Source organism: Stenella coeruleoalba (genome assembly GCF_951394435.1).
Source record: "Stenella coeruleoalba genome assembly, chromosome: 18".
Taxonomy (NCBI): domain Eukaryota; kingdom Metazoa; phylum Chordata; class Mammalia; order Artiodactyla; family Delphinidae; genus Stenella; species Stenella coeruleoalba.
Genome location: NC_137164.1, coordinates 16009646 through 16248417, shown reverse-complemented (window position 1 = coordinate 16248417; position 238772 = coordinate 16009646). Strand labels below are relative to the sequence as shown.

The following is a 238772-nucleotide window of genomic DNA, read 5'->3' as shown; positions in this document are numbered from 1 at the left end:
TCAGGCTTCCCTGGTGGCGCAGTGGTTGAGAGTCTGCCTGCCGATGCAGGGGACACGGTCCGAGAAGATCCCACATGCCGCGGAGCGGCTGGGCCCGTGAGCCATGGCCGCTGAGCCTGAGCGTCTGGAGCCTGTGCTCCGCAACGGGAGAGGCCGCAGCAGTGAGAGGCCCGCGTACCGCAAAAAAAAAAAAAAAAAAAAAAAAAAGAAATCGCCTCAACGTCATTTTCAATAGATATTGGCCAAACCTACCTCAGCTGTTGACCTTAGGGTAGAACGATGGTGGAGGTCTCTGTAGCTCTAGGAAAATGAATGCAAAGAGAAATAAGGCATGAATTTAACCTTCCTTGGAGAGTCCTTTTAAAAGAGCAGGCTACCCAAAGTAGCACCTGCATCAGAGGGAGACCAGCACAATATGCATTCACTTGATAATGGACATAATTTCTTGGCTGTAGATCAAATTTATGATGAGGTTGAGTTGTATTTTTATGTGCTGAATGCATGCTTGAGAGTACATCAGGTCCTCTGGAAACCTGCCCGTTATTGCATATGGGACTGAGCATCATTTTACCAGTTGGAACCACTCGAGCTTTATGGCTGTTACTTTGCTTTTATGAAATACTGTTCCTCCCACCTACCCTTCATTTACCACGATGCCCTTAGTCAGCAAAGAAACCACCCTGCTTCAAGGTACCTACTAAAAACTACATTCCATGTTAATAATGATAAAATAAAGAGCTGACATTTATGAGAATTCAGTGCGCCAGGCCTTGTGCTAAGTATTTTATATACATGACCTCATTTCATCTTAAATGTGTGAGGTTCTAGTTTTCACCATTATACACATGAGGAAACAAAGAGATGATAAGAAATCCGATGTCGAAAACAAACTATGGTTACCAAGGGGGAAGGAAGGGGGAGGGATAACTTGGTAGATAAGGATTGACATATGCACACTACTATATATAAAACAGATAACGAATAAGGACCTACTGTATAGCACAGGGAACTCTACTCAATACTCTGTAATGACCTATATGGGAAAAGAATCTAAACGACAGTGGATATATGTATATGTATATGTATAACTGGTTCCCTTTGCTGTACACCTGAAACTAACACAACATTGTAAATCAACTCTACTCCAATAAAAATTAATTTAAAAAAAGACATGATCATGATCACACAACTAGCAGATAGTAGACACTCATCACATATTCGTTCTTTCTTTTAAATACATATATTGAGTATTGTTAGGTTGTATCAGAACATGTAAGTCGTATATAACAGGAACTCTCCCCTAAAGAGTTTAGAACACAACGGGTAAAGTAAAACCACACACAAATATCTAGAAGGAAGAGTGTGGTGTGTGACAAGTGTTATGAGCACTGTTTTCTTGTAGAGAAGTGAGGAATCACTCCAGTGAAAGCAAATGACAAATGATCCGGGTTTTGAAGAGGAGTAAAATTTAAAGAATAAAATGTGAGAACGTCCTTCCAAGCAGAAACATTTCTTAAGAAGAGCTCCCCCAAAACAGGAATAATTAAACCAGCAACATCTAGTATAACGTATTTTATTATTATTTTATCATTTATGGCTTTGTTAAGAAAATATTAATGTATTGTATTTACTTATTTGCATACGTAATTGTAAGCACAATTCACAAGACTGTTCTTCTCAGACCCACACCGTAATGAATCTGATGGTCAAAATCTGGTAGGTGTAGCACAGAGCTGTTTGGGACTAAATTCAAGTTTCAGAAGTTATAAGCACATTCTATTAAAATTCTATGGCTATGGCTTAATTATGGTCATTATCAAGACCAACGAGAGCAAAAACTGTCTCTCTTAAATAGGGAAGGTCCTGCTTCGATCATACGGCAGCAGGAGTTCACCTGGTTAATAGTCTGACTGCCTTTGGAAGGTGGTCAGCAGTATCCATATACAACATATGAAAGATCTGTTTCTATGAAAGTCAAATATGCAAAATGGCAAGTCCATCTATGATCAGTCAGCACACCTAGGGCCACAGAGACCCACCTGCAGTGTCTTTGTTGCACTTGTAGTTTGACAGGGGACCAGCTTCTTCCCTCTGCAACCAGGGGGACCTGGGCAAGGGGATGAGCCTCTGCCTTCCCTCTACCTCCAATCAAGAGCTGAATTCTTCCCACCACTTTGATGTTTGGAGCAAAAGGAAAGAAGAAAGGAAAATATCTAGAGGGTAAGAAAAGGAGGTACAGTGGTTAGACTTTGCCTTCCAATGCAGGGGGTGCGCGTTCGATCCCTGGTCGGGGAACTAAGATCCCACGTGCCTCACGGCCAAAAGAAACCAAAACATAAAACAGAAGCAAGAACTTTCCTGGTGGCGCGGAGGTTAAGAATCCACCTGCCAATGCAGCGGACACGGGTTTGACCGCTGGTCCGGGAAGATCCCACATGCCGCAGAGCAACAAAGCCTGCAAGCCTCAACTACTGAGCCTGCACGCCACAACTACTGAAGCCCACGTGCCCTAGAGCCCGTGCGCCACAACTACTGAGCCCACGCACTGCAACTACTGAAGCCCGCGCACCTAGAGCCCGTGCACCGCAATGAAGAGTAGCTCCCGCATGCCGCAGCAATGAAGACCCAGCACAGCCAAAGAAAACAAAACACAGAAGCAATATTGTAACAAATTCAATAAAAACTTTAAAAAAAAATGGTCCACATCAAAAAAAATCTTTAAAAAGAAAAGGAGCAAGAAAGAAGGAAGAAATCAAAAGCTCCCTAAGAGCTCCTGGCTGCTGTGGTCCCAGAGACGGGAAGGAAGCCTTGGTGGGTATCCAGTGCTCCTGGGACACCCTGACTCAATCCTGTGACTTCAGTACCGTTAAAGCACTTGGCACCTCTTTGATTTAAGAGGAAAATTTACAGGCTTCCCTGGTGGCGCAGTGGTAGAGAGTCTGCCTGCCGATGCAGGGGACACGGGTTCATGCCCCGGTCCGGGAAGATCCCACATGCCACGGAGTGGCTGGGCCTGTGAGCCATGGCCGCTGAGCCTGCGTGTCCGGAGCCTGTGCTCCGCAACGGGAGAGGCCGCAACAGTGAGAGGCCCGTGTACCACAAAAAAAAAAAAAAGAGGAAAATTTACATTTCCTCATTTCCACATGAAGGACAGTGGTTTTAAAATTCTTATCAAAAATAAGGACAACCAGGCACAGAAAGGAATAATAAGGTATGAACATCAGACAGTTGACAAAAGTCAGATCTGTGACATTTTCAACGAGGTCAAAGAATGTCATGAAATTTCCAAAACAAAATTAATATTAATTTTCTCTCTTTGTGAAATTATAATGTTACCTCTGGAAGGAGGGAGTGGGGTAGAGGCTGGGAGGATGTATTTGAGCCCAGTGGTCATCGGAACAAATGAAGCAACGAGGATGAGGTGCCGGGAGCGTGCAGGCAAATGGGTCCCCTGGCTCCACGTGTGGATTTCACCCTGGGATGAGGGCCATTGGCACAGTCTAAGCTTGTCACAGAGGTCCCTCAAGTCGTCAGAGTTTGTGCAGCGTTTCCCTACCTGAGTACAATCAAGTTGGGAATGTGAGTGTTTGATTTTTATATAACAAATATAGGGTCTTCAAAGCAGGCACCCTGCCTGTCTGGATTTTTGTCTGTTCGTTTAATTACACTGTCTGAGATTCCTTCCTGCATCACATCACCTCTAGACAGCACCGCAGTTGAGACCATTCTGCTGAATTGCAAATGTCTTCCACGGCTCCGGGCAGCTCACTCCCCCACCACAGATCTCCAGCAGAGCCCCGTAAATCAGCATGTTCTAAACAGCTGAACCAGAAATAACCAAAGAGGATATTTAGACCAAATGGAGTGGGAGGCCAGGATGAAAGATTTAAACATAAGGAAAAACGTATGATGAAAGAATGAAGAGAGATGAATTAAGCAGAGCCCGTTTTTACATTACATGGAAAAAAGTGATACCTTTGCAAAAAGTCTTGCGAAAATCATGCCTGATACTAATTTTTTTTTAATTCTTCCACCCCTGTCCCATCAAATTAGTGTCTTCAGGGTCACTGTAGCATTAGCCTAATTAGAGCCAGTGACAGAGCCAATGTCCAGTGACAACCTACAGAATTGGAGAAAATATTTGCAAATCATATATCTGATAAGGGCTTAATACCCAAAATACATAAAGAACTCATACAGCTCAACAAATAATTCAATTAAAAATGGCCAAAGAACCTGACACTTTTTCAAAGAGGATATACAAATGGCCAACAGGTACATGAAAAGGTGCTCAACATCACTAATCATTATGGAGACACAAATCAAAACAAGGAGATATTACAGCACGACTGTTAGAATGGCTATTAGCAAGAAGACAAGAGACAACAAATGCTGGTGAGGATATAGAGAAGAGGGAACTCTAGTGCACTGCCTGTAGGACTGTAAATCGGTACAGCCACTATGGAAAGCAGCGTGGAGATTCCTTAAAAAATTAGAACTACGATATGATCCAGCAACTCTACCTCCAGGCATATATGCAAAGGAAATGAAATCACTATGTCACAGAGATACCTGCACCCCCATTTTCATGGTAGCATTATTTACAATAGCCAAGACATGGAAATAACCTAAGTGTCCATAGACAGAGGAGTGGATAGAGAAGACGTGGTGTGTATAACAGAATACTATCCAGCATTTGCAACAACGGGAATGGAAATTCAGGGCATTGTGCTACGTGAAATAAGTCAGATAGAGAAAGACAAATACTGTATGATTTCACTCATAAAATCTAAAAAACAAACAAAAAAATTTTTTTACCTCACAAAAATAGAGATCAGATTTGTGGTTACCAGAGTGGGAAGCGAAGGATGGGGGAACTGGATGAAGGTGATCCAAAGGTACAAACTTCCAGCTATGAGATGAATCAGTGCTGGGAACGTAATGTACAACATGATGACTCTAGTGAACTCTGCTATATAGTATATTTGAAAGTTGCCAAGAGTAAATCCTGAGAGTTCTTATCACAAGGGGAAGAAAACTGATTATTTTTTGTACCTGAATGAGAGATGGATGGTAACTAAAGCTATCATGGTAATCATTTCACAATATATTGTATGTCAAGCCATTACGCTGTACACCTTAAACTTATAGAGAGCTGTATATCAATTATATCTCAATAAAACTGGGGGGGAAAGTACCTCCAAAAAGTAAATAAAAAATAAAATAGTCACTCCCTTGCAGCCTGGGGTAGTCGTGTGACCCATTTTTGGCCAGTGAGGTATAAGCAGAAGTCTACTCACGTGGGATTTCTAGGGAAGCTATTATTTTGTTGATGAAAAAGGACAGACTCAACTGGCCCATCACTTTTTTATTTTAACAGATTTTTTTGGAGAGAGAAATTCTAGGTTCACAGCAAAGTTGAACAGAAAGCAACAGAGTTCCCATAAGCTCCCCACCCTCTCACACATGAACACCTTCCCTACTATTAACACCCCTGCCCTAGAGGGGTACGTTTGCTACACTTGAGGAACATACACTGACACATCGTTATCACCCAAAGTCTATAGTTTACATTAGAATTCATTCTTGGTGTTATACATTCTATGGATTTTGACAAATATATAATGAGATGTATCTACCATTATAGTATCATACAGAGTAGTTTCACTTCCCTAAAAATCCTCTGTGCTCTGCCTGTTCATCCCTCCTTTCCCTCTATCCCCTGGCAATCACTGACCTTTTTACCGTCTTCATAGTTTTGTCTTTTCCAGAACCTCACAGAGTTGGAATCATACAGTAGGTAGCCTTTTCAGATTGGCTTCTTTCACTTAGTCATATGCATGTAAGGTTCCTCCACGTCTTTTCACGGCTTGATAGTTCTTTTCTTTTTAGAGCTGAATAATATTCCATTAACTGGATGTACCACAGTTTATCCATTCACTTACGGAAGGACATCTTGGTTGCTTCCGACTGGCCATTACGAACAAAGCTGCCATAAAACTCTCTGTGCAGGTTTTTGTGTGGACAAAAGTTTTCAGGTCTTTTGGGTAAAAAGCAAGGATCGCGAAGCCTAGATTGTGGCCCATCACATCTGCACTTTGCCTAGTGCCCTTCTTCCTGCCTGCAACTCAGGGGCAATGATGGAAGGAAGGGCAGCCATCCTGCCAATCCGAGCAGAGGTGTTCCAGGATAAGGAAGGAGCCGGAAGCTAGGGGGGACCTGGGTGCACAGTAGCTTCGTTAAGTAGCTACACCAGCCCTGAATAACCCACACAACTCTTCTGTTACATGAGGACAAACGGATCCTATTTTTGTTAAACTACTGTTCAGCCCAACACAGTCCTGACTGGCACAGAAGCCTTCGTGTTCCTGAAATCACTTGGAATGGGAAGCTTACGGACGACAGACTTGGTTCATAAAATACTGTCATCCTGAAAACAACTGTGCAGCTTCTTTTTTTTTTCTTGATTTAAATTCCATCTAAATCTCGCATCTCTTGCCTTTGTTTAAAATAGGCTTTTCCCCCTCAGAGTGAACCTCAATGAACAGAGAAGTGCATCGCCAGTGTTGGAGGTGGGGAGAGGAGAGGGGAGTGGGACCCTCTTCCTTCTTCATTAAATACCCAGTTGGGAGCGTGAAAACACCATCTGCAATTCAGTACCTGCTGGGCAGAGGATGTGGTTCTGAGGAGAGAATCCATTTGCTTTTATGCGACAGGATTTTTTTCTTTCCCTGTGAAAGTCCTATTATAAAAACAATTTGTCTCATTAAAGGATTCTGTTCTGCAGAAGAATGAATTCTCTGCACAGCTGCTCTTCCTTAGAAAAGGCCTAAGTACTGGAGGGAGGGTGATCCTGACACTTCTGCAGAATCTGCTTCTGGAGCCAGAAACAGCCCGGCCAAGGCAGAAGTCCACCCCCGGCTGGAGGCAAGACAAGGTCTCCGACCCCATCAGCGCTGCTCTGTGGTCCAGAGGCCACAGTGGCAAAATCCAAGGGAAGGAAAAGGCCTGAGGCCAGCTGGCTCATGTCAGGGAACGATTCTCTAAAACCCCAACCCTTTATCGTGTTCAGCAACTCTGAATTAAAATGGGCCCTTTTCAATATCTTTATTGTGTGGAGGTGGGTAATTTGATCGGGGAAGTCCCATTATAAAATATAGACGTATCGCTTCTCGGCCTTTTGGCTAAGATCAAGTGTAGTATCTGTTCTTATCAGTTTAAAATCTGATATGTTCTCTACCCGAGAACAACGTATTAAACGGATTTTTGGAGCAAGGAGTTGGGAGTGAGAGCTTGCTTCGTCCACTCCACGCATCGACCTGGTATTGCAGTATTTCCAGGACTGGTGCACCCCTCCAGGGGAAGGAACTGAACTTTACAAAGTAACAGAATGGTGATTACTAATCTACACACCTTATCAAGATAGTGACTGCTGTGTTCACCTCTGCGGTACGGCTGTGGCCATACCGCAGCCCTATGTCTATGTGCTTCCATTCAGCCCCAGATGCAGCCCCCGAAGCAAGCATTAGGAAGAAGTCGTTAGGAATTGTGTTCATATAAACCGTGTCTTTGGGAAGATCCAGCACAATGATTTAAGCACAGTAGGCATTCCATGAGTGTTTGTAAAATGAATGACCTAAACTTACATTAAAGCATATTGGTTATAAAAACTAATAATAAATAAATAAATAAAATATAGACGTGAGCCAGATTATTTTTCTAATACACCATTACGCTTTGCCAGACTCTACTCTTCTGCTGGGTACTAGGCTCCTTTAAAGGACATTTTAATCCCATTTACCACCTTTTCAATCACTGAATTATTAACATAGTCTCATCTCGGTTCCCCAAGCCTTAGCCTTGTCCATTTGTAAATCTCAGTCCCATATTTGACTCAGGTCCTTCCCCAGCACCCCACGCTCAGCTCCTGGCTGCAGTGACTAGGACTCAGTGGTGTGCTGGGAGAGATGAGACACCCTAACGCCCTTCTCAACTTGGAAGGGAGGGGAAGCATGGATTTGTAGCTTCTGCTGACTCTTGTGCTGTAAATAGTCCCACCAGGTGGATTTCAAGTTGCCAAGGTGGCGTCAGTGAACGTGGCGCTGTCACAAGCTGATGGCCCCCGTGCAGCACTGCGTGGACAGAGGGATGAGCCTGGCCCACTTGTCCATCTCCTTTTCCTGGGCCTGCTCTTCTGGTCTTGAGGCAGGAGATAGATAGGCTCCAGGCTGAGCAGCTGGACTTTGTCCCCTGTGGACAGATACTCCAAAATAGCGGGAGCCAGAGAAGCTGAGCCCTGCCCAGAAAAGAGACAGAGACCATACATCTCTCACTCTCGAGGGGACCTTCCTGACTACACATACGCAGAGAGGCTCCTGGGAGGTCAAAAGAGGAGTGATGCCAACCTACCCATAGGCCGCTTCGCTGAAATCCATCTTGGCTAAGAGATGCACGCACACACATGGGAGGACCCGGAGATAGCCAAATACGGACTCAGAGCCAGGCAAAGCAAGATGATTGGGCAAAGGAAACGCAGAAGAAATGCCCCATATAAGTGATTCAAACCACCACGAGAGCGAGACTGTCTCTCTGCGCTCGCGCGTGTGCGCCTATTCACACCTACTCTTTCTCCTCCTAGTAAACACTTTACTTGTTTCACTAATTTCCGTCTCTTTGTGGAAATTTATTTCTACAAAGTTGATGGGCCAGGGCCTTGTCACTGGCCACTGGCTCCTGGTGGTCTAGTGGCTAGGATTCAATGCTCTCATTGCTGCTACCTGACTTCAATCTCTGCCCGGGGAACCGAAATCCTGCTTCAAGCCACTGCAGGCCGAGGCCGCCAGAGATCAGTATCAGAGCAGGGAGAAAGGTAGGAAAGACAAAGGACCTTTCAAACCGGTAGCAGCACTGAGGGCACTACCCCCCTTTTATTGGTCATTATCACCAATCTAACTTGTGGTCCCCAAGCCCTGCTGGCAGAGAACAAACACATCCCTAGGCACCTCCCTCAACCACTCACAGTGACCCTGTGGCCTGGCTGCCCCTAACTGGTGACTTCATACCATCAGGCATGTCCCTTTGGCCCACTCTGCAGCCTGGCAAGCCTGCAGACTCCAGTGCTGTCTGGCCTCCTGGACCCAAGCACCTGGGCAGATTACGCCTTCTATGTGTTCTAAAATGGGGACCTCAAGGGAGTAACAGGGGCTCCCTCCAGGGCTCCTCCCTCTGTTCACACAGACCAGACCTGATCAGCAAACACTGTGGAAGAGCAGACATCCAGCCAGGATACAGGAGGACACCCTTTCCCATGCACCTGCCCCAACGACCCGCTCCTTCTCCAGCCTGGCTCAACACTCCCCAGAAGAGGTCACCTCTCACTCTCTCCCGTCAACCTTCTTTTATATTGGGAGGATGGATATTCGCAGCAAGTCCAGGGGGAGCTGCCTTGTCTGTTAGTGGGCCGCTTTCAGGACTTGGAACATGAAGTCCTTAGAGCCCTCATGGGCTGTCACCAGAATTTGGGAAAAACAAAGCATGCAATTATTATTAATGTCCCTTGGAACGTTCTTTACAGCACACCAAAGGCTTTCGTGTACATTATCTCATTTGATCCTCACAACCAGTGGTCTTTAAACTGGGGTACATGTATCACTGGGGGTCTCCGAAGCCTCTCCAAGAGGAACACTGTGCCTGGATGGTTTCGAGGGAATCAATTGTTAGCGCTCAGCTTTCCTCTCCTACAGCTGATCTGCTGAACACGCCCTTTGGCGGAGCTTTTATGAGGGTCCCCTTTCCCATGCCTCCTTCTCCTCCTTTACAAGAGAAACCAATGCCTCTCACTCACCCCAAACCTTATATTTAATTTTTATTATAGATCACCATGTGCCTTTCAGCATATAACTCAGAGGGAGTCCAAAAGAACCGATCAATCTTGCAGTTATAAAATGCCTTCTGTTTCCGTCAACTTATTTTTGTGAGCGAGATTACCAAACACCTCAACCCACACACATGAAAATGAGAATGCAGCTGAAGCTAAACCCTACCCCATTTAGCAATAATATTCTTCCGCAACATGTTTTAATAACATTAAGAAATATATTTTCAGTAAAATCTGATTTATTTCATTATTTACCAAACTGTGTACTGTATGTTGTTTTGGTCAGTTGTGTTCTAACCAATAAATCATAACAATAACAATTCAAAAGAAATGTTTGTAATGGGCCTATGGTCACAGGAGATAAATTTTGTATATTTCAACTTACAGTCATATTTTTTGCTTCAGGGAAGTACGTGAGGCTCATGGAGCACATGCTCAACTGCCTGCCTTACAGCCATGTCTGCTCCCCTGTGTATCATAAGTAGAGTTTCCCTTCCACAATAGACTCTCACTTTCCCAGCCAACTTGCAGCTAAGGCATAGGCATATGACTAAGTCTGGCCAAAGAGAAATGAGGGAAGTTTGCCACGGGGTTCTGGAAAAGATTTTTCTCCCTGATAAAAAGAGTGCCATTTCCCTTCCTGCTTTGGATGGGTAAGAGGATGTGAAGCCTGGAGCCACTGCAGCCATCATATAACTATGAGGGAAAGTCAAGAGAACTGAAGCAAAGGCAAGCAGAGACCTGACATTATTCACCTTCTAAACCAATGCTGGAAACACCTTCCTCCAGATTCCCCATTATAAGAAAAGACCAAAGCCTTGATGTTTATGTTATTTTTAGTCAGGAATTCTATTGTTTTCAGCCCAAACAAATTCTGATATTGTCTCTACTTTATGCTAAGGGCTTGGGATTTTAGGTACCTTGGGAGCCAGCAGAAGATTTTAAGATTTTTAGCGGCAGAGTGGCCTGTCTTTGAGAGCCATTTGGAGAATTGGAGGAGAGAATGAAGGCAGGGGACCAGTTACAATCACTAGTCATGATAACGCCTACCTTCACATACAGAGCTTTCACTGAAATTTCTTGTATTCTCTAACATGAGTGCTCAATTTTAACATTTTTATTAGTTAAACAACAGAGCAAGCTACTCTGCCAAACACTGCAGTCCACAAGTGAGTGGTCTGGGGGAAGTGAAGAGGGGACATGGGGCAACTCCGTAGCCCACAGCATGTGGTTTGCAAGGTTGCTCCATTCTTTGACTTTTCCCAGTTGGTGGGAAGAGAAAAGGGAGAAGCCAGAGCAAACATCATTTAGTAGAAACCCAGAAGTTGCACACGTCACTCCCACTCACATCCTATTGGCCCAAATTCAGTCACATGGCCATACACAGCTGCAAAGGGGGCTGGGAACTGTAGTTTAGAGCTGGAGGCCATGTGCCTGGCTAAAACTCACAGAGCTCCATTACTAAAAGGAGGAAGGGAAAATGGCTATCAGAAGGCATTTGGTTTCAAAAGTATCCACGGTATAATTTAAGGTGTTTGGGATTGGGCATCAGATTTCCTTAAAATTAGTCAATTATTTTAGGAGTAGAACAGGTGATATAAGACTCTGAGAGGTACATATTTGAAATAATTCTCATTTCATTGAATAAATATTATCATAGATTCAATGGCATACAGATTGAATTGGCCTCTGAACGTAGAGCAGGTGTCAGGAAGGAAAAAGAAAAAAAACAGTCTGGTGCAGGGTCGGCACCCGCAATAACCAGCAGAGGGGGACAAGGAATGTGAGCAGATCCACATACGATGATGCTCTCAATTTCTATCAAACCACGGTGATATAAAAAAGAAATGCCAGGAAAAGATATTCGCAAAATATAACTGAATTCAAAAATGGTGCCCGTGGGACTTCCCTGGTGGTCCAGCGGTTAAGACTTCATGCTCCCGATGCAGGGGGGCCCGGGTTCAATCCCTAGTCAGGGAACTAGATCCTGCATGCTGCACCTAAGACCCAGTGCAGCCAAATAAATTAATTTTTTTAAAAAATGGTGCCTGTAGGTGTAAGAGACCCTATGGTGGGCACATTCCTCCACCAGGCATCTGACTCACCGAGCATTCACTGATATCTGAAATGGACGGTCATTTGCCTGTGGCTTTAAAAATGGAAAAGAAGAAGAATATTGGAGCAGGAAATCCAGGCACAGCAATGACAGCTTGCTAAAGAGCTACTGCTTTACTTTCTATTCTCCCAGCTGCAAGAAATCATCAGCACATCAAGGAAAAACATCGAAAGAGCTGATGAGTTGTCTTGTAAGAGCAAAAAAAACCCACCATCTTTCCTGGCACAAATCAGCGCTCCACAGTGAAGCTTCAAGTCTGCTCGTGTCCAAGTTTTAAGTAAAGGATCTAATTTAACAGAAGAAGCAATCCCAGTGCTATTAAACCCAATTTAATATTTATTTATACCCAAAGGAGCAGGGACACTAAGTAGTTTCCTCTCCTTGAGAGGATATATTTGTAAGAGTGTTTTGTAAATTATGAATCATCATGCAAATGCTATAGAGATGTATGCATACATCCCACATATATATGAATGTGTATGAATACTCCCCAGGAGCACCGAGAAGTTTCCTCCGCTTGAAGGGTCTCTGAGATATTATATATAATGATGCTTTATAAATGCTGAAGCACATCACGCATGTAAGAAGCTGGTAGTATTTTATTTGATTTTTTTTTAAATCAAGGCAGGCAGTACATCCTACATGGGGCCTCCGCACCCAGACCTACCCATCAGAGACATCAGGCAAGAAAGTGACAGACAGACGTAGCAACAAAGCCAACGCCCACACAGCAAGGACTCTGAGAACCTTATGGAAGCCACAGTCTTTTGCCATTTTGATAAATAAGACTCTTAAATCCAACCTAAGCAGCTATGATTTGTTCCTTTTTCGTGCTCTGACAGGCTGAAGGAAAGGATAATAAGGCTTTCTTTGCTTCTCTGTTTAATGAGGTATTACATTTACCCCCAAATTTAAGTGAACAATTAATAAAACATCTAGCATCTTGCAGACTCCTGGAGATCAAAGGCAAATTGAAAAATCCAAGATAATCATGTTTAGCAACATACTGTCTATTATCTTCCTTTCCATGTACAGACCAGGGGCTCCCTCCCCCACCACCAAAGCTGTGACTGAAATAAAAGAGAAGGAAGAAAGTCTAGAAGATATGTAATAAAGCACTTAAAGCAGACTGTCACCAGAAGTGACAGAGATAGAGATGAAAAAAGGAGTGTAGGTTCAAAGCATCACCATAAACAGTCTTTTACACAAAAACAATTACAATAAAAATCTCCAAGTAACAAAAAAAGAGATTAACCCCAGCCAGCAGTCCATTCCTCTGAAGCGACATTAAAGACGATCAAATTCAAGTGCAACCAAGACTATGCATCATCCCTTGGAGCTGCCCTGACAGCACCTGCCCCGAACTCTATCGCACTTCACTGCCGCACACTCTATCTTCAAGGACTCCACAAAGGCAGCTTGCCTTGGGAGGCTCACTGAAGCCAGCTGGCCCTTCACGTTGCCTGACTACACACAGCCAAATCGCCACGCAGAGTCTGGCCTCCTCGGCCTTCCATTTGGGATCCTCAAGAAGACCCTGCCTTCAACATCTAAATGTTTGACTTTCATCCGATCTAAACTCTCACACTATACCCTGGGCCTCCTAAACCCTTCCCGGAGCTGATTTGGCCTTCGAGTCGTACTTGGAGCTTGGACCAGCAGTTCAAAGCCGCAACCATTCAGTTCAGCCGGAACACCACCTCGGCTCATGAGCAACTGTGCAATTATTTGACACGTTATTGCATTCTGCCTTTATCTTATACAAACTACTGGAAAGTAAGAATTTAACTGTTGATACTAGTGTCATAGGAATGACCTTCACCAGCACCAATGTTGGGGGCTTTTCCTTCAGCCTCACGGCCTCCACCCACCCTGGTTATTAAGGATCCATTTTTCTGTTTAGGGGCCCTGACAAGTGTCCTAGGCCATTAGAAAAGGGGTGGCCACACAGGAGCCGCATCTCAGGGCCAGAGCAGGCATTCTGTCCACCGCCTCTGCCCAAACATTGATGGAAAGAATTATGACTCTTCCCCCAGCACAAGGGGCATGCAGGGCTCCCTCAAAGTCAGTAGCCTATGTGGAGAGGGATAGGAACACATGCAAATTCCCTGTACTTTCTGCTCAATTTTGCTGTGAACCTAAGATGCTCTAAAGAAACCGAGTTTATTAATTTCTTAAAAAGTCAGTGGAGGGCTTCCCTGGTGGCGCAGTGGTTGAGAGTCCACCTGCCGATGCAGGGGACACGGGTTCGTGCCCCGGTCCGGGAAGATCCCACATGCCGCGGAGCAGCTGGGCCCGTGAGCCATGGCCGCTGAGCCTGCGCGTCCGGAGCCTGTGCTCCGCAACGGGAGAGGCCGCAACAGTGAGAGGCCCGCGTACCGCAAAAAAAAAAAAAATTCAGTGGAAGGTCTATAGGCATTGGCTTGCCTGCCCACATGGCTTCCTGGTGTCCACAGTGCACCAGGGCTGGGTCACACCCCCTCCCCCGATGCTGGCCACTTCCTCTCCTCCTCTCCTCCTCTCCTGTTCCATAGGTTTGCTCCCTTCCACTCAGACCCCACAGATCCTCAAATCTATGCCTCTGTGGTAGGCAGAAAAATGGCTCCCAAAGATGTCCTCATTGCTGGACTCTGAATACATTAGGTTACATGCATGGGGGAACTAAGGAGGAGTTGCAGGAGGAGTTAAGGTTGCAAATCAACTGACCTTAATACTGGGGTGAGCCCAATATTATCACAAAAGTCCTTACAAGTGGAAGAAGAAGGCAGAAGAGAAAGAGATGTGACAACAAAAGCAGCATCAGAGATACACTATGTTGCTGTCTTTGAAGATGGAAGAATTGGCCATAAGTAAACAGATAAGGGGCTTCCCTGGTGGCGCAGTGGTTGAGAGTCCACCTGCCGATGCAAGGGATGTGGGTTTGTGCCCCGGTTCGGGAGGATCCCACATGTGGCGGAGCGGCTGGGCCTGTGAGCCATGGCCGCTGAGCCTGTGCGTCCAGAGCCTGTGCTCCACAACGGGAGAGGCCACAACAGTGAGAGGCCCACGTAGCGCAAAAAAAAAAAAAAAAAAAAAAAGATAAGGACCGTATCTAGAAGCTGGAAAGGCAAGAAAACAGATTCTCCCCTACAGCCTTCAGAAAGGAACGCAGCTCTGCCAACATCTTAATTTTAGCCTGTAATTTCAGACTTCTGAATCACAGAACTATAATAAATTTGCATTGTTTCAAGCCACTAAATTTGTGACAGCAGCAATAGGAAACTAGCACATCATTTTTCAGCCACTTCTTCCCCCCTTTGCTCTCCAATGATAATAATCCTTCTACCTGAACAATGTACATCCTTCTCACGAACTGGATGGGGGATGCAGGCGGGGCACAGTGATTAATACTTCAAGGGATTCTCTTGGCTCTCTAGAGATATGAAGTACAAGCATCATAAGTATTACACGCTTGGAAGATTTGGCATGCCACAACTGGTGAATAAAGATTCACTTCAGGGCTTCCCTGGTGGCACAGTGGTTAAGAATCTGCCTGCCAATGCAGGGGACATGGGTTCAAGCCCTGGTCTGGGAAGATGCCACATGCCGCGGAGCAACTAAGCCCGTGCACCACAACTACTGAGCCTGCGCTCTAGAGCCCGCGAGCCACAACTACTGAAGCCCGCGTGCCTAGAGCCTGTGCTCCATAACAAGAGAAGCCACTGCAGTGAGAAGCCCGCTCGTGGCAACTAGAGAAAGCCTGCACGCAGCAATGAAGACCCAACGCAGCCAAAAATAAATAAATTAAATAAATTAATTTTAAAAAAAAGATTCACTTCAAACCAGGTGTCTCAGTCAAATGCTTATACAATCAAATACACAGCCAGGCTATGTATTTTCTTTTTTTTTTTTTTTTTGGTGGTACGCGGACTTCTCACTGTTGTGGCCTCTCCCGTTGTGGAGCACAGGCTCCGGACGCGCAGGCTCAGCAGCCATGGCTCACGGGCCCAGCCGCTACGCGGCATGTGGGATCTTCCCGGACCGGGGCACGAACCCGCGTCCCCTGCATCGGCAGGCGGACTCTCAACCACTGCGCCACCAGGGAAGCCCGTGGCTATGTATTTTCTTAATGCTTATTATTGATATAAACTCTTAATCAATTAAATAGATGTATACTTAACTCTCTCTCTCTCTCAGCCCAAAAGCCAGCTTAATGAAGATATACTAGAAGCATTCCCATGAACGTCAGAAACAAGATGACAAGGTCATCCACTATCACCTCAATTATTTATTTTACCTTGTTCTGGGGTACTAGCCAATGCAATCAACCAGTAGGAAAAAAAACTGGATGTATAAAAATTGGAATGGGAAAGACAAAATTATACTTATTTGCAGAGTATAAGATTGTTCACATGAAAAAACTAAGAGAACCGAAACTATTATAAACAAACAAAAAAGAATTCAAGGGTTCTGGTCCAACGTGGCAACACAGGAAGCTCCTGAACTCACCTCCTCTGACAGACACACCAAATCTATAGCTACACACTGAACAATTCTCTCTGAAAGAAATCCAGAAACTAGCTGAGTGACTCCTACACACTGGGCAACGGAGGAAAAACCCACATCAAAAAGAGTAGGAAAAGCTGAGACACACTCTCACCATAAACCCTACCCTGGCAGAGAAACATATAACTGGGAGGAAATTCATAACCCCAGATTCTCCCTGAGGAGTCTGAACCCAACATCTAGTGCCCCAACTTCCACCTGAGCGACAGGCCCCCAAACATCTCACTCTGAAAGCCACTGACGAACGCATCCATGACAACCACGAGATGACGCAAACAGAGACGCAGTTCTTAAAAGGTTCCTGAGGATTCGCAATGGCTGTGCCCCCAGGGATCAGTCCAGAGGCAGTAGACACACACGCCCATCTTTAAATCTGTCCCTGAAAGAGGCCTATCTGCATACTTTAAAAGCTGCTACCTGAAGGTCAGGCTTCTAATTCAGCACACATCTAGGAATAGACTGCAGTTCTCCCTGCAGACCAGGGAAGCCAGGAGGTGCCACCTTCACACTCTCCCTCTGCCCTGCTCCAGGTCATTGGTGTCTCCTTGAAAGGACCTGTGCACATGTCTGGGGCCCTGGCTTTTGGAGAGGCTGCCCCAAGGACACAAATCTTTATAACCTTGGTCTGGTGGCCAGAGGGGCTCGAGCTCCAGGTTCCACAGAACTGTAGCAAAACAAAGAAACACTTCTTAACCAGGTATCCCTCTCAGGACACAGCAGAGAGAAATGCCCAGCCTCACTCTTTCCCTGAGAGACGTTCACCTGCATACTTTAAACGTTGCTGCTTGGGGGTACAGTATGCAATGAGCCTGCATCAAGATGCTTACTGAAATCCTCCCCTCTGGGACACTGACAGGTCTTGGCACACACTCAACTACTGGGCGTCATTAAGAACAAAGAGGGTGGCTTGGACAAACACAAAGATTTGAGAAACAACAAAGAGCTAGGGCCAGTCTAAATGATAAGTTTCATTTTCTCCACAAGACCGCTCCATCAAGACTGGGAAAGGTGGCTGCCTGATCGAAAGCACAGAAACCAATACAGAGAGTCAAGGAAAATAAAGAAACAGAGGCGTATGTACCAAACAAAAAGCAAAATAAAATGTCAGGAAAAAACCTTAATGAAATGGAGGTAAGTGATTTATCTGATAAAGAGTTCAAAATAATGGTCATAAAGATACTCACCAAGGTCAGGAGAACAATGAATGAACAAAGTAAGAATTTCAAAAAAGAGATAGAAAATACGAAAGTACCAAACAGAGATCACAGAGCTAAAGAATATAATGATTGAACTGAAAAGTTCAACAATAGAGGGGTTCCACATCAGAGTAGATCAAGTAAAAGAAAGGGTCAGCAAACTTGAAGAGAGGGCAATGAAATCTATTTAATCAGAGGAGCAAACAGAAAAAAGAATGAAAAAGAGTATAAATTGCTTAAGAGACTTATGGGACACCATCAAATGGACCAGTATTTGCATTATAGGGTTTCCAGAAGGAGAAGAGAGAGAAAAGGGGGCAGAAAGCTTATTCAGAGAAATAATGGCTCAAAACATGCACAACATGGAGAAAGAAACAGACATCCAGATTCAGGAAACCTGGAGAGTTTTAAATAAGATGAATCCAGACATATATACACTACCAAACGTAAAATAGATAGCTAGTGGGAAGCAGCCGCATAGCACAGGGAGGTCAGCTCAGTGCTTTGTGACCACCTAGAGGGGTGGGATAGGGAGGGTGGGAGGGAGGGAGACGCAAGAGGGAAGAGATATGGGAACATATGTATATGTATAACTGATCCACTTTGTTATAAAGCAGAAACTAACACACAACTGTAAAGCAATTATACTCCAATAAAGATGTTCAAAAAAAAAAGTAGCAAGAGAAAAACAATTATGGACAAGGGAATTCTAATAAGATTATCAGTAGATTTCTTCAGCAGAAACTTTATAGGCCAGGAGGGAGTGGCAATATACTCAAAGTTCTGAAAGAAAAAACTGTGAACCAAGAATACTCTACCCAGCAAATCTGTCCTTCAGAATTGAAGGCGAAATTGAGTTTTCTAGAAAAGCAAAAGCTGAAGGAATTCATCACCACTAGACCAGACTTACAAGAAATGTTAAAGGGACTTCTTCAGGCTGAAACGAAGGATACTAATTAGTAACAGGAAAACATATAAAGGTATATAATCTCACTGGTAAAGGTAAAAATATAAATTCAGAATAATGTAATGTTGTAATGGTGGTGAGCAAATCACTTTTAAATCTAGTATGAAGGTTAAAAGACAAAAGTAGTAAAAATAACTATAACTTCAATAATTTGTTAAAGGATACCCAAAGTATAAAGATGTAAACTGTGATGTCAAAAACATAAAACATGAGGCTGGGGGCAAGAGTAAAAATATAGAGCTTTAGTATGCATTTGAACTTAAGTTGTTATCAGCTTAAAATAGATTGTCATAAATAAGACATTTTATATAAGCCTCATAATAACCAGAAAGCAAGAACCTATAATAGTTACACAAAAGAGAAAAAGAAAGGAATCTAAGCATACCACTACAGAAAACCATCAAATCACAAAGGAAGGGACAAAGAAGAAAGGAACAAAGAAATTACAAACCAGAAAACCATTAACAAAATGGCAATAGTAAGCCAATTCCTACCAATAATTACTTTAAATGTAAATGAACTAAATTCTCCAATCAAAAGATATAGTGGCTAACGGATTAAAAACATTTTTAAAAAGCCCAAGCTCCAACTACAAGCCACCAACCAGAGATTCACCTCAGCTTTAAGGACACACAGACTGAAAGTGAAGGGATGGAAAAGAATATTCCATGCAAATGGAAATCAAAAGAAAGCTGAGGATATTATACATATATCAGACAAAATAGACTTTAAGAAAAAGACTGTAATAAGAGACAGAAAAGGTAATTCTGTAATGATAAAGGGGTCAATCCAACAAGAGGATATAAAATTTGTAAATATTTATGCACCCAACATAGGAGCACCTAAATTTATAAAGCAACATTAACAGACCTAAGGGAAGAAATAGACAGTTATGCATAATAGAAGGGGACTTCAATACCCCACTTCCAAAAATAGATAGATCACCCAGGCAGATTGAGTTGTATGAGTTCTTTATATATTTTGGATATTAACCCCTTAACAGATATATAATTTTCAAATATTTTCTCCCATTCAGTAGACTGCATTTTCATTTTGTTGATGATTTCCTTAGCTGTGTAGAAGCTTTTTAGTTTGATGTAGCCCCACTTGTTTATTTTTGCTTTCGTTGCTTGTTGCTCTGGTGTTGTATCCAAAAAAATCATCGCCAAGACCAATGTCAAGGAGCTTACCCTAGAGTTTTATGGTTTCAGGTCTGACGTTCAAGTATCTAATCCATTTTGAGTTGACTTTTGTGTATGGTGTAAGATAGGGGTCCAGTCATACAACTTAATAGCAGTAATCAATAAGGAAGCATTAGACTTAAACTGCACACATTTGACCAGATGGATTTAACACACACTTACAAAACATTGCAACCAAAAGCAGCAGAATATACATTCTTCTCAAGCACACATGAAACAATCTCCAGAACAGATCACATGTTTCAGGATACAAAAATCAATATACAGTTGCATTCCTACACAAATAATAACAAACTATCAGAAAGAAGAATTAAGAAAACAGTTCTATTTACAATTGCATCAAAAAGAATACTTAAAAATAAATTTCACCAAGGAGATGAAAAATCTGTACACTGAAAAACTAAGTCATTGCTGAAAGAAATTGAGGAAGACACAAATGAATGGAAAGATATTCTGAACTCATGGATTGGAAGAATTTGTTAAAATGTCCATATTACCCAAAGCAATCTACATATTCAATGCAATCTCTAACAAAATTCCAATGTTTTTTTTCCACATAAATAGAAAAAACAATTCTAAAATTTGTGTGGAACTACAAAAGACTCCCACATAGCCAAGAAATCTTGAGAAAAGAGGACAAAGCCCAAAGCTTCTCACTTCCTGACTTGAAACTATATTACAAAGCTATAGTGATCAATGGTATTGGCATAAAAATAACACATAGATCAAAGGAACAGAGAGTCCAGAAATAAACCCACACATATATGGGCAATTAATTTTCAACAAAGGAGACAAGAATATACAATGGAGAAAGGATAGTCTCTTCAATAAATGGTGCTGGGAAAACTGGACACCCATGTGCAAAACAATGAAAATGGACCCCTATCTTACACCATACACAAAAGTCAACTCAAAATGGATTAGAGACTTGAATGTCAGACCTGAAACCATAAAACTCTAGGGTAAGCTCCTTGACATTGGTCTTGGCAATGATTTTTTTGGATACAACAGCAGAGCAACAAAAGCAAAAATAAACAAGTGGGACTACATCAAACTAAAAAGCTTCTACACAGCTAAGGAAACCATCAACAAAATGAAAATGCAGTCTACTCTGACTGAGAGAATATGTTTCCACAAAAGAAAAAAAAAAGTATAACCTTGAATTAATTAACATTATTGAAGAACAATTAAAGTGTTTTGAAAAGATTTTTTAAAATGCAGTCTACTGAATGAGAGAAAATATTTGCAAATTATATATCTCTGATAAGGGGTTAATACCCAAAATATATAAAGAACACATATAACCCAACAGCAAAAAAAATCTGATTTTAAAACAAGCAGAGAAACTTAATAGACATTTTTCCAAAGAAGACATACAAATGGCCAACAAGTACATGAAAAAGTGCTCAACACCACTAATCACCCTGAAAATGCAAATCAAAACCATAATGAGATATCACCTCATACCTGTTAGAATGGCTGCTATCAAAAAAGACAAGAAATAACAAGTGTTGGTTAGGATACAAATAAAAGGCAACCCTTGTACACTATTAGTAAGAATGTAAATTATCAGCCACTATGGAAAACAGTACAGTGGTTCCTCAAAAAATTAAAAATAGAACTACCACATGATCCAGCAATTCCACTTCTGAGTATTTATCCAAAGGAAAAAAAATTACTATCTCAAAATGATATCTGCACCCCCATGTTCACTGCAGCATTTATAACAACCAAGACATGGAAAGAACCTGACCATCAACAGATGAATGGATAAAGAAAATATGGTATATATAAATACATACAATGGAATATTATTCAGCCATAAAATGAATAAATATTGCCATTTGCAACAACGTGGATGCAACTTGAGGGCGTTATGCTAAGTGAAATAAGTCAGAGGAATACAAATGCCATCTGATCTCACTTATCTGTGGAATCTAAAAGAAAAAAACCCCAAACGCAGAAAAAGAGAACAGATTGGTGGTTGGCAGAGGCAGGAATAGGGGCTAGGGGAAATGGGTGAAAGGGGTTAAAAGGTACAGACTTCCAGTTATAAGGTAAATAAGTTCTGCAGAGGTAATGTATAGCATGGTGACTGAAGTTAACAATATTATATATCTGTAAACTGCCAAGAGACTATATCTTAAAATCTCATCACAAGGAAAAAAAATTGTAACTGTGATATTGTGAATTATAAGAAGTATGTGTTTGGTCATTCAAATGACCAAAGTATATTTCTCATATACGTTTGGTCTTTGCCCTTGGTTTTTGGCTCACAGCTCCTAAAACCGTTAAAATTTCCTGAGATTAGAGCAATGGGGGCATCTTTTATTATAATATTTAGTCTCTTTTCCTCAGTTCCTAAAATCACTTCAGAGCCAGCCACAAAGGTGAAATGGGTGTCATGTTATTCATAACAATCCCCTTTCCACCACAATGGTGTTTATGTTAATGAGGTGACTTTTGCAAAGCACTTAAGGATGGGACTGGTGGCCTGGGAAACCCAACTTTAAACAGACAGATGGAACTTTCGGTCTCACCCCCTGATTTCCAGAGATAGGAGAGGGGCTGAAGGTTGAATCAACCACCAATGACCAGTGATTTTACCAATCATGCCTATGTAATAAGGCCTCCAGAAAAACCCAAAAGGAGGGGGTTTGAAGAGCTTCCAGTTTGGGGAACCACACTGCTTCCATGTGCCACCATGCCAGCACCAAACTCCACCAAGACAGAACCTCTTTTGTTCAGGACTTCGCTCTATGTATCTCTTCATCTGGCTGTTGATTCGTGTCCTTTAACACCCTTTGTAATAAGTCAGTAATCTAGTGAGTAAACAGGTTTCCTGAGTTTCTGTGAGCTGCTCTAGCAAACTAATTGAACCCAAGGAGGGGGTTGTGGGAACCTCCTATCTGTAGCTGGTCGATCAGAAGCACGGGTAACAACCTGGCCTTGTGACTGGCATCTGAAGTGGAGGGTGGCCTTGTGGGACGGAGCCCTTAACCTGTGGAATCTGGTTCTATCTCCAGGTAGATAGTGTCAGAACTGTGTTAAACTGTAGGATATCCAGCTGGTGTCAGAGAACTGCTTGCTTGCTGGTGGTGTGGAAACACCCCCCCCAACACACACACACACACACACACACACATTGGAAATTAGGTGCAAAACCTTTCAGTAACTATGTGAGGTGACAGATGTTAACTAAACTTACTGTGGTGATCATTTCACAATATATACATATCAAAACATTATGCTGGGGGCTTCCCTGGTGGCGCAGTGGTTGAGAGTCCACCTGCCGATGCAGGGGACGTGGGTTTGTGCCCCGGTCCAGGAGAATCCCACATGCCACGGAGCGGCTGGGCCCATGAGCCATGGCCGCTGGGGCTGTGCATCCGGAGCCTGTGCTCCACAACGGGAGAGGCCACAACAGTGAGAGGCCCGCGTACCGCAAAAAAAAAAAGGAAAAACATTATGTTGTACATCTTAAACTATACAGTGTTCTACATCTACTGTATCTCAATAAAACTGGAAAAAAAGAATTAAGTAAGGTAGCTGGCTACAATATTAACATACAGAAATCAATAGCCTTCACATATACAAACCACCAATAATTAGAAGAAAAAAATGGAAGAAAAGATCCTGTTTCTCATAGCAATAATTTAAAAATCCCTAAGAATAAACTTAAGGGGAAAATTATAAGATATGTATAAAGAAAACTTTAAATCACTGCTTAGGGACAGAAAAGACTTCGGCAAATGGAAATGCCTACCATATTCTTGGATAGAAAGTCTCTATAACATAAATATATTATCAGTTCTTCCTATGTTAGTGCATAAATTTAATGTGATTTCATTTAAATAGCAATAAGATTTTTTAATGGACCAGTTGATTCTAAGTTTATATGGAAAAACAAACAAATAAGAGTAACCAGGAAAATAATGAGGCGGAACCATCCCTATCAGATATTTAAACATAAACCTAGTAATGAAAATAAAAACAAAAATAATGAGACCTACTTAAACTTAAAAGCTTCTGCACAGCAAAGGAAGCCATAAACAAAATGAAAAGACAACCCACAGAATGGGAGAAAATATTTGCAAACGGTACAACTGAGAAGGGATTAATCTCCAAAATATAAAAACAACTCATGCAGCTCTATATCAAAAAAACATAATCAAAAATGGGCAGGAGAGCTAAATAGACATTTCTCCAAAGAAGACATACAGATGGCTAAAAAGCATGTGAAATGATGCTCAACATCACTAATTACTAGAGGAATGCAAATCAAAACTACAATGAGGTATCACCTCACGCCCGTCAGAATGGCCATCAACAGAAAGTCTGCAAACAATAAATGCTGGAGAGAGTGTGGAGAAAAGGGAACCCTCATACACTGTTGGTGGGAATGTAAATTGGTACAGCCACTATGAAGAACAGTACGGAGGTTCCTTAAAAAACTAAAAATAGAATTACCATATGATCCCACAATCCCAATTCTGGGCATATATCTGGAGAAAACCATAATTCAAAAAGATACATGCACCCCAATGTTCACTGCAGCACTATTTACAATAGCCAAGACATGGAAGCAACCTAAGTGTCCATCGACACATGAATGGATAAAGAAGATGTTGTACATATATACAGTGGAATACTACTCAGCCATAAAAAAGAATGAAATAATGCCATTTGCAGCAACATGGATGGACCTAGAGATGATCATACTAAGTAAGTTAGACAGAGAAAGACAAATATCATATGACATCACTTATATGTGGAATCTGAAAAAAATGATACAAATGAACTTATTTACAAAACAGACACAGACTTCAGAGACTTCTAAAACAAACTTATGGTTACCAAAGGGGAAAGGTGGTGGGGAGGGATAAATTAGGAGTTTGGGATTGACATACACACACACATACACACACTACTATATATAAAATAGATAATCAACAAGGACCTCTTGTATAGCACAGGGAACTCTACTCAATATTCAGTAATAATCTATATGAAAAAAGAATCTGAAAAAGAATGGATATATGTGTATGTATAACTGAATCATTTAGCTGTACCCCTGAAACTAACACAACATTGTAAATCAACTATACACCAGTATAAGATAAAAATTAAATTAAAAATAAAAATAGGTAATTTCCTGGTGGTCCAGTGGTTAGGTCTCTGAGCTTCCACTGCAGGGGCATGGGTTTGATCCCTGGTCAAGGAACTAAGATCCCACATGCCACGTGGCACGGCCAAAAAAAACTTTAAAAATTAAAATTAAAAAAAAAAACCATAAACGTACTCAACAGTGTGGACCTAGTACATAAATAACAGTACAGGTCAAAGACAGAACTGAAATGAACCCAGATACACAGAGGAAATTATTATATAATAATAAGATTTTCAAATCAATGTGGAAAAGATAATGGTAAATTAACTGGGTGGTCATATGGAAAAAAAATTGGGACCATATGTTATACCTTACACCAGAAAAAAATTCCAGGTGGTTAAAATATTTAAATGTAAAAAATAAAATTATAAAGCAGAAGAAATCATAGGAGAATTCTTTTACAGTCTCAGAGCAAGGAAGGCCCAAGTATGGTACCGAAAAGGAAAAGCAGACAAATTTTGTTACATAAAACTTGAGATTTTTTGAGACAAGTATCATCATAAGCAATGTTAAATCCAAATGTCAAACTGTGGGGAGGGCCAGGAACCATCTGTAGTTTATATCTCAAAGAGCTGATTTTACTCATATACAAAGAACTCCTATACATCAATAAGAAAAATTAACAGAGCAAAAGAATATGATGAGACATAAGAAAATGTGCCAAATGCAGGTGGGATTAACGTTGCTAATCAACTGACCTTAGCATTGGGGTGAACCCAGCTCATCACAAGGATTCTTTTTTTTTTTTCGGTACGCGAGCCTCTCACTGTTGTGGCCTCTCCCATTGCGGAGCACAGGCTCCAGACGCGCAGGCTCAGCGACCATGGCTCACAGGCCTAGCCGCTCCGCGGCATGTGGGACCTTCCCGGACCGGGGCGCGAACCCATGTTCCCTGCATCGGCAGGTGGACTCTCAACCACTGTGCCACCAGGGAAGCCCAAGGATTCTTAAAATTATAAGGAGGAGGCAGAGTGGTTCAGAGAAAAAGACATAACCATAGAAACAGGGTCAGAAATGTGCATTCATAATAAAAGAGATGCATTCATAAAAAAAGAAATCCACATTAAAAACCACACTTAGATCCCATTCTTAATCTATTACATTGGAAAATACCAAAAAGTTTTAGGACAACTTTAATGGCAAGGATGTGGGGAAAGAGGCATTGTCATATACAGCAGGTGAGAGGGTACTAGTACAAACTCTATAGGATGACAGTTTGGCAATATCTAATAAAAATCACATGTATTTAATGCTATCAAATAGCAATTCCAATCAAATAATTTACCCTGTAGACATACTAGTACATATGAGAAATAATGCATGCATTAAAGCATTGTTTATAGTAATAGGAAAAATCACAAATGAACCAAATGTCCATTAATAGGGTACTAGTTAAATGAATTCTGACAATGGAATATTACACAGCTGTAAAAAAGAAATAAGGAAGGTCTTTACTGATAGGGAACAATTTCTGAGATATATAATTAAATGAGAAAATCAAGGAGCAGAATAGTGCCTACAGTATGCTTGATTTTTTAAAAAGGGGAAAAGGACATACATATATGGTACAAAGTTTTAAATGCAAATATGAATATGATTATATATATATATATATATATATATATACACACACGCATGCATGCACACACACACGTAACTGTTGGCATGAACAGAACTGAAACACAAGAGACCAGTACTATTGGCTGCCTCAGGAGAGCAGACCTGGGAGTTAAGGCCAGAAGAATGAGAGAATATTTTCAATGTATACTGTTTTGTGCCTCTCAAATTTTACAACCTTATAATTATAATACCTTTTCTAAAAATAAAATATAAATGCAAGATTGTGCCTAAAAAGAGAATGTATAACTTGGGATTTTATTATTTTTGAGCCCTCTGAAATTGGAATGCCTCCTTTACCCATAGGTCTCCAACTGTACTTGGTAGACACCAACCAAGTGGGAGTTAAGCTGAGGCTATGCTGCATTTGGGTCTAGTGGGATATACTTATGTGTTGTTTTGCAGTTTCTTGACTGTACATAGTTAAGTCATGGCTGGTGTCACAGGCTAAGAATGGCTTCCAGAAAGGTCCCCATCAGCCCACGGGTCATACTGGCATATGAACACGTCCTTTGTGGCACCTGACACTACAAGAACTTGGGTGGTCAGAGAGAAATAAGGCTTGAAATGTCCTACGCCCAAAGCTTGTCTCGGGAAAATCCTTCCAAACCCCAGACATGTAAAAATGTGAGCAGAGCATTCAGTTCTCACAGGGGCCTTGTCCAGTATATGCTCAATAATACAAGTATAAACATGCCACGCATTATTATTTTTATTTCCATGGGAATTACATGGAACAGAATTTATTAGTATGCCTGGGTCCATAAAACACAAACCTATAGTAATTTAACACAAATATTTTATACTTCAGTATATGAAGTCACATGTTTTGTGTATCCCAACTATCAATTTAAAATATTTTGATCTTATATATCAGTTATATTGCAATAAAACTGGGGGGAAAATTTGTGATCAATTATGCTAGTAAAGTCTGAATTATCCTTCTACTCTCTCTACAGAAAGATAATCTGATTTTGGTATAGTATTACGAAAATCACTGTTATAAGAAGAGGTGGACAAAAAACGTAGGGGGAAAGTATTATAGATGTGGGATGGGTACTTAGTTCATTAAAATATTAGACTTTTTCTGGATCTTGTGATTTGTGTGATATTGGTCAGGTATTTCCAATTTGTAATTTGTTGTGATTTCTTTCTTCATTCTAAGTATTTGTTTTCTTACCTGTTTCGAATATTTTCTATCTTTTTTTTTTAAAGGAGTCCCCACAAATTATGTAAGCTTCAGGCCCCAGACTCACACCTGGTATTCAGGATCAATTTAAAATTTAAATTTTCCAGTCTCTTGTGAGAAGATTAGAACTGGCAGCACAGGGCGTGACTCCCATTTTTATTCTAAGGACTATAAATCCCAGATCAGCGAAGTAACTTGAACCAGTGGAAACAAAGCCCCCGGTCTCTAAAACTCCCATTAACTCTCTTCTAAACCTCTGTCTCCTCGGGGCACAGAAAACAAAAAGAGGTGTTCCCCAAATCTGCTTCCACCTCAGCCTGCTTGTCCTCAAGTGCTGTCACGCTCCCTACCTACTCAAGGCGTCAGGACACTTCTCATTTTATATCTCAAAGCAGAGATTTAACCCTAAGACTTACTTCTCCCGGTAATAGAACCTCCACACAGCTACACATCACAGGCTCATCCGTAGGACCCGACATGAACCCAGCTTATGAGAGACGGCCCCAAATTCCCGGGCTGCTGCGCCACTTTGAATTGCGTTACACGGGAGGCTTTTCCCACCTCCTGGCTATTTCACAAAACCCAAGATTTCTTAGCAGAACTTTTTACCAGTTTGTTCTGTTCAGCTATTGAAGCTTTAGTTATAACTCTAACCTGAAATCTATGCGAAACCCTCAATAGAGGTTTTTGTTTGTTGGGGAAAATCCCCCTATACCTAGCAATTGTGAGAATGCACCATTCAATTCTTTCTTGCCGAGAGGAGCTGCTGTCAGGATGATGCCTGGGCCCCGTGGGAGTGCCAGGCCGCTCCTCCCACAGCAGGATCCTCTAGTGGGCAGTCTTTGCTTGGGCTCCCTATTGGCTGGCCGAGAGCTTCTCAAAGCTGGACCAAATTCTCCAGCTCCTTCTACCAACACTTCCTCCCCTCCAAGGTGTCAGACCAGCATCTCCGATCAACGGCTCTCCCCTCTCCCATTCTCCCTCTCTTTATTCTTCAAGGTTTCTCCCCCCAGTGACTCTCCTGCACATCGAAGTTCATCTTCGCATCTGCTTCTCAAGGACTCTGATGGATACACCACCCTAGAACATTTGAATCGTGGTAGTAAGAGGAGGAGAAAGTGCTGTTTTTCTTTTTGCAAAGAAAGAAGGAAAAGAAGATTTACAGGGCACCTACCAAGTGCCAGGTATTTTCAAATACGTTGTCTCATTTAACTCATAAAGGTAAGCACTATTATTCCCAGATTTTTAAAAATCTAAGGGGAATTCTGGTTAGTAAAGTGGCTACTGATACCCTCAGAATTTTTACAGAGCTGCCAGCTCTGCTTAGCTTTCTAGAGAAATTCTAGATTTGGAGCCAAGATGCAGTTTTCACGAGCCTCGGTAAGGGATGCATTTTGTTGTAGGTTGAATGGAATGAGGACTGTTACCTGCAGTAATCTCATATCCTTCCTTCACCGCAGCCCCTCTCAGACAAGAAATCTGCCACTGGGCCTTTCCCTCACTGATATGCTCATCCCTCTTGTTCTAAGCATTCTCTGGCGAAGTCCAAACTGAGGGGCTTCCCTGGTGGCGCAGTGGTTGAGAGTCCACCTGCTGATGCAGGGGACACGGGTTTGTCCCCCGGTCCGGGAGGATCCCACATGCCGCGGAGCTGCTGGGCCCGTGAGCCATGGCCGCTGAGCCTGTGCGTCCGGAGCCTGTGCTCCGCAACGGGAGACGCCACAACAGTGAGAGGCCCGCGTACCACAAAAAAAAAAAAAAAAAAAAAAAAGGTCAAAAAGTAGCTTAAAAGGTTGGACAGCTATATTAATTATGATAGCACCAACTGCTGGAACATTGACCCCTCAATTTTGACACCCAATGGAACCTTGTATCTTGCTTGCCCCACGGCAGTGGTGGCAAGGAGGATGGTGAGGGGGCCTTGGCAACAGGCAGTCAACCACTAACCAGATCCACAGTGGCTCTTCCATGGTCAGTGCACGGCATTTCCAAGGTTGACTTGGGTGTCAACATCCAGGTAATATGGAGAAGCAGGTAGAGAAACACCTGCTTCTGTATCACTTTTGCTAACATTAGAGCCATGGATGAGAACCACTCACGTGGCCACACCTGGATGCAAAGGAGTCTGGGAAGTGTGTCCCTGGCTGGACAAAAATGTGACACTATGAAAGAGAAATGTGAGTGTTTGGGGGAGAGCTAGCTATCTCTGCCCAGCAGGCACTGCTACCTAGGATGACTACCATCTCATTTTGCCCTGGGCACTCGCAGCTTTAGCACTGAAAGCTCCACATCCCCGGAAACCCCTCAGTCCCAGGCAAACTGGGACAGCTGTCACCCCATTAATTGAAAGTGAATTAATAGTTAAAATAATAACTTAGAAAATGGACAAAATTGCTTTTACATGCATTCAGGAGATGTCAGAACAAAACCTGAGCAGGTAATTAGAAAGATTTGTTTTGAACCATTTTTTCCAGATGGAGAATTTGCTAACAGCCAAAGGCAAAATTTTAAGAATTCATGAACACACTGATTAGCAAGTAAAAGAGTCACAAACACCTGAAAGTAAATTGGAAATAAAATATAAAAGCAATAAAATCCCAAACCATTAAAACCATTCAATATGCTAGAATATGAGCAGAAATGCTTACTAACATACAAAATACTGCTGAACTGCCTCTCTGGCAAAATAAAGTTATCAATATGTGAAAAAATTGGGGTGATATTCATTCTTGCCAGTTCACCCTGTTGGTCAATGTGTTATTCCATCAATTTGTCTTTAACCACGTCGCGATTCTCTGCAGAGAAGCCCTCTCAAACCAACCCAAACACAGGCAATCCCTGCCTTATCTTGTCCCCAGTCCTTTTTGTCTTTGCATCTTTCTGCAGCTTTGCTTTGCTAGATTTTGTTCTCCTGGTAAAACAAGTACCATTTATCTCAAGTACAGAGGCCAAATGTTCCCTTTTGGGGTGCTCTCCTCTCCTGCTTTCTACAACCTCTTGGTGCAAAGGGCAACTCAAATCAATGGAAGAAATAAAGCCTGAGAAGACCAGGTCCTTATTCTCTCCAGAAGGAAGTGATGCTTCTTTATTACCCTCCCATACACACACACATATCAGAATTATTACACTCCCTCCCTCATGCTCACATCATATTACATTCAGCTGCGTCTGTGAGCACCTTTCATGGGCTGCTGGGAATGTGTGACCTTTGCCACTCTGATTTCCTTGAGGGATTCCTTAGGAATTTCACATTGTATATTACTCGTCTTAGGAGCTCAAAAAACACAAAGCCTTGAAGTTTGATTCAAAAACATTAGATGAGGAAGAGATCCACAAACTTAGTCTCACGAGAAAGTGAAATTCTCTAGGGAGACTGGAATACTATAGCATTTGCATTTAAACAATTTTGAACAGCAATTTCTGTGAGAAATTCGAGCTCTAGAGGGCTATGCAGACATATCAATAAATTCTGGCTTTCCACTGTAGCTTTTGAGAACCACAAACTTTTCATTCTTATCCCGTGCCTTTGAGTTTTCAGTGCACTGACTCCGGCTAAATTTCCTGGGCGGTGGAGTTAGTTTGATTAGGTCATTGCTAATCCAGCCTGGGCTTTTCCTGGGGGCTGTCATTGCTGCAACATAAGGTGAACTTGGTGGATAAAAAGTGCCAAGGCTGGGAATTAGCAGTGATGCAAAATCACGTCTCTGGCATAATGAGGGGCTGTGAACGGAGAAGAAGGTAACCACAGAGACCGAATGGCCAAACTATAGCCACTGTATATACTGCTATAGATATTACATAATATGCATTTGATATACGTATATACAATATATATACACACATGATGTGTGTGTACACACACACACACACACACTCTGACCACTATAGCCACTACTATAGCGGCTCCCTGACCTCCTGCCCATCTGTCCAGTACCCCTATTCCCACCTCACTGGCCTCTTTCAGCACCCTGAGTGCCATGCTGTCACCCATTGCACGGCCTTCGTGCCTGCCCTTCCCACATCTACATCTCTCTTCTACAAACACCCCTCACCTACTCACTCGTACTAATCTTAAGGTCCCAGCTCAGAGGTCACTTCCTTAGAGGAGGCTGTCCTCTCAAATGAGGTCAAATCCCCCATCATAAGCTATTTTTTTCCTGCACAGCAGTGTTCACCGTTTATTATATAATTAGGCTAGTGTTGAAATAATATCTGTCCTCCCCAATGGACTATTAGTTCCAGGAGGACAGGGATCTTGTCTAACTTGCTCACCTCTGCATGCCAGAGCCTAGAATAGTACCTAGCTGTAGTAGAGGTTTGATTACTATCGGTGGCATGGATGGATTTGGGTCTGATAAGGAACCCAGCCAAGACGCAGTATAGGTGGAGGGGAGAGGACGCCCGCGGTGGAGACTCCCTCCAGGTGCCATGGATGTGCCCTAAAGCGGTGGTTCTCAAATTTAAGCCTGCAGTAGAATCACCTGGAGGGCTTGTTAAACTGCAGATTACTAAGCGCCATCCCCAGAGTCTTTGCTTCAGTAGGTCTCGGCTGGGACGGGAAATTTTAAAATAACAGGTTTCCAGGTTATGCTGAGGCTCCTGGTCCTGGGACTTCCTTTTAAGAACCACTGTTCTAAGACATCAGGCAGTTTCCAAATAGCCTGCTAGAAGCAACCCAGCCACTCCCAGGCTTTTCTATAAGGAAGAGTAACCAACACACCAGATCTTGGCAATCTCACTCTTATTTACATCAGTGATTCTCAGCCATCAGTGGGCTGCAGAATCACCTGTAAAAATGCCCAAAGCTCAAACCTTGGAGATTAAGTTTCCGTTGATTTGCTTGGGAACTCAACATCTACAGTTAAAAATCCTCCTCAGGTGATTATAAAGTACAACCAGGATTGAGAATCAATGACTGAGATCATGGTTGGTAATTCAACCAAAAATTTTAATTGTTGCAAAATGTCTAACCTGTAATCACCGAGGTTTTTCCAAGAACCATGTTGTGCTCCTTTATTGGACTAAAGACTAGTACCACACAGCATCATTACAGGTAAAACAGAAACCTGTCTCTTACTCCAAATAACCATGTTAAAGGAAACTGTGCTTGGCATCAGAACCGGAGACCAGAGGGTAGGAGATCATTCATTCCTTCAGTTCTTCACTGGGGGATGACTACACCAGGTATGGTATTAAGTGCTGGGGACATAATGATGGCTGGGACACAATGAGGTTGGCGACTGTGAACATCAGAAGGACACAGAGATGAGGGGAAACAAGACCCCATTTGGTCCAGAGACGCAGTCAGAAATGAAAGGACCTACCTGGTGTCCTCCAGGGCCCCCGGGGTATCCACTTGGTCCCAGCAGAGCCGAGACGCTGAACGCAGGAGCAGAGGCGTCTGAGACCTGTAATACAAACCCGGCAAAGGAAAACAGCTTGACTGGGCGCACCTGAGCAGACTGCGTTTGGCGGTCTGAAATGCTGCGTGTCAGGGTTGGAGGGGAAGTGTTGATATATTACCATCGGGGAACAGGTTGTGCCCCTGCTCTGCTGCAACCCCTCAACTGGGGGGTTTTGGCCATCAGAGAAAACGCACACACACGCACAAACATCACGCTAGCAAAATTAGAACGAAAATCTCACTAATGTCTGAGCAAGTCCCATACCTTTGAAATGCTGGGCCCTCCAGAAGCAGCTGGGTGGGGACTGAGGCCAAACTGGAGCCTCCTACTCCCGTGTCAAATGATGCCTTTGGGCAGCTCTAGGTTCTGGCCACTCAGAGAGAGGTCGGAGAGCGAGCGCATCCCCTGAGAGCTGGGTGGAACCCGGCCGAGCGGGAGTCTGCAGGCCAACCAGCACCCCAGGGACTGCGGGCTGTGGAAAGTTGCGGGCCGGAGCTCTGCCCGCTTCTCCAGCCAGGCCTCATCTGAGAAGCACCAGAGGAGCTATTTTCACCACTAGGGGCGCCCAGGCCTCACGCAGACCAATTAACCAGGAACCGGAAGGTGGGGTCAGACAGAGGTCTTTTTCCTGAGCCCACAGGTGCATGAGGAGTGATTGCTCTGCAGAAAAAGCCTCCTGATGGGACCCCGTTCGCAGGCTGAGCCACTGCCGGGGAGGGGCTGCGAGAGGGTTGGTGCTTCTTCCTGCCCTGTGAGGTCGGCAGTCAGCCTTCGTCCTGCAGAAAAACGTGCATCCTGGGCTCTTAAAATCAGCTGACTCATTCTTAACTCCCGTGGTGTAGAGAGAGGACGGTGTTCAACGCCCCATCCCTGCTCAGGACACACAGAGTACCCCCCCTACTTTCTCTCTGCTGAATGCTGTCCCTTCCCTTATTTATTCAGCAAACATTTGTGCAAAAGAAGAGGTCTAGATTTACTGAGCACTTACCCGGTTCAGACAGGGTCTGCGGCTGAGGAGAGAGCAGGGGACAGCAGGGGTGCTTACAGAAAACAGTCTAGAGCCCAGAAACAGACACCAATGTGTAAACAAATAAATGGACAATGTGTCGGATAAGGGCTGCCATAACCCAGGATGATGTTATCATGAGTCGTTTGGAGGGAAGGGTTTCTGTGGATTGCCTGGTCAGAAAAGGCCTCTTTTCTGAGAACATGACATTTAAGCAGAAACCTGAATTATAAGAAGAAACTGGCCACGCTGGAGCAGAGAGTCCCAGGCAGAGGGTACAGCAACAATGCAAAGGCACTGAGGTGGGAAGAGCTCGTATCTAAGGAGCACAGAGGGCAAGGTCAGGCAGTAGGAGGGGCCTGCACATCCACACTTAACGGGAGGCCACAGGAGGAGAGAGGCGATATGACTGGCAGTGGGTTTTTTTAACATCTTTATTGGAGTATAATTGCTTTGCAATGGTGCGTTAGTTGCTGCTGTATAACAAAGTGAATCAGCTATACATATACATATACCCCCATATCCCCTCCCTCTTGCGTCTCCCTCCCACCCTCCCTATCCCACCCCTCTAGGTGGTCACAAAGCACGGAGCTGATCTCCCTGTGCGATGCGGCTGCTTCCCACTAGCTATCTATTTTACGTTTGGTAGTGTATCTATGTCCATGCCACTCTCTCACTTCGTCCCAGCTTACCTTTCCCCCTCCCCGTGTCCTCAAGTCCATTCTCCATGTCTGCGTCTTTATTCCTATCCATGACTGGCAGTTTTTAAAGATCGCTCCGGCTGCTGTGCGGAAAACAGAACGTCATACAAGGAGCGAGGGAGGAAGCTAAGTGAGCAGCACGATTCTCCAGATTGGAGGCCACGTCCAGCGTCAAGGACGTGTGGGATCAAAGCACAGGCTGCAGTGTGCACCCCCTGAAACCCTCACTGGACAGTTCTATGGAGGACTTTGGGGCTTTGCTCCTGGCTCTGTACCATAGCCTGTTTCTTTGGCCCTCTCAGAGATGCTGTGAGCCACCAATATCCTTTATAGAAATTCCAATTCTGCTCAGAGCAGCCAGAGTTGGATTCTGTTCCTTGCCACTAAGAATTTGAACATGGTTAAGCACATCTTGAAATCAATAACAAATAATTCAGAAGTTCTTGTGTGTTAAATGCAAGTGATACACTGACATAACTCAGTGTAGGATTAGAGAGCAGAAAAGTATGGTAACATGATTTAATAATAAAAAGACCAATGACTCCAGTTTGCTGGACCTGCCTAGTCTGTATCTGCTGACCCCATGTACTTATTAACAGCTCTCTCATTCTCCAAAGCTTCCTGATTTGGAGGATAAGAATCATCCTCCTTATTAAGTCCTGGAGCATAACTTTGATTCTGGGTCCCCAAGTCAAAGCTTCCCGACAGGCCTCTGTTTTATGGCCCACCCAGCCACGACAGGAAACGGCTCCTTTTACAGTACCAAATGTCACGGCAACTGCGGGGCTGCGGGGCAGCCATCAGTGATGAGCCTTTTTTGGTAACCATACCAGTGCTCTCACTGTTATGGGGGCTGAATTGTCTCCCCACCCCCAAATTCATGTGCTAAAGCCCTAACCCCCAGAACCTCAGGATGTCACTGTATCAAAAGATAGGGTCTTTAAAGAGGTCATGAAGTTAGGGTGGACACTTAATCTAACTTGACTGGTGTCCTTATAAGAAGAGGAGATTAGGACACAGACACATACAGAGGAAAGAGCATTTGAAGACACAGGGAGAAGACAGCCATCGACAAGCCAAGGACAGAGGCCTCAGGAGAAACCAACCCTGCTAACACCTTGATCTCAGACTTCTAGCCTCAAGAATTGCAAAAAAATAAATATCTGTTGTTTAAGCCACCCAGTCTACGGTACCTGCTACGGCAGCTCTAGCAACTAATACACTCACGCAACACAACGTAGACCGGCATTCTCTCAAAACCTCCACCTTAAACAGAACTTTCCAGTGCCCTGACCTACAATTAGCACCACTCAGCTGAGGGACCCTCAGCTGCTGCAACGTGGGCCAGCTAATCTGCCCAGGCAGATGATCCAAGCCAGTTAACCTTCAGCACCTGGCAGCCCACTTCTGTGTGATCACCAAATACGGAGAGCTAGGGGTTAACTGGGGCTCCTCTAATCCATGCTGACTGCCTGTCTCTGTGTATACAGGGTACAGAAGGTTAAAAAGTATTAAGAACCTTAACCATGAACTTGACTCATGCCCACTGCTCCTGGCAAAGCAGGTTTCCAGGGTTACAGACTTGATGCCCGATCCTGTCCTCATACATAATACTTGCTTTCATCCCTGTGTCCTGGAACCAACTCATAGATCTGAAGGTTCTCAAAGAGAAAGGCTTGTCATGAGACTGGTCAGCTGTCTGCTAGCAAGGCCTTTTGTGGGATCAATCAACAATATTTTATCAGGTATTCCTGGCACTGTGACGGTTTCAAAGAACTATCACCCTTGGTTCCTGCCCTCAAAACAGTGACTGTATAGCCGGGGTTGATGTGGTTTAAGAACTTCAAAGTTAATAAAAATAAGAGAGCTGAGTAACTAAGCAAAGACCAGGACCAGCTCCTGGTTCTTTGTCTCATTAGCTGTGTGACCGAAGTCAATTCTTCCACCTCTGAGTCTCAGGGGCCTCCTTTGCCAGTTGAGGGTAAGAATACCTTCCTCACAGGGTTCTTGTGAGAAGGGAACTAAACAGTATATGGAAAACAGTGTCCAATGAGAGAGAGGCTGGCACCTTGGAGGTGCTCCTTTTTAAAGAGAAGAAATTGACAAGTGTAGGCCACGCTCGCAATAGCTGTGAGTGAGGGGAGACTCAGGAAGCACACAGGACCTCGTTCTCACATTTGTCCAGTATTTACTGAGCACCTACTATGTGCCAGAAACCCAGGTCTATGTTGGGAATACAAGACCAGGTCCCAAGATGCTCCCGGTCAGCCGGAAGCAGACAAGCTATAACCAGACAGGTGTGGGGCAGGAAGCGGGAGGGGCTCTCACCTGAGGAGGGTGTGGCTGAGTTTCTGTAAGGCTGACTCAGCAGGCCCTTCACTGAAGAGATCTATCAGGAAGGGTGTCATTTTCACACGCGCGCGCGCGCGCACACACACACACACACAGAGTTTATTGAAGTTCTCACTTTACTTTGCAGTTCTATATTTTGCCTATAATGGCACCAAGAGACCCACATAGATTTATATCCATTTTCAGGTTTCTGTAATGTGATGGGTTTTTGCTTTCTATTTTGTCTTCTACAGAAAATGAAAACATAGATGAATATCTATGATGATTCAAACTATAAAATGCTTACAGACATGTGGTCTGTTTTCCCCTGAAGTCCTGCTGTTTATCATATGCCAAGGTCCTGAGGCAGCCAGTTTGGTCACACAGTCTGTGAGGCCTCAGCCGCTGACCTGTGGGGTGAGGAAGGCGGGTCTGAACAAGTCTGGGCTGCAGTCTGAGCTGCCCCCTGCCAGCACTAACCAAGGGGGATGGACAGCTGGGTTCCATCTGCTACTGTCATTCTTCTGGGGGGGTCCAGTTTGAGCAGGGGTGATACCTAAAGTCAGGTGGGGGTAACATCATAGTTCTCTGTGGTCTACCTGAATTCAGGGAGGGCCCCAAGCAGATGCAAGGTAAGGGGTCTTCACTCAGACCAAACAAAGACCCAGGGAGGAGGGGGCTGGTCCAGGACTTAATCCGTACGCAGTGCTTTCTGCGTGACATCTCCCACGGGCCTCACAACAACCCTAATGAGTAGTTCTTCATGAACCTCATTTTACAGACGAGGAATCAGAAGCTTGGAAAGCTTAGGAAGCAGCCCAAGATCCCATGGCCAGTAAGCAGAGACCAGAAACCCAGCCCAGGTCTGACTCCCAGGTTCCCATCTTTAACCTCTATACCCCACTGCCTATAGGTAAAGCGCCTGGGCTTTCAGTAAACACGGGCTCATGCCCACACCACCATCAGGCCCCCAGGAGCAGGATGAGGTCCAGGCCTCGCCCACTTGGGGAGACAGGCTCTGCCTGTGTTTACTGGCCTGGTCAGCTTTGGCTTGGGAGCCGGGTAGGGCTGTTCCTCCAGCTGAGGAGGGCTGGGGGAAGTGGGGTGAAGAGCTGACAGTGGAAACAGATAAGAAGTGAAAAATTCAGGGCTTCCATTTCTTCTATTCCAAATATATAAGATAAACATTTGGATGGCAAACTGAGTTTTCTCCCTGATGTTTCGACACACAGATTACAGATCTTCACGTTTTCCTCACGTTCGGGAATTTTCTAAGATGAGATTCTGATGCTTCGTGGTCACTCCGGTCATTCTGAATGCATCTGGTAAGCCCAGAGTAGAAACGGCTGCTGTTTCAACAGCACATCATCCATACAGTTTTCATGAAGAGTTTTACCTGGAAGAAGCAAGCCAATGGATGCCCCTTGCGGTAACAGTCACTAGAAATGTTTATTTCATAAGGAAGAATGTTGTTATATTCGGATCTACGAAACAAGTTGAAATGGAGTTTCAGCCAGGGGACAGCAGCTGACACCAACATGGTGCATGTCAAGATACTCCATATCCAGAAGACAGACCTATTCCCTACTCTGGGGACCAGAGGGAGAGCCCCAGGCATTTGGGGGGGGGTCTATCCAACCTCCAGCATGTGGGAAAGGAGGGCTCAACCCCCGTTGGGGTTTCAGGAACAGGGAAAGAATGTGGGAGTAGGGAGGACCGGCCAAAGGGTCACTGGAGTCAGCAGCCAGAGAAGGGAGCACGGAAAGACTCAAAGCATAACCTCCTAAGGAGGGGTGAAGTCCTAATTCCAGGGGCAAAACAGAAGATCTGAAGCAGAGAAAAGGCAGGACTGAGTTAGCCAGAAACGATGGCCAGAGTAGACGTGATTACACAGGGATAGGCCTTTATAGCCTGTCCTCATAGCCCTCGGATGAGGCCCTCGGCTGGGGGAGGGGGTCTGTGAGAGATGCTCCCTGGTTCAGACACATCCAAAGGTGATTCCCGAGCAGCTCCCTGGCACTGCCAGCAGGCATGGGCACCTCTAAACATAGGGTGATGCTCCCTTGTAGTAGATTCCTGGGGCTGCTGTAACAAAGTACCACATATTGGTGGCTTAAAACAACAGAAGTTTATTATCTACAATTCTGGAAGCCAGAAGTCCAAGATCAAGTCCATCCAAACAGCCTCATCTTTACTTGACAGCTTCTGCAAAGACCCTATCTCCAGATAAGGCCACATTCTGAGGAATTAGGGTGTTAGGACTTCAACATATCTTTTTGGGGGGGACACAATTCAGTGCATATCACCCCATTTTTACCAGGCCTTCAAGCAGTCAGTGCTCCTCAAACCCATCTGCCCATTAGGTATTAAAAATACCAACATCTGGGCTCTACCCTGAGACTCTGATTCACTGGAGCTGGATGGGGCCCAGGCACCTGTACTTTCTACAAGTTCCCCCAGGCGATGCAAAAGCATGGCCCAGTCTGAGCACTTCTGTCCTGGGAGTAAAACAAGGTAAGGAACCAGAGACACAGGGCTGTCCTCTGCCTGGGTGAGTCCTGTGCCCACCGCTGTCATCCTGCGCTGTGGCTGAGCGGCCCCGAGGAGGGCGCTTGGATGGAAAACATCAACTCCTCGGAAGAGCATTAAATGACAGCTCCCAGTGTCTTAGGATGAGGGAGTCTGGGGTTCTCATGCTTTTCAACCACTAAATAAAAAACGTGTCTGGGAGGGGCAAGGGTAAGCTGGGATGAAGTGAGAGAGTGGCATGGACATATATACACTACCAAATGTAAGATAGATAGATAGCTAGTGGGAAGCAGCCGCATAGCAGAGGGAGATCAGCTCGGTGCTTTGTGACCACCTAGAGGGGTGGGATAGGGAGGGTGGGAGGCAGATGCAAGAGAGAAGAGATATGGGGATATATGTATATGTATAGCTGGTTCACTTTGTTGTACAGCAGAAACTAACACACCATTGTAAGGCAGTTATACTCCAATAAAGATGTTAAAATAAAAAACAAACAAACAAAGTGTAACTAATCTTCCTCTTCATGAAGATGTATTTGCCTAGGCCTACCCTAAGGAGAGTCCTGGTGGTTTCCAGAGCATGTGATTGCCCGGCAGGCCAAAGGCCCAAAGGTTTTAAGTGAAGCTGAATATTGTAAAGAAAACTGAGACTGACTCACCTTGCTGCAAGGTAAGACGGGAGATCACAGCCACACCTCCAGCCCAGGAAAGAGAAAAGTAATGAAAATCTAGATGCCTGTGACAAACCCCTTAAGGACCTACAGGCCTGATTGTATGCTACTCAAAATAATTTGTGTTCTATTTTTAAACACTGTTGAAATCAAAACTAAATTAATATGGGCTCAAATTTGAAGGGGAGGGAAAAAGGCACCAACCTCCATAATGAACAGACAAGCTAATTAACGTATCTTAACAGAGGATGGAAACTGATTGGAAATCATGTGGATTTCACTCATATGAGAGAGAAAGCAATTTAAATGTTCTCCGGCAAATTAATTAAATCTAAAACGCACCCAGAATGCGTGTTGTTCCAGCGTCCTGCTGAGTTCCGTGGGAGAGGCTTACCTTGCCTTCTGACCAATAAAAATTTCTCAAATGCGTTCTGAAAATGTGTTTTAGAAGCAGGGCAGGAAAGACAAGCATGCAGTTGGATGTATGTTATTGGGCCTGTGTTACGGTCACCCTGGTGAGGATCAAGCCCACCTCTGGCCTCTTCTTTCTTCCTATGTCCTCTACCCACCCACCGGCTGGACAGGCTCATCTAAACTCGGAGTAACCGGGACCCACTGATGCTAAAGCCAGGATGCCCAGCTGCTGGGCTGCTTGAAGCCCTTGACTAACGCCAGTTAGGAGCAGCCTACAATCTAGTATTAAAATTATGCCGCTATTCAGCTGGGAATTTTTCCTAAAGTCATAGTCATAGGTCCAGGAAGTTGTGGCCTCTGCAAATACCTGATCACGACTTACCCAGGGAGGTGTTTAAGTAGCCTCCTCCTTACCACATCGCGGGCAGGAGTCAGGCGACGGAGCCTTGATCCCCACCAGCTGTGTGAACACAGTCAACACGAGACACAGCTCCAGTTCATGCTCTCACTGTGCCTTTTATTTTCCATACTATAATAGTAAGTATATCGCTTTTAATGCTATTTGTGTGCTATCCTCCCTCTGGACTGTAAATCCCTATGCAGACAGGACCGTGCGTATTTCACTGCCCACTCCCGCACCCAGCACAGTGCCTGGCATGTGGGAGGTGCTCAGTAAATGTCTGCTTAATGAAAGAAATAAAAAAGGAGGAGAACAAAGAAAGGTGCACTGGTGGGGATGGGAGCGGGAGAGAGAGACAGACAGAGAGAAGGCAGGCAGGCAGGCAGGAAATGTTTCTAACCTCAGTTTCCTCATCTGAAAAATGGGCCAATTATTCCTATCTCCTAGGATCATTATGACTAAATGACTATTTGCTCCTTCATTTGTCTTCTGGAGGCCTTTGTACAAAGTGCTATGATAGAATTTTACATGGATATTCATTTGCACGTCTCCCCTTAAACTGTGTGCTTCTCTAGGGCAGGGGCTGTGTGTTTCTTTCACTGTGTAACCCCAGCCCACCAGCGTCTGGCACATAGCATTTAACACCTGCCTGTGTGCATTCTGCCTCTCCCAGGAGGGGACCCTGGCAGAGGCAGTCGGCCCAGACGTCCACCCTCAGCATCGCCCAGTTCTCCAGCCAGTTCTGTGCAGTCCCAGCTGCCTCACCTATGAGATGGAATGCATACTCTGCCCAGGCCTGCAGAGAGGAATCAGAACGATGCTGCTCTTGAGGTGGGAAAAAAGTGCCTGGATTCCTGGGCCCACTGGCTCATTTGCATAAATTTGCATCCCAGGCTGGGTCTGTCCTCCCTCTGGACAAAGCTCCCCTATTTGGTGGGCTGGCCTTTCTCTCCCCCAGGCATTTCAGAACAGAGGGTTCTGGCCACCACCTGTGCTGCTCAGCTCACTCAGCCTGAGCCCCCAGAGCTGTGGCCATGGCCTTCCCAATGGGTGGAGGACTTCCCAGTACTTGCACTGGGTCATTTTTCTCCAGTAGACTTACCTTCCTGTTGATAGCAGGTTTCGCCCTTGTTCAAACCAGTTTTCAATCCCCAGCTTTTACGATGACTAACAGAAAAGTCCACTGGGCCCTGAGTCCTCACAGGCATGGAGAAGGATTCAGAGGTTTTAGAAATTAAGATTCACCACTTGTACCATATCCTGCTGTGATGTTAAGTGCAGGTCTCAATTCCCATTTTACAGATTGAGGAAACTAAGGATTTGCAATGTAAGTAATTTGTCCAAGATTGGGATTCAGGTTTGCTGACTCCAGCACCTATATTTGACACCCCCTCTCCAAATTTCCCAAAATATCCATGCAGAGAATTCCCTGGATGTCCAGTGGTCAGGACTCTGTGCCTCCACGGCAGGGGGCACGGGTTCGGTCCCTGGTTGGGAACTAAGATCCCGCATACCACGCAGTGCGGCCAAACAAAAACAAAGACAAAAAAGCCCCAAATATCCATGCAGTTGACTGTCTCCTCCAGCAGCCAGCCCTGGAAGGCATCCTGTGGGACTGCCTGGACTTTTTTGCTTATGGGCTGGGATGAAATGGGAGAAAGAACGACCAAGGCCTGGGGTCCTGCACCTGCCCTGGGGGTTCACTCAGCTCTCAAAGAAACTGACTTCTAAAATCCACCGCCTTGTGGCCTGAAGTACCTGAACCCACACAAGCCAACAAATGGCACTGCCTGGGCGGACACTGCAGGCAGCAAATGTACATTTTTTTATCATTTGTGTGCTCGCTTGCGTCTAATTGGCTGCCCAGAGAATAGCAATCTACCAGTGGTGTTAGAGACATGCCCTTTCTTTTTGCCTGGGGACAAACCCCTCTAGGCTGGGACCCCTCTGAGAGAGGGAGAAATCTCAGCAGATGGGTGGCAAAACAGACGCTCAATGGGCTCCATTATTCTTGGAAGATGGCGGGGCTTCAAGGGCCTGGAGCTAGTCCACCCAGGTTTACATCTGAGCCCGATACTTCCTAGAAGTGTTTTAGGGCAAATCACCTCTCTACGCCTCCATCTCTGATCTATACAGTAGGAACCATAGCCAGCACCTGCCTTCTAGGTGACATGAGGATTAATGAAATACAGATAAGAATCTTAGCTCAGTGCCTAGAACACAGTAAGGGTTTAAAACGGGAACCACGGTTTTCTTTTTTTATACCGCCATTCTCCTGGGCTTGGACGTGGCCAATTCTTTCCTGACCCTTTCCCTGTTTTGACTGCCAGGATGACGGGCCTGGCCTCGGAGCAGATGGCATGATGGCTGCCGGCCCCGTCACCCCACCCCAACTGTCCCAAGAGTCAGTGGCCGGAGCGCGGACCTGGGCGCTCCCCTGGTACACGCGTACCTTTCCTGAACCTTCTTCCTCACCTCACTGGCATTGGCATCCCAGAGGATAGAAAGAAAAGTGAAATAAACAACAAGTTATTCCACTCATCGGAGTGCAATCACAGGTATTTGGGGTTTTCTTTACATTTTTATTCTATTAAAATATTTCGGCCATGACCATGAGGAACATTTGCCTAACTGGCAGGATGATTATGAAGATTAAATGAGATAATGTTCATAAAAGGCTTAGCGTGCCACTTAGCCAGTAAAAGTTGGCTCTCATTAAAAAGAAAAAGAAGTCTAACCAAAAACAAGAATATTTTTTCTAGAACTTCATAATTTACAAACACTTTCATATGGCTTATTTTATTTAGATACTCACAACTTCAGATGGGTTTATGGTTGCCGCCTTACAGATTAGGAAACTGAGGTGTAAAGATATTAAAGACTGGACCCAGGCGACTTAGTGTATAGCAACGTGGCAGAGCCAGGAGGCAGCTGCAGGACCATGGCCATGACCCTGCTCATGGACTCACCACGAGGGGCTGCGGAACGCAACTCCCGCAAGCGGGACCTCGCTCCTGTCCTCCACTGTGGCCCAGGGGCAGCTCTCTGCGTCTGTCTGACAAAGAAGTCCAGCATCGCCTGGCCCTTACTCCTGACTCCAGGCTCCCTGTTAACTCCTGAGTCTAGAAACCAGGCATCCGTCCCTGGTCCCCACAAGCCCCTCCCCCTCGGTGGAATCAGGAGAAGCCACAGGCCTGATGGGTACACGAGGGGAGGCCTGTTTCCCCCAAGGTGACAGGCAGGATGCAGAGCCCCAGGGCTGGCGTGGGATGAGAGGCTGCCTCTGGCAGACAAGTGGCGGTTTACAGTTTCCCCACCAGGCCACGTGGTCCAGCACCCCGGGGCCCAGGATGAGAATCCAGGAGACTCCACTTTACTATGGATCCACCTGGGAAACCAAGGGCAAAGCTAGTAAAGCATCTCTTTTTTCTTTTTTGTAGAATGGCTCAAATACCGCTCTTTCCTTATCTCGTCGGGAAGAAGTTTTGAGTAAAAAGTAAGATCTGTGTAGTATTTTGAATTCTTTGTTTTTTGGGCAGTGGGTGAGTTTACAAAGTATCTGTTAAAAGAGTCATTCTTCCTTCCATTCATTCATTTACTCATCCAACAAATATGTATTAAGCACCTTTCACATGCCAGACTCTGTTCTCAGAATTGGGGATACAGCTGTGAACAAGAAAGAATGTCTCCCATGCCCATGGAACACAGTGTCCAGAAAATCCAAACCGCAAGTACCCAAGACATTATCTCGCTGTTATTCTCCTAAGTATTTTTGGTAGCATTTTTTTCAATGAAACGCTCCCAAATGAAAGCGGCACCACCCTGCTTCCAGGATGAGAAGCCAGGTGTACTGGGAAAGGCAAACGAATCTAAATCCAGATTGGGGTAAACAATAGGTGGTAAGGGTAATCCACTGTCCAGTCTGAGGTACATGAAATAACTTTTTGTAAATGATGCCTCATCCTACATTTTAAGAGGCACGAATGAACACCTGTTTGCTGTGCTTAAAACTGATAAGTGGGACTTCCCTGGTGGCCCCAAGGCAAGGGGCCCAGGTTCGATCCCTGGTCAGGGAACTAGATCCCACATGCATGCTGCAACTAAGAGTTCGCATGCCACAACTAAGGAGCCCGCCTGCTGCAACTAAGGAGCATGTGAGCCGCAACTAAGACCCAGTGCAATCAAATAAATAAATAATTTTTTTTTTCAAAAAAGATAAGCTTTTCCACCAAAACCATTCCTTCGCTTGTAAACACGTTTTTCTCAAAATCACTTAGAATTGTCAACATGCTTATCCCATTACCAATAAGCATATGGCCATCTCCTCTAAAGGAGATAAACATCTGCTGTATCCCAAAGTCATAAACATGTTTTGGATGGTACAGAAAAAGCAAGTAATATATTGGTAAGTTGTGGCAACATGCAAAGAACTTATAGAGACAATGATGGAATGGTTTATGTACAACCAACATGGCAGATGCAACTGTAAACCAATGGACTGTGAGGGGAGCCCAGGGTACTCAGGCTCCCCAGTTGGCATCTCGTCCCAGCTGCCAGACCACATGAGCGCTGACAACTCCTGCATCTACCCAGTGTAGCATGAGCAGGGTACAATCTGCCATGTGCTGACCACAAGGGACTCCTGCCTTTGAGGAAGGTGGAGAACAAGCTCTCTGCCAGTGGAAACCACTGGATACACCAGCTGAGACTGGGTGGCAGCCAAAGCAGTGAGGGAAAGCCACTCCCAGACAGGTAGGCATGCCTTCCACCCTGTCCCCTTGCTGGCCCCCAGGGACCCCTGAGTTCATTGAAGGAAATAAAGGCATGAACCTCATTTAGGGTAAGTGGTGCTTGTGCCTGATGGTTCCTACTCCTTGATGTCTTGCATCTGGGTCTTTGTTTTGCCTCGAGGTGTAATTCCTCAGAATAAACCACCATCACATCATTATATGCATTGCCAAGCCCAATAAAGAGGTCGTAGGGAGCCCACCATGCGTGAAATTCCCCATTTCTTCATGAACGATCAGGTATGGGTGCTACTGCAGTGAGGATGCTCCTGGGGGTGATACAGTGGGCCTTTAAGGTGCAGCATTGCTCCTAAGTTGCGTGATTTTGTGATAGCCCTGACTTGTCTGCAGAGAGCTCAACCCCTCAGCTAAAGAGCCAGCAGGAATGATAAGCCTTCATCATCCAAAAGACCAGCCCACTAGGCTCCCTCGGGGGCCTCCCCGGGCTCTGCCTTGTGTCTGCAGCCCAGAACCCACACCCCCTTTCCCAGTTGGCTTGCTGGGTTCTTACTGAGAGCTGAATGTGTGCTTGTCACTGCTATTCCTACAGACATTAGGTCTCTGGCTTAGGCATTCATAAGCATTCCAGAACCGTGCCAGCATCTGAGGTCTCTTTGAGTGGCCCCCCTTCCCCAGCATTCACAGACTCCACTGCCAAGCAGATCACATCACTATTAACCACTATCATTAGTGTTTTGAAAAGAGAAATAATGTTTTTAAATCTCACTCCCACACACCCCGACCTCTCTCACCTCCTGATCTCCCGTAGGGGTGCGTTAACTGAATGTGTGTGCTGGGAACTCTGCCTCAGCTTTTAAAATAACCTCCTCACATCGTCACTTGGGGCCTCACCGTAACATCTCAGCAGCAGGTCAGAAGGTGGAGGTACAGCCTCCCAGGACCCACACTCGGGGCTGCTCTGAGAGCTGGGCCCCCAGGGGCAGGACGTGAACCCCACCAACCCCCGTGCCAAGGGCCACTTGCAATGTTAGATTCGCAAAATGCCTTAAAACTCTTTTAATTGTTGCTCCCTCCGCCCCTTACCTCTTCTCCCTCCTCCTTCCACCCCCCCCTCAAAAAGGTGATCGTTTGCTTTAATGTGCCATTTGAACACAGAATGAGGATTGACTGTGTTGCTGTGTCCCTGTGGCTTCCCCTCACAGGCTCCTCCCTGGAGTCCTCACGGTCTCCCCAGGGACCACACGGCCCTCCCCTGCCCCCAACCCAACCCCTCCCTTGGGCAGAATTTGTCTAAAGCCACAACTTAAAACTTAAAAACACTTACCGGATTCCCCAGCCTTGCCGTCCCGCTCCCATTCATAAACCCCTGCACAGCTCCTCAGTGGCTCATGCTTTTTCCCAGATTGTGGCTTCCATGTGACCAACGGCAGACGTTTCTGACATGGCGGGCTCAGGCCACAAGGACGGCGTGTCAGACATGAAGAGGACACAGCAGTGCACCCGCACGGGATCACAGCCACGGCAGTAGCCGGCCCAGCCCAGAAAGAGCTCCCTTTCCCAGCCTCAGGTTTCAAGGCCTCCTAAGTGGGCTTGCGATCTGTCAGAGTCTCTTCCCTGTGTATTCACTGTATTTACACAACTTGCCCACATGCCTGTCCGGCCATGTCGTCCAGCAGCCAGCAGGGTCCTGACTTGTTGGGTTCATAGGAGGCCGTGGGAGTTTTCAGAGCTGAGCCAAGCCAGAGGGTCCTTTTGAGGTAGTTCAGGGATGACAAATACATTTCTTTGCATAGTCTGTGCTGGACTGAATGTTTATCCCTCCACCAAATTCATATTTTGAAGCCCAAATCCCCACTGTGATAGTAATAAGAGGTAGGGCCTTTGGGAAGTAATAAGGTCACAAGGGGGGAGCCCTCAGGAATGGGATTGGTACCCTTATAAGAAGAGACATTAGAAAGGTGATCTCTCTCTCTCTCTCTGTTTGCCATGTGAGGATACAAGGAGAAGGCGCCTGACTGTCTACAAACCAGGAAGCAGGCCCTCACCAGACAGCATATCCACTGGTGCTTTGATCTTGGACTTCCCAGCCTCCAGAACTGTGAGAATAAATTTCTGTTGTTTAAGCCACGCAGTCTGTGGTATTCTGTCATAGCAGCTGGAGCTGACCAGGGCATGAACTAACTATGATAAATTAGAAGCAGCACCCTCAAATCCTACTCAGAGAAGCCTTGTAGGTCAAGGCCAAGCTCCCAGGAAAGCCTGTTGTAATAAATCAGTGATGCCCACAGCTCTGTGGTGAAGGAGCAGAAGCACATGTCCTGGGCTTGCAGCCCTTGGGTTGATTTTTCCCACTGACTACAGCTGCCAATTCCTAAACATGATGCTGGCTTAGTGGGGACCGGCCTCCCCTGTCTAGTTATCCCAGGCTGAAGGCTAGAGAGAAAAACGTGGCACAGTCCCAACTCTTCTTGTTTTATTATTATTTTTTAAATCCAACTAATAAAAATGGCCAAAATGCTAACGAATCACACAGAAATATATGAGAAAATCACACTGAAAAGCAAGCTCTACAGAACCAGGATATCCAAACACAGTTTGGTGCCTTTTTCCTATTTTCAACCTTCATCACTCTCTGCTTAATTTTCCCTGTTCTTAGGATTATTTGGAGCCAGCTTTGAGGCAGAGCTGCTCTCTGCACTGGTTCTGGTACCACACTGGACTGCAGAGCAGCTGGGATGAGCACCAAAGCTCATCAGCGTGAACAAAACCCCAACATGCCCCGAGCACATGGCCCCAGCTTTTGTAAGGTCCCCAAACCACTTCCACCTCTTTGCCCAATCATCCGCTCTCCTTTGTCCGGTTCACATCACGTGGCCTGTCACCCCATATCTACATTTTAAACTTCTCATAACCACAAATATCACCCTTCCTAATCAGAACAAAACTATGAGGGGAAAAAAAATCACCATCATGGGAAAAGAGTTTGAAAAAGAATCAACACATGCGTACGTATAACTGAATTATTTTGCTGTGCACCTGAAACTCACACAACATTGTTAATCAACTATACCCCAATATAAAATTTTTTAAAAACACCATTACCCCTCTGACATCTGCCCAACACAGCCTCTAACTCAGGGACACCCACTGTCCATTAGAACGACATAACCATGCGTTGATCACATGACCTAAATACTTCCTTCCCTGTGACTCTTGCAAGCACTTACCATTTTGCATTCTCTAAATTTTTCATAGAAGAAAAGAATTAAGAATTGAAAGACAAGCCACAGACCGGGAGGAAATATTTGAAAAACATATCTGGTAAAGGATTTGTACCCAAAATAAACAAAAAGCGCTTACAATTCAGCAGTAAGAAAACAGGCACGCTGACACACCAAATGCTAACAAAGATGAAGAGTGACAGGAACTCTCATTCATTGTTTGTGGGAATGCAAAATGGTACAGCCACTTTGGAACACAGTTTGGTGGCTGTTTCTTACAAAACTAAACATACTCTTACCATACTATCCAGCATTCATGCTCCTAAGTATTTACTCAGATGAGTTGCAAACTTACGTCCACACAAAAACCTGCATGTGAGTGTTTACAGCAACTTTATACATAATTGCCAAAAACTGGGATTGGTCAAGATGTCCTTAAATAGGTGAATGGATAAATAAACGGTGGTACATCCATACAATGGAATATTATTCAGAGATAAAAAGAAATGAGCTATCAGGCTTCCCTGGTGGCGCAGTGGTTAGGAATCCACCTGCCAATGCAGGGGACACAGGTTCGAGCCCTGGTCCGGGAAGATCCCATGTGCCGCGGAGCAACTAAGCCCATGCGCCACAACTACTGAAGCTCGCGTGCCTAGAGCCGGCAAAAAGAGAAGCCACCAAAATGAGAAGCCCCTGCTCGCCGCAACTAGAGAAAGCCCGCGCGCAGCAACGAAGACCCAATGCAGCCAAAAATAAAATTAATTAATTAATTTTTAAAAAAAGAAATGAGGGCTTCCCTGGTGGCGCAGTTGTTGAGAATCTGCCTGCCAATGCAGGGGACACGGGTTCGAGCCCTGGTCTGGGAGGATCCCACATGCTGCAGAGCGACTGGGCCCGTGGGCCACAATTACTGAGCCTGCACATCTGGAGCCTGTGCTCCACAGAGAACAAGAGAGGCAGTGATAGTGAGAGGCCTGTGCACCGCGATGAAGAGTGGCCCCCACTTGCCACAACTAGAGAAAGCCCTCGCACAAAAACGAAGACCCAGCACAGCCATAAATAAATAAATAGATTTTTAAAAAATAATAAAAAAATAAAGAAAGAAAGAAATGAGCTATCAAGCCACAAAAAAGACATGGGGGAATCTTAAATGCATATTGCTAAGTAAAAGAAGCCCGTCTAAAAGGCTACATACTATAGATTCCAACTATATGACATTCTGGAAAAAGCAAAACTAGGGAGAGGATAAAAAGATCAGTGGTTGCCAGAGGTTGCAGGTGGGAGATCGGGAAGGATGAATAGGTGAAGCGCAGAGGATCTTAGGGCAGTGAAACTATTCTGTATGTTACTGCAATGGTGGGCACAAAACATACATTTGACAAAAGCCATTAAACTGTACCACACAAAAAGTCAACCTTAATATAAATTATGGACTCTAATTAATAATGATAACATCAGTTATAACAAATCATACCAGGGCAATATATTAATCACTGGGGAACCTGGTGGGGGATTGTCTGATGAAGGGCTTTACAGGCATTCTGTGCTTTCTGTTCAATTTTTCTGGAAACCTAAACCTGCCTTTAAAAAGTCTATTAATTTTTTTAAATGGCAATAAAGTATAAAACATGGGAATTTAATCAAGAATGCATACAAGATCTCTATTTTTAAAACTTTAACGTTTTATTAAAGTAGTCTATTACAGAAGATGATTTTAATAGGGAACCCTCTTGCACTGTTTGTGGGAATGTAAATTGGTACAACCACTATGGAGAACAGTATGGAGATTCCTTAAAAAACTAAAAACAGAGCTACCATATGATCCAGCAATCCCACTCCTGGGCATGTATCTGGAGAAAAAACATAATTCAAAAAGATACATGCACCCCAATGTTTGTTGCAGCACTATGTACGATAGCCAAGACATGGAAGCAACCTAAATGTCCATCAACAGAGGAAGGGATAAAGAAGCTGTGGTACATATATATACAATGGAATACTACTCAGCCATAAAAAAGAATGAAATAATGCCATTTGCAGCAACATGGATGGACCTAGAGATTATCATACTAAGTGAAATAGGTCAGACAGAGAAAGACAGGTATCACATATGTGGAATCTAAAAAAATAATACCAATGAACTTATTTGCAAAACAGAAACAGACTCACAGACATAGAAAACAAACTTATGGTTATTGAAGGGGAAAGTAGGGGCAAGGGATAAATTAAGAGATTGGGATTAACAAATACACACTACTGTATATAAAATAGATAATCAACAAGGACCTACTGTATAGCACAGGGAATTCTATTCAATATTCTCTAATAACCTATATGAGAAAAAAATCTGAGAAAGAATGGATATATGTATATGTATAACTAAATCACTTTTCTATACACCTGAAACTAACAAAACATTGTAAATCAACTAAACTCCAATATACAATAAAATTAATTTAAATGGAAAAAAGATGATTTTAATAAATGGAAAGACATTTTATAGTCTTGGATGGGGTGATTTAATATTATTAAGACATTAATTCATTCCAGAATAATCTGTAGATTCAGTGCCATCATAATCAAATTTTAGTTGGATTTTTTGAAGTATTTAATAAACTTACTTTAATATTGATTTGGAGTACTAAAAGTCTATAGAAAGCTGAATCAACATTGAAAAGGAATGGTAAGGAAGAGGAACTTGCCCTATTACATAATAAGATACATTTCAAAGCCGTAGTAATGAAAACAGTTTGATAGAGATAAATGGACCAATGGAATGGACTAGAGAGCTCAGAGACTTAATAGATGAGAGAAGGGGCCTACAAATCAATAGGAAAGGATGATTTGAATACATCAAAATTAAGGATTTCTTTATAACAAAAGACATCATGAAGATAGTTAATAGATAATGGACAGAAAAGCAGAAGATATTTGTAATATCCAAAATTAACAAGGGATTTATACTAGATATGGACTGCAAACATAAAAAAAAAACCCAACTACAATATAGAAAAATGGTAAAGGATATGAATAGGTCATTTCAGGAAAGGAAACACAAAAATAAGCATACGACGGCATGCTTAAAATCATTGGTGATCACCTAAATGCAAATTAACTCAATGAGATACAATTTTGCACCTATTACACTGGAAAAATAAGAGAGCTGGGAAGTACCAAGTATTGGCAGGAATGTGGGATGTTGATGGAGTGTAGATGGGTTTGAAAGTGATTTGCCTTATAGTTTATGCCTATAAAAAATCAGATTGTGAAAAATTAAAAACTATAATTAAAAAAGTGCTGCACCTCATAGCTGCCTGTCTACAGGAGATTCACCATAGCATCCCTGGTGAATGTGGGCAGAGTGGACACACATTATGAGCCAGGAGAGTCTGGGCTCTCCACCAAATGTCTTGGAATCCCACAGCCATGAGGGATTTTAAGAGCCCCGTGGCTCCTGAAAGACACCACCAGAACTGTGGCAAAGAACATGAGCCTTGGCATCAAGGCGGCCCTACGTTCAAACCCAGCTTGGCCTCTAACTAACTGTGGGAACTTGGGCAAGTACCTTGAGCTCTCTGAACCTGTTTCATCCTCTCCAAAATGGCGATAATAATACATTCCGCATAGGACTGTTGTGAGGATTCATTGTAATTATGAATTGAAAGGATGTAACAGAGTACTTGGAACACAGTAAGCGCTCAATAATGTTCACTAGTTTTGTTGTTATAATTATGATAAATATCTTCAGGAATGGAGGCTCCCTGAGCAGTGTAACCAATATCCCAGCAAGGCAGAAACAAGCATGATAACCGCTGCTTAAATGGTCAGAGAACAAAGAGACTTACCCAGGTTCACAGCTGAGCACACACACGAAAAATTGCTGCCCATCTTTCATTTCATTCACACTTTGAAATGTTTAACCTACACAGGAAATATTTTTTGTATGTTAATTTCCCTAGTATTTTTTTCTTGAGAATGTAAAAGCAATTTAGAATGATACATTCTTAGTGTCAGGTAGGAAGGAATGCTAGCAGAAGTCACACAGCTAGACTTTTTTGAATTTGGGAAACCTTTTCATAAGCATCTCCCCAACTCCACCACTGGCAAAGAGTGAATCAGCTTCTGCTCAAATAATTGCAACCACGGGGAACTCACAGCGTTGGGAGACAGCACTTGCAAGTTACCATGGTCCTCCTCATGGTTGGTTCTTTTTCTTAAAACCGTCAGTATCAACATCAAAAGTCTGAACTCACGGAAAAGACTGTAGGTCCCCTGAGAGCTGAGCCCAGGTTGCTGGTTCACTGCTACATCCAGCAGACCTGGCACAGTGCCTTGGAACCTAGTAGGCAAGTAAGAGCTATTGGATGGATGGATGGATGGATGGGTGGGATGCCAGCTCTGGATGCTGTAGAATGAGTTATACATATTTATTCCCCCATCATACTACAACTTAGAGTTCAAAGCATGCAAGAATGCACTATATCTACATTAAAGATTTGGGGAAATTTCATGTGAAACAGTTCTAGAGGTGTAACTATCCTAAGACATATAAACGATTCCGGGCTTGAGTGTCAACAGTTTACTTTAAAGTGAATTACCCACTGATTACAAGGGTGTGAGTAGTCGTCATATAAAAAACAGCCTCATTCTTTTTCAAATATTAACTCTAACAGGTGCCTGAGAGAAAATTACTAAATCTTCCAAACCTTCTTCTTTCCTTTAATCATTAACAACATATAACCTACCATGTATTTTGTACTTAATACAATGCCTAAGACCTTAATTGAAATGTATGCAATTCTGAATAGGTCACAAGGACAGACTTTGGATAGAATCTGCTTATTCTTTCCCAAAATGTGCATTTGTGTATTGACAACATGGTCTCTTTCTCAAACTGAGTCATCAGATTTATTAACTGTTGTATCTGAAAAGAATAAGATTGTTAATAGTACTTATAATATTTATTATATTACATATAAATAAGTGCATTCACTTTTATTAATAATAAATAAGGCAAGTCACCCTGTTCCAAACTGATTGTGCTATATCTTGCATTGGTTTTTTTTTTTTCTTTTTTGCAGAATGCCATTTGCTAAAAGTTTCAAGTCATGCCCAATGACTGATTTATTGTTTTCTTCACAGGAGGAGGGGAGAAGCATTAGGTACCTGGTACCCAGCAAAAGCCCTAATGGCAGAGTTATCAGTGAAATTCCTCATAGTGACAAAGGGCTAGATGAGGGGTTCCTTGCTGGTACAACCAGGTCACAAGCCTAAGAAGGCTTGACGGGTATGGCTGGCTCCCTCCCCAGGGCCTGCTCTGTTTCCGATCTGGGCTTGGCTGGCCAGGCTGTGCTCCTTCCCCTGGCTCTCTGCAGGACCTCAGGCTCCAGGAATTTGGACCGAGTGGTAGAGACATCGCCGACAGAGACGGCAATTGCCAGCTTCCTCCCTATGCTGTCTTGTGATTCAAAGCAGATTCTGCTCCACTGTTTTAAAAGGGGAGCACGTTAACGCTGGAGACCCACGAGAACAGAAACAAGCAAGGAAACTCTGACAGTCCCATACAAGAGTCCGTGAGTAAACAGCTCATCTGCGGTGAACCACGGCTGGGATGTGGTCATGGGGAGCCCAGGGGCATGAAGGTCTGGTTGCTCTGTCCCTGCGGGAGGTGATAGGAGCTTCAGGAGTCCTGGGAACTGGTCATTTCACAATGACCTTGGGCTGGGACCCTCCACCTCCAAACACACACACAGAAAGACCCCCACGTCCATACACGTCCCTCCCCTTGAGATGCCAAGTCATCCAGGCACTGCCTTTGTGCTTGCCTACAGGATGGAAGAGTTGAGAAAAAGAGGATACTCTTCCACGTGGGGCCTTTATCTGAAATAAACACCTTTGAGTCCAGTGGCTTTACATGCAAATTTCTCATCCTCAAGTGACTTTGGACTGGGCCTCTCTCACACCAATCCTGTCTGACACCAAAGTCAGACAACTTAGCAGCAATTGCTGCAGGCTGTCTGTGTAGCACAGTCACTGAAAACACTTTTTGCTTTACCTTCTTTTTTTTGCATTAATTTCCAACTAATGCACTCTCTTCCTCGAAGGGGTATATTTCTGTAGTAGGAGTTATATTTGTATCCTTCTACTCTCTGTGGAAGTGTTCTTTTTTATGAGAATAATTCACATCACAAGAATTCTGATATCCTAGGTACAATTAGCTCATGGCTCGATATTTTAATGTGCATTTATATTCCCAATATTTCATGTACCACCCATAGGAGACCAGGACTGGAGTCATGGGCCTCTTTCTATCCTCATGTTTTCTTAAATGAGCCACTGAGCTCTCTAAACCTCATCATCTCTATATTTACAATATAATAACAGCTACCTTGTAAGATTGTTGTAATGATTAACTGAGAAAATATACTAAATCCTTTTTAACATAGTATATTCTTTGTTGTTACTATTATTATTAATGATAGACATGGCCCACCTATAAGCTAGCTAAGTACCAAGAAAACTGAGTAGGATGTACTTCTTACATTTATTTTCCAACATAATGGTTTGCTTCTGGTCTGACCAGAGCTTCACCCAAGGTCACACATGTAGTAAGTGACAGAGCAGGCCTAAAATCCAGGCTTTCCAACTCACAGTTTGGTTTCTCAGTATTTCCAATGCAGACACAACAGGATACAGTGAAGCATCCGGTGCGAGTGGACAGGGGTGGGTAACAAGCCAGCTAAGTGATCATCACCCCCAGCCTGTCCCAGCGCCCGATGCCTGCTTCTCTGCAGGATGGACCGGCTCTTGCCTCACTTGCATCTCTTCCCTCCACTGCAGGAACCATGAGGTCTGTCCTGCTCGCTCTCTTCCTCCTTCATGCCTGCCCCCCTGGAGGAGCCAGCGACCTCCCTGAGGACCTGACGTTGCTGAGGACGGAGCTCGCGCTTCGCCTCTACCGGATCGTGGCCACGGACGGCAACCGAACCAACCTGGTCCTCTCCCCCGCCGGCGCGTTCATCCCTCTGGAGCTCCTGCAGTTCGGAGCCCAGGGGAACACCCGGAGGCAGCTGGTCCAGGCCCTGGGGTACACCGTCCACGGTAAGCGGGCCGCTGCTCCCCCTACTCTGCCGCCCACGCCCACTGCCCTGCTCACACTTACCCTCCTCCCATTCAGGCTGCCCCCAGGGGGCAGGCAGAGAAGGTTGCCCACGGGCAAGTGCGCAGCAGAAGGCACTCAAACTCTGCATCGTTACTCCAGATGATGTTTAAGCTTCCCTCTACTCTAGGTTTGGTGGCAATTTCTCAGTTGCATTTCACAAGCCCTTTCATAGTGCTTACTAGGTGTCAGGATGTGCTTGAAGCACTTTACAAATATAATTTAATTCATTGTCCCAACAACCCTATTGAGGTAGGTAATTATCTCATCAAACCTATTTTAGAGATGAGCCTAGTTAGGCACAGAGAGTACAAGCAACTTGCCCAAGGTCACACAGCTAGGAAGCAGCAGAGTTGGGACTCAAACCCAGGCTGTCTGGCTTCAGAGCTCGCGCTATTGACCAAACTGCTTTCATAAATCTGTGACTTCAAGGCAGGGCCATACCTACTAACATAATTCTATGATTATGGGCTTCAGAACAGCTCTGTCAGTGGCGGCAAGAGCCTCATGAATGCCAGGTCAGCCACGCCTGGCCCGCACTCAGGGCCTGGCAAAGCCTGGCCTTGGTCCCAACCTCCCAACTCCATACAAACAGAGACACTCGTGCACACAGCTTTTTCCTGTCTTAGAATAAGATGCCAGTAAAAAAGGATGGGAGCTACAATTGTATAAATTAATACTTTTTAGAAAGCGCAGGAACTAATACCAAGACAGTCATGGCAAGAGCTTCCTTTGAGTTGGAATCTTGAGTTGGCAAGTAGAGGTGAGCCCTTCAAACATCGGGCCACAAGGCACCAGCTGTGCGTCCTGTCCCCCTCCATCCGCACCCTGTCCTTTGCCAAAACAATTCTTGTGGGCCTGCTGGCCAACAGACAAATGTGTTTTCTCTCTGGGGTAAGTGAAGACAAACATAAATTATCAAGCTGAATTTTCTTCAGCAAGTATATCACGGAAATGCGCGTATCCATGGAGTCACTCTTGGATAGCCACATTAGATTCAGAGCAACACAATCCATCAGGTGCTTTTGAGCTCCTGCCGCGTGGGCTGGTATTATGCCAGGAATTTAGCAGCCAGGTATGTAAGGAAACCGCTGAACACAAAAGCTCAGTCTCATAGGAACGATGCGCATAGAAACACATTCTAACACAAGGCGGTGAGTGTACTCATTTGAAATAAGTCAGTACAGGGGAGGGAATGATGTATTCCACGGGCAGATCAGGAAGGCTCCCCAGAAAACATGACACCTGAGTTAGGTTATGAAGAATAAATAGGAATCTGAAAGAGGGGCGGGCATTTCAGCCTTGAAACAGATTCTCCCAGAAGTCAGGGTTATGGGGAAAGTGAGAAATGCAAGTGCAGTTACCCTGCAGAGAAAGAGAACTGATGACAGTCAATTCTTTGTTTACAGGGACAACCATGGTACCTGGTTAACCAAATATGATGATTAACAGGGTTTCCATAGAGCCCATTCAAGAATTACCAAACTTCCAGAATTGCTTAATGGTCAGACTCTGTGGAACATAATCCCACCTTTTTTTTTCTTACTCATAAATGGCTTCATTATCTTATGGAGCCATGGTTAATTATTCCAAACAGGAATGTGCTGCTTACAGAGCTCTAGTTAATAGAATACCCTGGATTTTTTTTGCCACAAAATTGCTCAGAGAATCAGCTGCGTGCTGACTGAAAAACAACCCGCCACTGCCCACCACCCCTGCCCTGGCCCAGCCTTTCTCTTACAAGTGGGTGCAGACCGGGAACATGAACCCACAGTCCAGAGGCTTGAGGCATTGCTCCCGTCTGATCAATAGAGATCCATCCAAGCTCACAGTGGGACCCATGGGCCCTGTCTTCTCACTGACATCCAGCCAACAGGTGACCACCAGCAGCTTTGCCAGGATCCCCACCTGCTGGTGCTAAAGCACAGCACGAGTTTCAGAACAGGCACCAGTGATATCCCCCCAAAATACCTTTGTTTTCGCCGCATGAAACACACGATTTCCCAATGGTCCAAGTTCGAGGAATTCCCATTGCTTTTCCAGGTAAATTAATAAAGAACGCTTTACAGCTTTCTATTCATCACAAGAATGATGCTGGCAACAGAGGCCTCAGAGATGGAGGTAGCCTGGCCCCTGGGAAAGAATCTTGTTTGATGATGCACATGGACTCACTTTTACAGTTGTTATGTCATTTGGTCCTTAGAGAAATCACATGCGATCACTAGGCCTCCTAAAGTCCCCATTTTACAAATGAGACAAGTGGTTAATGATTTGGTAAGACTCAGCTCACCCAACAGGCAAGTGGATTCCAGTTCCAGATTTTCTGACTCCAGTCCTATGTTCTTTCCTCAACCCTTTAGCCCCACTGTCAACCACTGAGCAGTTGCAGAAACATATCTAAGCACCTTACCTTCTTGATTTTTCACCAGACTCATCTTCATCACTCTCTCAGCTCAACCAAACCCTTTGCACATCATCCGAAACTTAACCCTCTTTAATCAGCATTACAAACTGCCAACTGAGAATTTTATATACATTAATCTTACAATCCAGAACCCCTCCCCCTGCCCCTGGATTCAGCGTCACATTCAAGACGTTCAGTTCAGCTAATGTATTGAGAAGGAAGGCTCTTTCCAAGCTGGTGTCTCAAATGAGTTAAAAGGCTGGTCTGCAGCGGGACTCAGGAAAATACCATTTCTTCTAGCACTTTCCTGCCACTCTGCGCCATCCCAGGGACCCTCCCTTCAGACCCTCCACCCTCCCCACTGCATTCCTGATCTACTGCAGCCCCCTGGTTTCCCTCCTTCTCACTCACCATTCTGTTAGAGCCACCCAGCCCCTCCAGCAGGAAGGACAGCTTTGTAGGAGGGGAGGCAGAGGAGACAGGAATTGAGACAGCAGTTTCAAGGGCTGGGGCGGAGGGGGGAGCCGTTTGTCACCACTCACGTCAGTCCCTTTTGCCCCATTACAGACAAGACCTAGGAAACGCAGCAAAACAGGAGGCTTCGTGAGGCTCTCCCGAGCAGAGGAGCAGACTGTTCCCAGCCCACCTGTCCTTCACCAGAGGGTGGGAGTTGGGGGGTGACGCCGGGTTACACTGAGCAAGTTTATTAATTTGCCTGAGCCCCGGCTCCCTCATCTATACATGGGATCATAATTGCACTTAATTCACAGGGTTGTAGAAAGGGTTAACCATGATCATGCATGTAGAGCATTTAACAGAGTGTGAACACTGTCAACCTTCAGTATCTTTTATTCTGACGCTGTCTGTTCATTCCGGCAGCATCTAGAAAAGCACTTCCAATGTGCTAATGGTAGGGACAAAGCAGGCTCAGGTGGAGACAAGATTTCTCAAGCCTCTTGACTCTGCTAATTGGAAGTGCCTGGCTAGAAGGACAGCTGGTCCTCTGGGCCAGAGAGGGTGAGAGGACAGAGAACTCTGTGACCATCCCCTGAGGTCACGTGACACTGAGAACCACAGAAATGTCTCCGTTCTCCCCTGCAGACAGTCTACATTCTACAGGGACATGATCGCATAAGTACTTATGACCTTCCTCAGTAGAGGAGAACCTGATGGGAATTTTTTTTCATTCATGGCTTTTCTCATTAAAAGAAAAAGCAAGCACTTGAGGAGCAGCACAGTTGTCGACTCCAAGAAGCAGCTGTGGTAGTGAAAGTTCTGTGGAGCAGAATCTGCCCACGACCCCATTCTGCAGCCTGGTGGCTGGGGACCCTGGGCGGCGTATATTCTGTGTCCCCAGAAGGACTCTGGCCGGCACGTCAGGGGTAGGGGGTCTGCTGCTGCCTCTTGGCCTGGCCTCTGTGACGTGAAGGATGGGACACAGTGTGGACGGACCCCCAAGCCAAGACAGAGAGTCACTCTACCCGGCGCCCTGGGAGAGCCAGTAGGGGCAGGGTGGGGCAGGAATAGGGCGCAAAGCCTGGGTGTCACGGGGGAGACTTGTGGGCAGCCACTGGGCCATGCCTAAGACGAAGGGGAGGCCAGGAGGACAAGGGAAGGGCCGTGTTCCAGAGGCAGCCTGCCTGGGAAGGGGTCCTGACTGCTGGAAAAGCCCAGCCTGCACGTCTCAGGAAGGTACTCAACTGTGTCCTGACTCAGCAGCAGGTGAGAGGCCTAGCTCCAGCTCCAGATGCCCAGGGCTGGGGGGAAGAGACCCGCAGTTGTGAACAATAGCATGAAAAAGAAATCTACTATTGACTATGGAGAGAAGGAGGCAATCTCCTGTGTAAGTAGTGAATAACCAGAAGCCCAGCTGCCCTCAGGAAGGTGGAAACCATCGACTCTCTCAAATGCCTATTATTTCCTCAACATTCTTGCAGGTTCTCGCTGACATGAATAATAACGGGCTGTCTGCTGGGGCTCAGGGGGATGAGGGAATGTAGCATTGGGCTACATTTCTGACTCAAGGTGTTTAGGAAGCATAGTCTCTGAGAGGTTGGTAGTGTTTTTCTATCTGACTTAATCCCAGGCTGATTTCTTTCAAATCTAGCATGGTTTCTTCCCCCTCAACTATTTTTTTTTTTTTTTTTTTTTTTTTTTTGCGGTACGCTGGCCTCTCACTGTTGTGGCCTCTCCCGCTGCGGAGCACAGGCTCCGGACGCGCAGGCTCAGCGGCCATGCATGGCTCACCAGCCAGCCGCTCCGCGGCATGTGGGATCCTCCCAGACCGGGGCACGAACCCATGTCCCCTGCATCGGCAGGCGGACTCTCAACCACTGAGCCACCAGAGAAGCCCTCTTCCCCCTCAACTTTTAATCTGTGGATCCAGGCTAATTCCTGAGCAACTTAGCTATGACTTTACCAATTTGACTGTCTATGGTGGATGAACTGTGGGAAATAAGAGTGGAGCCTCTGGGGTCCCATTCCCATGCAACGTGCAAGCAGAGCTGGGGCTAACTCCTCTCTTACACTCACCATTTTGATTGATCCCAACATCTTTTTTGCAGACCCAAGGGTCAGAGAGTGGCTTCGAGCTGTTTATGCTGCGCTACCCAGCGCCGGCCCTGGCGCCAAGCTGGAGCTGACCTGCACCCTCTACGTGCACACGGGGATGCCACTCGCCCCCTGCTTCGTGGAGCAGGTCTCCCGGTGGGCCAACAGCAGCCTGGAGGCAGCCAACCTCAGGGAGCCCAATGGTACCACCATCCTGGCCAACGGATGGGCCCCCAGGCAGACCACAGGTAAAGGAAAACCGTCCACCTTGATGAGGCTAAAGGCGGAGGGCTGAAGAGACAGGTCTCCCCCGTTACTCATCAGAAGCCAGGCGACAGGTACTCAGGCCACCCTCAATTGCAGCAGAAGCTTCTCCTGTTGGAAGATCCTACCCTTGAGTGAAGCAAGGCTCACTTTTGGTCCCATTCTGCCCCTCCCCCACCCCCAGAGACACAGGCACAAACGCAGGCACACCCAGAAGGGCGCTCTTCAGAGCCTCCCACCCCCAGCCGAGCCCTGCAGGCTTTGTTCCATGCAATGCCCCCCAGGTGTGTTCCCACTGAGCTCTGTTCTCATCGACAGCTAACTCCCTTCATAGCACGATGCAGTAGGAGCCCCAAAAGTGGTATCTTGGGAATTTAGCTTAAGGAAATACTTGTATGTAATAAGACGTTTAGCCCAGTATTATCAAAGAAAAAGACTGATAAATAACCTACCTGTCCAGCAATTAGGGATGATTCAATAGCACCTACATATCATGCAGCTGGAATTACCATCAAAGGTGATGAACATCATCAACATCTACTGAGTGCTCGGTTTATTTAGCTAGCACCCTTCCAAGTGCTCCGTGCCTATTAGCTCAGTTCCCCCTCACAGTAATCCTAAGATCTAAGTGCTATTATTGTCCCCATTTTACAAACGGAGAAACTGAGGCACAGAGAATTGTGCCTCCTGCCCTGCACCCGCAGAGCCAGGATTCTAACCCAGGCAGTCTGGCTCCAGCATCCTTGATGATTACAAAGGTTACACAGAAATAGGGAGAGCGTTGAAGACCCAGCGTTTAAAAGACAGAACAGGGAATACGTCCTTTACGAATTGAGAACAATATGTTTGCCGGCAGCAGTGCAGATTAAAATGCAGACGTTAGGATCTTTATTGATGAGGAGGTTTCCTCTCTTTCAGTTTTCTCCAACGTTTCACAATGTCTTTCAATTTACTTAAAAACGTTTAACTCCCTGTTGCAGCTGTTGTGCTTCCGGGAGACACAAGGCCACGGTTTGCTGCTATCAACCCCGCGGGCAGGGGTCGGTGCGGCGCCGGGGAATGGATGGTCCTCCAAGAAAGACGGGTAGTTGGTGCCCCGAGACCGGGGCCAGGCTGCTTGGGTTCAAATCCAAGGTCTCTGTCTTGGGTAACTGGGCGGATGGTGACTTTGTAGCTCACAAGTATGAGACCTTGGAAAGACTATCTGAGTCGTGGTGCCCCATCTTTAAAACTGGGCATAACAATAGAGCTGGCAGGGGGAGTTGGGGAGCGTTTGCTAAGCACCGAAAACAGAGCCTAGCGCAAAGTGTGTGTTTAGTAAACGAATAACGAGCTGGAGCAACGTGGCCGCTTGACGAGTGGCCAGCCCGCTCCGGAATTTCAAGCCCATGCCCTGGACGTTGTTGTGTAAACAAAGGCTCTGCCAGGCATGAGGCCCAGCAGCATTTGGGGCCATGGGGGTGGGGGGTAGAGGCGACACTGTGCAGCGTCTCCCATCACAGCGCCCAGTCCCTCCCAGGGGGCTGTCTGAGCTGCGCAGGCCTCGCGCTTCCTGGGAAACGGTCCCAGCCGGAACACAGCTGGAACAAGCCAGGGCATCCCAAGCTGTTCGGAAAAAAATTAAAGCATGGTCTCCAACCACAGCTCGTTACAAACACTACAGTTCCACAACTAAGTACTGAAAAGCAAGCTACGAACCCAATTTCGGGGATGCGTCAGCACCCGGGAGGGTGTGCACGCAGGCGTCAGCATCCGGGAGGGTGTGCACGCAGGCGTCAGCATCGCAGCGGTGCTCCGCTCTCTGCTTGCAGGTGAGCGTCCCGGGGGCTCCACCTGGGAGCAAGGCGGCGGCGGCGTGGAGTCCGCACAGCTGGTGCTGGTGAGCACCGTGTCCTTCCAGAGTGCCTGGCGGCACCGATTCTCCTTCTTGGACACTCAGCTCCTGCCTTTCACCTGTGCCCAGGACGTCGTCCTCCAGGTCCCCATGATGTACCAAACGGCCGAGGTCAACTACGGTGAGCCGCGAGAGCCCGGGAGGGAGCCGTGAGGGCAGGAGGGGAGGCCAGGGCTTCGCTCTGAAAGGATAGGACTGAGCATCACTGCGATACCCTCAGCTGTGTGGGGCCCACGGAGGAAGGACAGACCAGGGAGCCGGAGACTGTCAGGATAGTGAGGGGACACACGGGGAAGAGAAACCAGATTTCATGCCTGGCCTTTCCTTCCGCGCTGAGTAAAGGGGGGACTTAGTTGTGAAACCAAGAATGTCTGGGCAAATCCCTTCCCCTGGCAGTCACTCCCGTAAAATGAACACCGGCCTCAGTGTTCGGTGCTGAGAAAGGATGGAAGGTTGAGAGTCCAGTCTAGAAGGTTCTGGAGAGCATGTCCACCCGAAAGTGCCACTGGCCTGAAATACCAGGGTTCTCTGCCTGCCTACCCTGCCCACTGTCACTCATCCCCCTCGCAGTGGAGGTACGCCAGGCTGCCCCCCATCCCAGCAGACTAGAGAGTGCTGTGGATGCTCCGGTGGGGCCCCAACGAGGCCAGGGAGGGAGGGACCCCGCTGCCCATCCCCCACTGCCCTGCTCCCTACACACCTCCTCTCCCCTGCACCCCGCCAAACCCTGGTCTGCAGGCTCAGCTCCCTCCGGCTTGTGGGACTAATTATGTTGTTATTCACTAATTAAGCCAGTGAGACTTGAATCAGTGTTTTAGGAACTTTGGTGTTTAGAAAACTTGCTGTCCCCTGACATTAAGGCCCAGGCCTCCCCGTCCTCCCAGGGAAGGGATCAGGCCTGGAGCTCCACCCAAGACCGGGGCTGCCACAGACTGCCAGGTCCCCCCAGCCCAGCTGGATGCTGCATGTTACTTGCCCATCTTGCCCTGTCACTGAGTCTGGCCACTGTCTCTGCATTCACCAGCAACCCTTGCCGAGTCTTCTGATCTCTGGCCATCTGGGTCTGCTGCCACCATCCCATCACACGCTTCTGAAATCAGGCTCTGCCCAACGGCCTGGACTTGTCCTCAGCCAGCCATTGCCATTGCCCACAAGCTCCCAGCTGTCCATCCTGAGACCTACAGGGTACAAATTACATCAAGTCAGATCCAGCCTGGACTCCTGTTTCGTTAGGCCTGGGCAGTGCTTTCGAAATTGAGAAATTTCCCGTGACATCTGGGTTTAGCGCTTTTGTCGAAAGATAGGAAAATCTGGCACAAAGAGCCTGGGTCCTGACATGGCAACAACAAGCCAGGATTGGACTGGCTGCCCCTTTAAGACAGGCTCTCCCGTGTGCCATCCTCCCCACCCTGCCCAGCCGCTGCCGGCCCTGGGGCTCAAGCCCCATGAGAATATCTTAGAGATGTTCTAGGTCTTAGGAGTAGAAAAGATGGCCACAGCTACCCACAGTCTTCGGCCTCAAACTGCTCCCTGAGGCAGAGGTGGACACTGTGTTTGTTAATAAAATGCATTGTTTCCACTTCTGTGAGCTGGCCCTTCCCAGGGTCTGGCACTGTTAGGTTCCCTGGGCTCCTGGGACAGAACTAACCCCCCATCCGCTGAATCCCCAGGCCAGTTCCAGGACCCCGCGGGCCATCAGGTAGGGGTGCTCGAGCTGCCATACCTGGGAAATGTGGCCAGTCTCCTCCTGTTGCTGCCGAGAGACAGAGACACGCCACTGAGCCACATTGAGCCTCACCTCACAGCCAGCATCCTCCACATCTGGACCTCCAGCCTGAAGAGAGCCAGGATGGACGTGCTCCTGCCCAGGTGAGCAGCTGCGTTGTCGTGACGGGGGGCTCTGCAGCCTGCTTCAGTCAGCCGGACCTGGAACCCAGGCGGCCTGACTCGAGGGTCTGTACAGTCACCTTGGAGGCATGTGCCCTAAATCTTATCACATCCTAAGAGTATACAAACATCATTTTCAAAACCAAAGAGGCAAGATCGCTTATGCAGTTGAGCAAATACAGATATAATTCTGATCTGAAGGCAAATTAAAGCATACGAATTCAAGACTTTAAGTCCTTGTGCTGAAAGGTTTATTCTTTCTAAATAAAGGTGAGCCTTTCTTTAAGAAAACCCAATGGGTACCAATACAAAACCCCAAGAGGTCAAAAAGTTAAATGATGGTGCTGGATTTTGCTTCTGCCAAACAAAACCTATTTGCAAACCTCATTACTTTACAAAGGATTCCTCAACGAACATCTTTAAGTGATAAGCTTCTCCGGTACATTTGAAATCAGAGTAAATGCGTAATTAATTTGTACACCAGCATCAAGCAAGAAAAGTATCCGAGGGCTCATTTGAAGCATGTGGATTCTTCGTGTGCCTTCCCACTGGCCGCCTTGGGCTCCTCCACTGACCAGGCTGTCAGCAGCGCTGAGCCAGAGGCCTTGGCAGTGGTCCCTCGAGGAGTTAAAAATAAGTCCAGGCACTGGAACAAAAACACACAGAGACCCAGTGAGTGAAGGGCCAAGGTCTAAAGTGGGATCCGGCATAGCGAGGGCAGAAGGTGAACTGAACTCTAAGACAAAGCCTATCTCTCCAAGCGAAATATTTAGACCCCAAATCAAAGTCCAAAGACTGGCTATTTCAACAGATCTCTCTGGCATGGAGCAGAAGCAGCCCTGATCTTTCTGTTATGTTTGAGAGAAGCTCAGCAAAGGAGGAAGAGCGTTCAAGGCTAAAAGTGGAGAGAAAATGCAGCCAGGTGCAGGAATTTGCTACAGTCTTTTTGAGCGTATGAGGCAGATGGCTGGCCTTGTCCTGGAGCAGCTGGTATAAGGAAGAGGCCCCAGGGAGGTGCCTAGCTCCACTGCGAACTCTTCACTGGTGCTGAATCTGCCTTTAGAACTTGCAAACCCTTGAGGAATGATCCTAAAAAACTTTGGAGGACAGAGAAGGGACAGGAAGGCAGAGGTCATAGTAACCCAAGTATTGCTTCACACTTGACCTCATCCAGATTAAAAAAAATAATAATAATCTCCCTAAGACTGCCTGCTGTCTGAGAAGGATAGAAGATTTTAGGGAAATAAAACTCCCCTTCCCTTTTAGGGCTATTTCACAAGCAAAACTAACCAAGTTTTAAAAAACTAGCTTTAAGCCCTTTAGGGAATAAAGAAAGAAGTAAAAGCTATTTTAGGTCTAGAGTTGGGTACGAAACTTTGGACCATGGTAGACGCAAGTCAGCTTTTGGGCAAGAATTTTCCTCTAGTTCCACAAATCATTGATTCATCACTTAGTATGACCTGCTCTAAAGTCAGCCTGCATATTTTACTTAGCAAGAGCAAAAACTAGGGCACTCTGTGGGTAGCCAGGCAAAAATTGTATGGCAATGACGTGAGCCTTCCGGTTAAACACCACCAAGCAGTGCTTCAGTAGACTCTGGATGAATGATGATATCTACCTTCCAAAGTAAACTTTTATTTATAAAGAAATAAAATGGAATATATAAGGACTGTCAGTCTTCATTAGGAACATCATCATACCAAAAGAATTATCAAGAAAACCCACCAGAAAGACTAATTATGTCAAATATATATTTGTTTAATGAGTAAAACACTTGGTTTTTAGGTCAACAAAGTGGGAAGCCAAACAATGAGCATTTTTTTCTTATGTTAGACATGATGTGTGCATTTTCTTAAACCCACCAGATATCATATATCCCAAATGAGCTTGCCCTTCCTTCAAGGAGCTGCTGCTCATCGTCATGGGCATTTTGTGCTTTTCTGAGGGTGTTTTCTTTCTTCCTTTTTAAATTGAGAGATCATTCACATACCATAAAACCCATTCTTTTAAACGGATTTACAATTAAAGTGTACAATGCAGAGGTTGTTAGTATATTTGCAAAGTTGCGCAACCATCACCACTATCTAATTCCAGAACATCGTCATCACCTCAAAAAGAGACTCCACACCCTTTAGCAGTCACTCGCATCCCCCTCGCCCCAGCCCTAGGCAATCTACTTTCTCTCTCTGTGGATTTGTCTTTTCTGGACATTTCATGTAAATGAAATTTTGCAATACATGGCCTTTCGTGTCTGGCTTTTTTCACTTGGCATAATGTCTTCAAGGTTCATTCTTGTAGCCTGTGTCAGTACTTCATTCTTTTTTTTTTTTTTTATAAATTTATTTATTTATTTATTTTGGGCTGCGTTGGGTCTTCTTTTCTGTGCGAGGGCTTTCTCTAGTTGCGGCGAGGGGGGTCCACTCTTCATTGTGGTGCGCGGGCCTCTCACTGTCGCGGCCTCTCTTGTTGCGGAGCACAGGCTCCAGACGCGCAGGCTCAGTAGCTGTGGTGCACGGGCTTAGTTGTTCCGCGGCATGTGGGATCTTCCCAGACCAGGGCTCGAACCCGTGTCCCCTGCATTGGCAGGCAGATTCACCACTGCGCCACCAGGGAAGCCCTTAAGAAATTTCTTTTTTTTTTTTTTTTTTTTTTGTGGTACGAGGGCCTCTCACCGTTGTGGCCTCTCCTGTTGCGGAGCACAGGCTCCAGACGCGCAGGCTCAGCGGCCATGGCTCACAGGCCCAGCCGCTCCGCGGCATGTGGGATCTTCCCGAACCGGGGCACGAACCCGTGTCCCCTGCATCGGCAGGCGGACTCCCAACCACTGCGCCACCAGGGAAGCCGCAGTACTTCATTCTATTTTATGGCCAAGTAATATTTCATTGTGTGGATATACTACATTTTATTTATTCATTCATCCACGTATAGACATTTAGGTGCCAAGACACTTTTTGGCTTGTTTCTGTTTTTTGGCTGCCACAAACATTTGTGCACGTTTTTGTGGCCATAGATTTTCAATTATTTTGGGTATATACCCTAGGAATGGAATTACCGGGTCATGTGTTAGCTCTACACTTTACAGTTTGAGGAACTACTAGACAGTTTTCTAAGTAGCTGCACCATTTTACACTCCCACTAGCAATGTATGAGGGTTCCAGGTTCTCCATATTCTTGTCAACACTTGCTATTGTCCTTTTTTTCCCTAAGACCCTCTTCATGTTTAATGGGTACAGAGTTTCAGTTTGCGATGATGAGAAAGTTCTGGAGTGGATACTGGTGATGATTGGACAACAATGTGATTGTGCTTAACACCACTGAATGATACACTTAACATTGTTAAAATGGTAAATTTTATATAATGTACATTTTACCATAATTTTTTTAAAGGCCCCTCTTTATGGAGGCAAGGGAGATAGGGAAAGGGCAAAGACTGCCTTCCCAAATTGTGGATTAAAAAGTAGGGATGTTATAAAGCTTGCACTCAGGAACTGTGTCGTTATTCTTAGTTACATTAGTCAGGATGCGTTCACCTCCTCTGCCCTTCAGCAATGCCCTCCTCTGTGCTTTGGCCTCCTCCTCAGGCTGGGGGCAAGTCACTGCAGCCTGGGTGACCTCACAACTGTGTGTGACAACAGCTGTAGGGGGAATCCCCTGTCTTTTTGATTAGAGCCATTATGGCATGTGAAGTGGTCTCTCAGTCTGACTTTCATTTATATTTCCCTAAAGACTACTAATGTCAACAATGTTTTCATGTGCTTGTTGGCCATTTATATATCTTTTTTGGAGAAACATCTGTTTGAATTCTTCGTTCATTTTTAAATCGGTTATGTGTCTTTTTATTGTTGAGTTACAATAGTTCTTTCTATATTCTAGATACTAGCTCCTTATTGGATACATGATTTGTAAATATTTTCTCCCATTTTGTGGGTTGTTGTCTTTTCACTTTCATAATGGTGTCCTTTGAAGCACAAATGTTTTTATTTTGATAAAGTTTAATCTATTTTTGTTGTTGTTTCTTGTGGGTTTTTTTGGTGTCATACCTAAGAAACCATTGCTTAACCAAGGTCACATAGATCTGTGTCTATGTTTTCTCTAAGAGTTTTCTAGTTTTCACTCTTATATTTAGGTCTTTGATCCATTTTGAATTAATTTTGGGTATGGGATGAAGTAGAGGTCCAACATCATCCTTTGCATGTGGCTTTCCAGTTGTTTCAGAGCCATTTATCGAAAAGCGTATTCTTTCTTCCCATTGAATTTTCTTGGCACCCTTGTCAAAATCAATTGGCCATAAGTGTATAGGTTTATTTCTAGACTTTCAATTTTATTCCATAGGCACAAATATCTATACTTTTGCCAGTACCACACACACTCTTGACTGATTACTATAGCTTTTTAATATGTTTAGAAATCAGCAAGTGTGAGTCCTTCAACTTTGTTTTTCTTTTTTAAGATTGTTTTGGCTATTCTGGGTCCCATGCATTTCCATATGAATTTTAGGATCAGCTTATCAGTTTCTGCCAAATAAACAGATAGAATTTGGTAAGGATTTTGTTGAATCTATAGATTAATTTGGGGAATAATTTCTTTATAAAAACATTAGGAGTTTTAACCCATGAACACAAGATGTGTTTCATTTTATTTAGATTTTCTTTAGTTTTTTCCAACAATGTTTTGTAGTTTTCAGTGTACAAGTCTTGCACTTCTTTCATTAAATTTATTTCTAAGTATTTTATTTCTTTTTGATGCTATTTTAAATGGGATTTCATTTTCAGATTGTTCATTGCTAGTATAAAGAAACACAGCCTGATTTTTGTATCTTGATCTTGTATCCTGCCACTTAGATGAACTCACCTATTAGTTCTAATAGTTTTTTCTCTGTGTGTGTGTGTGTGTGTGTGTGTGTGTGTGTATTCCTTAGGATTTTCTATATACAAGACCAAGTCACCTGTGAATAGATAGACCTTTACTTCTTTCTTCTGATTCTGGATGCATTTGCTTGCTTTTTCTTGCATAAGCGCCGTGCACATCCTTCAGTACAATGTTAAATAGAAGTGGTGAACATCCTTATCTTGTTCCTGATCTAGGGGGAAAGCATTCAGTCTTTCACCGTTAAGGATGATGCTAGCTGTGGGAGTTTTATAAATGCCCATTTTGAGGCTGAAGAAGTTCCCTTCTATCCCAAGTTTGTTGAGTGGTTTTTGATTTTATGAAAGAATTCTAGATTTTGTCAAATGCTTTTTCTGCATCTCTTGAAATGATCACGTGGCCCTTGTCCATTATTTCATTAATATGGTGTTTTACCTTGATTGATTTTCATATGTTGAACCCACCTTGCATTTCTGGGATAAATCCCACTTGCTCGTGGGGGATTTATATGTTGCTGGATTCAATTTGCTAGTATTCTGTTGAGGATTTTTACGTCTATATTCATAAAGGACACTGGTCTGTCATTTTCTTGTGATATCCTTGTCTGGTTTTGGTAAAGGGTATTTTTTTTTAACTCAGGATATTTTTGTAGCATTTCTTCTGGACTGGCCTTCATAGCCATACAAAAAACAAATCACTGTCGTCTTTCATAGTCATACCTCGCTTTTACTGTTGTCTTTAGTTACTAAAAGTGATATTACCCAGTTTTATCACCTACCATAACCACCATACTTGGCTTCAAATGTGCCTTAGCTCTTTCTCAATATCACTGCAAAACAATAAAACCACAGTGGTAACAATGAATTGCATGAGCTGCACTGGGCATTGTTCTGAAGACTTTACAAGGACTGTTTTATTTAATCTTCACAAAGCTAAGAACTAAGCACTAGTTTTAGGCTCGTTTCACAAGCAAGGAAACTGAGGCAAAGAGAGGCAAAGTAACTTGCCCTGGGTCCCTCAGGTAGTAAGAGGCTGAGCCAGCTATCAGACCCCGGCACTGGATTCCCAAGTTCATGTTCTTAACCACTGTGTTTCAACATTGAGAGTTCTCAAAAGAATGCAGTTTAAGGAAGAAAGTTTCAGAAAAGGTGATCCAAAACTTTTTTGAGAAATATCATCATACTTAGAGAAAGCTTGTGCCTTTTTTTGAAACTATTGAACAGATTCAAAGCTCACATATACGAGAAAATCTGATTCCTTTGTTTAAAATATTGGTTACATTGTCTTGTATGGCAGTGAAGAACTTTGATATTGTGCAGTATTTTTATTCTCCTACAAGTTCCGCATGGTTTATAGAAACGACCATCTAAATTCCATTTTGAACTTTTTTATTCTCAAAGAAAAATAATGTCAGCCGTAGTTTTAAAGGCTCCTTCAGCGTTAAAGTTTTAAATGCCTTGCCCTTGAAGAAACATGAGGAAGTTGGCATGCTGATTCTTCCCGCTCTCGGGACTTGCTAGGAAAACCAAAGACCCACGCTGCACACAGCAAACATGAAAATATGTTGTATCAAAGATAAACACATTAAGTGAGACACTCTATCAATTGGCAGTTAGTCAACAACTTCTTTTCTGCACCTACTGTGTGTGAGAAGCCACCCGGGATGCGAGGTAGTGAAGTGTAGACGCCAAGAGCACAGGTTCTGTGCTCAGCCGCATCTGAGTTGAGCTCCACCACGTACTCAGGACGTCCTCTTGGGCAAGCTTCTTAAACTCTTTAAGCCTCAGTTTTCTCATCTGTAAAATGAGGATAATAATAACACAGTTACGTGAAGATAAAATGAGAGTATGCACATAAAGTACTTGCTGTAGTGCCTAGCACACAGTAAGCACTCATTAAACATTAATTATTATGAGGAACTAGGCTCTCTTCTCAAAGAGTTTACAGTATCATAAATAACAGTAACAGGAAGCAGAATGTTCTATACATCAGAAGAGTAGAACAAACAAAGTGTTTAAAGGGGCCTTAAGAACTGACCGTTACAAAACAGCTGGGGAAGAGGAGGGGTAACAACTGATCTGAGCTTAGAGGAAAGGTCTCAGGGGAGACCTGGAAAAAACAGCAGAAGCAAAGGTCCAGAGTTGGGAGAGAGTGCTGTGTGGTCAGATTAGTCAGGGGGTCGGGGGTCTGGGAAGGAGCAATGACAGATGAAGCTGGAAATGAGCCTGACTTTCAAGTGAGGGGGTTTGGTTGTCATGTGATGTGTATGAAAGTCCACTGAGTGAGAATTTTAAGTGAAAGTGGATGGTTTGTTTTTGTTTTTTAGGTTTAGGATCCAAAATCATTTCAACTTGAAAAACATTTTATATTCCTGGGGAGTTACCGATCTCTTCGACCCACTCAAAGCTAACTTGAAAGGAATTTCAGGTAACACCAGTTCTTCTTCCAAGCTTATTAGCATTGTGTTTGGGGCAGTTTCTAATCAGTAATCATGCACTGATTAAGGGATTCTCATCTACAGAGCCTTCAGAGGTAAACAGCCAGAGGTAACATCATTTAAAAGAATTTAAAAAGTGCTTTGCTTTACATAAGAATTTGTTGCTTCAGATAACAGATTTGGGTTGGACTTTGTTGAGGAGGGGGTGTTTCTTGAGACCACCTCTAAGCACGGTTTTCAGATGCCATCTTCAGAGTAAAGTCAGTGACCGCAGGACACAATACAACTCCCCTCCTCTGCCTGGCATGACTAGGAGATGCCAGAGACATTGGTGCAACAGAGCCCTTCGTTCTGACCTCCTGCTGTCCTGATGGCCTCACGGTCACTCTGTTTCTACCTCCCCTCCCTCCCTTCCTGTACCTCTCTGTCCTCTTCTAATGAGCTAACCTCGGAACTTACCCTCATCCATCCAACTTCCTTTCTTCAAATTACTCATCCATCTACAACCTTGCCTTAAAATGTCCTCCCTCCCAGAGTCTATATTCAATTTCTTGGCTTGTAGTAGACAAGCTACTCCTAATCAATAGGATCTGTATTCACGTATGGTCTGACAGACTTACATCTAACGTTAAAAGAGAGTGGAATGCCAGAACCTTATCTTCCAGAATCCTCTCAGGAGACCACTGGCTGAACTATTGCCAACTCCAAAGGCTCAGGTTCATTTCTGCTCTGGATGGTACATTATCTATACGAAGATGACACCGGGGCAGGCACAGCCGTTGGCCTTGATGTTTTCCTTGCCTGATGAGCTTGTGAAATCTCTGTTTTGAATGCTAGAAGCTCATAGCACAGATAAGTTTTCTAAAGGCTTGCTCAGGTTTCTTTAAGCAATCACAGAAAAACATGGGAGTTTGGTCCACAAGAGAAGGCTCAGCTTGGGCATTAGATGTGACCAGTTAGACTACATGGCACATCAAATAAAACGCAGGAGGAAGGATCTATTCTAGATTGTTTATAATCCACCAGCTCTGAACTCATTGCTGAAACAAAGAGACAAGCAAGGTGATAGTCCAGTTTGTGTACAGTGCCCCAACAATGCTTGCCACACAGTGGATATCCAGTAAATCCTGTTGACTTTGTTGAATGACTCTACCAGAAATTTTGCCTGGTGACACAGACATAATCTAGCACTGCCAGGAAAAGAGGAAGATTAGAGCAAAAGGATGAGAAGCAAGGAAGGAGCAAGGGATGAAGAACTTGAGTGCACTGTCTTTAATAACCTGCAGAATCCAATCACAGTATCTTTTTGTGGCTCTGGAGCTCAGCTATGGCATTCCTGTTTTGATCATCCTAGTTCAAAACTTTGGGGCTGTTCTGACCTTTTCTTCCACACCACTACATTCAAGTAATCACTGTGACTCACTGCTCCTTCCTGGTTCCCAAACCTCTCTGACTTTATGTCTTAGAAGTGCATCCTAAAATGCAGTCAGTTCTGTGTCCTCAAACAGGACAGAGCGCAACCCACATCGTGCAGTTCCCCTATTGGTAAAGACTTCTGAGGCCCATAGCTCCTTTGATAAGATCTAACAAGCAGCTTAGCTTTAAAAAGAACCTTTTAAAATACCTAACCTCTTGTTTTATAATGCAATTAAAGCCTACTTATATTTGCTCCAATCAGCAGAAATATAGGCTCATGGATCTGGCTTGTTAAATAACTATCAAGCAGTTACCATGCACCAAGTGGGAAGCTTGCATGCATGTTTCCTACAGATAAAACACATCCACCTTACAATCTTCTCCCATAAAGTTTTGTTCCTCTAATGCAGGGGTCACCAAATGATGGCCCACCACCTCTTTTTATAAATAAAGTTTTATTGAAACACAGCCACTCCCATTCATTTACAAATCATCCGTGGTTGCTTTCCTGCTATAATGGCAGAATTGAGATGTTGCAACAGATGCCACATGGTCTGCAATGGCTAAAATATTTAATATCTGGCCTTTTACAGATAGAGTTTGCCAACTAAAATATCGCTTTCCAATGCTGTTCTTTAAACACACTCAAAAGATGAGTCACTTCTGTGCCCAAGTAAGCTGTTGACTTAATTCTGGAGACATGGCCACTGAATCTCACTAACAAATCGTCGTATCATGCCTGAATGGGGTATCCACCACCCACCTCACATCTTACTTGCGGAAATGAAATTCCTTATCATATAGCAAAGCAGCATTAGAGAGCTTGTCAGAGAGTAAATGATCAGAAAATGCTGGCCTCCCATCTTACAATTAACAAAGGGTTGCAAACAGTTTTGTGCTATTGATGGAAACTAAACAACCACAGGGAACATTTGGCTTTTTCTTTCCATTTGGTTCCAAAGCCCAGTATCATTTTACTCAAGTTCCCCTGCTCCGTTTAAAAGTCACTCATCTCTCCTTTCATGGCATCAGATCCTTTTTTGGCTGCGTGATGAACTTGCTTGATATCATTTCAAGGCCCAACTGAGGCCAGGGTATAATTTTCCTCCCCAGACAACCTTGACACTACATGTTATGAAGCTTTTAAGAATAATTCCAGTTTCACTTACACTAAAGACATCAGCTAGAGATACCCTTTTTGAGCAATCCCGCTTCCTATAGGATCATCAGGCTTTGATACCAACCCATGCTTCCTAATCCAAGAAATACTCCTTGTGCACCAACTTGAAACTTTGAAGAAACTGTCTTATTCTTGACTTTTGTAAGTGAATAGTTTTCAATCTCTGCTCATGAAGAAGTACAAGTTCCCTTTTACTGTGATGTGAATGAGGAAACCACCCACAGTTGTTTGGTTGTGTACTGAAGTTAACTTATGCCATACCAGATGACTGGGCAGAGCTGCAGTAGGTCATCAAGATGGCAACATAGGTCATTCCCGACTTCAGTCCCTTTCTCAAGAAGACCAACTAGCAACTATCCATAGACAAGTCACCATTGTGGAAATACCCCCACCAGGAGGTGAGGCTGAAGCACCCCTCTGAAACACAGAGACTGAGAAGGACCACATTAGAAAGCTAGGAGGAGTGGCTACACTCCGACCACATCACCCCTCCTCCAGGCTGACATAGCACTAGATCTATGGTTTCTCCAGTGGGAAAAGAGAGCCCAAGGTAGACATTCAATGTTGCAGGACACATCCTGGTAGGCCCTCTCAGGTCTCTGATCTCAGAGGATCAGATAAGAGACGGAGAAGAGGGGCAAAGCTTACAGCAATCAGCACTCAAACCTTATTAGACCATATTGCAGTGGCACCTGAGCAAAGACCCCAGCCAGCAGCAGTGCCCATCTGCAGAGCCAAGCCAGTGGCCCCATCTGGCCAGAGGGCTCAGTTGGCAGTTCTGTGATCTGGGTCTCCAGTCAAAGGGCCATACTCCCAACCTACCCAGGCAGGAAAGCAAATTCACAGCCCAACCCAACTGCCAAGCATAGCCTCAAGTCCTGCTCATCCAGGAAGCCTGGCCAAAGAACCCAGATAGCCAGGAAGCCTATCCTACAGCCCTGCTTGGGCAAAGAGCCAAGCCAGATGGCCTGCCCAACTGTTGAGCATAGCCCCTGACACCATACAACCAGGAAGACTGATTGGTGACTCTGGACGGCCTTGGAGCCCAACCCATGGTACCACCAAGCCAGATCCTGGCCTGTCACTGCACCTGGCACAGAGCCCAGCCAACAGCACCACCCAGTTGGAAAATACAGCCTGAGACCCCACCTGACCAGGAATGATTGCAGAGCCCATCCTATAACTGCCCAATCATGGTATCCAATCAGTGTACCATCCTGCCAGGGAACACAGCCTGAAACCTCACCCAACCAGAGGTGATTACAGAGCTAGTGGCCCAACCCAACCATAAAACATAGCCAGAAGCCCCACCTGAACAGGGAGCCCCTGCAGTGGCCCCACTTGAACGCACAGTCCAGCCAGCAGACCCACCCAACCAAGTAACCCAGCCAGCAGCAACCCCTGCAACCTCAGAGCATCTGCAGCAGCCTTGCTCAAACAGAGACCCTGATAGAGAGCCTTACTCGCCCACGACTGCTACCAGCTGACTGGTGAAGGTCTTTCCCTGCCAAAGCAAACCTGTGAAGTCTGGAAGAGGAGACTGCTTACTTAAATACATAGATATTAATGCAAGGAATGAAGGATCATGAAGAATCAGAAAAACATGATACCACCAAAAGAAACAAATAAAGCTCCAATAACTACCCTAAAAAAATGGCGATCTGTTAACTGTCTAACAAAGAACTCTGAGTAATCCTCTTAAAGAAGCTCAGTAAACTACAAGAATGCACAGACAAACAAAATTAGGAAAACAGTGCACAAACAAGTAACAAGTTCAACCAAGAAATAGAAACCATCAAAAAAAACAAAACAAAACAGAAATCCTAAAGCGTAAGAATATAACGACTGCACTGAAGATTAAGAGAGCTTCAACAGCAGACTTAACCAAGCAGAGGAAAAAAAATTGGTGAACTAGAAGATAAATCATTTGAAATTATCTAGTCAGAGGAGCAAAAAGAAAAAAAGAGTGAAGAAAGTCTATGGGAGCTGGGGACATCCATCAAAAGAAACAATATATACATTGTGGGAATCCCAGGAGGAGAAGAGAAAGAGAAAGGGATAGAAAGTCTATTTAAAGCAATATTGGCTGAAAACTTCCCAAACTTGGAACAATAAATGGGCATCCAGATTCATGAGGGCCCAATGACCCCAAATAGGTTGAGGATGAAAAGGGCTACACTAAAACACATTATAATTAAATTGCCAAAAGACAAAGAATTTTGAAAGCAGCGAGAGAGAAGAAACAAGTTACATACAAGGGAACCCCCATAAGACAATCGGTTTCTCAACAGAAACTTTGCAGGCCAGGAGAGAGTGGGATGACACATTCAAAATATTGAAAGAAAAAACTGTTAACCAAGAATACTATACTGACAAAGCTGTCCTTCACATATGGAGAGACAAAGACTTTCCCAAGCAAACAAAAGCTGAGGGAATTCATCACCAATAGACCTGTCTTACAAGATATGCTAAAGGACATTCTTCCAGCTAAAATAAAAGAATGCCAATTAACATTGTAAAAATGTATGAATGTGTAAAAATCACTGGTAATAGTAAATATATCATCAAAATCAGATTCTCTAATATTGTAATGGTGGTATATAATTAGATAGAACTAATCAATAAATTCAGTAAAGTTGTAACATACAAAGTCAACATACAAATGAGTTGTTTTTTATACACTAACAATGAACTATCTGAAAAAGAGATAAAATAATCCCATTTACAATTGCATCAAAAACAGTAAAGTACGTAGGAATAAATTTAACCAAGGGGATGAAAAATCTCTACACTGAAAACTACAACACATTGATGAAAGAAATTGAAGAAGATACAAATAAATGAAAAGACATCCTGTGTTCATGGATTGGAAGAATTAATGTTGTTAAAATGTCTATACTACCCAGACCAATCCTCAGATTCAATGCAATCCCTATCAAAATTCCAGTGTTTTTCATAGAAACCGAAAAAAAAACAATCCTAAAATTTGTATGGAACCACAAAAGACCCAGAATAGCCAAAGTAATCCTGAGAAAGAACAAAGATGAAGGTGTCACATGTCCTGATTTCAAACTATATTACAAAGCTATAATAATTGAAACAGTACGGTACTGGCATTAAAAACAGACAAACAAGTGGACCAGAATTGAGACCCCAGAAATAAACCCATGCGTATGGAGTCAACTAATATTTGACAGGGAAGCCAAGAATACTCAGTGGGGAAAAGATAGTCTCTTCAGTAAATGGTGTTAGGAAAACAGGATATTCACATGCAAAAGAATGAAACTGGACCCCTATCTTACACCACTCACAAAAATTAACTCAAAATGGATGTCTGAAACCATAAAACTCCTAGAAGAAAACATAGTAGAAAACTCCTTGAAATTGGTCTTGGCAAATATTTTTTGGATATGACACCAAAAGCACAAACACCAAAAGCAAAATTAAACAAGTGAAACTACATCAAACTAAAAGCTTCTTCACAGCAAAAGAAATAACTCACAAAATGAAAAGGCAACATATTGAATGGGAGAAAATACTTGCAAACTACACATCGGTTAAGGGGTTAATATCCAAAATGTCTAAGGAACTCATACAACTCAATAGCAAATCATCATCATCATCCAATTTAAAAATGGGTAGAGGATCTGAACATTTTTCCAAAAAGACACACAAATGGCCAACAGGTACATGAAAATGTGCTCAACATCGCTAATCATCAGGGAAATGCACATCAAAACAATGAGGTATCACCTCACATCTGTGAGAACGGCTGTTATCAGAAAGATAAGAAATAGCAAGTGTTGGGAATTCCCTGGTGGTCCAGTGGTTAGGACTCCACGTTTTCACTGCTGAGGGCGCAGGTTTGATCCCTGACTAGGGAACTTAAGATCCCACAAGCTGTGTGGCACAGCCAAAAAAAGAAAAAAAATAGCAAGTGTTGGTAAGGACGTGGAGAAAAAGGGTCCCTTGTGCACTGTTGGTAGGAATGTAAATTGGTGCAGCCACTACGGAAAGTAGTCAAATAGAATTATCATATGATCCAGCAATTTCACGTCTGGGTATATATCCAAAAGAAATTAAATCACTGTGTCACAGAGATATCTGCACCCTCATGTTCATAGTAGCATTATTTATAACAGGCAAGACATGGAAAAAAGCTAAGTGTCTATCACCAGGTGAATGGATAAAGGAGTTGCAGTACATACATATGCAACAGAATATTATTCGGCCATTAAAAAGAATATCCTGCCATTTGCAACATTATAGAAAAACCCTGAGTGCATTATGGTAAGTGAATGAAGTCAGAGAGAGAAAGACAAATACCGTATGATCTCACATATATGTGTAATCTAAAAAACCTAAACTCATAGCATCAGAGTGTACAATTGTGTTTGCCAGGGTGGGGAGAACGGATGAAGGTGGTCAAAGGGTACAGATATAAGATATATTACTTGTGATATATACATACATAAAATATCACACTGTACACCTTAAATGTACACAATGTTACATACGTCAATTACATCTCAACAAAGCTGGGGGGGAGGGTGGGGAGAAAGAAAGACGTGAGGAGTGGGCTGGAGGAGAAGGATGGAGAAAGGAACTAAGCACCTACTTTCAGAGGCCATTTCAGATTCTTTCCAGCACTCACTCTGTATATGCTGGGCTGGGTGCTATGTGACACACACTTGCCATCTACAACTAAGTGACAAGAGGATGAGAAAGATAAACTAGAAGCAAATTCGCAAATTCTGGCAATAACTTTTTCAAAGCCATTAGTGTTACCAATAGTAAGTGATAATAACTGGGAAGACAAAAGACACAGCAAATGATAATGTTTGTCCTGCTTTGTGAGAAGCTGAGGATGAAATGTAGGATTACTACTTTATATTTTGCAAATCTTACATTTACACAATGTCATATTATCAAAACTCTTAAGCCTTTTGAAAGTATGGCCAATCACATAAAAAGAATGACAGGCTCCACTCACAAAGGGGAAGGGACACTGTTTTAAGTCATTTGGATGAGATTTGCCAAAGACTCGTTCTGTGCTGTGCCCCAGTGATTCCAAGGACAGCAACCAACATTTCCTTACAAGTGAAATCAGATTAAAGAACATTAAGTCAGTTGTTTTTATGGGAAAATGAAACAAATGTACAGTGTGAGGAGTGTCGAGTATTCATTCGTCCAACATTTACTAAACACATACGTGTACCAAGCATTATTATGCTAGTTGAGCAAAGTAAATATTTAAAACAAATGATACAGCTTCTGCTTTCTGGGAACTAACAATCTAATGAGGAAAGTTGAGATGGAAATACTTATATAAGATGTTATGGAAGAAGGGTAGAGTATGCCAGGGAGGGCAGGAAGAATTTTACCTGTTTGCTTTGGATATTGAAATGTAATATAGGAGCAGAAGAGTTTATTGGGCGGGGGGAAGGCGGCTAGTTTCCCAAAGTATGTTCTGTAGAATGCTAACCTGCTAAATTTGGAGACAGGAGACAGTGTGGGTATTTCCATGGTTAAACACTACATATTACAGCCCTCCTGTGGAGATTCACTATGAACATTAGCAAATTAGCAGCTCTAAGAAGTCCACTATTAAAAACAAAAGCACAAACCTATCCAACTTGCAGTTCCCATTGTAATTACTCATGGAACCCTTTTTAATAGAATAGCACCTATAAACAACCTTGGGAACAAATTTTGGGGAAACAGGTTGTACGGCCGTCAATGGCACTAGACAGCTGCCAACAGTGCAGGAGAGGATGAGCCCAAAGCCAGGAGAATCCCTTTGGGCTGATTTCATTAGTTGCTGCATAACATTTCCAGAGCTACTTAACAAAAGTAAGCAAATAGGGATCTGTAATACAAGATCAAGCAAGAAAAACACAAACCCACAGATGACTCCTGAATCCTTATTTTGATCACAAACATTGGTCTTCTGAAATGTTAACTCTTACCAGAGATAAAATGTATGAGAGATGAGGATGCTGGGACATGACAGGCTATGGGTCTTAGCCTATGTCTGTGCAAACATGTAAATGTCAATTATTGGACCACTCCTGTAATATGATGGAGAAAAAAGCTACTTAAATGAAACCTCAGTGGCAGTTTCAAGAAATTCAAAGAGCCAAGCCCATCTAACCAAAAACTCATTCATACCAACCAGTCGACCCCATTTCTCACATTGTGCCAGGGTGCCTGGACTCTAACACAAACGCATTTACTATATTCTAGCTGATAAAGAACCTTTGCTCATTTCATTAACATTTATTTTAAATGTCCTGATGGCATACTAGATAGTAATGATGTCACAGATTAGTAAAAGCTTCTCATGACCATCAAAAAAGCTTCTCATGACCATCAACCATTCCACAATTCTGATCTGGGCACTGCATTTCAGTTTGCTCAATGAGTTAGTGAGACAGGCTAGTTAGTATAGAGAAATTTGCTTCTTTTCTAAAAGATTCCACAGAAAAAGACCAACTGCTACAATCAATCAGATTCTGCACTGGTTTTAGGACAAGCGATGGAAGGTGAATGTTTCCGTTGATTTTTCTCCTCCTCTGCCCCTTGTCTGGCCCCCTTCACTGATGCTGCAAAATATCTGTTCCTTACACTGAACACAGCCAACTCACAATTTCCTGTGTATGCCTTTATTTACAAGATGGATGAAATGCTGCATATTCTGTACTCCACTGGTATTATTCTCTCACAACATTCATTTGCCATCCCCTTGTATGTGCATGAGAAATGCAAAACAATTTAAATATTAGTCTAAGGTCAAACAAAGAAGCCCCCTCAAAATACATGTCCATCACAATGATTATTTTAAGACTCCTGCCACAGCTCCCTTTCTAGTGCGTCCTGCAGTGGACTAGAACACACTTTTCCAAGGTGGTGGCGTCTGTATGGAAAGGTGGGGTGGAAATAGGCACTGGACCTGCTGTCAGAACACCTGCATATGCCCGACTGGACCTCTTGTCAAGTGTGTGGCCTCAGATGACTTCACAGCTCACTCTAAAATGAGAGGGTTGGACTGAATGATTTCTAAAGTTTCCTCTCATTCTAAAGATTCTTACTTTCATTCTTTGTGTCATCAAGTACCATTTCACTGTGGAGAGTTGTTTAAAAATGATTGATGGCTAAATTACAAAAACCTGTCAATTCCTCTAACGCTTGGATCACTCAGATTCCTATTTGCTAAGCTTATAATATCTTTGAAATTGTTGGCATACAACTATTATAGTTCTAACTTCTCATTTTCTTTGCAAATTCTAGCCAATAAGGCAAGATAATTGCATAACTGATATACTCAGTATACAGAATGCTGTCATGAGGCATGAGACATTTTTTATACACTGCCTTTTAAGGCCCATAGTACAAACTTCTGTCATTTAAAAGTGGCTCCTAAAATGCAGCCCAAGAAGGCATTCAAGGGAAATCATCTCAGAAGCTTGCTGAATGTGCAGACTCCTGGGCTCCAGAATTTGCATTTTAACGCGTACTATGGCAATCCTTATACCACCGAAATTTTAGAAATACTGACTAAAGATTTCAACAGTAACTAGAAATTATTTTTGAAAATTAACTATTGAAAAAAATGGGGCACAGACCTGAATGTTAATCTGAGAGGGGTTATTTATTAATTTACCAAATTTGAGGTTTTGAAAGTTGCATAAATTATTGTACCTTAAAATTTCCCAGACAAATCTCTTCCTAACTACACAGTAAGCAGCATACGAACGAGACTGTAAGTAAAGTCCATTCTTTAAAAATGTACTAAAATCTTTCAACTAAATGCATCAAAATGCAAATAAACAATCACATTTTTGTCCTGGGATTAGGCCAAGATGGCGTTTATGTTTCTGAAGCAATCCACAAAGCCAAGATTGAGGTTTCAGAGGAAGGCACCAAGGCATCTGCAGCTACAGGTATGTTCCTAAGAGCACAGTGTCAGCAACACTCAGTCAGCTGCTTCCCCCTTATCTCCCTTTGTTAGATTTATCCAGTTCAACCTCCACACTTCTAAGCCTCCCCACTAAAAACCCAAGTCCAGATGTAGTAGAGCATTCTAAAGAAAGAAATGTTAACAGAACAAAGTTTTTGAAAACTGATGAGAGAAAAGAGAGAGCCATTTTGAAAAGGATTTGTAGCACGACCCCATAAACAAGGAATAGAGTCATTTTGAAAATTACCTTCAGGAAGGAATTTATTCCATGGAATATTTTGAAAATAGGACACAGTGTTGGCTAAGTGGTATCTTTTCCCTTTAATTTTCCCATTTGCACCCCATCATAACACTAAACAATGCTATATCATTAGGATGCTTTTATTTCTCCAAAAATCAAGGCATATAAGTGACTTCGTATCCAATTTTAATAGTGACTTTCCTCAAATGAAGAGAAAATACAACGGGATTCTATTCTTTATCTTTCCTGCAGCTCTGTTGTTACTGAAAAGGTCTCGGATTCCTATTTTTAAAGCAGATCGGCCATTCATCTTTTTCCTGAGAGAACCCAACACAGGTATTACAGTATTTTTTGATAGGAGTCACATAAATTAAATATTTATCAGCATCTCTCTAGCAACAAAGCCTCGTTTGTCCACCCTAACCTAAAACAAGCATTCCTTCTAGCTGGTTTCCATGGTGCTTCAGAAGCTTCTCAGTTGCTATGTCATGTATCCTGAGAAAGGGGAATATTTCATAACTACTGAGCAAACTAATAACCTCGGTGGCTTTTTTGCCTTCTGTTTCTCTCAGCTCATTTATAGTTGACGTAGGTCTTTAAAAATTCAGGTTTCTACTTCTGGTGAGACTTAAAGTCATGAAAGTAAAATAAATGATAAATTTTTTCCCCCATTGTTGCCAAGCTTTCTTGGCCTTGGAGGATGAAAGAATTCCTTCAGGCCACTAGAGTGTCCAAGCAGTCCTCCGGCTCTCAGCACCCCTAGTATCCTAGGGAACGCACCTGCATTTCTATAGTTTTCCTGTTGATCTTTCTCAAGCTTGCTGAAGTTGCACAAAAATCAAATGTTTGCCCTAGTACTTGTTAGGTCCCACCATACAACCTCATCTTAATCCAAAGAGGGGATGGTACAGGCAGAGCCTTAGCACATCAGAAGGACAAGCAGAAGTCCTTTAAGCATCAACAACAGTGAACAAAGTATTCAAATCATTCCTCTTAATGTTGCCCCACCCTCTCTGGCAATTACTTATCAGCCTAGGAAAGAAAAAGAGATTCTCAGTAAAGAGTTGTTGGCAAGTCTAAACAATGTGTCAAAAAGAAATAGGATGGAACAAGTCTAACAAAATCAAGCAAAAGTGGATCTACTTTAACTAAACATCAGGCATTATTTTTATTTATGGAGAGAAAAAAAAGTCAAGTTAGAATAATGAAAATTACGCATAGGTTTTACACAAATTGTTAAGGAAATACTGTCAACATCATTTTATCTGAGAATCATTTGCATACTGCTGTAACTTATGCTAGAAATCAAAGAGACACTTGCGACAAAAAGGATGAAGATAGTCATTCACTAGGAAATCATCTATTGGGGGATTATTTGGGGAGAAAAAGTCCATCAACAAAATACATCCTCTTAGTATTTCACCATGATCATCCCAACCCCATATTTATTAGATGAAAATGTCACTTATCACTCAGAACAGGCAACAGAGAGCCCTCTCTTAGAAAGGATACAGGTCAAAAAATGAAAGATGAAAAAAAAAAGACAGGTTCTACTCCCTCAAGAAACAAAGAAACAGGACTAAACTTGAACAGAAAGGTCACTGTCAAAAGCTCATAGCCAATAAAGGTTGATGACAGTTAAGAGAGAACAGTTTCTCTTTTGGAATTCAACTGCATAAAATGATGTAAAATCTTTGAACTACCTAGTAAAGGACACACCACTGTTTCCGTGCTAAGAGTTTCCAGAACGGCCATAGTAAACAGAATGAAAATACAATCCAACACCAGTTCCATAATCCGCCGCACGTCTAAATATAGTCCTTGTGAATTTATTTACCTCTCTTTCTGGGAGGTACTTGCCCATAACACACAAGGCAAAGTGGCTATTCTTCTGGTGACGGGGTATTGAAAGGACAAATGAGTCTCAGCCTTCAGTACACCAAATTGACAAAGCTTACTGATAAGGGTAAATAATGACTCAATCAGTTGACAAATGGGACACATACAAGAACATTACAAAAAATGATCTTAACCTGAAAATTAAACTGTTGGAGAACATCATTTGTCCAGCCTACAGCCATCCATCCATTGATCTAAAGGGCCTAAAAGACATGATATTCCCCTCAAATGTACTCCCCCTCCCCTTTGCTTACAAAAATTCTGCAGTATTTCACTAATTCAACTAATATGCCCAGTTTCTTAAAATGTTAAAAAAAAAACCTGCAAGAGATGAGATATTAAGCTTGAATTTTGATGGGTTTCAAAGCTTGTGACTAGGTTTTGGGATGAGGGCATAGAGTATGGAGGCAGAGAGATTAAGGACAAAAAGAGGAGACAGAACAAACTGCTTCTTTCCAACTCCCTCTAGGGTTCATACCCCAAAATGTATTAAAGGTCAAGCAAGAGTCTAAAGGATTATTACCTCATGAGCAACCTGTGAAATGCAACTAAGAACTTTCTGATAAGGAAAGTGGCCAAATATTGGACTAGATTGAGTCCCTTTCCTAAATATTCTTAAGTATTAACTTTTATCTGAATGACTTGTAGTCCCCCTCCTGTTAATCTCAGAATCTAAACATATATAATTTAAAACCAGACAGTATATTCTGGATTTTGTGTATCTCTTGTTGAATTTAGCAATGTGACTGCAGCTAATTACCTTAACAATTCCATTTACTAAATGATATCCTGCTTAAAGGTATTTTGTAGAGGTGAAAAAATGTTTAAAGAATTGCATATGAAAATACTATTTAACACTACATTAAATGTTTTTTTTTCTTGACAGCATTTGTCTTCAGTATTGGGAGAGTTTCAAATCCCCTAAACTGAATTAACAGATCTCAAGCATGTTCTCCACTTTCATCGATGCTTTTCTTCATAAAAAGTTATAATTTCATTTTGCTATACCCTTGATTTTAAAAATGTTCTGCTAAAGTATAAAAAGACAAGGGTATGTGATTTTCAAATATTATGAACCTAAAAATACTTTGATTTTACCATAATTTTATAAATTTATTTCACCCTCTCTTAATCTAAATGTATTTTAGCCTTCTTTTCTACTGGTTATCCCAAAAGCACTACAAGGCACAGCAGTGATCTATGAATGGTAAGTGAGTCAGGTCACAGGGTCACGTCCTCAGTAAGGACACGTGAGGCCATGTTGGACTGAGGGCGGACAGTGAATAGTGTTCAGTTTTCCTTATCCTGGATAACTTAGGGAGAATGCAAAATGAGCAAAGTCATTTGAAACATGTTTCCTTTCCATTTAGCTTCTAAATAAAATGGAGAGTTGAAGTGTAATAGCAGAGCAGAACAAAGAGATCCCTGTTGAAACCCCAGTCTGTTGTGAGACTTCTGTAAGTACGGCATCAAGCTGCTAAATGCTAGACGTTTCAGAGTATGTGGTATACCCCAAACTTACAACTCCCTGACCGATGGCTTCACCTTAGTGCCATCCACAATCCTAGTGAGAAAGGAAAAGGGGTTGAAGGAAAGTAAGTAAGGAAACCAATAAAGTCCAAAGGCGTCTGCTTTTTAAACAGCTTTAAAGAGTCTGCCTATCCGCCACAGATACCATCATTTCCATTATCTAGGCAGAAACGGAGCATGTTGGAGTGGCCAACAAAATCTAAGAACATAGAGTAAAAAGACAATGCAGATTATGTAACACGTAATTACAGTTAGGTTTAACAAATGTGAACTTCAAGTGGTGTATTTTTCCAATGCTAAAAAGCAAGGCCTTTAAAATTCCATTATCTTAAGATGGTTTTAAATGATTACTTTAAATGTGATTATTTCCTAAACCACACAAGAGTAAAATAGAGCATTTATTGATGGAATAACAAAAGTGCTTTTCTTAAATATTCTTCAAAATACATTTGTACAACTTACAATAATATATCCAAAATAACTGTATATACAAAACATTGCCTAGTTTTAATGTATGTGCTTTTTTCCCCAAAAATTACAAAGTAACTTCTTTTTTATTTTTTTGGCAAAGTTCAACCTTAACAGAGGTGACAATTTTAAAGGTTGGTTTAAGAAAATAGAACCTGAGGGAAATTGACACGCAAGAGTCAATGACAAGCAAGAGATTTGGAGGAATATTTTTAGTTTGTTAAATAAAAATGTTTTTTAGAGTGATACTTTTCACATTACAAAAATAAACCAAAATGAAGAAAAGGTCACTGTAAAATGATGGAAAAAGGATCTGTAGACTTGCTCTTAGTATTTCAAAAAGCCAACAATGCATGTCAAAAAATGAATGCAAGATCACAACAGTCTTGTATTTACTTTGTATTTGGAGAAGGTAGTGAAATAAGTGGCCACATTCTGTTTTCTTTTAATTGCTATTAATATGGTTGATCTGATTGGCTCTTCGATGAATTTCATCCAAGAAGTTCTCCAGTTGTTCTATTAGCATTCTTTTTTTAAACCTGTATAAAAAAATAAGTAATAGCACTCTCAATTTCTTTTTAACAAATAGTTATATATCAGTATAATTTTTTTTAAAAGAGAGAAACTGCCTTGGAAAGATTTTTCAAAGTGAGATGAAAATGAAAATTCAACAACTTTGTGATATATAAAATCTCTTGGAAGATTAGAAAATTATTTTATCAGTAGAGTATTATAGTTTGTTCCTAAAACAAATAATCCAGGCCCAAGTACAATGGGAAAGAGGTTATTTCTTCCACAATCAAAAAGAAAAAGGGGGGAGAAAAAACCCTAATAAATACAAGGGTTATAAATATTCCAGCAATATGGGCTCCCCAAGCAATGACTCCAATAGCTTCTTATGCTCTTTGAACACTGAATGTTGAATGGAATGTGAATAAAATATGAATATAATTGCCCACAAAATGGAAGAAGAAATGAAATTTGGGCAATTGCATTTAAACTGTGGTGTTCTACTATTACAATTTGAAAACTAGCAAATCAAGGACAATTAGACATCTGTAGTATAGGATACAGCAAAGTTCAAGTTGCAAGTTTTAAATTTTTGCGGTAATAAATATAGTAGACTAAAATTGCTTTTGTCTGCCTAAGTATTAATACTGCTGATGCTTTTCAGAATATGCCAAAACACTGCCCAATCTATACCTACTTCCTCTCTACTTGTACACTAATATGACTACCGACCATAATATTACACAACTCTCTAAAAGGTGGCAGAAGTAGGGCTTCCCTGGTGGCGCAGTAGTTGAGAGTCTGCCTGCCGACGCAGGGGACGTGGGTTTGGGCCCCGGTCCGGGAGGATCCCACATACCGCGGAGCGGCTAGGCCCGTGAGCCATGGCCGCTGGACCTGCACGTCCGGAGCCTGTGCTCCGCAACGGGAGAGGCCACAGCAGTGAGAGGCCCGCATAATGCAAAAAAAAAAAAAAAAAAAAAAAAAAAGGTGGCAGAAGTAGAATCCAGGCACCTGGAATATAGCTAAATCGATGATGAAGTTTGAGTTGGCAGAATGTTACATAAAAGAGCAGAATTAGTTAAATACTCAATATCAATAATATGAAAAGTTATGGCCTTATCTTGAAACTTCAAAGTAACCTATGCTCTAGCCACTCATAGAAAAAAAAAAATAGAATTAACAGCTTTATCTAAAAAAACCTTTACATGTAGGATGGAAGAAACTGGGGAACTAATTAAAGGGTGGTTATCTTGGAAGGTCAGATGAGACAAACGCTAAGTTTTCTTACATTACTAAAATTCTAAAAGTCTTGAAGAAGAAATTAAAAAAATGCTTTTTTACTCACTGAACTCATACAACTATGCTTTCCAGTTAATTGCACTTCATAGTTACCATTTATAATCTTGATCCACATTCCTTGTACTAAAGTACATAATCCTGGGCTACTGAGGCAATCAGAATAAGGCCCATTTGTCCAGCTCTGGTCCCCTTAATTACATGTTTTCCCACATACAAGTGAACTGCATTCAAATATTGCCTTTCAAGATTACGTTTTATCACTAATATTAACTGTAGCTCAAATATACAAAGGAGAAAAATTAAAGACTATAACATATAAAGACACCAAAAAGCCACAGGGTAGGATAAATGAGAATTATGCAAGAATCTGTAATGTGTAGAGAGAAAGGGTCCATGATTTCTGAAGAATTTCTGTGTAGCTATTTTTTAAGTGAATTTCCTTCAATAAACTGAAAAAAAAGAGAGAAGTACTTATATACAAAGGGGTGTGTCATATACATGCATAACAACACAAGTATAAAACAGATACTGTTAAAATACCAACTACAGAAAACTGGGGACTCACTGCCTCATATCATAATGTACAACAGATTATTTACCTTGATGCTTCTTTAATGACATTTTGTAAAAATATTAGTCTTGTTTGTAAACTGCCTTGCACATGCTTCAGTAAAGTGAAGATCCTTTCATATTCTTAAAATGAGAAGCAAAAAGAAAAATTAAGTGGCTTTAATTTGCATTCTTATTCAATATTTTTCTATTACAGCTTACTATATCAAGATATACTAAGACAAAACCAAAACTAGTCTACATAAAATTTTCACTGCTCATTAGAGATTTTATAATACACATATTTCATCATACATCAAAAAAGATAAAATAGCTTTTCAAACACTGCTTTTTTTTTGGTAAAAGTTCTCAATAGGGTATCAAATATAAAGCTTAGAAGGATGAGTAAACAGCTTTTTGGTAGTGCCACAGAAAAATAAGAAGTGGCCTTTACAAAAATCCATCCTTATGACAAATTCTAAATTACAGCTAACCTTGGGAGTGGATAAAATAGAGCAGGGGAGAAAAAAAAAGTTAAGAGTGCTGTCTCACAGGAATAAAGACGCAGATGTAGAGAATGGACTTGAGGACACTAGGAGTGGGAAGGGTAAGCTGGGACGAAGTGAGAGAGTAGCATTGACATATATACACTACCAAATGTAAAATAGATAGCTAGTGGGAAGCAGCTGCATAGCACAGGGAGATCAGCTCGGTGCTTTGTGACCACCTAGAGGGGTGCGACAGGGAGGGTGGGAAGGAGACACAAGAGGAAGGGGATATGGGGATATATGTATACGTATAGCTGATTCACTTTGTTATAAAGCAGAAACTAACATACCATTGTAAAGCAATTATTCTCCAATAAAGATGTTTTAAAAAAAAAAAAGAATATACACGTCGTAATTGGTGGGAAAAGAAAGGATGCTGCCTCAGTTTCAAGTTTTCACATAAAACTTTGCCAAGGACTATAAGCTCCTAAATGGCCAGTACTGAGTCTTACCCACTTCTGGACCACCCATGGGCCACCGCACCATCATAGCAGGTGATCTGCCAACATCTTTGGAATGAATGTCAATAATATTGAAACTTTAACTCACAAAGTTCTTCTGTACTCATATAATAGATAGCTTTCATAATTTTAGTTTTTTGGCCTAAACACATCCCTGATCACTATCATAGTTTAAATCTTAAAAGTTAAGATGGTAGGTACGTACTATGCCTAGAACCTTACAGATACGAAGTCATTTAATAGTCACTACATCTGTCTGGGTTTGCTGTTACCTTAAAATTCCAGTTGCTGGTTGACAGAATGCTCAAGACTATGGGTTCCTGTCATGGTAGGAACCATGTGTGTCTGTGAGTTCCTGCTCTGCTCTCAGTCCCTCCTACTTACCACACCTAACACAGTACTTTGGACATAGCAGCTATTCAGTAAGTGTTTGTTGGCTGAGTAAAGAACCAAATCTTATATAGCTCATATGTTGTTTAAGAGTGATCTAAAATCAGATCTAGGCTTTAGTTTATTTGACTTTTTTTTTTTTTTGAGCACAAACAGAAATCAAATCTGATGTTTGTGTCTAATTATACATACTTCTTCCTGGCTTTCGGATCTCTTTCATTATTTGTGCTTTTAGTTCAGTGTTGACCTCTTCATGGCTTCTGCAATGCATCAATTTCTTCCCTTTGTTGAGTGAAGACGCTGGTAGATTCTCTTCAGGACATTGTTCTTTATCTCTTGGCTCCTCGTGATTTTCTAAAAATCCACCAACAGTGAGGTCATTAGTTCCTAAGTGGTCATGGCTGAGAGCCTCTGTATGATTGGTTGGTCGTTCCAGTAAACTGGCTGGAGAAGAAGATGCTGAAAATTCACTTTCCATAGCATTTGGTGTAATATCTGATGAAAGTTGGTCTGCAACATGATTTTCAACCACATCATCTATTGTCGAATCATTAGTGGCTTCTGAAACTAAAAATAAGAAAAAAAAGATGATGAGAGCCAATTTCAAAGCACACAGTAAAGAAAACCTCAAAGAAACAACATTACAGCAAATCACAACTGATCTCCCGACTGCTGCAAATTAACAATTGGATATGGTTTTTAAGCTTTGCCAAATATATGGTATATTTCAATGTGAAACATTCACAATATTTTAAAAACCTGTACAATTTTTGCCCTTAGGAATAAAAATAAAAGCCAGTTTCAAACAACTTTTAGTTCTCTGCTTTATTCTATGGCAATTTTATTGAATAAGTAGGTTTTTAATGCTTTAGGGAAATATATGTGATCAAGATTATCATGGTTATCCTTTTATTAGAGAGTACTAGTTCACTCCAACTTACCTCTACCTTGTAAGTTATTACCGTTCAGAGGCAAAAGTGAACACAGGGAGTTTAAGCTGATCAATATTCTGCAGCAACACACCACCAAACCTCCACAGCGCCCCCTTTTCTTATAACCATCCATATAGTCTTCATTACTTGAGCAGTGAAGAATAGCTGGTGCCCACTTTAGTTCTCTAGACTACTTAGACTTAAAAGCTTGCAAGCTTACTACTTAATATTAGATTACTGTACTTGCTCCTCACAGAAAGCAGCTAAATTCTAAGTTCTCTGATTGCTCACCAAACCACCAGGACACCAGCTGAATTCATCTCTTTACTGTTCAAAATGTAAACTCATCCCCACAAAAATTCCCTGAACTTCTGACTCCCTCCCTCCTAAATTCTATTCCATGATGTGCAAACTTTACTGAATATTCTCTAGAGTAACTCCTGCTTTAATCGAAACCCAACTCTCCTGCAAAGAAACTGCTGTCTGTCAAACACTCTCCGTGGACTTAAAATAAGGATGTGGGGCTTCCCTGCTGGCGCAGTGGTTAAGAATCCGCCTGCCAATGCAGGGGACACGGGTTCGAGGCCTGGTCCGGGAAGATCCCACATGCCACACAGCAACTAAGCTTGTGCACCACAACTACTGAGCCTGTGCTCTGGAGCCGACGAGCCACAACTACTGAGCCCCTGTGCCACAACTACTGAAGCCCACGTGCCTAGAGCCCGTGTTCCGAAACAAAGAGAAGCCACCGCAATGAGAAGCCCACGCACCGCAACGAAGAGTAGCCCCCACTCGCCGCAAGTAGAGAAAGCCTGTGCACAGCAACAAAGACCCAACGCAGCCAAAAATAAAATAAAATAAATAAATGTATACAAATAAATAAATAAATAAGGATGTGGAGTCACTAATCCCTTCACCTTCCAATGCCACTTCAAGAACATTTCTCCATGCACTCTTGAAAAATTCTTGCTCTTCTGAGATTTAATTATCCCACTCAACTCATCCTCTCTCTCCTCATCACTATCTTTACTGACCTCCAGAGCACACCCGTGGTCACGGATGTCTCTGGCACCTGGTTCACAGACTTCCTTCCACCCCATGTCCCTTGGGACATCATTCTAGGTCCTTACTACTCAAAGTGTGGTTTGTGGACAAGCAGCATTAGTACCATCAGAGAGCTTGCTAGAAATGCTCATCTTGAGCCCTATCCCAAACAATGTATTAGAATCTGTTTAACTAACCACTCCCCCGACCCCCGCCTGGCTTCACATACACGTTAAGGTTTGAGAAATGCTGTAGTATGTGACATCCATGTCTAAGGACATCACCTGCTAAGAACCTGGCCTCCCAATTCCTCAATTTCTCACCTCCAAGGAACTTTTCCACCCACCCATTTGCTTCTCGAGTGAAACACAAATTCAGGGATGGAGGCATGTGTAACCCTCATCTTTGCAGTATTCCTACTATTGCTCTTGAACTCTGCCAGACTTTTCACTCCAGCAATTCCTCTACGTTCTCCCTCATATTAATCAGATTCCTTCTAGATATCCACTTTCTTATCTAACTTATATCCCAAAATGTATCACTTTTTAACAGTGTCCTAAATTCTCTCATTCTATTGTCCTCCCATGACCCCTGCCAAGCAAAAATCCCAAATTTGATGATGCAGTCTATCTTCTTGCTGCAGACTCACATGTGGAATGATGAGCAGGCACTACTGGAGAAATATGACACAGCTCTACAGAGTGGTCACAGTCACCACCTGTACCTGGATCTTAGCACTGCCTAGCAGTCTTATTACAACCTTTTCTCCCTCTACCACACAAAAAAATCATTCAAACCTTCTCCACTGTCTTAACATCTCTGACTTTCCCAGTGTCTCTTTCCTCTCAGCAGTACACATCACCTCCAACTTCACAGAGGAAAGCAAAAGCAGAAAGAAGGTGAACTTCCTCAACTTCCCACCATTAAACTTGTGCCCACCACACCCATTCGGCTTTAATGGAAGAAGCATTCTTCATGTGGGCTCTGGACCATTCATTCCCTTTTGCCTTCTCAGTGATTTTGTGATTATACTCTGTCTCATCTTCATTTTCAGCTGTTCCCTCTCTATTGGCTCCATCACACCAGCATTTAAATATATTCAACTCTGTCATCTTAAAGACCTACAGAACTATTCCAATCCTCTCAAATGATTTGTTTAAGAAGTATTTGAGACCACCAACCACTCAATTCTCCTTCCATTTAGCTTCCATAACACTAAATTATTCCCTATTTTCTCCTCTTTCTTGGATTCTTCCTTTCTTCTCACTCTCCTTTTCTGAACCTTATTTCTCCTCTTAACTTTGGTACTTTCAAAGTTCTGCTCTAGGCTTTTTCTTCTGTTTCCCTTGGTTACTCCAATGGGGCTTAAGGCTGCCTCCCATACCTATCTCTCTAGCCCAGTCCTCTTCTCTTAAGTTCCAAACTCAATGACCCATCTTCTAACTTAGGAAATCCACTTGGCTATCTAACAGACACTTCTAAACTAAACTCATTCAACCTCTCTTCTTCCACTCCACCCCTGACACACTGAAATACCCAGGGTCTCTCAACTCCTCCCTTGCCCTGTCTCCATCATCCAGCCAGTCATCACCAAGTCCTTTGCTGATATATCCAAGTATTTCTCCAATACAGGTTCTTCTCACAACCACACTCCCAGGTAACCATTAGCTCTTCCCTGTGTTTCCTAACTGGTTTCTGTGCAACTGTAACAATTATTTAACAACATCAAATACCCAGTCACTGTGCACAATCTCCAATTACCTTATATAGTTTCTGTTTGTGGGAAGTTTGATTTTCTTTGATTCAGAGTCCAAATCAGACCTGGACATTGCAATTAATTTACATGTCTTTTAACTATCTTTTAATCTATAAAAATCCTTCTGTACCTCTTTTTTTCTATGCATTTTTTTTTTCTGGAAAAATACACACACACACCAGATTCTTTGTCCTATAGAGTTTCCCACAATCTGGATTTTTCTAATTTTATCCCTGTTTTGTTATTTAACATGTTTCTCTGTCCCTTATATTTCCTAAAAATTGGTAGTTAGACAGAGAGGCTTGGTCAGATTGATGTTCAGTATTTTTTTTGGGGGGGGGAGGGCAGGACTACCTCAAAAGTAGTACTGTGTAATTCCATCAGGAGGTATCATACTTGGTTTCTCTCCAGTTAAGATGTCATTAGCCATGAATGATCACTACCTATAATTAATGAATCCATTAATTAAGGGTTCCCTACATCAATTCTCATTCTTCCCTAATAATATTCCACACAGTAAAGTCAGCCTGGTCTTCATAAAATGCTAATCAGATCAGATCACTACCTCTTTAAAACCTTTCAATGGATTCTCATTGTCCTACGAATAAAGTCTAAAATCTTTATAATGGCTTCCAAGACCCTCTATGATCTAGACTCTGCATGTATATCTTTCAGTTCTCACTTTGCCTCATTCCCAACAACCCTTGCTATAACCAGCCTTCTTTCAGTTCCCTTAATGCCCTGCTCTTTACTGTATGCCTCTGCACATACTCTTCTTAGACTACTACTGAGGCATAGGCAAATGCATAGCTTTAGTTTACTAATTCCCATTCATCCTTCAAGTACTGGCATAAACAGAACTTCCTCAGTAAAGTGCCTTGACCCCACGGACTAAGTTATATCCTCTTGCCAAATACTTCCACAACACACTTGACTTCCCTTTTGTAATATTCATCACACTTCTAATGAAATGTTCAATGACTTTCTTTCCTCACTCATTATAAATAAAGGCAAAGATCACACTATTGTCTTGTTCACTGCTATACCTCAATGCCTAGCACTGTCTAAATTAGCATATCATTTAAGAATTAGTTGTTGAATTAAACTGAAATTGAAAACCATCGTTCTGTGGGTGTTGATAATGCCCCTTTAAAAACTGTTATTTTTAAATACTTAAGATTTGCAAATGATATTTCAAATCATGATAGCTATTAAGCATAATGAATATATGAAATGTTCAATAAATGTTCATTAAAAAGACATAAAAATGATTACATGCTAATTTAGAGTAAACAAATATCTTCTCTAGACACTCTTGGACCTTATCAATTTTTTCTGTATTACAAAAATCTTTCCCATGAAGAACCACCAAAGAGCAGCAAATAACATTTAAAGAAAAACTCTTACTTTTATGAAGAGGAAGGGGTTTAAGAAGATCTGGCTGTGCTTGAGTCATAGGTACAGGTGGTCCTTTTCCTCCAATATGATTGTTCACAACTGGATTCTGTTGTCTGCCTCTTAGTAGTGGAGACATACAGCGACGTCTCTTAGGGATGCCTTGCATATTTGGTTCTCCAGGTCGTTTATGTTTATTTTGAGGTCCAGCCACAAATTCATCTGCCTCATCTATCATCATACCCTATAACAAAAAAGAATATAATTTCCCTAGCTTTACATACAGTTTTTAATCGCACAACTAACTCCAATACCCAGTAAAGTAACTATATTTTAACTGTTGACATTTATTAGGTATTCTACCAAGAAAATAGCTTCAGCTTTCTTTAGTTAAATTAAGAACTGCTCCTCTCCACAGTGCCTAGCGCAAATAAATTATATAATGGAACATTTCAAATTTACCTTTTTATCCAGCTTAAAGGGGTTGCCAAATGTATGCAACCTTCGAGGCTGATCAGGATCAAGTTCTCTTAGTGGAGAAGGTACTTGCTTGAGGTATTCCTGGTAATTCCCCATTTGTGCTATAGGAACACTGTGCACTTGATCTTTTCAAACAGAACAGAGCAAAAACAAAAGTTAACCTCACTGAAACTACCTTCCAACTAGTTATCAAATAATGTCTTCTTATGTATGAATGCTCTCTGGTTTATTCTAGTCAATCTTTCCTTAACACATATTCTAAATTATTTTGTCACCATTATAAATATTGTGACATAAAATCTTGAGATTTTTTTAAAATAAAATTTTAAATACTTGATTTTATCTTCTAAACAAAGCAAAAAATATTGCAGTCAATTTCAGTGTATAGAATAAGCATATGTGTAACCTTTCTATGAAAAGGAAATGTCTCTTCTACTCTATTCCAAATAAGCAGAATTTAATTAAAGCAGAATTTACAGAAAAGAGATATCACATAGATGACCCTTTTTATATAAAACTATAGTTGAAATGCTTACGTGAGAGTTGGCAAAGGGTTAAGTTCTCATCTGACTTGATTTGTAGTAGGTGCCATGGGTACAGTTGAAGGAAATACCAGAATATGATATATATTGGCCATCCAGAGTTAAACTAGTTAAACTAACAGATACTAGTAGATGACAAGAAAATGATTTTGTTTGCGCATGTGCCTGTATATGTGAATGTATGAAGAAAGCTAAAAAGGAAACTAAGCTGCTAACAAAGGTCGTTACCTCTGGGGAATAGAATTTGGGGCAACAGTGATGGTAGGAAGAAGTGGTAGGAAGAATTTGGGGCAACAGTGATGGTAGAGAATCAGGGATGACTCACTTTTTACTTCATTCAATGAGAATGTAATACTACTGTTATAATTCTTTAAAAGTTACAATAACACTCTATTTATTTCCAATATAAAGAAATAAGTTTACTGAAGAAATACCAACATTAAAACCATGATCTAACCTTCATCCTGTCCTTTAAGAAATCTGCGGGTGCTCTTCAAAAGATTAGATCTCATTCTTGTTAAGTGATCCAAAAGATTCCGTCTTGGTATGTCATACGCATTTCTAAATGTCTGTGGCTTCAAATCCTGTTAAAAAAGATTTAAAGACAAGATTTATTTTCAAACATAGAATTAAGAGACTGAAATCTCTAGCCTGCAGCATAGCTTTGAAAATAAGATACACAAGTTAACTAAATAGCTTAAAAAAATAAAGAGATATGATGCAATCTTACTGTACTGTTTTAATAACCAAAAGATAAAAATTTGGTAGTGAGGCTCAACCAAATAATCTCAAACTCATATCTGTTCAAGATTTTATTACATATTCTGGCTAAGAGAAGTAAATAAAAGCTTTGACGTATAATTTACATACCATGAAACTACCCATTTTACATAAACAGTTTAATGAGTGTTCATAAATGTATAGTTGTGAAACCACCACTACGATCCAGTTTTAGAATATCTCCATCATCCCAGAAAGTTCCTTGTGTCCATTTGTAGTCAATCTCTATTCCTATCCCCAAGCAACCACTAATCTACTTTCCTTCTCTCTACATTCCATTTTATAAACGGAATCTTGCAATATGCAATCTTTTCTATCTGGCTTCTTTCACTGAGCATGTTTTTGAGATTCAACCATGTTGTTCGTGTATTGGTATCTATTCCTTTTTACTGTCTTTTCCTTTTTACATGGATATACCATATCTCTATCCATTCACCAGTTGATGAACACTTGGACTATTTTCAGTTTGGGGCTGTTAGTAATGCTGCTATGAACATCTGCATACAAAGCCTTTATATACACATATTTTCATTTATCTCGGTAGATACCTACAAGCAGAACTGTTGGTATATAGCAATATTTACCTTTCCTAAGAAACTGCAAACTATTTTCCATCAATAATGTATAAGAGTTCCAGTTGTTCTACAACCTTACCAACACTTCATATTTTTCAGTCTTAAATTTTAGCCATTCTAGTGGGCATAAAGTGGGATCTCATTATGGTTTTAATTTGCATTTCCACAGTGGCTAATAATGTTGAATATCTTTTTATGTGCCTGTTCAAGTTTGTATATGAGCTGTCTGTTCAAATATTTAGTCTATTTTTTTTATTGGATGTTTGTCTTTTTATTATTGAGTTCTATGAGTTCTTTATATATTTTGAAACAAGTTCTTTATTCAATACATGCTTTTCTCCCAGGCTATAGCTTGCCTGGGAGAAACATCAAAGTTTCTTCTGAAGACAAAAATTTCAATTTTAATGAAGTTCTATTTATCAAGTTTGTGTGTGTGTGTGCTTTGTGTGTTGTATTTTAGAAATCTTCATTGACCCATAATCCAACATCTTAAAGATTTCTTCCTGTTCTGTTGTAGAAGTTTATAGTTTCAGTTCTTACATGTATGACTATGATCACTTCAAGTAATGTGAGGTAAGGGTCAAGTTCATTATTTTGCATATGGATAGCCAATTGTTCCCACGCTATTTGTTGAAAAGACTGTCTCCTAACCCACTGAATTATTTTGGCACCTTTGTTAAAAATTAATTGACTCTACGTGTGAGGGCCTACTTCTGTTCTACTGATCTATATATTTTTCCTTATGCCAACAACACAACATGTTGATCGCTGTAGCTTTACAGTAACTTTTAAAATTAGATAGTGCAAATCTTCCAGCTTTATTCTTTTCCAAAATTGTTTTAGCTACTCTAGGACCTTTACACTTCCATATAAGTTTTAGAATCAGCCTGTTTCTACAAAAAAGACTACTGGGATGAAGATCTTTTTAATGAGTATTCACAAAGCACTTCAGGATCATGCTGTGTACCCAAGGTCAGCAGTATAAAAGTACCAAACTACAGTGAACTCTACCATTAGCTATGTAACTTTAGGCAATCTCTAAGCCTGTTTTCTCGTCTATAAAATGAACGGGATGGTTTGCTCTTTGCAGTCCATCCATTCATCCACTCACCAAGTACAGTGTTTAACTCTAAAATCTAATGATTCAATAATATAATTGATCATTATTCTGCGGAGGTACAGAAGTTCGGACAAACTGAGTATCAGTTAACAGAAAATTTGCCATATTCAACAATGTAACAGACTATAACTATATCAGTACTAAATTCACATAACCATTACCTTATTGAGCAAAGCAACTTGGAACCCAGTGTATTCTTTCATATTAAGGTCTAGCAGTCTGTGAGGAACATCCTCTGAAATTCCCTGAAGCAGTTGTTGAAAATCTTTCCTATAAGCCATTGATAAACCATGTGATCTGCTTCGGACTTTAATTCCAGTTTCCTGTACTACTTTTTTGCCTACAGAACCGATGACTCGATCAGATTCTATTTTCGCCTAAAGCAAAAAAAAAAACACAAAAGTTGTCTTGACATAATCTGAAGTGGTAAATTAAATGCTAATCGTTTTGGTCTTCCATAAATTAAGTATTTTATATTTAAAAAGTACATAAGAAATTTAAAACTCTACTTAAGTAGAGAAGTTTATGTCAAGTCCTTGGTAAACTGAACATAGTTTAAACAATAATGCCTTATGATTTTAAATCATCACAATTCTTACGTTTTGCAGCAGGGTTCACACAAACAACTTCAATTTATTTTATTTATTAAATATACCCACTACACCTAAACCATGAAATGTAAATGTACCCTAAATAAAAATATATATTTCCAATTCAGAGGTGAAATAAAATTAGAAAAAAAAATCTCATCAATATTTACTTAAAGACATTATTACTAGCACATAACTAAATGTTCATAGATATGGCAAACACTGATGGAGTTTTTCACTGGAAAGCAAATAGCAATATTTTGACTCTTTCCAACCTACATTTCAATTAGCACTTGAAGTAGAGATGGCAGGAGTACTGGAAAAATTGTGTTTTATACAATTTTAATAACTTGACAGTCAAAGTGTACACTGCTTGACTACTATAGTATCTATTAATGTGATGTATGCCCAAAATGACAAAATTCAGTATTTTTACAAATATTTCAAAAGAAACTCCCATTTTGAAAGAAAAAGCTATAGGTTTAAAACATAAAGCAAAAGAAACTGACTTTTTTGTCTAAGAAAAACAACTTTCTAACATAAATTTCCCAAAAGAAAACAAAGAATGTTCACATACAGGAAGGCTAGGACCACATTAATAAAGCCATTTTCACAAACTAGGAATTATTGCTTGAAATTATCATTTCAAAACATAGCATACCATTTACTTGAGACAGAATTATGTTAATATATGATATACGTGGTTTTAAAATGTAATACATTAATATGATGGAATTCTATTAGAATCCTCAAGAACTAACACCTGGCCTATTGACCACCTTAGCCAAAACCATTCAAAATACTTAATGGCTCTATTTCTTAACATTACCTGCTGACTCAATTTTTTGAGGTATGAAATGACACTGTAACTAAGTCCATACTCCATACTGTCTGCTATTAGGTTAGGTGCTCCCATCATTCTAACAGCTTTCTTCAAAGGCTATAGGGAAAAAGAAAATACCACTCAATCCTGACCTTGTCAAAAACTTATAGCTATATGTATTGTCAATTTTGAAAATTTCACCTCCCAAAATGTCTCCTTTTCTTCAGTAAGAGTCACATAATCATATTTGTACTTCATTAAAATGTTTGTCAGTGGTATGAAAGGCAGTTTGAAATACTAAACAAGGATTAGAGGCTATAATAACAACACCCAGAGCAAGAAAGGGTGAAGTCCTGGACTTCTTAGCACCATTGGAGACACTAGGTTTGGAAGAAGAGGGCAGGAGACACATTGCAGAGGTTGATTTGATAGAACTTGGGTGGTAAGTAGAAAGAGGAGTCAAGGAAAATAGAAGATTTCTACCTTGGGTAACTGGAAGGGTTGTGGCTCAACCCCTTACTAGCTTTGTGACCCTGTACCAGGTAATATAACCCCTCTGTGCCTTAAGTTTCTCATTTGTAAAATGATAATAGTAGTATCTACCTCATAGGGTTGTCATGGGATTAAATGAATTAATACATGTAAATACATCTGGCACACAGTAAGCATTCAGTAGGTATTAATCATTACTATTATTATCATTAGCTGAGCTGAAAAAACAGAAACAAGCTCTGAAGGAAAAACAAGGAGGCAAAAATCATCTAATATTTACTATGGATGTGATATAGTGATTTTCAATTGTAAGGACTAACTGAGAGCCACTTTGTGCAAGGAAAAATATCACTAGCAGGACAGGACTGTCTAGCCCATGTGAACGGGACAGAGTCAGAAAAAGGATGATAACCACCCAATGACATATTAGAAAGTGTATAAAAGCACTGGTGTCAAACTGGAATCAAATCCCAGATCTGACATTTAATATTCATGTGGCTTTGGCTAAATCCTCCCAGTTGCTATGAAACATAGGAGTCAAACATATGCAAGTTCATATTCAAGTGTTTCTTCCTTTTCCCTCTCTTACATAGCAGGCACTATGTGCTAGACACACACAACTTTTCTCTTACAACTATAACATATGATTTTCAAAGCTCAAGAAATTAGTGTTCTTATTAGGGACCATTTAGAAAGATTAGTTACAGTCAAATACTGTAACATTCCTGCAGTAAAAGCAGAAGTAATGTTTTAAAGTGCTTTTAGTGTAGGTCTTTTTGTTAAGAAGCTACTTTTCACAAAATAAATAAAGTAATATATTTAATAATATATGCATTATTGGTCCTATCTATTATGATACACTAGGTTTTAAGCAATATTTCTGGAGATTTAGGGAATAATGCAACACAAACCTTTTTTTGTACCCTTAAAGGGAAATAATTATAAAACTGCAATTTAAAAAGGTAGTATAACAATTGAGGTTAAAAGCTTAAATTCTAAAGCCAAGCCTGCCTGGGATTGAATTCCTGACCCCCAAATATTAGCTATGTAGCCTTGGATGAATTATTTAATCTTTTAGTGCCTCAGTTTCCTCATCTGTGATATAAGAACAGTGATTTCTGCCTCATAGGGTTACCATATAAATTAAATGAGGTTAATACATGTAAAGTGCTTAGGACAGAACCAGGCCTGGGTAAGCATTATATATATATATATTCTCATTATCATCATCATCATCATTATTCTGCAAATCACTGAAACATTTCTTTCCCATTACATTTATATGGGTCATTTGTACACTCAATTTTCATGACATTTATTCTATAACAGCAATAAATAAAAGTTTTAATACCTACAGTAAACTATAAGCATAATATAAAATTTTATAACAAGTTCTATTTTTAACAATAATATTCTTACCCCAAGATAGTAGGGAGGCATTGTCTTCAAGTAACTTTCAAATGACTGTCTCCATTTCAATGTTGGTTTTGCCTTATGTACTTTAAACAAGTCATCTATAAATTTATAATGTGAACAAACTATCATCATTCATTGTTTCCACACATGAAAATCAAGTCAAATAAGTTTCATTTTTAAAGTATGCTTTCTTATTTATATAAGAGAGAGAGGAACATCTGACCTATATTTTTAACAAAATTAAAGGTGGTAAAATTTTTGCTTCTGGCATTTTTGAGTAGTAATACCACTTTAAAAATAAAAAGGTGCCAATTATGGTCTAAAATTAAATGTAATAATAAAGGTAGAATCAGAAAATACACAAGGAAAATCTAGATATGAAACAGATTTGAAGACAGAAACAAAGTATGCATGATGTTTTCTATAAAATATACCTACTAATATTTTGTCTGTAATCTTTAAATCTGATGCAGTTCCATGAAGGGAAAGATGTCTTCTCCAACAGTACCCCTCAAAAAATTATAGCCAAATGGTCCCCAGAAACCAACTTTAGGCTTATCATATTATTTTAGAACAAACTCATCATTTAAAAATATTTGCCAAATGCAAATTAAAAGTATAGATAAATCCTTAAATATGACATGCTTCTACAAAATGTCTAATTATTTACCAAATACAAAGCCTGCATTACTAATTCTAACTATGTAAGAAATCTAATTGCAAAAAACTTAGAGAATACTTAATTTAGAAACTTAAAATATAATATCTTCAATAGTTTGCAGAATCAAAGGTAGTTTGACACTTTCAATTTATCAGAAACATGCACGGGTTGCTATAACACAACCTTATACAGCTTCAGTATTTTAGAGTATCAAAAAAAAAATCTTCATTAATTTCCAGAAGACAAGAAGACTTAGAAAGGGAGGGATGTTCCCAAAGTTTGTTTTTAGGAAAAATTTGTATGTATGCTAAGCCACAGAGAACGTGATGAGAATAACTTACCTAAAAGGGGAAGGAGGACTGGGTAATTGTAAGGCATCACAAATAAGTTGACACAGTTCAGTGCTGTACTGGCTTTCAAGTAACCAAAGGGATGGCCAAGTTCGCTATATTTTGCACTATTGCTTACATATACCTGTTAAAAAGGAGTAGTTAAAACTTCACATTTAATAACCTTTACAGAACGTTATATAAACCACGGATTCAATTTAACTTTTTAAGAAACATCAAATTAAATTTTTAGAGATTCTCATACTGAGTGAAGTAAGACAGACAGAAAGACAAATATCATATGATATTGCTTATATGTAGGATCTAAAAAAAGGCTACAAATGAACTTATCTACAAAACAGAAATAGAGCTACAGGTGTAAAAAATAAAACTTATGGTGTGGGGAGTGGGGAGGGATAAATTGGGAGACTGGGATTGACATATACACACTGCTATATATAAAACAGATAACTAATAAGGACCTGCTGTATAGCACAGGGAACTCTACTCAGTACTCTGTAATGGCGTATATGGGAAAAGAATCTAAAAAAGAGTGGATAGGGCTTCCCTGGTGGCGCAGTGGTTGGGAGTCCACCTGCCAATGCAGGGGACACGGGTCGGGGAAGATCCCACATGCTGTGGAGCAACTGAGCCCATGCGCCACAGCTACTGAGCATGTGCTCTGGAGCCCGCGAGCCACAACTACTGAGCCCGTGTGCCACAACTACTGAAGCCCACACGCCTAGAGCCCGTGCTCCACAACAAGAGAAGCCACCGCAATGAGAAGCCCATGCACAGCAACGAAGAGTAGCCCCTGCTAACTGCAACTAGAGAAAACCTGTGCGCAGCAACAAAGAAAAAAAAAGAGTGGATATATGTATATGTATAACTGATTCACTTTGCTGTACACGTGAAACTAACACAACATTGTAAATCAATTATACTCTCAATAAAAATTAAATTTTAAATTGCTATAGTCGTTCAGCTCACCTGCCAACAGGTTTGAGGAGATTTTCTTTCCAGGATAAATTGAGTCAGCGGTGAAGGTTCCAGCTCATATTTGTCAAAAGGCAATTTGTCAATAACCATCGGTTCACAGTCTGTACAGGAAAACTTCACTACAGGATGAGATGTACGAGGTGGCTAGAGGGGAAAGTCTTATTATTACTCTTTCACAAAGTACCAGAAACAAACTCCTTTTTAGTATCCCTCACTACCAAAGTTTACTCAGTTTCTCAGTTTTGCTAGTGAGAATTTAATTTACTACCAAAAGCACCACTAAGCTGAAAGAAAATACTTAAAAATGTAATGATTAAATTATATAATATTCACAAGAAAAAAAGACACTTCAAAATCTATACAGAATTAAAATTTTTGTTAAGTCTTAAAATCAAATTTATCAGAAAAATTAAATGCAAAATTTTGGAATTAAATAAGTGCTCATTAATTTTTATATATAAGAAACAACTAATTTAATAGAAACCTTCCTAAGTCCTCAGTTGTAGCAATTTAACTACTTGGCTTCCAAATTGATGACACACATTGATCAGTACAAATTTTTGAATATACAATATATTAGGGCATATATATATTTATACTTGTAAATTATTAATTTATAGGTACATAATAAAATACATACCAAAATAATATTAAAAATAGAAAAGTGTAAACATACATAGAAGTTCTAATGCTTCCTTTCCCTATTCCAGCAGACTGTATTGGTCACCCCTGTGTTAAATGCACCCTACTTTGGAGGCCCTGTTGTAGAGCCGCAAAAACCACAATACTTTAAAGAAAAAAAAAAAAGCAAGTTACTCTATTTCCCCCTTAACAGTATCCTTCCTAAAAATCTCACCAAGTGAAGACTGGTGAAGAAAATATGAGCTATGAAGAAATAATGTGGAATTTCATAGCTATAAAGGACTCCTTTTGGCCTCAGTTACTATCTACATATACTGGTGGCTCCCAAATCTACTGTATAGGGACCAGATTTCTCTCATTTCTCTTATGTATCCAATTACCTACTGTACATAACCTGAATTTTCTATAGGTCCCTCAAATTCATTATTATTCATTATTTCACCCCCAAACCACAAAACCTGTTCTAAAAAACCTAGATGTTAGCCTTAATATCACCCTCTTATCCTCCATACTTAACTGTCACAAAGAATTAGATTAAATGATACCACAAATTCTAAGCCACTTAGCAGAACACATAAACATGGCAGATGGTCACTATTTTAGTTACTGCCCTCTGTCAATGCTAAATTCTCATCTCTCTAAAAATTTACCTTCTATTTCTTACCACTCTAATTCATGCCTTCATCATTTCTCAGACTAGATTAGTACAACTGTTCATTTTTAATTAGTCTCCCTAATTAGTCAGCCCCCTCCAATCAATCCCATGGCCATGAAAGATAAATATAATCATGTAATTTTCCTAACTCAAATTATTGGGTAAAAATAGCAGCCAACCACCTAAAAATAGGGCCAGATTCTTTTCTTTTAATATTGTTTTACAAAGAGCCTTGACAATAAGGTCCCCATCTGCCTTTTAACCACCACACCATGTACACCCTGTGCTCCAGCCATACCAAAACGACTTGCAGTTGCCCAAACAGATCATTATCTTTCATGCCCCGGTGTTTCATATGTTATCACAAGCTGCTTTACTATTTTCCCCCCTGCATAATGCAAACAAACTAAGTTTTGAAGACTGAATTGGCAAGGCAAGTACCAACCTCTAAGAAACTTCTTCCCTGACACAGTCTCATCATGTACCCCAAACACATACCAGGCAGTTAGGCACCACCTCCTCTGGGCTCTGCTCTGCCCCCTATGACAGTTAGCACACTGTACTCTATTATGTTTATATGACTGACCTTCCTATGGAATGGTAACGTTCCAGAGGGGAAGTACTGTTTTGCTCCTGTGCCTAGCATGTACCTGACATACAGCGTATTGATGGGTCTGTGAAACTCATCTATTTTTTTGGATGACAATATTGAGATCCAAAAAGAAAAGGGGGGGCATTTATTATTTCATTTAATCCCCAAAATAATCCTATGAGATAGGAGTTACTATCTCTAACAGATGGGAAATTGAGCTTAGAGAATATAATTAACCAAAGATACATGGCTAATAACTGGTAGAGCCATGATTTAAATTCAGAACCAGTCTCTAATAAATCACATTTAATTTCAGTATCAATATTTCTTATATGAAATACTATTATTTATAAAAATTTCATTTCCCCTCAAATATCCTTTAGTTACTAAATTTTGCCAGTTCTTTCTAATATTCTCTATCTTTTATTTTTATCATTCTCTCTTCCATCATCTTAATTCAAACTCTTATATTAAGTGAACCAAAGCAATAGCCCTCTAGGTAAATAGCTTACCTTCCAGTTCATGTAACAACGACCAGATTAATTTTCCTAAAGGAACACTCTGTTAAAAATGTCTTCAGTTCTATGAACGCTATTAAGAAAAGCTCAAATTCCTTAACCTTGCATGTAAAGTCATAAGCAATTTGGTTTATTTAATAGTTCTCTCAATGTCCTACATATATATTATGACCCACCTATCCTCACAGTTACTTTCCATTCCTCTAAATTCACCTTGTTCTTTTTTACTTCCATACTTTTTTCTCACAGTTTCCTCCTCCAACTGAAATCCTACCGACACTTCAAAATCCTCTATGGCATGTAACAATTTGTAATAGACCACTAGAGCAATATTAATAGATAATGCTTGTGATACTGGTTTTGGATTTCTTCCTATTAGGACTTAACAAGTACCATATGTACTTGTTATTTAACTACTGTAGGTGTTAAATAAATATAATAGAATGAATAACCAACAATATAATATTTCATATAAATATGATATCTGGTCCGTAAGAATTTTGAAAGGGCTCTAGAGGAGAAAGTAGTATGACCAAAGAAATTGAGAGCTTCTCTAAAGCCAGACTAAAAAACTATGATGGTTCAATCCAAAAAAGAAAGACGATACCTCACTGAAATGTATAAAAACTTAATTTCATGTACTACATTAAATCCCTAATGAATAAAGGAAATATCACTTTATAGACCTTGTATAGAATAAAAGTAAAAATTATCCTAAAGAGTTGATATCGGTTTAAAACATAAAAGGTTTCAAAAAGAGTTCAATTTAATTCATAAATGATAGCTGCATGAAACATTACTAAAGACTGCTTAATGATCTTTGAAATACAACTCTTATCTTCTAAAGGTAACATCAAAAGAACCACTGTCATATCCCATGGCGTCCTCAATTACTACAAAAAACACTAATCTGAAAAAAGGGTATTAACAAGATTTAATAGATATTTATATAAATTTACCCTATTATTATAAGAACCATACAGTGAACACTGATAATTCACCAGGATCATTCAACAAGCCTCACTGTTTCAAAAAATAATTCCTATAAACAAGACCAGAAAATCTTTGCTACCTTAAACCTCCAGACTGAAAACACTGAATATAACTAAAACTATGCAAGTCAACATGAATTTCTAAGACTAAGTCCTAAAAGATTGCAGGCAAACCATCAGAATTATTTTCTAAGCCTTCATTTAAACTGTATATTATGTCCCAGAGACAAATCCTCATGTTACATTATAGTTAGAATCCAAAGAGAAGCTCTTGTTATATCTATGCTTCTGTAACCAGATGCCAATAATAAAAGCATAAGCATAATGTTAGATTCTAAAGGAGACAGATGCCTCTTCTCTATTACTTCCTGATGAACAATACAGTACACTTAAGCAAGTAACAGCTCATCAGTGCACTTTGAGCGCTTGTCTAATTCCTATACAACAGCCACACCCTTAACTGACGGGAGCACTTAAAACTAGTAGGAAAAGCAGTTAACGGTTACATTACAAAGTCACAGTCTCTCTGGTACTTACTAGTGTTGGAGAATTCTGATCTGGCCAAAAAGACTCTGGAACAGGCCAGTGACCTATAGGAACCCCAGTTTTAGGATTTGGTCTGACATATATGAGTTTGTGACAGCTATGCCAAGGCTGAGATCCCAAAGGCCTTGATACATCTGGCTGCCCATCTACGGCAAAGAAATCAAAGCAAAGTATGTATCATTAAAGGAAAAACATAAGCAGTTAAATTATATCTACTATTACTTAGTGAAAATGTCATAATACTCGTTCAATTCTGGATTTTCCTATTTTTCTTAAATGGTAGAATACTATCATGACTAAGGCTTAACATTTAGATTATATCAGAATTCACTAGAGAGTAACATCAGCAAATTCCAACTATGAGTTCAATAGGTAAAAGGAGGTCCCACAGCATCTTTTGCTTGTCCAATCAGAATATGTAAAACATACTTTATGGTAGATACTTGTTTAACGAATGACATGTTTTCCCCACTAGATGATAAGGGCAAACACTCAATTTCTTCACCATCATGCTTGGCTTAGTAAATACTAGGTAAGTATTGCTAAATGAATATTTCTTTAAAATCAATCTTTTTAACTAAAGCCTAATAACTAAAACGAAAAGTTAATATGCAAATCCAGATTTGAGGTGCCTACCTTTAATCTAAAGCAATTCTAGAAAACAGAAACTCTCTTTAACAGTTCAGTAAACATTTACTTAGTGCCTAACTCTAAGCAAAGTCCTAAAATAATTTAAAAATAAATATACTCCATGTGTAACAATTCAATTTTTTTTTAAGTTTGTTTTTTTAAACCAGACACAGTATGCGATTTATATAATCTTACCGTCTTCTGCTCCTTCCCTATAATCCCTTCTGAGGGTACCACTTTCTCATCTCTATGACCTTTCTCTTCTCCCAATTACCCACTCTAGTGGATCACCTCTGCCAGTGCCATTAATGACTTTCTAATTCTTGTCATAAGCTACATCATACAAGGCAGAAGGTCCAGATGTAAACTGTCCATTGGTTCTGGTAAAACTCCTTATACCCTCTGTCTAATATAAATAGTTCATGATCACAAAATATTAGAATAAAGCCAGGTGGGGCTCAGCTAGACTTTAAAGGATCAAGCTGAATGGCAAAGGCTGGTTTCTCATTTTGGGAACCACACCAACCATTTGGTTCTGATCAGTCTGATCTTTAGAAAAAATGTAGCTAAGGAATTAAATAAACACTTAGGGTTGAACACTCTTGTGAATTAAGGGACATGGAAGAAGCATATATACTGGAGAGAGTCAGCATTACAATACTAAAAAGGAAATATGCTAATCTGTAAATGTTTAAAAAGGGTTTTGGCGCTTATAAATTTTCAGGCTATGAACAACCAATATAAAAACGCGATGCTACCAAACCACTGTCATATTACCTTGACTTTCCTATTTAATCTTCCCTCTTTACCAACAGCTGTTTTGTCATCTTAATAATCTGGCCTTAACATTGACAAGGCCAAATCATAGTAATTTTTCAGTTCAAGTTGAATACTTGATAAAGCCAGTTTACAATGTCTATAAGAGAAGTACAATAATACCTTCTACAGGGGAAGGATCTGGTCCTGCTTTCTCAAAGTTTATTACCACTCCACTTTGTACTTTCTGCACCAAGGACTCCAGACACTGATTAAGCATTCTTGGAGAACATACAGAGTATGAACGGCCTGAAATAAAAGAATAAAGTTGCAAAAATTCCTACTTTTAACAAAAAAGAACCATAGTAGGGTTTTTGACAATACTGATTAACGAAAGTCCAATGATAAAAGTCTGACCTTTTCATTATCTAATAGAAGGATAACAAAACAAAAATAGCTATTCTCAATCAATCAACAATTCCATTTTGTGAGAGTATGTAAATTTTTCTTTGTAATTAAAGGTATGTGGAAAATAGAAATCTTTGTGTGAACAAACCACAATGAAAAAAATCATTACATATATACACAATGTATTACATGAAATGAGATTTTAAAATATATATAAATTAAAAAAAACTATCTCCAACTGTTTTCCAACACAATTTATCTTTATTACACATACGCAACATCTGGCAACGAACCCCCAAAATCTTACTCCTGCTTAACAAAAGTATTATCACTAAAGATTAATGCTAAGGACATAGATGATACTCAATAATTATTTAGTTGATCTGCTGGTAGGTACTGCATATTTTAAGTGTTTGCACTTTAATATATAGATAGTAGCATGTGCTTCTCTGAATTTCATTTGGCTTACATACTTAGAAATTACCTATCTTAAGTGAATTTCCCTCTTGAATATTTTAACCTATAAAATTTTTAGTTCAGAAGCATTAAAATGCTAGTGATTAAGAAAAAATACCAGTGAAAAGAATTCTTAAACAGGGATTTTTCAATAAATATATCTAGACCTGTGCTGTCCCATATTGCAGCCACTGGCCACATATGGCTACTGAAAACTTGAAACACGGCTAGTCCAAATTGAGATATATAGTAACTATAACATACCTGAGTAATTTTTAATTACCAATATCATGTTGAAATATTTTGAATATATGGATTTAAATAAATATTATATAAATTAATTTTACCTGTTTCTTTTTAGTTTTTTGGTGGTTTTTGTTTTTTGGCTGCGCCACTCAGCTTGTGGGATCTTAGTTCCCCAACCAGGGACTGAACCAAGTCCCTCAGCAGTGAAAGTGCAGAGTCCTAACCACTGGATCGCCAGGGAATTCCCTATCAGTTTCTTTTTAATGTGACACTATAAAATTTATATATATAACTTATATTTCTATTATCTGTACTGATCTAGACCAGTGCTGAAAACCATGACAACTAAAAATCTTTTATCAAACATCTTACAATGTTATTTGCAATAAGCTCAATACGAAAAAGTCCTATTCCTTAAGAAATTCAACCAATTATTACCAAACACGTTATATTATTATATTTGACATATCAAATTACTCATATCAATTTACACTCAACATGTGATTTGCTAAAGGCTACTCAGAAAAGAGAACATTAGGCAGTAGAGTGATTCAAATCCTCAGAGTCAGCTTAGAATAACAAGCATCATATAACAAATGGCTTACCCTGAATACAACAATAAGAGCCATACTTATAAAAATACTCACCAATTACTGAGTGTCTATGTACCTGGCACTATTCTAATCATTCTATTAATTTATCCAATCCTAGCAACAATTTTATTGGTTACTTTCGCCATTTTACAAATGAGAAAACTAAAGCATGGAGAGATTAACTAATTTATTCAAGTTAGTATAGTAGTGCAGCCAAGATTCAAACCCTTACAAAGTATTAGACACTTTCATCTGGATATACCTTCTTCCCTGAAAACCATGATGTTAATTTAAAATAGAAAGCCTATATGGAACCACACTTATTTGAAAGAATTGGCAAATTAAAATTTTTTTAGTCTATTTAAACATATACATAAAACAATACATAAAAAGGCTGACCGTCTTAACACAGGAAGTATTTAGAAGATTATATAAAGGTTCAATATCTTATTTCATGATATTTAAGCATATTCCCAAGATGTTAATAAAAAACAGAAGTTCTTAAGTATAAAATTGTGGCAATCCTCTCTACTCCCCTAACCTGTGTCATCAACCAATTGATTAGGAAAATATAAGAGGTTATGATCTTAGTATGAAATAAAATTACTAACAAAGACATTTTATGAAAATTGGAGAATAAACAAACTTGAGTCACTTAGAAAATAACAAAAATTCATTAATTCTTTTGAAAGTTAAAGGAAATTTTGCCATCTTTACAAAGTGAACCTATAACCTATGTCATGTTTCTCTTATTCTTTATGTCAAAACTCACCTCTTGGAATGTTTAACACCTTGTATTGAAGGATAAATTTTCTGGGATCACTAACAATATTTGTGAGAAAAGTACATACTTTCAAGTCAAGAAGCTGGCTCACTTGTGGTTAGAGGATCCCCCCCCCAAAAAATCTAAACATAGTGAGTCTGAAGGCAGTAAAGTGAAACAAAGGAAAAAAAAAAACTTTCTCCCAGAGTATACTAGATTAGCATTTTAGTAAAATGGATAAGAGACAAAAGGAACATTTCTAAGTTGGGCAACAGTCCTTATACAGGCTAAGAAAGTTAAATTTATTTAATCTAGAAAAGTCTTACAATTTTTATAAAAAGCTTTTTATCCTCAATACTTCCACCAACATGTCTATTAGGCATTTTTAAAATTTGATGTCATACCTGCGCCTCTCCCAAACCTGCTTCTCCTCTGAGTAACCATCTCAGTACTTGGCATAGCCATTCACCTCCACTTGTTCAGGCCAACTGAATCATCTAGGAATCAGGCTTGATTCCTTCCCTCATTGCCCTCAGTATCTCCTTTCCATCAGACCACCTCTCACCCACCACCTCCAAACCTAACACTTTAGATCAAAGTACTATCATCTCTTCTAGTCTCCCTGCTTCCATTCTCACCCCTTTACAGTATATTCTCATCCAACAGCTGAAGTGATCTTTCAGAAACAGAAATCAGATGTCACCTCCTATAAAAAGCCCTCCAATGACTTCTCATCACACTTGGAAAATAAAAAATATTCATTATGGCCTAAAAGGCTATTCAATACTTGGCCCTTGCCTACCCCTCTAAACAAACCTGTTACTCTCTACTTCTCCCTACAAAAGCTCCAGCCATATCAGCCTTGCTGTTGCTCCCAAAAGCATGGGGCATGTTCCTTCTCTTATTATTTCCTCTACCTAGATCTTTGTATGGCTTACTGCATTATTCAGATTTCTGTTCAAATGCTAACTAGACTTACTGTGGTGACCATTTCACAATGTATACAAATATCAAATCATTATGTTGTACACCTGGAACTAAAATATCTAAAAAAGAGAGAGGGTTGATGAACATGCTGTAACAATAATTTTAGAGGGATTAATATTTTTAAGATACAACCAGGGCTGATTTAATCCCTATTCAAACAACTGACTTTAACATCAAGGTTAGAGATATGCAAATGTAATTTATAAATAACTGTTGTTTTATTTACTTCTTTAGACAAAGAGTATAATAATCTCCAAGGACATGCAATATTTTAAACTGATTCAAACTGGGGTAAGCATATCCTTTAGGTTGATGGTTAAAAAAAAAAAAAAGTCACCTCCTCAAAAGACTTCCCAGGAATACTCATTCTCTGCCTCATTACGTTCTGCACCCTCACCCTAATTTTTTCTTGATAGTAAGGAGAACTCTCTGAAATATTATTTATTCATTTTACATGATTTCATCTGTCACACAGTCCAAAAATGTAAGCTTTCTGTCTATCGTTCCTGCTGTATTCCCAGGATCAAAAACAGTTATTTGGCATAGAGTATTCATTAATTACTTGATAATAAAAGAAAAATGCTTACAATGACAATTATATAATTTTTAAAGTATACATTAAAAATATAACAAAATATTATTTTGGCAACACAGGCAAATTTCTTTCCAATTTTTCCTTAATGAACATGAATTGTTCTATAATGGAAAAAATAAATGTACACACACTACTCTTATCATCAAGTTTAAAAATGCACAGAATTGTTAGCAGTGATTACATGTTTGGATAGTACAACACCAGTGGATGTTAGCTTTTCTGTTATTTCTACTTTTCTGGTGTTTTATCCTCAAAACTTTTTTTAGCCAACATTCTTTGAAAATAAAGAAGAAAACATACTATTCATATAATATGGAAAGGTGAGTGACATTTGACCAGCTTCCCATTGTTGCTAGCAGGAGCATGAAGAAAGGTAAATAAACCACTATGTCAGGAGAGATTCAGGATATATATTGGGGAAAGCTCCCTAATTCCTTGACCAACTAAGTTTTCTGGGTCACTGAAAGATATTACCAACGGTGATTTCGGAATCTTCTTCTAACTTATCTTCTTCTTCTTTTTTTTTTTTAACATCTTTATTGGAGTATAATTGCTTTACAATGGTGTGTTAGTTTCTGCTTTATAACAAAGTGAATCAGTTATACATATACATATGTTCCCATATCTCTTGCGTCTCCCTCACTCCCACCCTCCCTATCCCACTCCTCTAGGTGGTCACAAAGCATCAAGCTGATCGCCCTGTGCTATGCAGCTGCTTCCCACTAGCTATCTATTTTACGTTTGGTAGTGTATATATGTCTTTGCCACTCTCTCTAACTTATCTTCTTCACATACCTATCTATATGGGATATGCTTTTTGTCTGTGAAATTTGCAGATCTCCAAAATCCACAGAATTTTAGAAGAAAGGCACCTAAAATATAAATTAGACTTTATATTTTCCTTTAACTTACATAGCTGGCTATGATAGAATCTCAATAGAGCACTGACAGTGTATGGAGACTATGTCACAGCCCCTGACACTGATGAAATAGCGGTATGCCCAACCTGGACATTTTAGTATCAAATTCCCTAAGCAAGAACTAAAAGGCACCATGAAAGCAAGAATACCATGCCTGTCATATTCACTATGGAAGTCCTAAAGCATGGAACAGTGCTTGGTACACAGCAGGCACTCAATCCATATCCATATGAATTTAACCCACCTGTTAACCAATTCCACATTATAAAAGTTCTGAGTCTCTTACATATTCTGTTTCAAGAATTTCATTAATGTTCACTGAGCACAGTGACCACCTGGACTAGCTGGCTAAGAGTTCACTACCTGTTTCCTCTAACCTATCTAGCTTCCTCTTTGCCTCTGGGGAAAACTGTACTTAACCAGGCATTAATCATTACAGGGATAATGAGATGATTCTCAAAACATTTTTTCAGAGAAAAAAGTTCTACGGCATTTGTAAATCATTAGCAATCTTTGTAGATAAGAATATAAGTTTAACAACTTCAAATACCAGCATTTTCTATATGGTTAGAAAAAAAATATCATGCATTATCAGACCCAATAGTATTCACATCTTATTCAAATCGAATCAAAGACCTTCATCAATGTAGTTTTAAAACCATCTATGTCTACTAACTTCTAGTATTAATTTATTGAACAAAAACAAACATGGAGATTTTGAAATGCACACTTTAAAACATTCAGATAAACTCTGCTTAAGTCACTGAATTACTGCCAGCAAAGAACTTACCGCCTGTCACTTCACACATTGGTGTGATTGCAGAGTCATCTAAAGGCACACCTGTCAACTGCTCTGATTCTACTGACATCGTGCCAGGCAACCGCAACACTAATGCAAAGAGTCTCTGATCCCAACGAAAAGGTTCCTTGGTCAATTCGCTTCCAGGCAAAGGAGAATTAAGAGGTAAATGGAGCTGAAAGTAAGGGGAAATAAAAAAACAATAAGATTTCCAACACTATTTCTCCCAAAAAGGCTACATTAATGACACATATTAAAACTACATCATGAGTCATGAGTCTCCTATCATTTAAAAAAACCAAGCTTTCTGTAATGCTTTTCAGATTTCAACATAACTCACCACCAGGTGCTGGACTGCTTCTAAATAAATCATTTCATTTAATCATTCATTAAATCAACCCTATGATAAATATCTTAGGGTTCCTATTTTCTAGATTAAAAAAAAAATGGGCCTCAGAGACAATAAATGATTTGGCCTCCCAGGTCCAAGTCACTATTTTTTCTTTTTCTTTTTTTTTTTAAATTAATTAATTTATGTATTTATTTATTTATTTTTGGCTGCTTTGGGTCTTCATTGCTGTGCGCGGGCTTTCTCTAGTTGTGTCAAGTGGAGGCTACTCTTTGTTGCGGTGCACCGTCTTCTCATTGCAGTGGCTTCTCCTGTTGTGGAGCACAGGCTCTAGAAGCGCAGGCTTCAGTAGTTGTGGCTCACAGGCTCTAGAGTGCAGGCTTAGTAGTTGTGACGTACGGGCTTAGTTGCTCCGCGGCATGTGGGACCTTCCCAAACCAGGGATCGAACCCGTGTCCCCTGCACTGGCAGGCGGATTCTCAACCACTGTCCCACCAGGGAAGTCCTGCAAGTCAGTATTTTTTTCTACCACACCACAGTAGCCTCAAACACCTCCACAGTTAATGATTTAAATATGCTTCATTTCATACGAAACATATCTTCCCAAAGCATTTGCTTAAAAGTAAATTTTATCACTCTAGTTACATGTTAAATATATTAAAGGTAATGATTCTTACTACTTCTGAGTAAAGGTAGAGGGTTTGGGGGTTTCTTCCATGTGTTTTTTAATCTATGCCTCTCCCCATGCCTCTAGGACCTGCTCAATCAGAATCCAAGATTCTTAAGAATTTTTAAACACTTTAAAGTGATTCTAATGGGTACCTCTGAACCAACAGTCACAAGGTACCAACAGATCCACACATCAGTCTTAGCGTAAGTAAATGGGGACAACCAGACAATATGGGCCTCATGATGTGAAGTACATAACATTGAAAAAAGGAAGGAAAGAAAAAGGGAAGGAAAGGTTGAATCTGAATCTAACCAAGCCTTCAGTTCTAACCACCAGTTTACAGGGACAACTGACGATACAGGATCAAGTTATCCACCACCATAGGGAGCAATCAGTCAAATCCAGAATGTTACAGGACAGATGACCTGGTTTCTCCAATGAATCAATGGCACGAAAAAGCAAAGAGTGGGAGTGGGGAGGGCTGGTGGAACTGTTAGAGAATATGAGACAAAACAATCAAGAGCAAAGATTTATAAGACAATCAGGAAAATTTGAAATACATGTTACTGGTATTACTAATAATATTTAAGTGTGATGGTATAGTGCTTAGGAAAACAAAAGTCTTTATCACTTATAACACTTTTTAAAAAAGAAATGAAACCCAGGATCAGCATACTCAGGGACTGATTTATACAAATACTGGAGTTTTCTTTAAAATACAGAACACATTTCAAAATTATCACTCTGCTGTATACCTGAAACTAACACAACACTGTAAATCAACTATACTCCAATAAAAATTTTTCTTAATAAAATAAAATGATCACTTTCAAATTAATTGCCAGAGTTTATACTACTTTTGTCAAAAACAAGACATAATTGTATTGCTTACAGCCTTTCTATTTCTCACCTTGAATATTTCTGAACTTGATAAATTAGGGATTGAAGTCATTCTACACTGACTTAAGAACTCAAGTTTCTTCAATGACTTACATCAAACCATTAAAAAAAAAATCAGATTCAATTCTAAGAAGAGAATTCCTAGCAAAGCTCTGCTAAAGTGGCACCTCTCTCCAAAAGACTCATGTCAAGAGAATCTGCTGCAAGATTCTTACATCAGGACCAGACAAGATTTCGTGCCCATGGCCAAGAGTCAAGAGCTTTTCTCCTGGCACTGATCCTACTTTTAAGGCAGAAGTCAGAGGCAATAATAAGGAAGGACTCTTAAATTAAGAAATCTGGGCCAGGGTGTTCCCTGAGGAAGGTTTTCTAACCTCAAAGGTTCTGTGACACTTGCAAAACAGCTTGGGAACTCCAAGACCTTGCTGCTATCACCACACCCTGCCAGAAGATAAATATTGAATCACCAATGGCACTGGAGGAAGATTTCAACTGTTAATGCAGTAGCTCTGGAAAGTAATGGATACGGGGACCTGTCTCAAGAATCCAGTGGATAACAGCACTGCAGAGGCCTCATGTATAAATAAGTAGTGGATAGGACAACAACAGACCCCAAATCACGTACACATACACACACAACTTATCAAGCAATGCTCACACACACACACACACCCCCCAATCAGATAGTGATGAGCATTATCTTTTTATTGGCTGCACAATGCTAGATCTAGAATGTACTTCAAGTAAAACAAAAAGCCAAGGGTCACAAGCATATTTTACACAGAGCAATATCAATTTTATAAACTTGTCAAATTTTTATTCATTTTTCTATTTCTTATTATTTACGCCTTCCATATCACTACCACCCTCCCTCATCACCAAAGAGGCAGGGAAAAACTCCTCTATAGCTGAAATGTGCTAGTAAAATAGGAAGGAGTAAGGGCAAGCAAACAGGGACAGGAAAAAGATAAAAAACCTTAGTGAAAAAATATTCTCAGGAGGGTTGGATTACTCCAAACCTAAAGTCTACAATTGAAATTCTAGCAATGTCTTATAATCACCAAGGGAGGTCTTTCTGGATATGTGGACTTTGAAAATCAAGGCAAATAGCACATAAATCAAGTAGAAAAACATAAAATTAACCACTAGAAAAATGTGCAATAAATATGAATAGATAATTCCCAAAGTTAAAAATGGGCAAAAAAAAAAATAATGCCCGAGGAAACTCATATAGCCTATAAATATGTAGAAAGATGCTCAAATACACTAATCATCAGATAATACAAATTAAAGGCAAGATGCAAAATGCTACATAGAGCAGAGCATCTATATGCACTATTAAACAATTACTTAGTGTAGTTTTATATGTGTATAACATACACATATAGGAAAAGTAAAAAAACATGAACTGGAAGGATACACACCAAATTCATGATAATTGTTGCTGCTTGGATGGGGAAGCGGGAGGGAAATAACACTGAGTAAGGGAAGAAAAGGCACTTAACTATCTGCAATGTTCTCTTCCATTCACTAAATTTTTAAAAATCCTCAACAAAAAAAAAATCAAAATGAGTAAATATGGCAGAAATTTTTGTATCACTTACTCTCATCCAGAATATTAGAATATATTAATATGCAAAAACACAGTAAACTATCCATTCAAGCAGTTATCTATATCTCTTTTATAACAGTGTTGTCATTTTATAACAAAATTAAACACAAGAAAACTTCATACACGTCTCAACTCAATAAAAGGTAGATTAGATATAATCACTAGCCCCAAAGCTCAGACATTTATAAGGACATTAACACAGAGTTCTGCTTATACTTAACTGGCTATTAAAATATACCGTAAGACAGTAGAATATTTCTTGAAAATTATGTTTGCTTTCTCTCATCGTTTTTTATGCCCCTACAATATTAGGCATTTAGGATTTGGAGGACTTAAAGATGCATGATAAAATATGGTCCCACTAACTCCCAAGATTTCTGAGGACAGGGATCATGTTCCTAAAGGAACTGGTTTTAGAGATGTGTTTAAGGAGAAGCTGACAAACAGAAAGAAGAAGATAGAAAATCACAGTACTGGCTATCAAAATATTTATTAGGATTTTTATTTCTGAACACTTGACAGGAAAATAGTTTTATAAAAGCCGTTTTCTGAGACTTAATTACAGGAAACTTTAGTAAGAGAGTACTCAAATTTATATGTCTGATGAGGCAAAAAAAACTGTCATTAGCAACAACAATTATACAGTAGTAACTATTATTTGGCAGACACTGTTCTAAACCATACGTGTGTGTGTGTGTGTGTGTGTGTGTGTGTATACACACACACACACTCATTTAATCTACAAAATAAACAAACGTGGCAGGCACTACACATTCCTATTTACAAATGATAAAAACTGAGGCACAGAGAGCCTTGCCAGAAGGTACACAGTAAATGATGAGGAGACAGAATATAAACCCAGGTAGACCGGTCCCTGATGCTGTGCTCTTAAACACTGCATTGTACTGCCTGTTATTGAAATCATAATCTGCATTTAAAAAGATCAAGTGTTGAGATATTAATGTAAAAAATAAACTAATTCTATTAAGTGGAAAAAGAAAATTTTAATTATAAAAATAACTACTTTTAGAAAAAAATTTTAATCATCCATTTCTGAATCAATCTGGTGATTTTGAACCACTAATTACTAAATGTTATGAACATTTTAGATTGTTTGTTTTTATAAAGCACAGTCCTATGCTTTTCCCCCAGTTACTCTTTGATGAAAAGAGGCACTTTCTCCCTCTTGCTATTCACTTCCAGTTCTCAAGTACATGGGTAATAACAACAATAAAAATAAACAATAACTGCTAGCATAATGAGCACTCACTATGTATGTGTCAAGCAACATTCTGGGAGCTTTTCATATTTATAACATGTTTATAACAAACCAATGGGGTAGGTACTATTATTATCCACATTTTACAGACAAGTTGCAATGTAAGACTGTGTGTCAAGAGAGAATACAGACTCAAATAACCCCTGCTGTATAATCAAGTTTAGAGCATCAAAGAAGGACTGAAAATTTTAAGAACTGGATGAATCATGTGTAATTCAATAATACAGTAACTCTCCCATAACCTTGACATTATTGGTCTTTATTAGGGTCTTCATAAGATTATACTTTGCAAAGCTTCGGACTAATGGACTAATAAACACAGAAAACTTTATACTAACCAAGTTTTATTTTTACTTGAGTACAATTGAGGTTTTCTATATTATTATTTTAAATGGTTAATTTTATTGATCTCACCATTCCAGATTTCTTATATAATTACCTTGGTAGCTGACAGAAAAGGAAATATAACTTTAATTTAAATTGAGGAAGACTGTCCTACTTTTCCTTCTTTCCTTTGGATAACTATCTTACTGCCCTTTCTCATCTCAATTTCTTATAAAAAAAAGAAGACAATATTTCTCCATAGGTATGAAAAACAAAGGGCAGATTAGGAAGGTGATTATCTATCATTAGGCATACTCAAAATTTATTTATTTATAATAGTGTGACTTCCCCTTAATTTGTTTCATATTTGTTTATGGTTCAGACCCTAATTATTTGTGATTTTGCTAAGGCTGGACTAAAGATCAACTTAAATTTTATTCAGTTATTCTGTGAGTGCCTACCACAAGCATGGCATTATTTCAGGATTTAATAAGGACTCTACCAAGCCAAATAAGTAAGATTTGGATAACGTTTTAGCTAGCTCACTTTAAGATAACCAATTATAAAACTTCAGATAATCAGGATTCTCATAAGTTATTACTTGTTTTTTACATTTGCAGAATGTAAAAATTAAATAAATAAAAGTCAGCAAACACTGAAAGAAGATAAAAGAAATTTCTTTTAAAAACATTTTTAATTCAGGACCCGAACGGATTTCTCCTGGCACACAACCTAACTCACTCCTGGATGATGATCACATCATGAGAGTCAGGTGACTGATCTGTACCAACTCTTAGGAGGTTTCCGCTTGCAGCTGGATATTCTGCCAACTGGTTCTATTACTGAAGTAACTCATTATAAGTCCTTTAATAATTGTACTTCCTACCTTAAGTTTTAATGACCTACTTCCCTGACTGCCTATCCCTCTCCAGTTTGAGAGAAGGCAGGGAGAGGGATCTGATTCTTTTCTGTGTCCCCCCCATAGTATTTGTCCCGTTCCCACAGCCTAAGGAAAGGACTAGAGTAGTACAGTACGAGGAGCAGAATGAGGGCTGCAGAACACAAGCACCAGTCAGTGTCCTGCCAACAACATTTGTGCTCCCCCCAGCCCAAACCATACACAGATATGGATGCAAACACACAAACACAGATTCCACTGTCATACTGTGGTGGGTCGCAGAACCAGCTAGTCCTATCTGCAAGAGCTGAAGTATTATCCTTCCCCGATATATGAAACCAGCTGATCTCTATGTCCCTTGTATGTACCCACACATAGAGGATATAAAGACACGAGCTGCAAAAATTTGCCTGACACCTACAGCAGGGGGTAGAGAAACAACCATTCCATATGGTGAAGCCATTAACAACTCCTGAATCGAGCTCAATGTACAATATTCACAATGAGAATTTACATATGGACATACTTCTACTGAGGCCACACAGAATACAACCTCATAAATTCTAGCCTTAGAATTTAGAGATACAAAGAGTGTGGTCATATATTCTTTCTTGCAAAAATGTTTTACCTCACACACCAAACCAAAACTTGTCTTTATAGTTTAATGCACTGGCCTAGTATCAATGAACTTGGCACAGTATCAAAAAAGTAATTAGGTCATTATTAATACAAAATTTTTAATTGTTATCATGTGGGGCATTTTTCTTAAATATTAAGAATGGGGATCACAAATCGAGCTATAACTCAGGAATTATTTAATGAAAGGCAACACAGCAGACACTGTAATCTCCTACCTTCAAGAACATGTAACTAATTATGTTATGATATGTACAATAGTAAAAGTATGCATGAGGTACAGAGGAATAATTGATTATTTGGGGGATGGACCAGCGAAGGCTCTCCGAGGAAGTAGCATTTGAGTTAGTTTGAAGAATGAAAAGTTTACTGAGAATCTACAACCTTTTGCAGATTGCAGGGCATGCAGAGTGAAGATCATGATCAAAAAGATAGAAGGCAAGAAATAACAAATACTGGGATAAAAAATTAAATTAAAATTCAGAACTACTGGAGATCAACATACAAAGGAGAGAAACTGAAGATTTTAAGAAAGCCTTTAAGAATGGGTAAGATTTTCATATATATATATATATATATATATATATATATATATATATATATAAAAGATAACGTATAAGGACCTACTGTATAGCACAGGGAACTCTTCTCAACACTCTGTAATGACCTATATGGGAAAAGAATCTAAAAGAGTGGATATATGTGTATGTATAACTGATTCACTTTGCTGTACAGCAGAAACTAACACAACACTGTAAATCAACTATACTCCAATAAAAATTAAAAAAAAAAAGAACGGGTAAGATTTTAATATGGTGGAGATAGAGGAATAATATTTAGCGGAAAGGAGCATGTGAGGAAATAAACAGGAAGCATTCAGGAAATTAGTAGCCTATTTTGGGTCAAGTTTATAGAAAATATAGGGGAATGATAAGGAATTTTTCTTCATCTGCTCATCATTTCCTAGTCTTTCCAACTCTACTAAAACAACTCCCACTAAGTCATCAAAGATCTTTTTTTGGCCACGGTGGTAGATGACAGTGTGGTCAAAGTGTTCCAGGCTTGAGTCTTAACAGAACTCGAAGCTTCACTGCCAGCCCGTTGGGAGCCAGTCGCCAGGTAAAGAAGCTTGAACTAGACCACTGCCCGATAAGAGATCTTACAGAGAGACAGAAGTCACAGGGACAAGAAGCAAGGTGCCCAGGCAACAGTGGGCACCAAAGCCCCAGACATGTAAATAAGGCCATCTTGGGTGTTCCAGCCCCAGCTAAGCCCCCAGATGAATGAAGCCAACTCACAGAATCTTGAGAAATAATAAACTGTTGTTGTTTTAAGCCACTAAGATTTAGGATGATTTGTTACACAGAAATAGATAACCAAAGGAGTCATTAAACCTAGTGAAGATTTTTCAGATTTAGCTTCCCAGCAGCATTCAAAACTATTTACCACTCTTTAGAAAGATACTCTTCCTTTGGCTTTCACCTTAAAATATTCTCATGGCTTCCCTCTGCTTCTTCGGCTGCTCCTCTGTCTTCCACCCCGATCCTCCCCTCAATCTCTAATACCTAGCCATTACATGCTGCTGACGCTCAAGGCTCAGTATTAAGCCTTGGCCAGTTTATACTCTAAACCCTCAATCCACCTACTCACAGTTTCAATTACTACCTATACTCAGATAATATCTTACAATTGGTTATGTCCAGCCTAGATCTTTCTTTTGAGCACCAAAATATTCTTCTGCCTACTTGCCATTCCCTCTTGGATGGCTCAAAGGTACTTCAAACTCAGTTTGCTCAAAACTGAACTCATGATTTTCCTCCACCCCAGATGGTACTCTCTCAAGATTCCCTAGCTCAATGAATGGCACCGCAATCTATCCAGTTTTGCAAGAAGCCATCTCCCTCTTCCTTATACCCCCAAATGAAATATATGTCAGCAAATTTGGTTGACTTAACTTTCTAAATATCTCTTGAAACTGCTGCTTCTTTCTATCCCTTTTACTATCACCAACCTCCATGACCAAGCTATTGTCAGAACTAATGCAACAATGCCTAACTGGTCTTCCAACATCCACTTGTCTTTCACTCCTCCACCCCCTACCTCTAAATAAAACCCTTGGATGACTTCCTATTGCATTCATATTAATAACATTAATTGGCATGGCCTCAAAACCCCTTGTGTGGTCAATCCCAACCTTCTTTTCCATTTTATACAATGATCTCTCTTTTTTTATACTCCAAGTCACATTAGCCGCCTTCTAGTCCCTCAGTCTCAAAACATACTCCTTTTGGGAGAAGAGCCTTTGTACAGTGCCTCTACCTGGTATGATCATCCTTCCCACTTTTTGGATAGTAAATCCTCCTCACCTCTTCAAATCTTAGCTTTCAATGACCTTCTTGACTAGATCCAGAGTGCCCTTATTAAAAGCTCTCACAATACATACTCCTCCCTTTTGTAGGATACATGATCATTGCAGTTTTACTTTTAACACATGATACTTTTATTAATGTCTCTCTCCTCAATTAGACCCAAGGGGATTGAGCTCCTGATTGTTTTATCATTTGATCCTCAGAGCACAGCAGTGTCTAGTTCATAGAAGAAACCCAATAAATATGGCTGAATGAATAAAACAGATGGATGGATAAATAAGGTAACTGGCTTAACTGTGAAAGGTCCAGAGGAATCTAGTGGACAATGGAAAACAATGAAACATTTTGAACAATAGAATAATACACTCAAGTGGTGTGCTTTAGCATAATTATTGCCATGGAAGACAGATTTGAAGGAAACCAAGACAAGTTAAGGAGCTAATTAATAGTTTAAGAAAAACATCAAGGTGAATGATGGCAAAAGGAATAGGAATGAAAGCAAGAAACAAATTAATGAAAACAAAAAGCAAGGGACTAGTATCAAAGACAATTATACAGGAAAAAATATAGATTATGATATGCCCCCTAAGGCTCTGATGCCTTCTCTACCTCTACTATTGCAGTTATGATTTAACATGTTCAAATGATAACAAGTTACTGTAATACATGAAGCATGACTTTTAAAAAAATGCAAAACTAAGTTCCAAAAGGACACACACACACACTCTCAAAAAGAGCACTTTTCTCAAACGATGCACAATAATGTTACCAACTCTAACGTATAACTACACATAATTGTTAAATAATATCCCAAATTATTCAGAATCTAACATAAAACATTTAAACTGAAATAAATTATAAAGTATTAGTCAGAAGGTTAACTTAAAGCACATTGGTAAAGAAACAAAAAATAGAGTAAAAACCTTGTGAATCATTTTGAGACTCATTATTTCCCAGGTAACCGAGAGCAATTAATGTTTCAAGCATAAAAACTTATCAACAAACTTTCTTCAGTATGTTATATATGTCCCTATCGTCTGGAAATACATTGTACCCCCTAAAAAATAACAATAAACTTTTCTTGATAATTCAAAGAAGCAGGGAGAAAAAAAAGCTTAAAGACCTCTTGTTCATACCAAATATTGCCCCAAATCACATGGCAAGTTAGCAGGCTGACAAGTCTTCATTAACTGAACTCTGTGCCGGGGTTTTAATTAGATACTCTGCTTGAATCATCGTAGTTAATCCTCCACCACACCTGGTTACCTATAACTTAGATTCTAAGATATATCAGCAATTTAATGTATATTTCCTTGCTTCCCCAAAATTTAACATTAAGTGTACATGAAACTTTTTCCAACAATAGCGCATAATTATCCATAAAGTTGCATATCCCCTCCTTCTTCCATCTCATGAGTTTCATGGTGTTTGAGTATCAAACAGAGTTTAGTCTAAGTCTTCTCCACACTGGGTCTAGAGGTTCTTCTGAATCCCTTTTGGCCATGATAAGTTAAACAGAACATCAGAGTCATATGTTATAGCCTGTGCTTATGATCTTGACCTCTTTATAGCACCGTTAGTTTGAAGAGTGTCACTTCAAGGTATATCAAAGGCTACTAGAATTTCATTTGCAGTTCCTATTTGATTAACCTTAGAATATTTTTGTATTCTCTTTATTTCAATGATAAATTACTAGATGATATAATGCTTCTCTTTAAAAGGTTGGCTTTGAACAGATATTGGATTCTTCAGTAATAGTTCTTCACAACTGGTAAAAGAGTCATAATACCATCTCATAGCTTTGAAAGTTTTACCTCTCTTCTCAGAAACTGGGCAATTTCAACTCTCTTTATATTGCACTGCCTGTTGTACCTTAGGTGATCTAATGTATGTATCATATTTTTTGTTTGTTTCAATGTTTATTCACTGTAAAGTAATAATTTCCTTAGGGATACAAATTTATGTTAAACTTCTGAGACTTCTGGATAAAAATACGTAACAATCAGATGTAATATGTGAACCATGTTTGCATTCTGATTCAAACAAAACAATCGTCAACATTTGTGAGACAAGTAGAGAAACTGGGATATAGAATGGATGTTAGATTATTTATTAAACACCTTAAATTTTTTGTTAAGCTATAAAAAGAAATTAATTTAATTTAGAGTAATTATATTTTAAACTTAAATTTAATAAGATTTTTTAAAATAAATTATTGTTAAGCCATATTGAACACTGCAGGGGTGTGTGTGTGCATGTGTGTGTGCATGCGATGTCTGGAATTTGCTTTAAAATATTCCCCCTAAAATGTATATTGTATATATAAATGTTTATATAAATGTATAAATGTGTATGGGGTAGGGGCAGAACAGATTAAATGAGACCAGCAAAATGTGGCTAATTACTGAAGCTAGGTAAGGGTTCTTGAGGTTAATTATTTTATTTTCCCTACTTTTGTATATGTTTAAAAGTTCCACAATAAAAATTTCTTTGATTGGACATATGTGAATAACCAACACAACAATTAAAAATGCAAGCAATTAAAAGCCTCTGAGGAAAGGAAATGAGAATGGGAGGTCTTGCTTTTACTACTAGCCCTCGTCGTGCTTTTACTACATTAGCCAAATGTTCATGTTATTTAAACCGAAACATTTTAACTCTTTTAAACAGAATATAAAAAATTTCCCCTGACACGAGGTGTTAATAAAGCAAATAGTTCAGCCCAAGTGAGAGCGAAATGACCCACACCTGTGCATCAATATACACCGACACAGGCAGTACCAGATGGAAGTCCATACAGTCTAGCTGAAAGCTAACTAACTTCTCCTGATTTCAGAAACTCTGAGAGGGTAAGGGTGGATAATATTTCTTAGAACAAAATAAATACAGAATTATCCTTTGGGGGTGGGAGGAAGGTAAGGAAACCCTGACACAAAGAGACTGATAAATTTGTCTAAGTAACTGCAAATTCTGGAAAAAGCAAGATTTAAATCCACATTCTCCCAGTTTGCTACAGCCTTGTTACATATCTGGATTCTAATCTAATGTTTACACTGTGTTTAGTAGTGTGTCACACTACTAAAATCTGTTTTTATCCTTGACTTATAGTAATTAATTTCAGACTGCTGCTTCCTGAGCTCCTATGTCTACTTACTCACATCACCACTTTTGTGTATGTTTCCTCATCTATCAAAATATATAACAAGAATATATATGTATATAAACAAGGCTGGTTTAACATTAAAAATTAATCAATGTAATTCACTATATTAACAAAATAAAAAATCATATGACAATCTCAACATATGCATAAAAAACTGACAAAATTCCATACTCATATTCATGATATTTTAAAAAACAAAAATCAGCAAACTGGGAACAAAGGAGAACTTCCACAACCTGATAAAAGGAATACAGAAAAAAAACCTACAGTTAAAATCACACTTACATAGTGAAAGGTTTCACTCTCACCTCATTTGCCAAGACTGGGAACAAGGCAAAGATGTCTACTCTCACCACTTCTACCAGTACATTAAGACAAGAAAAACAAACCAAAAAGCAGACAGATACTGGAAAGAAGTAAAACTGTCAACACAGACAACATGATTTTTTTTTTTTTTTGCGGTACGCGGGCCTCTCACTGTTGTGGCCTCTCCCGTTGCGGAGCACAGGCTTCGGACACGCAGGCCCAGTGGCCATGGCTCACGGGCCCAGCCGCTCCGCGGCATGTGGGATCTTCCCGGACCGGGGAATGAACCCGTGTCCCCTGCATCGGCAGGCGGACTCTCAACCACTGCACCACCAGGGAAGCCCGACAACATGATTTTATATGAAAAAAACAATTCCAAGAAATCTGGAAAAAACTGCTAGATAAAAAGTCATTTTAGGAAAGTCACAGAATTCAAGGTCAAAATATAAAAATAAAATATATTTCTATGTACTAGCAACAAATAATAAAAAATTAAACATAAAACAACTGATTTACAAAAGCGTCAAAATGTATGTGTAGGGGCTTCCCTGGTGGCGCAGTGGTTGAGAGTCTGCCTGCCGATGCAGGGGGACACGGGTTCATGCCCCAGTCCGGGAGGATCCCACATACGGCGGAGCGGCTGGGCCCGTGAGCCATGGCCACTGGGCCTGCGTGTCCGAAGCCTGTGCTCCGCAACGGGAGAGGCCACAACAGTGAGAGGCCCGCATACCGCAAAAAAAAAAAAGTATATATGTGTAAAACTTATACAAGGAAAACCACAAACATTGGTGAGAAAAATTAGACTTAAAAAATTTGAGAGATATACCATGCTCATGGATCAGAATAACCAATAATGTAAAATGTGGATGTCCCCCAAATTAACTTAGAGATTCAATGTAATTACAATCAAAAGTGCAGTAGGCTTTCTTGTAAAATTTAATAAGCTGACTTTAAATCTGGATATTTAAATAAATTTAAATATGGAAAATTTTAAATGACTTAAATATGGAAATTCAAAGGCCTAGAACAGACAAAACAAGTTTGAAAAAGAAAATGTTGGAGACAAATTGCCTTCAAGACTTACAAAGCTACAGTAGTAGAGACAGTGTTATACTGGCAAAAGGCAGAAATAGAAATCAATGAAACAGAATAGAAAGTCCAGAAACAGACAATCAAATATGTGGCCAATTGACTTTTAACAAAGATGCCACAGCAGTTCAATGGGTAAAGGATTACCTTTTCAACAAATGGTACTGATACAATTAGTTAACAGTGTGTCCAAAAAATGAACCTCAACACTTTCTTCCCATCATACATAAAATTCCTAAATGAATCATGACCCTAAAAGTAAAAGCTCACACTACAAAACTCCTTAAAGAAAACACAGGAGAAAGTAACATTAAGTTAGGCAAAGATTTCTGAAATAGGACACAGAAAGCACAAACCATAAAAGAAAGAAAGAATCCAAAAAAGAGGGGATACATGTATATGTATAACTGATTCATTTTGCTGTACAGTAGAAACTAACACAACATTGTAAACCAAATATACTCCAACAAAAATTAATTTTAAAAAAAGAAAAAAATTAAAAATATTTGCTCTTTAAAAGACACTGTAAAAATTGAAAAGGCAAGCCATAGACTGGGAGAAAATACTTGGAAAACATGTATCCAATAAAAGACTTGTATCCAGAATATGTAAAAGCTTCTTATAACTCAATGATAACAAGTAAAAAATGGGCAAGAGAATCTGAACACTCACTTCACCAAAGATATACAGGTGACATATAAGCACATGAAAGATGTTCAACATCTTTAGTCATTAAGGAATCCAAACTAAAACCAAAATGAGATACCACTACACACCCACTATACTGTCTAAAATTAAGACTGAAAAAATTCAAGTGTTGGAAGGATGTAGAGCAACTAGAACTCTCATACACTTCCTGGTAGGAATGCAAAACAGTACAGCCACTTTAGTAAACAGTTTGGCAGTTTCACTGAGCCCGCGAGCCACAACTACTGAAGCCTGTGCGCCTAGAGCCGGTGCTCCACAACATAAGAAGCCACTGCAATGAGAAGCCCACGCCTGCAACGAAGAGTAGCCACTGCTCGCTGCAACTAGAGAAAGCCCGTGCACAGCAACGAAGACCCAACACAGCCAAAAATAAATAAATAAGTAAATTTATTTTAAAAAAAGCTTGTCAGTGACCCACCAATTACAATCCTAGGTATATACCCAAGAGAAATGAAAACATATGCCCACAAAAGGATTTTCATGCCAATGTACACAATGACTATTATAACGGTCCCCCCCCCCCAAAAAAAAAAGGGAAAAACCCAACTGTTCTACTTTGGTGAATGGATAAGCAAATTATAGTCATAGTATAGCCACACAGTGGAATACTACTCAACAATAAAAAGGACCAAACTACTGATAGATGCAAAAATGTAGATAAGCCTCAAAAGCATTATGCTAAGTGAAAGAAGACAGACACAAACTACACACTGAATGATTCCATTTATATGAAATTCTAGAAAAGGCAAAACTATACACACGCACTGACGTGCATGCGCACACACACATTGTGACAGAAAGCATGTCAGTGGTTTCCAGGGGACAGTGATAGAAATTAACTGCAAAGGGCATAAGAAAACTTTTTTGGAATGACAGATACATTTTATATCATTATTGTGCTGTTAATAACACCATGTTTACATTTGTCAAAACTCATCAAGTTTTATACTTGAAATTGCTACATTTTATTATATATAGATTGCAGCTAAACAAAGAGGAAATAACAACAAAAGAAATATAAGCAAACACAAATCTGAGAACCATATATTTAGTGGCAAAAAAAAAAGGGAAGAAAGAAAAGGAGAAAAGGCTCTAGAATACATGTGCCATTTAATTTGGAGTCTGGTGCCTTATACTATAACCATGCTGCCTTCTTTCTGAGAACGCTTCTCTAAATATCCAGGTGAGAATATTCATCCTCAATCTTTTCCATGGGACACAAAAGATGTGCATGCGAACACACATGCACACACACTCCCATGGGAGTATTAGACTTAATTCTTGGGAAGATAATCTAACTATATATATACATCCTGCTCTCGCCCACTTAAGGCAACATAACAAAATGAAAGCATCGAGTGGCTTCACTGTAAGGGATATAGTTGAAGTACTTTAAACTCTTAACAATAGATTACTTGGCACACATTTCACAACAGGCTGAGACCCAAACAAATGGAATCACCAGCAGATTCATTTATTAATTCACTCTGAACAAAAATTTACACAGAACTAATGCTGTCAGATAATGGATAAATGATAAAAATCTGTAGAGTATTAAAGTATTATAAGTTATCAATCTTAAAGAAATTAGGTCAATTAGTAGTTCATGAGCTATAGCTGAGCTAGGGACAAGGTAACACTAATGAAATAACTACAGAATGATAATATAGGTACATAATCAAATGCTAAATTTTGTCGTTTTTATAAATGCTGTAAAAATTCATTCAGGGTACGAATATCAACTGAGTGACTACTCTGTGCAGTGACTACTCTGGGGTTACAAAGGTAAGCAAAAGGAAGACAGGATAGTCCTTGCCCTTGTGGGGCAGGAAGGCAGGCTGACATTAATCAAATAAGCACACAGATTACCATGTAATTACACACTAAGCTAAACGCTATAAGGGAAAAAGGTTTTCTTTTTCTCTTTCCTTCTTTCTTCCTTCCTCCCTCTCTCCCTCTCTTTCTCTTTCTTTCTTTCTTTCCTTCCTTCTTTTTCTCTTTCTTTTTCCTTCTTTCTCTTTCTTTCCTCCCTTCCTTCTTCCTCTCTTCCCTTCCTCCCTGCCTTCCTCCCTCCCTCCCTTCCTGTCTTTCTCCTTTCTCCCTCCCTCCCTCCTTTTCTTTTTTTTTAAAGAGCAAAACAGAATCCTATGCTCCTGTCTTAACTAATGCAGATCACTCCTCCCTGGTGAGTCTCTTGCCCTGATATTTTTATAACTAAATCTCTACATCCCATTAACACCCAATCTTTCCTGATAGCACCAGTGTTACTTTAATGGGCAAGTCTTCTCTAACTCCTACAAAAATTAGAAGTCTCTCCTTTTTGCAGTGTGATAGAGAATAATAAAACAGTAAAATTTCTTGAGCACTTATTTTCTCATTTAATCATTACAACAAGCATGAGATACAGTTATTATTATCCCCATTTTAAAGATGAGGAAACTGAAGCTTAGAACAAGAGAGAATTAGGTTACATCTCTAATTAGCTGCAAAGCCAGGAATCAAGCCTGGGTCTTTATAACACAAACACATTCTTTAATTACATTCTTTAAATATCTACCTTAAATTTGAATTGGAAACACTAGTATGAATTCATGACATATTTACTTTCAGAAAAAAAAAAAAAGTATGTATTCCTAACTCTGTCTACTGCAAAGGCATGAAAACAATGACCAACTCAACAGCAAAGATCACCTCTTAACACTCAGGTTATGGTTTTCCACATACCATTTCCAAATACACAGAACCTGACATGATTCCAGGTCTGGGGCAAAAATGTACAAGATAAACTTAGAATAAGCTGTCAAACTAAAAGGTAAGGAAGTTTCCAAAGCTTTTAAAGCATAATTAATTTCTTTACCATCCCTTTCATTTCAGAAACTAAAAACTGCCCTCAGAATCCAATCTCTCTTTCTTCCTTCTCATCAAAACCCCTAAATTTTGGCTGGACACACGGCCGCCCAAGTAGAGATTATACTCTGCCTTGCAGTAAGTGCAGGCAGGTTCTGGGTGATGGACTCTGACTGGAACTGCCACATAGACGTTTTAGGTCATGTTCACATTAGGAAGCTGCCTGCCCTCCACATTCTTCCCACAGGCTGAAATTCAGTTGTAGTACTGAACTAGGATGTGTTATAAAACCAGTGTCAAGCATTCAGGTAAAGCAGACAGATCAACAAAGGAGAAGGAACATGGGGGCCTAGACAATAGCTTGGAGCAGAGCCACCCTACCTCCCAGACCACCAACCAGTTCTGTCTTTGATGGGAGAGAAAAAGAAATTTTCTTTTTAAGCCACTATTACTCTTGTCCCAATTACAGAAACTGAACCAGTATCCTAAATCATATACCTTTCCAGAAGCTTTTCACAATCCTTGAAAGTTGAACTAGATGCTTGTCAATTTGTTTTGCTTTGTTGCAGAAAATACGCATTCGAAGAGGCAATTTTTGTGCATTAAAGGTAGGGAAGCACACATTCTAATCAAACCAATGCTAAATGCCTTTGTGATTTAATAAATAGAACACTGGCACCTCCAGGATCAAGTCCCATTACTCAGATTTGCTTGGATAATGTAGATGGGAAAAAAGCTTCAAATAAAGTTTTAACATTTTCAGTGGAACTGAGTATTTCTTAAACCTACTTCCTCAAATATAATACAGCGTTAGCTCTTACTCATAATGGACAAAAAAAAAAAAATCCATATAACTAGTATCAAGCCCTTACAGATTCATTTCAGTTTCCTCCTTCCCAATACATGCAGGAATAATTCTAAAACTCAAGATTTAGTCCTTCAACGTCCTTTCTCTCCCTAAGATTCTACCCTTCAACAATCATAATCGTCAGTTATTTTTCTGTTTATTTCCAAGAACAGTTTAAAATCCAAGGATACCCAAACTGAAATTATCTGGTGGAGAAAAGATATGTGAAAGAAATCTGCCTATCCTAGAATTTGCTGCTTGGGATTAGAGAACAACAACACACTCTATTATATCACCTTTATATTTCTGCCTAGTATGACAGTTCTATTAAAAAGGATGTACTAAATGTCACTGAATTGTTCACTTTAAAATGATTAATTTTATGTTATGTGTATTTCACCTCAACAAAAAAATATAAAAACATTAGCAAAAGCCAAGCCCTTTACCAACCTAGCCAGAGAGAACAAAGAAAGAATAAAGACAAAGACGGAAGTAGGAGAGAAAAGTTAAATAATGATGATGATGATGATGACTGTAACGAATCAATTCATAAGTCTGACATTCAAAAAGAAAGAATAGAGACATAAGAAGGAAAAGATTGTCAAAGAAATAAGAACATTTCTGAAACTTAAAGGATATGAGTTCCCAAACTGAGAGGGCCTGCCAGGAGCCCAACACAAAGTCTAGTGGCAGTAAGATAAGTTAACAAGTAAAATAATGAACAAAAACTGGGATTACAGTGACAAGAAGAAAGCCCTAAAAGTGCAGAGAAGAAAGTACAACTAAATGCCCAAAAGCTTCACAAGAGGTAGCATTTGACCAGTGTCTCAACAAATACTGAGTAGGTTTTGGGGAGTGAAAGGTGGAAAGAGACAGGAACATTCCAAAATTATGGAACAGGCCCTGACAAATAAAAGAGTGTCATGTAGTCAAGGAACAATGGGGTCAATTCATTGACGGTGAAGCACTTAAAAGTAGTAAAAACCAAATAAATCATGGAAAGTTGGAATAAAATCATAAAGTGATTTTTATGCCCAGTTAGGGAGTACAGATATCCCAAGGGAGGAAATGAGGGGAAAACGGAGAACACCTAAGTAGCATCAAAACTCAATTAAAGGGCTTCCCTGGTGGCGCAGTGGTTGAGAGTCCGCCTGCTGATGCAGGGGACACGGGTTCATGCCCCGGTCAGGGAAAATCCCACATGCCACGGAGCGGCTAGGCCCACGAGCCATGGCCGCTGAGCCTGCGCATCCGGAGTCTGTGCTCTGCAACGGGAGAGGCCACAACAGTGAGAGGCCCGCGTACCGCAAAAAAAACTCAATTAGAAAGATAAAGGCAGGTGGGGGTGGGCAAATGGGTGAAGGTGGTCAAAATGTACAAACTTCCAGTTATAAAACAGGTACATCATGGGGATGTCATGTAAAGCATAGTGACTACAGTTAACAATACTATATTGGTATATTTGAAAGTTGCTAAGAGAACAGATCTTAAAAGTTCTCATCACAAGAAAAAAAATTTTTTCTATGTATAGTGATCAACGTTCACTAGAGTTACTATAGTGATATATATATGTATATATCTCAATATATAAACATAGAATCATTGTGTTACATACCCGAAACTAATACAATGTTATATTTCGATATCTCAATTTTTCAAAAAATACATATGTGTATGTCTGTGTGTGTGTGTATATATACATATATATGTACACATACATACATACATACACCCAAGAGCAGCAGTGCTCAACACTTTTTACTTTGACACCATTTGAAGGCTTAAAAACTGAGGATCCTAAAGAGCTTTTATGTGGGTTATATCTACCTACTGATGTTTTCCATATTAAAAATTAAAAATAATAAAGTTTTTTTAAAAAAGATACAGGTTAGCAAAACAAATCTTAGGAATCTGTTTATAGATGGAAATTTTTACAATACTGATGGATGAAGCCTGAGAATGAATGAAACTGCCCAAGAGGAGCATGTCAAATAAAAAGGAAAAAAATAAATAAATAAATCTAAGATTAAACCAGTCACAAGTGTTAAAGCAACAAACAAATAAATTAAGACAAAGGATTAAAACAGAACAGAAAGCCAGAGGAAAGCCAGGAGAGTATAAATCCAGAAGCCAAGAGAAAACTATATGAAAGAGCGTTCAATAGTACTGGCAAAACGTCATGAAAGAGAAAAATTTTAAACCAACAGTTGGATTTGGAAGATGAGGAAGACATTGCTGACCTCATTATGGGTAGAATCAGAAACTAGATTGTAATAGGTTAAGGAGTAAAAAAGAGGTAGGGAAGCGAAGGAGACAGCAGAAACAACTTCTAAATTTGCTGTGAAAGGAAATTAAGAAAGGCACTAGAGAGGGAAATAGATGTATGCAGGTAAAGATACGAGTTTTTCCATTTGTTTTATTTCATTTCTTTAGAATGGCTGAACCAGGGAGGTACTATCTAATTTCAGAACATTTTCATCACCCAAAAAAGAAACCCCATACCCATTAGCATCTCATCTTATCCCCAACCCCTAGCAACCACTATTTCTGTTTCTATGGAGTTGCTTGTTCTAGACATTTCAAATAAATGGAATCATGCAGTAAGTGGCCTTTTGTGTCTGACTTCTTTCACTTAGCATATTTTCAAGGTTCATCCACACTGCAGTGTATGTCAGAATTTCATTCCTTCTTAAGGGGATCAACACTCCATTTGTATGGATATACCACACTTGTTTATGCATTCATCAGCTGATGAACATTATATTGTTTCTACTTTTTGGCTATTATAAATAATGCTGATATGACATTTTACGTGGTAATGTTTTCATTTCTCTTAGGTGCATATCAGTAGAATTCTGGGGTCACAGAATAACTGTGTAGAACTTCTCGAGGAACTGTCAAACTATTTTCCACAGCAGCTACATTACTTTACACTCCTACCAGCAATGAGAGTTCCAGTTTCTCTACCTTTTCATCAACATTTGCTTTATCCATCTTTTTTATTTTAGCCATTATAGTAGGTATGAAGTGGTATCTCATTGGTTTTGGTTTGCATTTCCATAATGGCTAATGATGGTGAACATCTTTTCACGTGCTTATTGGCCATTTGTATGTCTTCTGTGGAAAAATATCTTTTCAAATCTGTTGCCCTTTTTTTAAATTGGGTTGTCTTTTTATTTTTGTGTCATAAGAGTTCCTGTATATTCTGGATACTAGGCCCTTATCAGATATGTGATTTGCAAATATTTCCTCCTGTTACTATCTTTTCCTCACAGTATCCTTTGAAGCACAAATGCTTTTAATTTTGATGAAGTCAGATTTATCTAATTTTCCTTTGGTTGCGTTTCTGGTGCCATGTCTAAGAAACCATTGCCTAACTAATCCAAAGTCATCAAAATTTATGCCTATGTTTTTTCTTTCAAGGGTTTTGGCTCTCACATTTAGGCTGCCCACCCATTTTTATTTCATTTTTGTACATGGTGTCAGGTAAGAGTCTAACCTCACTCTCTTGCATGTGGATATTCAGTTGTTCAGTACCTCTGCTTGAAAAGATTATTCTTTCCCCATTAAACTATCTTGTCGCCCTTTTCGAAAATCAATTGACCATAAATGTATGGTTTGTTTCTTGACTCTTGATTTTATCTATTGATCTATATGCCTATCCTTATGCAGTACTGTACTGTTGGTGGTGGTGGTGGGGGTTTGTTTGTTTGTTTTTTCAAATCACACACTAGCATGTAAAGAGCAATGGACTTGAAGTAAAAATAAACACCAATGGTCAAGTCCCAGCTCTGGCTCTTACTTGGGAATTGGCTATACTACAAAACTCATTTTCCTTACTCTCGCAGAATTAGGAATTAAGTGAGATGTGAAATTACCTTGTAAACAATAAAAGGTAACACAATTAAGTTTTATATTTTAATGATTACGACTGAACCTCATAAATTTTGGCAGCCAGGAATAAAAGTAACATAGTAAGAACCTTTTAAAATCTGTTTCTAAAAAACAGTGCCTTGCACATAGTAGGCCCTCAATAAATATTTACTGAGTAAAATTAACTATTTTCCAATTGCTCTGTACTCTATTTTCTATAACTGTTAAGACTGAGGAAACAACTTATAAATTTTAAATCATCAAACTTCAGGTTTTTCCTTTAGCAATTATTTCCTTGGAGGAAAAAAAGTGGGGGGGGGGGTAGTAAATTTCCCTTAGGCTACTTCTAGCTTTTTAATATTATCCAATATTCTACTTAAGAAGGTTCTCCTCATATGATATTTAATAAGGAAAGGAAATTTTAAAATATTAAAGTCAAAGTGAATTCTATAAAATTTAGTAACAACATGATTTATTTAGTTGGTAGTTCCTACAGTTAACTCTATAGTTACAATGTATACCCTTTAAGTTTAGGAGGAAAAAAAAAAAACACCTTTTTTTGGTTCCAGCAGCTTAAGATCAATATTTGTTCAGAGTAAAGAGCAATTATTTGGGAATCAGCAATATGTTTTATCCAAAAAATTTCAAAAGTGAGGTCTTTAACAACTTTATTGAAATATAATTACCTACCATAAAATGCACCCATCTTAAAAAGTGTCCAATCCAAACTATATCCAATCTCTGGGATCAACCATTATGGAAAAGAATATTTAAAAACGATAATGTCTCTATGTGTATAAGTGAGACACTTTGCTGTACAGCAGATATTGGCACAGCATTGTAAATCAACTCTACTTCAATTTAAAAAAAAGTGTCCAATCCAATTATTTTTAGTAAATTTACAGAGTTGTACAACTACCACCACCATCCAGTTTTAGACCATTTCCAACACCCTGAAAAGATCACTTGTGCCCATTTGCAGTGAGTCCCCAGTCCATTCCCAGGCAACCACTAATCTATTTTATGGACATTCCATAAAATGTTGTAAAAACTGAATCACACAACATGTGGTCTTTTGCACCTAGCATAATGTTTTGGAGGTTCATCCACACTGTAGCATGTCAATAGTTCATTCGTTTTCGTTGCTAAATAATATCCCAAGTTTCTTTATTTTATGTCTGGTATAAAACAACCCACAAAAACAATTTGTGTCCTCTTTTACAAAGAGGTTAAAAAAAAAAGTTACCAAAAATATTTATTCCTTGTATACTCCACACTACTGCCACTATCTTTCTAAAATTCAAATCTGATGGCTTTTTCCTCTGCTAAAATCTCTTCAACAATTACCATCAACCTATAAGGCAAAGTTCAAGCTCCTTGGCAGAGCACACACTGTGAGCCATGTTGATCTGTCCAGTCTCATTCCCTATTGCTTCTTTCTTGAACACTCTGCCAGCAATCAGTTATTGACGTATATATATATGGTTCTCCCATGCTCTCTTCTATCACCTATATGCCTTTGAACTCATCTACTTCACAAATTTGCATTAAGTTTTCAAGTCCAACTTAATACATCATTTCCCAGAGCCAGCCCACTTTCTCAGCAGCTTGTGCTGTAATCAAATTACTTCTTACACCATGCCACAACTGTTTACCTATCTCTCTTACCAAACTCATCCCAGCACCTAACCTTATGTTTGAACATCACTGGTATTCAATAAGTATCTGTTCAATTAAACAATACATTCTGACTACTAATATTCTTCTGCTCACTTCAATAAGGAAGATCAACTGTACTCTAAAAACTGATGGTGAAAGGATCTAACAGAAGTAGTAGAACACAATTGCAAAGTCTAGGGCAGTGGTCTGCAAAACAGGGTATACTCCAGGGGTCAACAAACAATGGCCCTCCAGCCAAATCCAGCCCACAGCTTGTTTCAGTAAATAAAATTTTATCAGCCATGCTCATTTGTTTAATATATTGTCTGTGGCTGTTTTTACCCTACAACAGCAGAGTTGAGTAGTTCCAACAGAAACCATATGGGCTGAAAAGCCTAAAATATTTACTATCTGGCCTTTAAAAAGAGTTTGTCAACCCGAAATACATCATGATGCGTGGCGGGGGGAAAGAAAATATCAGAACTCCCTTTTATAAGTTTTTTCATCTCATCTTTTAAAATTCTTACTTTTGTATATGTTTTCTAATATTAATACATTAGTGAATATATAATTTCTAAATGTAAAAATGTACACAAATACACTGCGGATTGTGCATGCCCATATTATTTTTTTACTAATAGAAGTGACTCAATTAAAAAATTTTTAAACAAAAACCTAGTAAGTCTTATTATGATAGACAAGTTTTAGAGTTTATCGAAAATTTAGCAACCAAGATTATTATATGAACAATTAGGTTCTGTAAGTACTTCAAAGGACAAGAGAAAGAGGCCTAGAATTAAATATTTTCCAAACCAAAATGCTCAAAACATCTCTAAAGAATCTTTTATGGGGTTAAAAATGTTACTCAAATGATGCAGGTAGTACTAATTCTTCAAGTTGAATGCAACCAAATATGTGTTACATAAATCCAAACTGCTTCAAAAGTGGCTGTTTTTTAAAAAAATCAGTGTAACAGACAAATCAAATGCCAATTTGCCCTTCCAAGCCCTGAAGCCCAATTGCCTGATATATAATCAATATATGATAACCATATAAACTAAGAGAATACTTCACTACATTTTTTTTAATCCATGGGTATTTAACATAATGCAATTTTGTAACTAAAGTGTTCCTTAGTTGTGATAGTAGGCTGTTTCCATTTACGACAACAGATACTAACCTAAGGTTCTGAAGAGCCCAGGAAATACCAAATTCCTCCCTTTACAGATCTTAAGGTTAGGAAGGTGGTTTCTAATAAGTCAAAAGTTGAGGTCTGATCACCATCCTCAACAAATTTATAAACTAAATTTACCAACTGAACCTGGATTTATCAGGTTAGGGTTGTCATTCTGTGTTGAATCATATTCTCCAACGAATAGTAACAGCCCCCAGAGAGAACTACACTCTACTCTGCTCACCTTTAAGGCTCTTTCTGAGGCCTTCCGAGATGACTAGCATCAGACTTTTGAGGAAGGCTAGCCATTAGACAAGGCTTTTCCCCACGATCTGACTGCTTGAAGTGACATCCAGGATCAGGTCGATCCTGTATCCAGGAATCATGACCCTCCCTGAGGCACCAGTCATCATGAGACAGTCAGTGCACTTTGGCACTTCTTGAAAACCACTGGACTGCTCCTTTAGCTGAAAGGAAAAAAAACATCAAAACCACAACAAACAAAACAAAGGGGGAAAAATCAGTAATTCAACCTGAAAAGACAGAGCGTGGGGAAAAATATACCAAAACAGCCTTGTCTAGATCAAAATGTAGCCTTGCCTTGATGTAAAGATCATAGTTTCAGTATCGTTCCAGTCAATGCACGTTTATTCCTAATACGCAAACATAAAGAACTGTAAATCTATTGTATTACATCTGAAAAGAACAATTCAAGGTGGAAGTTATATAAAATAGCTATTTATGGAACACAGCTAAATAATATAATGAAGGTATTTATAAAAGACTAACAGCCTCAGGCTTAGGTGAGTGTGCTCCATCAGGAGACCAAGTACTCAGCTTTTTCATGCTCTCAAATTGTAATCTGACTTAGAGAGGCATGAAATACACCTAACATACTGACTTGATCTGAGTTTAATTGGCAGAAACTGCCAATGCAGTCAAAGCCCATCTTAAATTACATACTATTGAACAGAAAAGGAATTAAGCTTCCATCCTCTTTAAATGACTTGACACTACTACCCCCTGAAACACAATGCTCTTGTCCTAGCATTCTGACTATCAATGTTCATGCTTGTTTAAAATAAGCACTTGAAGATGTTTACATTATGGCCTTAAACAAAACAACTTAAAGATCTGATAAATAAATGATAAGATGACAACGATTATTTATTTAATCTGCTTCAAAATAAAAATTCTGTCAGAACCCAGAGATAAAATTCTGCTTACTTCTCTGTTTTTAAATACAAAATACTTTTCCTAAGACATAATGTTAAAGGGCAAGAAAAAGTCTTTAAGTTTACTGTTTAAAAAGTTGGCTCATAACTCCTTTAATACATTTGTACCCTAAAGTTAATGATACTTGATCAAACAATTATTTTATATTCTTTTCTACTACTTATCCAATATCCCCATCTCAGTCACCACTACCAATAATATCCACACATAGATTCCCAAGTTGAAAACCTCAAAATACTACTAAAACCGTGGGTTTTGTTTTGTTTTTACTTGTCTGAGAATATGATTAAAGCTAGAGACCTCTGTCCCCCAGAAAACCGTGCATATATATCTAGACAATGTCTGGATAACATTTCAGGGAATTTACAGAACCCTCTAAAGCCCAAGCAGGGACCCTGGGTTCAGAACCCTGTCAGACACTTTGCTTTTTTCTTCTCCCTTACTGTCCTTGAGGACCTGCCTAACCTATGAAAACCTATGAATCTCTCAGACTTCTGCCTCCCTGTCCGGCGCTGGCTTAGTTTTAGCACACCCCATATTTTTCCTGGGTTGTTGCATGTAGTCTGCTAATTCTTCCCAGTTTACCATCCTTCAAATCTATCTTCTTTCACGTTCTAGCAAAGTACACTCACTAAAATGCAAATCTGATCGTGTGACTCATCTGCTTAATATCTTCAATATCTCCTCTGCAAATGTTAACAGAACGATGTCCAGTCTCCTTAGGATGGTTTCATCTGGCCTCTACCTACACTTCAAGCATCCACTTCTCTCCACTTCTCCTACCTACACTGACCATATTCCACTCATAGAATTTATAGCCTCCCAATATACTGTTCTCATGCCTTCCTACTTATATATATACACTGTTCCCTCTTCCTGAAATGTCACGGCTCAATTCCTTACTCATTCCTCAAAACTTAGCTTCTCCCATTATTTCTGCCATGAGATTTATCTTAGAGTGTTAAAAATGCTTATTTACTTTCCTATCTTGAAAGACAATATGTTTTCTAGGGGGCAAAAGCCTTGCTTAATTCCATCTTTGTGTCCCCAGTACCTAGAATATAGCAGTACTAAATATAAATGTATGGTGTGCCACGATTCTTGTACACAACCAAAGTCACTATGCAGCACAGGAAAAATCATTGCTGAATTAATCTAAAATGTACTTTAAGCATTCAAAATTGGAACAATTCATTATGGAAGGGTATTTTAGCAGCAACTCTCTAGAAAGCAAAAATTAAGTGTAACTATCACCAATTCCATGCATATATAAACTTAAAAAAAAATAATGCTAGTTATGAACATCCAAATCAGGAATTAAAGCGTAGTAAGGGTAAGAGAAAAACTACGTAGTCCTTTCGATAAAAACTCCTAAGACAGATATAGCAAGCACATGACAGATAATATGAATTAATTACTCCCCCTTTTTTACCCTCTTCTCCTCTACCCTATTCTCATTCTCAGGGTCTAAGAGTCCTCTTCAACACAGCATACCATATGCAGTAACTAAAGATTGGCTGCAGTTGATATAGAAGTTAATATCTGAGGTCTATCCAATAAGTGATTCTAAGTCATATCAAACACAATAAAAAAAAAATTCACAGAAGACCTATTCCATATCCCTTGGACACCCAATTCCCAAGTTTAACAATTCTAAAGGTCAAGAATTAATTTTTATCTTAAACAAAACATACTGCTGTTACTCCAATAAAGATGTAAAAAAAAAAATAACATATTGCTGGCCATGTACATCAAAAACAGTTTTATCTTGTTTTGTTAAAGCTGTTTATTTTCACAAGTATTTTTTGTAGTTTTAAAAAATATATATTTGTAGTTATGTTCTAAAACTATGGTTTCTAGCCATAGTTGATTCTGATGCATAGTTTCTGTGTATCAAAATCAACTTGGACACATCCAAAAATACAGATTCCCAGGTCCCTGTCCAGATCAATGGAAGCAAAATTTCCAGAATTAGAGCTGAGGCATGTATATTTTATAAAACACTTAGGTGATTCTGATGCAGTCATTTGAAAACTACTTTTCTAAATATCAGTAGTTTATATATGTAAGAGCTAGAATCAGAAGAATAATAGAAACATCTCTAAATGAAATTTTTCTTACATGTATAGCATCTCTTATTGCTTATTGGTTCTGACAGGCTAATAAACGCAGGGTGAAGTTCCTTCACCCTCTGAAATAAAAACTATTTTGATATATCTTAACACGGAATTCTAGATAATAGTTGAGTAACTGTAGCCATACAGCTTCACTAAAGAATGATCAGCCAGCATTTCCTTTTAATTATTCTATTACAGTGTCTGTCTAGAGGCAATCCTTAAGAGTTTTTCTTTCCACATGACCTTGAAAAAAGGTTCTTTCAAAAAGAGTACTGCAAATGTGGACTGCTGAAAATTCACTACAGGTATTAAATATATCATCAACTTCTTTTAATTATGCATTTTTATTATAATTACATATTTTCAAATAATAATAATTGTAGATATTATACATTTCTATAGCACACCAGAAATAAGGGGTTGAGAGAACACAGCCAAAAATATGGGTAAAAAAGAAAATGCAGGGCTTCCCTGGTGGTGCAGTGGTTGAGAATCTGCCTGCTAATGCAGGGGACACGGGTTTGAGCCCTGGTCTGGGAAGATCCCACATGCTGCGGAGCAACTGGGCCCGTGAGCCACAATTACTGAGCCTGTGCGTCTGGAGCCTGTGCTCCGCAACAAGAGAGGCCGCGATAGTGAGAGGCCCGCGCATCGCGATGAAGAGCGGCCTCCGCTTGCCACAACTAGAAAAAGCCCTCGCACAGAAACGAAGACCCAACACAGCCATAAATAAATAAATAAATAAATTTAAATCATATGGGCTTCTAAGAAGACCTCGGCTTAAAAAGAAAAAAAAAGAAAATGCAAATGATCTATATCCAACAAATTCTTAGTAAATGTTCTTGGAAAGTTGAATTGATAGAGACTAACATATTTATATAGTAATGTTACACATATGTTTAGAACATTTGAATCACAAATCAGTAAGACAGGAGCTAATCTTGATAATGAAAACTCAGAAACGAATTTACACACAGATCTGTTTAATACAGTCTATCATACTACAATGACATCCCTCAAGATTCCTTAGAAGTCTTTTTGAAAAAGAAAAAAATAAAGACAAAATTCCCCAAAATTCTAAGTGTACTGGGAAACAACAATTTTAAATGTGTTTAAAAATCTTTGTAGACACAATTAAAATAGTTTTGACAGCTTACGGCACATATTTTTGGTGACTTTAGTGAAATACAAATATTTTATGGTGGTGGGGAGATGGGATTTCTGAATTATTTCAGATAGTAGAAACAGATTTAAAAATTCTGGATTGTCTTTTAATCAGTATATATATCATGAAGAGTTAAATACAAACTGTAATTATAGATCCTAATTACAGATTATCCTTACAAAAGATAAAACCATTAAACATTGACCAAAATGATCCAGAAAAATCACTAATACCAGTCCACATCTCAAAGACTGATGGGACTTCTGCATCAACTTTTGAGAACTGACAAGTTAAAAGATAAGACCCCAAACTATAGCCACTTGAACACACAGTTGAGGTTACTCAGACATTTCTCTTTCTACAAACATGTGCACTTTCTGAACATCTTCCAAGCAGTTATGAAGGTAGCTGTCCTAGTTTGTCTTAAAAAGCTGGGAAAGCTCATAAGGCAAAAATTTTAATGCCAAAAGCCAACAGGATTTTTATGACTGCAAATATCTTCTCTAAAATGTTAGCCTCCAGGGCAATCATAACTGATCAAGAGATGCAGAAAGAGTCTTCAGCAAATCTCAATATTTGAAAGATAACACTACTATTAGCACTTTCAAGGAAGAGAAAACTAACTGCTACATGATCCTGGAATGTCATTCATCACCAAGAAGGTACTGGCAGGATTTCTTCTGACTACTTTATTGAGCAATATAGTTAGCCATGTGTTCCTGGAATCATAGCACAGAATAGTTTTCCACTGCAAAAGAGTACCAGAGAAGATCTTTGCAAGCAATAAAAACCAGAAAAAAATTTTTTTCTATAACTCCAATTAAAATTTAGTGATTCTACCAAAACATTTGATACATTAGTAACATAACATGATAAATGGTATTATGAGTATATGACCACAAGTATGTTTATCAACACCAAAGATAAAAAAAAAAAACACCAAAGATAACTATTATGGCAATAAGAAATATAAATTTCTTGTGTATCAGAATTCAAAGTCCCATCTAACTCAGAGCTCATAAGTGAAAATACGACAAACAACCAGTTTTACCAAATAGCTACATTTAAAAAGAAAAAAAGTCAAAAAATACACACATACTCTTCCATCACAAGCAGTCATCAAAAGTCCTACAGAGTTATCCAAAAAACACTACACTAGAAACACACTCATGAACAATTCCGACAATGGCCTGGACTTTTATTAAAAGGCCAAAAAAGATCATTAAAATTATAAATTAAGGTAAAATGATTTTATACAGCTCAGGATTTTTGTCCATAAGACACACTGTTTCTCTTGTAATTGCTAACATACTGCTAAATGATGAACCGTCACAGAGGAAATGGTATCCCTACATTACTTTGACAAACAAGTTATAAGTAATTAGATCATTCTGGCCTGTACAAATTTAGCCAGGTCAGGAGGCGGTATGGCACCAAGTTTTTCCATTAACTATTTTCTACACTCAAAACAACTTTGTACCAGGTTTCTCTATAACTTTCACAGATATAATCTATGAGCCACATCCTATACCAAATCATCCACAAGATCCTTGCATTTAATCAACATTAAAATGACTATAAAAATTCACATTACACAGGATTTGACGTATGTACAAGATAGGTAATATTAACCCTCCCCTCCCTCTTTAGCACTCCCATACACCTAGTAGGCATCTCTAGTTTATCATTCATAAAACCACTTAATAGGCTATCCTCCCCCATAAGACTGTGAACTTAAGAACCAGAAATCCACCCTATTCATCTCTGTTATCTTCACTGACTAGAAATGCCCAGGTCATAATAGTCATTCAAGGGACACTGAGTGAATAAGAACATAATACCTACGTCACAAATGTATAGGAAACGGAAGCAGACAAACAGGAAATCAGGTAAATAGAAGGTAAATTTCCAGAACATACAATAATAGAATCAAACACAAAGACTGCAGATAGCATCAGGGAAAAGGCACTGGGTCTTGAGGGGCTGGGATGTCTTTAGAATTTAGATCAATTCTAATCCAGAATTTGGCAATAATAAATGTTATAACCTTCAGCAAATCACTTTGCCTCCCTGGATCTCAATTTCCTCATTTGTAAAATAAAAAGTAATACTAGATGAGCTCCATGTTTCCTTATATGCCATAAGGATGATTTCAAAGCAGCAGGAAAACTTATTCCTGAAAAATAGCACTGGCAGAACAGATAAAATACACTATGTGAGATAATATAACTCGTAAGCAAAGGGTATTGTATGGGTGGGATGCACAACTCCATAAACAGTAACAGGTCACATTAATAGCAGTCACAGGTAATCAAGAATTATACACATACCTAATGTGGAAATCATCAACACAATCACTCATTCAATAAATCTTTAAAAAGAATCAAGTTTTGCCAAAGGCAAACGTTACGAGAACTGAAGAGAAAGAGCCAAAGGGAACATTCTGCTTGTTATCTCCTAGTAGAAATTACAACAATACAGATCACATGTACCACACACATGCATACACACATACACACACAAACACAAAAGCAAACAAAAAAGCACCTTTATGCTTTTTATAAATTGATAATTCTCCTCAAAACGAATAACATAATTTAATTACTTGGACTAGAAGAGACCAGCATTCCAGCAATCCCACTACTGTGCATATACCCAGAGAAAACCATAATTCAAAAACACACATGCACCCGAATGTTCAATGCAGCAACCTAAATGCCCATCGACAGACGAATGGATAAAGAAGATGTGGTACATATATACAACGGAGTATTACTCAGCCATAAAAAGGAATGAAATTGAGTTATTTTTAGAGATGTGGATGGACCTAGAGACTGTCATACAGAGTGAAGTAAGTCAGAAAGAGAAAAACAAATACCATATATTAACACATATATATGTGGAATCTAGAAAAATGTTACAGATGAACCGATTTGCAAGGCAGAAATTGAGACACAGACGTAGAGAACAAACATATGGGCACCAAGGGAGGGAAAGTGTGGGGGGGGATGGTGGTGGATGAATTGGGAGATTGGGATTGACATATATATATACTAATATGTATAAAATAGGTAACTAATAAGAACCTGCTGTATAAAAAAATAAATAAATAAAATAAAATTTTTTAAAAATTAAGTTTCCACAATATACACATATAGGGTACATCCTCTGGCCCACAAAATGAGTCTTGTTGGAACATTAAGAACTAAACATGCCGATGATCGAAGAAACTCCTAAACTTGAAACCCAACACAACTCAGAGACCTATGTTCCAACCGCATATCCAAAATAAACCTCTGCCTTATAACAAATGACTTCCACCTCAGATAAGAAGTAGCAGTGATAAATTTTGATCTTGATGACTACCAGACTCAATACAACAATATTTATAATCAATATTTTTAAAATATAAGCTCTGTTCTCAGAACTATGCTAAATATTGTAGAAGATATAAGAGAACTAAAAGGTAAGCTCCTGGCCCACAGGAAAGTCTTCCCAACTTTATTAGCAAGGAGTTTTAGGTTATTATAAACACATAGGTCTATTTCTCCAATATCTTTCCCAAGGACCTAGGAAGAAAGGTGAGCAATTCCAACATCCATGTATATTTCAAGATATGTTTTTAAAGCTAGAGGAGGTCCTACAAAACAAATATTACAAACAAACCAGATCCAGATATATGGGAACAAAATATACTGTACCCCAAAGGGCATTTCTACAAAGGTGGTAAGACCAGAGCACCTTGAATGGATAATCTCACATGTAGGAATATAAATATAAATATAAATGTAAATATAAATGAGAAATACCTTTGAAGTCATCATAACTACAAAACTAAATCATTAGTATTTCTGAACTGATTATTGATATCTCAATCTTTCTCTCAGTCAAATGTTTCAAAAGGAAGGTAAAGTGGGAAAAATCAGTTTGAGAGCTTCAAATTTAAAGTTAAGCAACATATTGATTGTTCATGTATATAATCAATGTCCACCTGTTCCTGATAGTGGCAGGATATAATTGGCTATACACATAAACTACGTTTAAGAAAGCCCCAAAATCCGTTAAGTTCAGCTATGGAGTGTTCCAAGGCTACTAATTATGTATAGACTATAAATTATTTAATTATGAATTTTAATCTACCTAAATTTTTCAACTGTTTCTCTATGAATTATATCCTAAACTCCCTTCAACGTCAACTGCTCAAACAAAATAATTCTGGCTCTTTTCCCCTCAAGTCAAGATCAGGCAATAACAATTCTTTACTAGTTCCAATGCTTCATGATAGAACAATACAGTTGTTCTTTTCATTACAGCCTACCAAGCACTTTCATATACATTATTTCATTTCAGTCTTCCAACAGCCCTATGAGGTAAGGCAAGAATTATCACCTTTATTTCACGAACAAGGATAGAAATTTAGGGAAGCTAGGTAACTGATACAAACTTCACTGCTAGAAAGTAGTTGAACAATGACTAGAACCCACGTGTCCTGACTCCATATCCAGTTTGCATTCCACAATGTCACACAAATGAAAGTATTTCTAAAAATTACTGAACTTAAAGACTACACTCTTCCTACTTAATCAAACCGTGTGTAAATACAGTGAGAATTAAAATTAAGATTCTAAATCAAATGCAAGCAGTAAAGAGAGTAGCCTAACCCATCTCCTTTCTACAACAACCTATTTTAATAAACGAAATGTTCAAAAGCAATGTTCAGGGACTTCCCTGGTGGTCCAGTGGTAACGAATCTGCCTTGCAATGCAGGGGACACAGGTTCAATCCCTGATCAGGGAACTAAGATCCCACATGCTGAGGGGCAACTAAGCCCATGTGTCACAACTACTGAGCTCATGCACTTCAACTAGAGCCTGCGTGCCGCAAACTACAGAGCCCACGCGCCCTGGAGCCTGTGCACCACAACTAGAGAAGAGAAAACCCACACGCCACAACTCGAGAGAAGCCTGCACACCACAACAAAGAGCCCACGCGCCGCAACGAAAGATCCCGCATGCCTCAACAACAAAAAAAAGAGCAGTTCAAATTCTAAACTAAAAACAGCTTAAAGTTAAAATAAACCTCTTGCACTCACCCTATCACATCACACACAACCAACTCTGCACAATGCATGCTAGTAGAGAATACGTGAAGTTAGCTGTAAATTATTTATATGGTATTTGACTTAGAATTAAAATTCTCAAACACCTTCACTTTTCCTAGTTTTAACCTCCTCTTGGCTTGGCTGTACTCTAGTCTAGGAGTCTCCATAGTGCAGTACATATGACAAACCACTGAAATATGGAAAGAAATTATTAGAATGCTGTCTCCATTTTTTTAGCCTGAAAATAAGAATTCATTTTACTAAATTTAATATATGAACTGACACTGTGACCCTCACATAAACTCAAAAATACATATATAATTGAGATGGGTGGTAGGCTCCAAAATTTTTCACAGAAGGGATTCCTATTCAAGAAAATTTAGAGGCCATTGCTACAAACAACAGAGAAAGTAAATGAGTTCTAGGAGCCAGATGACTCTAGATTGCACCAAATAAAGAGCAAACTTACTTAAGGTTTCAATATCCTACAATGTACACATAAATAAAGATTTTTCAACTGCATTTGCATAATCCATGCTGATATAAACATAACTTACCTCATCCTGGACTCCACTGGTAGTAGTCAACTTGCTCCCATCAGTAATTGTAATAATTATTGCTGGCTCCAAAAAAAAAGGGTTTCTTCCCTAAAGTCAAAAAACACATTGATCGTATTAAGGTCTAGAGATCAGCTTAATTTTTCTGAGTAAAAAGTCAATTTTCAGAACAGTATATAAATCCCCCTTTCTTGTTTTTAAATTTTATTTATAGCACATACCTTTTGTACATTTTTTTAAAAGGTTTAGAAGGAAATGTAAACTAAACAGAGGTTAACCTTGAAGGGTTAGAATTAGAAAGAGGAAAAAATGGATTTTTCACTTCTTTCTACATTTTTGTATTGTATTAATTTTTACAGTGAGCATCTATATTTATTTAACTAAAAGTATTTAATTCCTTAAAAGGGACCCTACATTTCAATTCTAGTGATTCGACATATCTAGATATTACAAATTAAAATAATAGGTAATTTTCTTTAGAAACTTCTTAAAGAGGAAGGCAAAATACTAGGTGATCCTTTACCAAGTAATCTATGTCTTTAATCAAAGTATCTAACCAAGTGACTAAGTATGGAAGGGCTCTAAGAGCTGGTTCCAAAGAAACACTAGGCCTACCCTGAGCTTAGCAAAATTTAAGAACAGTCCAATGTGAAAAGTTAAAAGTAAGAAGGATGGCTACTTAAAGAAATTGCTTGGCGAGAGGAGTAGAAAAATAACAGCAGCAGAGGCAATGAAACACAGTGGCACAGAGCTCTTAAACGCTCTATAGTTAAGGTGAAATAACTTCAATAACTTCCATTCAAATCTCTGGCCAAGTCACTCTATGAGTACTATGATCAATTCTAGGTGACACATTTTGTTAGGGACTCAGATAAACATAAGCTTATCTTTTACATATAAATGACTCTCATTTGAGATACTGAAGCAGATTCTGTATAACTCTTTAAGACAAAACCATGACCAGAGGGTAGAAGTTTCAAGAGGGTAAACCCTAAGCTGGAAATCAAAGGTATCAAATTCTCTGCTACTAACAGTGTTCAAGAAAGGACAGAACAAAGTTGTGTTGCATATGATGTAAAACAGCATACGACAAATGCACACTTTAATGGGCATATGAATCACTTGGTGATCTTAATAAAATGCAGGCTCTGGTTCAATAAGTCTGGGACAAAGACTAAGGTTTCGCATTTCTAACAAGACTGCAGGCTAGGAGACGCTAATGTTCACTGACCATACATAGAATAGCAAGAATGTAGAAGGGTTATATGCATGTAATATCTTGTGGTTCTGTAACATTTTCCTTACATGTATATAACTCTCAATCATTAGCAGATTACAGTACATACTCCGTATTTGTTGAATGAGTTTACCAACACTTTTCACATACGGTAACTGTGATTATAATCTAATCATAAAGTGGGAGCAGGGGGATATCTGGTATATTAAATTTCTTGATCAAGTCAAGAAAGTGTATGTAGGTGGCATATACAGTTTTCAAACTGGTGTCCAAGAAACAATGGTTCCAGGTAGAGAAAACTTCCTCTGCTCATATAAAATTAAAATATGTTGGATACAACCTTTTAAGCTCTCAAATGCACAGTCGCATTCAAATGTTACTAGAACCTTGCAGGAGAAAGACAAGAATTTCCCTTCCCTTCCTCCTCCACAACATTCATGGCAGATGGAACACATTTTGGGAGACATTACATTACACACCATTCACCCCCAACATAAACAATAAATTCTCATAATGCAGATCTTCTCTTTAATCGAGAAATAGGCAATGTTCATATCCCCAACCTCTGAGCTTTGATTGGCTCCATCAAGAAGAATGCTTTTCCTTTTCCCTGCCCACAACCCATCCAATTCCTAATCATTTTTTAAGGCCCAGTTTAAATCTTCCTCTTCTGCCTTGAAACTTTCCCTGATTACTCTGGCCTTGAATAATTCAGCCCTTTTCCTCTCCAAATTTTAATAGTGGTCGTTTTCAAACTTAAGTAAATAAAAGTATAAATATAACATTTCCTCAAATAAAATTGGATTTGGAGTGCTTTCATGGAGTACATTTTGAATCCCGCTTCCCCACAGCATTTATCCTCTCATTCTCATATTTTCAATTTAAATATACAACACCTCACACAACAACGTATATGTAATTAACACTACTGAACTCGACACTTAAAGATGGTTAAGGTGGTAAATTTTGTTATGCGTTTTTACTGCACTTCTTTAAAAATACACCATTTTGTACTGTTTGCTATTGTTTCCTGTTTGAATACACTGAAGGCAAGGATCATGTCATAATTCTTCCTCAGCACCGAGCACAAAATATCTAAGCACTGGACAGTTAAATATTGATTCACTGATTATAGCCTAACATAGACCTGCCCAAGTTCACAGAGCCACTCGGAATTACTCAAACTTCAACAAGCTTCAAAATATATAGATGTTACTTACCTTTACCTCAATATAAATGAGTGCTTCCCAAACTTAACATATAACAATTTGCTAGGCTACAAGGGTATACCACCTCCTTCCTACATATGTCCAACCGTCCATTGTCCATTCATTCATGTTTGTCATTCAATCATTTACTGAGTGGCTATCATATATAGGAATTGTGTTAAGTGCATGATACATAATCACTACTCTCACACATCATAAACGATGTACCTATGTACCTATAATAACTCTCCTCTCCTGGTCTCTACAAATACCATTTTAGCTCAAAAATTAGCAAAGGGAGATAAAGAAAATCAAGAAGTCCTAGTATCTTCGAAACTATTGTACCTCGCTTTCACTCTTAAGCTAAAACTACTTTGGCTGACATGCAAATCTGTTAATGCCACTAGAGCATGGACTAAATACTTGCAAAAGTATCTCTGTATCACCTTTACTTTTTAACCTAAATCAAAGTCATACTTTCTGATCAAAAGTTGGACACCCATCTATTCTTATTTCTGTGTAAGCATGATCAGAATTATCCCCCGAAGGATTGGTCATATTTATAATTAAACGACAATGGTCTACAGTCATTAAGAACTTTACGGATGATGATATCCACCCAAAAGCTAATATGTACTTTCTAAAGAACCACAATGTCTAAAAGTCAAGTTCAAATGTATTCAAATTTAGCAAAAAGTCTGAGTTATTAAAATTTAAGCTAGGGGCTTCCCTGGTGGCGCAGTGGTTGAGAGTCTGCCTGCCGATGCAGCGGACACGGGTTCGTGCCCCGGTCCGGGAAGATCCCACATGCCGCGGAGTGGCTGGGCCCGTGAGCCATGGCCGCTGAGCCTGCGCGTCCGGAGCCTATGCTCAGCAAAGGGAGAGGCCACAGCAGTGAGAGGCCCACGTACCGCAAAAAAAAAAAAAAAAAAAATTTAAGCTACATTCAAACACTAAAATCAAAGTTACTTTTTCCTTGACAACAAAGCTTTCAATTGATACTTTACTAGAGTCTTATACACATGATACTCCTCGGAGTCTATGCCTGGAAATACTGTAATAACCAGGTACTTAATAATAACAATAAAGCACTTATATTTATCTCATCTGGCCCTAAAAACTTGGTGAGGTAAAATGTTCAGGGAGATTAAACAATATAACCCTCAGTCACACAGTTGTAACTGGCAATGCCAGAACATGATTCCAACTCTAAATCGCATGGTCTTTCTACAGCATCTGAAGGTCCTACTGGTAGCAGCTAAATTCTCTTGAATACAATTCTACACCAACCTGGGTTGTGCCACAGTCACACAACAATGAATGTTATTACAAGTAGTTTGGTTTACTATATTCTATCTGCAGTAAAATTAACTACGTACAGTAGGACTATTCCATTACTTGGTTTCCTGTTGCTCTGTGATGTCTTACCTACCATTTTTTCTATATATAAATCAATATACCACCTCCCAGCAAAAACACAGTAAAACAAAATGCTATATATAGATATCATTTACTTTTGAAAACTATATAACTTCAATCAACTTTCACTTTACATACAAACAAAAAAATAAATATTAAGTTTTTAATGACTTTAAATTTTGGAAAATACAGGTAAAGATCAAAGGCAAAGAAAAGTAAAGAAGAATATGGCTATCCTCATTTCATCTGTTTAGTCACTTAACCCTACTGTGCCTAAGATCCCTTCCTTTCTAAGGTGAAAGAGTTTAGTCAAGAATCACAATAAGAAAAGCAATAGTGTTAGTTATGATAAAAATTACAATAATGAGGGACTTCCCTGGTGGTCCAATGGTAAAGAATCCTCCTTACAATGCGGGGGGACTTGGGTTCCATCCCTGGTCGGGGAACTAAGATTCCACATGCCATGGGGCAACTAAGCCCACGCACCAGAACTACTGAGCTCGTGCGCCTCAACTAGAAAGCCCACGTCCTGCAAAACTACAGAGCCCACGCACTCTGGAACCTGTGCGCCACAACTACAGAGCCCACGCACCCTGTAGCCTACACGCCACAACTAGAGAAGAGAAAACCCGCACACCACAAGTAGAGAGAAGCCTGCCCACCACAACAAAGAGTCTGCGTGCCGCAAGGAAAGATCCCAGGTGCCTCATCGAAGATCCCACATGCTTCAACGAAGACCCGACACAGCCAAAACTAAACAAAAAATTTTTTTAATTAGAATAATGATTTAACAAACGTAATTTATACACAAAAGGAGGGGTTTTTTTCTTCAGGGAAAAGTTATCCCAACCTCTATATAAAGCTGATTGTCTTAACATTTATCTAAGCATAAATTTTTAAATCACTTGCAGCAAGTGAGCAGACCATGTTGCGCCATGAAGCTTCTCATGTATAGTTTTAGGCTGCTCTTCCTCTGCCTTTGGTAGTACACTTACTCTTGGCAGAAGTGCATAAGTAACTGGCACCTTTCTCTGACATTCTCTTTTAACCAGCAAACTAAAATACATTTTGGTTGTCTGCCAGTATCACAAGATTATTTTTTTTCACGTTTTACAAAAAATAATTTAACATTTCAAAAGTCTAAAGTTATGATTTAATCAGTGTAATATAATGTTTTTAGCTATTCAGGGCCAAGCCTCTGAAGTTTAATAATTCTCAAATCTTTATATTTAAAAGTCACTACTTTACATTTTTATTCTTAATAAGTTTGTTTACAAAGTCACTCAATTTGGGGACAGTTCATATTAGAATTTGCCTCAAAATTCACCTTGGTCATAAAGCTAGACTTTATCTTAGTTAAGAGTTGAAAAGAAAAAAAAAAAAAAAATTTAAGCTCTGCTACAACAAAGGCAGCCAGTAGAGGGACTAAAAGTTTACTTTTGCCATTAGCAAAACTAAACTCATATGTTTTACTCGCACTGGTTTTTGGCATAAAGAAATCTAGACATGTAACAAAAACTACAGTGCAAAGTATAATACTCTACCTCTAGAGATATTTACTAATGGAAATCTTGTCATTTAGAAAATTTGGTTTTAATATTGGTCAAAAGTCTCAGGTAAAAGAGTTTTGTTAAAGACAAATACAAAAACTTTTACTTCACATAAGTTCTCTCAATAATTTAACAGTATTCTGATGTTAAATGAATTAAGGCATAAAATCTCAATAAGACAATTTAAAGAATATAATTAAAGTAAGTAGGTCTTATCCACTAAAACCTATTTCATTTTTGCAAAGAAAATGCTTTTGAAAATGTTAAAACAAGTTATTTAGCAAAAATAGTTTTGAAAACATAAAATCAAGGCTAATTTACCTTCAAATATAAACTAACCTGGTTCTCAGAATCAGCAGTTTTAGTTTTACCCAAGAAATTTAAAATGTTGGGGGATGAGGCACAGGAATTTTACTGTACCCTTAAACATGTCTTTATTATCTTCTGAAGCAAAAGGAAGGCAGCCTTGAGCATTCAGCAGACCTTTTAGTGGCTACCTCTGCTGCAGGACCAAAGGCCTCAAGTTCTCTTTCCGTGCCACCATGCTCCACCATGATTATCACTGCTTTAAACAAATCCCAGAAAGACAGCCAAGTGCCTGTCTATGCTACACTTTTCCCAGGGCAGGGAAAATGTACACCAAAGATCCACTCTCTGGCTCGCTCCTGTGACAGCATCTTCGGCTAACCCACATCTATTACCGGCTAGCTATTTTGCTATGTGCCAGGAAAGCTATGGCCAACAGAAATCAACCAAAAAGATGTTAAGATGTATAACATGATACGTCCAGGCTAAAAGTATATTACCTAGCAGAAAATCAAAAACTTCCAGAAATAGCACGTGCTTTTTTTCAATCTAAAACTTCCTTTTCGGGCTTTCCTGGTGGCACAGTGGTTGAGAGTCCGCCTGCCAATGCAGGGGACACGGGTTCGTGCCCCGGTCCGGGGAGATCCCACATGCTGCGGAGTGGCTGGGCCCGTGAGCCATGCCCGCTGAGCCTGTGCGTCCGGAGCCTGTGCTCCACAACGGGAGATGCCACAACAGTGAGAGGCCCGCGTACCACAAAAAAAAAAACAAAAAAAACTTCCTTTTCAAGTAAATTACAGTGACAACAAGCAAAAATGTAAGGAAATGGAAAGGGCAGCCCTGAGAAATAAGTACTACATCACTAAAGGTTCTCATGCATATACGGGACAAGTACCTAGCAGGCTTGCTGCTAAAAATTTTGTAAGTTAAGTTCAAGACTAGAGCTTTAGCTTCCCTTTATTTACATCACTGTAAAATCTATATAAATACTGAAAATATGAAAACAGTCCTGCATTATCTACCTTATTTTTCTCTATTACCATAGATAATAAAGAGGTAACAATATATGTTCTAAAATATGATAAACCAGCTCATATTCATTTAGAAACTTTTTCTGACACTTCCCTTTATAATTTGTCAAAAATCAGATTCTATAAAAAAATATAATACAGAAACATCAATATTAAACATATTCTTCTACTTTAAGCTTATTTCTAAAAGTATTAGATTGCAATTCACATCCAAAGCCTTATTAGTCATAATACTAATAAACACTTCTACAACTATACAGAATTGAGAAAATAGGCTTTTAATACATACTTTGCAACACAAGTCAACCAGAATAACATTCTTTAGTTCAGTATTGCTCAAACTTCAGACATTTGAATACCACAACCAGAATTTTTTCAATATCTACTTATTACCTGCACTAATATTTACATTCTTAATATTTTTCTTTACATCAGTTCCTTTTTTTTATTTTAGCCTCAAACTCTAGCAATAAGACCTATGAAATCATAGTTTTGATGTGCAAGTTATATTTTCTATTCAATAACTCACTGTCATTAATATTGTTTAGCTTTTTTTTAAAAAAGGGTGGGGGGATTCATTATATTACAGGGATGAATGCACAACTCGTTAATTACACATTCCAAACAAAATATAATTATTATTTAAGTCAGTAAAGGCCCAACAGGCTTACATTAAAATCAATATTCCAAGGCCAGATTTACAAGTTTTATGTTTGTTTTCAAATTCAGCAAGATTACTTTTAGAGTCAAGATCCCAAGTGGTGTGGCATAAATAAGTCTTTTGATGTAAAAACTCAGATATTCATCTTAAGAAATTAGTGCTTTGGGTGGTGGTGTGATGAACTGGGAGATTGGGATTGACATATATACACTAATATGTATAAAATGGATAACTAATAAGAACCTGCTGTATAAATAAATAAATAAAATTCAAAAAAAAGTTTTTGCTAAAAAAGCAAAAAAAAAAATCACTGCTTTTAAAATACCTTCAACTACATACAAAAGATTTCTGAAGGATACACACTATAAACTGATTAATCATGGTTGCCTCTGAAGAACTGAAGTGAGCAACTGTATAACTTTCTCTAATGCTTTAACTTTTTAACCACGTGCATTTATTACATATTCAAAACAAGTACTCTTCAAAATTAAAATGTGCATAGTATCCAAAAATAAAACTTAAAAAAAAACTCCTAGTGTATAGAAACCTAGTACTTAGAATACATTAAAGTATAAACTAAAGAAAAACATGTTAAAATTCCCCATTAAAAGAAATATATTTTTAGTTTCAAGTAATGCCATTATACAATTGTGTACCAATACAGTTCCTTTATCTATTTAATTCCTTATTTTTTAAAAAATAGCATTAGGGTTTCCCTGGTGGCGCAGTGGTTGAGAGTCCGCCTGCCGATGCAGGGGACACGGGTTTGTGCCCCGGTCCGGGAGGATCCCACATGCCGCGGAGCGGCTGGGCCCGTGAGCCATGGCCGCTGAGCCTGCGCGTCCGGAGCCTGTGCTCCGCAAAGGGAGAGAGCACAACAGTGACAGGCCCGCGTACCGCAAAAAAAAAAAAAAATAGCATTAGAAACAGATGGAATAATAAGACTTGAGCAAAAGTAGGAGGGAATCTCATATATTTATTTTAACATAATGAGTAAGGAGCAATATCCTAGGATTTGATTTAAATAATAAACTAAATATAGCTGATCCTTGAACGCAAGGGGTTGAGGGGCGCTGACCCTTGCACAGTCAAAAATACACATATAACTTTATAGTCGGACCTTCATATCTGTGATTCCGCAACCTCAGATTCAACCAGCCCCCGACTGTGTAGTACTGTAGTATGCAAGAAAAAATTCCACATGTAAGTGTCATTCAAGGGTCAGCTGTAGTAGTAACGTAAAAAATATTCACTGTTAAGAACTGAAGAATTACTAGCTTGACTTTGTGAAAAAGATGAATGTTAAACTCAATGACTGATAAGACTAACAATGAGTACATCAAAGGAAAGTAATATAAATTAAATATATTTAAATATTTAAATAATTTCACAGAATTTTGAGTTTTACATCTGAACTGGAGTCTAAAATTTGGATAAGATTACTCTAACAAATAAATACTTGGTTTTGGCATTATTTAATACATAGTAGCAGGTAAACAGTGTTTATACTGGCATAAAAAGAGTAATGAGGGTGTAAGAAATATAATTTTACTTAAGAAATACTAACATTCTGGATAAAGAACCTAATACATCCATTATACTAAATGGATTATGTGGTATTAACTTAATTCCAGCAAAGCATATAATAATAAACATGTTAGGGAATTCCCTGGCAGTCCAATGGTTAGGGCTCTGTGCTCTCACCAACGAGGGCCCAGGTTTGATCCCTTGTCAGGCAACTAAGATCCCACAAGCTGCGCAACACAGCCAAAAAAATAAAATAATTAAAAAAAAACCATGTTAGAACCATAACAGAAAAAGTAAAAAAATAAAAGCCAAGATGAAAACACACTTTCAAAGATAGGTAAAGTTATACAGCAATAATGCTGCAAATTAATTTAACCTCAAAAAAAAAAAACTCATACAGATCTGCCTATTCTATCAAAAATAATCATCTCCTTGGGTTGTTGACTACACCAAACCTACAGATATTACTTTTGCAAAAGTCTGATTAAATCACATCTTTAACCATTATCATTACTTCCTTCTAAACATCCACACTATGAATATGCTCTCAAAAGAATCATTCACACATACCACAGCTATCCTACAAAAAAGATGGAATTCAACCACAGCATTCTACCTAAGTATCTTTAAGACTACTACTGAAAATGAAGAACTGCCTAATAAATACTGCATATCAGTAAAGTTAGCGATAAAGTATTAAACTTCATAAAGGAAAATAATTCATGATAAGCACTTGGAAAAACTAATAGTCTATTATTTCCCATATGCTATGGCTTAAGGTCAACCTCAAAATAAGTTAATTGGATAAATCAAAATGCGAGATTAGGTTTTAAGGGGCCCTGCTTTGTAAAAAAATATATATATATAATATATGGAATTTTCGTTTTCTAGGAAAGAATTTGTGGTAACCCAATTTCAGTAAGTTTTTTTAGGAGGAAATATTTAAATTTCTCCAAATCCATTATACAGGTATATGAACTTGAGTAAAGAGTTTCTAGAAATTCATTCTTGCTAAATTCTGATTCAAACATTTACTGATGCTCATGCTAAGCACCTTCCCAAGTGTTTATAGATTTACATTTTTCAAAATAGATGACACATTTGGGAAACAAAAAACTAACCACATAATATTTGGGTTCTACTGTTAAAAACAAATTTTTACAAGCCTTCCTATCTATACATACAAATCCACCAAGGTTTTAAGTTAGAAATGAACCTCATGAAAAAGCAGATGTCACATATGGATGGGTGGGTGCCTGCACAGATCGCTACATGTTTTTGATTGATACTATAGCTCACTGAAATGGAAGCTCTAAGAACATGACAAGATAACTCTTTTTTAGATTAGAATTTACATTAAATATAATCTTGTTTGGGATTAGATATTATCCCTTCTTGATTAACAATAAAATTTAGATGTAAAGATCTCTTACTCTTTCTACTATTTGATTTAGGCCCAATTTTCTGAATGCAATTACTTGGGTATTCCTTCTAACTTACTGGTTTGAGAAATGGGATTGACAATTTAAAATGTACAACAAAAATTCAAAATTCTACATTAGTTATTACCTTCCAAAGTACATAAATGATCAGGAACCATCACAACTCAAGCATTACATCAGAGGCTACAAAAACATCACTTTGCTTATTCCTAATAATCCAAAAGTACTATTATTTGTCATTATCTTAGGGACCCAGGCTTTGTAACATCATCCACTGTGGTTTGCAGTCTAACCTTTCACAGAGAACTGCATACTCAATCATCTTCAATTTCTGTGATTAAAAATAATCAATTGTTTTTAATCCTTTCAGAATAGTTGTTTGGATGCTTCCAGTGTCTGCACTCCAGAATAAACAGACTTTGTTGATGTTTCCTAATATCTAACTAGGTTCACCAGCTTGAAGACAAAGTGAGAGTTTTCCTTCAACATGCCAGCATCAATCCTGTCAATGACTAGTTACAAATTACATTACCTAATAAGCTAATGCTACAATTACTTTTTCTCACATACTCAGAACTGTTTTCCTTTCTATAACAAAGTTTTTTAGATGATATAATCCTCCCAAGGACCTTCACATGTTCCCCAGCTTCTCTGAGCAAAACTAATAGATGGAAAATGTTAAAACGTCATTTCCTTTTAAGGCAAAGATAAAAAAGGCAAGCGTATGTAGGACCTAGAATAAGTTTTGCTAAGTCATCACTAGGCTGATAAATTGGTCCTCTGATTAAAACTAATCCTCTTAATTATAAGATTTTTAAGTTAAAATACTTTTGAGGTACAACTATCTCTCAATATACCAATAATCAAATTTCAAATCACATAGGCCCTAAAAGAGAAATATCATCACATAAAATAATCCTTCCTAGGGTCATCCTATTATGTTCTTTTCCCACATAAATCTACATTACAAACAATAAAATGGATCACACCTTTTACATTTGACCTTTCTTCTGCACAATGACATCCTCCACCCCATCCTAATCATCAGCAACCTGAATTCTAAAATATACTGTTACAAGGCCCTAAAAATGGGCCAAGATCTAAATTTCCTCAAAGAAGCTTGAAACCTTTCTTGCTTTGAAAATCAAAAACATGTTTGTTTGTTTGAAGTACTAACTGTTATTAAACCATTTCTGAATAAGAATTAGAGATGTGGGGGAAAAGACTTTTGTAACTCCAAGGGGAAAGTATTTTTGGAGTAATCTACAGAGCTTCATTTCAAAGCCAAAAACCATTATGTTCCCTATGGCAAGAAAATTTACTTTAGCTGAAACTGCTGGACAGCTAATTCTAGCTTCTTGTGATGTATACATATTGGGTTATGAAAAAACTTTTGTTTTTTCTCAAAGGTTTCAGATTATAAACCTTTTCCAAGCAGGCACTTTGCTAGATGATTAACAAAATTATTTCCAGGGCTTCCCTGGTGGCGCAGTGATTGAGAGTCCGCCTGCCGATGCAGGGGACACGGGTTCGTGCTGCGGAGCGGCTGGGCCCGTGAGCCATGGCCGCTGAGCCTGCACGTCCGGAGCCTGTGCTCCCCGGCGGGAGAGGCCACAACAGTGAGAGGCCCGCGTACCGCAAAAAAAAAAATTATTTCCAATCCTTAAAAACGTTTTCAAGATTGGTATTACCACCATTTTGTGGATGAGAAATTTGAGGCTCAGTGAGGTTAAGGGACTTGTCAGTCAATACAACATAAGCTAGTAGCCCCAGAGCCAGGCAAGCCAGTTCTAATGAAGCAGTTCTTTCCCTATCACCACAATTCTTGTTCTTTAAAAAGCTGGATAAAATACTCTACCCACAATTCCAATTTTTAAAACTTAAATAAAAGGAAATTCACAAAAATGGTAATACGTGTATTACAATAACAAATTATACCATATATCACTCAATTTTTACCACAATCCTGCAAGATAGATTATTTCATTCTATTTTCCTAATGGGGAAACTGAGGCTGAGAGAGATTACATGACTTGCCAGGAACCCATGGGTGGACTAGGAATTCATAGAGCCAAACAGATTTTTCTGAATCTTAACAACAATGCTTAGAGATTTTCAAAAGTATCTTACGTCAAAGGAAACTAATTGATAGTTAACTAGTTACAAAGCTGTCCAGGTAAAAACTTATAATTATAGCAGTAATACTGGCACACTACATGGGAAAAGTCAACTAATTAACGGACTAGGTTAATAGTCCTGTATTAACTACATCAGAAACGTTAAATAAACTATGAATATGAAATCAAACAGTATGTGTGTGTGTGTGTGTGTGTGTGTGTGTGTGTGTGTGTGTGTGTGTATACACACACACACATACATATTAGCATCCAGGCCTTAAATTAAGAATGGTATAAAATCCTGGCAACTATCCCCCATGTTCACACTTTTTTTTTTTCCAAGGAGTTGGGAGGGAGGAGGGAGTGGGAAGAAAATCCAACTGAATGTAAAAAACTGTATTTTAACAGGTGTTACAAGAAAAGCTAAGTGTAACACAATGACAAAATGAAACGCCTGCTTTTCACAGAGGAACTGAAAGGACACACATTTCATTGGAGAGTTACTGATACACCCCCACCCAGAGGGACTCAGATCTACTGGCTATACCTTCCAGTAAAATTTGCTCTTAAATAAAATACAAATTACTAATAAAATCTGCATGACTGTTTCATAACCAATTGCTCTCTTTTGAAATTTTTCATAATGTGAAGAAATTCAGCATTTTAACTTTTCTGGGCCTTACTTTCTACATTAATACAATGAGGAAGATGGAATCTAACATCACTTTCAATTATAAAGCTCTGGGAAACAATAACCATAATAATATTTACAAAAAATCTACTGAAAAGTTGTCAGTAGATGCAAAAAGTTCAATTTTTTTTCCAAGAGCGTATTTAAAATTTTACTAAGCTTCATAATTAGAATATGTGTATTTAAGGTATATCTCAACAGAAAAGGTTGGGGGGAAAGAAGAGGGATCAGGCAATAAAGACAAACAAAAACAAAACCCAAAAGACTCAGTACTTTATGGTTTCGGACCATGCTTAAATTAAACAGATTAATAATAGGGCTAAATGAAAATTAAGTTTGTATAAAGAAATTACTTATTTAAAATGAAAGGAAACAGGGAATCCCCTGGCAGTTCAGTGGTTAGGACTCTGCGCTTTCACTGCCAAGGGCCTGGGTTCAGTATCTGGTCGGGGAACTAAGATCCCGCAAGCCAAGTGCCCCAGTCAAAAAAACAAAAACAAAATAAGAATTAAAAAATAAAATAAAATAAAATGAAAGAAAACAGGGCTGGTATACGTGAGCACTGACCAACCAAAGAAAAGAAACCCACCAAGACGATTTTACTTATAAGAGTATAAATTTGAGTGAAGGATTATGATGACTAAAAATAATTTTAAATATTTAGGAAAATTTCAAGTTATAAAATATTATATGATCTCCTTGGAGAAATCCATAACACAAACATGGCTGAACAATACTTTTAGCTAATTCTGACCATAAATGACCTTAAATCAATTGAAAATAAATAAGTGAAATTCTTTCATTCAAATATTTGTTCCTGGCTTTTTAATTTTCAGCTGTACAGTTTAATACATAATTATTGACATTCTTCTGCATAAAGGGAAAATAAAAATTTCTTTGAAGAAATGGAACGTGTTATTTACCTTTTATACTTCTGATTTATTTTCAATAATTTCTAATTAAGAATGCAATTGATGTCTTTAGGATATTCTTTTTCATTCTCTTTTTAAAAAAACACACAGGGTGGTTTTTTGATCCTTTAGAAAACAGATTTAGAGTATAAAATTATGAAGATAAATTATAGCAAGTATTTTCAAAGAAAATAAAACCTAGGTCTTGAGATTTGTCATTTAAATTACCATCTTTTAAACTAATGCTCACAGATGACACAATACTATACATACAGAATCCTAAAGATGCTACCAGAAAACTACTAGAGCTAATCAATGAATTTGGTAGAGTAGCAGGATACAAAATTAATGCACAGAAATCTCCTGCATTCCTATACACTAATGATGAAAAACCTGAAAGAGAAATTAAGGAAACACTCCCATTTACCACTGCAACAAAAAGAATAAAATACCTAGGAATAAACCTACCTAAGGAGACAAAAGACCTCTACGCAGAAAACTATAAGACACTGATGAAAGAAATTAAAGATGATACAAACAGATGGAGAGAGATACCATGTTCTTGGATTGGAAGAATCAACATTGTGAAAATGACTATACTACCCTAAGCAATCTACAGATTCAATGCAATCCCTATCAACTACCAATGGCATTTTTCACAGAACTAGAACAAAAAATTGTACAATGTATATGGAAACACAAAAGGCCCCGAATAGCCAAAGCAATCTTGAGAAAGAAAAATGGAGCTGGAGGAATCAGACTCCCTGACTTCAGACAGAGCTACAGTAATCAAGACAGTATGGTACTGGCACAAAAACAGAAGTATAGATCAATGGAACAGGATAGAAAGCCCAGAGGTAAATCCACGCACATATGATCACCTTATTTTTGATAAAGGAGGCAAGAATAATACAATGGAGAAAAGACAGCATCTTCAAAGTGATGCTGGGAAAACTGGACAGCTACATGTAAAAGAATGAAGTTAGAACACTCCCTAACACCATACACAAAAATAAACTCAAAATGGATTAAAGATCTAAATATAAGGCCAAACACTATAAAGCTATAAAACATAGGCAGAACACTCTATGACACAAATCACGGCAAGATCCTTTTTGACCCACCTCCTAGAGAAAGGGAAATAAAAACAAAAATAAACAAATGGGACCTAATGAAACTTAAAAGCTTTTGCACAGCAAAGGAAAACATAAACAAGACGAAAAGACAACCATCAGAATGCGAGAAAATATTTGCAGATGAAGCAACTGACAAAGGATTAATCTCCAAAATTTACAAGCAGCTCAATATCAAAAAAACAAACCCAATCCAAAACTGGGCAGAAGACCTAAATAGACATTTCTCCAAAGAAGATATACAGATTGCCAACAAACACAGGAAAGAAGGCTCAACATCACTAATCATTAGAAAAATGCAAATCAAAACTACTATGAGGTATCAGCTCACACCAGTCAGAATGGCCATCATCAAAAAATCTACGAACAATAATAAATGCTGGAGAGGGTGTGAAGAAAAGGGAACCCCCTTGCACTGCTGGTGGGAATGTAAACTGATACAGCCACTATGGAGAACAGTGTGGAAGGTTCCTTAAAAAATTAAAAGTAGAACTACCACACAACCCAGCAATCCCACTACTGGGAATATACCCTGAGAAAACCATAATTCAAAAAGAGTCATGTACCACAATGTTCACTGCAGCTCTATTTACAATAGCCAGGACATAGAAGCAACCTAAGTGTCCATCAGCAGATGAATGGATAAAGAAGATGTGGCACATATATACAATGGAATATTACTCAGCCATAAAAAGAAATGAAACTGAGTTATCTGTAGTGAGGTGGATGGACCTAGAATCTGTCATACAGAGTGAATAAGTCAGAAAGAGATGGTAACATATATGGAATCAAAAAAAAAAAAAAAAGGTCCTGAAGAACCTAAGGGCAGGACACGAATAATAAAGACACAGACGTAGAGAATGGACTTGAGGACAAGGGGAGGGGGAAGGGTAAGCTGGGACGAAGTGAGAGAGTGGTATGGACATATATACACTACCAAATGTAAAACAGATAGCTAGTGGGAAGCAGCCGCATAGCACCAGGGAGATGAGCTCAGTGCTATGTGACCACCTAAGAGGGATGGGATAGGGAGGGTGGAAGGGAGATGCAGGAGGGAGGAGATATGGGGATATATGTATACGTATAGCTGATTCACTTCGTTATAAAGCAGAAACTAACACACCATTGTAAAGCAATTACACTCCAATAAAGATGTAAAAATAAATAAATAAATAATAAATTAAATTAATGCTCAATAGGAAATAAATCATAGCCATGTTATACTACTTTGAGCTCAGTCAAACCTTCTTATTAAAACATCCCTTGATCTACCTAATAGATGTGCTCCTCAAAAGTTCCTTGCATATTAAACTTGTGTAAATCTCATCTTAAATGCATTAGGGGGAGCTCCCTGTTTGAAAGAATCCTAAAACATGTGCTTTTGTCTTCTAAGGGTTCCTTTTCTAACTTGTATTCCTATGAAAGAATGACTTTGACTTATCTGCTAATTGATATTCATCCAGTTTTCATTTAACATTGTTTTTTTAAAAATACCAGCCTTGTACTTTATCCCATGCTTATCAACTGCCACTAAGACAACTTTGATCAAGTTATATTTACCTTTCACACTGCTTCCCCAGGAAGCAATATAAAGCCCACCCCTGCGAAAAATATATATATACTTAATATGCTACTAACAGATTTCAAAGCATGTAATAAAAATCAGCTTTAAATATCACTAGATTTTTATAACTAATTTCAAATTCAAAGGTGAAAAATAAGAGAAAACCAGAAGTGAATAATCTATGGAGGGGAGAAAAAGTATGCTTTGTGTCTACTGAGCACTTCATAATTTTTAAATTACATTTTAATATACCATCCCATTTCAGACTCTCATCGATTCTCTAAGGGTATTAATGGCTTCATTACTGGCAATTTGGGAAACAAAGAAGCAGAGGCACAGGGCAGTAAAGTGACTGTCCAATGTGTCATAGTAATTCAATGTCAAGGTCAGAACTGGAATGCAATTTTTACATTCCTAGCCATTGCTCTTCTTTTACACAATTAAAGATGGAGATAAAACATTTAAGCAAGTTTGACTATAGAGTCCCCTATCCATCAATAATTACCGAAAATAATTTCAGAAGCCTTAAGTTCAGGCACTCGCCAAGACCTTTCAAAGCGAAAAGGACAGTCTCTTCAACAAATGGTGTTGGAAATACTGGATGTCCACATGCAAAAGAATGAAGCTTACTTCATTCTACACCATATACCAAAATTAACTCAAAATGGATTAAAGACGTAAATGTAAGACATAAAGCTAAAACTCCTGAAAGAAAATATAGGGGGAAAGCGTCAATACATAGGATTTGGCAATGATTTCTTGGATATAACACTAAAAGCAAAGGCAGCAAAATAAAAAATAGATATATTGGAATACATCAAAAATTTAAACTTCTGTAAAAAGGACAATCAACAGAGTGAAAAGGCAGACCATGGAATGGGAGAAAAATCTGCAAATTGCACATCTGATAAGGGGTTAATATCCAAAATATTTAAAGAACTCCTACCAACAACGGAAAAAAATAACAAAAAATAAGCAAAGGTCTTGGATGTTTCTCCAAAGCCAGTATACAAAAGTCCACCCAGCATATGAAGAGATGTACAATATAAATAATAACTAGGTAAATGCAAATAAACCAATGAGATATCACTTCAAATCCATTAGGATGGGTAATATTAGAAAAAAGGAAAATAGTGTTATCAAGGATGTGCAGAAATTGAAATTCTTGTGTATTATTGGTGGGAATATAAAATAGTGCAAACTTTATGGAGAACAATATGGCATTTCCTTAAATTTTTTTAAATAGAATTACCATTCAATCTAGCAATTCCACTTCAGGGTATATATCCAAAAGAGCTGAAAGCAGGATCTCAAGAGACATTTACCCCATGTTCATAGCAGCATTATTCACAACAGCCAGGAGGTGGAAGCAACCAAAGTGTCCAACAACAGATTAATGGGTAGGCAAAATGTGGTATATGCAAAAAAATTTTTTAAATGTGGTAAACACGTACAATGGAATATTATTTTAGCCATAAAAAGAAATGAAATCCCAACACATGCTACATGTATGAACCTTGAGGACATTATGCTAAGTAAAATAAGCCAGTCACAAAAAGACAAATACTGTATGATTCCATTTATAGGTGGCATCTCTAGAGTAGTCAAATTCATAGGAACAGAAAGTAGAATGGTGCCGTTCTTTGATTGCCAGGGGCTGGGGTTAGGGGGAAATGAGGAGTTATTGTTTTGAAAGGACTTTCAGTTTTGAAAGATGAAAATGTTCTGGAAATTGGTTGCACAATAATGTGAATATACTTAACACTACTGAACTGTACATTTAAAAATGGTTAGGATGGTAAATTTGATGTTATGTGTTTTTTACCACAATTTAAAAATTAGAAAAAGAAGTTCAGAGACTTAAAAAATGTCTCCAGTTCATATTCAGCACAGAATGTTCAAGTATAATAATCTACTTTCTTTTGAAAAGATATCTATAGGTTAATAAATACCAAACTATTGTTTACATATTTCTTGATAGCCTAAAGGAAACCAAAAACCCAAATGGGAATCAAGTTTTCATTACTTCACCTACCAACGTTAAAAGAGAAGCCTTTATTATGTACTACCTGAGAACTAAATGGGTACTGCTGCTTTGGTAAAGGGAAAAAAGCAGTATTATTAGAAATCTACCTGAATTATCTGCTAAGTTCACAAATAGCTCTTTATGCTGAAGAATAAAACTGGCTAACATTATTCTCCCTAAGATTCATTCAATTTGATGGTGTCTAAAAAGCCACCATTTTTCAATGAGGTAAACACTTGGAATAGAAAACCCTCAAAAAATTAAACACATATTATACTTCCTTTTATGGTATTACTCAAGGATTGTCTTCACCAAAGGCATACAGTAGTAGGTCAGGTACCATTCTAAGTCCTAGAACAACTGAATCAGTACTAGTACATTCAGTAGTAGGAGTGTGGAATTAGTCCAGTGACAAAAATGATGAACTGCAGGCCAGAGTAATATTTAGCAGCTAAACCTAACTGGAACCTAACTTAAAAAATAATAATAAACAATGTTGAAAACATTGACAGAAAATAGAACAACTTGGAAAAGTATGAAAAATAAACCGATCTACATAGGAAACTTTAATCAGACCTCTAAAACTTTATACATGTCCAAACTTTAGATATTAAGGCAGGTTCAAATTTTCAGTGGCTCTCAAAAGATCAGCATTATTTGAAACTCTGGTGAATACATGTGGAAAAAAAAATCTATCAAATTTAGCGGCAAGGATAAGCAATTTAATAAGTTGTTACTATAATTTATAAAGAAAAGACTGACTACATTGTTCCATGATTGTACAAGTATCAGCAAATGGTACTGATTATCCAAATTAAATATTTGTAAGGACTTCTATATGCAAGGAACTTGGTGAGATATCCAAAGTGCTTGAGAAAACATTCACCAAGAATCATTTTTTTCTCAGCTACTTTAACCTAACTGATGCCCTGCAAGTTCTTAGTATCCTAGCTAATATCTCAAAGATGTTTTATTTGTAGGTATGCCAACTAAACTTATGCAATATAGATATAGATATTAAAAATACTCTTGGAATTGATTATGGAAACCACATATGTGCATGTATGTGGGTAGTGGGAACACGTGTGGAAATATCTATATAAATATACAGATACATATATATATATAAACCCCGTTTAAGTGTTTAAGAAAAATTATTCCAAAACATATAAAGGTTTTTAGATGTTCTATAAAATCAATATGCCCTTTCATCTAACTCACCTTTTCTCATTTCCTTCAACTACTGAGATTATATACAAGCATTTAGTACTGTGGGCTCTGAAGATCCTAATATAGAGCATGAAACGGGAAGTATGTATTACAAGAAACACTGAGGTTACAGAATACTGGTACTCCACAAAAAATAGGAGATAACCTTACGAAGAAAATACATGAACTATATTCAATATTAAATATTTGAGACATCCAAATTCTTGATAATTTATCCTTTTTTGAATACAAAATGTATATTTAAATCAGCAAGAAAAAAATCTTATGATGAAAAATGTCTTCTGGGAAGATGTTTTCTTCTAATTAATCATGAGAATCACAATCATTAGACTCAATCATTGTCAATTTTCATTTGGAAAATTGTGGCTTCCTTAGTTATTTTAATGCTAGTATCATTTTCATGTGCCAATTCAGGATATTACTCCTTGCATCCTTGCTTATTCATCAAAATAACTGAAAGGCGTAATCTCTCCCCTCTGTTGAATCAATAAATCTTAACATACAAAAACATCCTATCTCCAGGCTCTTCTCTTGGTCAAAGTGGTAAGAGCACAGCAGGACCACCTTCAACCTCAAACTTTTTGTGAGCTTTATAGACAAGAACTTAAGCATCCTCTGGTGGAAGATGGCAACTGGGAAAAGGAAAATACGGGTTTAAATTACAAATGTCCTCAGCCTCTCCATGACCATCAGTTTTTTCTAAGGAAACACCTAAGCCATATTTTTAATAGGAGGTAGAAGGTAAACGTGTCTAAACGCCTTTCCCACTTATGAAATGTGATGCAGAAGATCAGGAAATTAGTAGTTCTGCTATACACTGACAACCTGACAACCAAATAATAACAGTTAGTATATCCAATAATAAGGAAATAAGGATAACTGAATAATGGCAAGTTTCATCTGTCTTTGAACTCAAAGTTTAGCTCAAAACCTTAAGCAATAAGACTGCACAGTGCTACAGATAACAAAGGAAAATGAAAGGGAAATAAATCCATTATTTTAAAGAAACAAACTAAAAAGTTCATGGCAAATCTGCCCAACTTACTAAAAGCTGAAAAATAAAGCAGCATGAAAGGGGAAATAGAAAAAGATTAATGTGTGAGAAAATACATGAAATGCAATTCCTTAATTCCATAAAGATAGAAACAAAGTGACTCCAAGTTGCAACATATACTTTAAATGCAACAGAACTACATTCAATCATTTTCCAAAGCCAAAGATGTTCAGGCACTGAAAAGTTACCCTTAAAAAGTAAAGCATAAACATTTCTAAAACAAGGGAACAATTCTGCTTCTTTCTATATAAAGAAACCAAACGCTGTAGTTGTGGGAAGAATTTCCCTGAAATTTGTGAAACTCCTGAAAACTGTGGCTCATGGAACTTGGGAACAAGAACAAAATGTGTGCCTAAAAATATCACTGTAGTAATAGTGCTTCGCACAACATAGGAACTGAACTCCTTGGATTTAATATTCCTTTGTTATGTGTAACATTACACATTCTTCAGTATCTTTTACTTCCCAGGCCAGTTATCTCAAGAAGTGTTATAATGGATCACCTTGCATTATCCCATAGTGAACCATCATGTGATTTAATGGTCTCGTCTCATCTTCAAAGAGATAACAGCAAGTGCAACAGAGGAACTGGGAGAGTTAAGGGAGAAAGGAAGGGTTCTTTCATATTTTCAAACAGCCTCTTTTCCAAGGGTTTGGAGTTTAAAACAAAACTCTGGACCTGTCATTTAATTCAAGAATGGCTTCAGAATTCTTCCTGCATAGTGCCTTACTGGACACACCCCAAAAGCTGAGAAATCTTAATGTACTCAGCCAGTTAGTACACTACAATGAAAACCTTCTTACCTTTCAGAGCTATATAATATGGTTAAATTAAACCCTGATACAACAAATAGAATAATTTCCTCTAACATTTTAAGACCACTAATCAACTAGTGTCTGTCAGTCATTGCAAGAGTTGCACAATTGCCTGTGGACAGACTACCAGAGAAACTGAGTGTGGTGAGGCAGGATGTTTTCCCGTTTATTTCCTGAGTGAACTTTAAGGTTAAAACTAAATTTATGTCAACTTCATAGCAAAGAATTCAAATTCGAATTCTGAACACAAATACATTTTAAAAAAAGAAAAAAAAAAGTGCTATAAAACCATATACAGTGTGGTCATTGTTTCACTTTTGGATTATGTGCATACTGGATTTTAATCTGAAATGTTTTACACTTGTATTTCACGTTATACAGTTTCGGGACTGGACTGTTTTTCCACAAAAAGAAAAATCAACTGTTTTTCCACCTTAATAGTCAACCTACCTGCCCATAGTTGTCTATGCCAGTTACTAATCTATTTAAATTTAATAAATCAAAAGCTGTCCTTAGGGATTGGCCAAGAGTCGTAAGTCCTTCAGCCTGAAGGTTTTTCAGTTCATTCATAAACGTTGCATGGTTTTCTTTCCATCCGGCCTGAAAAGAAAAACGTAAGAATTTTTTTTCATCTTTCAAAGCCATGTGCACACGGACGGCCGTTACAATCTGCCGTTCACCAAGGAGCTGCTTCACTTTGCTGCACGGTTTTGAGTAACGTGTCAATAACGCATCACTGCTGAGGAAACTCTCTTCCAAAGGAGGCCAAGAATAAACCTGCTGGCTCTACAGCTTTCGTCAGTTACCAGCCTTCGTACTTTATAACTTCCCCGGGAAGCGTACTCCCCAGCCTCATACCCAGAATTCGGGGATGCAAAGATACTGGTGGAAAGCAGAAGTGAGCGGGACTTGCGAAGTTCACCTAGCGCGCTGTCCCACCGGCCCGCAGCCCTCTCGGGGAGACTCCGCAGCCCCAGCCCCGCGGCCCCCGCCCCCCTCCCCGGCCTCGGGCCGGTTCCCCTTTAATGCAGACCCAGGCTCGGCGCTGCCGGGCCCGGCTGTCACTCGGGCTAACTTGAATAAATATCCCCCACAGTTCATTGCTGCCGCTCACGCCGCGGAGGGGAAATGTCGGCCATGTTGATCGCAGCGCCGCCGCCGCCGCCGCCGCCGCCGCCGCCGGGCCGGGCTGGGGAGGGGACGGCGGTGGCCCGGCGACTCCGCGCCGCGCCAGGACGCTCCGTAGCGGGGGAGGGGGTGGGAGCCCGCAGGGGAAAAGACCTCAGCGCCTGGAGCACAGCGGGTGGGGGAGGGGAGCATAATGAAGGGTGAATGGGGGGGCGGGGAGGGTGAGAGAGGAAGGAACAGGGAAGGGAAGGGAAGGGGGAGGGCGAGGGCTGTTACCTTGATAGCATAGGGCGGCTCTTCGAAAGTGACCAGCATATACCTGTCTCCTCTGCTGGCAGGGTCCCGGGCACGGAGCTGCGGGAGAGCGGGTGGGGAACGGGAGGAGAAACAGGGCGGGCGAGAGGGAAGCACAGAGGCGAGGTTACCAGGCGGAGAAGGGGCGCCCAGCGGCCCCACCGCCCCCCACAGTACCGCACACGCCGCAGCCGCCCCACACACACAGATCGGCCCCCGCACACCGCCCGGGGCCGCAGCCCCGGCCCGGGCCGAGCCCGGCTTGCAGCGCCCGCCCGCCCGCGCGGTGGGGGAGGGGGTCCCCGAGCCCGGCAGCTCCCGCAGTCAGGTCCCCGACACCTCCGCCTCGCCGCCCCCGGCCGCCCTCCCCCCACCCCTGCCGCCCGCTGGCCGCCGGACCGGGGTCGCCGCCCGGGCTCGGTCAGTCGGTACCTTCATGAAGGTCTCTACCGCGCCTTTGGCCGTGTCCAGGTAGGTGGTGCCCAGATGGCTGCGCTGGTTCATAGAGGCAGACGTGTCTATCAGGAACAGTAAGATGGGCATAGTGCTGGCCGGGGACACCGGGGCCCGAGGTGGTGGAGAAAGAGGAGATGGTAGAGGTGGAGGCGCCGGTGGCGGCGGCGGCGACCGCCGCTACGCGGGGCGGGGGAGCGCGGCCCCCGGGAGGAAAACACGGTCTGGGTCTTTCCTCCGGCTGCGGGGAGTTTCTCCCCCGATAGTTGAGAGGAAACTCCCCAGACCCAGTCCTCCCAGTCGTACCCCCGCCTCCGCCTCCTCCTGCCTGCCTGCCCGCTGGGGCGGGCGCCCGGCCGTCTGTCTGTCGGTCCGTCCCCCCCGCCTCGGGGGTCCCGTCCCCGCTCCCGGCCCCTGTGTGTGTCCCAGCGGGAGACGGGCCTGGCTCCCAACCCCACCCCCGGTGCAGGGAGTGGGGACCTGGGAGCTGGCGAAGAGGGGAGTGGGCTGAGGGGAGATTGGCCCTGGGGCTGTTGGGAGAAGTTTCAGGGACTCCCTCCGCACCCCGGCGGTGTCACCACTTTCTCAGCCCCTCTCGCTACTGAAGCGCTTTTCTCTCTCACACTCCGGTTTTAACTCGGGCAGGGGCTGCAGAGGCTCCGCCCCCTGACACGTCCTCTAGCCACGTGATGCACCGCCCCGCTAATCTATTGGCTGATCCCTGGCCTCTTATTAGCATATTCAAACAGCTCAGGGGCGGGGGAAGCTTGGAGGCTGGCTCCGGGAACAGTTTTGGAGCACGCGCGGAGGCGGAGCGTCGGGTGCGCGCGAGAGCGAGCGCGAGGGGCGAGCAGGCGGGCCGGCAGACGCGGAGGCGGGCTCCGGGAAGGGGCGGGGACAGCCCGCGGAAGGACGGCGGTATGGGGGCGGGGGCCGCGGCCGTGAGTCTGCGCGTGAGGCCCGTCGGCCTCTCCTTGGCTGTTGGAGGTGATAGGGGTCGGAGGAAGGGAAATGGAGGCTGGCCTCAGCTCCTGTTTCGAGGTCGCTGTAGCGAACCCCTTCCCCAATGGGCGAGTGAGGAGGGGATGAGTAGAGTGATCCAACGCCCGGTTAGGAGTCGGGGCAGGCCGGCGGTCATCCTCCGGATGAGGGCTCGGGGCCCGCGGTCGTCGGAGGAGGTTCCTTGGGCCTCGGAGGGCCGGCCCCAGCGCGGGCGGGCCCGGGGCGGGGGAAGGGAAGTGAGAGGTTGTTTATGACCAGGGACTAATCTTCTCCGCGAGTCACTCCGCTCCCGTAGGGGAGTGGGGGACGAGGGGCGATCCTTGTCCGCAGCCTCGCTCGGCCTTGGGCAGCGACCGAGGGTGAGGGCTGGACCTAGCCAGGAGCCCCCTCGTTGGAGGACCCACCAGAAAGGGAACAAACCCTTTTATTCCGAACTCAGCCCTAAAAGGGCAGCGGGGGAAGACTCAAATATCGATAAACAGTTTATTGCCCCTTTTATACTCGGGGAAAAATAACCCGTCCTACCCAAAGAAATAACCTCTCACAAGCCATGTTTACTTAGGGCCACAGAATATCAATCTCAGAGCTAAAAGGGGCCTTAGAAAAGCAGCGTCCATTACTCTTGTTTTTAGATGAACAGACTGACTTGGCTTGCCCAGGTGACACATAGCATGGGTTCTCCATAGCCCTGCCAGTGCCCTTTCCTTGCACTCTATGCTGTCTCAGACTCGATCCAAATACTGCCTGAAGGCAGACGTTCTCGGATAAAACCAGCCCGTCATCAGGCTTGATGGCATAATGATTCCTCTCCTAAATTATGTCCGAGGAAAAGTTGCCTCAAATATACTAGTTGAAAACTTAAAGACGTTGCCTAAAATACAAGTTGAATGAGGGACATACGACCTGTATAAGACTGTGTAGAGATTTATAGGGCCTCTCCTATTGGCCTAGCATTTCGATTGTTTATCCTGAAATTCTTAATTATTTCCCTACTGGTCACTCAAAGAAGTTGTTCCTATTACCATTAACACAGAACAGACATGTTTTGTGGCACTTTTTTTAAATTTTGAATTTTATAACTCGGACTTTTCCTAATATTTAAGACAACCTCTGAATTTTTGTTAATTTATAGTAGGGCTATTCAGTAATATGGCGTTCTGTATGCGCCATAGAAGAGTAAAATACTTTTAAGAGATTTGGACTTCTAAAAGTGGAGTAGCGAGCTTACATCCAATATTTGCTTAGGACCAGTGGAGTTAAAAAATGGTTAAAATATTGTCCCTGCCTTCAAAGAGTTTGTGGTTTTTCTAGAAGAATATTGCCTACATATTATTAGCTACTACAGAGTAGAAAATGATTAGATACTAAATAATTCAGAAAAGAGAAAAATTTATTTCCCTAGGGTAATGAAAGAACAAATTTTCCAGGGTCAGTAGGTTTAAGCGGTGCCTTAAAGCAATGTTTCTCAAACTGGGATCCTAGACCCTGGAGATAAGAATTAGAGTTCTTTGATACTTTTAAGTTTTTTGTTTTCATTTTAATGACAATATACAAATTGTTTTATTAGTTATAAAGACAAATTTTTTCTTTCGAAGTGATAATTTGCAACTGAAAGATTTTCATAGAGTTGGTCTTCAGATTTCTCTATCAGTGCTTTCAAACTGTGTTCTGTGGACTCCTGCCTTTCAGAAAATGTATTTTCTAGGATCATAATTTCTTTTACATTTCTCAGGTTTGAGAAACACTGCTTTAAAAGATCGGTAGGATTTGGGTATGTGGGTAAAGGAAAAGAAGCTGCTGGTGAAAACTCCTTCTAGACGTTGAAGATGTAGTAAAGAAAGGAAGTTAGCACAGCATTGCCAATGGCTTCCTGGGGAACAATCAAGTTCAGCTAGGCTGGAGCACCAGGTACATGAAGAACAGTATAAGATCCAGAAAGGTAGGTCAGGTCTGGATGGTAGAGGGCCTTTATTCCAGGCTAAGAATTTTTTTTCATATAAATTGGAGTTTTTAATTAGGGTGCTGTGTACAAAGCAGTGTTTGAAGGGAATCGAACTAGACGAGTGAGGTAGATGAACATGCATTAATAATGACCTTACCTATTGCCGTTACTTGAAATCATTTCCAGCGGAGCCACCATGGTCTTTCTTCCCTGACTCCATGGAGTTGGCAGATTGTTGCACTAGGGTCGTAAGTGGAGATGTATGGCAGAGCCAGGATTAGATGCAAAGATCAGGAGAGCCAAGTCCAAGGAGCCAACCTGGAGCACATAACCAGAACCTATGCTTGTGGTGGCACCTGAGATCAAAGGCCAGGTTTCCAGTTCAGAGGCCCAGAAGTGCTGGAAGGCAAGGCCCCAAGGCAGAACAGGAAAAAAATCAGGACATACATAGGCAGCAAATCAAGAGGCAGTCCAAAACCAGGAAGCATTGACGAGTGGTCCCTAGACAAAATTGTGAAATAGGCCAAGTTTATTCTTAGTGACTCTGGTTGGCAATTAAGCTATTAGTTGGTGATGGCTTAAATTAGTGGTTCTGGGCCAGGAGATGTACATCAGCATTATCAATAGAGCTTAAAAATAATAATGAATGTACCAAACCCAGAGGAAAGTGATACAGTAGAATTGGGATGGGCCCTCCACCTCTCATTTTTTAAAAAGCTATTCAGGTGAATCTTAAATAATGCTGATTAAGAGCTATATGCTTAAAGTATAAGAATATGTGTCTAGCATCTAGTAGTACTCAGTAAATAACTTTAAAAATTCACATACCCTTAGAGTTATTACATTTCTTAAAACTCCTAAAATAAATCTGCAAACTAAAAGGGAAAAAAACTATAAATGTGACACCAATATAGATAACAGTGGAGTTCCATAACATGCATATTTAAATTGCTTGAATTCAACTATATTTGACAAAAAGGAAAAAGAGAAAACAAAATAATGCCAGAGACTCCCACTGTTCCCCTCAGTGAGCTTTGGCCTTGCAGGAAGCACAAGATGGGAAACATGAATCTCTTCTTCACTCAATCTCTGTGATTCTAGAATGTGATTCCAGAAAGATTCTGGTTATATGCAGGCTTATTTTTCTAAAACATGGCCCCCAAATGCAAGCCAACTATTTCATCAGACTCAACTGAAGAAACTGAACTCTTGCAATGCTAGAGGGAAAACTAGTTGGAGTAGGGTGTGCTAAGCCCTGTGCTGTTGCAGTCTAAGGGATTAGAGAAGACTTTTCTGGGAGGACATTGGTGGGAAGAAGTATGTGGGAGAAAACATGCTCTTTGCTGCTGTTTTTAAAGGAATGCTGCCCAAATGCTATGGCTCCGATTTAAAAGGGAATGAATTAATTATACAAAACCCTCTGAAAGAATGGTGACTCTGGCTTAAACAATAGCCTAAATTGTTGAAATGGAGCTATTCTAACAATTAAGAACTGATGAATTATATTCATTTGTAGGAGCCAACCAGAGCCCTTTTAAATTATTTTAAACTAAGCAGGGTAACACGGTTTAAAAATAATTACGTGCCAATGACTTGGCTTATGGTATCTGGTTGTACCATCTGAAAAGAATAATCAGATGAACTTAATGTTCCTCACATGTAACCTAACAAAGTTTCTTTTGGCTGTCTTACCATTCATTTCCTCAGCTCTCTGTTTTACTCTTTGAGATCACAATAGTGATGTTGAGAGGTCGAGAACATCAAAAAAAATGAAGTAATAAGCATAAAAAATTAGATGTGAAATTATGCAGCAGAAAATATTCAAATAATATATATGGAAATTTAATTTGGGTCCTCCTAATTTATAATATTATATAATACCAATTATATAATGTCAATCCTCAGAAAAAAATACTACTAGGGACTACTATTAACAAGAAATTAGACCTTTCCAACAAGCAGCATTTCACAGTAATAGTTGAAGTCTTAGGCGATTCAAGATGAGTACTGAACATGAACATATCCAAATTGAGAATTAGAACCAAAGTGGAACAGTTTCTCTATCAAAGGAGCATGAACATAGCAGTAATTATTTAAACAACTATTAATAGCCCACCTACTATGTGACAGGCACTATTGAATCCCTATCACTATGGTAAGCCATAGAGAGTTTATAGTTTAATGGAAAGAAGACAGAAAAATAGTGAGAATACACTCTTATGATGTCAGCAGACCCCAGGCATGATACAACCAGACCTGTCGTAGAAGATTGTTTTGAAAATGCAAGATAAGATACCATATTTTATCAATTCTGAGACACCACGGGTTCTAAGAAATGCCATTACTTTGGGGCACTGAAAGAAAAAAAAAATGCTGCTAATTAAACTACAACATGGGAATTCCCTGGCGGTCCAGTGGTTAGGACTGGGCGCTTTCACTTCAGGGCCCCAGGTTCGATCCCTTGTTGGGGAACTAAGATCCCACAAGCTGAACGGTGCAACAAGAAAATTAAAAGTAAATAAACTAAGACATATTGCTTTCTTATCAATGAGAATTTTTCCATACTGTACTGAATTCTACCAACCAGGAGCATTAGTGATACAACATGTTTTAAAAGAATACTCCACTATTGTCCTTAGTATTTTCTTCTAAACCATTGGCTTCCATTCCACAAGTTTTGATTCTGGTGCTTTCTTGATCCAACTAGAAGGTGTCAGTAAAAGGTTTTCAGGCCACAAATAGGATTTATGTCCTTTCTTTAAACGTTTAGTTGACTAAAATGTGTAAGGTTTGCAATTGCCTCATTGTGCCACCAAGAATAATCATGAAGTTTGTGCATGTACAGGCTATGACAGCTACATCACAACTGCCTTCTGGTGACAGCATTATACGATGCAACTATTGAAGGCTGAATTCCAGTTTTCAAGGTGTTAAAAGAGAAAGCAATGTACATTTTAAAATCAGTGAAATGCTGGGACTTCTCTGGTGGTCCAGTGGTTAAGACTCCGTGCTCCCAGTGCAGGGGGTCTGGGTTCGATCCATGGTCAAGGAACTAGATCCCTCATGCCCCAGCTAAGACCGGTGCGGCCAAATAAACATTAAAAAAAAAAAAAATCGGTGAAATACTATTTAGTGTTTGTAGCTTTTAAGATAAGCATCACTAGAATATACAAAGAGCTCTGTGAGTACTGAAGCTAGAGCAGCTAATCTCACAAAGTGACATTTGAGCAGACAGAAATCCATGGGGCTGGAACATGTGTGTGGAAGAGTGGCAGGAGTTGAGGCTGGACCACATCAAGGGTTTCATGTGTCCAAGCAAGAAATTTTGAATTTTATCTTCAGGTGATAGGAAGACAGAGTTTTGTGGTAAGGGAGTAATATGATCAAAACCTCATTTTAGAAAGATAACTTCAGTAACAATTGGGAAGATGGATTAGAATGGGAATACAGTAAGCAAAGAGACCAATTAGGCAATTTCTGCCTTAATTCAGGGAACAAATAGGAATCACTGTGGATGTGACAACAGGGACAGTAAGGTAAGGCAGGTGTTATAAATGACATGGGGACATCCCCGGTGGCACAGTGGTTAAGAATCCACCTGCCAATGCAGGGGACACAGGTTCGAGCCCTGTTCTGGGAAGATCCCACATGCCCAGAGCAACTAAGCCCATGCACCACAACTACTGAGCCCACGTGCCACAACTACTGAAGCCCACTTGCCTAGAGCCTGTGCTTCGCAACAAGAGAAGCCACTGCAATGAGAAGCCCGCGCACCGCAACAAAGAGCAGCCCCCACTAGCTGCAACTAGAGAAAGCCCGCGCGCAGCAACGAAGACCCAACACAGCCAAAAATAAATAAATTTTTAAAAATAAAATTTAAAAATAATCTATAGAAAAATAAATGAAAGGCGTGGAGGTGATATATTATTTATAGAAAAATAAATAAATAAAAGACATGGAGGTGATAGACTCCATGAATTGATAGGACTTGGTGAACTGAGTAGATGCAGGCAGAATCATGATATTGTGAGATTAAATCCATCTTGCATCATGTGAAGTGAATATCAAACTACTGGTAACTATAAATTCTAATAAGAACCAATGGTGTTTATTCAGTCATTGGTTCAACAAATATTTATTGAATCTCTAGTATGTGCAGCAGCTAGAAATTTAGCAGTGAATAAAACAGGTTGGAAAATACCTGACCTTATGAAGTTTACATTCTAGTGGGGGAGGGAGGCAGTAGAGAAGATAAGTATATGGTATGTTCACTCTAAGTGTGAAGGAGGAAAACTAAAGCAGGAAAGGTAACAGTGTTACAGAGGGGGAAGGGCTGCCGCTTTAGATATGGAGAACAGGGAAGACATCATTGAGAAAATGACATTTGAGTAGAGACCTGAAAGAAGTGAGAGGCAGAGCTGTGCAGATATCTAGGGGACGACAGATTTTATCCATTTACTGAAAACATTTGTACTTTGAAATGCTGATACATTTTAAAGTCTTACCTGTTGGTAAGTATTCTTTGCTGATATTTAAGCATTTTTATAACAAGTAGTATTAATAACTATTTTTGGCTGATAATACATGTTCTTACTAATACCAGTATTGTTCTAATTAATAATAATAAGTATTCTTTGCTAATATATGTTCTCCCTGACAGGCAGAATACCAATTATTCATTAAATATTATTGAGAGGGCTTCCCTGGTGGCGCAGTGGTTGGGAGTCCGCCTGCCGATGCAGGGTACACGGGTTCGTGCCCCGGTCCAGGAGGATCCCACATGCCGTGGAGTGGCTGGGCCCGTGAGCCATGGCCGCTGAGCCTGCGCGTCCGGAGCCTGTGCTCCGCAACAGGAGAGGCCACAGCAGTGAGAGGCCCGCGTACAGAAAAAAAAAAAAAATTGAGAGATTTATTTATCTTAAAGTCAACAGGTACAGTTTTAGATTCTGGGGATTCAATGGGGAGGGATAAATTGGGAGACTGGGATTGACAAATACACACTACTATATAAAATAGATAACTAATAAGGACCTACTGTATAGCACAGGTAACTCTTCTCAGTACTCTGTAATGGCCTATATGGGAAAAGAATATAAAAAGAGTGGATAGGGCTTCCCTGGTGGCGCAGTGCTTAAGAATCCGCCTGCCAATGCAGGGGACACAGGTTCAAGCCCTGGTCCGGGAAGATCCCACATGCCGCGGAACAACTGAGCCCGTGCCCCACAACTACTGAGCCTATGCTCTGGAGCCCGTGAGCCACAACTACTGAGCCTGCCTGCCACAACTACTGAAGCCCACGTGCCTAGAGCCCGTGCTCCACAACAAAAGAAGCCACCGCAATGAGAAGCCCCCGCTCGCCGCAACTAGAGAAAGCCCGCGCGCAACAACAAAGACCCAGTGCAGCCAAAAAAAAAAAACAGAGTGGATATATGTATATGCATAACTGATTCACTTTGCTGTACAGCAGAAACTAACACAACATTGTAAATCAACTATAATAAAAAAAATTTTTTTAAAGATTCTGGGGATTCAGTGTTAAGTGAGATAGACCTACTCGCTACCCTCAGAGAGTTGCCAGATAAAATACAGGATCCACAATTAAATTGGAATTTCAGATAATACATATTTTTTAGTCTAATTATGTACCTAATATTATGTGCAACATACTTATATTAAAAAAATTATGTGTGGGCTTCCCTGGTGGAGCAGTAGTTAAGAATCCGCCTGCCAATACAGGGGACATGGGTTCAAGCCCTGGTCTGGGAAGATCCCACATGCCACGGAGCAACTAAGCCCGTGCGCCACAACTACTGAAGCCCACACGCCTAGAGCCCGTGCTCCTCTACAAGAGAAGCCACCGCAACGAACAGCAGCCACCGCTTGCTGCAACTAGAGAAAGCCCACACGCAGCAACGAAGACACAGTGGAGCCAAAATTAAATAAATTCATAAGAAAAAAAATTATGTGTTGTTCATCTGAAATTCAAGTTTAACTGGGCATCCTGTATTTTTATTTGCTGAATCCGGCAATTCTATGCCCTCACTGAACCTACAACCTAACCTACAGGTGGCAGAGATTAGTAAATACAATTAGCATACAGTGCACATGCTGTATAACCTGGGAAGCCATAAAATGGAAGACACGGGGACCCTAAATGGGTGGAAGAAACCTGCCTGCCAACCAAGACTATCCATCCTTAAGAGCAAGAAACAAACTTGTCGTATTTGTGCCATGTGTTTTGGATCCATTTGTCCCATGGTCTCTTTGTAACACCAGCCTAGCCTAACTACCTTAATGTGTCAGTCCTGAAATCTACTATCATGTCCAGGTTTACTCCAGAATCAGAAGTTTTCACGTAATGTACCAGCAACTAGAAAAATACGTAAATAATTTTTACCAACAGAGAGGTTAAAATACTTGTACTGTAGTCATCATTCTCTCAGGTGCTGATTTTAAAAACTGGGGTGCCCAATGTTGGGTATGAACCCTTCACTCCTCAGGAAGAAGCTCTGGGTTTTGGGTTGCCTCCTGATTATAGGTCGCCATGCCAGGGGTGGGAATTACAGTGAGATTGTGTCTCAGCCTTTCTATCTGCTTCAGTGTGGTTTCCCTCTGGTTTGCCTCACGTGAAGGGGTTGCTCTGCCAGTTTTTAGGTTTTTGTTCAGAGGAAATTGTTCTATATACAGCTGTAGATACATTGTGTCCATGGAAGGAAGTGAGTTCAAGGTCTTCCTAGGTAGCTGTCTTGAGCCAGAACTATAGTCATCATTCCGACATGGCTTTAAACCTGAGTATTTTCAAGGCAGTCATGAGGGACATCAGATCAATAAAAGAAAATTACATGATTTGATGGTTTCCCTAAGCAAATAACACTATACATTATTTCTGGCTATTAAAACATTTTAAAATATTTTTTCTTTCAGTTATTGAATGTAGAGACAGGTATTGTAGGCTCTGAAAATTATAAATAAGACATGATTTCTGATTTCAGAAAGCGTAGGGCCTAGTAGAGCAAATAAAGATACATAATACTAAGCACAGTCTAATCAGTGCCAAAAGATAAGTGCAAATAATATCCCTAATTGAAGTGAGAAATTCATTCAGACTAAAGAATAGAATAAAGCACCTGAATAAAGAAGTATTTTTCTTCAAAGCTTTACAATTTTCTAACTTTAAATTTTGTTTAAAAGAATTTGTCAAAAATTTACAAAATGCAAAAATAACAGAGAAAACAAAATTCACTTTTTTTTTAAACCCAAGCAAAGGATCTTTTTTTTTTTTAATTTATTTATTTAGTTTTGGCTGTGTTGGGTCTTCGTTTCTGTGTGAGGGCTTTCTCTAGTTGTGGCAAGTGGGGGCCACTCTTCATCGCGGTGCGCAGGTCTCTCACTATCGTGGCCTCTCTTGTTGCAGAGCACAGGCTCCAGACGCGCAGGCTCAGTAGTTGTGGCTTACGGGCCTAGTTGCTCCGCGGCATGTGGGATCTTCCCAGACCAGGGCTCGAACCCGTGTCCCCTGCATTAGCAGGCAGATTCTCAAACACTGCGCCACCAGTGAAGCTCCAAAATTCACTTTTAATCTCACTACACAGATATAGCCACTGAGAACATTTTAGTATATATTCCCTCCTTTATATTTTAAATAAAATTAGGGTCTTTTACATATATTTTTTCTATCCTTCTTTTTTCCCACCTAATATAATGTAAGCATTTTTCATTAAATCATGTTTTCAATAGGACTTTTAATAAGTGCATAATATTCCATCCCATGGATGTATCATGATTTATTTTCTTATTACTAGATATTTTATTTCTAGATGTTTTACTTTTATAAATAAGGATGCACTGAACAGCCCTATACATTAATCTTTGTAATAATTCAACAATTATTATTTGAGCACTAGTTACTGCTCTGGATGTTGAGGATACATTAGTGAAAAAAACAGTCCCAAATCCCTGCCCACATGGGAAAGAGGAGGAGAGAGACAATAAATATGTAAACTCTATATTTGTAAGACAGCAATAAGTGCTCTAGAAAAAAATAAAGCAGGGAAAAGGAATAAGTGGTGGAGCTAGGTGCTTCCCTTTTAAACCTGTGTGATAGAAATAACTAAAACATGGAGTGGAATTTGGTAAATGCCAAAAGAAGTTCAAAATGCAATGAGGGACATTACCTAATTTGACAGGACAAGAAAGAGAAACCTACCAAATTAGCAGAGAACAGGTGGACAACCAAAGCCAAAGCAAAGAGAAAAGAGAATTTCCAAAAGGAAAATATATTTTTTCAAAAGTTAATGATATAGGACTTCCCTGGTAGTGCAGTGGTTAAGAATCCGCCTGCCAATGCAGGGGACACGGGTTTGAGCCCTGGTCCGGGAAGATCCCACATGCCGCGGAGCAACTAAGCCCGTGAGCCACAACTACGGAGCCTGCTCGCTAGAGCCTGTGAGCCACAACTACTGAAGCCCGCGCGCCTAGAGCCTGTGCTCCGCAACAAGAGAAGCCACCGCAATGAGAAGCCCGCGCACCTCAACGAAGAGTAGTCCCCGCTCACCGCAACTAGAGAAAGCCCGTGTGCAGCAACGAAGACCCAACGCAACCAAAAATAAATAAATAAATTTATTAAAAAAAAGTTAATGACATAACAAAGTGAAGGCTGAACAAAAGCTATTAGATTTGAGAAAGCCGTTGTTGACTTTTATAAGGAATATAAAGACAGAAGAAATAAGGTGAATTAGATCACCAGGGATTTTTCTTTTTTTTTACTTTTCTTTTTTTGGCTCTGCCACACAGCTTGTGGGATCTTAGTTCCCTGACCAGGGATGGAACCCAAGCCCCCTTTAGTGAAAGTGTGGAGTCCTAACCACTGGACTGCCAGGGAATTCCCACCAGGGATTTTAGTGAATGACTGAAGGCAGAGAATATAAACTTCTCTTTTTGAACTAAAAAAAAGAAGATGGGACGGTAGCTCAAAGGACCAAAGAGAACCTTTATTTTAAAGTGAAGGAAAAACCTGAACACGTTTTTAGGTAGAGAAAAAATGGGGAGAAACTGAAGATGTGAGAGAGGTATGGGGGGGCAGTCTCGGGAGAGGAAACGACAGGGTCAAGAGCACAGGTGGGAACATGAGGTTGTGAAAGAAGGGGGACTGACTTCTCTGAGACCAGAAATAATGACAATAATGTGAGCAATGCCCAGCACCGTGCCCAGTGTGATGTTAATTGACCACAAGGCTGCCCAGAATTTGGTCAAACATTATTCTGGGTGTGTGTGAGGGTGTTTTTGGATGAGATTAATATTTGAATGGGTAGACTGAGTTAAGCAGATTGCCCTCCCCCAAGTGAGTGGGCCTCATCCAATCAAAGACCTGAATGGAACAAAGAGACACCCTCCCTTGAGTAAGAGGGACGTCTCTCCTGACCACCTTGAGCAGGGACTTCAGTCTATTCCTGCCTTCAGACTCAAAACTGTAACACTGGCTCTTCTTGGGTCTCAAGCCTGCCAGCTTTTGGACTGGGACTACAGTATTGGCTCTCCTAGGTCGTCTCCACTTTGCCAAATGCAGATGTTGGGACTTCTCAGGCTCCATGCTCGTGTGAGTCAATTCTTTTATTATTATTATTATTTATTTATTTATTTATTTTTGCGGTATGCCGGCCTCTCACTGTTGTGGCCTCTAGCGTTGCGGAGTACAGGCTCCGGACGCACAGGCTCAGTGGCCATGGCTCACGGGCCCAGCCGTGTGGGATCTTCCCGGACCGGGCACGAACCTGCGTCCCCTGCATCGGCAGGCGGACTCTTAACCACTGCGCCACCAGGGAAGCCCGAGCCAATTCTTTATAAACAATCTCAATCTCTCTCTCTCTCTCTCTCTCTCTCTCTCTCTCTCTCTCTATATATATATATATATATATGTATATATATATATATACACACATACATACACACATATATGTCTATATACGTACATATGTATATATATGTATATATAATGTATGTTCTATGTTCTGTTCCTCTGTTTCTATTTGTTCTGTTTCTCTGGAGAACCCTGACTAATATGCCAGTATAGGGCAGATGTGTAATCTATGGTGAATGACAAAATCAATTATAGAGAGATTCAGAGGTGGAGAGAATGGGTCCAAGGGAGCAAGGGGAAATGGATGGCTGCCCAAGCCAACCAAGCTAAATGCTCCAGGGAAACCTCTTTAGTGGCTGCTAGGGGATAGTATGGACAAGCAAGCAGAACTTCTGAGCTCTTCATGGGCAAAAATCCCAGCTGGCAGGTGGTCAACCTCTGGGACATTCAACAAGCATACCTGTAGGTGGTCAGAACTCTGAGTCAGAAATATGAAATCAAGGGAATGGTCAGAAAACATGCATTTCATCACCTACTTGTGCCAGGCACTCTGCTAGAGCTTCCCATGATCATTTAATCTTCTGACAAACCTGCAAGCTAAGTGTTCTTTCTTTTACAGAAAAGGAAATGGAGAACAAGTAATATTAACATAGTCCAAGGCCACAAAGCAGAATAAACTTAGAACCTGGATCTGAATCCAGAGGCATAATCCAGGGCAAGCCTGACAGGGTTGTCGTTGACCCATCCATGGGAATTGGGACTTAGGGCTAGGGCTCCAATCCCTGTGCAGATGTAGGAACTGGGATACTTGGAACAAAAACAAGGCAGAGCCTCAGACACAGAGGAAAACATAAGGGAGCCAATCAACAAAATATAGTATAAGGGAGGAATTTGCTCATAAGAACATAGTGGGAAGGATAATGGGGTGAGAGCTTCTAAGATGTTAGTAAGAATATCATTTTAATATTCAGTTCGCTAGTCTCCAAACACTAGTGTTCTAAAGCAGTGAGTAAAATACCTTTACATCTTATTAGGCAATATCTATCACAGATGACGGGCACATAGGAGCACTCATGACATCCACTTAATTTGCCAGATTAAGTGATGCTCCTCATTCCCTCTTTAAAACATGCCCACGTTGTGGTATACGCCCCAAACTAGTAAAATTTCCTTTGCTATCATTGCGAACTTCACCCACTACAAGTTCCATGCTTGTGTAATCAGTTGCATTTTTCCCCCAAGCCCCTTCATACCAGCTGAACTTGTACTATGTTTATTATTACATAAACCAATGGAATGTGAAACAAAGTCACTAAATAAATCGCTGTCAAATTAGGTGTAAGCAAAACAACTACAAAAGCCTAGAAAAAAAAGTAAATATCTATAAATATTTTGCATTTCAAAAAATTGACAAATGAAATACAGTTGACCCTTGAACAAAGCCGGGGTTGGAGTGCCAACCTACCACACAGTGGAAAATCTGAGTATAATTTATAATTGGTCCTCCATTTTTTGTAGTTCCTGGGTATCCACCATCCACATCAAATCCATGAATTCGGAACTTCCCTGGCGGGTCCAGTGGTTAAGACTCCACGCTTCCAACACAGTGGACACAGGTTCGATCCCTGGTCGGGGAACTAAGATCCCACATGCCAAACGGCGCAGCCAAAAAAAAATAAAACCCATGAATTCAGTCAACTGAGTATCATATAGTACGGTAGTACTTACTATTGATAAAACGCGCATATAAGTGTAACTGCGGAGTTCAAATCCCTGTTCAAGAGTCGGCTGTACATTTGCAGTTCAGGTTATTTTAGCTTTAGGTATGTAGTGTCATTTTTTTAATTTCTCTGCTTTAGTTGACTTTTTCAGTCCACCAATCACCTACCAATGTTGGATAAGAGGGCTTTTACTATGCTCTGCATTGTGCTTGTATGGCACTTTTGTTTTTTTCTAAAAAAAAGCACAGTCTGTCTAGAAAAGCAAAATTCAAGGCCAAGTCCACGTTCTTTTAGTGATTCCATTCAGCACTTTGCTGTTAAACCTCAATACAGAGTATAATAATACTACATGTCTGTTTAGACTGTTCCTCTAAGTCTATAATGTGACTCCTGTGTATTAAATTCTGTATTGCAAACATTTATGGCTCACTAGTGTTCATAAGATTGCCAGGAATTATGCATTTGGGGGCCAAGTTGTTGTTTCATTATAGGCCAATATGTACAGCATTCTAATAGTTCTCAATGGAAGGAATCCAAGAGACAAATCTAGTGTGATTCTCTTGTATTAAAGATAAGTAGACTGAGGTCCAGGGTTAAAGACACTTGTCCAAGGTAAAAATATATTGAAATAAAATTAAGGGAAATATTTCAATAGCCCCTAACAATTGTACCTTCCCCATAATATATAACACTTAAAATCTAAGATTCTCAAAGCACTTTTAAATCAGACCATTAATGATTCTGATACCTATGTATCAAATTATGTCCTATTTTCTACCAGCTGGGTTGCCCCCCCCGCCCCCCAAATACTGACTGAACGGTCAACATTTTCTTTGCAGGTGAATCAGTTGAGAGTTGCATTCATCCATGAATAAGAAACCTGAAAAATAAGGGTTATTTTTATCACCTGTGTCAGTGTTAGGCTGTCCAGGCAGGCCTCATTTGTCCACTCTTAAGTTTTATAATGTCATTAAGAACACGAGGCTTTCTCAGGTTTTTGTTCAGCCCGTCTTAATGTGTGCTTGTCAACTGATAATAAGCTATTTCACCTCAAGTACTGTAGGTTTGCTTTGGTAAAAGAGATGAGAAGAAAAAAGCAAGTCAGCTGAGCTGGCTTTCCTTAGAAAAGAGATTTTCTGGAACCATCCTAATAATTTCCTCTCAGATTTGACTAACCAACTATGTTACAGGGCCACTGTCACCTGAATGGCGGCTGCACTATGTGATAGGAAGGCAACCTGCAATCTCTGTCACTGCAGGACTGTTGCCAAGATTAGGAAGAACATGCGTGTGGCATCAATAGCATGGTTCATAGTAGATGCTGAAAAACTGGCAGCTGTTATCGTTAGAAAAAAATGAAACTAGTGGTGATGTCTCCAAATTTCTTCCACAGTAATTATGAAGAAATGTAGTAATGTTTTCATGCATGTAAAGAATCCAATATGGTAATAACATAATTTTTAGTATCAAAGCACATTTTTACTGAACTTCCATTTGGCACTAAAATATTGGTATGGCAACTTTTAAAAACTCATTTGACTTACCAGATTATCATTCTGGACACTGGTCAATAGTTTATGAATATGCACTGTAGTCTCAAAAGTTTTAAATATAAATGACCTTTTTCTCTCTTATGTTTCATGAGTTGGAAAATATTTGTTTATTGTACTTAATTATCATTAAAAATATATTTTATCATAAGTAAAGCATGTTCACATTGGTGACATGTTGAGAAAATAACATCTGTTGGACCATTAAAATTTTACAACAAGTATTTATTTGTATTATTCATACAGACATACATATTCATACATATTATTGTTAAATAGAGATCTTGACTTTAAAAAGATGTATCTGTGGAGATCATTGGGTTTCTGGTTTCAGTTCCAACAATTTCTAGTTTGCTATAGGCATTGCCACTGGAATGGCAATCCCACAAGGTTTATATAAGGTAGATGATTTTGTGAAGCAACAAGAAGAAAAAAGGCAAATATGCATTTTATAAGAAAATTAACCATTTTCACATAGAAAAATAAAAAATATTTGCAGAATTTCATAGATGTAAAAATACCTAGAGCTAACATCTGCCTCATACGTGTAGTTTACCATGTACCAGTCAATCCCATGATAAAACAAAAAGCTGAAGCACAATCCAATATTGTGTTATACTGGACTTTTATGATATAAATCGCTTTGAAATGAGTAGGCAAAACAAACAAACAAAAAACTTCACATAAAACCTCTGTCTAAATATTTTCTCTAAAATTAATTAAATATGAAAGGGGTATGCGTATGTGTAATAAAAGAAAGGGAATGTAGCCATTTTAAAAGTCTACCTAGGAGTCATTATGCTTAGTGTTTTACAAATACTTCTCATCTCTCAATCTTTGCAACAACTCTGAGTACTTAGTTATTTCTCCAGTAAGGGGAATCACATGGAAAGGAGGCATCAGAGAGCCTAAGTGTCTTGAACAGGGACTGCAGAGCTGTAAGTCAAATGCTGATCAAACTCTACAGCCTATGTTGGATCCTCTACTCCATGCCCTAAACATGTGATTGTCTCATGAATATGACTTAGCATCTAAGTTTTTCATGTAGCAATTTTGTGACCTTTGATGTTAATTCATGTATTGTGGTTTTAATGTCCAGATCTGTGAAATGTAATTTTGGTTCTGGTTCGCTTTTCAAAATACAACCCAAGACAATACAAGCAATGTAATATGAAGAAATGAACAATTAGATGATGAATTTAACCAGTTTATGAAGTTTGAACTCAAACTTCCCCTGGATTGCAAGATTCGTCTTTTTTTCTCTATAATTACCAAAATACTTGATTCAGTTATCCAATTAATTTTATATATTAATTTTATATATAAACTTTAAATTGCAGCTTTTAATTGCCTTATTCCACCAGGAAGCATGTACATACTTTTTTCTTTTGAACTTTTTCTTGCTTATTTTTCCCTTTGCTTAGATTTATCCCATCATCTACAGTTAAGCCTGTTTTATAGGAAGTCTTTGCTTTCTTTAAATTATTTCTTTTAGTCTAATTCCAGCTCTTCCCAACTTTAATTCAGCATATATCCTGCACTTACCTATAGTACTTGTGTCAGCATTATTATTTCATTGGCAACACTGTCACCACTGGAAGTCAGTCTCAGTTGTGACAGAGAATTTGCTTAGGCATAACAATAGCAATATTGAAAAGATATTTTCAATGTCTTTTGTAAAGAACTGAAATAAAATGCAAGCCTCCCTTTAATCCATTGGATCTTTTGCAGATAAAAAAATTTTTTAAGTAAAAATGCACTTCATTTTTCTCACTAATGCATCCAAGAAGATCCTTTTATACTTTAAGGAGTACCATTTTCACTTTCATAAAGAATTCTGAAACCTATTAGTTACTCAGATCCAGCAGTTTGTTCCTTTCCACAGATCGGGACGAGCAAACTGCCCTGGCAGGAAGCCACCAGAAATTCCAGTTGCAGACTGCCATCTTCCTTCACAAAAAGGGCCTGGAAAGTGCTAGCAATGCCCTATTCCTCTTAACCATCTCTAACCCTCACTCAAGAAAAGGGCAAAGGTTAAGTAAAAATGTTTGGCACAGTCGATTTTTAAATGAAATAAAAACACATACTCATACTATGGATAAACTCCTTTTTAAAGTATGTTCTGCCTTATTTTCTGGGGCATAAAAATATTTTTAAGGCAATTTCAATGAATCAGATTTCAAGAAACTACTAGAACACTTTTTGTGAGTTGCTTTCATTGTGTCTGAATTATGATACATATTTCAACACTTTGCTATACCAGGGTATGTGGGTTTGTCAGTCACTTCACAGCTGTCAAAAGGAAATTCTTATTTTAAATCTCTACATCATCATTAAATAGTTCTAATAATAAAAGGCCTAAATTTTAGGTCCTCAGGGACATCAAGGTATCTCATCTACTGTGTTGTTCAAGCTCTGGCAGCATGTTGTAAAACAGATATGTAACAGGCAATAGAGGGTAGGAACAAAACCTAACATTGTTACCTGGTGTTGACACCACCTAAGATGCTGAATAAGATGATACAATATTTTGTTTAAGACTAGTAGGCTATTTTAATAAGTGAACCAAACTGGGGTGGGGGTGAGGAATTCTAGGCACATCTATTTCAGGATACGACCTATCATTGACCCTTTTTCCTCCTTAAGTAAATGTATTCCTCTTCCTACATAGCTCAGAGCATTGTCATAACATCCTTGTGAAAGCAGTCATTTAAAAATGGAGTTCAAAGTCCACATTGCAGCCTTGTAAGGTGATCCAATTATGTGATGACCTTGGAGATTTCGCTCCAATGGGCAAAGTCTAGTGAAGTGGACCTAGCATAGCTTCGAAAATACAAAACCCCCAAATTCCTTTTTATTCTACTAAATATTTGTACTTGTTATGGTTTCCCTGAGAAAGGGTTGGTGCTGGTAAAAGGGCAACAAGCCCGATGGTCTGAATTTGACAGCCAAAAATAAACATGGAAAAACTCCTGACTTTCAGATGTGTGACTCTGAGATTCGGCCTAGGCTGAAGTCAAGTTTACCTTTGCACTGTAAAAAAAAAAAAAAAAGTTTGCTAGGCAGACAGGTAAACAGTAGAGTTTATCTTACTTAATAATTACTTTCAAACTATCCAAGACATTTTAGGCTCAAAATTGTTTATTCACAAGTAATAAAGAGGAGCATTACAAACACACCTACAGAATTATCTCATTTTCATCACCTGATCCTTTTCTTTCCCTATCAGTTGTGTTGCTGTGTGTTTTTAAAGTAACAAAAGTTTTTTAAAGTTATAAATTTATAAAAACATTTGAAACTTTTAGAAAAGCTGTGAGATAGATAGACATGATATATGGAGAGAGAGAGTATATATGTATGTATTTTATACAGACTTTTCCCCTGGTGATTCTCAAGCGGAGAAACTGAACTGGGAAGCATTTGGAGATGGATGAGGGCGATGGAGGATCCTCAGTGATGGAGGATGTGCCAGGCAGTGAGCTACTGACATTCAGGGCCAGAAGCTAGGGATATGAAACATGCCGCAAGAATGGAGTGTTCCCTGTGAAGAAGTACAGAGACAGAGTAGTGTAGACACTCTATGTGGACTGTGGAGCCATACAGCTTGAGTTCAAATCCCATTTCTGGCTGTATGACCTTGGCCATGTTAACTAAGTGGTCTAAGACTCAGTTGCCCCATCTGTAAAATGGACATGCTGGTAATGTCTGCCCCACAGAATTTTGTTGCATGGATTAAACAAGTTAAAATATATAAAGTGCTTGACATATGGTAAGCTCTCAATGTTGGCTATGGCTATTACAAGTTCACTCAAGTCCTTCATTTTATGTTAATCAGAACTGTTAAGAGAATGTATCAATATAAATACAGTTTTTGAAATCTTCATCTCCTAAATTAAAAAATTCTCAGTATGGAATCCATTATGTATTAGAAGATATTTCTGGATGATGACAGTCATAATGGAAGCACACTTTCAGTCACTAAATATGTTCAGACAAAGCAGTAGGAGAAGATTAACAGTAAGAGTGGGAAGCATTCTCAGGTGGAAGAAAATTTGTGTGGGCTGTAAAATAGGAAGAGTGTAAGCGGATACTTTACAGGGTGAAGGCATGCAGAGGAGGTCTGATCAAATTATCACCGTGAGTTTGTACAGTGGTGACGATGGCTGATGAGATGCAACCACGGAGAGATTATTACTGACCTAGGACCACGAGGAAAAATCAAATCCAGATCACAGTCAACTTGGAGGGTATTTGTGGAACACACTACACTTCCATGTGGCCTGCAAGCCTTGAGCCTATCAATGCAGACTCCCAACATTCTGAATAGTTAAATGCTTCTTTATATAAAAGAGAAGACTTCTCACTCAGCAGCTAAATCTTGGATTTGCTGTTTGCATAAAAGGGTCTTTCTTATGCAACACTCATTTTAAACTATAATTCAGAGTCTTTTGAACACGTAAAGGAAAAGCCATTGAAAGCCAGTTTTATTTCTATTAAGGATTTATAAGCCCAAAAGTGAGCATTAAACTAATCCTAGTGTTTTATACATACAAAAACAAAAAACAAATACTGAATCCAAACAAGAATGAGGTTAGTGCCTGTGGGAAGAACAGAATAGCTCATCACAGGTGGATGTAACACATTTTTCATAAGTACAAATTAAGCAGCCTGAAACAAAAAGGACTAAAAAGATAAAAGTATACCAATCGCACTTCCAATTTTTCAAATCGAAGTTCTGTCAACTGTCAGATGTTTTATTCAATGGTTAAAATAATCAAGTGCTTTAATCAAAAATAGAATTGAGTATTAGCACCATTAGTAGGAAACTTCCAAAAATAGCAATAATAGTACTATGTTGATTCATTCTCTTTCAAAGACTGAGTCACAAAGTACAAAATCTAGTGATCTGGAATTGATGACAACTATCCCATTTCCCCTGTATCTTTCTTGGTTCCTCTTCCTGCCCTTTAAACCTTCACATCGCTAAAGGTCTAACAGCCTCCATTACGTTCTCTGGCTACACACTCACATCACACACACACACACACACACACACACACACACACACACACACACACACACGCTTTTTGGAGACTCCTTAAAGTCATCTTACTGGCACTACTGTGAATGTTTCTCAAACCTCTGTCTCCAGCATCGTCCCCTCCCTTGCGCTCCAGTCTTAGTTTCTGAGAGCTATATTGCCACTTAAATACAAAAATTCTACCGTCAAATTCACATTTTCCCCCTTACATATCACACGCAAACCATCAACAAATCGGGTCTATTTTCCAAATAACATCCAAATGCTCACCCCAATCTCTCTGCTTCCATCCTGCTCCGAGCCACCACCAACTCTTCCTGCACTGTGGTAGTGGCCTCCTCACTGCTGTCCATGCTTCCACCCTTCCCCCACCTCACTCTCCTGGACACAGCAGAGTGGCGTTTTTAAAATGGAAGTCACATCCCGACACAACTCTGCTCAAAACCCTCCAGTGGCATAATTTCTCTATAAGAAAGTATGCTATCCCACTTCTGCCACTGAGTGTGCTAGGAAAAGCTACTTAACATCTCTGAGCCTCTATTACCTCATGGTAAAATAAGGACAGTAATTTTCTTACTGATGTATAGGGAATATACATGCTCATTGCAAAACACATAGCTGAGTGTAAAAATTGTACTTAATTCTGCTGATCTCCAGGGAAGGCTTGTGTGGCAATGAAATGAGCCATATGATGTCCTATCAAGCTCAAGAATGAAGACAGATCTGCAGGGTTAGGTGGTAACTGAATCTCAGAGCATAACCAATCTGTGATTCTAAGAAAGAGCCCATGAGGATATAAATGTAAGGCAGACCCACAACCAAAAGATCCGTCCAAGACAGAGATTGCTGATTGGGCTCAATACTCAAGATCCAGGGCATCTACCCGGATGGTAGAGTGCAAGCAGTCACCAATATGTTAAGTAGATGGAATGATCAGGTCTGGGAGGTCCAACTTTTTTACTTCAGTAAGTGAACCCTGTGATTTTAGTTGGACACACAGACACTCAGAATTGATTCTATCACCCAGCTTCCTTGGCATCTGAGTGTTCTGTTTTCTTGGGATGGCAGCAGAGGGATGTATGTAACTTTGGGGCTGTAACTTTAAACAAAAAAAGCATGTCTTCCAACCCCTCTTCTCCATTTTGCTGCTAAATAGACATCTTGGATCTTGATAAGGACCACACCCTAAGATAGTAGAGAAAATAAGACAGCAAAAGCTTGGGTCTGGGGACTTCCCTGGTGGCGCAGTGGTAAAGAATCCGCCTGCCAATGCAGGGGACACAGGTTCGATCCCTGGTACGGGAAGATCCCACATGCCACGGAGCAACTAAGCCCGTGCACCGCAACTACTGAGCCTGGGCTCTAGAGCCCTCGAGCCACAACTACTGAAGCCTGCGTGGTCTAGGGCCCGTGCTCCACAACAAGAGAAGCCACTGCAATGAGAAGCCCACACACCACAACAATGAGTAGCCCCCGCTCGCCACAACTAGAGAAAGCCCGTGCACAGCAACGAAGACCCAACACAGACAAACAAAAAAAAAAAAGAAAAAGAAAAGAATTTGGGTCTGGCTATTTTAAAGCTGCCGTATTGGCCTTGAACTGTCTAAATTTATGCTTTAATATTGTTTGTTAGGACAGCCAAACTAATATATAGCAGATGACAAGAAAGCCTGTTAATTATCTAGCGGTAAGATTTTTTAGAAGTAGCTTAGGTACAAAGGACAGGTTGTAACCTATGGACCCAGTCTATGCTGTCCCTGGGAGGTGCCAGCCCTGGCTCCAAGTTGTGACCTCAACATTACTCCCTTACATTGTGGCCAACAGTAGCTGAACACTGCCCCAGTCAGAGCTCCTGGGACTGTTTCCCTCTGTGGTTTGACACAGGGCTACCAGAGCCAACTCTGGACTCCCAGATTCTTTCCTATGCCAGCTTGATTGTGTGCTGGTGTGTGGTCATAGACCCCAGTTTTGTTCTTGAGGCTCTCTCCTGGCTTCTGATAGAAACTAAGAACTGGAGACTTAGGCTTCAGAGACCACTGTCATAAATAGGGAACAACCTAGCTGATCCTAAAAGTCATTGGGATGGACCACTGATTTAATGCTGTGCAGGTCTTTCTCCAGTGAGTATGGACTTTAGCCTGAGATCAGCATTCAGGAAATTCCATATACTAAAATGAAGAACTCCTTTGTTATTAGATGTCTTGAAGTTCATTTTGGGTACCATATGCAATATGTAGATTTTCTCTATACTTCAGTAATTCCAAAACTGATAAATACATTCTATTTCTGTCTCTCATCCTAGGGGGTATTTTTTTTTTTTTTACTTTGCTAAAATATACATAATATAAAATTTACTGTTTTAACCATTTTAAGTGTATAATTCAGTGGCAATAAGTACAATCTCATTGCTGTGCAACTATCACCACTCTCCATCTCCAGAACTTTTTACCATCCAAAACTAAAACACTGTATGCATTAAACACTAATTCCCCATTACTCCCTCCTCCCAGCCCTTGGTAACTACTATTCTACTTTCTGTCTCTATGAATTTGACTACATTATGTACCTCAAATAAATATGAAGTATGGAATCATACAATATTTGTTTGTGTCTGGCTTATTTCAAGGTTCATCCATGTTGTAACGTGTTTCAGAATTTCATTCCTTTTTAAAGCTGAATAATATTCAATTGTATGTATAGACCGCATTTTGTTTATCCACTCGTCTGTCGCTGGATACTCGGGTCGCTTCCATCTTTTGGCTATATAGAACATTTTGCTGCTATGAACATGGGTATACAAATATCTGTCCAAGGCCCTACTTTCAATTCTTTTGGGTATGTACTTAGAATTGCTGGATTATGTAGTAATTCTATGTTTAATTTTTTGAGGAACCACCATACTGTTTTCCATAGCAGCTGTACCATTTCATATTCCCATGAGCAATGCACAAGATTCCAATTTCTCCACACCCATGTCAACATTTGTAATTTTCTGGGTTTTGTTTTTTTTTTTTTTTAGATAACCATACTAATGGGTGTGAAGTTGTTTCTGCTTCTCATTTTTAATGTTCTCAATCAATTCGAATTTTAGAAACCCCTACCAGTCAGTACTGGCTTGAATCTTCTAGCCCTGACTATTCTTTGATTATAGTGGTTAATGAAGGAGTTCAATGTGGGATGGACTTTCAATTCACCTTGTCTATTGGTTTTCACACCTCAGTCCCCAAAGCTGCTTCCCCAATTTTCAGCCAAACTACTTCTGACTCTGATTTCATCAGTTTTACATAGTGCATGTCTGAGTAAGATTTCATTTGATAAAAGAGTTCCTCAACTTAAAAGGAAAGTTTGAAAACCATACTCTCTAAGGTTCAGAGAAATTAAATGACTTTCCCAAGGTCTCTCAGCTCAGTAGTAGCAGAGGTAGAATTTGAACAGAAATACATCCAGTGAGACAGAAGGTATGCCTAGTAGCAGTCATGTTATGCATGCATTCCATCAATCATTTGTTTATTTCTTCAAGGTATACTGCACACACAATCTAACTGCAAAAAAGAATTCACTTACAAAATAGACTAGACCAGTTGGTCTTTATCTCTCACCAATTTAACAAGGAGAATGGTAAGGAATCAGAGGAATGAGACATGCTCTTGCAAACACCATCATCTTAGCAGGCACGAAATCAACGATAACAAATGAAACTTCACCCCTTCCTGCCAAGAGAACTACACATGAGAGATATACAGTTATATTGAAAAAGTATGGGGATAGTCAGTTCTTTCTAGAGAAAAAAAGTATCATAAGTCAAAATTTAATAATAGTTATGAAATTAAGAATATTTCTGTGAAATTCACTACATTAATACTATAGGAAATATAAAATTGAAGAAGGTGGCATAGGCCATGCGTGTAAGAAGCTTATAGTATAATAAGGGGCTAAGACAAGTATACAAATAGCCATGAGCAGGGTAACAAATACTTGAGAGACCAGGGTAAAGTAAGAGTGCGGAAAGTTTTTTTAGAGACTTAAAAGAGAGAAAGACCCTATTCGGTCGGGGAAATCCAGAAAGGCTTTGGAAGGGACTTTGTAAAAGAGAGTCTAAAGGAAAAGTACGATGGCATATTCTCTGAAAGGTGGACAGATGTTGAACAAGTAGATCTTGGGGAATCAAAGGAGGGAAGGCCAATTCCAGTTAAGAGAAAATATGTGCAAAGACACGAATGGGGATGATTACAAGTTGTATCCCAGAATAGGCCGTGTATGGGCTAGTTGCAGAATAAAGGCCTAAACAGATGAATTAGGAACACGTGGTGGAAATACCCTAGAATGGCAAGCTGTAATGCATATGCTCTCCTAACCAGGAAAGTAAAGGAGAGTCATCAAAGGCTTCTTAGATCACTGGGTCTTCCAGGCGGGTTATATAGACAAGCAGTTTCTCTGGGCCTCATGTTGTCATATGTGCTTCATGCCCTACTACAAGCACTGCTTTAGGAAGATTTATCTTACAGATTGTTCTCTCCCCTCAAATGTCAAGGAGGACAGAGGCAAAGATTATGTCCGTATAAGTGAAGCAACTTGGTGCAACAAACTTAACTATTTGTGCATTGGATTAGGTACAGAGCTGACTGGAGCTAGGGTAACATTTAAGAATATTACAATAGTCCAGGTAAAAAGTAAAGGCCCATAACTAGGACCTAGTCATGAGATTGGACACACACTAGAAAAGCACACTGGAAGAAGAAGGTAGAGGACTTTGCAAACAACCAGTGGAGGAGGGGAAAGGGAAGGCACAGATAAGCATGGCTGAGCTTGCAAGATTGAGTCATTGGGAGAATGATGGTACTACCCACCCAAGTAGTATGAGCTAGGAGGAAGAGGAACCAGTTTGGAGCTGAGGTTGTGGAAGATTATGGGTTTGGTTGGGGATCTGTTGATTTTATAGTACCAGTGGCCATCTGGGTCAAGTTATACAGCAGGAAGTTGGATTAGGTTGAAGGTAGGGCTACATTCCTAGGGAGTGTGCAGAGTGGTGAGAGTTATTTAACCTACGGAGGAAGAGGCCTGCAGGAAGCCCTTTGAGGATGAAACCTGGAGAGATGGCCAGGTTTGAGAATAACCTGGAGAAGAAGAGACATGGATAGGTTGATTAGAGGGGTAAGAAGGAGGTCCTATTGTGCTTTGGAAAACCAGGGGTGTCAGATAACTTATACTGGTTCCTCCAGATTCCCTCTCCACCCTCCTACATTCTGCTCCCAGTCCCAAGGCTGCCCCATATGGCCCCATGCCTTTGGCTTTAGGATGTGTTTAGTCAAAGGGGAGTCTGGCAGGAGGTCCAAAGGTGGGAGAAGAGGGAGAGGTTGCCTTGGACTGTCCGCAACCTACCCTCCTCATTGCTCCTCTCACAGCACCTGCTGTGCATGACTCTCCTTCCAGGCTCCATAACTTCCCCTCACCTTTTCCCTTTGGGCCCAGGAGTGATAATTGCTCAGCTGCTGTCATTTCTGAATTCATCCTATCCCTTTTGGTTCCCTTAATTCTGCCTGCAGTTTTGTAATTAGCCTCTTATAAACCTTTCTAAGTTATCCTAATTTGAGTGTTCTACTTGTTTCCTGTTGGGACCCCAACTGATAAACTCACTAAACCCTAATATTAACAGTAAGTGGTAACTGGGAGTATGGGAACACTGACGTTGTCCTATCCCCAATCAATAGCTCCTTTTATTGTATCAACAGCAAAATTTAATTTCAGCCATAACTCTACCTAGTTCTTGGACTCCTACCCAGAAACTGCTGTGCAACTGACTAAAAGGGACCTTTGCTAATCAAACTAAGCTGTACCTAGGCCTAAAACCAAGAGCATACTTCTTGATAAAGTTGCTGATTGATGCATGAAGAAAGTGAGCACACACATAGATAAAAGGGAAGCATCCCTGATTCTTGATCCTCTCAAGACGGACACAAGTAGCAGTCTTGGTCAAACGCTCTAGGGTACGAAAGAATCCCTGCTCCTTGACTGTCTGGAACACTTAGTGCTCTCCAGGAGGTCAGTGGCCAGCCATTGTTGGTAGCCCAGCTTCTCATAAGCTTCTCGATGTTCAGAGCTATCTTAAACACTGATTTTTCTAGCTTAAAGAAGACTTCCAGGACAAGAATATCCAATTCCAGAAATCTACCTGAATCAACGCTGGGAGCCCATAGAAACAGATGATCTCAGGATTTAGTGGTCTTTTTAAATGGAAAAATTTTAGTGATGAGAATTATAGAGGGAAACTTCAGTAATTCTGGGGTAAGCAGGGGTATAGGGAGACTGGTTACGTTTCTGAAATTTTATGTCCTTGCAGTGTAGAAGAATATCTAAGGACGGGGTTTTGTGGCCTTGTCAGGGATAAGCTTTAGATTTCCAGAGAGAAAGAAGGAGTCTGATAGTTAGGAAACATGTCTAAGTGGTGAATAAGCACAGGCACTGAGGTTTTTGAGAGCAGCTGGATTTTGGGATGTGAGGCTGTTCCTTCTCTCCTTATCATAGTGAGGCAGGCTTCTGTGGTCTCTGAGTACTTCTTTGGTCACTGGTCAGACCTGTAGTAGAGCTTCTCTGATCCTGAGAATACGTTGAGAATGAGCTGTCCCAAGAAGCTTCCAAACCCTTCAGCATTGCAAAGCCAGGGCTGGCAGATTTCTGATAAGTGATGGGCCCTGCTTTTAGGATTCTGCAGCAAGAGTCATAGGGCTGGCAGATGCTGCTAAAAAAGCAAGCACATTCAATTCAAGGCAGTGCTTCTAGCATTTGGAAGCTGAAGTAGGGATATACTCTGGGGTGGAGCCAAGGCTTAGCGTTGGAGGTGAGAGTGATTTGATAGGTAAAGCTTGACCTCTCCCTTTAAAGAGGAAACTACCAGGAAGGGATTCTAAACCATGAAATAGGTTGCTGAGGTTACTTTTACTATCCCCAAGCTCCTGGCTCATATAACTATTGGTATTCCCAGTCTCACCTTGTGGCTCTAGGAATGGACATGTGTCCTATGATGGGTATGTTTTAAGTTATTTCTTCTGTGCATTTAGTATCTTCAACAGAAATGCACCAAGATTTGCTATCAATAATCCTGATCAGGATAGTCAAAAGCTGTGGCCACGTGACTTCCTATTTTTCTTCTACTCTGATTTGTATCTGCTATGCTCTCTGAGATAACAGCGACGCTATTTATTACTGCTAATTCCTTGACACAGACTCCTCCTGAAGGATATGTATCATTTCCCTTTTCTCCCAAATGTACATGCATGCTAAAAATCTTTCTTGTAAGTGGGGAAATTTATAGCAAACAAAAAAATGCTGCATCAGTTCAAGTTTGCAGAGAAATCCTGAAGGGACTGAAGCAAGAACATTTAGCTGAGCTGAACGACAACAACACGAGGCTAATTCTGGGGAAGAAGAAGGGAAGGCGTGATTAGGAAAATGTAGACTGCAGTAAATGGACAGTCTCAAAACGACATAAATGCGAGGTCAAATTCATTTTTAATAATCAAATGTCTCATTCGCATTGTATTATTAAGTCCCGGACAGTGTTCTGAGTACCCGGCATGCACCATCTGATTTCATCCTCACATCAACACTCTGAGGTATAGGTACTGTCTTTATTCACATTTGCTACATGGTGAAACGGCCCCAATCACGCTGTTTGTAAATAGTAGATCAAGTGTTCAATTTAGGTCTGTCTGACTCCAAAGCTCATTTATTTCATTTCTCCAACAAATATTAATCAGGCACCCACTCTAAGCTAGGCATTGGTAAACAGGCAGACAGTGGTGTCTGTCCACATGATGTTTATAATCTAGTAAGGGTGACAGACATTAGTCATGTATTTAAGTTATAATTGTGATACACATCACAAACAAATGGTAGAAAGTATTCTCTAATATATTCCAAACTCCTAGACAGTGCCTGTGTCAGATGCCCAATAAATACTGGTAGAACGGTGGACTAAGCCCAGTCTCGGTAGAGGACCGGGAAGGCTGTTCTGTGACAGTAGTCTTGCACTTTGAGACGTGAAGGATGATTTGGGCTGATTGGGAAGGTAGGAGAAGCTTGCCAGAAAGGAGTGTTTTAAGCTGCCTGCCTAAAATACTTGATTCAGGGAAGAACCTTGGTAGTTAGAAGGGATACAGTGTAGACCAATGAAGTTGAAACACGGAGGGTGGGTGAGTGTGAGTGAGGGTGGCCGAAGACAAAGTATAAAGGTAAGAAGGGTAAGAGATCCAGGGTCATGTGGGCCATATAAAGATTTTTATCTTGATTCTAAGAGCAACAGGTTGCCAGGGAAGTGTTTTAATAAGGAGAATTTCCATTAATCATTCTTGCTGGAGTGTGGTCAGTGGGGAGGTCAGTTAGGAATCTATCACCAGGGTCCAGATTTGGACTAGGATGACGGCAGTGGAGAAGAGGAGTGAGCAGATACTCAGGAGGCAACTGCCTGGATATGAAGGGTAAGAGCGGGGGGAGTGTGTCCGTCAAGGTGCCTGTATTGTTATCTATTGCTGCAAGACAAATTACCCCAAGCAACAAGTATTTATTATCTCACACAGTGTCTTGAAAGGTCAAAGACCTGGGAACAGGTTACCTGGGTGGTGCTGGCTCAGTCTCTCATGAGCTTGAAGTGAAGCTGTTGGCAGGTGTTACAACCCTCTAAGTTTTCACTGGGGCTAGAGGATCTGCTTTCAACCTCACTCATATGGTTGATTGCAGGCTTCAGTTCCTTACCATGTGGGGAATGCTTGATGTGAAGGCTGGCTCACCCCAAAGTGAATGATCAGAGGGAGAGAGAGAGCACGAAGTGACCAAGAAGGAAGCTTCGGTGTTTTTCATGACCAGTCTCAGAAGTGACACACCATCACTTCTGCCATCTTCTACGGTGAACACAGACCAAGTCTGATACACATGGGAGGGGACTACACAAGGATGTGAACACCAGAAGGCAGAGCCTGTTAGGGGCCACCTTGGAGGCTGGTTACCACTGTGCCCATTGTGAAAAAGACGGCACTTTCAAATCACGATAATTTGAGAAGTGTGTGTGTATGAATAGTTGGTTTGTTTTCTCACAAAAGGACAATTTACAAAGAAGTGTGAAGGGAAGAGGAAGACCACAAAGGAATAATTCAAGTGTCCAGAGCTGGAAGCAGTAGAAGCTGTTATCACCCCTACGCCCAAAGGACAAGAGGACAGACAGGTTGCCGGAACTCTGAAGGTGAGAGAATCATAGACAGCACGGCCACCTTGAGAGGAGCTGTGTTATTCTGTCGGGCGACACAGCCAGCCCTGTGCTAGGACGTGCAGGAGCTGACTGCTACCATCATTTCCCAGCTCTGCATTCCATGATGTCACATGGGTAGCCACATAGTTTGTGGTTGGTAATATACCAGAGAAATCAGCGAATACTATGAACCAGAACTTTTTTTTTTCAGAGTGCCAGTTGTTAAACATTTACAAGCACACTGCTGGACACAGCCAGCCTGAGGCAACCTCTTAAACTGGGAGCTAAGAAAACTCACACCCGGACCTCACTCTCAAGATAGGAGGAGGACCAAGCTAAACCAGGAAGTCAGAGAACACAGGAGCCTCTTGACTCAATTAATTACTCTTGACTTGTTCTATTCAAACCATCCCCTAGGGGAGACAGCAAGTGGAGGAGGCTGGAGAGTGGATCCAGCACAGCATGACTGCCTATCAAGCATAATTCTCCATTTTCTTCTGTGAGCAATTGTGTGGACAGGGATTCATTACCGGAAATAGAAAAAAGACAAAGTATCATTTGTCACAATCTCTCTTAATTATATTGATACTTTCCTACCCATCCCCATCACTCCTGACACCCCACATCAGTGGATGTAACTTTGGCAGACAATTGAAAACTGGATTTTCTAATAGGGTCAGAGAATTAGTTCATTTTTGTTTGTTTGTTTAATGGTTTTAAACAATAGAAACTGACTCTAAGTTGAGATAATTTATTAGAAAGATGTGAGAGAGTTCAGATAATCGAAAAAGGACCTGAAGAAGGAGGCTCACAAAGGGCAGAAACGGGGCAGCCCTGGCTCATCCAAGTGGTAGGAAGTAATCAATGATCTCAGGGCAACTCTGATGAAAAAAATCGTACTCCAATATTTTTTTCTTTCATAACAGTCCTTGAGTTGCTCTGCTCAAGATGCACTGTCCTAAAGTAAAATTTGATTGGCTAGCTTCAGTCAATGACTACTCTTGGCAAGGAGAAGGTAAGGGCTCCTTGACTGACAGTCTCACTGGCACTGTCACAATAAAGAGGCAGTAATTCCCAACAAGGAATTCATAATTAAGAACAGGAGGGTGGAGGCTTCCCTGGTGGCGCAGTGGTTGAGAGTCCGCCTGCCGATGCAGGGGACACGGGTTCGTGCCCCGGTCCGGGAAGATCCCACATGCCGCGGAGCGGCTAGACCTGTGAGCCATGGCCGCTGAGCCTGCGCGTCCGGAGCCTGTGCTCCGCAGCGGGAGAGGCCACAACAGTGAGAGGCCCACGTACCGCAAAAAAAAAAAAAAAAAAGAACAGGAGGGTGAATGGGTGCTGGGAAGTCAAGGAGTAGCAAATGTCCACTACAGTCTGGGATATGACTTTGCTCCAGGGTCCCTCCTCAGCTGGGGGGTAGGGAGAGGAGCAACTTTCAGATCATTAATGTGGAAGTAACTGGAAATTAACTGTTCTTTAAAAATCTCTAGGCATAATGTCAATAGTTCAGAAATGTCACACGATTTGACATTAAGAGATATAACAGTGAAAAATCACAGGTAGGTAAATAAATGTTGGAACTAAAAAGGAAATTGAAAGTAAAACTGAAATGTGATGTTTTAAAAGGAAGATCAGCTGTCAAATATCAAAAGCGATGAACAGATAAGTGTACTCCTGTTGCTCTGAGGAAGCGGGAAATCTAGAGTTAAAATGGAGACAGGCTGTTAAGTATTCTGGTTTGTAGGAGGCTTTCTGGTATACCTCAGTTGTAAATATGAGTTAAGAGAAAATGCTTGACCTCTAAGACCATGGGTCCCCTGACCTGCATTGCTCTGCTCTCTTCACTCATCTCAGCTCTGCTGTCCTTCAAGATCCAGCACACGTCTTCTCCTCTCAGAGCTTCCTGGACCAGCTCAATCCAGCCCAATCCACAATTACATAGCACTTCTTGTCCCATGCACTCGACACTTCCTAAACGTCCCCACGGGTTGTTCCACGTCTTCTCATGTGTGCATCCTGATCCTCGTCGAGTCCAAGAATGTTAGAGGCAGGATCTCTGTCTTATGATGATAAGTTGGCTGTTGGAGGTTTAATGTAACTTTTTAAAACCTTGGTCTTTCTTCCCTTTTCTAGTTCCTCTTCTGCCTTCACCCTGAAAGTGTGGACCTTAGCAAGGATTTGCCCCTTTTCCCTCTTTTTTTCCTACCTCACAATGTTCTTGAGAGAATTAATGAAAGTATACATGTAAAAGCCCAGCCTTACACTCACGTTTTAATTTTTTTTAATTAATTTATTTTATTTATTCTTGGCTGCGTTGGGTCTTCGTTGCTGCGTGCGGGCTTTCTCTAATTGCGGTGAGCAGGGGCTACTCTTCGATGCAGTGCGCGGGCTTCTCACTGCGGTGGCTTCTCTTGTTGTGGAGCACGGGCTCTAGGCCTGCGGGCTTCAGTAGTTGTGGCACACGGGCTCTAGAACGCAGGCTCAGTAGTTGTGGCACACGGCTTAATTGCTCCGCTGCATGTGGGATCTTCCCCAGACCAGGGCTCGAACCCGTGTCCCCTGCATTGGCAGGTGGATTCTTAACCACTGCACTACCAGGGAAGCCCACGTTTTAATTTTGTTTGCTGCTCTTTCCCCTATCAGTCGAAATCTCCTAAGCACATAGAAGATCCTTGTAATGGTTACTAATATTGATAGTATTTGTCTCATGCTACATGTCCTTCCTCAATGATTTCATCAGTTTGGGCAGTTTCAGCTGTGATCTTTAAGGGGCTGACTCGCTATCGGCCTTCAGCTGATTCATCTTCCAAGCCCCAGGCCCATATTTCCAACTGGATGTTCAGTAAACATCTCAGACTCGACACGTCCCTAATTGAACTCATCCTTCCATACAAACCCAATCTTTCTTTTTACTGAAGTACTCGATCACAAGTCATAACTGGGCTAGACATGACTGACTTCTGCTTGAAATATCAGAAACGTTCTAGCTCCAGCGTCTCCCTTTTACTCTCTCCCACCCGATATCCCGGTGGAGAGTACCTTGTGTTCCTAATGTTCCGTTTTCTCTGCAGCCCCATGTCTGACCTTCGTTAAATCTCAATCCAAACCTTACAAGAATGTCCTGGCTCGTCCCTCTATCTCTGCCCCTCCACCTCAGCCCATACTCTACACTATCATTAGAGTTCTTTGCCTAAAACACTGATAAGATCTTATCAAACCTCAGCACCCTCCCCACATAGGGTGGGGAAAAGCCACAAGGAAAGCCACAAGGCTTTCCGTCTCCCTCCTGTTGCATGTAAGTAATCGAAGCTGTCCACAGTTTGCTGCCCCTGCCAAACTTCCTGGCCTCATCTCCACTACAGTCCTCGAACCCAATGCCACCCCCTATTTCACATTCCCAGAATATGCCTTCCACGGTCACACAGTTAACTCTGTTGAAGTTGTTTCCATTGTCTTGAATAGTCTTGCCAACCAGGATCTTCCTAATCTTACCTCTTCCAAACCACTTTACTAATTTTAACAGTTAAAATCAATTGTTCTTTTAAGTAATAACTACCCATTATAGAGAACTGAATGTGTGCCAGGGGATTTACATACACTATCACAGGAATTCTCACCACAACTGAGCAAGTTGGGTATTACAGGCCCACGATCCCTTATCCACAGCCATGAGGCCAACCGTGCTTCCAAATTCAGAATGCCTTGTGTTTTGTTGTCAGTTTCCCCATCTGTAAAGTGTGGAGGATAAGGATTAGCACTCTACCTACCTCATGGGGTTGTTGTGAAACAGGCAATGTGTTCCATCAGAGAAGCGCCTAGGGAAATGCCCTTATTTATTGCATTTTGGGAATCTATTCATTTGTTATAAATAACTCATAATACCTATGACAATACCTTACTAGGAAATAAATGGATCTAACTTTTACAGTTACCTAATTTGTATCAGTAATTTGAATGGTGATAAGAGCCTCATTTTGTTGGATGTCGCATTTCTTCTTCTTTACTTTCACTTCCTTCTGCTGCATACCACACCCTTTACTCAGCATTTCCTACCAAAATTACAGGCCTCCTGCCGCTGCAGTAAATACGCTTTCTTCAGTTTTCTGGCCTATTTTACTATTAATTCATAATTTTCTCTGGCAAAAAAAAATTATGCTAGATAATTATTCCCTTCCTCTCTGACAAAAATACTTCATGACAATTATGCTAATTTTTAGGAAGTCAATGAAAACACCACTAACAAACTCATCTCCTTTACTCTTCCATGGGCCTGGATGCAGACGAGATTAAGAATGTAGTGCTGGCAGGGACCTTGAAGATCAGCTGGTACACATGACCTGGGTTTATTGAATTATCTACAGGCAGACCTCGTTTTATGCTTCACTTTACAGCACTTCTCAGATTTTGCGCTTTTTACAAATTGAGGGTTTGTGGCAACCCTGCACCAAGCAAGTCTCTCAGCACCATTTTCGAACAGCATTTGCTCACTTCATGTATCTGTGTCATATTTTGGTAATTTTCACAGTACTTCAAATTTTTTCATTATTATTATATTCGTGTGGTTATCTGTGATCCTTTGATGTTACTACTGTAATTGTTTGGGGGCACCATGAACTGCACCCATGTAAGATGACAAACAATTGATAAATGTGTGTGTTCTGATTGCTCCTGTGATGGGTCAGTCCCCCGCCCCTTTTCTCAAGGCCTCTCTATTCCTTGAGACACAACATTTTTGAAATTAGACCAATTAATGACCTACAGTGGCCTCTAAGTGTTCAAGTGAAAGGAAGAGTTACATGTCTCTCACTTTAAATCAGAAGCTAGAAACGATTAATCTTAGCAAGGAAGGCATGTCGAAAGCTGAGATAGGGCAAAAGTTGTGCCTCTTGCCCCAACAGTTAGCCAGGTCGTGAATGCAAAGGGAAAGTTCTTTTTCTTTAAAAAAAAAATTTATTTATTTATTATTTGGTTGTGTGGGGTCTTAGTTGTGGCAGGCGGGCTCCTTAGCCGGGGCTCGCCAGCTCCTTAGTTGCAGCACACAAGCTCCTTAGTTGTGGCATGCAAACTCTTAGTCGCGGCATGAATGTGGGATCTAGTTCCTGGACCAGGGATCGAACCCGGGCCCCCTGCATTGGAAGCACAGAGCTTTATCCACTGCGCCACTAGGGAAGTCCCGGGAAGGTTGTTGTTTTTTTAAATAAGTTTATTTATCTTTGGCTGCATTGGGTCTTCGTTGCTTTGCGAGGGCTTTCTCTAGTTGTGGTGAGCGGGGGCTACTCTTTGTTGCGGTGCGCAGGCCTGTCATGGCGGTGGCTTCTCTTCTTGTGGAGCACGGGCTCTAGGCGCGCGGGCTTCAGTAGCTGTGGCACTGAATTAATATTTGCCTTAAGAATAAGTAAATGGGGACTTCCCTGATGGCGCAGTGGTTAAGACTCTGCCCTCCCAATACAGGGGGCCCAAGTTCGAACCCTGGCCAGAGGAGCAGCAAATGAAGCTTCACTCGCTCACCCACTGCTCACCTTCTGCTGTGTGGCACGGTTCCTAACAGGCCACGGACCGGTACCAGTCCTCGGCCTGGGGGTTGGGGACCCCTGCTTCAAAGGACAGGCTGACTTTCTCATTAGAGGCTAATGCAGCTGGTGACTTTAAGTTGAAGCCGTCACTCATTTACTATTTTGAAAATCTTAGAACCCTTAAGAATTATGCTAAATTGACTCTGCCTGTGCTCTATAAATGGAACAATAAAGCCTGGATGACAGCCTAAGTATATATTATAATTTTTATGTGATAAAACAGAATTTTAATTTACTTTTCTAATTGTTCATTTCATTGTATAGAAATACAATTGACATTAGTATATTAACCATATCTCTTAAGTACTCATGAGTTCGAGTAGCTTTTTCTTGGTTCTCCAAGGGTTTTCTATGAATACAATCATTTCATTTGTGCATAAAGCCAAATTTATTCCTTCATTTTCAATATGAATGCCTTGTTTCTTTCTTTCCTTCTATCCCCACTGTCCTGCCAGGATCTCCAATACAATGTTCAATAGAAATGGTGAGAATGGACAAGCATGTTGTACTCTCAATGTTAGGGAGAAAACATTCAGTCTTTCAACATTAAGGATGATCTTAGCCTAAGACTGCTTTGTTTTGTTTTGTTCTGGTTTTTTGTTTGTTTGTTTTCGGTAAGCGGGCCTCTCACTCTTGTGGCCTCTCCCGTTGCGGAGCACAGGCTCCGGACGCGCAGGCTCAGTGGCCATGGCTCACGGGCCCAGCTGCCCCGCGGCATGTGGGATCTTCCCGGACCGGGGCACGAACCCGTGTCCCCCGCATCGGCAGGTGGACTCAACCACTGCGCCACCAGGGAAGCCCTGTTTTGTTCTGTTTTGAAGATGTCCTTTATTAAGTTGAGAGAGTTATCTTTTACTCCAAGTTTATTGAGAGATTTTATCATGAAAAACTTTACTCTTGATATGTTGAGTTACATTGATTGATGTTAACCAAACTTGCATTCCTAGGCACCTCACCGCCCCCCCCAGCCCCTTGCTCATGATGTATTATCCTTTTTTTCTTGAATTTGATTTGCCAAAATTTTGTTAAGGATTTTTGCATCAATGTGCATGAGGAATATAGGTCTGTAGTTTTCCTTTGTCTGTGCTTGGTTTTGGTGTCCAGTTAGTACTGACCTCATAAAATGAGTAGGAAATCATTCCTTCCTTCTGTCTTTCCTGAAAGTTTTTGAAAATTTGTATCATTTCTTCCTTAGGTGCCTGATAAAATTCATCAGTGAAGCCATCTGAGCCTGGAGTCTTCTTTGAGGCAAGATTTTAAATTACTAATTCAATTTCATTAGTAGGTATAAGATTATTTGGGTTTTCTATTTCTTGGTATGTCAGTTTGACAAATTGTGTCTTTCAAGGAAGTTGTCTATTTCATCTAAGTTGTCAGAGTTATAGACATAACTTGTTTATGGTATCTCCTTATTATCCTTTAATGTCTGTAGGCTCTATAGTTGTGCTCCCTCTTTTATTCCTAATGTTAATTTGTACTTTCTCTTTTTTTCATTGATCTTTTCAAAGAACCAACTTTTGGTTTCTTTAATATTCTGTTTTTGTCTTTTTGTTTCATTGATTTCTTTTGTTTTTATTTACTTATTTGGTTGTGTTGGGTCTTAGTTGTGGCATGCAAGATCTTTTTTTAGTTGTGGCATGTGGGATCTAGCTCCCTGACCAGGGACTGAACCCGGGCCCGCTGCATTGGGAGTGCGGAGTCTTAGCCACTGGACCATCAGGGAGGTCCCTGTTTCACTGATTTCTGCTCTTATCTTTCTTCTTTCTTTCTTACTGCTCGCTGTGAGTTTAATTTGCTCTTATTTTTCTAATTTCTTTTTCCCCAGCTTTATTGAGATAATTGACATATTGTGTAAATTTAAGGTGTACACTATTTTAAAATTTTTGTAAGGTCAAAACTTTAATCATTGATTTTAGACCTTTTTTTTCACACTAAGTACCGCTTAGCAAAGAAATTTTGATATGTTGAGTTTTCATTATCATTCAGTTCAAAATATTTTCTTTCCCTTGTGATTTCTTCAATTCATGGGTTATTCAGACATGTGCTGTTTAATTTCAGAATATTTGGTGCTTTTTATTTATCTTATTGTTATTATTTCTCATTAAAGTCCATTGTGATCAGAGAATACACTCTGTAAGATTTCAGTCTTTTGATATTTATTGAGACTTCTTTCATGGCCCAGGATATGATCTGTCTTGGTGAACATTCCTTATGTACTTGAAAAGAATGTATAGTTTGAAGCTGTTGGGTGCATTATTCTATAAATGTCAGCTAAGTTATAGTGCTGATAATGTTTTTCAAATCTTCTATAGACTTACTGATTTTTTTGGTTGTTTGTTCTATTCATAACTAGAAAAGTACTTAAAAATCTATAACTATGTTTATGTATTTGTCTATTTCTCTCTTCAGTTCTATCAGTTTTTGCTCCATGTATTTTGAAGTTCTACATATATAATTATTATATACCACAGCAATGCATAATATCATTATGAAATGTCCCTCTCTGCCTCTTATAAAACTTTTCTTGAATTCTGTTATTTTATTAATATAGCCACACTAGCTGTCTTAGGTTTATGGTTTGCCAGATATACATTTTTTGATACTTTTATTCTAGTTATGTTTCTGTATTTAAAGTGTCTCTCTTACAGACAGCAAATAATTGGGTCTTGCTTTTTAAATTCAGTCTGACAGTCTAACAATCTCTGCTTTTTCCCCCCTTTATAAATTCATTTATTTATTTATTTTTGGCTGTGTTGGGTCTTTGTTGCTGTCGGCAGGCTTTCTCTAGTTGTGGCGAGCGGGGGCTACTCTTTGTTGCGGTGCGTGGGCTTCTCATTGCGGTGGCTTCTCTTGTTGTGGAGCATGGGCTCTAGGCGCGCAGGCTTCAGTAGATGTGGCACGCGAGCTCAGTAGTTGTAGCTTGCGGGCTCTAGAGCTCAGGCTCATTAGCTGTCATGCATGGGCTTAGTTGCTCTGCGGCATGTGGGATCTTCCTGGACCAGGGCTCAAACCCATATCCCCTACATTGGCAGGCAGATTCTTAACCACTGTGCCACCAGGGAAGACCCCAATCTCTGCTTTTTTATCAGAGTGCTTAATCAATTTAAATTTAACATAATTGTTGATCTCATTGGATTTTGCTCTACCATTCTGCTATTTGCTTTCTATTTGTCTCAACCAGTTTTTCCCCCGTTCTTTCTTTCCTACCTTCTTTTATGTTAGACAACTATTTATAGCATTTCAATTCCTGTATTGACGTTTTAGCTATATCTCTTGGTATTATTTCTTTAGTGACTGCCCCAGGGATTACAATCCTTAATTTATCAATCTACTTAGAGTAAATGTTAATTTAACTCTAATGTTAAAATATAGGAGCCCTGTATATAAATACATATAAATGTATGTATAAATCTGTATATATTATAAAATAAAAAATACTAGATCCCAAGTTTCTGCTCTACCATTCCTGACATGTGGTGAGATATTCAGTTTTAAACCACATCTTAAAAGTTATAATCTAATGCAACTGAATCAAAACCAATTTCTCATTGGGCTAAGAAATTTTCTAAAACATTTTGGGTCTTTATGCCATTATAAAAGCTAGTAATGGGGAAACCTGAGCAGCTCACTGAGATTTATTCCTTGACTCTAAAACAAACATATGGAACATTTAAATTTCAAAGCTGAAAGTGAATTAAAAATCCTCTAGTCAGTGCCCTCATTCTATACACAAAGAAGTGAAATCCAGACATCTAAGATCACATACTTTCATTTATTTAGTAATTTACTTTAAAATAAACATTCATTCTAAAAACATCTATAAATTGCTTACCTGTTACTGAAGATATAAAAGTGAGTAAACACTAAAAATCACTGAATTGCATACTTAAAATAAGTGAGTATTATGGTACGTAAATTATACCTCAGATGAAACTGTTTTAAAAAATGAGTAAAATTCAGTCTTTTCCATGAAGGAGATCACAGTGTAATGACAGTCTAAGACAAGCGTAAACAATTACAATAAAATGTGAACATGCTATAACAGACCCGTATGCTTAATCACTTTACACTGGAGTACCCTGGGGCTCAGGCTTGGACCTCTTGTGTCTTCTTTCTACAACCACTCCCTTCATGATCTCATTCAGTGTCATGGCTTTACATATCAATTGTATGTTGATAACTCCAAAATTTTTATCTACAGCAGATGTCTCTCCCAAACTCCAGACTCACTAATCCAGCTGACAACCTGACATTTCTCCTTTAAAGGCTAATTATCATCTCAAACTGAACATGTCCAAAACCAAATTTCTTATCTTCACTTCCATATCTGTTCCTTCCACAACCTTCATCATTGCAATTCATTAGTATCTTCATCTTTCCAGTTGCTCAGGCCAAAAACCTTGGAGTCATCTTTGGCTTATTTCTTTCTCTCGTTTACTCCATCATGAAATCCTACTGACTCTACCCTCAGCATGTATCCAGAATTTGACCACTTCTCACCATCTCCCCTGGTGCAAACTTGGTCCAAGCCACAATCTTCTCTTGTCTGGATTATTGCCTTGTCCTCCAACAGTCCATATTCCATAAATCAGAGGAAGCTTTAAAATTGTGACTCAGATCAAGTCAGTTTTCCAATCAAATCACCCAAAAACTTCCTATCACACTCCTAGTAAAAGCCAGAGTCCTCACAATGGCCTCCAGGACCCCATAAAATCTTGGCCCCCATCTCTACCCTATTACCTTTCTGATCTAGTCTGTTCTTTCTGCTCACTCTGTTCCATGCACATGGGCTTCCTTGCTGTTCCTCAAATATTATTGGCAAGCTCCTGCCTCAGGGCCTTTGCACTGGCTGTTCCCTCTACCTGGAGCTCTCTCCATCAGATATCCCCATTGCTCGCTCCTTCAAGTCTTTGCTCCCGTGTCCTCTCCTCACTGAAGTCTCCCTGATTACCCAATTTCAATCTGTAAACAATTTGTAGCCCCCTGCCCAAAACTCACACCCCCCACACACACTTTCTATTGCCCTTCCCACTCTGTTTTCTCCATGAGCACTTATCACTTTAAATATACTATGTAAAATGTACTTATTTGATTCATTGTCTGTTTATCTCCATTAGCTAAAAGCCCTATGAAGGAATGTTTGTCCAAGCATCTAGAGCAATAGGCATTCAATAAAATATTTGAATAAGTGAACAAAAGTACCTTAGAGTATTAGTTTCCTTCTGCAACCAGGCCAGGTTTGTCTGTTTGGGTTTTTAGGGGCAGGGGGAGGGTAACTGTAGCTAAGATGGGGGAAAAGATTGCTGGTTGTTAGGGAAGAGTTAACTGTGGAAGTGGCAGTTAAACTTAGTTGTGAAGGATGATCAGGAATTTTCCAGACCAAGAAGATGGTGAAGGGTATTCCAAGTAGAAGGAACAGCATGTGCAAGAGCAGAACATTTTGCAAATTTGTGGAATGGTCATAAAAGGCCAGAGAATTGAGTATTACACCAGGGAAGTATGGAAAAGGGAAAGTGAATTGGTGGGTCCAGAGAGGAGGCCTGAAGGGCCAGTCAGGGCCAACTGTGAAAAATGGAGGCAGATTAGACCCTAGTCTCCCAACCCCCTTTCCAATGCTGTTTCCAGGCTTCATACAGCCTCACTTTTTCAGTCTAAAAGTTATATTTCTTTAGATATTGTAGGCTGATGCCTTTACCATTCACATTTTCCTTTATAAATAAAAATGCATTCATGATGCCAGAGTGTGAGATTTAAGGTAGGTGATTATAAAAAATATGCACATTTTAAAAAGCTAAAGGGGCTTTTATTTTGAAAGAGATTATACATTGATTGCTTAGATGCAAAGGACTGAATAATCAAAACTTCCAGAGAAATGACAGCTGGTGCCTAGTGCAAGCCTTAGAGATCTAACCCTGTAGGAAAAAAGTGCCTACGATACAGCACACAGAGGGCTGTGGAAACAGATGTAAGTTTGGGGGGATTGAAAAATATGCTCCGAATTTTTTGGCGTTGGCAACTGTTAAATGGACATTGATATTATATTGACTATTGTATATTTGAATTGTTAAATTAGGAATGAAAAGTAGGAAATTGTGTGCAGTAAACTGATCATGGACTATAATATCAGTTTCTTATTCTTTTTTTCTTTAACATCTTTATTGGAGTATAATTGCTTTACGATGTTGTGTTAGTTTCTACAGTGTAACAAAGTGAATCAGCTATAGGTATACATATATCCCCATATACGCTCCCTCTTGAGTCTCCCTCCCACCCTCCCTATCTAGGTGATCACAAGGCACTGAGCTGATCTCCCTGTGCTATGCGGCTTCTTCCCACTAGCTATCTATTTTACATTTGGTAGTGTATATATGTCCATGCCACTCTCTCACTTCGTCCCAGCCTAGCCTTCCACCTCCCCTTGTCCTCAAGTCCATTCTTTACATCTGTGTCTTTATTCCTGTCCTGCCCCTAGGTTCTTCAGAACTTTTTTTTTTTTAGACTCCATATATATGTGTTAGCATATGGTATTTGTTTTTGTCTTTCTGACTTACTTCACTCTGTATGACAGACCCTAGGTCCATCCACCTTGCTACAAATAACTCAATTTTGTTTCTTTTTATGGCTGAGTAATATTACCTTGTATATATATGCCACATCTTCTTTATCCATTCATCTGTTGATGGACATGTAGGTTGCTTCCATGTCCTGGCTATTGTAAATAGTGCTGCAATGAACATTGTGGTACATGACTCTTTTTGAATTATGGTTTTCTCAGGGTATATGCCCAGTAGTGGGATTGGTGGGTCATATGGTAGTTCTATTTTTAGTTTTTTAAGGAACCTCCATACTGTTCTCCATAGTGGTTGCATCAATATGCATTCCCACTAACGGTGCAAGAGGGTTCTCTTTTCTCTACACCCTCTCCAGCACTTACTATTGGTAGATTTTTGATCATGGCCATTCTGACTGGTGTGAAGTGATACCTCATTGTAGTTTTCATTTGCATTTCTCTAATGATTAATGATGTTGAGCATCCTTTCATGTATTTGTTGGCCATTTGTATGTCTTCCTTGGTGAAATGTCTATTTAGGTCTTCTGCCCATTTTTTAACTGGATTGTTTGTCTGATATTGAGCTGCATGAGCTGCTTGTATATTTTGCAGATTAATCCTTTGTCAGTTGCTTCGTTTGCAAATATCTTCTCCCATTCTGAGGGTTGTCTTTTTGTTTTGTTTATGGTTTCCTTTGCTGTGCAAAAGTTTTTAAGTTTCATTAGGTCCCATTTGTTTATTTTTGGTTTTATTTCCCTTTCTCTAGGAGGTGGATCAAAAAGGATCTTGCTGTGATTTATGTCAGAGTGTTCTGCCTATGTTTTCCTCTAAGAGTTTTATAGTGTCTGGCCTTACATTTAGGTCTTTAATCCATTTTGAGTTTATTTTTATGTATGGTGTTAGGGAGTGTTCTAATTTCATTCTTTTACATGTAGCTGTCCAGTTTTCCCAGCTCCATTTATTGAAGAGGATGTCTTTTCTCCACTGTATATTCTTGCCTCCTTTATCAAAAATAAGCTGATCATATGTGCATGGGTTTATCTCTGGGCTTTCTATCCTGTTCCACTGACCTACATTTCTGTTTTTGTGCCAATACCATACTGTCTTGATTACTGTAGCTTTGTAGTATAGTCTGAAGTCAGGGAGCCTGATTCCTCCAGCTCCGGTTTTCTTTCTCAAGATTGCTTTGGCTATTGGGTTTCTTTTGTGCTTTCACACAAATTGTGAAATTTTTTGTTCTAGTTCTGTGAAAAATGCCATTGGTAGTTTGATAGGGATTGCACTGAATCTGTAGATTGTTTTGGGTAGTATAGTCATTTTCACAATATTGATTCTTCCAATCCAAGAAGATGGTATCTCTCTCCATCTGTATCATCTTTAATTTTCATCAGTGTCATACAGTTTTCTGCATAGAGGTCTTTTGTCTCCTTAGGTAGTTTTATTCCTAGGTATTTTATTCTTTCTGTTGAAATGGTAAATGGGAGTGTTTCCTTAATTTCTCTTTCAGATTTTTCATCATTAGTGTATAGGAATGCAAGAGATTTCTGTGCATTAATTTTGTATCCTGTGACTTTACCAACTTCATTGATTAGCCCTAATACTTTTCTGGTAGCATCTTTTGGATTCTCTATGTACAGTATGATGTCATCTGCAAACAGTGACAGTTTTACTTCTTCTTTCCAATTTGGATTCCTTTTATTTCTTTTTCTTCTCTGATTGCTGTGGCTAAAACTTCCAAAAATATGTTGAATAATAGTGGTGAGACTGGGCAACCTTGTCTTGTTTCCAATCTTAGCGGAAACGGTTTCAGTTTTTCACCACTGAGAAAGATGTTGGCTGTGGGTTTGTCATATATGGCCTTTATTATGTTGAGGTAAGTTCCCTCTATGCCTACTTTCTGGAGGGTTTTTATCATAAATGGGTGTTGGATTTTGTTGAAAGCTTATTCTGCATGTATTGAGATGATCATATGGTTTTTATTCTTCAGTTTGTTAATACAGTGTTATCATATTGATTGATTTGCATATATTGAAGAATCCTTGCATTCCTAGGATAAACCCCACTTGATCATGGTGTATGATCCTTTTAATGTGCTGTTGGATTCTATTTGCTAGTATTTTGTTGAGGATTTTTGCACTTATGTTTATCAGTGATACTGGCCTGTAGTTCTATTTTTTTTTGTGACATCTTTGTCTGGTTTTGGTATCAGGGTGATGGTGGCCTCGTCAAATGAGTTTGGGAATGTTCCTCCCTCTGCTATATTTTGGAAGAGTTTGAGAAGGATAGGTGTTAGTTCGTCTCTAAATGTTTGATAGAATTCACCTGTGAAGCTATCTGGTCCTGGGCTTTGGTTTGTTGGAAGATTTTTAATCACAGTTTCAATTTCACTGCTTGTGACTGATCGTTTTATATTTTCTATTTCTTCCTGGTTCAGTCTCGGAATGTTGTGCTTTTCGAAGAATTTGTCCATTTCTTCCAGGTTGTCCATTTTGTTGGCATAGAGTTGGTTGTACTAATATCTCATGACCCTTTGTGTTTCTGCAGTGTCAGTTGTGACTTCTCTTTTTTCATTTCTAATTCTATTGATTTGGGTCTTTTCCCTTTTTTTCTTGATGAGTCTGGCTAATGCTTCATCAATTTTGTTTATCTTCTCAAAGAACCAGCTCTTAGTTTTATTGATCTTTGCTATTGTTTCCTTCATTTCTTTTTCACTTATTTCTGATCTGATTTTTTATTATTTCTTTCCTTCTGCTAACTTTGGGTTTTTTTTGTTGTTCTTCTTCTTCTTTCTCTAATTGCTTTAGGTGTAAGGTTAGGTTGTTTATTTGAGATTCTTCTTGTTTCTTGAGGTAGGATTGTATTGCTATAAACTTCCCTCTTAGAACTGCTTTTGCTGCATCCCATAGGTTTTGGGTCGTCGTGTTTTCATTGTCATTTTTTTCTAGGTATTTTTTGATTTCCTCTTTGATTTCTTCAGTGATCTCTTGGTTAGTTAGTAGTGTATGGTTTAGCCTCCATGTGTTTGTATTTTTTAGTATTTTTCTCTAATTAATATCTAGTCTCATAGCACTGTGGTTGGAAAAGATACTAGATACGATTTCAGTTTTCTTAAATTTACCAAGGCTTGATTTGTGACCCAAGATATGATCTATCCTGGAGGATGTTCCATGAGCACTTGAGATGAAAGTGTATTCTGTTGTTTTCGGATGGAATGTCCTATAAATATCAATTAAGTCCACCTTGTTTAATGCGTCATTTAAAGCTTGTGTTTCCTTATTTTTTTCATTTTGGATGATCTGTCCATTGGTGAAAGCGGGGTGTTAAAGTCCCCTACTATGATTGTGTTAATTTCCCCTTTTATGGCTGTTAGCATTTGCCTTATGTATTGAAGTGCTCCTATTTTGGGTGCATATATATTTATAATTGTTATATCTTCTTCTTGGATTGATCCCTTGATCACTATGTAGTGTCCTTCTTTGTCTCTTGTAACAGTCTTTATTTTAAAGTCTGTTTTTTCTGATATGAGACTTGCTACTCCAGCTTTCTTTTCATTTCCATTTGCATGGAATATCTTTTTCCATCCCCTCACTTTCAGTCTGCATGTGTCCCTAGGACTGAAGTGTTTCTCTTGTAGACAGCATATATATGAGTCTTGTTTTTGTATCCATTCAGCCAGTCTATGTCTTTTGGTTGAAGCATTTAATCCATTTTCATTTAAGGTAATTATCCATATGTATGTTTCTATTACCATTCCCTTAATAGTTTGGGTTTGTTTTTGTAGGTCCTTTTCTTCTCTTGTGTTTCCTACTTAGAGAAGTTCTTTTAGCATTTGTTGTAGAGCTGGTTTGGTAGTGCTGAATTCTCTTAGCTTTTGCTTGTCTGTAAAGCTTTTAATTTCTCTGTCAAATCTGAATGAGATCGTTGCTGGGTAGAGTAATCTTGGTTGTAGGTTTTTCCCTTTCATGACTTTAAATATGTCCTGTCACTCCCCTCTGGCTTGCAGAGTTTCTGTTGAAAGATCAGCTGTTAACCTTATGGGGATTCCTTTGTATGTTATTTGTTGCTTTTCCCTTGCTGCTTTTAATATTTTTTCTTTGTATTTAATTTTTGATAGTTTGATTAGTATGTGTCTTGCCATGTTTCTCCTTGGATTTATCCTGTATGGGACTCTCTGTGCTTCCTGGACTTGATTGACTATTTCCTTTCCCATATTAGGGAAGTTTTCAACGATAATCTCTTCAGATATTTTCTCAGTCCCTTTCTTTTTCTCTTCTTCTTCTGGGACCCTTATAATTCGAATGTTGGTGCATTTAATGTTGTCCCAGAGGTCTCTGAGACTGTCCGCAATTCTTTTCATTCTTTTTTCTTTATTCTGCTCTGTGGTAGTTATTTCCACTATTTTATCTTCCAGGTCACTTATCTGTTCTTCTACCTCAGTTATTCTGCTATTGATTCCTTCTAGAGAATTTTTAATTTCTTTTATTGAGTTGTTCATCATTGTTTGTTTGCTCTTTAATTCTTCTAGGTCTTCCTTGTTAAATGTTTCTTGTATTTTCTCCATTCTATTTCCAAGATTTTGGATCATCTTTACTATCACTACTCTGAATTCTTTTTCAGGTAGACTGCCTATTTCCTCTTCATTTGTTTGGTCCGGTGGGTTTTTACCTTGCTCCTTCATCTGCTGCGTAATTCTCTGTCTCCTCATTTTGCTTAACTTACTGCATTTCCAGTCTACTTTTCGCAGGCTGCAGGTTCACAGTTCTTGTTGTTTCTGGTGTCTGCCCCAAGTGGGTAAGGTTGGTTCAGTGCTGTGTAGGCTTCCTGGTGGAGGTGACTGGTGCCTGTGTTCTGGTGGATGAGGCTGGATCTTGTCTTTCTGGTGGGCAGAACCACATCCAGTGGTGTGTTTTGGGGTGTCTGTGAACTTATTATGATTTTAGGCAGCCTCTCTGCTAATGGTGGGGTTGTGTTTCTGTCTTGCTAGTTGTTTGGCATGGGGTGTCCAGCACTGGAGCTTGTTGGTCATTGAGTGGAGCTAGGTCTTAGCGTTGAGACGGAGATCTCTGGGAGACCTCTTGCCGATTAGAGGTCTCTGGTGGACCAATGTCCTGAACTCAGCTCTCCCACCTTAGAGGCTCAGGCCTGACACCCAGCCGGAGCACCAAGACCTTCTCAGGCACATGGCTCAGAAGAAAATGGAGGAAAAAAAAGAAAGAAAGAAAGAAAAATAAATAAATTAAATAAAATAAAGCTATTAAATTTAAAAAAATTTAATATTATTAAGATAAAAAATGTAATTAAAAAAAGGAGAGGGCTTCCCTGGTGACTGCTAATGCAGGGGACACGGACTTGAGCCCTGGTCTGGAAGGATCCCATATGCCGCAGAACAACTGGGCCCATGAGCCACAACTACTGAGCCTGCGCGTCTGGTGCCTGTGATTCGCAACAAGAAAGGCCGCAATAGTGAGAGGCCCGTGCACTGCAATGAAGAGTGGCCCCCGCTTGCCACAACTAGAGATAGCCCTCGCACAGAAATGAAGACCCAACACAGCAAAAATAAATGAATAAATTAATAAACTCCTACCCCCAACATCTTCTTAAAAAAAAAAAAGGAGAAAGCAACAAAACCAATAATCAAATCCACCAATGATAAGAAGCGCTAAAAATTATACTAAGATAAACATAAAAATCAGAAACTAATGCATCACATACAGCAAACCCAAAGTCTACAGTTGTTCCCAAAGTCCACTGTGTCAATTTTGGGATGATTCGTTGTCTATTCAAGTATTCCACAGATGCAAGGTACATCAGGTTGATTGTGGAGTTTTAATCCACTGCTCCTGAGGCTGCTGGAAGAGATTTCCCTTTCTCTTCTTTGTTCGCACAGCTCCCAGGGTTCAGCTTTGGATTTATGCATGTAGGTCGCCTGAGGGCATTTGTTCCTTCCCAGACAGAAGGTGGTTAAAGGAACAGCTGATTAGGGGGCTCTGGCTCACTCAAGTCAGGGGGAGGGAGGGGTACGGAATGTGGGGTGAGCCTGCAGCGGCAGAGGTCGGTGTGACGTTGCAACAGCTTGAAGTGTGCTGTGTGTTCTCCTGGGGAAGTTGCCCCTGTATCATGGGACGCTGGCAATGCCAGGCTGCACAGGCTCCCAGGAGGTGTGGATAGTGACCTGGCCTTGCACACAGGACTCTTCGTGACTGCAGCAGCAGCCTAAGTGGTTCATGCCTGTCTCTGGTATCTGCGCTAATAGCCACAGCTCATGCCCATCCCTGAAGCTCATTTAGGCAGTGCTCTGAATCCCCTCTCCTCATGCACCTCAAAACAGTGGTCTCTTGCCTCTTAGGCAGGTCCAGACTTTTTCTGGACTCCCTCCCAGCTAGCTGTGGCGCACCAGCCCCCTTCAGGCTGTGTTCACGCAGCCAACCCCAGTTCTCTCCCTGGGATCTGAACTCCGAAGCCTGAGCCTCAGCTCCCAGCCCCCACCTGCCCTGGCAGGTGAGCAGACAAGCCTCTTGGGCTGGTGAGTGCTGGTCGGCACCGATCCTCCGTGTGGGAATCTCTCCGCTTTGCCCTCCGCACCCCTGTTGCTGTGCTCTCCTCCATGGCTCCGAAGCTTCACCCCCTGCCCACCTGCCATCCCTGCCGTGAAGGGGCTTCCTAGTGTGTGGAAACTTTTCCTCCTTCACAGCTCCCTCCCAGAGATGCAGGTCCCATCCCTATTCTTGGTCTCTGTTTTTTCTTTTTTCTTTTGCCCTACCCAAGAAACAGGGAGTTTCTTGCTTTTTGGGAAGTCTGAGGTCTTCTGCCAGCGTTCAGTAGGTGTTCTGTAGGAGTTGTTCCACATGTAGATGTATTTTTGATGTATTTGTGGGGAAGAAGGTGATCTCCATATCTTACTCCTCCGCCATCTTGAAGCTCTTCCTCCAGTTTTTTATTCTTAAAAGTGGTATTTCTTGTACTTCAGTTCTCCTTAATTTGATATGTAAAGCTGAAGATCTTGCACTTTTTTATTAACTTCATTAATTTGGTTTTAGATTCCAAATGACACAAAAGCAAGTAACTATTTCTCTTTTCTTAAAATAACCATGAGGAATACATTGATCCATAGTGTAGAGAATAACCATTCAAATGAATCTGCAAATTTACAGTCTTGTTTGATTAAGATGAAACAGTTGTGAGAATCCCCCAAAAGCCCTATGGAAATCAGACCATTTCCATTGACTCATATGCACAACTGACTAAAACTTTGTTGGAAGTCATACCTGCCTGTATTTGCCTTCCTACAGAGATGTCACTTATATTCCTTGTATTGGAGTGAACTCAACCCCCATCTAGCCCTTGGGAGCCTGAACCACTGTAATAAGACCAATTTGCTATGCATTAAAATATACATCCATAGTATTTTTTTAAATATTTATTTATTTAGGCTGCACTGGGTCTTAGTTGCGGCATGTAGGATCTTTGTTGTGGCATGTTTAGTTGTGGCATGTGGACTTCTTAGTTGTGCCATGCGGACTTCCTAGTTGCACCAGGCATGTGGGATATAGTTCCCCGACCAGGGATTGAACCCAGGCCCCGTGCATTGGGAGTGCGGAGTCCTACCCACTGGACCACCAGAGAAGTCCCCATCTATGGCATTTTTAAATTGCATTTCTTGCAGTATGTAGCAAGAGCCAATAAATGTTCTGTCACTTTGACCTAGCAATCCTACTCATGGGAACGTATCCAAAGAAGCTAATTCCACAGAAGGTGAAGTCTAGATGCACGAAGACATGTATTGCAAGGCTATATATAACAGCCAAAATCTAGGAGCAACCTAAGTTTCTACAACAGGAAAATGATTTAGAAAAGTATAGTGCATCAACAACATGTCCTATTATGTGATCACTAAAAGCCAGAATCATGAAGACTTCAGAAATGTCAAAAATATTTTTGACAAACCTGAAATTAAAAGGCAGTATTTTTTCAAATGGTACTGTGATTATAAAGGTGTAAAAGCAGATGAGCATGCGAAAGACTAGATGATAAAATGGAAAAATGAAAACAACTGTATTGGGATGATAAAATGGAAAAATGAAAACAACTGTATTAGGAGTTTGTTTTACTTATAAAAATGTTTCAAGTTTTGTTTTACATCAACTTTTCAACTGAAGATTATGCCAGGCAGAATCAATTCATACCATGTAGATATGTCGACAAAGATGACAAATAAAAGCTGGATTTTTACAGAGTTGACCCATTTGTGTTTTCTGTGAGCTCCTTACTATAACTGTCTCTGTAGTATCATCATTTGTACCATTGTTTTCAACCTTGCAGAGCTGTTTCAATATACATATGCTGGGCCCCATCTCAAAATCTACCAAATCTGAAACTCTGCAAGTGGGGCCTGGGCATATGTATTTTATTTTATTATTTTTAAAAATTGAAATATAGTTTCCATGCAATATTATGTTAGTTTCAAATGTACTACATAGCAAGTTGACATTTGCATGTATTATGAAATGAGCACCATGATGAGTCTAGGAACCATCTGTCCTCATACAAGTCATTACAATATTATTGACCATATTCCTTATGCTGTGTATCACATGCCCTTGGCTTCTTCATTTTATAACTGGAGGTTGTACCCCTTATTCCCCTTCACTTATTTTGCCCACCTCCCACCCCTCTCCCCTCTGGCGAACACCCATTTGTTCTCTGCATCTGTGAGTCTGTTTTCATTTTGTTTTGTTTGTTGGTTTGCTTTGTTTTTTAGATTGTATTTTAAATCCACCCCCAGGTAATTCTAAGTTGCAGCTAGGGTCAGAACCACTGATATCACCATGCAAGAGAACCAGTGGCTTCAAAGCCAGCCTTTTGGAAATTAAAAAAAAAATTTTTAACTTCATTTTAAATAAAAAACAAAAATTACAATCAATTTTCAGGTGACTATTTTCAATTTTCATTCCCTGGGATGTAGGAAAATGTGGCAAATGTGTTCATACAGCTACAACCCAAGGCACACTTTCCTACGGTCCTCAGAACACACCAAACCAAAGAAGGAAGGTCCTAGAGCCACCGCAGACCTACCCTCAAGGCAGGGCCCCTGTGGCCATGGTGATCTTGTAAAACGGCAGGCAAGAGGTTCTTGGGAATTTCTCAGAAGGCACACATTTCTTTCTTCATTAAATTTATATGGTGCTCAAACCACTCAGAATTTTTATTTTGATTTCTAGAAATTTTCAGACACTCCACTGCTCTCTGCAGGTGCATGAAGTTCCACTGCCTCCAGCATCCCCTACAGCAGGGTAGGTGGCAGCAGAGCATTCCAGAGGCAGAGGAGGAACAGAGCCCACCATAAATGGTCCTCTCAGTTCTGCCCTGAGGATGAGGCCTCTCCTCCTGTTTCTTTCTCCAAAATGGGCACCTTACAATTCACTCTATTTTGGCTAGTGGTTCTCTCCTTTTCTCTCTGATTTATAGGTTTTATAAATGTGCCATTTTTAGGCCTCAGAATATTAGAGTTGGGAGGAACTTGCCCCAATTCTTATATTTTTAAATTGAGAAAACCAAGGTCTAAAGAGGATAATAATTTTCCCAAGATCACATAACTTTGATGAGGCAAAACTGCTTCCTTGGGCTTTCCTGGTGGCGCAGTGGTTAAGAATCTGCCTGCCAATGCAGGGGACACAGGTTCGAGCCCTGGTCCGGGAAGATCCCACATGCCACAGAGCAACTAAGCCCATGTGCCACAACTACTGAACCTGTGGTCTAGAGCTCACGAGCCACAACTACTGAGCCTGTGTGCTACAACTACTGAAGCCCGCGCGCCTAGAGCAGGTGCTCCACAATGAGAAGCCACTGCAATGAGAAGCCTGTGCACCGCAACAAAGACTAGCCCCCCACTCGCCGCAACTAGAGAAAGCTCGTGTACAGCAACAAAGACCCAATGCAGCCAAAAATAAATTAATTAAATAAATTTATTAAAAGAAAAAAAAAACTGCTTCCTTGTCTTAAAGTCCACTCTTCTCATTATTATTAAGAAACTTGTACCATCAATCCACAGACTACAGGGCATGTGCTTTAAATTGTTCTAATAGTGGGGAAGGTTGGCAGTGATTCATCCACACCCTCTTGCCCAACCGCCATGTGACAGGTGACACATATCTGAGACATCTGCTGTGACGTACTGAAAGCGTTCAGACGGGGTCATGCTGGGAAGGAAGCTCAGGAGGGTCATGCTGGGAGGGAAGCTCAGGAGAGACTGAACCTTTGACACCGGCCTTGTTAACTACACACCTCCTAAGAGCAGGTGGTCTTTGAGTAGAAAAGGAGAATCAAGATTCATTTGTAACCCTATGTACCCTAGATTGCGTGTCAACCACTCACCACAAAACGCCAAGCATGAGTTAAATAACACGGTACAGGGGCTCTGTCTATGTTATCAATCATCTATATTTCTATATTCAGGCAGTTGCCAAAATATGAATGAGATATAGTCTATATTACTTGAAAGGATTTAGTATTTGGAATTCTTTAGCCACTTTTGTTAGACAAAAGATTATAGAATGTTACTACACAACAACCAACTTAGCCCCGTATTGCTGGATGTGGCACTGACAGGACATACTGAATTGTGTCCTCCCCAAATTCATATGTTGAGGCCAAGGGGCCCCTAGGCCCCATGTGACTGTGTTGGACATAGGGCTTTGAGGAGGTGATTAAGGGTTAAATGAGGTCACCATCTCTGATCCCACAGAACTAGATTATAAGAAGAGGAACAGACACCAGAGCTCTCTCTCTCTGCCATGGGAGGACATAGCAGGAAGGCAGACACCTGTAAGCTGGGATGTTTCTCACTAGAACCTGACTCTGCTTGGACTTGCAGCCTCCAGAACTATGAGAAAATAAATGTGTGCTGTATAAGCAACCCAGTCTATGGTATTTTGTTATGGCAGCCTGAGCAGACTACAACACTAACCTCCAAGAACCACGTGGACTCTCTGGGCTTGGTGTTCCCGGCTCCACAGCATGGGCCCAGGAACACATGGTGCTCCCCGCCCTGGCTGCCAAATGTCCAGCTTTGGGGGGAAGTCCAGAATCGGTAACAGTAATGTAAGTTCTGCCAGCTTTGCCAGCCGTTCATAAGCAAGGTACTCAGAAATTAGGTGCTTTCATATATATACAAGAAAGAGCAACAACACACCAACGTATGCAACTGCTCATTCAACAAATATTCACTGAATACCAACTATGTGTTGGGCACACAGGCACAAGGGGTATGGTGGTAAACAAAACAGACAAAACTTCCTGTCCTCAGACAGCTGATCCTCTACTGGAGGAAGACAGATGACAAATGAAATAAGTAAAATATATGATATGCTAGACAGTGATAAGGAGAAAAATAAGGCAGCAAGGGGCTAAAGAATACGTGGTGATTTTCAATAGAGACATCAGTGGACGTCTCACTAAGAAGATGCCAGAGGAGTAAAGAAAGACCTGACGGAAGTAAAGGAGGGAGCCATGTGTATGTCAGCAAACCAACATCCCAGAATGACAGAAAGTACAGAGGCGTGTTGGAAAACACCAAGAACGGCGGTGTGGCAAGGACGAGATGAACTGGGGTGAGAAAGATGCAGTACAGATCACGCAGAGCTTGTCGACCATTCCATAGACTTCGCCCTCTACTCTGAGCAGAGCAGCAGTACGAGCTGCTTTACACTTGACCAGAATCTCTCATGCTGCTGTACTGGCAGAGCTGCTGTGGAGTAAAAGCTTGGAACACATGCTCTATTGGCTTCCTAGGGCTGTTGTAACCAGTTACCACAAACTGGTGGCTTAAAACAAACGTAATGTATTCTCTCATGTTTCTGGAGGCTAAGGGTCTGAAATCAAGGTGTCAGCAGCGTTGGTTTCTTCTGGAACCTCTCATGGAGAATCTGTCCCATGCCCCTCTCCCCGCTTCTGGTGGTGGCAGCAATCCTTGGCGTTCCTTAAATTGTAGCCACATCACCCAAATCTCTGCCTCCATCTTCATGTGGTCTTTTTCCCCATGTGTGTTTTGGTGTCTCTGTATCTGAATCTCCCTCTCTTTTCTCTTATAAAGACTCTGGTCATCAGATGTAGGGCCCAGCTTAATCCAGTATGACCTCATCTTAACTAATTCAATCTGCAAAGACCCTGTTTCCAAATGAGATCACACTGACAGGTTCTGGATGGACATGAATTGGGGGAGATACTACACAACTCACTCTGCATACCTGACATTAAATACTGCATTTAGGCTTATAATCTGCAAAAAAACCAGCCTTTTTAAAAAAATCAATGCTAAATTCAGGTCCTGCAGTTTATAGGAAGGAAAACACCATGTGAAATAAGGGTAGATCCCTCAGTAAGATGGAACTGGCTGAAAACAAAGTATAAATAAAAATGCCAAAGTCTAAGGGACTAATCCTTTGGGTTTTCTTGGTTCCCCTCCCCCAAGTAATAGTGAACTTATATGAGCACATACATATGAAAAGAAAACCAGAAAAGCCTTTCCACAAAATTACTTTCAGTAATGACGTGTTTAGCCCTGGCTCTGGGAGTGAATGGTCTTGACTCTGGCCAGGGGCTCAACAGGTCTGCACTCAGGCCTCCAGGATAAAGACGGGGTAAGGGCTGCCAATCCTTCCCTGGTGACTTTTAAAAAAGGGATATGTTTGTGCTCCAGGAAACAAAAATGTGGGATAAATTCAACCTCTGCAAATAATAATAATCGAACAAATTCTTAAAGTACCACATCTCTTCCCCAGGCTCATCCACTTGCCACCCCTTTCCACCGGGCCTTTGGAGCCTGGTTCACCAAAGTCCAGGAAGAAATCCCAGGAGAGCAGCTCAACAAGGGCAGCATGGTGCCCTGCCTCCTTTTCCTGCCCGGTTTGCCAGCGGCGCTCTTCAGACGGCCTGGTCTTAGCACATTTCTATACGGCTGTGTCCACCTCAGAATAAAGTCATGGAGCACTTCTGGAGAAAATACTGGGCACAGGAAGCTGCTTCGTAGCCATAAGCTAGTGATGTCTGGTGATCACAGGAATTCTCTCTCTTTCGCGCGTGTATTTGTGTCTCTTACACACACGCACACACTTTAATGCACTGTGTCTTCCGCACGCCATCTTCCGGTCTAGCTGTTCTTTTCCGCGCCCTCTCTCCACACATGCACATTTCACACACACACGCGCACACACGCGCGCGCGCACACACACACACACACACCGGCACCTGGCCGTACGGAGCGCCTGCGCCAGCAGCCTTTCCACCCACGTGGAATGCTGCCCACCTGATAACCCCAGCACAGTCCCGCGCCTTCCCATTCAGTGTGCCACATGGAGCCGTAGCTGGGTCACACAAGAAATCAGATTGCCTGCAACACGGCTCCACGCACGGTTCAAGGCCTCTTAGGGGAGAGTCAGCCCCCAAAGCCTCCAGCCGCGGAGAAAACGGACGCCTTTGCCTCTTCTCTCCACAGACAACCCCTGCCCTGGCGGCCCATATTTTTGGTATTTCAACACTAAGGCTACACTGAAGTACAGAATAAGTGTGAAAGCCCAACTATAAAGAGAGGTAACCACTTTCACTAAAAAACATTATTCTTGTGCACCACTGCATTAAGATTCAGCCTCTTTTGATAAAACATCAGTAAACTCCCACCTTTCTTCTAATTCTCCTGGGCCCCACCGGCGTTTTCACGTTTTCCTCAGTGCTCTCACCGGAGATGCGCGCAGCCTCCAAAAACGCCGAGGAACTGAAGAGAAATGAGAGGCGCTGGGAGAAAGGCCCTCTGCACAACCCGGAGAGGCCTGTCCCGGCCGCAGGATGGAGGCACACCGTGCTCCCCAGACCTCAGCTGACGGAGAAACAGACGTCGAGAGGGGCCACGAGGCCAGCGGCACTCACTTCCTGCCCCCGGGCCAGAGGAAAATCACCTCTGGCACCACCGGAGTTTAAAACGCGGCTACGCGCTCCTGCAGCAGGAAAAGGACGGTTTGTACGCAAGACGCAGGCGCGAGTGCGTCACGTAGGCTGCTGTGCTTCAGGCTGATTGGTCGATTGTTGGAGGGCGGGTGGCATGGAGGCTCCGGAAGGGAAAGTGGCACCGGGGACCTCTCCGGGGATAGGACTTTGAGGGATATGAATATTTTTTTCTTTTGTATTCATCAGAATAGGGGCCCATTATCCGGGGCTCACTTAGAATTTAGGATTAGGTCACACAGAAACTGTCTTAGTTTGCAATGAGTCCATTTCAAGAAGCAATTTATTAAGTGGTGAGGTCAGAACTGCTAAATCAAAAAGACTTAAAACAATTAATACCTGAAATATGTGTGGGTGTTAACTGGGTTCTGGTTTGCACAAATATGCTGCAAAAGACATTTTGAAAAACATGAGGTATATTTTAACATAAACTGAAAATTAGACTGTTGGGGAATTATAATGTTTGGAATTTGTTTTAGAATTTTAAACTTTTACTAAATCAAGGATACGGGGTTAAATGGAAGGCAAGGAACTATTATGGATTAAACAAACAAAAAATACTTAAGACCATATAAACTGAATGCAATAGATGGACCTTGCTTGGATCAGGATTTCTCTCTGTTAGAAAGCGTCATCACAATCAGGGGAATTTGAACATTGACTTTTTATTATACAACATTTAAAAAATCATTTTATTAGGGGTAATCAGGGTTCTTAGCTATGTATTTTTAAGTCCTTAAATATTAGGTAGATACATGGAAGAATTTATCGTTAAAAATGTTATCTGGGGGCTTCCCTGGTGGCGTAGTGGTTGAGAGTCTGCCTGCCGGTGCAGGGGACACGAGTTCGTGCCCCAGTCCGGGAAGATCCCACATGCCGCGGAGCGGCTGGGCCCGTGAGCCATGGCCACTGAGCCTGCGCGTCTGGAGCCTGTGCTCTGCAACGAGCGAGGCCACAACAGTGAGAGGCCCGCGTAACGCAAAAAAATAAATAAATAAAAATTAAAATGTTATCTGGGATTTGCTTTAAACTATTCCAGGAAAAATGTTGGTGGGGGAATAAATGAAACAAGATTGGCAGTATTGATAATTGTTAAAACTGAGAAATAGGTACATGGGTAGGCTTATTATACTATTCTCAATTTTTTTTTTTTTTTTTTTTTTTTTTTTTTTTTTTTTTTGCGATACGCGGGCCTCTCACTGTTGTGGCCTCTCCCGTTGCAGAGCACAGGCTCCGGACGCGCAGGCTCAGCAGCCATGGCTCACGGAACGAGCCGCTCCGCGGCATGTGGGATCTTCCCGGACTGGGGCACGAACCCGTGTCCCGTGCATCGGCAGGCAGACTCTCAACCACTGCGCCACCAGGGAAGCCCCCTCAAATATTTTTATATGTTTGAAATTTTCATAATGAAAGTTTGAAATGTATAATTTTCAATAGTGTAATTTCGATAGGAAACAAATGCTGTAGAGAGAACACTGTTTCAATACCTGAAGCTGTTCATGCAAATAATCAATTAACAATCTATAATAAGAAAAAAAGATTCAGCCTCTTTTGCCCTTCTTTTGTTTTCCCTCTTTTTCATTTAAATGGTAGCATATTAAATACACAGCTGTACCTCTTTCTTTTTAATATATCTTTATTGATGCATATTTTATGTGTCATATAATTCACCCATTTCAAGTGCAAAATTCATTTTTTTTGATAAATTACCAAGTTGTACAACCATAACCGTAAGTCAGTTTTCAACTGTTTCCATCACTACAATAACTGAACAACTTCAATTGTTTCCATCACCCTCAGGCCCATTTACAATTACCCCTCTCCACTCACCCCTCCCTCAGGCCCAGGCAACCCCTTTTGCCTCCTGATTAGAAACTATGCTAAAACAATTCTTGGTATTGTCATCAGAGTCTAAACAGACTTGGCCAGTTTCTTTCCCATCAGAGGAACCAGGCATTTCACAGTGGCTGTCTTCATGGACTAAACCCAGGGTAGCTGTAATAGTAAAATTGAAGGCTGGGGGAAGAGAGAGGAGGCTGTGGCTAGGCACATTGAACTGTGCTTGAACCTATAGGCCCTTTTTCCCCAAAACCACACCACAGTGACTGTCCCCTAAACCAGTTCTGGCAAGAACAACTTTTTTAAAAAAACATAAAACCCAAATTCACAGGAAAAATGACTATATGCCTGAATCTTAATTTACTTTAATTTTTTTAAAAGTAATTTAAAAAGAAATCCTGGATGATTATGACCAAATAGGTTTTTCAGAGCTAAAAAGCAAAAGTTGAGATAAAATGACTGAATCACTATCTTCAGGTACACAGGAAAATGCCTGTCACTGACCATTTGGAATGTTTTTTAAAGAAAGGAAAGAGTCAAAGCAAACACAGGAATCAAAACCCACAGAATTCTGGGCTTCCCTGGTGGCGCAGTGGTTGAGAGTCCGCCTGCTGATGCAGGGGACGTGGGTTCGTGACCCGGTCGGGGAGGATCCCACATGCCGCGGAGCGGCTAGGCCCGTGAGCCATGGCCGCTGAGCCTGCGCGTCCAGAGCCTGTGCTCCGCAACGAGAGAGGCCACAACAGTGACAGGCCCGCGTACTGCAAAAAAAAAAAAAAAAAAAAAAAAACCCACAGAATTCAAATTAAGACTCCATCAGGGCTGTTTTGAAGAGCAATGATTGATCACAAAATGAAAAGAAAGGTGAGCAAGTCAAGTTGTAATGCAAGTTGATTTACATAACAAACAGCTCTTGCTGCTTCCACAGCTTCCAGTGAAGTCCTCTATGCTCCATGAGAGGAGGAATACAATAGGTCCTCAACTCAATTAATGTTTGCCTTAAGAATGAGTAAATGGGTACTTCCCCCATGGCGAAGTTGTTAGGGACTCCGCCCTCCTGATACAGGGGACCCAGCTTCCATCCCTGGTCAGGGAACTAGACCCCACATGCATGCTTCAACTATGAGTTTGCATGCCACAACTAAGGAGCCCGCCTGCTGCAACTAAGACCTGGCGCAATCTAATTAATTAATTTTTTAAAATAGTTTAAAAAAAAAGAATGAGTAAATGAATGAAGGCCTATTATGTTCTAAGCACTATGCAAGGAATTGGGGATCGGAAATGACAAAGGTCCCGATGTCAAGAAAACCAAGTACAGTGGAGAAGCAGACATGTAAACAAATACTTTTTATATAGTGTGGTAACCACTAGAAGTAATTTCAAGGTATATTATAGAGTTAGCTCAGAATGGGCAGTAACATGGTTGGGGTACGAGGTTACATATACTCATATTCTCTGGGAAAACAGTGACAAGGAGAGTGTTCTAGGCAGAAGAAATAGCATTTGCAAAGGGAATGAGTAGTTCAGTCTAAAGCGTTCGTTAAATGCATCAAGATAGATTTCCCCCTGGAGCCATGGGACACAGAGCAAAGGTGAAGGAAGTCCTGGCTGAGGTCAGATGTGGGAAGCAAGAAACAGTTTGATAGTCAAGTTCAAGGAGGTCTATGGAAAGCAAGAACTGGGCAAAAAGTAAAGGTCTTCAACAGAGGACAGACTAGATGGGTGTGAGCAACAGTGTGCAGAATAATGGAGCAAATTTTTTGTCCTAGTTTATGTGCAGGAGCTCAGAGCTGAGCATGTAGGAAAGTGGCAGGAGTCAAAGCCACAGCTTTGATGGAATAAGGTGGCAGGTGGAATCGTATGTGAATTTTGTGGTGGGGCAGTAGATGTACCAGACAGAAGTAAAGGAATGCTCTTCAAATATGCTATTCAATATTCTGTGAAGAAGAGATAGTATATGGGTAAATGTGGACTTGGATGAATTTTTTTTTAAGTTACTTTACTCTTTCTTTTAAAATTAATTTATTTATATATTTTTGGCTGTGTTGGGTCTTCATTGCTGTGCGTGGGCTTTCTCTACTTGCAGCAAGCGGGGGGCTACTCCTTGTTGCGGTGCGTGGGCTTCTCGTTGCGGTGTGCAGGCTTCTCATTGCGGTGGCTTCTCTTGTTGCAGAGCATGGGCTCTAGGTACACGGGCTTCAGTAGTTGTGGCTCACGGGCTCTGGAGCGCAGGCTCAGTAGTTGTGGCGCACGGGCTTAGTTGCTCCGCGGCATGTGGGATCTACCCGGACCAGGGCTTGAACCCGTGTCCCCTGCATTGGCAGGCAGATTCTTAACCACTGCGCCACCAGGGAAGTCTGGACTTGGATGAATTTAAACAGCATCCCCTAAACAGGTAGAGAAACAAATAAAATGAATAGTAGATATCAGGATTGTTAAGGTGGGCTGGGTCAGGATAAATTAGCATCTTGTCTGATGTATTGATACATACAGAGGTCTTTGTGGATAACGGCCCCCCACCCACCGGAGAAGTCAACTATGACTATAAGGGCAAACAGAGTAAGAAAGTACTCCCTCTTGGGACACCCTGGAAAATCTTTTATTGACTCAGTAGGGAGACAGCCTCTTCTACCCCTAAATTTATGTCACATTGCTTTGCACAGAAATCCTTTGGCTAACGGGATATGGTCCATACACTCCTCTACAGTGTTTTTTCTCAGTATTTTTAAACGTTTTTTCTCAGTATTGGCCAAGCTTTAATTATATAGACAGTAGTTGAGACCCGCTCAGACCAGAGCACCATGAGATATGTGAATCATAGCTTCCCACTATCAAAAGGCATGCGATACACTGGTCATTAACCCATAACCTAATAGAATATCTTTCTTGCAAGTGGAGAATCCAGTATGACTTTGATTAGGGTATAGAGATAAAGAGCTGTGTGTGGGAGCAGGAACCTTAGCAGTGGGGGACAGAAAAAAGGAAATAAAGTCTCTGACTCAGACAATAGTGAACTTGGGGAGAAAGGGCAGTTTCAGGTATCAGATTCAAAGCGGTGCACAGAGAGCAAGAACCAGGTTACAATAAAAGTAGAGACCAGGGCTTCCCTGGTGGCGCAGTGGTTGAGAGTCCGCCTGCCGATGCAGGCGACACGGGTTCGTGCCCCGGTCCAGGAGGATCCCACATGCCACGGAGCGGCTGGGCCCGTGAGCCATGGCCGCTGAGCCTGCGCGTCCGGAGCCTGTGCCCCACAGCGGGAGAGGCCACAGCAGTGAGAGGCCCGCGTACCGCAAAAAAAAAAGTGGAGACCAGGAAGAGTCCCCAGACTGTGGTAGGCAGAGGAAAGAGGCTGGTATAGAGACCTGTGGTCAGGTCTCCGCATAGCTTGAGAGCTGTTGAAGATGCTGTTGATTGAAGGTTTTCACCACATATGTAAGGTTTGGCAAGCAAACTTAAAAAAAAAAAAAGTCATCCTAAGAGATCTCACTAAAAAGATCTGGAGAATGATATCAGAAACCTTTTAATTTGTTTGGGGGAAAAAAAGCATTGATACAAAGCAAATTATCTATTTCTATACAAAATTGTTCTAGTTCCAGAGAAATAATTTCACTGTCAACAAAATTTGCTGTGCTCTTTATAAATTCCAAGTTAACAAACCCCTCAAACCCCTCTGGTATTGTTTTATATATATACACACTACACACATACCTGGCCAAGGTGGGCAATAAATTTGAATCAAGGTCTACGTTTCCAAAGTAGCAGAGCCAAGTAGAGAGTCCCCCGGCAGCATTCTTTTTTTAAAAGGTTTCTTATTTATTTTTAAAGGATTTTGGGGTTCTTTTTGTGGGGGGCAGGGAAGGGAATCTGAGCATGCTCCATCTATCTACATGACACCATAATAACTTGTAGACAAGATAATCATGTGGTTCCAGGAAAGATATTGGGGACTAGGGTGAAGGCAACTCTCATTCAAGAGAATGGAAGCAAGAAAATTCTGAATGTGACTTCACAATGCGGGTAAAGGTGGTGGTTTGGGAACATGCGGTAAGGGTATTTATTTGCCTAATTTCAGCATTGCTAGAGCACATGCTAACAATGGTATTCCACTTCTGAAATTCCACTGGTTCTGGAATTCCAGCAAAGGTCCCTCCAGGTCATCGTGTTCTCCCCGACCTCATAGTGCTGCTTGGGAAGGCACTGCCTTTTCTTTGCATCACAAATTGTTTAGCAAACTATTCATGAAAGAAAAAATAAATTATTAAATTCTATGAAAATTGTCTTGAGCTCTGACTCAATGTATCCAAATAATTTTTTTTTCTGTATATAACATCCTTAAAACTCAGCTGAAGCTTCAACTAGTTGATCGTTTGGCATTTTGAGAAGTCAGGATTCAAGTAGAAGAGGCAGCCCCTTGCTTTACCACATTCATCCTGAGCCTGTAACTGAGACAAGATGTCCTGCCCTCTGGAAGAGGGGTACCACCACACTTTGTCACATCTGCCATTTTAGAATGTTCCCCAACAGCTGCAGCTGGGCCTGCCAAGGGGATGCTTCCGTGACACAAAAAGCCTTTCATTACAGTTTTCAATGCTATTTGAGATGTTTGGATTCTTCTGTTGTTACTGTTATTCTTGAAGTTTGCTTCTGGTTTGGAGCCCTATTTAAAACCTGGAGATCTCTTTTCCTTAGATCAAAGTTATCTTGTGCCCACAGACAGTGGTATATATGTACCGTAAACAGAGCTTTGGCACAAATGATCTTCCAGATGGGAGAAGAACACCTGAGCTATTCAATACAAACCCACATTTTTACTGTGACAAGCATGTCTTATATTTTCGTGTTATAGCCTTCCGACTTCAAGTCTTCATCCTACTTTAAATGTGCAGATTTTCTTTAATCCTATTTCTTAATGAAAAAAGAAACTATTAGGGAGATAAAAAGTTTAGCGTTTTTAAGTGTATGCCTCGGGGATATTGATTTATTCATTTATCACCCTTGGTAATCCAAATGAGAAAGGATATCAGGCTAACTTAGAAATTCGCAGGGTCTTCCCTCTCAGGCTTCTGTGCAATTAATTAGAACAACAGGGAAGGCTTTCATGAAAGTTATATCTTCAGGCTCACCCTCATGTTCTTTTATCTGAACATAACATGTTGGTTTCTAATTTCTTTTCTTTTTTCCACTCCCCACCAAATCATGTAGGTTAACAGCCAATCAAAAAGCAAAGAGATTTTCTAATAATAAGATTATGATGTATTTAATATGATAAACTACTTTCCTAATTTCAAAGTATAGCTTTCATGCAGAAAAAAAAAATGTCATTATGTAAGTTGCTCTCTTCAAACTGCAGTTAATATGATAATTAATTTCTTTGATTTTTGTCTATCAGTACATATTCTTGAGCTCCTGATGGGGTCATAGCAGTATGATCCATGTTATGCTTCTTTTGAGCCCGATTTAAATCAGGGATCTATCAACAGGGGTCTTGTTGACCAGTGGGGGAAGTCAAGTGGACGTATGTGAAAGCATCTTTACCA

The 238772-nt window shown here is 40.2% G+C and overlaps 2 protein-coding genes across 7 annotated transcripts; one reads left to right on the top strand and one right to left on the bottom strand.

Moving 5' to 3' along the window:
- Positions 1-56080: 56080 nt before the first annotated feature.
- Positions 56081-86417, top strand: SERPINE3 (serpin family E member 3; the record flags this gene model as incomplete). Its single annotated transcript, XM_079903340.1, has 8 exons — positions 56081-56405; positions 61432-61665; positions 63493-63696; positions 65246-65444; positions 72655-72755; positions 83218-83304; positions 83815-83898; positions 86348-86417. The coding sequence occupies 8 exons, from the start codon at positions 56081-56083 to the stop codon at positions 86389-86391; spliced, it is 1278 nt and encodes a 425-aa protein (XP_079759466.1). The 3' UTR covers positions 86392-86417.
- Positions 71700-231219, bottom strand: INTS6 (integrator complex subunit 6). Of its 6 annotated transcripts, XM_079902809.1 has the most exons (20): positions 231076-231219; positions 178030-178190; positions 174908-174993; positions 174458-174535; positions 173504-173653; positions 151131-151220; positions 116243-116426; positions 110668-110793; positions 109090-109244; positions 105145-105297; positions 104167-104299; positions 103168-103262; positions 101263-101373; positions 100005-100220; positions 97826-97952; positions 96809-96951; positions 96359-96590; positions 91412-91786; positions 89871-89964; positions 87483-87998 (listed from the first exon to the last, which is right to left on the bottom strand). In XM_079902809.1, exons 3-20 carry the CDS (start codon positions 174977-174979, stop codon positions 87905-87907), a joined length of 2628 nt encoding a protein of 875 aa, XP_079758935.1. In that variant the 5' UTR covers positions 174980-174993; positions 178030-178190; positions 231076-231219; the 3' UTR covers positions 87483-87904. The 6 variants fall into 6 exon arrangements, with proteins under 6 accessions (XP_079758934.1, XP_079758935.1, XP_079758936.1 ...); XM_079902808.1 differs by lacking the exons at positions 178030-178190; positions 231076-231219 and adding an exon at positions 71700-72124 and having other exon boundaries at positions 87856-87998; positions 174908-175541; XM_079902810.1 differs by lacking the exon at positions 231076-231219 and having other exon boundaries at positions 178030-178552.
- Positions 231220-238772: the final 7553 nt, after the last annotated feature.

What these genes read in the sequence shown, in the direction of transcription:
- INTS6 (XM_079902808.1), bottom strand. Translation starts at nt 175,018, where the DNA reads ATGCCCATCTTACTGTTCCTGATAGACACGTCTGCCTCTATGAACCAG. An exon ending in CGGTAGAGACCTTCATGAAG is followed by an intron (nt 174,536 to 174,907) that starts GTACCGACTGAC and finishes GCTCTCCCGCAG; the next exon opens with CTCCGTGCCCGGGACCCTGC. An exon ending in AAGTTGCTTTGCTCAATAAG is followed by an intron (nt 97,953 to 100,004) that starts GTAATGGTTATG and finishes CTTTTTTAACAG; the next exon opens with GATTTGAAGCCACAGACATT.